At 41.8% G+C, this 253,343-nt stretch overlaps 1 protein-coding gene across 1 annotated transcript; it reads left to right on the forward strand.

The window, feature by feature from the left end:
* The first annotated feature begins 62,570 nt into the window (after positions 1-62,570).
* On the forward strand, positions 62,571-237,681 carry SLC2A13 (solute carrier family 2 member 13). The gene is made up of 10 exons (XM_086610397.1): positions 62,571-63,114; positions 93,166-93,325; positions 102,170-102,378; positions 137,108-137,216; positions 186,340-186,503; positions 191,493-191,613; positions 211,150-211,275; positions 235,907-236,028; positions 236,155-236,307; positions 237,455-237,681. The coding sequence occupies exons 1-10, from the start codon at positions 62,571-62,573 to the stop codon at positions 237,679-237,681; spliced, it is 1,935 nt and encodes a 644-aa protein (XP_086466523.1).
* The last annotated feature ends 15,662 nt before the right edge of the window (positions 237,682-253,343 follow it).

Below are 253,343 nucleotides of genomic sequence, written 5' to 3' on the forward strand. Positions count from 1 at the left end.
GCTATAGCTTAGACCGCCTCAGCTACCTGCAATGCATAGAGAAGTGGCTTTGCTCACCAGACAGAGGCCAGCACTGTGTCTGACCTGGGCAGCACTGCTCATCTTGGGATTATTTCACTTCTTACTTATTTCATTTCTAAGTATTTTCTTAATAACTGGAGCTAATACTATACAGCACCAGTGGGTTTACAGGGCCAGGTATTATGCATTTTGTCTGTGTCTAGAGCTTCGTCTGTCTTTTCCAATTTAATTTTTATGAGTCCCTTTAATTGGAGCATAATGTCTATCTGTCATCAACTTTTATAAAGAGTACAAATAAAGACAGATATACAAATGAGTGTAAATCCCTGAAGCAGAATTTAAGAATGTGGCACCAAGGTAAGTCATAATCCAGCAACATAAATTTTTCTCCTCTCTGTTTCTTTATTGGTGAACTGATCTACACTGGTTTTAGTACGAAAGAAGGTTCTCGGCTCTTATATAGGCAGTTATTCATCCGGGTTCAGAATTTATGCTGGATATATTTTGGTAGTTTATAAAAAAAAATCTTTCTGGGTTTGCCAACATTTATGAAATATAAATCTTATAATTTGTACAAATATTTTTAGGATTAGTAGATCTGGTTTTAGTACTTCTAGAGAAGGCATTGTTGTCCAATACATGTTTTTGCAGTAGTTATAAATCACAGGCATATTCTTTACTAGAGCCTGTTTCATTAGTTTAAATACAAAAATTGTTCTAAGAAGCACTAGCCAGATTTGCAAGTGGCTGAAATGATTGACAATTAGACAATCAGGGTTCCTACGTCTCTCTGAGCAGTGTGGTGCTGTATCAAGTGACTGAAAGGTAGTAGCTAAGCCATCATGTAGCTGGACCGAGTTTACCACTGAAGTAGTATAAGACTTCCCATTCCATTTACCAAGGGGACGTCTCTCTAAATTAGTTGTTTATCTATTTATTGCTCTTTTCAAACTGGAAAAAAAAATTCAATCTACTAGCATTCTCACAGTAAAATAAAGAAGTACTAGTTAGTAATGCTTTTAATTAGCCAAGTATTTTTGTTAAAATATTGATTAAAATTGGATTAACCATTGTCAGCCATGGCAGCGGTAAGCTTGTCATCTTTAGTTCCTTAGTTAAGGTAGTAAGACTGGTGTTAACTTCATGAATTTTCTTGGGAAACTGAGTATTTAAGTGCTTCAAACTAGTCTGTTGTCACTGCAAGGGGCTACTGATAAATATTTTTCTCTCTTGATCATTGGAACAGCTTTAATCCCAATAAAATTTACTGTATGAGTATTTCCAGAAATTGCCTACTATATAAAATGCATTAATTACTTATGTTTGCAAGATTTTGTGTAGCGTTATGCTGTTAGGATCAAGCAATATTTTAATCTCGTTATTCTATTTTAATAATAATTCTTAATTTTTATCACCAATAACAGATCAAGGGTGAAGCAAACGGGAGTGGAAGGGAATATTCTTCTAGTTTAGTCCCAGTCCATAATTTTCAAAGCATAAATTAACATCTATCTTTTTTTCAAAGATAGACTCTGCGTATTCTCTGTCCAATTTCTTACGTTATCTTGTCAGTTCTGCCAAATGGACTTATTTTCTCTTGTTTGGTTGTTGTTTGTTTTGTGTTTGTTTTTTTTTTTAATTACAGTCAAATTCTAATTTTTTTTTTATCTTGAATACAACTTCTGGATGTGCCAGAAGGCAGTAGGGGAGGAGCATGAGGTATATAGTTAATCTCAGAAATTATTTGAGTAACACAGCAATGTGCTAGTCCTTATCTACCAATAGCAAAAAGTTGTGGTTGTGGGTTATTTTTTGTTGTTATTGAGTTAAATATATTCAAGGCCTGTGCAACCCATATCTGTGCTGACTCCAAGGTGAGCTGATGCTCCATATGCTGCAAAAGTTACTGGAGATAAATGAGGGTTGTGCTGCAACAAGTCCAGAAGATCTTTGAGGTCCTTTCCAACCCTAACCATTCTATGAGAGAATGGTTAGGGTTGGAGAGACAATATGGCAGGGCACAGGCAGTCCAGGAAGTTCCTGGAATGCGTGGACGACAATTTCTTCCTGCAGGTGATAGAGGAGCCGACAAGGAGGGGTGCCATGCTCGACCTTGTGCTCACCAACAGGGAGGGACTGGTGGCCGATGTGAAACTTAAGGACAGCCTTGGCTGCAGTGACCACGACACGGTGGAGTTCAAGATCCACGGGGCAGCAAGGAAACTATACAGCAAGCTCTGTGCCCTAGACTTCAGGAAGGCAGACTTCAGCCTCTTCAACGACCTGATGGGCAAAGTGCCATGGGAGGCGGCCCTGGAGGGACGAGGGGCCCAGGAAAGTTGGTCCACATTCAAGGAGCACCTCCTCCAAGCTCAGCAGAGGTGCATCCCGATGAAGAACAAGTCGGGCAAAAAGACCAGGAAGCCCGCGTGGATGAGCAAGGAGCTCCTGGACCAACTGAAAATTAAGAGGATAGCCTATAGAGGGTGGAAGCGGAGACAGATAGCCTGGGAGGAATACAGAGAAGCTGTACGAGTGACCAGGGATCAGGTGAGGAAGGCTAAAGCCCTGAAGGAATTGAATTTGGCAAGAGATATAAAAAGCAATAAGAAAAGCTTCTATAGGTATGTAGGGGACAAAAGGAAGTCCAAGGAGAATGTAGGCCCCCTCCGGAAGGATACTGGTGCTCTGGTTACCCGCGACATAGAGAAGGCTGAGTTACTCAATGACTTTTTTGCCTCAGTCTTCACTGATAAAGCCTCTTGTCTTACCACCCAAGCTGTGGAAAGAACTAGCAGGGACTGTGAGGATGAACCACCGCCCACTGTACTTGAAGAGCAGGTTCGGGAACATCTGAGGAACTTGAAAGTGCACAAGTCCATGGGACCTGATGAGATCCATCCGCGGGTCCTGAAGGAACTGGCGGATGAAGTTGCCAAGCCACTGGCCATTGTATTTGAGAAGTCGTGGCGGTCTGGCGAGGTCCCCGATGACTGGAAGAGAGGGAACATAACCCCCATCTTTAAAAAAAGGAACAAGGAGGACCCGGGCAACTACAGGCCGTTCAGCCTCACCTCTGTGCCTGGCAAGGTCATGGAGCAGATTCTCCTGGGAACCATGCTAAGGCATATGGAGAGCAAGGAGGTGGTGGGTGACAGCCAGCATGGCTTCACCAAAGGCAGATCGTGCCTGACCAACTTGGTGGCCTTTTATGATGGGGTGACAGCATCGGTGGACAAGGGTCGACCAATGGATATCATCTACCTGGACTTGTGCAAAGCTTTTGACACTGTCCCGCACGACATTCTTCTCTCTAAACTAGAGAGGCATGGGTTTGATGGATGGACCACTCGGTGGATAAGGAATTGGCTCAATGGCCACACTCAGAGAGTAGTGGTCAACGGCTCGATGTCCAAGTGGAGACCGGTCACGAGTGGCATCCCTCAGGGGTCCATGTTGGGCCCGGCCCTCTTCAACATCTTTGTTGGTGATGTGGACAGTGGCATGGAGTGCGCCCTCAGCAAGTTCGCCGATGACACCAAGCTGTGTGGTACCGTCGACACGCTGGAAGGGAGGGATGCCATCCAGAGGGACCTCAACATGCTGGAGAGGTGGGCCCGTGCCAACCTCATGAAGTTCAACCAGGCCAAGTGCAAGGTCCTACATCTGTCATGGCAATCACAGGCACAAATACAGACTGTGCGGAGAATGGATCGAGAGCAGCCCTGAGGAGAAGGACTTGGGAGTGCTGGTGGACGAGAGGCTCGATATGAGCCGGCAATGTGCTCTTGCGGCCCGGGGGGCCGACCGCATCCTGGGCTGCATCGGGAGGAGCGTGGCCAGCAGGTCGAGGGAGGTGATTCTCCCCCTCTGCTCTGCCCTCGTGAGGCCTCACCTGGAGTACTGCGTCCGGTTCTGTAGCCCCCAACACGAGAGGGACATGGACCAGCTGGAGAGGGTCCAGAGGAGGGCCGCGAAGATGATAGGAGGGCTGGAGCACCTTTCCTGTGGGGACGGGCTGGGGGAGTTGGGGCTGTTCAGCCTGGAGAGGAGGAGGCTCCGGGGTGACCTTATAGCGGTCTTCCAGTACCTCAAGGGGGCCTACAAGAAAGATGGGGAGAGGCTGTTCAGGAGGGCCTGTTGTGATAGGACAAGGGGTAATGGTTTTAAAATAGAGGGAGGTAGATTCAGATTGAATATTAGGAAAAAATTTTTTACCATGAGAGTGGTAGAACACTGGAACAGGTTGCCCAGAGAGGTGGTGGATGCTCCATCCCTGGAGACATTCAAGGCCAGGTTGGACGAGGCCCTGAGCAACCTGATCTAGTTGGAGATATCCCTGTTTGTTGCAGGGGGGTTGGACTAGATGACCTTTGAAGGTCCCTTCCAGGCCTAACCATTCTATGATTCTATGATGCCAGCTCTGCATGCTCACTGAGTAATGTGGATTAGACCAGAAATCTGGCAGTCTGATGGGAGATTCTCCAGTCTTTGTTCCCTGCTTTTGTTCTTGTCCCTCAGAAGTCCTCTTACTGCCCAAGACATCTCTGGTTTGAATTTGGCATGTTTGTTTCCTGTGGTCCTTCACTGGACTGCTGGGGGCATGAGTGGTGCCTGTCCCAAGACAGGACTTGTGCTGGGGGCCCATGTGGCAAGAAGGTCAAGAAGCTGATCCAAAATAATTTTAATGGCACAGTCAAATACTGTAATAGAGCATTATCAAACTGGTTTGAAAAGCATTACGGAATATAAGCTTCTTAATGTTACGCTTCCAGCTACTGTGCATAACTGATTATGGGTTGCAATTTTATTGACGTTACCAGAAAACTACTTAAATCACTTCAGTAAATGCATTGCTGTGTGAGCAGGATGGTGTGACGCTCAGCGTGCTGTCAGTGATACTGAGGACATAAACGTAGCAGACTGAGGTAGTTCCTATGCTGCTTGTGGTGGGGAAGTGGAAGACTTTGTCGTCTATTTACACCGGCTCATCTTATCTTAGCAGTAAGATAAAAACCACAAGAAAGTCAGTCAAATGCCTCAGTTAATGTTCTCTGCAAGTGTGCCAACTCCTCCGTGCTTTTGCCTCTTTCCAGCGAGAGTATGTGTAGCAAAGTCCTCATGAGAAAGAGAACAGAGCCTTTGGCACCAAGGGTGCCACACTGAGTGCTTCCAGTAGCACAGCTACTTGCTGTGGGGTGCGTTTGTCTTGGTGTTGTCAATACTGGCAGTGGCTGGCTTTCTGGCAGGCTTCCCACCACACCAGCGAGTGATGTTCCAACTCTGGAAATGAAAGGCTAGAATTTTGCTTCTTTTCCTTCCACTCTGTTAACAAGAATACTATGTACAAGGTTCTTATTGTTTTACTTGGTATTACCAGTGTGAATAAGCTTCTCAGAATTGATTTGCCATTCACTTCAGTCACTGAATAACATTCTGTCATATCAGGGCCTGGTTACCTATAGCAGTAGTGGACCTGTCCACTGACTCCAGGAGGACCTGCTAGAAGGGGAATTGTGCAATATGTTCTGCAAGATCACAGGAAAGAACACTTATTTGGAATACATGTGTGGCCCTTTTGTAGCCATGTCTTTAAAGGAGAGAAAAACATTAGCTAGATGTTTACTATGGAAAAACATTATTTTAAATAAGCTTTGTCTCAGGTGAGTTCTTAAACAGAAAGGAAAATGAGGCCTTCATGTAGGTTGGTCATTGCCCTTTCTGCCTGAGCACTGCGATGCCTCAGGAATGAGTGTCTCCAAGCCACTGTTCAAGTCCTGGCCCACACGATATGCAGGGATGGCCAACAAAGAGGTGTGAGGACCAAAGAAGTTTGGCACTGTGGAAGCTGAGAGGCTTTGCTTAAAGGAGAGGAAGGCAAGCCTGGCTGGGAGGGTGGGATTGCATTCGGAGGGCTGGAGCACGGTAAAGTGAGGGCCTGACACAGAGGCCATGTCACCCTTCCCTGTCCTGAGCTTTGGTAGTAGTACAGACATGGTCTTACACCTGTGGTCATGCACAATCAAGTGCTGCTGCATGTACTTGCAGCCGAAGCAGCTCATCCTAGCAGGCAAAGCGACTGACCATCCTCCCTGGCATGTTAGTCGCTCACTCTTCATTTTCTTCTGTGTGATGCTGGTACAGGCTGCAGCACTGGGCTCTGGGATTCCCCTGCTATGCTTGCAGAGGCAGGCTCTGCCTCGAAATAACGGGTAAGGACACTTTGCAGTTTGCTGGGTTAGCTTTTATACAGCAAGATGGGAAGGAAGAATATAGGATTGTCATGGTTTAGCCCAGCTGGCAACTAAAAGCCACACAGCTGCTCGCTCACCCTCCCCCACCCCCAGGGATGAGAATTGAAAAGGAAAGGGAAGGAGGCTTGTGAGTTAAGTATAATTTAAAAATAACAATAATTTAAAATTAATAATGATATAACAATATATGAATATATATTATTATATTGGAATATATGTCCAATATTATTATATTGGAAGCTAGGACAGGTAGCCTGGGAAGAATACAGAGAAATTGTCCGAGCAACCAGGGATCAGGTTAGGAAAGCTAAGCCCTGATAGAATTAAATCTGGCCAGAGACATCAAGGGCAACAAGAAAAGCTTCTATAGGTAGGTCAGTGATAAAAGGGTGACTAGGGAAAATGTGGGCCCTCTCTGGAAGGAAATGGGAGACCTGGTAACCTGGGCTGTGGGGAAGACCATGGGACCTGATGAGATGCATCTGTGGGTCCTGAGGGAACTGGCAGATGAAGTTGCTAAACCTCTGTCATGTTTGAGAAGTCATGGCAGTCTGGTGAAGTTCCCACCGACTGGAAAAGGGGAAACATAGCCCCCATTTTTAAAAAAGGGAAAAAAGGAAGACCTGGGGAACTACAGGCCAGTCAGTCTCACCTCTGTGCCAGGCAAGATCATGGAGGAGATCCTCCTGGAAACCATGCTAAGGCACATGGGAAAAAAGGAGGTGATTGGTGACAGTTAACATGGCTTCACTAAGCAAATTGTGAAGGCACCTGACAAATTTGGTGCCTTTTATGATGCGGTTACAGAATTGGTGGATTAGGGAAAAGCAACTGATGCTAGCTACCTGGACTTGTGCAAAGCATTTCACACTGTTCTCCACAACACTCTCGTCTGTACATTGGAGAGAAATGGATTTGACAGTTGGACCACTCAGTGGATAAGGAATTGCCTGGATGTTTGCACTGAGAGTTGCAGTCAAGGGCTCAATGTCTGAGAGGAGACCCGTGATGAGTGATGTTCCTCAGGTGTCAGTGTTGGGGCCTGTGCTGTTTAACATCTTTGCCGGCAACATGGACAGTGGGATCGAGTGCACCCTTAACAAATTTGCTGACAACACCAAGCCGTGTGGTGCGGTTGACATGCTGGAGGGAAGGGATGCCATCCAGAGGGACCTTGACAGGCTGGAGAGGTGGGCCTGTATGAACCTTATGAAGTTCAACAAGGTCAAGTGCTGCAAGGTCCTGTACATGGGTCGGGGCACTCCCAATCACAAATACAGGCTGGGTGGAGAATGGATTAAGAGCAGCCCTGAGGAGAAGGACTTGGAGCTGTTGGTTGAGGAGAAGCTCAACATGAGCCAGCAATGTGCGCTGGCAGCCCAAAAAGCCAACCGTATCCCAGGGTGCATCCAAAGAAGCGTGGCCAGCAGGTCCAGGGAGGTGATCCTCTCCCTCTACTCTGCTCTTATGAGATCCCACCTGGAGTCCTGCATTCAGATCTCGGGCCTTCAACTTCACCTGTTGAAGTGAGTCCGGGGGAGGGCCATGGAGATGATCAGAGGGCTGGAGCACCTCTCCTATGAAGAAAAGGAGAAAGTTGGAGCTGTTCAGCCTGGAGAAGAGAAGGCTCCAGGGAAACCTTCTAGCAGCCTTCCAGTACCGAAAGGGGGCCTACAGGAAAGCTGTAGAGGGACTTTTTACAAGGCTGTGTAGTGATAGGACAAGAGGTAATGTCTTTAAACTGAAAGAGAGCAGATTTCAATCAGAGATAAGGAAGAAATTCTTGACTCTGAGGGTGGTAAGGCACTGGAACAGGTTGCTCAGAGAAGTTGTGGCTGCACCATCCCTGGAAGTGTTCAAGGCCAGGCTGGATGAGGACTTGGGCAACCTGGTGTAGTGGAAGGTGTCCCTGCCTGTGGTAGGGGGGTTGGACCTAGATGATCTTTAAGATCCCATCAACCCAAAACATTCTATAATTCTATGATATATGTAACAATATATACAAACAAGAGATGCACACAGTGTAATTGCTCACCATCTGGTGACTAACGCCTGTCCTGTCCCGATAAATGATTCTGAAACAGACACTGCAAGTCCTGGCACTGCAATCCCAGAGGAGTGAGGGGCCTGAAAAGAGCATGAGAGAGAGAGATAGCACTCCAAGAGTCTGGAAAGGAGAGCCCTTGGAAGAGCAAGAGCTGCTTCTTCCTGATCAACCCTCATCCATATATCAGGCATGACATTGCATTATGTGGAATACTCCATTGGCCAACTTGGCCCTCAATCCCAAGTCTATGTTCAAATCATAAGGGGAATTGCGGACCCTTTGTTCGGCCTTGCTCTCCCTTATCCTGTTGGGCTTCTGCACACTGGCAAAAACACAGGAAGCTGAAAAGTCTTTGAGGTCTCAGTGCCAACTATAAACATCAGTGCACTGTCAACATTCTTCTCATAATGGATCCCAGACTAAATCCAAATCACAGAGCTTTTCTAGCTGCTAAAAGGGAAAACTAACTCTGTCTCAGTCAAAACCAGGATAAAGATGCCTTGGAGGATGGTGTTGAGATGTGTCTGTGCTTGGGAAGCCTCAGGTCTATTGACACAGGCAAGTGTTGGACTGTGGCCAGTAAGGTGATGTGATATTAGCAAGGTCCTGTCCAGACAATGTCTGAAGAGCAATCCCTGCTATCATCTTAGCCCAATCACTCTGAGGCTTGGTTCTAGATTGAGCCACTTGAATCTCTGGGGTACTTATTATGCAGATGAGGAGGCTGGCTCCTCACAGACTTGCTTCTTAGGGTGATTTCGTAATATGGACCCAGCCTGTGAGGACTTCTTGCTGTTTCCTCTGTGAGAATTATTTAATCAGTTGGTAGTACTCACCAAGTCTTGCAATTGTATGCAAAGCCACACTCACTGCTGCTGGTTCAGAAAATTTTCAGCTGTTCATGTGAGAATTTCATGTGTCTGACTCATCGTGAACGAGGCTATGAGTGAAAAAGTACCTTACAGTTATTTTTCTTTTCTCCCTCTAACGAGTAGGAGGAAAGCAGAGATATTCCTCCCCCCGCCCCCTCACATAGAAATAGCAACCTTGGATTTGATCTATTTTCCTTTTTTTTTTCTTTTTTTTTTTTTTTTCCCCTAATGCACAAAACTAGGTTGTGAAATCCATCTGTAGGCTGCCTGGCAAGTTTCTCTGAACTTTCTTGAATAATCAGCCATCACTTTCAGTGCAGCCAGTGTCTTTAAACATCACTGGCTATAGAAGGCATGTGTTGGTATAGAGGAATGCTGCATTGCTTTCTCTTGGATAGTCAGCCAATAATCCCACGCAACGCAGACCGTATCACTTCATTTCTCAGTCACAAGTACTGTTTAACAGTATTATCTGAGCTGGTTTTGTCTGCTGCGCACGTGTAAGAGTCTAATATGAAAGACTCATAGACTTCTGTTACTATCCAAGGCGAGGTTATTTCCCAGAAGAGTTTGTAGTTGGGTATTTAATATCTTGCATTTAACACTCTCAGGAGGTTTGACATTCTCTTTCCTCCATGGTAAAAAGTGACATTTGGTTCCTGCAAATATACTCTACAATAGGACTTTTAATTTCTTTTTCAGCTTTTTGTAATTAGTGAAGTAGAACTTATTCTTGTTAATGTATGGCCTCAGCATTTTGATGAATATTGTCCCTACATGTCTGTTATCAAGCTAAAATTAGCCTGTATTTAGATGCATAAGTTGGAGCATACCGACAGGAGTGAATGGTTGGGAACTGCAAGAGCATTCCAGAAGTTCCCGTGTTGTCAATGTGTTGGCCAGCAGTTCTACTTTCTGCAAGGTAAACCTTCAGAGATACTCTCAGATAATACCTCACTTTTTCCCTCTCAGAGTAATTTAGTCCCAACAAAATTTGTCCAGTGCTGGAGAGGATCCCACGAACAGCAGCCGCATCATTTTGCTTTCCTCATTTATGTCTCATTTGCAAAGCCCAAATCTCAAATATATCCATTCTATTAAAGGAAGTCAGTCTCAACCTTACAGTTGGACAGTCTCATCCCTTAGTTGTAGATTAAAAATTCTTCAACTTTCATTAATTATTTGCATTTCATTTCTGATCTCTCAGCATGCAGGCACAGAAGGGCTCATGTCCAGCCCATGTGCTTTTGAATTCTTTTGTTTCGTGACAAAAACTAGGACAAAATGAACATAAGCAAAGATTTTGAATCTAGATGATTAGTAGAAATTATTATTGTCAGAACTCTTTATAAAGTATTAGTGAAGCAAAAAATAGTTGAGGTTTTATAAGCTATTAAAATATTTATGAAAATCACTGAACAGAAAAAATGCCCTTTTTACACTGACTTAGTGTGTGTTAGTGGCTGACAAATTTCGGTAAGTCTTAATCTCCCCTTATGTTAGACTCAAAGTTTTTGTATTGCTTCTCAATTCTGTGTAGTTTTGTGCTAGTCATCTGAATTTCGGGGTCAGCAGCCAGGCAACAATTCCTTGGTCCAGTCTTGCTGAATGACATTGCTTTTCAATCTGTCAGAGGTTTCCAAATATATTGCATCGTCTTATAAGTTAGTCATTTTCATGGGAAGACTGTTTTGCTCTTTTATTTGTCATGCATCAAATTAAAGTCTTGTTTTGTGCAGCTTCTTGCAGTTGTATTTCGCTAATCTTTTCCCACAAAATAGTGGATAAAACATAGTATGTCAATGGATTGGCCATGACTAAGTCTTTGAAACTGAGAGTTAATTTTGATACTAGCTGAAGTTATTTCCCTCCTATTTTATTAGAAAAATATTTCTTCATGTGACTGTATTGCTTGCCCCACTGAAATAAAGTTAAAATTCCCTGTATTTCTATTACAGCTTTCCTTTTCTGCCTTTGATCACATTGGTTGGAAACGACTGTAGATAAGTCTTGTTCTTATTTGATCAATTATGCTTTGATTTAGTCTTTTTATTGGTAAAAAATTGTGCTTTGAGCTATTTTGAAATGTGTTCACTGGAAGATTTTGGACTCAACCAATTTTGGCATATCCTATTTTCTGTTTGTCTGGAGATTGTTCAAGGCTTTTGCTGTGCAATTAATCAGATTTTGGCTTTGGATGGAGTCATAACGGTAGACTGAAGCATTTTGTAACATAGCCAACTCCTCCAAAATATCTGTTAGAGAGCTAGTTTAATTTAAGAAACTGTAATTAGCTATCTTTTTCATCGTTCCGGCACAAATGGAGTTTTTTGAAAATTAAGTATATAGGACAGAATATTTGTAGTGGAACACAGACTGCAGACATATCCAGATCTGAATCATGGCACATGCAAATCTTAACCATTTTCATGTCAAAGTCTTCAGTAACTTCTTAGAATTCAGCTTCATTTCATAGGACTTATTGCAAATAAACTACTTCCTAACTCTGCTGGATGAAATGTACTTAATTTCAAGTACATCATAACCCAAAACTAACTCCAGGCAGTGATTTACTCTGACACTGGCCAAAGAATGACAAAAACACTGAAATAATTGAATTGGAATAGCAGGTCATAACTTTTACTTGTAGTTGTATAGATTTTCATAGCAACGCTGTATGCACATATGTCTGCACATCCTGAGATTTTGAGTCCTGTCGTGGATATGTGAGTTCTGACCTGTGCCCTTTTGGACAGGGATTCCAAAATTATTTGGTCAGTTAGGGAGCACTTAGGTAAAAGGAAGGAGATTTTCTCTTGCAGGATTGAGGAGTTCACCCCTCTTTGTCCCAAAACTCAGGTTTTCAAAGGCCAGCCCAGATTAGCTTGAAAATAGCTCATGGTTCAGTTGTTATCAAATCCGCTCTGAAGACAAGCGTTTGACACTGCCAATAGGTATGATAGGCAGAGCACAGCCTCCCTCCCAGATACCTCTGTGCTGGGCCAGCCCATGGCTGAACGCAGATTTTTATACTTTCTAGTCAAGAAGTGACCTTCTGATAGATGCACAGACCCATAGAGAGATCTAACCCTTCCGATTGCTCTGTGCCCAGAGGATACAGATTCTGCAGCAGTGACGTGTTCATTGCCTCATAAAGACTATCCTTGTTCCTGTCCTTCAGTATTTGCTCCTGTCTTAGAATCATAGAATGGTTCATGTTGGAAGGAACCTTTAAAGACCATCTAGTCCAACCCCCTGTTGTGGGCAGGGACATCATCTAATAGATCATGTTGCTCAAAGCCCCATCCATCCTGACCTTGACACTTCCAGGGATGGGGCAGCCACAACTGCTCTGGGCAACCTGTTCCAGTATCTCATCACCCACATAGTAAAAGTATATAAAGATATATTCCTTATATCTAATCTAAATCTACTCTCTTTTAGTTTAGAAATGTGGGCCCTTGTTCTGTCACTAGAGGCCCTGGTAAAAAGTGTCTCTCCATCTTATAAGCCCTTTTTATATATTGAAAGGCTGCAATAAGATCTCCGTGAAGACTTCTCTTCTTCAGGCTATAAAGCACTCTCACCATTTCTTCATAGAAGAGGTGCTCCAGCCCTCTAGTCATTTTCATGGCCCTCCTCTGGACCTGCTCTAACAGGTCTGTGTGTTTATTGTGCTGGGACTCCAGAGCTGGACGCAATACTCCATGTGGTGTCTCAGCAGAGTAGAGGGGCAGAATCACCTCCCTCGACCTGCTGGCCATGCTTTTTTTTTTATGCAGCCCAGGATACGGTTGGCTTTCTGCCCTGCAAGTGCACATTGCTGGCTCATATCTAATTTTTCATCCACTAGTACCCCCAACTCCTCTGTAGGGCTGCTCTCAACCCATTTATTCCCCAGCCTGTATTGATACTGATGATTGCCCTGACCCATGTGCAGGACCTTGCACATGGCCTTGTTGAACTTCATGAGGTTCACAGGGGCCTGCTCCTCAAGCCTGTCAAAGTCCCTCTGGATGCCATCCTTTCACTCAAGCATATCAACTGCACCACTCATCTTGGTGTCATCTGCAGGCTTGCTGGGAATGCATCCAATCCCACTGTCTATGTCATTAATGAAAATATTGAACAGTACCGGTCGTGACACAAACCCCTGAGGAACACTGCTGGTTACTGATCTCCATTTGGACTTTGAGCTGTAGACTGCAACAATTTGAATGTCGCCATTCCACCAATTCCTTGTCCATAGAAGAGTCCGTATCTCTAAATTGGAGACAAGGATGTTGTGTGGGACTGTGTCAAAGGCCTTGCCGAAGTCAAGGCAGATGCATAACTTGCTCTTCCCTTGTCCACTGACTCAGTTACTCCATTGTAGAAGGCCTCCAGGTCAGTCAGGCACAACGTGCCTTTTGTGAAGTCAGAAATCTCAGAAAACAAATATGCCCCAACTTGTTCAGGTTAGATCAATGTGACAGATCTTTTTGTTGCTGCAAATGAAACTTAGCAGAGCACTAGTTGTGTGTGCAACTGGTGGGCTGTGGGTTAACAGTCGAGATTGTCTAAATCTGTACATAAACCACATACTTACTGAAGTCAGTCATAGACAAAAAAATAATCTCAGAATTTAAGTATAAGGTTTTACAAAGCTGCAAGAAGAGTTTAACAGAATCTCTATGATGACAGTAATTTGCCATTTTCATTGTTTCTGTCCAACTGCTTCTCTTTAGGATTTTAAAAAAAAAATCTGAAGTCTGCTTTTGATGGCAGAATTATTATTGTTCCTTCTTTTTTTATTTGCTAATTGAAAAGTTCACAGATGAGACGTAAATGCGCCATGTTAGCATATCTGCATTATGCTAGTGCAGAGAGGGCTAACAAAATGGTTGATGGTTAGCCTTGTATTTATGGTTCAATATCGCATTGTTTTTTCACTTCTGTAAATATCAGACGTGAACCTGAGGTTTTGCTTTAAGCATTGTTCTGTTTTGGGAACTTCATTTTCTATTCTACTTCTTGTATTAGACCTGGAAGTGTTCATTAGGGCAAAAATGTTCAATGTGCACATCGCTTACAGATGTTGCTGAAAATAACCAGTGTGAGTATTGCTTCCTGATATTGCCGTAATATGTTGAGCTATCTTGAGCAAATTAAAGTCATTGCTTATTTGGGAGAGCTTCACGCACCATATATTTGCTGTCAGGTCTGCATTTCCTGCTGATGAATACACCTTTGAATAACATGAACTTGTTTGGAAGTAGTTACCATGAAAATCTAGTGACTGCTGCTATTCCATGCTAACATGCTGTTTTTCGGGCTTCAATAGCTTTGGCAAATGGTGAAAGCATAGAACTGATGAAGGTAGCAGTCTGAAATGTGGAAATTGTATGAGAAGAGCCTTTCTTGTGGAGTCAGGATAAGAAAATTTTAAGTGGCTGTCAAATTTTAAGCAAATCTAATACTGCTACTGACCAGACTAGCCAACATTTTTGTAAATGGCACATGCCTGTATGCTGTGGTATAGTCAAAGAGGTTTTAGGAATGTATTCCTAGTAATCTAGAGGCCTTTTGCCTTCTTGTTTATGAAAATAAGTATCTGAGAAACAAAGTTTCTTGGTCTCATTTGATATATCTGCTGATGAAAAAGGAATATAATACAGCTTTTTCTGCATGAAGGACCAAAAATTCACTTGTTCTTTGTATGTTCACATTTTATTGTACACACAGTAGAAAAGTCATTGAATATGGTCTTGCATATCAACACTGTGGCTGTGACTTATCTCATGAATGGTTAAAACAAATTCTGTGGATGCTACTTGTTCCTCTCTTTGCAGCTGCTGTTTGTGCCACGAGAGTCCTTTTCACTGCCATGTGTAGAAATGTTGCATTTCCCAGGCTTGTTCACAGCTCTAAAGCTATCATGGCCCATTGTGAAGCTTGGATGCAATTAACATCATCCTCTCTCAGCAACATCCTTTGCTTGTGCTCTTTTTGTTCTTGAAGAGTACATACTGTATAAATCCATGGTATACTCATATTTTGAAGATTTTATAATTGGTCCTCTTATCTCAAGAAGAATATAGTAACACTGGAAATGTTTTGTCTAATAGATGGCTGATTTTTCTGATCAAGGAATGGAATGGTTCCTGTATGAGGAACAGTTTGCTGAATCCTCATCCAGGCTCTTTGGTCTCAAAGCGAGCTGATCTGGGTTATGCAGGTATAAAGCTGTGAATGGCACAAACTGCATAGGGAACTTCTTCCATCCTCTTTCTGTGTAAGAATTAGTGGGTTCCAAAGCCCCCTAGCCCATGGCAGGTTCAAAACAAATGCAAAATATAATTCATTGTAACATGCTATTTAGCTGTGGAACTGCTCATCACAGGACATTGTGGATGCTAAAGATTTACATGTGTTCTAAAAATGATTGGATTAATTCATAGAAGAAAAATATGTTAATGACTATTAAATACAAATATTCACTTCTGGCTCAAGAAGTCCCTGACATGTTAATTTCTGGAAGCAGTGCTGAAGCTTGGACTGCTCAGATCAAACCTTGACATCTGGCAGGTCTGTTCTTACTCGTTTGTGTGGTACTGTAGTCTGGCACTCAGGGCTTTGCTGTGTAAATACTGGAGAGAAATTTGTCCCGAAATATCTGTGTAGCTGAGGAAATGGAAGGTATCACCACAATGAGAAATAGTCCCAGTGGCTCAATGAAGCTGAGGGGGGAGCAATGTGGGAACCAATAAATACGGTATCACAAAATGGTTAAGACTGGAAGGGAGCTCTGGAGGTCATCTGGTCCACCCACCCTGCTCAGGTAGGGCCACCTAGAACTGGTTGCCCAGGACCATGACCAAACTTTTGCATATCTCCAAGGATGGAGATTCTGCCACCTCTGTGGGCAACTTGTGCTAGTGCTCAGTCACTCTCATAGTGAAAAAGTGTTTCCTGATGTTCAAACAACATCACCGGTGTTTCAGTTTATGCCCATTGCATCTAGTTCTGTCACTGGGCACAGCTGAAAAAAGTCTGGCTCCATCCTGTTTACACACTCCCTTCAGGCCATTTTCTGAAAGCTGCTTTCCAGCTGGGTGGCCCCTGGCACATGCTGGTGCATGGAGTTGTTCCTCCTCAGCTGCAGGGCTTTGTACTTCTTGAACTTAGTGAAGTTCCTGTTTGTCCATTTCTCCAGCCTGTCAAAGTCCCTCTGGATGGCAGCACAACCCTCTGGTGTATTGGCCACTGCTCCCGGTTTTGTGTCATCTGCGAACTTGTTGAGAGTACACTCTGCACCACCACCTAGATCATTAATAAAGATGGTAAACAGGATTAGACCCAGTATTGACCCCTGTGATACATTGCTAGTTACTGGCTTCATGCCACTGATCACCACCCTCTGAGCCTGGTCATTCAGCCTGTTTTCAATCCACCTCACTGTCTGCTCATCCAGCCCATACTTCAACAGCTTCTCTATGAGAATCCTGTGGCAGACAGTGTTGAAAGCCTCTCTAAAGTCTAGGTAGACTATATCCACTGCTCTCCCCTCGTCTACCAGGCTAGTCGTTTCATCATAGGAAGTTATAAAGTTCGTCAAGCATAACGTGCCTTTGGTGAATCCATGTTGACTCTTTATGATGATTATCTTCTCTCATGTGCTTGGAAATGGTTTCCAGGATTAGCTGCTCCATCACCTTCCAAAGTATCAAGTTGAGTCTGATTGGCCTGTAGTTCCCTAGATCCTCAAAGATAGGAGTGACATTTGCTTTCCTCTAGTCTTCAGGCACTTCTCCCAGTCACCATGGTCAATCAAATATTATAAAGAGTAGCCTTGCAATGACATCCATGAGCTCCCTCAGGTTCATAATTCATCCCCAGGCAGAACTCCATGCATCTGACTGCTCTCTTAAGTAAAGGGCAACTCCTCTCCCTTGTCTTCCCAGCCTGTCCTTCCTAGAGACTGTATCCCTCCATTGCAACAGTCTGGTTATGGGAACCATCCCACCACATCTCTCTGATCCCAATGAGATCGTAGCCCTGCAACTGCACACAGATCTATAACTCATCACATTTTTTCCCCACACTATGTGCATTAGCATAGAGGTACTTCAGTGAGGCGCCCCAGCATGTTGACTTACTAAGAAGAATTTTGAGAATTTCTCCATAAATGGTGCCTTGTAGGCACTTCCTTGCTTTACCTGTAAATGCTGGAGGTGACCCTCCCTAAGCCCTGTGTTGTTGATTTTGTGATCCCTTCCTTTCATGTCACCCCATGCCCTTTGCTTATTGACTCTGTGACTTCCTGCTCTTGTACTCATCTGAAGGGGTGAGGAGATATTCAGAGCCTAGCTCGCTAAGCCTGAAACACCTTTTTGATTGAAACGCCAGTAATATCAATGACACCGATGCACTGGGGTAGAAGCGGGTGTAAAAGTGTATTAGTGCAAAAGGTTGGTGTTTGTACTAGCAGTACAGAGGCTTCCATCTCTAATAAGGTGAAATGTATTTGTGGTTGAATTCAGAATGGGCATTTCAGCACTCACAGCCGTCTTCTGATCCTTGCTTCCTGGAGAATCAGTGTTATTTATAGCAAACTTTCAAAGTTGCTCCTAGTGAGGCTAGTTTCTTGCCTATGCAAGAGCAGTATAAAGGCTATGTTCTAGCTTTCTTATTTGCTAATGGCTTCATGTGGACATGTTCTGCTTATTGCACTTCGTCCAGAGCTCGTAGCTGGTTAAGGATGACCATCAGCTGAATGGATATGATTCCTAATGCTTGCATAAAGCAAGAACTTTACATCTGTCTCCGTTCAGTGATTATGTGGCTTTTGATATCTTGACCAATAGCAATATAATGGTGGTGACTATTTGAGAGTCTTGTTCCTGTGGAGGTATGGGAGTAAGGACTGCTTGACATCTAGCCTGTGAAGGACTGCCTCAGCTCATAAGAGCACGAGGTTAGGTACAAAGCTGAGGCAGCTGTATTATGTGATTCAGATAGATCTTGGACATAACTTTTAGTAGAGGCAGCAATGGTATATTCAGCCTCCCTAGAGAATAAATTAATTTTATGCATATCTCAGAGACAGATCATAGAAGGGCTAAAGTCTTGGGCAGTGATGGGTGGGCACTGCCTCTTACTGAAGACAATTTAAAAAGGATTCCTTTTTTCTGTCCTGCTTTCTTTGCACATACTTCATTCAACTGCATATCCCAGTCTCTACCTATATTTTGTTAACTCACTGAATTCTTCCTTTCCAAGCTAGAAAACATTTGTGTTAGTGTCAGCATGGAACAAATATTATTATGGAGACTCCAAGGCAAAATAGAATTAGCTAATAGCTTGGTGATGTGACAGGGGGCACCACAGCCTGGAAAAAAGGACATGGGGATTGTGGCTGCTGTTTATAGGGCAGACTGAGGGATGCGATCCAGTCAATGCCAAAATTCAGCAGCTACTTAATGGATAATATGAAATACTCCAAAAATCATCATCTTTTTTTTTTCCTGCAGATGTAACAGCAATCAATAAAAAATTATGGCGTTACCTAAATTTAACTTAGTGATTCATGAAATTGTTGATGAGAAGCCAAGGTGGAACACCTACCAAGGCAGTGTTGACTATCGCGAAGACTTTGTCTTTTATGCTGTTGTTAAACATGTTTTATGTCGTTCATACTGTCGCGGTGCTCCTCTAAACCTGTGTGGCGTTATATGATTATAGGCAGGTTTATGCTGCCATCTTTGTGTCATGTTGCACACCAGATGTCGGGATAAAACTTGCAGTGATGATGATGTGGAATCTAATTGGTTTTTAGGAGCTGAAGCTATGATGTTTGGGCCAGCCGATATCTAAAATTAAAGTCTAGAAGCAGCTCTGTCTTGTGAGTTGAAGCAGGAAGCAGGAAACAAGCAACACTGAAGCACAGTATAAGTAGTGCGAGATTATTGCAAGTGGTTGAAAGTAATTGACACATGACGAGTGGTACTGGTGCTGAGCAGTTCCAGTTGGGTGGGTAACTGTGATGATAACGCTACAACTGCTACTGAAGTCAAGAAACAGTATCAAAACCATCAGTAGTTCAGCAGGTAGAGTCCCTGATTGTTACTGAGTACGTGGGTAGTCAACGCAGAAAACTCATACAATTGGGCTTTATAGGCATGGATTGTCTGGATTTGTAGGCATGAATTGTGGTATTGCCAGCTGCAGCAAGCTTTGCTTTCAAAGGACAGTGCGATGACGCTCTGGAAGTGCAGCTCTGGACTTAGAAAAAATGTTTTAATACTAGAGTCCCTGTCTAAGATCTTTAATCTTTATTCCCTGCCAAAACCAAATTCAACACAGAAATCTGTTTGGACAGATGGAGGCAAAGGCTGTCACTTTATACAGTTTCGTACTGTTGATATTCTGAGTGTTATCCTTTGACCTGCCTACAAAAGACTCACTTTATCTTTCCTGTTCTTAAATTCCCCTGCCTAAAATTCAATTTTGTGTGACAGCTCTGAAACCACAAAGTGATTCAAATTCCCTTCCTCTGGTTCTCGCTCAGCATCACAATCATCCAATACATCTGGAATCTTTCTTAGAGAAGTACCATTTCTCCACTTCTTCAGCTCTACTGTGTGCTATCACAGATGGCAAAACAAAAATTTGCATCACCCATTGGCATGTGTTAACTTCTGACTTTGAGGATGGCCATGTTCTTCCAGACGCTGCAAAACCAGATCTACAATCATAGAATCATAGAATAGTTGGAAGAGACCTTAAAGATCATCTAGTTCCAATCCGCCTGCTATGGGCAGAGACACCTTCCACTGGATCAGGTTGCTCAAAGCCTCATCCAACTTGGCCTTAAGCACTTCCAGGAACGGGGCAGCCACAGCTTCTCTGGGCAACTAGTTCCAGTGTTTCACCACCCTCATTGTAAAAAATTTCTTTCTTATATCTAATTGAAATCTACCCTTTTTCAGTTTAAAGACGTTACCTCTTATCCTATTTTTACATGCCATTTTAAAAAGCCCCCCTCTAGCTTTCTTGTAGGCCTCCTTTGAGAGGAGAGAAGGCCACTAGAAGGTCTCCCTGGAGCCTTCTCCAGGCTGAACAACCCCAAGTCTCTCAGCCTCTCTTCATAGGAGAGGTGCTCTAACCCTTGGATCATCTCCGTGGCCCTCCTCTGGACTTGTTCCAACAGCTCCATGTCCTTCTTATGTTGGGTGCCCCAGAGCTGGACACGGTACTCCAGGTGGGGTCTCATGAGAGCAGAGTAGAGGGGCCGAATCACTTCCCTCGACCTTCTGGCCATGCTGGTTTTGCTGCAGCCCAGGATATGGCTGGCTTTCTGGGCTGCCAGCGCACATCGCCGGCTCAGGTTGAGCTTCTTCTCATCAGCAAACACCTTCCAAGTCCTTCTCCTCAGGGCTGCTCTCAATCTATTCTCCTCCCAGCCTATATTTGTTCTTGGGATTGCCTCAACCCATGTGCAGGAACTTACACTTGTCCTTGTAGAACTTCATGAGGTTTGCACAGGCCCACCTCTCAAGCCTGTCAAGGTCCCTCTGGATGGCATCCCTTCCCTCCCGGTCTCTCGTTTCTTTCTGGAAAGGGCCCATGTTTTCCCTAGTCTTCGATTTATCACTGATGTACCTACAGAAGTTTTTCTTGTTGCCCTTGATGTTCCTGGCCAGATTTAATTCTATCAGGGCTTTAGCTCTCCTAACCTGATCCCTGTCTGCTCAGACTCTTTCTCTGTATTCTTCCCAGGCTACCCGTCCCTGCTTCCACCCTCTGTAGGCTTCCCTTTTGTGTTTGAGTTGGTCCAGGATCTCCTTGTTCAGCCATGCAGGACTCCTGGCATTTTTGCCCGACTTCCCCTTAGTTGGCGTGTGTCACTCTTGAGATTGGAGGAGGGGGTCCTTGAATATTAACCAGCTTTCTTGTGCCCTTCTTCCCTCCAGGCCTTTATCCCATGGGACTCTACCAAGCAGATCCCTGAAGAGATTCATAGATTCATAGATTTCTAGGTTGGAAAAGACCTTAGAGATCATCGAGTCCAACCATCCCTAATCCCCATTAAACCATATCCCCGAGTAGATCATCCACCCTATTCTTAAACACATCCAGGGATGGGGACTCAACCACCTCCCTGGGCAGCCTATTCCAGTGGCTAACAACCCTTTCAGAGAAGAAATACTTCCTAACATCCAACCTGAATCTCCCCTGACTAAGCTTATACCCATTTCCTCTTGTTCTATCATCCATCACTAATGTAAAGAGCCCTTCCTCCACCTCCCCACCATCTTTTCTCAAGTATTTATAGGCCGTAATCAGGTCTCCCCTCAGCCTCCTCTTCTCCAGGCTAAACAGCCCCAACTCCCTCAGCCGCTCCTCATAAGTTTTATTTTCCAGCCCCTTGACCAGTTTAGTCGCCCTTCTTTGGACTCGCTCCAGGAGCTCAATATCTCTCTTAAAGCGAGGGGCCCAAAACTGGACACAATATTCCAGGTGCGGCCTCACCAGTGCCGAGTACAGGGGCAGGATCACTTCCCTGCTTCTGCTGGTCACACTATTCTTGATACACGCCAGTATCTCATTGGCCTTTTTGGCCACCTGGGCACACTGCTGGCTCATATCAAGCCGGTAGTCAACCAAGACCCCCAGGTCCTTCTCCGTCAGGCAGCTCTCCAGCCACTTTTCCCCGAGCCTGTAGCGATGCTTGGGGTTTTTATACCCCAAGTGAAGGACTCTGCACTTGGCCTTATTAAAGCTCATGCCATTGGCCTCAGCCCAACGATCCAGCCTGTTCAAATCCCTCTGAAGGGCCTCCCTACCCTCGAGCAGATCGACACAGCCTCCCAGCTTGGTGTCGTCCGCAAATTTACTGAGGGTACATTCAATCCCCTCATCCAGGTCATTGATAAAGATGTTAAACAGAACTGGACCCAGCACTGAGCCCTGGGGAAGCCCACTGGTGACCGGCCTCCAGCCGGATTTAGCCCCATTTACCACCACTCTTTGGGCCCGGCCATCCAGCCAGTTTTTAACCCAAAGGAGGGTGTGCCTATCCAGGCCAGCAGTTATCAGTTTCTCAACCAGAACGCTATGAGAAACTGTATCAAAGGCTTTACTGAGGTCTAGGAAAACTACATCCACAGTCCTTCCCTCGTCAACCAGGTGGGTCACCCTGTCATAGAAGGTGATCAGGTTTGATTGGCAAGACCTGCCTTTCATAAACCCATGTTGACTGGGCCTGATCACCCGGTTAACCTGTATGTGCTCATTAATAGCACTCAAGATAACCTGTTCCATGACTTTGCCCGTCACCGAGGTCAAACTGACAGGCCTGTAGTTCCCCGGATCCTCCTTCCGCCCTTTTTTGTAAATGGGGTAACATCCGCCAGCCTCCAGTCCAGCAGAACTTCCCCAGTGAGCCAAGACTGTCCAAAGATAATGGACAGGGGTTTGGCAATGACATCTGCCAGCTCTCTCAGGACTCTCAGGTGGATACCATCACGCCCCATAGACTTGTGCGCATCCAGCCGAAGGAGCAGATCCTTGACCCGTTCCTCTTGGATCCCAGGAGCTTCGATTTGCTCTCCCTCCCCGCACTCAGACACCGAAGGCCAGCTCACCTGGGAACTGCTGACCTTATTATTAAAGACTGAGGCAAAGAAGGCATTAAGGACCTCAGCCTTGTCCTTGTCCCTAGTGACTAACGTACCCCCTGAGTCCAGTAGGGGCTGGAGGTGATCTTTAGCCCTCCTTTTGTTATTAATATATTTATAGAAAGACTTTTTGTTGTCCCTTATGGAGCAGGCTAGTTTAAGTTCCAATTGGGCTTTTGCCCCCCTGATTATCTCCCTACATGTCCTAACTTCCTCCCTGTATTGATTCCTGGATGCCTGCCCATTTTTCCAAGACTTATAGACATCCCTTTTTCTTTTGAGATGTTCCCAAATCTCCTTTGTCATCCAAGCTGGTTTTGTACCGCGGCGGCTTGACTTCCGGCACACAGGGACAGCTCGCTCCTGTGCCTCCAGAATTTCCTTTTTGAATAGTAACCATCCCTCCTGCGCCCCCTTACCCTTGAGAGCTGTCTCCCATTGGACTTTGTTAACCAGACTTCTAAACAGCCCAAAGTCAGCTCTCCCAAAGTCCGGCTTGGCCGTTTTAGTGTTCCCCCGCCTAACTTCCCCTAGAATGGAGAATTCTATTATCTCGTGGTCACTATGCCCCAGGCGTCCTCCAACCTTCACATCTCCCACAAGACCTTCTCTGTTCACAAAGAGCAGGTCTAGGGGAGCACCTTCTCTAGTCGGTTCACTGACCAGTTGTGATAGGAAGTTGTCCTCCACACTCTGCAGGAACCGCCTAGACTGTTTCCTGACTGCCATGTTATACTTCCAACAGACATCAGGTAGGTTAAAGTCACCCATAAGGACAAGGGCTAGTGAGCGCGAGACTTCCCCCAGTTGTTTAAAGAATAGCTCATCAGTCTCACTGTCCTGATAGGGTGGCCTGTAGCAGATTCCCACTACAATATCCGCCTTCATAGGCCCCCCTTTGATTTTCACCCACAGACATTCTACCAAGTCATCCCCAACATTTAACTCTAAACAGTTTAGACCTTCCCTTACATACAGGGCAACCCCACTACCCCTTCTACCTCTCCTATCCCTCCTGAAGAGCTTGTAGCCATCCATGGTAGCACTCCAGTTATATGAGTCATCCCACCATGTTTCAGTGATGGCAACTATGTCATAGTTTCCCCGGATAACAAGAGCTTCCAGTTCCTCTTGTTTATTGCCCATACTGCGTGCGTTCGTATAGAAGCAGAAGCCTAAGTCTGTTCTCCTGAAGGCCAGAGTAGTGAGCTGTGTGAAATCAGTAGGCTGTAAGAATTATGAACTGTATCCACTGACTGTAAGGTATGTAAAGAAAGGCTTACTTGCCTTAGTGGGCTAACTCCTCCTGTACAGATATTTTCAGGATTATTGGAACAGCGTAGCTTGGGATAGTGTCTACTGAATATAGTTAAGCCTGACTTTGTAGATGTTTGTCAGATTAACTACTTCAAGGACTCCTAGCAGAGAAGGAGGAGGATGTTGCCTTGGTGCATGACAAGATGGCTGATTAACAGTTTTATTTTTCCCCTTTTGAGGAAATGGTGAACTTAAGATGCTCAAGCTAAGCGGTAGCAGGAGCCACGGTCTCTCTGCAGCCTTATTTAGCCAAAGAAGAGGCAGATTAGAAAAACAGACATAACAGAGAATTGAGTGAGACATCCAAGTCACTCATGCATGAGAAGATTCCTTCTGGATACTGAAGGGAGACGCAGAGGCGAGATACCTGATGCCAAGATGAAGGTGGAATGTAGGAAAACTACATTGTTGTGGGAGTAGCATTTGGCGATCATCAGCTCGACCAAGGAAAGAAAATGTCTTTGGCTTTGAATGGGTATATGGAGAATGATGCTGCCACGATGGGCAATGATGTTGGCATATTGTTGCACTGATAAGCTTCTCTTACACTCAGTACAGGATGGGATGTCTTAAAGCCCATCTTTTGAGGTAGAGATGACTAGATCTGTGCTGCAAATTCTGAAAATGGGTACTACAAGAGCTGGAGATCAGATTCTTTTTCAGAATTAGAGTTATTGACTGATCTGCCCTCTTCGAGCTGCATGGGCCGATGTCAGCCTTACTGATCTCTGCCAATTGTTCTTATAGACAGTGCTATTGACAGGGCTCTCCAAAGGTTATGAGACTAGAGCTATGTATAGATGGAGCAGTGCCCAGATGTGTCATAGATTCATAGAATCATAGATTTCTAGGTTGGAAAAGACCTTAGAGATCATCGAGTCCAACCATCCCTAATCCCCATTAAACCATATCCCCGAGTAGATCATCCACCCTATTCTTAAACACATCCAGGGATGGGGACTCAACCACCTCCCTGGGCAGCCTATTCCAGTGGCTAACAACCCTTTCAGAGAAGAAATACTTCCTAACATCCAACCTGAATCTCCCCTGACTAAGCTTATACCCATTTCCTCTTGTTCTATCACCCAACACTAATGTAAAGAGCCCTTCCCCTACCTTCCCACCATCTTTTCTCAAGTATTTGTAGGCTGTAATCAGGTCTCCCCTCAGCCTCCTCTTCTCCAGGCTAAACAGCCCCAACTCCCTCAGCCGCTCCTCATAAGTTTTATTTTCCAGCCCCTTGACCAGTTTAGTCACCCTTCTTTGGACTCGCTCCAGGAGCTCAATATCTCTCTTAAAGCGAGGGGCCCAAAACTGGACACAATATTCCAGGTGCGGCCTCACCAGTGCCGAGTACAGGGGCAGGATCACTTCCCTGTTCCTGCTGGTCACACTATTCTTGATACACACCAGTATCCCATTGGCCTTTTTGGCCACCTGGGCACACTGCTGGCTCATATCAAGCCGGTAGTCAACCAAGACCCCCAGGTCCTTCTCCGTCAGGCAGCTCTCCAGCCACTTTTCCCCGAGCCTGTAGCGATGCTTGGGGTTTTTATACCCCAAGTGAAGGACTCTGCACCTGGCCTTATTAAAGCTCATGCCATTGGCCTCAGCCCAACGATCCAGTCTGTTCAAATCCCTCTGAAGGGCCTCCCTACCCTCGAGCAGATCGACACAGCCTCCCAGCTTGGTGTCGTCCGCAAATTTACTGAGGGTACATTCAATCCCTTCATCCAGGTCATTGATAAAGATGTTAAACAGAACTGGACCCAGCACTGAGCCCTGGGGAAGCCCACTGGTGACCGGCCTCCAGCCAGATTTAGCCCCATTTACCACCACTCTTTGGGCCCGGCCATCCAGCCAGTTTTTAACCCAAAGGAGGGTGTGCCTATCCAGGCCAGCAGTTATCAGTTTCTCAACCAGAACGCTATGAGAAACTGTATCAAAGGCTTTACTGAGGTCACGGAAAACTACATCCACAGTCCTTCCCTCGTCGACCAGGCGGGTCACCCTGTCATAGAAGGTGATCAGGTTTGATTGGCAAGACCTGCCTTTCATAAACCCATGTTGACTGGGCCTGATCACCCGGTTAACCTGTATGTGCTCATTAATAGCACTCAAGATAACCTGTTCCATGACTCTGCCCGTCACCGAGGTCAAACTGACAGGCCTGTAGTTCCCCGGATCCTCCTTCCACCCTTTTCTGTAAATGGGGGTAACATCTGCCAGCCTCCAGTCCAGCAGAACTTCCCCAGTGAGCCAAGACTGTCCAAAGATAATGGACAGGGGTTTGGCAATGACATCTGCCAGCTCTCTCAGGACTCTCGGGTGGATACCATCAGGCCCCATAGACTTGTGCGCATCCAGCCGAAGGAGCAGATCCTTGACCCGTTCCTCTTGGATCCCAGGAGCTTCGATTTGCTCTCCCTCCCCGCACTCAGACACCGAAGGCCAGCTCACCTGGGAACTACTGACCTTATTATTAAAGACTGAGGCAAAGAAGGCATTAAGGACCTCAGCCTTGTCCTCATCCCTAGTGACTAACGTACCCCCTGAGTCCAGTAGGGGCTGGAGGTGATCTTTAGCCCTCCTTTTGTTATTAATATATTTATAGAAAGACTTTTTGTTGTCCCTTACGGAGCAGGCTAGTCTAAGTTCCAATTGGGCTTTTGCCCCCCTGATTATCTCCCTACATGTCCTAACTTCCTCCCTGTATTGATTCCTGGATGCCTGCCCATTCTTCCAAGACTTATAGACATCCTTTTTTCTTTTGAGATGTTCCCAAATCTCCTTTGTCATCCAAGCTGTTTTTCTACCCCGGCGGCTCGACTTCCGGCACACAGGGACAGCTCGCTCCTGTGCCTCCAGAATTTCCTTTTTGAATAGTAACCATCCCTCCTGCGCCCCCTTACCCTTGAGAGCTGTCTCCCATTGGACTTTGTTAACCAGACTTCTAAACAGCCCAAAGTCAGCTCTCCCAAAGTCCGGCTTGGCCGTTTTAGTGTTCCCCCGCCTAACTTCCCCTAGAATGGAGAATTCTATTATCTCGTGGTCACTATGCCCCAGGCGTCCTCCAACCTTCACATCTCCCACAAGACCTTCTCTGTTCACAAAGAGCAGGTCTAGGGGAGCACCTTCTCTAGTCGGTTCACTGACCAGTTGTGATAGGAAGTTGTCCTCCACACTCTGCAGGAACCGCCTAGACTGTTTCCTGACTGCCATGTTATACTTCCAACAGACATCAGGTAGGTTAAAGTCACCCATAAGGACAAGGGCTAGTGAGCGCGAGACTTCCCCCAGTTGTTTAAAGAATAGCTCATCAGTCTCACTGTCCTGATAGGGTGGCCTGTAGCAGATTCCCACTACAATATCCACCTTCATAGGCCCCCCTTTGATTTTCACCCACAGACATTCTACCAAGTCATCCCCAACATTTAACTCTAAACAGTTTAGACCATCCCTTACATACAGGGCAACCCCACCACCCCTTCTACCTCTCCTATCCCTCCTGAAGAGCTTGTAGCCATCCATGGTAGCGCTCCAGTTATATGAGTCATCCCACCATGTTTCAGTGATGGCAACTATGTCATAGTTTCCCCGGATAACAAGAGCTTCCAGTTCCTCTTGTTTATTGCCCATACTGTGTGTCGTTCTCTTCCAAGCAGCAATGGTGGCAAACATGCCTATTTAAAGAAAAGCAATCTCTCTGCATTACATACAGTTTGAAGCATTAGGTGTCTTTATTGGAAGGTTGCCACAGACTAGGGAGGAGACTGCGACAGACTTGCCACAGACTGAGGAGCCATCCAGGTTCCAAGTTTACATAAGAGTTTGAGTTTCAAAGATAATCCCAAGGTAAGAAAATGAACAATGCTGTTCAAAAGCTGAACGAAGAATGGAGGACTTCTTATGACTGAAGCAACTGAGGCTTTGGCACACACCACTGTCCCAGCACTTGCATTTCCTTCATTTTGCCTCTCAACCAAATATCAGAAGGTGGTCCTGACTTCAGACACATCGTTTCTGGCTGGCATTCTGAGAGGCATTTAGATGACATGATAGTCTACACACGTGCTAGCAAAACTCTGATCCTGAAGCATACCATTAGCTTCTCTGAATTAGATTGGACAGGTGGTATTTAATCTATTTTAGAAACTAATTTGCTAATAAGAGACTGAAGCAGACTGATGCTGACCAATGGACCCCACAATGGACTATATTTCTTTAATGGAATTAGAAAAAAAATCAGTGCTATTCAGGAAATAAGAAGCAACTTATATTACGACTATGAATCATGCCTTTGGTAACTGAACAAACTTTAAAACATATTGGACAAATAGAACAATAGGTTCTATTTATAAAAATTTTCACTAGTAGCAATTCTTTCAAGATCTGTGTGTTGATTTGCTTCCAGAAAGGCAGATACAAGTAACTCTGGAAGCATCCTAGTAACTGAAGATCATGACACTCAATATTCATCATTCTCAACTTGAAACCAGAGAGTTGAAAGAGATGCTTGAGTGATGCAAGTCACACTTTGTGTAGACTCCATACTTAGAGGCATTCCACTAGTGGCAGAAGTCACCTCCTCAGAGACCAGCTTGAAGTGACAAAGGATTGAGAAGTCAAGGATCATCTCAGTGTTCACACAGTGATCCATGATCTCAGCAAGATTCTTTTAATTATGTTGAGGAATTAATGCCCAGGGTCATAAGCAAACTGGAACCCACATATTGCAGTTTTGGTGCTTGAGTAGAATGCCATCATGTGGTCAGCTGACAGATGCACATGCTGGTCAAGCCTAGTGGGATTGCATCAGTGAGTGCTTGTGTCATTACGTTAGAAGGAGACGCACAATATCTGCCAAGCCTTAGAATGGTACTTGAACCTTGGGTAGGCTGGTATCTGTGCCTGGGAAGAGAATCTTGGCTTTACCTTTCTGGTAAAGAGAGGGATTCTTAAAGACCTTGGTGTCATAAATGCAGCTGCTGTATTCATCTTTCTCAGTGGTCTTCCAGGGGTGATGGGGAGGTAGCCTTTGCTACTCATTTCTTACGAGGAACCTTATGGGAGATAACAAGTGGAATATAGTTCTTGTTGATGGTCCCAAAGCAGCTGAGGAGCCTCTGGCTGGTTGGGTCTGCCCAACCTTATGTTTTATGTATTTGGGAAGCCAACACTCAAATTACTCAATCTTCCTCCACAAACATGCTCATTGCAGACATGCATGGGTTTCCCTACTCTCCTTTATGAGTCAGTGGTGTCATAGTTCCAGAGGGCAATGGCAACCCACATATCCAGCAGTATAGCATCCTGGGAGATGATGCGTTAGTGCTGAATAGCAGATGTTAGGCTCCTTGCTATCCAGAAAGTTGTGGTCCCATTGCTGTTCATCCTGTGTATGTACATTAGTCATTCCCATCAGAAATAGAATGGTGATGGCTCAGGTGAGCTGGCTTGCATAGCGGTACCATGTACCTGAAAGGGCAGCTCAGGCCCTTAACCTGGAATAAAACCTAGAATCTGTGGAGTAATTCTTGTGATCCCATCTGCAGGAAAAGCCAGGCCCACAAACTGGGGGGAGAAGATGTCGGAGGCTGTCTGGCAGGAGTTCAAGGAGCAAATGCAGTAGATGCAGAGGTATGAAGACCAGTGTGTGCAGATGTCATTGCAAGGAGTGCTACACCAAGGTAGGAGCCATCCTTAAGACATCTGTTTCTGTGATACGAGCAGGCAAATGGTGCACACAGTGTGTGTGTTGTACCAAGGAAGTGTGCAGGTGAGAAGAAGACACCTAAGATAGTAGAATGGATACTGAGCACGGTAAGTGCAGTGTGGATGTGATAGAGCAGATGTGGTCTGTATTGTACTGTTTGGGTTGTAAGAACGAAATTGTTCCCCAGGGGAGATGTTTGTGGCCATGTCGATGTAACCTACGGTAACTAATGCAGTTTTTGGTACTTAACCACATACAGCTTAAATATGTACATCTAACGAGTTAAAGACATTATTAAAAGCCATGTGTAAAGAAAGTCTATTTTAAACCAGGTTTCTGCAAAGTGTAGCCTTCTACTGCTGGTCAGCATAGTGTTCTTCCAAACCAAAAAAGTTTGTATGTAATATATGTACATCATTATATAGCCACTCAGACATGTGTTACTAGCCTGGGAGGCCAACTCACCTGTGGCCATTACCATTTTACTTCTGATGGGAACGCATGATGTATGTGCACAGGATAAACAGCGTGAGCAGACATATAGATAGATAAACATAAAAAATACGTACACAGAGAGAGACCACAGCAACAAGAAACTGATAAAATTAGCTCTATAGGTCTTTTTTATCTCTAGTAATAAACTTATGTTTCTGTGATACGGATGTATTTCATACTTTTTATGTAAAATCTACGTTAAACTCAGTAAACTGAGCCTACTTTAACAGCTATTAGATGGTAATTAGTCTCTTTTGGGGAACAATTAGAGCTCCTCCTAGTGCCTTTGGAGTAGTACAGTAGAGGAGCTGTACCAATTATGCTCAAAATATCTTCCAATTTTCACAGAAATAAAAAGTAATTAACAGCTTGCCTTAGTGTTCTCATTATCTAAGTTCAGAACTGTTTCAGGTCTAGGATTTTAATTGGGAAATGACTGGAAAGCTTTCCCTTAAGAAATATTCCTTTTTTTCTTTTTCTCTCTCTCTCTTACATAAACAGCTTTTAGAGTACTTGTTTGTGATCCCACTGCTGGGATCCCACAGTTACATCTTTGCTTTGTTAAAGTCAGACAAAGACAACTAGGAAAGCTGCAAAAACTTGTACATTTTCATCATGAGACTGTTTAAAATTACCCATCAGCATGTGTAATTATTTTCTGTTTATCTTATATTTTAAAACAGGTGTATACTGTAAAGGATCCTAGCCAATTAATTGTAGTTAGAGCCTAAGTTTTGTATACCATTAAATCAAAATGAGAGGGAATTCTTCTAATCTACTTTACTTTACATCAGTTATTCTTCCTATACTATGAACTGCTTTGTAAAGCAAAATTTTACTACAGTGAAGACTTACAAATGCTGAGTAGTACTTCTGTAACAGCATGACATTAATATTTACCATAATCTTTATAAATACAAGTATATTAAAATTTTACGTGAGACAGTTGAAGCATAATGGCAAGTTCAGTTTGGGAAGTTCCACTTATTCTTGTCAAACTAGGGGGCAAGTCGTTACTGACTTTGCTCATGTTAAAATCACACTGCTGCCAAAAGGCAGCAGCAATTGCTTTTGGTTTGATGCAAAATCATGTTTTGGTGAAGTAATGTTGTGGGCTTAAAGCTGCTGAAAATCTTGACTTTTGCCAGCTGAAAGATTCTTGAGCTTGATCGGAAAAACTGGCATTGCATTGGGTACTTTGGCCGACAGTGTGCTAGAACTATCCAGCTTTGGGAACCTGGGATGTTTTGGGAATTGAAATCAGCTGGAAGAAGAAAAAAACTTGGAAAAGATTTAGTTTCTTGGAAGTGTTAACTATGGTTTTATCTCCTTGTAAGTACAAATTGAGAATGTCTCGGTAATTAAATGTATCGCTCAAACATTTTCACTGTTTGTGAATTCATCATCTTGAGCCACGCTTTTCTGCTTTCCTATATTCTTGTGAAAGCAGTTTTAAAATGCATCCAGGGTTCTTGACAAGCCAATGGACTCATTAGAACAACAGCAGATTACGTTAATGAGAGGGGTACCAGCTGTCAAGTGATGCAGCACCTGGTGCTGGAGGTACACATGGGATGAAGATTGACTTTCATCATATTTCAGCTCGTGATAAAATTGGTCTCATAGACCACTTAGATGGTCTGTGCATTGCAAGGACTGTGCTGACGGCACTAAAGCAGGCAACCTGTTTTCGGAGCTCGTTATCTTTCCTGCTGCTGAAGAAGCACTGCACCTACCTAGAAGCATTTTAGGTTTGCTATGATAAAACATTACTTACCTAGGGAGATAAAGAATGGGAATTTAAGCCTTAACCTTTGAAGGCTATCTCTTTTTCTCCCCTTGAGAGTCACTGAGTCCCTCCTAGCCTTTGAAAGGAGCCCAAAGTTGACCAGAATTACACAATCCTGGAACCAAACTCAGTAAGAAGAGGAAGCATTTACTTTGCAAGTTATTGCAGGGATGTCCTGGTTTTAGCTGGGACAGAGTTAGCTCTTTTTAGCAGCTAGAAGAGCTCCGTGTTTTGGTTTTACTCAGAGGCTCACTCTGAGAAGAATGCTGATAGCAAGTTGATGTTTGTGGTTGGACGTGAGACTCCAAGGACTTTTCAGTGTGCCGGAGTGCAGAAGCACGGCGGGATAAGGGGGGAGCATAGCTGGGACAAGGGGGCCACAATTCCCCTTGTGATTTGTGGTGGAACTTAAGATTGAGGGCCAAACTGGCCAATTAGTATTCCATACCATGCAGCGTCATGCCCAGTATAAAAGTGAGGGTCAGCCGGACAGAAGGGCTTTTGCGCTTTGGCTCTTTCGCCGCTTTTGCCCTTTTGTGCTTGCTGCGCTTTTGCTCTATTGCCCTTTTTTCCTTTCTCTCTCTCCCAGTGCTCCCACTCTCGGAGTACTATCTCTCTCTCTCTGCCCCTCTCTATTTCGGGGCCTCGCGTTCGTCCGGGATTGCAGCTTCGGGACGAGACGGGCTGTGGATAAGAGGGGGTGGTGAGCATCTGCACTGTGTATTACTTATCTGTATTAAATTGTTCTTATCTCAACCCACGGGTTTCCCGTTTCTCCTTTAATTCTCTCCCTCATTCCTGGGGGTGGGGGAGGGTGAGTGACCGGCTGTGTGGGTTTGGTTGCTGGAGTGGCCTAACCCACGACAAGGGATGGCACGTTAAAAGCGTCTGTGATGTAAGTGTCTGTCTGATTGTAGCGTTCAGGGCCATGTATGTCAGAGTGAGATTTCTTTACTTGTCAAACTAATCTGTAATGAAAAAACAGATTTATCATGGATAGAAGAATCGACTGTCTGACAGGCAAGTGGTTTTGTTTCTTAAGCTGGCCTCACCAGGCCTGTGAAGAAGACCTAAGAATAAGAAAAGATTTTTCTTAATGTTTTTATTTACAGTATTTTCAGATCAACTCGAATTTCTTTTTCTGAGGAAGAGTAAGAGGTTTTCTGTTTTGGAAAGTAATTCTGTATTTTCTGTAATTTGTTTAAAAAAGAAAAAAGAAAACAGAAAACAAAAGACCTTCTGAGCTGTTGCAAAGTCACTTGTTGCAAGAATTGACATATGAATGATACTGGGTTGAACCCCACTGAACATGGATAGCTGGAGACTCCCACCCAGACACGCTTTCAAGTTGCATGTGTTTTGGTGTTGGGAGGGTTAAAATAACACTAATTCTGCAGTCTGTCTGTACGGGGCATTGCAGGATACATTGTCAGCTTCCTCCCTGCTGTCCCACTCATGGAAGGAAGCTCTTGGTTCCTAACAGAAGCTCTTTACTCTCATTCAGTCAGAAGCAGACAGGTCAAGTCCTGGTACACAATTTGTGCCAACACAAAACTAAGAGAATTCAAAGTGAAAATTTTTAATCTGTGGTTCCTTACATGAATTTGTCCTTTGCTAGTTATGAAATTACCTACCAGCCAAGCCTTATTCGTCCTATTAGAGTTAAAAGGCAGATTCTAATGTCGCGCAGGGCACAGAAAGAATACTGCCTTAGCAATAAGCTTATGAAAGCATCTTCAACATTACCAACTGCACTATTTGCATGGAAGATATCATTCAGTTTGAGTGAGTGAACTGAGATATTTCTGAACTGACTTGGACATAATTTCTGTAAGATGTCTTTTGGCTTGCATTAGTCTTATCTGCATCAACAATCACAGTTGAAATTGGAACATTGAGTTTCTGTATCTGTTGAATCCGAAGCTGTCACCATCCTAAACGTTTTTATAGCCTTTCTGTTTGAATTGTGGTTGAATGCTGACCATTGTAATAGCAACCACTTCCAAGTAGATATATTACAAGATTCCTAAATTTGGGTATCTGCTTCCCTCACCCTTATTTGTATTTGTTCAGGACTCTTTCTGTTCCCTTGGAAGTTCAAGCTTTCTGACTATTGCCACTTGAAATGTTTCTGGTGAGTCTGTTTTCAGATGTGACTTTTGATTAAGTGAATAGAAATAAATTGGAAGATCAGCCTTCTGTTGTGAAAGGCTCCAGTACTTGTGGACACGTCACATTTGTCATCTTTAGAATGGTGGGTTAAATATTAAAAGGAAAGTAACACTTTTCCCTTTGAGGTGTTTTGCTATCAATTTAAGGTGTGGTTCAGGGATATTCAAAGCATGAACATGGATGGATTTTTAGTTCCTTACCATACAAGATCTCAAATAGTTAAGGCCGTACTTTTGCATATAATAGAATCATAGAATGGTTAGGGTTGGAAGGGACCTCAAAGATCATCTAGTTCCAACCCCTTTGACATGGGCAGGGACATCCTCCACTACACCAGGTTGCTCAAATTCTCCAACCCAGCCTTGAACACCTCCAGGGATGGGGCATCTGCAACTTCTCTGAGCAACCTGTTCCACTGCCTCACTACCCTCAGAGTGAAGAATTTCTTCCTTATATCCAATCTAAATCTACCCTCTTTCAGTTTCAATCCATTCCTCCTTGTCCTATCACTACATGCCCTTGTAAAAAATCCCTCTCCAGCTTTCCTGTAGGCCCCCTTTAAGTACTGGAAGGCTGCAATAAGATCACCCCAGAGCCTTCTCTTCTCCAGGCTGAACAGCCCCAACTCTCTCAGCCTGTCTTCATAGCAGAGGTGCTCCAGCCCTCGGATCATCTTCGTGGCCCTCCTCTGGACTTGCTCCAGCAGCTCCATGTCCTTTTTGTGTTGGGGACTCCAGAGCTGAACGCAGTATTCCAGGTGGGATCTTGTGAGAGCAGAGTAGAGGGGCAGAATCACCTCCCTTGACCGGCTGGCCACACTTCTTTGGATGCAGCCCAGGATACGGTTGGCTTTCTGGGCTGCCAGTGCACATTGCCGGCTCATGTTGAGCTTCTCATCAACCAGCGACATATGACTTGTTGGACAGGGAACAGTGAGGTATTTGCATTAACACAACATATTCTGAAATACAGTTTTTCTTTGAGGTAATCTTTTGATTGCATGATGTAACTAATAGTCTCTTGGATGCTGTGAAAATACTATTCTTGTCAGGTCAAATTTAAATCATTAATAGTCACACTGATTTTTGTTTGTTGCTGTTAGGTTCAGGTGTTATCAACAGATTGTAAATCACAGAATCATAGAATGGTTAGGGCTGGAAGGAACCTTCAAAGGTCATCTAGTCCAACCCCCCTGCAACAAACAGGGATATCTCCAACTAGATCAGGTTGCTCAGGGCCTCGTCCAACCTGGCCTTGAATGTCTCCAGGGATGGAGCATCCACCACCTCTCTGGGCAACCTGTTCCAGTGTTCTACCACTCTCATGGTAAAAAATTTTTTCCTAATATCCAATCTGAATCTACCTCCCTCTATTTTAAAACCATTACCCCTTGTCCTATCACAACAGGCCCCCCTGAACAGCCTCTCCCCATCTTTCTTGTAGGCCCCCTTGAGGTACTGGAAGACCGCTATAAGGTCACCCCAGAGCCTCCTCTTCTCCAGGCTGAACAGCCCCAACTCTTTCAGCCTGTCCTCATAGGAAAGGTGCTCCAGCCCTCTTATCATCTTCGTGGCCCTCCTTTGGACCCTCTCCAGCTGGTCCATGTCCTTCTTGTGTTGGGGGCTCCAGAACTGGACGCAGTACTCCAGGTGAGGTCTCACGAGGGCAGAGTAGAGGGGGAGAATCACCTCTCTTGACCTGCTGGCCACGCTCCTCTTGATGCAGCCCAAGATGCGGTTGGCCTTCTGGGCCGCAAGAGCACATTGCCGGCTCATATTGAGCTTCTCGTCCACCAGTACTCCCAAGTCCTTCTCCTCAGGGCTGCTCTCGATCCATTCTCCGCACAGTCTGTATTTGTGCCTGTGATTGCCATGACCCAGATGTGGACCTTGCACTTGGCCTGGTTGAACTTCATGAGGCTGGCACGGGCCCACCTCTCCAGCCTGTCGAGGTCCCTCTGGATGGCATCCCTCCCTTCCAGCGTGTCGACGGTACCACACAGCTTGGTGTCATCAGCGAACTTGCTGAGGGTGCACTCCATGCCACTGTCCACGTCACCGACAAAGATGTTGAAGAGGGCCGGGCCCAACACGGACCCCTGAGGGATGCCACTCGTGACCGGTCTCCACTTGGACATCGAGCCGTTGACCACTACTCTCTGAGTGCGGCCATTGAGCCAATTCCTTATCCACCGAGTGGTCCATCCATCAAACCCATGCCTCTCTAGTTTAGAGAGAAGAATGTCGTGCGGGACAGTGTCAAAAGCTTTGCACAAGTCCGGGTAGATGATATCCATTGGTCGACCCTTGTCCACCGATGCTGTCACCCCATCACAAAAGGCCACCAAGTTGGTCAGGCACGATCTGCCTTTGGTGAAGCCATGCTGGCTGTCACCCACCACCTCCTTGCTCTCCATGTGCCTCAGCATGGTTCCCAGGAGAATCTGCTGCATGACCTTGCCAGGCACAGAGGTGAGGCTGACCGGCCTGTAGTTGCCCGGGTCCTCCTTGTTCCCTTTTTTAAAGATGGGGGTTATGTTCCCTCTCTTCCAGTCATCGGGGACCTCGCCAGACCTCCACGACTTCTCAAATACAATGGCCAGTGGCTTGGCAACTTCATCCGCCAGTTCCTTCAGGACCCGCGGATGGATCTCATCAGGTCCCATGGACTTGTGCACTTTCAAGTTCCTCAGATGTTCCCGAACCTGCTCTTCAAGTACAGTGGGCGGTGGTTCATCCTCACAGTCCCTGCTAGTTCTTTCCACAGCTTGGGTGGTTAAGACAAGAGGCTTTATCAGTGAAGACTGAGGCAAAAAAGTCATTGAGTAACTCAGCCTTCTCTATGTCGCAGGTAACCAGAGCACCAGTATCCTTCCGGAGGGGGCCTACATTCTCCTTGGACTTCCTTTTGTCCCCTACATACCTATAGAAGCTTTTCTTATTGCTTTTTATATCCCTTGCCAAATTCAATTCCTTCAGGGCTTTAGCCTTCCTCACCTGATCCCTGGTCACTCGTACAGCTTCTCTGTATTCCTCCCAGGCTATCTGTCTCCGCTTCCACCCTCTATAGGCTATCCTCTTAATTTTCAGTTGGTCCAGGAGCTCCTTGCTCATCCACGCGGGCTTCCTGGTCTTTTTGCCCGACTTGTTCTTCATCGGGATGCACCTCTGCTGAGCTTGGAGGAGGTGCTTCTTGAATGTGGACCAACTTTCCTGGGCCCCTCGTCCCTCCAGGGCCGCCTCCCATGGCACTTTGCCCATCAGGTCCTTGAAGAGGCCGAAGTCTGCCTTCTTGAAGTCTAGGGCACAGAGCTTGCTGTATAGTTTCCTTGCTGCCCCGTGGATCTTGAACTCCACCGTGTCGTGGTCACTGCAGCCAAGGCTGTCCTTAAGTTTCACATCGCAAATCTGCTAAATGAATCCTACTGTTAGAGCCTGGAGTGTGGCAACTGTTATTCCTCAGGCTTAGATTATTCACATACAATTACTTTTGCTGATGTACAGGTTATCTTGAACAATTCAATTAGATATTCAATATTCATATTGACACACAGTTATTGTAGACAGAAAACTACCCATTTTTAGCATCTCATTCTAGTATGACAAAATATTTTTTACTGAACACACAAGAGGAAATAGTAAACCAAAAATGTAATTAAGAGCACTGAAATTTAGATTCTAGTTCTTTCCTTTCTTCCTCCTGTTTCCTTTTCCTATGCAGATGGTTTCTAGCATATCTTTTGATAGGACTTGTACAGCTCATTTCAAAGCCCTGTGATTTACAGCCATGCAAGCATTGCATCTCTCTTGTGGTCTTTTCTTCTGTCTTAACAGGTAGCATACAGTGCTTGTTCTCTTGGTGAATTACATCTGTTCTGTAGTAGCTGGAGAACAGGTAGAAAAATAGCTGGAGTAGCTGGAGTACTTATGAAGGTAAGAAAAAAACCAGATGAGTTATCCTACCATGACCTGCATTTCATATTTCCTATTCTTTTCTTGCAGTTGTTGGGTTGCTTTACTACTTTCAGTGTTTAAACCATTGCATTAAGAGGCTTGAATGCACAAAAATAAGGTGTGACCTTAGACCTACCTCCATTAATGTGTGGCATAGACCTTAGACCTTAATACATAGCATAGACCTAGCTTTAGACCTATCTCCATTAATGTGTAGCATAATTTTGTCATATCTTTTCTTTGCTACTCCTGCTGTCAAACTTATTTCTTAAGAGTGTTCTTTGGAGGCTTAAAATTAAAGTAATCTAAAACACCTGTCAGTGGCAGAAGAAAATCTATTAAACAACAGCAGGTGAAAATCTAAGAGCTATCTTATGCTAAATGTTACCCACATTAGTTGGTATAGCAGAAGTGTGAAACCTGGTTTTGAATCATCTTGCAGTCTTGATTAGAAAATTATTTTTTTCCATGTACTAATCTGTTCTAAAGTGAGATGGAAAAGACTTGCGCTGCATGCATAATTCCTGTGCATTTAAACTAGCTCGGGCTATGACTGTGCATTAAAAAGTAGGCAATAAAAGATTGTTTTTCAGCTTTCTGTAGTTCGCCATTTTAACTTCTGAAAAGCTGATCGCTCTCTCACTAGCAAGCTAGCTTTTGAAAAATTATTTGCTTTCCTGCATGGCCATTTCTGCAGCTTTAAATTCTTAGTTCATGTCTGCCACGTGATTAAAATAAAGCCTTGAGGCTTTCTCAAAGCTAGTTCTTAACATCTGGCAAATACCATAGTACTTTGTAAATATAAAATGATTGGATTAACAGAATGTTAGTACCAAGAAACCCTGTGGAAGATGGAGCACTTACTGGGTTGGTCTCATACTAGCAAACAAAACCTATTTGTAAAGCACATGCGACTCCATGTTATTGAGAACCAGACTGTTTGTCACACCAAGCATCGCTCTGTCAGGACTTGGGTCCACCTCTTGGCTCATGTACTATGAAATGTTCCTAATGTCCTGTTCAGAGGAGTCAACTGTAGAATTAACCTTTCCTTCTGACACTGAGTTTAAAGGAAAAAACCCACCATACTTCTTTGGTAGATACCACGATTAATCTCCATAGTTCCAAGCAGCTCTGATAGTGACTAAGCATGTTTTCTTTCAGGACTCGTTATTAACAGCCACTCCAAAGCTGGGTTTGCACATGTGGCCACCACAGCAACAGTAGAAAACAACTTCTTCAGTAATAACTAATATTACAGGTAATTTGAGTGGACTTCCTGGGCAGTTCGACATAAATAATAAGATTGGATTAAGGATCTGGGCTCTGTTTCTTTACATTTTCTTTGAGAGATTAACTTTCCTTTGTCTCCGTTTTTATTACCTTTTATGTCATGTGTGTTGTGTAATATTTATAAAAGTTAGTTTGATAAACATTACCAAAGAGTGAAATACAAATTCAGTTCAATAGTTCAATATAAAATATATTTATAATATATTACAATGTTTATAAACATATTTCTGTGACTCTAAATTCAGTTAAAATCCAGGCAAGTTTCTAGGCACAAAGGAGATGCACCAGAGCATGAGCTCTCCTTATAAACTTGAAAATACAGTTTCATTAGGCTCAGCTGATCACTGCTGAGGCAAATGAGCACCAGACTTGAAATACGAAAAGTAGCTTCTGGTCACAGCCTGTGGTTCAGCCAGGGAGAAAGGTAGCTGGAGGAGGGCTATGAAAGGAAAAGGTGAAGTAGTTTCTGTGGCGGTGGAGCCAGCCTAGTTATTTAGGACTGTCAGGTCTAGGACCTGTGGCTAACAAGCCTGAAAAGGAGAAACAACTACTAAAAATAGGAGTAAGACAAAGAATTTTAAAGTAACAAAAAATAAAACCAAAACAAATCCTGCTGAATGATGAAAGGACTTGTGGAAGAACAATTGCATGGCATAGGACTAAGAATGTAAGGTTCATCTTGTGTTTAAATTAAGCCCTTGCTGGAAGCCCAAAAGCAGTAGACTTGGTGGAAAGATCATGTCAGCCACTTGCTTAGACTTAAACAAAAGAGGTCAAAGAGAAACAGATGCAGCAAGCTGAGGTGAGGAGTAGGTAATACCAGATAGTATATTTGGGGTCATGTTGCATATCTTTCATCACTGATTGGTTTTGAGCAGAGTAGGCAATCCTGGATGTCAGCTTAGTCTGTTTTTCTTGTTTTACAGATTAACTTTCTTGATATAATAATTTCAAAAACAGTCGAGTTTAAGAAAGCGACAAGCAACTACTTGAGGACTTGCTATCTGCCCCAACACAGTGTTTTCTCAGGTACTAAAAAACCAAAAAGTAGTGTTTTGTAAAACAATCCTGAGTACAAGTGCTGTTGTCATACTGTCTACATCACTGGCCTCTGGTTGGTAAGCAAGGCTAGTGGTGTAAGCATTGTAGCAGTGTTGGCATTTTATCTGGGAAGACCCGAGACTACAGGAAGAGCCAAAGTGCACAGGGAAAAGCTATATCTCTATTTTACTAATTCATATATTAATTTTTGTCCTGGTTTCGTCTGGGACAGAGTTAGGTTGCCTTTTGGCAGCTAGAAGAGCTCTGTGTTTGGGATTTAGTATGGGATTTGTTATGAGAAGAATGTTGATATCACACTGATATTTATAGTTGGTGCTGAGACATCAAGGACTTTTTAGTTTCCTGGTTTTTTGCCAGTGTGCAGGAGCACAATAGGCTGCAGGGAGCATGGCCGGGACAAAGGGCCCACAACTCCTAGTTTATTATTTGAGTTTAGATTTAGGATTGAGACCCAAACTGTCCCACGGAATATTCCCTGTCATGCAACGTCATGCCCAGCATATAGATGAGGATTGGCCAGGGCATTTGGGGTCTCGCTCTGGCTCATTCTCTTGCTCTCTGAATCTCAATTCAGGGCTTTTGCTTTTCTGGGATTGCTGTTTTGGGACTTCTCTGTTTCAGGATCACTAGCCAGGCTGGGCTGGGCGTTGGTCAGTGGGTGGTAAGCAATTACACTGTGCATCACTTGTTTGTAAATATTATTATCATTTTAATATATTATCATATATTTATTATTATTATCATCATTATTACTTTTAATTTAATTTTCTTTAAATTATTAAATTGTTCTTATCTCAAGCCATGAGTCTCCTTTCCTTTTCCTCTTTGATTCTCTTCGCCATCCCACTGAGGGTGGGGGAGGTTGAGTGAGCAGCTGCATGGTGTTTAGTTGCTCGCTGGGTTAAATCATGACAATGTTGTTACCTTTATTTGAGCCAATTAAAAGAAAATTTAGATTTGGCCTAATTTTCTGACTATACTACTGATCAGCATGGGTCATCCTGTTTCAAAGTATGACCACTTTGAGACTTGTGTTTTAGTGTCCTCCCCAGCCTCCAGCACCCTGCACAAGTCAAATACATAATTAGCCCCTTAATCCTGCTCTTTGCTGACCTTGTACCCCAGTCGTTTTGGTAATTTTCTTCATAGAGTCTCTGAAGTTGGCTGTTAGGAGCTTATTCCTCTTCCACCAGTTATGAAGGTGGAAGGTGCAAGGTATGCCCCAGCAAAGGCTTTGCCTGTTTATTAGATGTTGTGAAAGAATCAGTTGAAGCCTGATGGATATCTCATGCACAACTCATTGGGTTTCCAAGAATGCAAGAAATGCCCTATGGGGTCAGACCAGTCTCTGATGGTGGCAATTGGAAATGCTATTTAGGGTGAACACACAAATCTAGCTGCTTTCTACCATTCATTCCAGTTGTACTCCTCTAATATCCACGTTCATTGTGCAACGGATGTTAGAGAGGAAAGTCCTGGTCTATTCCTTCAGTATCTGTTTGTGGACCTGTTGTTCATGAACTGGTACAGTACCTGCTCGCACCTTTTGCCTCTACAGCTTCCTATGGCAACAGATTCCACAAGTTCACTACAACCCATGAAAAAAAGCAGTTTATACGTTTTAAATTGATGCCCTGCTATTTTCAGTGAGTGATCTATAGTTCTGGTATTTGAAGGATTTGGTGGATAAGTCGTGCATCTAACTTCTCTGCCTTCATGTTTTTGTAAGCTTTGCTTGTATGCCTCCTCAGCATTTTTAGTTCTCCTTGCGAGGCAGCTGATCTCTCCCTTTCATCATTCTAGTTGCCCTTCTGTGCTCCTTCCCTATCTCTGCTGTTTCCTTCCTGAGATGTGGAGAGTGGGGCTGCAAATGGTGCTTGAGATGAAAGCACACAGGCAGAACGGTGCCCTGTGTCTTCTGGGTACAGAAGACAAACTGCATCACTGTCTGTTCAGTGCTGCAATGTGCAAACCCCTGTCCCAGCCATTTTCCTTTTCTGTTTTCCTGATCTTAAGGCCATGTCTTGATGGCACTCCCCAGAAGTGCGATAAGCACAGGCCCCTGAAATGCCCTGGGGATGATTCTGACCCCGGTATTTGAATTCTTACTCCCTTTGGAAAGCTGTGAATAGGCTTTACTTCTGCCAACTGGAGGCTGACCGCCCTTCCCCACGGCATGGTTAGTGACGAGGATGATCCCCACCGTGGGTTATGGTAGCACAGTCTCAGGGGTGCAGGGAAAGACTCCCCAGAATCCTGTTTGTGATGGCTCTTGCCTGGTGGCTGCTCACACTGCTGGGTAGGGAGGGAAATTTCTCATTTCTGGCAATGAAGATTTGACTGTACATCAACTCCCACCATTTATTTTGATTTCCACATTTTCTTTCATGAAATGTTTAATTCCTTTGCATCACAGGCTGTTTTCCACATTAGCAATTCACTTTAATACCAATCTCTTTTGAAACTGTCAGATTTTGAGAAGCAACTAGTAAGGCTGAAATAGTTTACGTGACCAGAAACTGAAACCTAAAGATATTCAGTCATTTCTGCAAGATTTTCAGTAACATTTTTCCACAAATAGCTATGTATATTTTATTTAGAAAAGCATCTTATTCACAGAATCACAGAATGTTAGGGATTGGAAGGGACCTCAAAGGATCATCCAGTCCAATCCCCCTGCCTGAGCAGGACCACCTAGATTATTCCTAGAGCCATATTACTGCAAAGCTAGAATATACTTCTTAGTGGGGCTGATAAAGAGTCCCTGAGACTCCTCGTCCCAAATGGTCCTCTATGTTCTTTCTCCCCTACTCCCTGCCATGGTCCAATTCTGTTCATGTCAGAGGCATAGAGGCAGATGCTGGGAATGGTCTTTCTCAGCTTGGGAAAGTTGGGAAACAGGCTGAGGTATCAGCTGTGGGGAGGCCAGTGCTACTTTTTAGCACGTGGTTATTTGAAAAATTATTCATTTAATTGTGGGCATCGCTGATGTGAAATTTCAGCCTGTGTAAATGAGAGAAGAAAAGAAGGTATGAATGCATCTTAAAATGCATTGGTTTGGTTCCAATTTCTTTTGAGGATGGACACTCAGAAACCATGCCTGTACAGGGCCTCATGTGTTACCTCTGTGACTCAAAAACATTATCACTGTTTCTCATATCATTTCGGTTCTGAGTTTCTCAAATGATGCTATGGCTCTTCTCAGTTTGACGTGCCTCTATGTCTGCAAAGTTAAAAGCGTGCTCTTTCCAAGTGCTAGCTATTAGCCAGGTTGTAGCTCATCATCCCAGGCTGCATTTAAAATGTTACAGCAAATTGCTTCAGAGAGAGACCCATCCTGGATATCTGTCTCTTCTCAGAAAAAAAAAAGAAATAAATATCACACTCTCAAGAATGTTTCCTGGACCCCTCTTTACCATCCTTAAAAGGAAGGTACTAAAATAGGAGCTGCTACCAGGTGCTGGCTTTTGCCCCATTTTGTTCCTTCCCAAGAGGCATTCATCAAGCTGATGCCAAAGAAGCTACTGGCTCTTTGGGATTTTGGAAAATCAGCTCCGAATTGAGTGTAACTTGTGCCTCCTTTGGTCTTTAGTTCCTTGGGGATATAAAAAGCTGACGCCCCTTTCTCTGAGCTTCTGCAGCACAGACAAGCCAAAGGTCAGGCTGAGGAACTCATGTGGAACTGTAGTAGAGCTCCTGCAGGTGCTGGTTGGCTGATAGAGGGCTATCAGCCCCTAGGCTCTGCACAAAGGAACATGGGCTAAATCTGTAACAACTGACAGTACAACAATAAAACTGGAAAAGCTGAAGACGAGTAAGTAGCATGGTCCTGACCTCCAGCACCTGCATCCTTGCAGAACAGGTATTTCCACTTCATCCCTATGCCTAACGATCAGCCTGGACTACGCCTCTTCTTTGAAACTGCAGAGTAGTTTCTCCCAGTGGCTTCATGGACTTCAGGCACATTTGCACACCTTGCAGAGGAGCATGAGTTTGTCTGTGGCTGGTCAGAGCATGGCCTCCTGTTACCAACAGCTTTAATGATCCTGCTGGCTGGTCACCTAAATGAACTATCAGGCTCAGAGGCCCGTGGCCCTCTCCCCTTTACCTCCCATGCTCCAGAAAATCTGGAAGTGGTTCCAGTTTTGGTCTCCAGCTTGGCCGTTCCTCCAGCAGTGGAGCTGCTCACAGACACAGGAAAGCCTGACTACTGCATATGTTGCAGAGATGGAGCCTTTCTCTGTGGCCCTCCACATGTTTATAGAGAAAGACGTCCCTTGAGGAAGAAGAGTCTGTTATTCTTTCCCAGATGTCTGTACACACCTGAATGGGGTGATAGTAGTTCCTTTATGGAGCACGTACGCTAGGCTGTACTGGGAGGACAGTACTCACGTTAGCATTCATCAGAATATTTACCCTTCTTTGCACAGACATTTCCAACTTGATATCAAACCCAGCCTTTGCTTTCAGAGAGTCCTTTCCACAGAAATGCTCATATTAATACAGCAAACGGCAAAAGACCAGTACCTGGGTCTTGGAACAGGTACTGCAAAGGAGAAGCATGCAGGAGCATGCGGTGGGACACCCAGGCCCTCAGGCCCTGGGATGAAGATGCCTGGCAGGTGTACTGCATGTGTCACCACAAATGCCTCCATGGGAGATTTGCCTGTACTGGATCAACCACTGGCTCCTGTAGGACCTTCATGGGATCCTCTCCTCTCACCAACAGTCTTCCTGGGTTTCCAGGAGGCACTTGCACCTTATTGCCTCTGTGTCTCTGGGCTCCCAATGTTTGGAAGATGAGGCAATTAGAAAGCAGTGTACTGTTTTGTGGTGAAATAAGCAATCCATATCTTGTGTGGCATACTAAACAGCAAGCAATCTTTGCAAAGTTTTCTTACTGGTATTTTCTCCCTTGAAGAAAAATACTACATTGAAAATAGAAGAAGAAACATGGCTTTTCTTTTGTACCTGATATTTCTTTTCGTGTAGGTCACTGTTCACAAACTGCGGACACGCTACTTGACAGCGTGTTTTTCTTCCTGAGGCATTTTTGTAGCTATGTGATGTGAGCAGTGTTTGTGGCTTTCAGCTCCATATGGAAGGTGGAAATGTCCACAAAGGCACAAGGAAGCATCTGGATGCATGGCAGGTGTTGGGTCTATGCCTGAGGCTGACAAGGACTAATTGTCACTAGTAGCTGCCTAGAACAAGCTAAGCAAGGTTAAGAAGCATGTGAAATATAAGTTCAGCAAAGTGCTAGCTCTGAATAGCTGGAGAGAATGCAAACCAGACACAGAGTGTTTCTCTGTGAAATCACCTTGAGATGTTTGATAAACCACCCTTGAAAGTAGTGAGTTAGAAATTAGCTGCTATAAAAGAGACTGAGCAACAGCAGGTCATCCTACAAGAGTCCTATGATTTGAAATAGATTCCTCGGCTTGTCGGCAAGAGCCACATCTCTCTGCCTTCTGAACACAGTGTAAAGCCTCCTTTAGGAGGTTAGGAGGAGAGTTTATGTACCATGAAGGTGCTTTGGTTTGTATTCTGTGGGTGGAGTTCTCTGGTGTCTGAATGCTTGTTACCGGGGAGTCTCTGCTGAAGTGCTGGGCAGAAGGATAATCCTAGTGACTTCAGTGTAAATGTAATGCTTTGTGTGTTCAAACACTAAATGTTAAGGAAGGTGGAGGAAAAAGAGGGAAGATGGGAAGACTGCTATCAGCAACAGATTCAAGTTCTAAGGGCCGATGTTGCCTTTTCTCTAAGAGGCCCTCGTAACTCTTCAGTTTGTAACAGGGTTTTGATGTCTAGCAGGGGGGAGGCACTGGGCTTCAGGAATGTCTTCTCTGCGTCACACAGAATTCCGATCAGCATTTGGGGAACTATAAGCTGTTAATTGCCATTTCCGTTGTCTCTCTTTCAGTTCTCATGATAATTTTAGCAACTGCACAGGAACACTCCATTTCACACAAGCGCTCAGGGTCCCTTGTTCCCAGCCTACCAGCCTCAGCAGCTGTACTGAATGAGGTGAAGGAAATGATACTGTGTGGAAAAAGTCTTCTTTAAGGCAAAGGGTATATATTGTAGGTATAGCGTATCCTGTTTACCCCCAAAGCCAAGCCAAACTTAGAAGTAGATCTTAAGTCTGCTGCCTGCCCTTGGGCACTGTTTTGAGCTGTCTCACTCCTAGCAGCAGTCAGAACTCTGTACTGAGCTGCTGTGCTAACAACCAGCCAGCAAGCTAGTTTTGAAGGCTGTCAGATGTGGTGGTAGAGGTTCAAGGCTTCACATTCCTGATAAAAAAACGTTGCCTCTGACCTCACTTGATTCTTCTTTACTCTTTTAATTACAAATAACTGTTTTAAATGAAGTGAAGCACACAAGAGAAGGATTTACAGTCAAGTGCCTCTCATTGGGCATGATGGTGTGAAATTCAATGTCATAAGCATGCTCTATTTTTCCAATAGGACATTCAAACTGCTGGACAGATGCTCAAGAAGACCTGTTTTGGGCTGTGATCCTATTTTTTTTTTTTTTATTACTTCATAGTTAAATAATATTATTTTAAAAGTTTGTAATAGATACCTATCCACAACTTCTTTTCTATACTGACTCCCAACATGTTTTCAGTGCCTTAATTTCTACACGTCATCTTAAGCCAAAAATGTAAACAGTGGAGAAACATCTATACATGAAGAAATAGATCCATGTGTGTTGTCTGAAAGCTGTGTCATTGCCCACGATTACAGCCAGAAAAATAAATAAGGAGCTGTAAAATAAATCTTCCAATACGAAATTTAAGAAGTACGATCTCGTTAGCTTTGAAGGTGATTGATAATGTTGTATAAATGCTTACGTGTGTGAACGAGAAGTGACAGACCTCTCAGTGTTTTAGACAAAAGCGTAATAGCTTGCAGGTGAAGTTTCCAGCTGGAAGCTGCAATCTGGTAGATGGAGATTTCCCCATGTGAGGTAAATTTGCTGGCCCGCTTGCACTGTCTAGAGACTTTAAAATGAGATCAGGCAGCTTTCTAAAAAAATTATTTTATTCCATCCTTTGTAAAATGCCTTCAATTGCTCTGTGCAAGGAAGCCTGGAATCATAGAATCATAGAATGGTTAGGCCTGGAAGGGACCTTCAAAGGTCATCTAGTCCAACCCCCCTGCAACAAACAGGGATATCTCCAACTAGATCAGGTTGCTCAGGGCCTCGTCCAACCTGGCCTTGAATGTCTCCAGGGATGGAGCATCCACCACCTCTCTGGGCAACCTGTTCCAGTGTTCTACCACTCTCATGGTAAAAAATTTTTTCCTAATATCCAATCTGAATCTACCTCCCTCTATTTTAAAACCATTACCCCTTGTCCTATCACAACAGGCCCTCCTGAACAGCCTCTCCCCATCTTTCTTGTAGGCCCCCTTGAGGTACTGGAAGACCGCTATAAGGTCACCCCGGAGCCTCCTCTTCTCCAGGCTGAACAGCCCCAACTCTTTCAGCCTGTCCTCATAGGAAAGGTGCTCCAGCCCTCTTATCATCTTCGTGGCCCTCCTCTGGACCCTCTCCAGCTGGTCCATGTCCTTCTTGTGTTGGGGGCTCCAGAACTGGACGTAGTACTCCAGGTGAGGTCTCACGAGGGCAGAGTAGAGGGGGAGAATCACCTCCCTTGACCTGCTGGCCACGCTCCTCTTGATGCAGCATAACCATCCATGACTTGGAAGTCTTGGGGCTTTGTAGTCCAAATACATTATGTGTAAATAACATGTCAGAATTCTGTGGCATTTCTTTTAGTTAATTACTTCACCTGACACTTCTCATTCTTCATATATTGTAATTTTAGATCAGCTTTTAATGCTTTTTCCTTCACTAATATTCTATAAATTCCAGCAGCTGGCATATGCTAGGTTAGTTTTCTTTTTAAAGTCAAAATCTCCATAAGGCATGGACAGATGTTGGTATCAAAATAGCAGCTGTAGCACAACATTCTTCTATTGAACCGAGAAGCAAACTGTTGTTTTTGAAGATTAGCAATACTTTAGTATCAATATTATTAGACAGAAGGAATGTTACCTCTTACAGTCAAAACTTCGTAACTGCTTTTCTTCACATCGGTGTTGCTGTCTTCCAAGCACTGGATGCAATGGATTGCAGCACACAGGTTCTACAGCAGTTTCCACTTTCAAAACCTCTTATGCAACAGTTTGTAGAACTTAGCTAATAAAATTGCTGACACCACTTTTGTTTTTGTTTTAGTAGCCTGGAGTGCTGGAGGATAATTAGTTTTATATTTGACCTGTAGCATTTTGTTCAGGTAAAGCTGATCTCAAAAGAGATTGACTTTCGTTGAGACATAGAGTCTTATTTAATATCAAAAGTAGTGGTAAATTTAAAAGCACTGGTCAGATGAACTTTGGTGATAGATTTTAGACCAATAGATAGGTTCAGACACCAGACCATAACAGTAAGAACACATCCAGGTCACCCTAGAGAACCTAATTGGTACCTTCATCAGCTGACTTCAGTCAGGGAAAGCCAAAAAGGTCCTACCACACGCTGCAACTAAAGGAACGTGTACTTGAGTTAAAAAAAACAGTCTTCGTGTTACTGCCACTTCCTTCTCTCTCAATCCTAGCACTGTATCCCATTTAAGGATGTCTGAGGCAGGTCATAGGTTTTTCCAGCTATGTTTCGGAATACATGAGAAGTAGGGCATAGAACATGCCAGTTACACTTTTCTTCATCTTATTCTTTGTTCTTTTTGTTGTCAGGCTCCTGAACATACTGCCACTCCCGGGGGTTATCTGCCTGTGCTCAAGGTTGGTGCTGACATGGTGCTGCTGTATAACCTTGATTCTGAATTCTGTTCAGATGAGTTATGCAAGGAAGCGCTGTGAGAAGCAGCTCCTTCACTCTGGAGCTGCATTTCAGCACAGGCCTCTGCCCTTGTTTGTGCTTGAGCTGCGTTACAGCCATGTCCACATAGCCTGTCAATCTCCACCTGACTTCTTGGCATGACCTTGGATTAGCATCATTACTACAAACTTGTCTGGCCGTCGCTGACTCTTGGCTGCCCTGGCTATTCTCACTGGACCTTATCGTGACCTTGATTTGTTGACTTGATTTTCCTGCTTATCCTTGGACCTCCCTTATTGCTATGGACTTGCCTGGTGGATCTGTGGACACTGAGGACCCTTGGCTGACCCTGGCTACTGTCACTGGACCTTCTCTGCTTGTCTTGCTCAGGTACTATGGAACAGCACCCTTGGTGATGATGTTACTGCCTGTGCCTGCCTTGTTGTCCCACTCTGGTCCAATCTCCCCTTCCCCAAGCATCTGTTGCTATAATTTTTCTCCCAGCATGAGTAATACCTTCATTTCTAATTTTATTTAGTGAATGTGTATCTTATGAAATAACTTAATACTTTCCTTTTATACAGTATCTTCTTTGGCCCTTTATTGTATCCAGGTGTACTCCTGAACATTTACAGGCTTAACTGAAAAGCCCAGAGCTTTTTTCTTGCTGGACAGGAGGTATGAGCAAATCTGAACCTTTAAATATTTATACATATAAGTAGAATCCCTTGAAGCCATTGTGACTTCTTGGTTGATTTTTTTTAAGGATCAGTCCCCAAGATGAATTCATATTGCAGAACACATCTGGTGTGGCAGTTTGCTGTTGTAAGATCACTGCTTACAACAGATGTAGTCCATTCTACAGTGCAACTGTTTTACTCTGTTTCATCAAATATGGACAGTTTGGAGGCACAACATTCTTCACAACTGAATAAAAAGGAATTACTAAATTATTCTCCTGGCACAGGAAAATTTGAGGACCAAATGTTACCATCTTCAGGCATGGTGTACTAATGGAAGATAGCTTATATTGCCTGTATGAAGCTGCAGCGTGTTGAGTGGCTTACACTAAGTGCAATAAAATGGAAAGCCATAAGCAAAACAACAGTGCACACATGCTCCTAAATATTCAGGGATTCCGTGGTACCTGGGCTACCTGTTTGACATGGCCTCATTAGTGTGATGTTCAGTACTACATTAATAAAACCTTTGTCTGAATGACAAATTAGCTCAAATAGAGCTCTGTGCCCAGGTATCTAGGTGTACTCTGCTCTAGTCCAGATATACATGCTTGAAGCTGCAGCACATGGTGCAGACATACTCTCACTTCTCCAGATGCCAGTCACAGTTAAAGCTGTTCAATGCTTCCCATTGGAAACAAGACACATTTGTTAGTTTGTGATTTGTCTCAGACTGGATTTTTTCCTGAAAACGTCAGTAAAATTTTCCAAAGAGTAAATGATGGAAAAAACATGTTGATTTGATCATGTCAGTAACCAAATACCCAAGTACCCAATTCTTACAATCTTGGGACTCAGAAAACCAGCTCTCTCTTTGCTTTGGACTCAGATGATGATCATTGCTGGGTAGAAAAGAGGACTTTAAATCAGCTGTCCATTTTGTGATTGCTAAAAAGAGACATTAAAACCTTCCAGGGGAAAAAAAAATGGTTGAGAAAAAGATTTCAACAGTCTTGTGAGAGATTCTCAACTGCTCAGAAGATGAATCTGTGTGAGTATGACCCAGTCCAGAAAGTCTGCCCTCAAGCAGGCATTTGTATTGCTCCTGAGCAACAGGTCTGCTTTGGTGCTTTTCATAAGCTCATTTGTTTTCTCAGAGGGTTGGCCAAAGCCTCTCTAGAAGTGAAAGTTCATCTCTTTCATCATTGAAGAGGCCTTAAATCAATGGTCCAACTCACCAATGTGACAAATTGGAAAATAAAACTAGAACAAGGTGTTGGTTCTTAATGTTGCATCAGAAAGAGTGAACAGAGGTTCCCAGAGAACAGCAGTGTAACCACACAGGTGTCTCAGCACCTAGAAGTATCATCCAGAAGAGTTCCAGCTTGACACCCAATGTACTAGGGAATAGAAGCAGGTCCCATCCTGTCCGAAACATCTTTGCCGTGGGTCTAATGATTAGCAATCCTAGGCAGCATCAGGAAGAGGCTGAAAAGTAGCAGCTTTCATGGCCACAGACAAGGTAATACCTGTGAGGAATGAATATTGCTTATTTGTGGTCCCTGCCCATGCAACGAATCAATGGTTTATTTTAAAACATTCATTTTCTTTCATTAGTAATTGTTTTCCTTGGGATTCTCACACACCCAGAAGGATCCTCTCATCTCCTCTCTTACCCTAAGTCTCAGATACTTTTTTTGATCTCTGTTGATGAAACCTATTTCCCAACCAGTTAGGCTAATTTGATAACTGAAAATTATTTTTTTTTTGTCCTTTCACTTAACTCTCAAATAACTGGTGCAGAAACTTCAAATGACAGGCACCGATGCGTTAGTACTACAGAAAGTTCCAGTGTAATGTGCAGTGCTACAGTGCCCTGCCTCTTCCCTGTTCACTTTTTATGAATGACTGAGGAACCAGCATGCCTGCAAGAAACAATCCATCTCACAGCCTATCTACTTTCCCTTCTTTTTCCCTGATGGGGAATAAGGAGGACAGTGCAGCTAACATAACTGCAAACTCTGTTCACTTTATATGCCAGCTCCATCTTCTCTGTCTCTGGTTTTGTCTAAACTACAAACTCTCAGGGCAGGATATGGTTTTTAATATTGCTGTTTGCTGAAAACCCTAACATTGTTTTGAGGCTCTGCTGGCCCTAAAGCACAACGTAATATACACAGCAAGATTATTGGGGAAAATTGAAAGATCACTGTGAGGCTGAAGTAATTTTTCCTGTTCAAACAGAACTTGTCAGCACACCAGTTTGTGTAAAATGTGCTAGTTGGAGGAACGGGAGAAATGGCATTGCTGGAGAGGTCATTTCTGTGTGGAGAGCAGCAGACAGCCTGGTTTGCAGGGACCAAAGCGCATCTGGCTCAGAAGAAGTGAGGTGCAGTTGAGGGAAGGTGTTTGTCATGAGGAGGCTGATCCCTGTAGAGAAGTCAGAACCCAGTTCACAGCCATCTTCATGAAAGACAAGCCCATCCTGGCTTCATCTGTGTGTCCAAGGTGAATGACAATGGTTGCAGAAACCCAAGCCTTTCCTGATTTGGTGGTCCCTTGCCTTCTTCCAGCAGCAAGGGAGGGCTGGAAATGGCAGGTAGGATGCCCAGGATGGAGGGGTTTGCTGCATGTTCACAGACTGAGTGGGCTGACCATCTGCAATGGGCTCTGAACCTTGCACCCACATTAAGGGGTGGTGTAAGGCATGCAAATCTTTCCTCACTGCTGGGATAGTCAATCTGCTCCTTTGTGCTCCGCGTTGGCTCCAAGCAAGAAGGCACATGGGCGCTGGATCAGCCTGTATCCTCCAGCGATTGCAGCCTTCAGGCACAGGTCGAAACCTCAAGCTGGCAGGGTGCTAATAAATGCTTTTCCTGAGGCAGGCTATTAGCGGAGTTGGTGAAGCCTGCTGATGTTTAGAGAAAGAAGGTTCCAAGTAGAAGGGAACCTCATCCATTCCTCTCATCCCTGCCTCACAGAAAGGCAGCATCAGGATACAACTCTAGAGAGCGAGCAGCTGTGTGGTGCCTCGCAAAGGGCCCAACTCCCAAGAAGGCTTGGGACAGATCCTGCCAGAGAATCGCATGCACGTCTGGGTGTGGGGCTGACACTTGGAGGCACATCTCAAAACACCCATCTGGACCATGTCTTCCTGCAAAGAAACCTAGTAAAGGTATGTCCTGGGATTCAGCAGAAGTTCCTCTTCACAAATGCCAGCCTGGAAGCTCTTCAATACACAGCTTCACCATCAGATTGCCATCAAATGCAGTTGGGCTTTTAAAGCAATGTCAATCCCAATAGCAAGAGGGAGCATAGCGAGGGATTTCTTCAAATACCATTGATGTTCTGACTTTTTTTGCCTTAAAAGCTGCTGCCTGCTGATTGATTCTCCTGACCTAACTCAACCCAGCTGGAATCCATGTCTAAAACTTAGATTTTCATCTGTTTACTCACCATGTCTTTTTTTTTTCCCCTGTTTTCTCCATCTTCAATATCTGAAAGTTTCCAAAAGCTCACAAGCCTATTTGTTTGATTCTGACTTTTCCCTTTTCTTTTTTTTCTCTCTGCCATTTTTATCCTCTTCTGTTTCTTATTTTTCTTTTTCTTTTTCTTCTTTCTCTTTCTTATTTTGATATCTACCATGGTGCTACAATGCGAACTTCTCTACTTGCCAGTTTTGGAGAGCTGAGTGTAAGAATAAAATTACAACAATACTTCCTCAGTTGCCATTGCTCATTGGACTGTATTTTTGATAACGGTGGTAAATACATTTGCCAAATTCTGTTCCTTGAATAGTTCTTGTTTACGTAGAGATGTTCTACCTGTCTACTGTTAGAAAAAAATAGGCCAGTTAAATTCCCACTTCTTTATTAGGTGTTTCCCTCTGAAATTAAAGTTATCATAAGGATTAGCATACAGCTGCAGAATTGCAACCAAAAAAATGTAAGTTTAGTGCTCTTCAGTGTTGAGAGCAAGCACACGCATTTCAGTGTAGCCAAACCTTTCACACTTTCTTAATGTATTTGCAGTCTTATGGTCTTGTTGTGAAGTGTCAGTCTCATAGCACAACTCAAGATGCAGCCCTTAAATGTGCTCCCTCCCCAAGCCCTTACCTTTACATCCCTCCCTGTGAGCCGTTTGGCCGCATTCCCCTGGGATGCATTCAGGACACTCGTACTATTGACTAACGGCAGGTATCTGCCGTTTCTGCGTTACCTGCACACTCAGTGTCACCTGCCTGTGGCACCGTCAGAGCTAGAAGCCGCACGTATCCTAAACTGCCTTGCTAATATCTTAGAGAGAGTTGAATATTAACCCAGCCTTATTACCTCGTATATTTCATATTAACGCATTAATACATAGAACGCATGCGGCTTTTTTCTCTACTGACAATACCACATGTTGCTTTCTGCAAGCCAACACCTCACATTTCTGTCTGTGTTACACACGGGGCTATGCCTCTCAGGGACCTGACTGTTTTCTGTAGGAAATGCTTTAGTACAGGCAGGGTGCTCTCAAAGCTGCCTGCACCAAGGCTTCCAGCATGAATTGGAGATGTAGGGGAGCTCAGCACAGCTGCCACCTGGCACAGGCGAGCTTGGACTTCGCCATAGCACTAGGTGACCTGTGCCAGCATCTCTGGGTACAGGCAGGAGGAAGAGGGCACAGTCAGGTACTGTCTTCCCCTGGAACCTACAGTATCCTTCTTGTTTCCTTCTTGTTGCCTTTATTTTAAAAATCTGTGTATTTTTAACTTTCTTGCAGTCCTCAGGGTCCTCTACTGCTTGCCATGATTTTCTGTAGAAGACAGACAGTGATCTTCCAATGACACTGGCCAGCAATACTGGCACTTTTGAGTGACCACCACCTGACTCCATCAGTATAAACGCATGCAAGTTATCCCAGTGGTCCCTAACTGCTCCTCCTCCAGTGCCCTTCTGGTCTCAGCCTATGCTGATACCTGCACAGGCCAGGGAGCGCTATCCTCATGTGACAACTGGTGCAAAACAAGGTGCTGATTCCTTCAGCCTGCTCTGTGTTGTCTGTCACCATGTTGTCTCTCCCATCCACCTGCAGACCCATGCTATACCTGTAGGTATCTCTTTACCTTTCTACCCTTTATGTCTCTCACTAATTTTAGTTCCAGCTGAGTTTAGCCTCCTTTATTTTACCCCTAAGGGCCTCAACAGTGCTTTTTGCTCCTGCTTCTGCTTCCTGCATATTCTCTGTCCATATTTTAGTTCTTTAGGATGGTTCTTGCCTATCCAAATGGGCCATCAGCTGAAGTTTCCTATGCTCCTGCACAAGGGGATAGTTCATGCATGAGCTCTCTGTTAAGTTCTCTTTAAAAACCAATTAGTTCTCCTGGGGACTTTTCCCCTTCATGGCTGCTTCCCACAGGCTATTTCCTGAATAAGTCAGGCGGCTCGCCCAGTGTCCTAACTCTGCTGCTCATCTTCTCAGCTCTCCTCTGCATTTGTCACATCGTGGCTGCCGCAGCCTGAGCAGGGCCGTGTGACCGCTCTCACCCCAACTTCTTCCCTGCTCCTTGGCAGAAGGTCAAGCCAGTGACAAGCAGAATGCCCCCCTCTTGCATTTGTGTTAGGAAAATGTCACCACTGCTCCCTAAGACCCTCCTGGATTGCCTGCCTAATGCAATGCTGCTCTTCCAGCAGACAACCAGGTGGCTGAAATCCCCAGTGCGGACAAGGGCTCCAAGTGGGAGACTTCTAGTTTGCAGAAAGACTCAGTCCTTGCCTTCTCATAGCCTGCAGTCTTAGTACACACCTATCACAATGTCCCCCAGGTTCCTCCCCACTCTGATCTTGACCCAGAAACTCTCAGCAGGCATGTCTCCAGTTTGATGCTGGGGCACTGTGTAGTCAAGGAGCTTCTTAATGTAAAGCATGATGCCCCCTGCTCTTCTCTGCTGTCCTTTCTAAATATCCTATATCCATCCATGGCAGTGTTCCAGCCATGTGCACCACCCCACAAAGCCTCTGTGACTCTGATGGCGGAGGCTGTAACCATGCCTGGCAGTGCAGCTGCTCCTCCTTATTGCCCGGAGCTGTGCAGGCACCTGAGGGAAGGCTCTGAAGACCTGCCTTTTGGATGCAAGCAAAAATGGGATGGCATCAAATCTACCTTATTTAGGTGCATAATTTGTAGCTGTGGAGGGAAGCAGGTGCACAAATTTTCCATCATTAGTGGAAACAGACCAGTGCTCTGACAAGCCTCTAGAAAGAAACGCAGGGCATTTAGCTCCCACCCTTTTTTTTTTCCACCTCCGGCACGGTCAGAAGTGCCTCCCAGATATATCCAGGGCCATGTGGTAGTGTCAGGCTGTAAGCAGGAGTCCTCACTGAGCTCAGAGGCTTTTTAAAAATCAGTGGCGTTACTTTGCGACGAATATCAGCGACTGCTCAACACTTCCTACTGACGGCATTAACCTTCCCGTGAGATGCGCACATAACCCTCCTCAATTGCTTTGAAGGGGTCAAGCATCACTATTAATGCAATTTTCATGAGTGTTTAATGTTATATTTGAAATTATCACTGTGGCAGGTGTGATGCTTGTCAGGAAATTTGTTAAAATTTCTAGAGGGAGTTCCACAAAACATTTCACAAAGGACCTATTTAAAAAATGTAGCAGATTTTAATACTTGCAGCCTAACAAAATAAATTTTAAAAAGATGTCTGTCTGCATTGGTGGAAATAGGACTTTTGAAGTACAGATACAGAAAGAAATAAGCAAGAAGGCAAATGAAAGTCGCAGCTTGATGCTGCTCCATCTTGTTTCCCAGCCATGGAAAATGCTGGTTTTCATCTTCCGCATGCCAGGATGATGGCCTGGCACATTTCAGTTGACCTTAGGCACTCTCTGTGCATATTTTGCCTTTGCAAAGGGAATTCATGTGGTCCAATTTCCTTTAACTTGCTTATCCCTCACTGTACAGTTTTCTCAAAAAAAACACCAAACAAGTTTCGACGATTCGCCATCTGTCAGATCCAGAGGGTATGACCAACTTAATGAATCAGTGACTGAATTCCTCCCAGTCTGTTACCAGTTTTGTTCGCAACCTCAGATAAAGCAACTTTGTACAGTGTTCTGCTCAGAAGCAACGCGATGTCAGGGCTGACAGCGAAGCCAGCTTTTAACCTGCCGCATAAAACATATGGTTTCCACTTCTTGGGACTTTAATTTGATGGTTAGATTTTGCTTTGATGAGGTGAGAGATTATGAAGTACTGAACTCCTGCTGGGTCAGCCGTTACTTTTCTAGGGATGCGGAATAGCGTGTAGTCATACATAAGCCTAAAAGCCTTTCCAATTTATTTTTCGGTTTTATTTCATTAAATGATGGACAATTGACGTGCTGGTCTGATATAATCTGTAGAAGGATTTGGTTTAGGAGTACTGTCCATCTTTTAGAGAAACAGACATTCATAAATCAAATTTGTTTAGTGAACAATAGAATTAAGGGAGTTTGGACTAGAAGTGATGGTTTTGCACGTGGTTCTCTTTTTCCTGCATGTGTCTTCCATGTACACCAGACGCTAGGTGTTGGAAGACGGGGTTACTCATCCCGGGAATCTGAGCTGACACAGGTGACTTGTTCTTCTTCTGGGCCTCTCTGCAGCGCTTAAGGAGGTTTCTGTTTGGCAGACAGACAAACAGCTCCGTGTTGACAGATGTTTGTTTGAATGTACCAAAAAAAAAAAAAAAAATTAAGAGCAGCATTTCCCTGGTATCTCGGGGGTAGTGTTGTGCCAAGTCCTTGATTTTTATGCTGCTAGGTGTCATAACTAAGTAGTTATAACTTTTATAGGATAATCATGACTTAATTAGGATTGTAACCTGTCAAACCATCTTTTCAAGTACACGAATGTAAAAACTCCAAACGACACCATAACAAAAGTCTTTCCCCTCCCTCCATTTTGCACCACCACTGGATTCCAGCATGTGCTGGGCCCTGATTTTTAAAGCTGTGCATCTAAATGGGCTGTCTGAGTCTCACCGCTGAACGCCTGCACAGAGGTTCGTGTGCAGCTGCCAGCTCAGCGGCTACAAACGCGCTCGGGGCACGCTCGGGTGCAGCAGCAGCAGCAGCACGCTCTCACATGTGTGGCTGCTGACTCTATCAGAGACTCTGTTTCAGTCAAATCTCGTTAGATTTTTCGTTTGACAGCCAAAGGCAGAAAGGAACTGTTCTGCCAAAAATCGAGTCCCTGCTCTACAGCATGAAAAAACTGGAGATCTTAAAAATAGAGAGAAATATTTAACTTCAAAAAACATGTTTCTTACAATTGTATTTTCAGCAGGTCTGAAGTGGGTTTGCTAGAATTTATATATTTAGCATAAGAGAGAGAGAAATTATGCAAAATGTGAGCTCAAATGATTAGTTTGGTAAAGTTACATGGGATTAAAACACGCTGTGGTGTGAAGTCTTGGGCAACCTTCGCTGTACCGCTGCCAGCTCTGCCTGTCAGGCAAGGAATGCGTCATCCCACAGCTCTGTCAGCTTCTTTCTGCAGTCACCACCCTTTCCCACTGATAATACTGTAACTCTTCCTACTTGTCAAGCAATTTATCTCTTAACACTTGACTAGTAGGATTAAATGTGTGGCGTCAGTAGGTTCCTTACTAATAAATTCTGACGTTGCTTTCATTTTGAAAGGATTTTACAGAGGAGCTCAATAGTGGTGCCTCAGTTTGCAGATTCAGATAACCAAGGTAGAAGGTAAATAATTGGCTAAAAGTCACCCTGCAGGGCAGGACAGCCAGGAATTAAAGTGCCACGTAACAGTGCAGTCGAGGAGAGCTTGTGTATATGGAGGGTGACTTTTGTTGTGATACTGGAGTAGGGTCTAATCAGGGTCTGTGTGTAAAAAGAAGAGCCCAAAGCAAATATTGGAAGGATGACAGACAACTACAGCTGCACTGACAGCAAAGAGAGAGATACAGTCAGATAAATGAGCAAAATCACGCTGTCAAGATGGTGAAAATGGCTGGAGAAGGAATCATAGAATCATAGAATGGTTTGGGTTGGAAGGGACCTCAAAGATCATCTAGTTCCAACCCCCCTGCCATGGGCAGGGAAACCCTCCACTACACCAGGTTGCCCAAAGCCTCATCCAACCTGGCCTTGAACACTTCCAGGGATGGGGCATCTACAACTTCTCTGGGCAACCTGTTCTATGAGGATGAGAAAACTATGGAATGTGTCTCAAAGTGTCTTCTTTCTAAAGAGATCAAACACTGTTGTGAGAATAGAATTCTTCTGCCACAGCATCAGACCTTTTTCTGCCTTACTGTCCATCTAGCCCCATGACTCCTACATTTTTGTCTGCACAGCAACACAGTTTCCTTTAAGAACCCATCTTTTCTCCAATTTTGTGTACAATCTTCTTGGGAGGTGAGAGAGAGATTTAAACCCTCCTGGGCTGAAGCAAATCTGTGGTTGGAGTCTCCCAGTTCCTGGGTGAGGCTATCAACCATTAAGTTATCACATAAGACCTACAGCATCTCACCGTGCACCTTGGCTGGACTGAAGTCCCCAGGAGATTTAGGTATTCATCCACCTGCTTCTGAGTGCACAACAGAGATACAGCTGTTCAGGCCTGGGGGAGTTCTGGGCACACGCACAGAGCACTCAGTAGTTTTCTGGAAGACATCTTCTGATGTATGCCATGTATCAACAATATAAAAGCAGTAAAATCTTGTAATTATTCCTGCTCTCTGATGAAACACAAAAAATTGAGTTTCTTAAAGCTGGACCAGTTCTTCAAACTAGTCTAGTTCACAACATCACCTTGCAAACAATTGTGCAAACACACCTTAAAGGAGTGAAGGAGGCAGTGCTGTGAATCTGAACAGTGTTTCAATTAAACATGTAATCTCTTGAAAGCGTAACGTCATGCCTAAAATCCACTCAAATCCTTCTTTGGATCTGACCACCCTGTCTCAGATTACTAATCATACCTACTACACTTTGCATTACTGTGAACTCATTTATAAGTCAGCTCTTATCACGAAATCCAGTACTACAGATAGATGATCACAATAATGAAAATCTACACAAAACCCCGAACAAATCCTCTCTCTTTCTCATGAAGTCAGTCTTTAGTGTAGCACGTCCTGCACCTGAACTTCTTTGTTGTGTTTCTTCAGGAATTCTTCTAAGAGATAAGCTTGACAGCATGATCTGATGAGAAATTATGGCTGTTTGTGATTGTGTTGCGCCAGCAATGGGAAAAAAAACCACAACTTTTTGTTAGCTCTCTTGAGTCTGTATTAACAGTAGCATAGAGAATGCCTCCAGCTTCTGAAATGGCTGTTAAAAAGACAGGTTGTTTTTGTGACAGACAGCTGTTGTGACAATATTCTGTGAAACCATTCCTTCTAGCTGCCTAGGGATTTGGTATCAATATTTTCTGTTTAATGCACTGAATCCCATATTTTTTATTCAGGGCTTACATATAAAAAGTATTGAGTGCTGTGCTTGTCGGGCAAGTCTGGAGACTTCTGGAACATTACAGATCTCTCTCCTGATGGTGCTGTAGAAATGTAAGCCGGTCTGCTCATGGAGAGCTGTCAGACCTGAGGGCAGTTTCTTGTAGCACAACATAACTTCATTCCTGATGCTACAACCTGGAACTATTTGCCTGGGTCTTGCTCTAGTGCCGAGTCAGGCCGTGATGGTCTGTACAGGATAAGGAATGCTCTGTGCCAAGTCACACCATATTATCAAAATCTTGAATAAAAACAACCGAATGTTAACGTGTTTAATTTTTACCTAGTTCAGGCTTCTCACATGCTCAAACATGGAAGCTGACCTATTGCATTTATAAATCCACTGCCACATCTGTCACTAACTGGAATAACTGCATGCACAACTGTTTTTATCATTCATTTTAGTAGCTACATCTCACTATTTTATTTAGTTGGTATTATGTGGACCACAGAGTATCAGCATTTCACAGCTTGCTTTAAGGCAGAGGCAAACCACCAAAGAGGCTGTGTGCAGCTGGCCACGTTGGAGTTTGCTCCCTCTTCTAATTTTTAAATTCACGTGGCTATGACTTGTACTGCACCGAAGGTGTGGGCTGAGAATAACTGATCCAGTTAATTACCGAGATTCTCCATCTACTGGCTGGCCTCTTTATGCAGATCTTTACAGAAGACGGTCAAGTCAGTAGGATAATTTTAATATAAGCCATTCTATCGAGCCTTAGGAGCGAGCCACAGACCATAACATTGTGATGTGACTTCTTGTGTCCACAGTACGTGCACGGCAGCCGGAGGGCTGTCCCGCGTACGCGGGCCGGCGCGGGCTCCCCCGATTTCCCGGAGGAAACGCGCGTTTGTTTCACGCGCCCGCCGCCAGGAGGCCCCGCTCTCCCGCCAACCGCTGATAGGATTCCCCGGATCTTCGTCTTCAACGTGGCGAAAATCCTAAATAAAAATGCATAAAGGTGGAATTGTCAAAACTCTGTGCTCTACTTTAAGCATACGCACGAGAACAACGTCCAAACCAGTTCCTCTCTGAACGACTGGTCGAAATTTCCCCTTTTTTGGTCACCCAGCACTTCAGAAGATCACAGACGCGAACTTTAAATGCTGTCTCTTTTCAAACGATTCAGTTATCAAATACACGGTGATTTTTACGAACGTCAGCCACTTGGCCAGCGCACCCCCGGCCGACCTACGAGCGGCGCAGGGAGGCGGGCGGAGGGCACGGCGGCGGGAGAGGCCGGCAGCCCCTTCCGCCCCGGACAGGCAGCACAAACGGCAGCACAACCACTCCCCGCCCCAGCGCCACCGCCGCGGCGGGCCGCAGGAGCTGCCTCCCAGGCTTGCGGGGCTGCTCTGGCGTTGCCCGCGCGGCGCCCACCGGCCCACTGCTTCCTTCCTTCCCCCGGCGCCTCCAAACGCGGCCAGCCAGCCCCGCCGCCTGGCAGCACCGCCCGGGAGCGAGAGCGGGCGGCGCCGGCGGCATCGTGATGCTCAGTGCGCCGGCCCCGCTGGGTGCGCCTGCGCAGTAGTGCGCGCCACGGCGGAGCGGGGCGGGCGGGCGGCCGGGCCCGCCCCCTGGCGCCCGCCGGGCAGCGCTGGCTAATGTCCCCGCCTGCCTCCGCCTCCAGCTCCGCCCGGGCGCTGGGAGCGGCGGCGGGTAACTTCCCCTCAAGTCTGTCCGGTGGCGCGGGGGACTATGCGACCCGGCTGAGCGCGGCCCGAGAGGGGCGGGCGGGGCGAGGACAGGCGGCACTAGCAGCAGCAGCCGCAGCCGCCGCCCCGCCGCCGTCGTAGCCAGAGCCGCCCGGCCGCCACCCACCTCAGCCCCCTGCCCCTCCCCAGCCGGGGCAGGAGGCGCCGCGGCCGTCCCATGTCCCGCAAGGCCAGCGACAATGTGGAGTACACGCTGCGGAGCCTGAGCAACCTGATGGGCGAGAAGCGGCGGCGGCAGGCGGACGGGTCCGCCGGCGCGGCGGCGGCGGGCGAGCGGAGCCTTATCGCCGCCGAGTCGTGCTCCAGCCTCAACAGCGCGGCGTCGGGCGGCGAGCTGGAGCGGGCGGCGCGGCGGCAGTTCCAGCAGGACGAGACCCCCGGCTTCGTCTACGTGGTGTCGGTCTTCTCCGCCCTGGGGGGCTTCCTCTTCGGCTACGACACCGGCGTGGTGTCGGGGGCCCTGCTCCTCCTCAAGAGGGAGCTCAACCTGGACGCCCTCTGGCAGGAGCTGCTCGTCTCCAGCACGGTGGGCGCTGCCGCCCTCTCCGCCCTGGCCGGCGGCGTCCTCAACGGGCTGTGCGGCCGGCGGCCCTGCATCCTGCTGGCCAGCGGCCTCTTCACGGCGGGGGCCGGCGTGCTGGCCGCCGCCCGCGACAAGGAGACCCTGCTGGGGGGACGCGTGGTGGTGGGGCTGGGCATCGGTGAGTGCCGGCTGCTGCAGCACACCTCTTTCCCCCTCTTCCCGCCCCGAGACCGCCCCGCTCCCCGGCGGACCGCAGCTCTTGTCCCGGCGGGATAAAGCTCTCCCGGGAGGCAGGTTGAACCGACCCTAAAACGCGCCCGTCTCCGCGCGGCCACCGCTCGTTTCTGTAAGGCACCCAAAAGGCGAACGGTGGCCCAAGTGCTGCTCGCAGCGTGGGGTCTGAAGCGGTGGGCAAGCACAGAGCTGAGCTGAGGTCAGGGGAGGGGGCTGCGGGCGACCGCGGCGGGGTGAATGAAGAAAGGGAGGCGGCGTGTGCTTGCCCTCTCCGATATTACTTGCCGGTGGTGTAGTCCTTGCCCGTTTTGGGGGGAGTTGTCTGGTTTCGGTGCGAGGAGAACGGTCTCACGTCCTTTCTGCGAATTCATCTTTAGGGTGGTCTGTCCGTGTCGACAGCTCACACCGTAAGCTTTGCGTTTGGAGGGGGGTTCTGGGAGGTCGGGAGCGAGGAGGAGATCGTGCCTGTCTTTCTGAACTCTAAATAACACTCTTCTGATTCCCCACACAGCTTTGCTTTTCATTGGGCACTAAAGGAGTGCTTTTGGGACAAAATGAGGTAGTAATCTCTTTGGCCAAATGATATGACACTTGCTTTGGAAGCCTTTGGGTTTCATTAACAGCATCCTGCAGGACCGAACATGAATTGCTGCTCTTAGGCTGCCTTCCTACATGCCTTGCATAATTTGCAAGCAGCAGGTTCTGGTAAAACTTTATAGTTGTCCCAGAGAACTTGAAGTGATGAGGAGTGTTTCCTCTAACCTTTGAGGCTGGTTTTCTGTGCTATCTGTATCCTAAATATCCCCAGAATTTTGGCTGCTCTTCAGCTTCGGTTGCTATCCTGTCAGGCAGTAATTTGAATTATACTCATCATCCAAGATGGGCTATATGAGGTTATTCAGAGTCCTTGGACTATAGTATGTGTATAAAAAAAGAAAGAGCAGTAAATCTTTCTTGCTGTGATCTTGCAACCCTTCCTATCTAAAAGCAGGAGGACAAATTGAGAATCAGACTTATTTTCCCCTACATAGCAAATCTTGCTTCTTAGCCATTGAATCTTTTTTTTTAATTCTTTGTCTTGCTATAGATACACTTGCTGTGATGAAATACGTGGTCTTATTAAGGAAAAAAGTTAGTCATAATAAGGACTGTCAGAAATAAAATTGACCCCATCCTTGAAAGGGCTCATCCTGGTTTTCCTGTACAGTAAGGGACCATCCTCAGATTGCAGTTTTCCTACTCCAAGTTGGGTGGTTGTTTTTTATTTTTTAAATGCTACCACTCTGCGTTTTTTTTCAATCATGACTTCAGATTGCCAAACATTGATAACATTTCTTACAATGTTCAGGAGACAAGAAAACTGAATTTGACTGTGAGGCAACAGAACAGGTGTTTTGATGGCAATATGTAGTATATATGTTGCTCTAGGTAGATACTAAAAATACCAAATCTGGCGTCTTTTTGTGTTTGTAAAGCTCCTCATGTTCTTTGTTTGCCGTAACTGGTTACACTGACAACTTCAGGGGGAAAAGAGAGGAAAGGGATGGATGGTTTGCTTGACTCGTGTATGTGTGTCTTGTAGAGAGACACATAGGCGTGTTGAAATTGTCTTACAGTGGTGCACATAAATGACATTGGTATTGTCGGAGGGGTAGGAGACTTGGGGCTTAATATAATTAATATATAAAACACAGAAATAGAAACTGGGAGCTAGGGATTGTTCTTTTGTACAGCCGTACATCTCTTGCGTGGTCTGGGGAGAGAAATCTCTCTTTGGCCTTTTTCCACATTGAGGACAGAGATGGTGGTTCTGCTGGGGCTCGGAGAGCTGAAGTAAGGACTGATAAATGTTCTGAGGATTTTGGAACACAAAGACACTGATTTATATTTTAAAAATATGGTATTTTCTCCTTTTAATCAAAGGTTACTCTTTATGTAATGGAGCTGATGGCCAGAAACAAAACATTACCTTAAATTACTCTGGCTGAAGCGCAAGAGATTCCAAGAATCACAGAGTCCAATCCTAACAAGGTTTATTTTACAAAAGGAAAAAATGTTGTGGTTCAAAACTGTTCCAATACAGCAAACTACAACAATCTCTACATTAAATCCCCCACCAGAGGGAGCCTGGATAATTTCACGAAGGCATTACAAATTGATGGAACTTTTAACCAGTTTCTTTCCTTTCTTTCTTCTCTTGAAGCCCTCTGACTATCGTTTTACTGCCCACAGTGTGCAAGAACTTCCTAGCGTTGGCGTAAGGAGGTCGCTCAGTAACGTGACACTTCAGTGACAGCGCGAACTGCTGAAATGTGAGGGTGTGGTGTTATGCTACCTGCAAACCAGTAAAAACTTCTTAACCGTGTATAATTTTATATGTTTTTGAGATCTCTCTTCTGTAGCTCTTTGCCAATTGCAGGTCATGAGAGCTGCTCCAGATATATGTGTTTGCTTGCATTTAATAAATGAATTATTGTGTCATGGGCAGTCCTGTGGTGCTGTAAAAGCAAGATGCAGTGATGGTTACTTACAGGACTTCATTTCGCCCTCGCTGGTGCAGGGTGGATCTGTGTTAATTGTGTCTGTGTGAGAAAACGGCCATCTTTCTCATGACTGTGATTTGTGAAAGGGCTACAATTAAACTTTCAAGGATGAAAACAGCAGGATATATGTTGAAATGAGGAACATCTCTCACTCATCTGTCTTGTCTGTTTCTTACCGTTTTCTGTAGAGCTGTTTTGAGATAGAAAAATTCTCCTTTTCTCCCCAGCAATTACGGAATGAGTTGTTTCTGGAAAATAAAGACCTTCTCTCAAGGAAAAGCCAAAGTCCTCCCTTATTGCAAATGTTGAATAGATTTCTATGGTTGGAAACAGTTATGTTCCCCTTCTTTCACTCAGTGTAAATACAAAATATAGGGAATGAAGAAAAAGGGAAACCATGTTCAGCATGAGCTTAGAATATGCTTAGATCTTTTCAGGTCTGAATTTCATAATACATAGTTCATGACGACTTTGGGCAAAATGGCTTAAGAGCAAGGTTATGGCCGTCATTCTCTCCCCCGTGCCCGCCCCTTCCCAAGCAGCTTCTGGTGTCCTTGACTCTTTAGGAATTTGGCTGAGCCTGCTGTCAGGAATGCAACATTTGGGTGGATATTCATTACAGCAAATGTGGGCAAAATTCAGACATTTAGGAAATGGAGTCACATGTGCTCGGTAGTGCTTTGTATGAGCTTAGCTAGGAAGAACGTCGTTGGTACAAAGCATATTTGGACCTTTTACATCTGATAATGCCAAAGGCCTCAGCCTGTACCTGAAGGGTGACCAGCCACACTTGGTGTGGGATTGGGGGTCAATATAAGTTTGCCTTGTGTCGGCTGCTGTAGGTCACAGGCTTGTCAGGAAAGCCAGGTTCTTCACTCGGCTCGTCTTTGGTCTGTCCTGCCAAAGTCTGAGGACAGGCCAGAACTGAAACACCGAAGGTTAGAGTTAGACATGGCTGTAGACGAGAAATAATTCTACTGAAAACCTGCTGCTGTGAGAAGGGAGGTGGAGAGTCAGTAGAGTAAGCACTGGGACTAAACGTAATAGAGACTAGAACGGGTAATAATAAATAGCTATGTTTGTAAAGTCCCTTCTTTCTTAGGCTGTAATCAGTCCAATATCCTAATTTTACAATCACGTTGTTGTCTGAACCTATTGGCCACGTGTGTTTCCGCAGCTCACCAGTCTGCAATGGGAGCAGTTTATCCTTCCGTTACCTGAGGATGCTGAAGGTTTTAAGGCTGCAGCTGACGCTCGTGGGTGTTGGCATGATGTTTCAGGTAGTGTGCTCCTCAGATAACTTTTTCAAGAACGTTTATGTACCAGCTGTGGAAGGAAAGCTGTTTGAGCTATGGAGAGTTCAGGAAGTGACAGGATTACGCTTGCTCATGCAGAGTTGATCTCTATCTTATGTACAATCATTAGCTGGATGATTAGACTCTCCTATCTTGTTCAGCATGCGGAATAGATGGTGCTCAATTAATGATTAGCTCTTCAGTGTTTTGTTTTCTTACTCAATGAGTAGCTTAGGCTTTATTTAACGCACACGCTACCCAAGCCCTGGTGAAAGCAGAGTTACTTAGGTCTGCTGTGTGTGCATGCACTCTGTTACTTGGTCTGCAGTGCAATGGAGACCTGAGTGATTAGGTGCCTCGTCTTCTCTCTGACCCCTGTCTCTGCTGGTACGTGATCTATCTTCACAATGTGACCCTACTGCTCAGTGCTTGCTTTGTACTCAAAATGTCTGTAGTAGTTTTTTTTTTAAAGGCTGTATTTGAATGTGACATATGTAGTGTTCCTGATAGCATCTTTTTACTGCATATGTAGGTCATTTTCTGAGCAGAGGAAACAAGACCGTACATGGAATTAGGCAGGAGTGAAAAGTGCTGGCATATGGTTCAGGGCTCCCCTGGCGGGACTGGCTTCTGCTGACGGTAAGGTCCAGGAGCAAGTAACAAAAAACCACAAATTTAACCAAAGAACTTGCATCATGTAGTACCGGCTCTGTATTATCTTTACAGTGGTTAAGTAAAGATCCACTGTATCAGCTGGACTACCTACCATGTATGCTGTGAAAATATTCAAAAATAACCAGTATGACCTGTTGCCTCTTAAAGATGAGAATATGTGTGCTGATTTATTCTTTTTTTTTTTTTTTTTAGTGTACTGCTGAGCTTTTTTCAGGTGCTGTGTAGTTTTATCTTAGAAAAAATTACAGATTAATCTCTTCCTCCCCATGCTCCCCAACCCCCCCCGCCCCACTCCAGGAAGCTCTAAAGCTTCAGTCTGTTTTTATAAATGAATATCTACCAGATGTTTTTAAAGGAGTTTATACCTTAGTACGTTTTGGAGGGGAGAGTCACCCTTAGCCCCCAAGTATGCTCTGCTGCTTCTGGCAGATGCTTGCAATTTTCAATCCAGAGATTGATAGGCTGTTTTCTCCTCCAGAGGCAGTGGTTTGTTAGTGTAAGCTTGCTCTAAGGGTGGAGGGAAATGGAGAGACAAATAGCCACGTTGTTGGAATCGACTCTTGTGCTGCCACTGACCGGAGATGCTCACTCAAGTTTCTAGGGTCTGTAGCTACTGACATTACTGTGTGTGCTCAGGGTTGGATCTCTGCGTCTTAGGAGCTTAATATGGTCTTGTGCGAAAGCGTCTGGGAGTACATTAGCTTCTGGCTGCAGCTGTGATCTTGCAGGTTACCAGGAGTACATTAAAATGAAAAACTGTATGTTTTGCAGTCCTCTGGTTTTGTTTGCCTTGGACAGGATACACAGTGCTATGCTCAGTTCACTGTCATGTCAACCAGCCCTGACTCCATTATTGTTTTGTCTGATGGTGTAATACAAAAAGATCAGCAACGAATACATAAATATTGCTACCTTTGGCAAATATTTAGTGACCATTTCAGAATAAAGTATTAAGCATGCGGAGTTATATCTAAGAGAATTTTTGGACTTTTGATTCTTCTGGAAACTATTTAAAGTCACAAGTGTGGTGTTTCCTTTTTTTTTTCTTTTTTTTTATGTTTTATTTTGGTTTCTTTTACCTTTGTTTTGTGCTTTTTGCAGTTGTTTTGGCTTAACATAAAAAAAACCCCGGGTAAACTCCCATAGTTCATAAACTTTGAAATTGATTTTCTGTCTCTAAAACATGGGAATCTTGTAAAATAGTTTTCCCTGTGCTTGGTCAGACTATTCTATCAAAACATAATTCCTGTTGTATTTTAAGTATTTTTGTTCATTTTGGAAAAAATACAATGCATCCAGTTCATCTGTGATATAAAATTGAAACTTTTATGATTCTCCTACTCCTTATAAAAAGGCAACTTGAAGGAGGCTTGCAGTGTTAAATACATAGGTTTCCTTACCTATCTTGAAAAATTCATGTTGGTGCCATAGGTGGGCTTACTTCAAAATGCTTTGCAACAGGAACAAGAGACCATTGGCATCGCCTTACTTCTTTTTCTTATCTCATTATCATTGGACTTCAAGATAATTATTAATAGTGGCTGTATGCTCTTACGTGAGTTTTTATAGAATATATCGTATTTCTAAATACATTAATTCCTTAAAAAATGTAGTATTTTGGGAATCTTAGGGATTAGTCCATGAAAGTATGGTAAGCTTTTGAGTTGCAAATCCTATGTAAGTCCTGAAAATTGATGATTACTTAAGATGGCTGGACTCAAACTGTATGGCTGTGACTGTGCTGCATGCTGGTACCATGGAGGTATAATGAGCCTGATGGATAGCTTTGTTTGCAAAATTGTTACGGGTCTTCATTGGTGGAGAACTGAGTTTTCATATCTGATCTATAATCAGTGCTGCTGGTGTGAAGCTTGTGAAGCAGCTGGGTCAAGTGGGACAGTGATGGGAGCTGCTGAAATCCTAAAACCAGTGACCACTGAAAATCAGGAGAGGGTTCTCTTTGATTTCTTTTTGCAATGATTATGCCTGTGAACAAATAGCAAGAGAAGCAGTTATTAAATATGTCGTAGAGGTCTTGTGCAACACAGCTCTGGATGAGTGTGTAGCTAAACTACCTTTCTGTAGATCTTATGATGCAACTGGAATGCAAACTCTTCTAGAACATGTTTTGCTTATGATAATTAAAGAAATGAAGCTTTAGAAAACATACTTTCCTGTTCTTTCCATTTCTGATCTTCTGATTCGTTGGACACTTTAGACATATGGTTTTATTAAGGGTTTATTCAAAGCAAATGGCTGTTCTGAAGGTGAATTTTTTGTGGGTGGCTTCTCATTTTGACTGTTTATATACCTAGTCACTGAAGTTGGTTTTCTTAGCTCAGGGAGTCTCTCCCTTCTTCCTTCACAAGTCCCTTACACACGTATTGCTGGCATGGATGAAATGTCATGCCATGTCCCTGGAGCCCCCCATGCGCCTGACTGGCTGTGGATAGGCCATGGCATGCTTTCAGCCATGCTGTTAGCAGGTGTGTTCCCGCCTCCCCCTTGGTTCTGTCTCTTATTTGGCTAAATGGAAGGGGTACCTGCCTCTTCTGCAGTTCAGGACAGACTTCGTTCTCATGTTCCTCCCCTTTAAGCAGCGAATCCTAGTTTGGAGTCCCACGCGTGCCCTAGGAATTTCTCCTGGGTTGACTGTCCTGGGAGTTCAGGCATTTCTTTGTGTGGCTGTTGTGCTGGTGGGCTCAGACACTGACATAGTTGTTTGGATGTAGGAAAAAAAAAGTATACATTTATTGATTACATGCAACTTTTTACCTTGGACTTGTCTGCTAGTTGTTCCTCAGGGATCTTCTCCCCCCTGCCCTAGAGATGGGTCTTCCAGTTGTGTATTTTCAGGAGCTATCACCTCAGTTTCTCTACTTGTACTTTTCTTCCCTCCTCTCTGATTTTTCTGGTGTAATTCTGTAGGGGAGCAGCTCTCTGGAGAAGGTTTGCCCTCTGTGGCTGATCTGAAAAGCTTCTTGGCTCTCATTAGAGCTGATGTTTTCCAGCAGCACTGAGCCTTGGGACTCGTCCTTTGCTAGTGAGCATTTTACATCAAGAGCACGTTCTACTTCTGCTCCTGAGTGAAGAGGCAATTTCAAGGCAAAAAAAAAAAAATTCCAGGCAGTGTGGAAAACCCCAGTGATACCCGATGCTTTTAGCCCAGGAGCTGACAAGCACTCTGCAAGTCTGAACGGTCTTTAGGGAGAAGTGAGCTTTTCCTGGGAGGCAATTGCTTCAGGCCTCAAATCTGGAACTTTCTGGTCTCTTTTTGACACTGTGTATTTGGGCAGGTCTGATTTTTCCCAGGTCTCATGCCAACCAGTAGCATCGAGGAATTCTCTAATCTAAGCAGCAGCCAGCCAAGTGCATACAGTGTGTGCTCAGTTGTCTCTGAGGCAGTAATGAAGTGATTGTCGATCTCCAGATGATAGACACAAAACTAGAAGATGCCAGAAATGGTGGAGGACCTGCTGTGTAAACAAAAATGTGTGTGCAAAATTAGATTCACCTGGCAATTGCCCATATTTTCGTAGCCTAGACAAAATTAAATAGCTTTAGAAACCTATACCGTAAGTGGGAGCCCTAATTAGGCAAGAGTTTTTTAACCTTTTCCCGGAAGTGGAAGTTGCTGCAAGCTAACCTTTTCTGTCTTGCACAGGAACAAGGAGTAACAGCCCTTTTCTTTTGGCCAGGAGCCTCATGTGCATGGTTTTCTCTACTGTTGCTTCTCTTTCAAGCTTTCAGGGAAGCAAAACCAATAATTGTGGTTTTAATGTGCTATGGAGGTAATGACTTTGGGAAAGGAAGATTGTTCTCCAGCAGCTGGAAGGAAGTATTAGGGATGTGTTTGTGTTTAGCCACAGCTCTTCTACTTTCCTGTTGTACTCTGGAAACCCAGGGGAATGTGTTGCAGTTGGAAAGAGCAGCAGAGCCTGCCTGGTGTTACACACACTGTATTGCTGTGCGGTGGGGCGTAGGGTCTTGTAAGTTGGGAATGTGTTCCAGTGAGCACTGCTCTGAGAGAAACATCTACCGAAGTGGTCACTGGCACGTGCCAATGGAAAGAGGTCTTAATTTCTGATTGCTCATAAGAAATTCTCTCCTGCTCTTTCTCTCAATTCTTGTTCTGTACCAGAACGGCATAGAAACCCTATAAAGTCTTGAACAATCTGCCTTGCTTAGTAACTTCCGATAGTTTTCCAGGTATACTTTTGTAGTTTTAGCACTCCTACTCTTGGTTCACCAGATAAAACCTTTGAACTTAGGCCTGCTTGAAGACACCAATAATTTGAAATTTAAATACATCTTGAACTGATTGCACCCCTAATAAACAGGTGGATGTAAGATTTTGGGGTTGGTTTGTTGTTTTTTTTCCCCAACCTATTGGTTGTTCCTATCCGACTGTCGTCTTTTCTTCATGCTGACAGAGTCATAAAAACATGAAGGTGACCTTAAGTAAGTGTAATTAAATGCCTTCAGGTTGTTACAGCTGATACGTTACTGTCAGCAGTACCATCATTTGTAAGCTGTCAATCACATTTATTGTAATCAAATAGGGGGAAAAAAAGAAGGTATTGGTAGTATTTGAAAATGATAGTAGTAATCTTGATTTGTGCCCTGCTCTGCACTGCTTCCTGCAGTTCAGCCAGGTCCCGCTGTAGAATCTGTCCCACTTCCAAGGGCGAGAGAGGAGCAGAGCTACAGATATTCCTCCGTTTCCCAAGTGCAGTACCAGAGCAGAGCTGCTATGCACAGAGGAGCAGGAAGGGAGAAGGAGCGCTACTGCCATCCTGTTCCCATGCCCTGCAATGCACTTCAGCCTCCAAAGCAAGACCAGCCTAGCTGGTGGAAAAAGGAAGCTCCAGTTCCCATCTCTCTGTTTTTCCACCTCTAAATTACCATTGATTCTTGCCCAACACATGCAATAGTACTACAATATGTGGTCGTTATCTGTGATTCTGTGGGTTTTTTAACCAATATTTCGAAAGATTCAAACAATATGGCCCATTTTTTTACAGCTCTAATCCTGGAAGAACTGACAGTACTTAACCTGGAGAAAATACAGTTGTTGATTTACTCTCTCTTCAGCTGTACATCCAGAAATGGATAGGCAGTCGGGATTCAGTAATTTCTTTAAGGAAGAGTTAGATGATCCTGATGCTGAAGACAACTACCTTCTGAGCATGTTGCATTTCTTTCTTGTGCTGCTGAGCTGGCAGCTGTAGCACAGGCTTCGCATTCCACCTTTCAGCAGCAGAAATTATCAGGCAATTACGGAATAAAAAGAAGCTATTATTTTGAAATTGCCCAGAGAAAGTTGGAAGCAAAAGGTGTGTATTGAAGCTAATAAATATACTTAATAAATTACTTATTCCTGAGCTTTTCATAGTGGTAGATAACTAAATATATTGTTGAAAGCTGTGACAATGAGATGGAGCAACTTCAGAAATCTAGAAAGATAACCGAAGCACAATGCCTACATGAGGTGTTGGAGGCAGGGACTGTTTTTGCTGCCTGTTTGAACATCTAACTGGAGTGCAGTTGGGAACAGGGAGAGTTGGGAGGCCAAGTTCTGGTGTAGTTGATGGAGGATGCTATATCACGATCCCAAAGCCAGATGCCTTGAGTCTGAGCTAGTACTCCTTTGGAAGCTACTTGTCCAACGTGTGATAGTGGGAGAGAAACACTGCTTCTTGTGGTATTTTTTTGTGTGATTAGAGTTCAGATCAATTGCTATATTTGTATTAGGACTTACTCTGCCGAACTGTTATTTTGAACTTAATTTTCTGTTTCTAGCTGCCCACCTAGGAAGTTTTGTTTGATCTGTGAGGTTAAGGAGATAAAATTGAAGGGACTCGCCACTAAGTACTTGCTCTCTTGATTTGGTTGGTTTATTTTTTTAGAGTTGTTGGTTGGAGCTATGATGGATCCTGGGGAGAGTCTAACATCTGAGAAAGGCAGTGTGGTAACAGATTCTAGAGCACAGTGAGCATGGAGGAAGTACTGGTTAAGACCAAAGCTGTGTGTACTTTAAGCATGCACTTCAGCAAATGTTTGCATATAAGTGACCTTTTTTGTTTGTTCACTGGTCCTTGATTATTGGACTGTTGAGGTCAGTAGTAGCTATGTTAGCACAGGAATGGGGAATCTGCCTGAGGGAAAAAGGTAAGTCTGGTTTTATTCGCTATGGCATTCAGCACCTAAGTCTTTTGCCTGGTAGACTCCGTGCTCCTGCATTCATAGGCGCTGCTGACCTCACCAGTCCAATGCACGTTGGAACAGCTTGGTATGAATGGAAAGCCAGAGCCACCCAGACAGCTTCAGGATCTTGAAGAAAGGAGTGGAAAAGACTAAATGTTTTGCATAGGCATTCATGATGTTTTGGCCCAGGAATTCAATCACGGTGGTAATGTTTTGAGCTGAGTACTGGGATCTGGTTTTGTGCTGTAGTACTTGGGTAGGAGGAGAAATGAGGCACAGAATGTAGATCTTTTCTCTTGTAATGATTGACTGGCATGTTCCTGGAAAAAAACATTGGTGCATATAGCAGAAATATGGGCACACCTTGAGTAGAGCATTGTACAAATAATGTCAACTTCTCTTTTAATGAGTGGGAATGTACTGAAAGCTTGGACGAGAAGGTACTATTTATCTTAAAGTTCAATTTTGGAGCAAGGCATAATAGTTGTCTACACCTGTATGCTCTATGTGATTACTCCTGAGCATCTTACTGTCCTGCAGGTTTAGGGCTTCCCTCCTCTCGTGACTCCAGTCTGCAGTTTTACTAGCTCGGGTAAACAAAATATTGCCATGTTCATCAGTGTGTGTGCTTCTGAAAAAGCTGTAATCTCAAGGCACTGTTTTTAGTTCAAGCTCTGTTGTTGTTGTTTTGCTTCTTTTTTTTGTCTGCTGATAGCGATTTTAAAATATTGAAAAGGTGCAGTTTGTGTTGTGGCTTTGATTCTGCCTATCCCCGCCTGCTTCTGAATCTTCCTTCCCTGGAGTCAAAAGCTGTCTGTTGAATCGGGGAGAAGCCCTGCAGACTGATACACAGTTAATTGCTTTGCCTGACACCCAAGTACTATCGGGGCAATTAATCATTATCCTCTTAGATGTGGAGTGCTCCCGTGCACAGAAGAAAACAGCGCTCAGAGCTTATAAATGCAGCAGCCCAGAGGTTTTTCCTCATAGCTCAAGACCAGCAGGCCTGTCTCCTCTGTAATACCCGTTGTATCTTTAGCCAGATCTGAACCACCTGTTTAAAACATTTATTTTGTCTATTCAGAAGTTAATTCTCAGTAATTCACCCTGTAATGGTGAAAATTTTAAGGGACTCTGTGTGTGTGTTCTGGTTTTCCTTAGGTAGAACCTTAACCTGTTTCTGGCTGGCTTAATAGAGCCTCTGTTGATGGTCATGCTCTCGCTTTTATCTTTCATCTGTGAGTATGGATTTGTATGTGTGAGCGTTTTAGGTGGGTTGCTGGGGCATAAATCCCTATGGCTGTGTATGGTTGGATGAGCGCAAGCCTGGCCTGCCTGTTAGCCTGCTATCCCCAGCTTTTGTATTAATTCTGCGTTTCCTCCTCTAGAGACTCTTTCCAGGATATGTGAGGTGAAACTATGCATCCTAGGTGTGATGGGTGCTTCTGATGGACCACTTCGGTACAGTCAAACTATTCAATTTTTCAGTTTGTCTAGCTGTGATGGCTTCTTATCCCAAGTTTCCCCTATGAGGGAGCTTCATTTGGATTGGGATATAGGGAAACCATGCTTCTGGCACTGGTGTCAAAAAGGAGGAACTGGAAGTGTGAGTGCTAAAGTAGCATTAATTGAACCTCAGTAACTCATCTGCCATACTGGACTTTCCTGACCCACGTTGGTGAGAAGGAGTATTTGATCCAGGCCTCCTAGACAGTTGTGTTGGAAAGTAGGAATCCAGACACCTGGAGAGCTCTGTGTGTGCGCATGTGTAGGAATAATCGAGTAATGAAATGAAATTATATTAGTGGGTATTTTAATTAGGAGTTGTTTGTATTTTTGTGTTGAGAAAAAAATGTAATTGAAGGTGGCTATGCAAGAAGATGCTGTAAACCAGTCGTGCAGATTTTCAGTATTAGTGTGTTGGGAACAGATTCCACAGCTGTGCTCTGGAGGACAGCAGAAGATGTGAAGAACTGCTTTGGGATATGGAACTGTTCTTTGTGTTTCTTTAAATTTTTTTATTAAGTGGGAGTATGTAGTTCTTGGCTCAGTTCTTTCTTATTCGGTAAATTTTTATCAATAAGGATGTGTGTTTCTTGGCTTGGATAATGTGGACTTGTATGGTCTAACACCTGTACAGGGTAACTAGTTTTCATCTGTGCTGTGGCAATGAGCAAGAGAGAGACCTTCAAGAGGCCTGACTTTCTCGCCAGTTTTAAGCCAGTGTGGTTCCACTGATGTGGCAGCAACATTAATTTCTTTGCCTCATGATCTTGATAAACTACTAATTAGTTATTGTACTTTACAAGAGGTATGAATCTGTTCATCAGGTAATTGTATCTTCACGTAAAATTAAGTCTTTAAGGTAGACATGGATGTCATACTGAGCTATAGCTGAAAAATATGACTTTAGGCAGGTTTGTTAAAGAAGTTTATAAGACTTTTAAGCTGATATTTGAAGACAGTGCACATCATATTTCTTTGTAAATGCTTATATTCATCTTCTATGATATTTTGCTTACAGCAATGCTCTATTTCTTGCTTAAAGCAAATGATTCAGTTAGTTGTAGTAAAACATAAAAATGCCTGTGTGCATACTTCTCAGTCTTGTATAAGTATGTTCCCAATGTAGCTGAATCATCCAGAAGCCATGTATGGCTCTCCTTGTTTGGATTTCTATTTGTCGTACGTTATCAGCAGTAAAATACATGTATCCCTAAAGCAATAATAGGTTGAGAAGTGTTTGGTCTACTGTGTCTCCTTTTCACAGTTGCTCTGCATGTTCTTTTGTTTGGATTTCTATTTGTCATGCCTTATCAGTCACTAAAATACATATGTCCCTGGAGCTATAATAGACCAAGAAGTGTCTGGTCTGCTGCATTTCACTTTCACAATAGCTCTGTGTGTTCTGTACTCTGCAGATTTGACCTGTTACAGAATCTATAGCTATTGGTTTTCTAAGTCGTGGTGAATTTTGCCAATGCAAATACCAGCTTGGTTTACCTGCCCTAGGAGCTGGAACCCATAAGGCTGCCTGCATGCTGTAGAAGCAGCAGTAGCAAGGACAGTATTGCAAGAAAAAAAATCAGTATTTCATGCTGATACAGAGAGCTAGAGACACATAGTCTTGAACTTATCTTGCCATAGCATGAAGTTTTTTATGTCATCCAGTTCTATAGTCTTAGGGCTGAATTACAACAAGCCTTATGTTAAAATAAGTTGAATACATGCGTGTCGTTGTTTTTCTTTGCCGCTCAGAAGGCTTCCTAACTTCAAATACTGCAATAGGAAAATGTCTGTTGTGCTATGGAAAGGCTGACTTGCACATTGTGAGGCCTCAAATGTCTGATGCACTGTCTTTTGCTAAGTAAACATAAGATCAATCTGTAATTCTTGGATTTGTCACTTCCTAGCCACTTGATCTTAAAGCTCCTGTGGTGCTTTATGCCTCTGGTTTTCCTTCTGTAAGGTGGGGCTGATGTTTGCTTGCATTATTGACAGTCTTTCTTGCACTTATTAAAAACAAATAACAATCTTTAGTTCCATCTGTCATAACCTGTTCAACAGTGCAATTTCTGTGAATGGATTTCGTAGTCTGATTTTCAGTTTCTCAGATAATTTCCTCTACAGTCAGATCTTTTCTCTCCTCTTTCTCTCCTTGCTGTGCATTTGGCCTTTAGACAGGCAGCATTGATGGTACTAGTCAGGGAAGCCTGATGTTCAAATCTTACTGAAGTGCTGGTAAATAATTTGTTACAGTTAATGGCTGTTATGTAATTCCCAGTTGGCTTTGTAACTGTAGGTAGTTCTACTTAACTGGAAGCGCAAACTGTGCGTTAATAGACACATATATACAAATTGTCACATAGTTGTCATTGCACAGAAAAATATGATTGCCTATAATCAACTAAACTCTGTGAAGTGTTTTTAAGATGCGTGTCAGTGGAGTAATGTCGACTTAACTTCCATAATGTAATCTGGCATACCGTGTCACTCACTGTGCTTGTTCTTCAATTACTCCCATGAGCCTTTTCTGTTCCTTACCAGCAGTTGGCATGAGAGTCATTAAAGGACTTTTCTACTAAATGCTTTTGGTAATTTCTACCTGAGCTTGAGTTTTCTGATATGGTATATTGAAACACTACTCAAAGGGTATGTATATTTTAGCAATTAAAAAGTCCTTTAAACTAAAAAAGGAGAGCAATGTAAACTCAGAGTGAGCAGATGAACGTGGATGTGAACGTGACAGTATTTGAAAGGTAGATCATGCTGCACCTGAAGGTAACAAGCAATAGATGTTTGAATTGCTGAAAGCGCACACTGCATTGGAAGCGCAGTCTGGGAAGGTTTTCCGTTATATTACTGCGGTAGGTCACGAGTATTAAGGAAGGGAGTTCTGCTATTAAGGAGGTCAGTTGTCTTTGGTGGCAGGAAGAATAGCATTCTGTTAGAATAGAGGCTGTTTCCCAATCTCATCTACGTATAAACCTGTCATCAACATGTGTGCTTTGCAGTGGATTGTAAAATTTTATAGTGAAAATACTGTGGTTTTACTATTTTCTTACTGTATACAAGTATAAACGGTGCTAACTGGGCAGGTAGGAGTAGGTACTGAGTAATTCAGTGATCTAGTTTAGTTTAGTAGCGATCTTTATTAGAAGCTATCACAACTGGTTCCTTTCCTACTCACAGTTACTCTATTAGTGCTCAGTTTAATGATTCTTCTCCAGTAGGTAATTAATTCTGCCTCCTGATGCTGCTCTCCTGCAGTATTGTCAGCAGTCCCTACCTTTTGTTTTGGGAAATAAGGAAGAGGATGTAGACCAGAGATGTTTTCAAAATGTAAATAAAAGTAATTATTTTTATTTTTAAGTGAAAATTCAATTATATGTAGCTAGGTTTTACTGTAATTGATGTTTCAATTAGATCTTGCTTTATGAAAACTTAATTAAAAGATGAGGCGAAATGTGACCAGATTATAGGGAAAAGCAAGATGGGAGACAGTAATTATGTCGTAGAGTTTCTTTGGAATGAGTGCTGGGAGGATTCGGAGCTCCCTCCCTGATCTGGTGTTTGTATTTCCAGATATCCTCAACTAAGAAAATTCCTTTACAAATTTTCTCTGTGAAAGTAATGTAATGCTCTAAGTGCAGAACTTGCAAAGTCTATACCTCAGAGAGATCCTGGATTTAGGTTTTCTTTCTTGGTGATAGCTTCTGCATGAATCTTTTCACTTAAAACGTGAACCCAACATGAGAATGTCTTGTCACTTTGAAAGAGAACGTGGATTAATTTTTAACTGTAAACCTTTCAGTTTTAAGGACGAATCTGCTTCTTAGTGGGAGCAGATACGAAGGAGTTAAATGAAATTAACAGGAGGGTTTCCGTAGTAGCTGTGCCTCAGAGTACAAAAAATCTGGGGCATCAGAGGCTGGGGGACAACAAACTGAAACAGCAGAATATTTCATTGCCTGGTTAGTCATCTTGCGACTTAGTCATTTATTGCAACTTGCTCAGTGCAAGTCACAGGAAAAGCAGATTTTATCTTAAAGGGTATTTGCTGCATCTATATTAATTAGAATGGGCCTGTCAGGTACACCGTTTTAATATACCTAATTCTTCTTAAAATTTCTTGTTTTCACTATTCTGTTACTGGATAGGGCAACCCAGTAGACTGGCGGGTGAGAGAATCAGTGCAGTGCTCCGAGTTACAGAAGGGCATTTTAGATCCCCATCTTTATTTCCTTTTAATCTTTAGGTTGTCTGGAGTTACCAGGGTCTTGTATCAGTTAATGAGATTTACTGAGAACATCACAATGTTTGCCCAGCTTTTGCTGCAGGCTGACCTGCAGCTCTTCCTGAACCCTCTCGTTAACATGCCCGGAGAACAAAAACAGAGCAGGAAAGAGCCGCTCTGCTGGGGGATCTTGGGAGCTGGACTCTTGTGACCTGTGGTTCTCACATCTGTTTGCTCTGAGCACTATTATTAATAAGGAGGTCTGCAAAGTAAAAGTTGGATTAAAGCAACCCTGTTAGCAGAATTACGTCTGTTCTTTGGAAGACAGCTGTCCACTACAATGCATCTAGAGAACTGCAAGTTGTCAAAAGCTGAAAGCCATGAGAGCAGCATCTCCCAGGTTTTCCTGGGATCTTCTGTCCTCTACCAGCCTCTTCCTGGAGGCCTTGAGACTTGAAGCCTTATTTTTAGGAAGCTTGTTGGCAGTCTGTTTCCTTCATAAAATTTAGCAGTAGTTTCTTCCCACCTGCAGCATCCACCCACTCCTGGTTAGCTGAGACATTCCACAGCTTTTTGTCCCTTAGATGTTGGTAATTGAGTAGTTGATCTGTTCTTTCTTTTCCCCTTTAGGGCTTGACAGCTACTGTCTTGTTTTTTTTCCACAAATGCAGCAGTCTCATTCTTCACTGGTAACATCTCCTTTTTGTCAGTGTGAGCAACTGATGGAAGTAAATACACATCAAAATAGGTTAAAGTACCCTTGTATCCCTTGACAGCTTGAGTTTTACACCATGAATCCTGCAGCTGAGACTGCTGATCTAGACTACTTCAAGTAAGAGTAAACCTGTGTGGCCTGAAGAAGTTCAGCACTGGTTTGTCCCTCTGCTAAGGACAGTCTAGTGCAAGATCCTTGTCCTAATAGTCAAAACTGTTTCTGAGACTTAAACACTTTACTTGAGAGATCCTGACCTGGGATTTCTCCATAGGATTTGCTCCTGTTACAGTTGCATTTCACTGGTACCAAGCAGCTGCTGTTGAAATGGTAGCGGGGAAACTCCAGTCCATGGGGAGAAGTTGCATGGAAGCTAGACATATAAGCTGAGCCGCTCCTCATAAAGCAATGTGCGGCACTTGGACTATAGACTCAAAGATGTTGACTTAACCCATGTGTACTTGGAACACCCTTACTCTTCCCAGCATGCAAAACATGCAGGCTATGGAAGGTATCTTGAGGAAGAAATACGATACTGATTTTCACCACCACCCCCAACCTCCAATACTGCAAATATGGACACCGTTTATTTTCCTGTATGGTCAAAAAAAAGAAATGTTTTATTATCTCTACATGGATCACTTGTGTTTGTAGACTCAATCTTATTTGTGTATGAAACCTCTAGCATAGAAGGAAACTGAGCAGTCACTGTGACTCGTATATTTTCATTATAATGATAGTTATACTTACATTACTGTCATGAGCACTACTTGCATTATAATGATATAGTTGAAACTTGTTTTTTAAAATCAAGCCTTAGGCTGTAAAAGGCTTACAAGGCTTTTGTTTATTTTTTAGAGCAATAGTTATAAACCCATATAACTGGTACCTGTCTTGTACAAATCATGCTGTTTTTTGCTCAAGTGGGTAACTAAATGTAGTAATTCATATCAAAATATAGTTTTCTGCATTGATGGTTGCAATGTATTTACCCATTGCAAGCACAAAATTACTGGGAATGTAAACTAGACAGACAGTATTTTTATGAATGGCTTTCCAGAGTAGCGAATGAACACATCAATGTTACTCCATAGTTTTTGTCTAAAATACTAAATTTGCAATGGGATTAGTCTTTCTAGATTAGTTTTTTTAATTAATGGCAAGTGGTGGGTAAGAAAATGCATTCTTCTGCTCATCTTCATCTTAAGTTACGTGTTTGGTGTCAATCGCTGGACTTTCGGTTAACATCAGAAAACCTAAAGTAATTTACAGAAAAGCTAACTGGTTTAACCGTTTTAATAATTGCACTTGTAGAAAGAGGCACTGTTAAAACCAAGTTACTTCTTAGTTGAAGGGGGCTTTCAGGTATAAGTTTAAGGCCTGCTTTTAGCTGAGCTGTAGATCGGCTCCTGAAGCTTGTTTGTGTTTTTTAGATACCGCTTCTCTAAGAATTTTTGTGAAGTTGGGTAAAGCGTCACTGTAGTAGAACCAGGAAAGACAGAAGTGATTTATGAACAAAAGTGCAAAGTTGGAAAGGAGTATTCATTTTATGTGTAGCTTTCAAATCATTACCCTTGTCCTCTGAAAATAAAATTTCTCTACACATAACATCCTTGAAGAACTGTTGTTCTGGGATATTTTGTGTGAGATTGTGCGGTTTTGTTAAACCATGTAGAGACTGCATGGTGTTCATAATGCTGGCTTTCTAGCATATGTGAATGATTATGCAGATGAGTCTTGCCGAATCTTTCTGGGTCATTATAAAACCATACTTCCCTGTTGGAAATTGTTGTTTGCTTGGTTGAGTCAACAGAAAGAGCTGGATGGCTGCTCCTCAGCTGCTCAGTTAGTGCTGTTGTCATGTCGTGCCTTAGCACAAGTCCATGTCAGCCACCGGATCAAAAGTCTCGAATGGGAAACGGAGTAGCTGAGATACAGATAGGCATCCTGATCTTCTCCCTTGCTGGAAGAAGGGAAGGAGCCACTGGCTGGAGAAGCAACTCTTTATCTTTGGCTGTGACTGCCTCAGGACTTGGCCAAGTTCATATGCCTGTTTTTCCTAGGTGGAAGCAAGCAGCATGTGTAGTGCCTAGTCTGCGTGTGCTAAACAATGTACAGCAAAGCACCTGCTTATATCAATTACTATTTATTTGAACTAGAAACTTCACTTTTACAGTAGAGAAAGTAATGCTTGTCTTAGGTGTTTATCCAAGCTGTCATAAAGAAAACTGCCAAGTTGTATTTATAATATTCAACTGAAAGAAAAATAAAATGCTCTTATTTTCTGAAGTGAGACGCTTTTGCAATATGTTAAAAATAAAGCTTGCATTGAGTAGTGTAAAAATCTATATTAGTTCAGTCTTTCAAAATGAAAGAGCTTCCACAGCTTGTATGTTCACAGAATCTTTGCAAATAGTGCTTGATCAAAATTAATTCAGAAACAAAACAAATTGGGACTTTTTACTAGTTGCTTTTTGTAGCTTTTAGTCACTTTTAGGGCTGATTGTTAATCTTGTATTGTTGTAATGGTTCAGAAATGTACTTCAGAATTCCTGGTACCTTCGAAGTAGAGGGAGCTGTAGCAAATTCAATGTTGAAAATTAGTGATACTCCCTCCCCTGCATCTGTGTGCACACACACATGCTTTTTGAGAAAGAGTTTTTCCAATTTAGGCTTCCCTAAAAATGCTGTACAGAAATAATTAATCTACCGCTGTCTGGATCACTTTAAAAAGAAGGAGAAAATCCATTTTAATATTGAAAGTTGCTAAATACAAATTGATAATGGTGTAGGTGACCCAACAGAAGACTTTTTAACTCTTTTGCTTATTGAAAATATAGGTGTAGGTTAGCAACCAAATGCTTTGCTTATTTGTCTTGAAGAAACTGTCACTGATGAGCTAGCTCGACTAATTACCTGTGCTGTTGTTACATTTTTATGATGCTGTCTTTTAGCTGGATTTCTTTTAGGAATCATTCTGATTAATGTTTTGAAGTAATATGAAACGGGGAAAATCTTAAAGCTAGATCTGTGGATCGATTGGGCAGCATGAAGGGAGTAACTTGTTTTAAACATGCCAGCTTTCTGGAAGGGGATCTACAGCCATGAACTGCAGGCACAGGCTCCCAGTATGGCATGCTGTGAGTAGGAGGTCCCATATTAGGATAGCCAAGAACTGGGGCAGCTTAGTGGGGAGGTGTCTGACCAGGTGTTTCCCAAGCTGGATTAAAAGGAATGTATGCTGTCCGTAAAGAAAAACTGAATATAGGTAACTAATTCTGGGATGCTGGGAAGTGTCAACTGTGATCTGATGTCTGTGGTGCTAGGCATGCTCTTATGCTTTGGACAGTTGTGACGATCTGATGACACTAAACCAGGAGGAGTGGCTGACACACCTGAAGGCTGTGCTGCCAGTCAGAGAGACCTGGACAGACTGGAGAGTTGGGTGGGGAGAAATTTAATGAAATATAACAAGGGCAAGTGTAGAGTCTTGCATCTGGGTAAGAACAACCCCATGTACCGGTACAAGTTGGGGACTGAACTGTTGGGGAACAGTACAGAGGAAAGGGCCCTGGGGGTCCTGGTGGACAGCAGGATGACCATGAGCCAGAAATGTGCCCTTGTGGCTAAGAAGGCCTATGGCATCCTGGGGTGTATTAGAAGGGGTGTGGTTAGTAGGTTGGGAGAGGTTCTCCTCCCCCTCTACTCTGCCCTGGTGAGGCCACATCTGGAATATTGTGTCCAGTTCTGGGCCCCTCAGTTCAAGAAGGACAAGGAACTGCTTGAGAGAGTCCAGTGCAGGGCCACAAAGATGATTAAGAGTGTGGAGCATCTCCCTTATGAGGAAAGGCTGAGGGAGCTGGGTGTCTTTAGCTTGGAGAAGAGGAGACTGAGGGGGGACCTCATTAATGTTTATGAATATGTAAAGGGTGACTGCCATGAGGATGGAGCCAGGCTCTTCTCACTGGCATCCAATGACAGGACAAGGGGAAATGGATATAAGCTGGAACATAGGAGGTTCCGCTTAAACATGAGGAAGAACTTCTTCCCAGTAAGGGTACCAGAACACTGGAACAGGCTGCCCAGAGAGGTTGTGGAGTCTCCTTCTCTGGAGATGTTCAAAACCTGCCTGGACGTGTTCTTGTGTGATCTAATCTAGGTGGTCTTGCTCCAGCAGGGGGATTGGACTAGATGATCCTTTGAGGTCCCTTCCAATCCCTAACATTCTGTGATTCTGTGATCTTTGCTTCAAATTTTTGGGATCTTTAGCTTGATTGTTTTGTCTCTGGTTTATTAAATCCCACTCTCCCTTTCTGACTTTGTCACTCAAAAGAAGTGTTTTCTTTACAAGTTTTTGGATTACTGTAACCTTGAATAATCTTTGGATAGAAAAAGTGGTCCTAACACTTAAAAGTAGTTACTTTCATTTGACCTTAAAAACTTTCTCGGTTCTGTTTGCTTTCATGTACAATTGTCTTTCTGTTCCTACTGCTTGACAGTTTTCCCAGAGAAGTACTTTTTTCGCCCTCTAGCTCTCCTACATACTCTTTTAGTGTCCACAGGTTGTGGCATGTTTTGTATCCCTCTCTACACTGGGATGTCGTTTGGTAGAACTGAATGCTTGCAGTTTTCTGGCTGAGTAGTATTTTTTTGTTTACTGCATATGTGTTTATCAGATTCCTGCAATTTTTTGATATGTTTTCAAGTTTTTGCTGAACCAATTTTTGTTTTGAGTAAACTAAGTTTTATTTTAATCAACTTTCACACTCTAACCTGTACAGGGTAGTTGCTTGTCTGTCTTGCCTCCAGTATCATGCATGGCTCACTTACTTTTCCCCATTTCATAACCTCCCAGTTTCCAGATTAAAAAGTTGCTTTGGCTTCTAGAATTTCAATGGAGGAAAATAAGTACTGTGATAAATAGTCCCATTTGATTACTCAGTTTGTTGAATATTCATGTCTCTCTACTATGATACGTGGTTTCCTTATGCTCTTCTTGCAAGATGCTGCCCTGGAGATGTCAGAGAAAGGTCTTAGCACTTTCATTGTACAGGAATTGTACTCTGTGTTGGCATCCCAATTGTTTTAGGAGCTGAGTTTGCATCTCTACCTTTTGATCAAGGGGGAGTTTGAAACTTGAAATTAATCTTGTGTGTAATGCAATTCACAAAGGCTAATGTTGTCTTTTTGGGGGTTTGCATTTACAGTGTGACAGTTGTGGTTGTTTCTAGTAGATGCAATTTGAGGGTTTTTTAGGCGAAGGAGGATTTTGGGTTTTGATCCTTACTGATACACACAACAGTGAAAAACCTTCTTGTGGTCAACAGAAAGAATTATTAATCCAGGCTCATTAGGATATGATTGTTCTATAAATTTGACACAACTAGTGAGGAGCTTCGTTTATTTTTCTTCAGATTTCTGGGCCTTGGACTCCTTCACAGTTGGATAGTGACATAGGTTTCTGGCACCAATTGTAGTATTAGTCACTGGTTTGGGCTAGTGGCTAGATAGGGATGTAAAGATCTGCAGTTACTTAGTGTATTAGAAGTTCAACAGTGCAAGATCTTTAACTATGATGAACCAGTTGTCTCTGGTTTAATAAAGTATTATTTAAATAAAATACAAGACTTCAATGAAGTCTCCTGATGTTGGACCCCTGTTCTAGGGGAGATGCACCTAAATCTGCCTGTTAGTGTGTGTTATGTTCTCACAAAGCAATGTGGTTTTAGTGCTAGTGGTTTGTCCCACTGCCCTTACATATTTCAGAGCTCTGCTGTAGCCAAGGGCCGTTGTGCCACTGCTAATAAACGGACTTCTGCTAATCTGATACAGGGGAGGGATTGAAATGGGAAAGTGTTCTGCCAATCATCCTTGAAATAACTTTCGGTAAGCAGTTATAAACTGCTGATAATGCCTTTACTAGATACATGCAGTGGGTGGAAAGCCTAGATATAAGAGAGGACTTGAGCTTTCCCCTGATGTTCACACTGATGTTCACACTGATGTTCACACTGATGTTCACACTGAAATACAAGCTGTTTCAATGAAGATTTTAGCTTCATCTGCTAGAGAAGTGGTTAGTGTAGTAGAACAGTGCTCAAATGCACTGCTCTCTCGAGTGTTTCCTATTAGCATGTTTAATGAGGCACTCTGATATCCTCTTAGGCTGACTGTCATTACTGAAAACTGAAGTGTTAACTGTAACAACAGAAAAGGACTCTACAATATGAAAAGGCCATATAATTGAAATATGTCATGGAGTTCTCTGTAGAATAGAGGTGGCTGATTGTTGATGCGGCTCCTGTATGTACGTTTGTGAAAGTGAATGGTCTTTTAAAATAAATATCCTTTGCAGTTAAAATGTATCCATTTTGTCAATGATACGTCTTCTCTCCACAAACTGCTTAAAGGGATTCTTCTTTAAATTGACATTAAAGAATATATAATTATTGTGGAACTTGTCACTTCTTTCAGGAAGTTAACCAGTGTGTTGCCCTTATCCTCTGGAATATTGCTTCTCAGACGTGAGCAATGTTCTAAAATTATTGGTTGGCAAGAATGCCGTTTTTGTCAGAAATAAAATAACAACCTCAGAGTATAATTTGTGTGAACACAACTGAAAGAAAATACTTGATGAAAGTCTCTTTGTCTGTATAATCTGATGTACTTCTGAGATCAGTAGTGTTTCAAGGCACTAAATTTAGATTGCATGTCCAATATCCAAGACGTAAGAAGTTTAGCAGATTTCTCCTGTAAAGTTACTGGAAGAAAACATTAGCCTGGTGTTCAGCTGTAGCTTGGCAAGTTTCCCCCTGCCTCCTTTGGAATTTACTGTCTAATTAATAAAAAAACCCAAACAAAAACCAAACCTTAAATTCCTATTCAAACTTTCTCGTAGCATAACAACCTCTATTAAGCTGTTTATTAATATTTAATTCCTGAATCTTTTTGCCATAAACTTGCTTCTTCATCAAGTTGCCTCCACAGATCTTCCGGCTGTGGAATCGCTTGCCAAAGCTGCTTGGAATCCTTACAAGTAGTACAAACCACTATGGGTAGCTGCTTAATGAAGCGAACTTTAAAGTTGGTTGCATTAAAGTTTAACATTTTAATGAAAATTTGCTCTTACAAGTTCATTCTAAGATACATGAAAAACCAAAACCATTACCTTGGTTAAGTATCTCAGTACAGCTTTATGTGTTAATGAAGAATGCCTCATTCCTGTGAGTATTCTCCTGAAAGGAAATGTTTTAGTAACTTCTGTTTCTGCCTGTCCATTTGGAACTCCTACCAGTACAAATTTCTGTAATGAACTGTGAGTGTTCTTTGTTGTTAATAGAGATTAATGGCTCAGTTGCTGTGCTGTGAAATAAGACAAGGGATAACTTTGCTTTTCTTTTTCTGTGATTATTTTGCATCCTGATTTTAGTTTCCAACTGGACAGTCTGGAGTCCCATGGCAGTTCAGGCCTGTCTCCGTTACTGTATGTAGTCCTGCCTGTGGGCCAGAACAGGCTTTTGATCTCATCGTGAACTGGTTGAGGGAGCTACGTGGTACAAACCCCTTAACGGACAGTGGGATTTCCTTTTAGCTGCTATCTTCTCTGGTTTACCTGGTGTTGATGGAAAGGGTCAGCACGAGCTGGAGGGAAGGAGGGACAGAACCATGACAAAAAGAGACACCAGCTCCTGGATATGTCTCCTTAGCACTTCCAGTTAACCATCAGTCCTCTTTATTCCTAAGCATGAAAGGCTCATTGGGTTGTGTGAGTTTTTTTTGAAGTTACCCAATTCTAGTCACCTATCTCTTGTGTTTATGGACCTTTTGGGTAGTAACATAAACAGCAACAACAACAAATTGTCAAGAATCCTTCCCAATGTTTTTGCTGCTTCTGATGCTGATTGTTGGTTGATACCAGTGAAATGGCTTGACACGTCCCTACTACCTTAAGGCTTTTGTGTCATGCTAGGGTGAAAGTGCATCTCATTTGGCATCCTGTCTCTGGCTTTTGTTGCTCATGTGTTGTATTTATGGCGCACTTTTCCTCTCATCTGCTAGACACACAACTGGAGCTGTAGTGGAAGTCCTGGTCTTTACAGGATGCGTTTATATGCATCTGATCTTGCAAAAAAAGTCTTCAAAATTATTCCGTCTCTCTGATATTTATTCCCAAATGCTTTTTATAAACAAGATCTCGGATTCCTTCTTTAGTCCTCTTATTTTGCTACCTTAATCTCATTTCTTAAAATACATTTTTAATTCTCCTCATTATCATAGGAGTTCTCCTTCATGACCTTTTTCTTTCTTCTGTCAGTAGGTTTGTTGACTTTATTCCTGAGCTACTTAATGAATTCTTTATAATGCTTATGTGTTCATATAGAAGATACCTTTCTGGATGGTAATGTGATTCTAAGATGCTTTTTCACACCTGCTTTTTATCGATTGTCTTAAAATTGAGCTGTGCACTGTCTTGTCACTGCTTTCCAATGGTAAGTCTGCAGTTTATAATAGCAACTCTAGTAATTAGTCTCCTAAGTGATCTTAGAAGTGAAAAAAACATTTAATATGATGATTTTAGTCCATCGTGTGTCCTCTGTTGCTTCCTGTATAATGATTAGATTCATCTTGTGGTCTAAATTTAAGAAACCTTCTATTATATTTTTTTCTGAACTATATTCTTTGATGAGGGCGGAAGGTTAATGCTTGGGTTACTCAAGTGGGTAACGATTGGGCTTGCCTGCTCTCTCTTCTCAGATTTCATAGCTGTGGTGCACAATGTAGAGCTTAGACTTTCTCTGACAGATTTCCAGTTAATTGTTTTCGTTTTCTTTTCCTCACATCTTGTCACTTACCAGCTTTATTAGTTAGTTAGTAATATACTTGCCTGCAGCAAGAATCTTTTATTTGTTGTGAGCACTTTAACAGTGAGAGTATATTAGAAAATGTCATCTAAGTGTAAATGAAAGCATTCTCATATGAAAGATTAAGAAAAGATTACATTGCAGCCATATTTATTTTGCTACAGAAGCTGTTCTTTGTTTTCAAATCTCTTTAATATCTATTAAAATAACTACATAATGAATACTAGTTATGCGTTTTAGAAATTTTTATCATTGATTAACATGGAGTGTCTTGCTTCTGACTATGCCTTTTCACAAGAGCTTACTCTCCTATGTTCTACTGTGTCCTAAATTGAAATTAGAGGAAGAAAATCTGCAGAACAATTGAAAGCAAATCTGTAATGTGAAAAACATTATAGAATCTAAAACATTATTTCTTGTGGTTTTTATTTTTTTCCTTCCTTAATTTGATCTGTTTCAGAATAGCCTTTTTAACTCCTGGTGATTTTTTTAAGAAAGAACTTTGCTTTTTTCTGTGAATGGTTGCTGGATGGGAGCCAGTCAAACAGGGGAGTCTTTCCTAATTGCCTCCTGCTGTTTCGTGAAACCTCCTGCCACACTCTGTTTCAGGCTCAGAGCAGCAATGCATACATTTTGATATCTAAATGATAACTGGAAACATATAACATAAATTTATCTTCTGAACTGAGGTTTTTGTTTGGATGGTTTGAACATATGGGTTTGGGGAAATTCAGTAGAGGAAGTAGGGTCTGAGTACAAAGCCAAAAAGGCTGTTTTTGACAGCAACATTGTGGAAAGTCTCAGAGTGAGAAAGCTGACATGGAAGTCACAGAATCATTTTGGTTGGAGACCCACCTGTGGAGATGGTCAGGACCTAATTGAGCATGGTCCTGGGCAACCTGCTCTAGCTGACCCTGCTTGAACAGAGATTGGTCTAGATGATCTCCAAGTGTCCCTGTCAAACAATTCCGTATGAGTTTGAACGAATACTCTAACTCCTTAAGTTTTCCTAAGAAATCCCGTGCTGTTCACTGCAGGTTTCATAATGATTTCAACTGTTGTACTGATGCCAGCTGAATAGCTGGTATCATTGGCTAGCTTGTGACAGGACTGTTAAGGTGTGCAAGCTTCCCCTTCTTCTGCTAATTCCTGTAGTCATTAACTTTGTGGCACAAATGCAGCAGAAACAGTAAACCTCCTGCTGTCATGGTGTCTCTTCAAGACACTTTACAAACTTGTTTTAACCTTCACACTATCCTTGTGTTACAGCAGGCTTTAGTTTCGCCTGTAAATGGCAAGTGTTACATTAGGCAGGGCTTGTGATGGTTCTAGCAGTGTCCCAGGACCGAAGGTTAGCAAGAGCTGTTGGTCTGATGAATGGAGGGTGGTGAGGCACTGGAACAGGTTGCCCAGAGAAGTGGTGGATGCCCCATCCCTGGAGGTGTTCAGCGCCAGGTTGGGTGAGGCTTTGAGCAACCTGGTGTGGTGGAGGATGTCCCTGCCCATGGCAGGGGGGTTGGAACTAGATGATCTTTGAGGTCCCTTCGAACCCTAACCATTCTGTGATTCTATTTTTTGGATGCCTGAGAAGCAGATTTGACTGGCATGTTTTGAACAAGGTTTCTCTGCAGATTCTGTGTAAAATCAGCCTGCATTAAGAGTTGAAGGAGAGGGAAAAATGCAGCTTTTTTTTACAGAGCGTATACTGATTTTGGTTATGCCCATCTTTCTAACTGTTTTCGAGTAAAATCCACATACAGATGTTGCCATTTTTACCTCTCAAATTAGCTTCACTAGATGATTATCTGTTTCAAAGATATCCTTCTTGGGATTATATTTTATTTTTTCTAAAGCTTTTAATGGTATCCATGTTTGCAGGACATGGAGGAGGATGAATGCCAGGGACTGACTTTCAGTAGTTTCCAAGAGAAAGATGTAAGGTCAGTTTTCTCTGTGTGTCCCCTGAAAGACAGAAACACAACCATATTTTTCTTCCGTGTATTTACTGCAAGGCCCCGTTCTGTTTCTATACCTGTGAGCTCCACGTTGGAGGGCTTGGTCTCTCATTTCGTTCCTGCTGCTCTGTATTCAGTCTTCTTCTCTCATTTCCAGGTTACTCTTGCAAACAGCAGAGAAGGTGTTTGTGGGCCAAATGATAAAATACCCACTGGCAAGCAGACTTTTTTTTCTTTTTAACCCCCATCTTTGCATTACCATGGCTTTATAGTGATGATTGTTCTGCATAAGAGTAGTGGAGAGCAAAGAATGAGCGGCCTCAAAAAAACCCTCCAGAGATAATTAGTTCAAATGCTGATGTGAAAGATGTGAGAGAAATATCCCTAATGGTGGACGGTGTTTGAAAAATTGCTTCTCTGTCAAACATGCAAAGGGCTGTTTCAATGTGTTTTTCCGTGGTGCGTTCTGGTTGGCTTTGAAAAATGGTTGAATAAATTTTTAATGTTTTTTTTTTTTTTCTGACACTTTTATGTGTTGTGTGTTTTTTTTTTTTTTATTCTGTGTGGGTTGCTCAGTCAATAGGAGGAGGCAGCGGCATTGGCACGTCCTGGGAGGCACTGCTGGGAACGGGGTGATCACGCTGAGCGGCTGCTGCGAGCGTTTACCTATTGGAACAAAAGATCTTCTGATGCCATTTTATTATTAAACAATCTGTATTTCTCGCTCGAGCTTTTGGAGGCTCCCAGTAGTTCTGTCAGGCTAACCTTGTTGCTAAAGACGATTTTGTGCTCTTAGTTGGATGAGTCAGCCAGGCAGCGGGGCGCCGGCCGAAGCCTCCGCCGCTTTATGGTGACGCCTTTCTGCCATGACCTGAGCCGGGAGCTGTGGCTGTGCTTCAGGAGCCGTGTACCTGCCTTCGGGTGACCCCCTTTCTTGCTGGGGGTATTGCACTGGCTTGTGCTGGCGTGGGCCTGTCGCTGTGGAGGCGGCTGCCCCAGGCTGGAAGATGTGATGTCTCTGCTGCTGCTGAGCTGTGCTCGAGTTGTATCTCAGCTGGCTTCAGTCGAAGTACGTTTTTGTGTGTGTGCCACCAACGTACTTCTAGTTTGAACTACAAAAGAAATTGCTGTTGGTTGTCACTGTTGGTTCTCTTAAGGAAACAGGGATATAAATTTCCTTTAAATGAGGGCATGACTTTGGTGGATTTGGAGCACCAAAGGATGTACCGCACCCAGCTCTGCTCTTTGTACGCAGTTGAACTCCAGTTTTTACTGTTTGTGTGTGCGTGTGCACGCTCCTGTGTGTGTTCCACGCGGGCATTTCTGTCTTTTGCACAAATGGCTCGTTCAGAACCATCACATAATTCATGGGAAATACTACTAGTGTTAAGACAGAATAAAAGGCAGCTGTGCTTTAGCTTCAGTCCTTGCTTCCTTATGGCAGTAGGGTTTTTAGCACTGCATACAGAATACTTGTAAACTAAGTCAAGAAACAATCAAGAAAGTCAAGAAACAATCTGTTCTATATAACAATAATGAAATTACTCAATAATAATAATGAGAATGATAATGCTTGGCCTTGCTTTTTCTTGGAGGTGGAAACTGTGCTAAAGTTCTGTTTAAACTCAGAGCTGTGAACACTTGGTGTCTTCAGTTAGTCACTTTGATATATGTGTGTTTGGATCATAGCATCTCTTTGTTTCAAAACTATAAATATATTTATGCTTTCTTTTAATCTTAGTGTACATGCAGTGTGAATTGGAGTTATTCCTTGTATCGTTTCGTCAAACCTTGAACTTGCAATACAGCCACTAGCAACCTGCGTGTGTGCCCATTTGCTCTCGATATGCTTCTAGAGTTCATTACGTGTATTTTCTTTCTTTACGTCTTTCGGAACCTAGAAATCAAATTATTCCATCTTGTTCCATTTAAATGGCATAATATTTTATGATGAAAAAGGGATGTAATATCTTTCGATTTTTATAACTGTAATTTAATTTATTCTTGTAGGTGTAGCATCTATGACTGTGCCAGTGTACATTGCAGAAGTTGCTCCACCGCACTTAAGAGGCAGATTAGTCACCATTAACACTTTGTTCATCACTGGAGGGCAGTTTTTTGCAAGCGTTGTCGATGGAATCTTCAGCTACCTCGCGAAGGATGGATGGAGGTTTGTGAGTCTTCCTTGCTAAAAGCAAAACTGGTGTGGTCTTGATTTGGTTGACAGCTATTATAATTCTTGTTGGTAAAAAAGTTTACCTATAAAGTAGTAAAACTGTATACTGAAATAGAACTTTAATAATTAACTCTTGCTAAATGATATCCATACTGCTTTCACTTAGCCTTAATAGTCACAGTATGCTTAGATTTTTTGACTTTACTAAACTTTAAAATGGATGAGCAATAAATATGCATCAACAAGCTTGAATGATCATTGTGATGTTTATGAAAGTAGCTTGCCTCTTGCATTTAGAATAATTACATGCTGATTTTTCAAAAGGCAAATTTCCAGTAAGTATGATGCTCTATGTGCAAAATAGAGGTGTATTTCAAATATTCTTAATCTAAGCAGCAGTAATCCAGTCAGAATTGAAGTGAAGAATATTGTGGCATAACTTTATAGTTAAAAGTTTAGGTTATAGAATAATATGAATCTCCTCTCTCTGGATATTGTGTTCTTCCTATAGACATTGCTAAGCGTTTCTGGACTGCAGCCTTATACCTGCCATCTCTATAGTGGTGTGTCATTTGAGAGAGATGAGAAATTTCAGTGGCTCAGTATTTTACTTGCAGCGCTGACTTGAAAAAATAATTAACAGAAATGTGTAGGAGGAATAACTTACACTATACATGCCAACTTCGGGAAACTTGTGCTTAGTTATCTTAGAATACCAGGTTGGAAGGGACCATGAAGATCATCTGATCCAGTCTTTCTTGACAAAAGCATGGTCTAGCCAAGATGGCCCAGCACCCTGTCCAGCTGGATCTTAAAGGTGTCCAATGTTGGGGAATCCACCACTTTTCCTGGGGAGATTATTCCAATGGCTGATTGTTCTCATTGTGAAAAATTTTCCTCTTGTCTTCAACCAGAATCTGCCCAGGAGTAACTTGTACCCATTACCCCTTGTCTTTTCCATGTGACTTGTGAAAAAGGAGTCTCCATCTTCGTTGCCACCCTTTACATACTGCAACATGGTGATAAGGTTTCCCCTAAGCCTTTTTTTCTCAAGGCTGAGCAAACCCAGTTGTCTCAGTGTTTCCTCATGTGGTAGGTCTTCCAGTCCTTTGATCACGGAATCACAGAATGTTAGGGATTGGAAGGGACCTCAAAGGATCATCTAGTCCAATCCCCCTGCCGGAGCGAGCAGGACCACCTAGATCAGATCACACAAGAACACATCCGGGCCGGTTTTGATCATCTTTTTGACCCTTCTCAGGACCCTCTCCACAACTCTTTTGCATACCAGGGACCAAAACTAAACACAGTATTCTAGGTGTGGTGTGGCAAGCACTGATTAAAGTGGGGTAATGACTTTATCCCTGCTGGTGATGCCCTTGTTGATGCAACCCAGCATCCTGTAGGCTTGCTTTGCTGCAGCAGCACACTGTTTGCTCATATTGAGCTTGTTGTCCACCAGGACCCTCAGGTCCCTTTCCACAGAACTGCTTCCTAGCTGGGTAGATCCTAGCCTATGCTGCACTCCTTGATTTGTGTTTTCCCAGGTGCAAAACTTTACATTTGTTCTTCAACTTCATAAGGTTTTTGTTAGCCCACTCTTCCAGCCTGTCCAGGTCTTCCTGCAGGCTGGCTCTCCCTTCCAAAGTGTCCACTTGCTCGCTCAGTTTGGTATCATCAGCAAACTTCATCAGTGTACACTTGATCCCATCACCCAGGTCACTTATGAAGATACTAAACCTTGTTGGGCCCAATATTGGTCCCTGGGGGACCCCACTTGTGAAGGTTGCCAGTTTGAAAGGGAGCTATTGACCACCACCCTCTGGGTGCAGCCTGTCAGCCAGTTCTGCACCCACCACACAGACCACTTGTCCAGACCATAATGCATCAGTTTCTCTAGGAGGAGGCCGTGGAAAACCATATCGAAAGGCTTATTACGTGTGCTTTTCTCTTCAAAACCTCTTGGGAAACGGATGCATGTTGCTGTAGGGCCTTTGATTTGTATTGCTACAGCCTGGAATTGTTTTGCTATTTGAAAACCCTAATTCGAAGGATCCTCCCTTCATTCCCAAAATCTTGCAACATAAATGTTATTACATTCTTTGGCTTCTAATGTTGCTGAATGGGGATTTCTAGGTGCACTGATGTTTGAGTTTTAATTAGGAATGATTAATTTGGGACTTGGTACATAGAAGTACTTGGAAGCTGATCTTTTCATAGTGTGTAAAGAAATATACATTAAACCAAAAAATTGATGTTTTCTTCTTAATGAATCTATGGTTTAATTTGTGTATGTCTGCAAATTCAAGAAGTTGGAGGTTTTTACTTTTTGTCCATATGATTGTTTCCTTTGCCTCTGTACAAAAGATGTCACATTTTGACCTTAAGAAAAAATAGCTTCATGCTGATTTTATTTTTAATTTATTTTTAATTTAATTTTAATTTAATTTTAGTTTTAGCTCTGCTTTATGCTTTCTGAAAATGCAGTGGTTACTTTTACGTGAAGCTTTTGGTGACCTTTTCATTATAATGCAGCTGCATTCTCTGGCAGACTATATGTCCCCTTATGGAGAATGGAGAAACAGCCTTCACTGATAGAAAAAATTAGTTTTATAGGATTGCTAATCCCTTTCTGGAATTAAAGAAATATGCTCGATTTTGAGAAAAGTTAATGCCATGCAGTCATCCATTTCAAGGTAAAATACAAACGGAAGTATTCGTTCCCTGATGGCAATTATTCATTAGCTGTTTTATTATTTTGAAATAACTTTTAGCCTAGATGATTTGCTATTGTACTGACTTCCTGTGCATGGGGCTGGGTGGGAGGAACGGACAAGTAAAGATATTTAGAAATGGAGCTCTGAGTCACCGTTACTGTTAGAGGTGTTGTGTGCTTTCTGTTTAGGCAGATTTTTTGAGTTCACTTTACCTCAGTGGTTAGGGATTCAGCTGGGGGAAGCTTTTGTGGATGTAAGTCTGTTTTTTTTTTTTTTCCCATTAGTGAGGTGACACATAGTAGGTAAGGATGTGTTTGTAATCTGTGTTTCAGTAAATACTAGCGTAATGAAAGAAAGCTACAAGCTAACAAAGTATCTGACAAGTATTGGTCTTTATTGGAGCTGTGTTTTTGTCTAATTGTTCAGATAAACTAAGATATCCTCTAGCTTGAATTTTTGCTGCTCAAAAGCAAAAAGCAAACTTCTAGACTTCTTTGGAAGAGATCAGTCAAAGAGCTAGCAGTGTGGTATAGGATCTATCAGTTTTCAAATCAAGCAGTGACATGGGATTAACAAGTACAGTCGTATGTAAATGATTATTTAAGTGAAAAATAGCCTTCCAGTTTGTTACACACTGGAATGTGTACTATATTTTGACATGTTACTTTGTAAATATATTTAGCTGAAGTGGAAGATTAGGTGGAAGGCAATAATCATTGTCACATGCAAATTTTATCTTCTTGTAAAACACTGATGTTTCAATATACCACTATACTTTGAAAAGGAATGAAGCCCCCACCCACTGAAATGATACACAACTGTTCAGAGAACTTCTACATGAGTGTAACTTAATCTTCTGGTTGGAACAAAAAATATACTCTACTAAATTCAGGCCTTTTAACCCACTTGAACTGAAAGACTTGAAATTAAAATCTAGAACCTGTGGACTGAGGAGGCTAGGCGTTTGATCAGAGCTGTGTGAGATGCTGGCCTTTGAAAATCCCCAACAATGAGCGTTTCAACTTCTCAAGACACTTGTTCAGATGTTCAGTCACTCTTACTGAGAAGAAGTAATCTTTCCCTCATCTTTGATCTGAATTTTCCGTGTTGCAGCTTGTGACTGTTGACTCTTGTCCATCTGAAAGGAGTCTGTCTCCATCTTCTCTATGAGCTCCTTTTCAGTTGTGAAAGATGCAGTTAGATCTTGTCTTGATCATGGCCTTTCTGGGCAGCATGAACCCAGTTCTCTCAACCTCTTCTTTTATGTCATACGCTCCTGTTGTGTGGCCATCTTAGTGATCCGTTGCTGTTCCTGGTTGGTAGCGCTCTCTCATGCTGGTGATCCCAGTCTTCCAGATTCAGCATGGTGTCTTGAGTAGTGAGGAGTAATTGTTTGTTGTAGCCTTCTGGCTCATGCTGGGTAACTTTTGCTAATGCAGTAATGTTGCGTTTTATGTACGTGCCAAGTACTGTTTAGCTGGATTGAGCGGAGCAAAGTGAAACTGTTGACGATGCATTGGGCAGAAACAGGCTATGCTAGTGATGAAGTATCCAAGGGTTCTCAGCTGCGGTGCTAGGGCTCTTAATTGGTGATTGTGTACTTATCTGTCCTCAGGTTTACTGCAACCTGAGACGGAGCAGATGGCCAGTCACCTGGAAAGAGTGGCCAGCAAACACATGGAGAGAAATCACAGATGTTCGCTCTTGAGTCATCACATATAAGAAGGAAAATTACAGCAACTATTGTAGCTCTTAGTGACCGAATGGCTAAGTATCAGAGTGCTACAAAAAACAATAAGGAACTTTACTTTTTCTAGCCTCTGCTTGTTCTTGGAAATGCTGGATATTAAATGAAAAAAAAAAAAACAAAGAAAACAAATATTTAACCTGACTCTTATGTCAGGTTAGCTTTATAAACCCTGCTAATGCCATCTTAATAGTATTGCAGCAGTGTGTATGAGAAGGAGAAATGTTACAGCAGACTTATTAAATTTCATGCTGGATTTTTTCGGGTCTGCTAGACATCTGGCTTCAAATGCGAAGTCTTGTATTCTGTATAGGAAAGAACTATATTAGATTTCTGAAAGCTGGCTCCCTGCATGAAATGTCTAAAATTGCCTGCTTTTACTCTAAATTCGTTATATCAAAGTTGCTTGATCTGCAAATTGCAACAACTCTTGAACTTGCAATGGATGTATGCTCTTAACTGAACATTTTCCTTCTGGCCTGCTCCTTGTAGTCAACTTGGACCAGAAACGTGGAAAGAAAACTGACTTTAGTGAGCAAGCACTTTCTATACATTTCTTTATCTCGCCTGTGATAAACAATCCAATAGAGTCCGACTGGTACACTTAACAGGCTGGATTGAGCTTTCAGGAGCATCAATTGATTTTTGCCTCCTAAGATGATTGCAGGTACCCAGCTGCTTAATACTGGAGGCTCTGCTGCATTTAAAGGACTGAAGGGCTTTGGAGGAGCAGAAATTAGGTAATATGAGTGTAAAGGACTAAATCTGTTTATTTAAATGCATTAAAAGATCCTTTTGCTTGCAGTTTGACAGAATATAGCTATTGTGTTTTTAATTTCTATGTTTTTTTCTACTCTTCATTTGAAATAGAAAAAGCTTTCTAAATATCACTGTAATGCAGATATTCAGTATGCAGTTTGATGAGTTTCAATGGTGTATGTGTAAAGGTGGTTCTGTATACAGCTACCAAAATGTTTGTGAAGAGGGAAGAGCATGGCAGGAAAGGAGGACATTAAGGAACATTAGTGAATGAAGAATGAGAACATTAGTGAATTAGTGACATTGTTAGATATGTTAGCTGGAGACTACTCGACCAATAATCCTTCCACAGGCTTTGTGTTTTGAATTTATTTTCTTCCATCTGCTTTTCTTTTTTTTTTTTTTTTTTTAAACTAATGATGAGCTATGGCATTCTCGGTGTTACAAAATAAGAGACTTGTTAACAGATTTCTTTCTAGATCAAGATTTCCTTATATGACCTTTGGATATTTTTGCTGGTTTTAGGGCACAGCTTGGGGATGGGAAGACTGGCCTGCATACACATTGTCATTACCTTTTGGGTGTTCTTTTCGCCATTCTCCAGCTTTCTGCCCTTTTGTGTTGCTCGTGTTTTTCTTTATTAAATGTACAAATGCCTCTTAGAAAGTCCGTTCCCATTTAATTCCAAAATGCATTTGGACTTGACAAACATATTTGATTCATTGCCCTGAAAGAAGGTTTCCGTTATTGGTTGTCCTCTCTTTCCTACTCTATTAGCCATCTCATTTCATATCGTGCTCTATAAAAACATCCAGTTGAGAGACTCTGGAATCATCTGTGTGAAAGCATACAACCTGGGGTATGAAGAAAGCAGCTAGAGGGAAGATTGGCAAATCTTCCTAATCTCCTGATTGATGTGAAGGTGCTAACCTGTTTATGAGTGCAGACTACCTTAGTATTCAGTCTGAGGGCTAGATTCTGGAAGTGTTTTAATGATTATAACCACTAATGTGAAACCTGTGATAGCTGCATTAGTGTACAGATGACGTCAGCACCGTTTAAAGCCTTTATCAGAAGTGAAAAAAATCTCAGTGAAGCGCGAAAGGGAAAAGGTCAGACTTAAAAAGCAGAAGAAAATTGTACATTGTTCTGCAATTCGTGTTACTCTTCTAAGTTTTTTATTAAAGGAATATAAAAACGTGAAGTGTATAGACCAGAACCACTCATGAAAGTTGGTGATATCATAGAATCATAGAATGGTTTGGGTTGAACCTTAAAGATCATCTAGTTCCAACCCCCCTGCCATGGTTAGAGAAACCTTCCACTAGATCATGTTGACCAAAGCCTCATCCAACCTGGCCTTGAACACCCTCAGGGATGAAGCATCCACAACTTCTCTGGCCAACCTGTTCCAATGCCTCACCACCCTCAGAGTCAAGAATTTCTTCCTTATATCTCATCTAAATCTACCTTCTTTCAGTTTAAAGCCATTACCCCTTGTCCTGTTGCTACATGCGCTTGTAAAAGTCCTTCTCCAGTTTTCTTGTAGGTCCCCTTTAAGAACTGGAAGACTGCCGTAGTAAGATCTACCTCGAGCCTACTCTTCTTCATGCTGAACAACCCCAACTCTCTTAGCCTGTCTTCATAGGAGAGGTACTCCAGCCCTCAGATCATCTTTGTGGCCCTCCTCTGGACTCGCTCCAGCAGCTCCATGTCCTTCTTGTGTTGGGGTATTAGAGCTGAACGCGGTATTCCAGGTGGGGTCTCACGAGAGCAGAGTAGAGGGGCAGAATCACCTCCCTTGACCTGCTGGCCACGCTCCTCCCGATGCAGCCCAGGATACAGTTGGCTTTCTGGGCTGCTAGCGCACATTGCCGGCTCATGTTGAGCTTCTCATCCACCAGCACTCCCAAGTCCTTTTCCTCCGGGCTGCTCTCAATCCATTCTCTGCACAGCCTGTACTTGTGCTTGGGATTGCCCTGACCCACGTGCAGGACCTTGCACTTGGCCTTGTTGAACTTCATGAGGTTTACACAGACCCACCTCTCCAGCCTGTCAAGGTCCCTCTGGATGACATCCCTTCCCTCCAGCGTGTCCACAAGATGACACAGCTTGGTGTCATCTGCAAACTCGCTGAGGGTGCACTCGATCTCACTGTCCATGTTGCTGACAAAGATGTTAAACAGCACTGGCCCCAGTACTGACCTCTGAGGAACAGCACTCGTCACTGGTCTCCACGTGGACATTGAATCGTTGACTGCAACTTTTTGAGTGTGACCATCCAGCCAGTTCCTTATCGACTGAGTGGTTCTTCTGTCAAATCCATGTATTTCCAATTTAGAGACAAGAATGTCATGTGGGACAGTGTCAAGTCCAGGTAGACAATGTCGGTTGCTTTTCCCTTACCCACCAACACTGTAACCTCCTCATAGAAGGCCACCAAATTAGTCAGGCAGGATTTGCCCTTAGTGAAGCCACATTGGCTGTCACCAGTCGCCTCCTTTTTTACCATGTGCCTTAGCGTAGTTTCCAGGAGGATCCGCTCCTATGATTTTGCTGGGCACAGAGGTGAGACTGACTGGCCTGTAGTTCCCTGGATCTCCCTTTTTTCTCTTTTTAAGGATGGGGGCTATGTTCCCCTTTTCCAGTCAGTGAGGAACTTCACCAGACTGCCGCAACTTATCAAAGATGATGGATAGTGACTTAGCAACTTCCATTTTCTGGTTCCTTCAGGCATGCTTGTCTTCCACAGTCCTTCCCCTCACTTTAGCTGGAGCAAATCATTGTATCTGTGGTGTTGTCAGAGGTGTCAGTGCTGATCCCTGGAAACATAACTCTCTGGCCAGCGGTAATTCTCTATTGAGTAGAAAACTAGCCTTAATGCTGTATGTAGTAACTGTGCTGGGCATCTAAAATGCGGTTTTGATTTAAAACCTAACATTGCAGCTGGCTGAAGATTTGAGAGCAGACCTCTAAAAGATCTGGTGTGAATTGCCGTGCTGGTGAAATGAACTTTTTCAGTGTTCCTGTCTAATAATCAGAAATGTTCAGAAGTAAAACAGGCATCTCGTTACACAAGAGGTGTATTCCTTGGTCACATGTGTCTTTGTATATGTATTACTGACCAAATTAAGCATTTCAAGTTGGCTGGTTTGGGGTTTATCTTTTATAATATGTCTGTGAAGCAATTAGCAGGATTTCGATCTCATTTTTGCCAACGGCAGTACCTGTTTGGTCTCTGTGCCTTTGCTTCCTCTTCGTGTTCATTCTTTTCTTGTATCTTCACCGAAGATGATATTAGTTTCCAAATCACTGGAATGCTTCAGGGTTTTTGTTTAATCTGCCTTAGTGTCCTTGGGACCAGTGGCTGTAGGGACAGTGGTTGCAGAATAGTCAACATGTCCTAGTCAACAGATTTCCTGGAATTGAAAGCTGAAGGTCCTGTTTTCTAAAGTACTTGCAGAATGTGATTCTTTAACTTTTGGTGATAAAGGAAGTGAGGGGAGGAGAGTTTGATTTGTAATTTACGGCTTGAGTAGCTGTAGCCGAGTCTTCTTGTAGCATGTATTTCTAGGCAAATATTAGATATTTATTTATTTACTTACTTATTTCCAGGTACATGCTGGGCCTGTCAGCTATTCCAGCAGTGATACAGTTTCTTGGGTTCCTGTTTCTTCCCGAAAGTCCCCGCTGGCTCATTCAGAAAGGCCAGACTCAGAGAGCACGGAGAATTCTGTCTCAAATGCGTGGCAACCAGGCAATTGATGAGGAGTACGACAGTATCAAAAACAACATTGAAGAAGAAGAAAAAGAAGTTGGAGCAGGTATGTTGAGTGCTTGCTGGCCTCCCTGCATATCTATGAGGAGATAAAAATTAGAAGAAACGAAGTTGTAGCCTGTGGGACCTTGATGTTTTGCCTTTTCCTGTCTGTTTTGCTATTTGAAATATTTCATACACTGGTAGCTTCAAAAATGAACAGATGTTTCTATGATCCTACAGTTTTAAATTAGGTTGTGATTTCTTAAGTGAGGAAAAAGTAAAGTTGCGTAACATTCTAAGTTTATACCACCTACATTTATGTGAGAATTGCACTCACTCAAAAAATTACTCAGTTTAAGAATGCACGTCTTGAAGAGTGGAAATAAGTAAAATCAAATTTAGTTTCTTTTATTGGTGGAAAAGACCAGACACACTAGGGAGGTCAGAAGGCATTTTACATGACTGAATTATCCAGAGGCCATATCCTGGTTGACCGTATTCTAGAGAAGCAGCCTTTGGAAACATTTACAAAACTAAGCATTTAATATAGAGTCTTTTTCAGTAAAGGCAGCTTCTGAAAGTCCTTTTGGTCTGCCCTTAAGAGAATAAGACATCTAAATCAAATTGGTTTTTAGTATTTTGTATCCTTATGCCATAATTGCTCAAAATTTATGTATGTACTTATGTGTGTACTTATAAAGCAAGATTACAATTCCATTGACTTTCTGTACATTACATATTTTTCCTTCACTCTGTGCTGAAAATGTTAATGTGGGAATCTCAAGTAAGGCTCTTAAGTAAGGTTCATCTTAATTTTTCCTTCCTTAAACATTGCTAGGGAAATATTGTTAACTTAGAGCTGATGGAAAGAAAAATGCAAGTTATTTTATGTCTCCGTAAATTGAGATTCAACAGCCTATAATACCTAATCTCATTGCCTCATTGAGTTTGGCTTTGAGCCATCCAATAAATAATTAAGTATCTGGAAAAAGTTATTTGCTACATACTAGTGAAGGGATCTTCAAAATATTCATTGCCAGTGTGAAATAGGGCTGGATTTTTTTTCTCCTGTTATATTTTTGAGGCTTTAGATACCTTTTTTCAGCCCTTCAATTTAGGGAGGGGAAATGAAATTCATTGAAGCTGATTTGATAAAAATCCGAAGTGGATATTGATAGAATAGCTTGGGTTTAAGAGTCCTGTGCTGAGGTTCTTGATCCTAATTAGGGATTGTGCGGTTTGATTCCATGGAGAGCCATTTAATGTCTAGTATTAAAATTTTTATACTTTGTAGAAATAAAAGGATCCAGGTGTTTGACCCATCCACTGGGCTACAGGGTATGGCCTTGTTTCTCTCTCTTAAATCTTTCCTCATGCTGCTGTTATGCTATTTGTAAACTAGACGTGTTATTGTAAGACTGCAGTAGGACTGACTCCAGGTCAGTTGTTAAATTGGTCCTTTATACATTTTAAACTTGGACTGGCACACTAATTATGAGATTGTTAGCTTTCTGGGATGTGTAGATTTCTTGATTTCGCTTCATCCTCCTCCCCTCGCCTCCTTCCCCAACAACTTGCTGTGTTCCTGGAGTTTAGTTAAGTCAAGTACATTCCTAGGAGAAATCTCGGTTACAGACAATCAGTGTTTTCCTCTCAGGTAATTCACAGATTCAGGGTTGTCACCAAAGTGTGTTAAAAAAATGAGGGTAGTTAGAAGTGTATGCTGTCCCACTTGTTATAAATGTGTAGTAAATAGGCATTCGATAGTTACAGTCACTCTTGTTTTTGATTACAACTTGGTAATAATTGCACTTAATCCCATTTAACCCAAAGTCTTCGTTGTTATAAAAATGTATGTTGTGTGTCAGCATCAAGACATACGTTATTTTTGTTACCTTTCTGTGACTTACAGGCAGTATTTACAAGTGGTTTTAAATTGTAATTATTATAATTTCTTGAGGAGCTGTCTGGATCTTAAGTGTTGAGTTTGGCATATGTAGTGCAAGAGAAACTTAATGTTCATGATTTCATTGCCAGGTGTTCAGGTACTGACAACTCAAATATGTGCTTCTGCAAAGACTTTGCATTTCATTTTGCTGTATGGATTTTGTTTTGGCTTTTTGTTTGTTTGTTTGATGTATTCCTGTAGTACTTCCTGTATTCATTTTTCCTATTTGTGGCAGACAATGTCTTAAAACTCTAGTTAGTAGAAATGACAAACGATGGTAGTAATTGAGGCTTTGAGCAACCTGGTCTAGTGGAAGGTGTCCCTGCCTGTGGCATGGGCGTTGGAACTACATGATCTTTAACGTCCCTTCCAACTCAAACCATTCTATGATTCATTCTAATTTCTATAAGACATTGTGGTTATCATTCCATTTTTGTAAAAAGCTTTAATGACCCTAGACTGACATTATGTGTGTGACATTCAAGGAAAGATAACTTCATAGATTGAAAATCATCCGGCTTACTAGGTGATAGTGTCTTTTCCTTTCCTGTCTTTTCCTTTCTTGCAAAAGAACAGATGTTCTTTTTCATTAATTGGTACACAGCATCTTTGCTAGTTTCTTAGGGCATCATTTTCTAAGTGAAAATAAGCCTGTGTTTGACTCCTCCTCTGCAAGGGACTAACAGAATGTAACCGTAACATATTCTCCAGTCCCACACTCAAAACTGTAGTGCCTTTTGTAACTGTTTCATCAACTATTCTTGTCACGGAAATAATGACTCACAGGGGAACTTCGTCTATGTTGTTTAAGCTACTTTCTTGAAGGTTTGGTTTTAATGTCTGTCGAGACCAGAGAAGTTCCTTGCATTTTCCACATGGTCATCAAGCAGCTTCTGTCTTGAAAATACTAAAAACGCCTTCAGCAACAAACTTCTGTCTCAGAAGTCTTTTATACCACTGTGGGATACCTGTTAAGCAAATGATTCACGTTTCTTTATCCTTTCCAGTACATTCAGCCAAATCACTGCTGCTGATACTGCTTGGTAGCTTACATTTTAGCATTTTCAGATTGGTATCAGGATAAGGATGTATCTTTTTGACAAATATTTTCCCCATGACTGGTTATGCAAATGACATTTTTCCAACAATCATGAATACTGCTTTTGCATACTCTATTCTGTACTTCCAGGGTGACTTGGCATTGTGACCTTGCATTTTGAGAAGGGACGGGGAGGGCATTGCATTCTGCAGTATTGTTACAAGACGAGTTGAATCTTGGTCAAGTCCAGCTAATCATCGTCTTTTAACGTCATCCCCTTCTCAGATGGTGGGGCTGTAGTGCAAAAGAGAGCTGGAAATACGAAAATCAAGGGTAGAAGGACTGATGAAGATGATGTGAAAGGGAAGAGAGCTCTTGCTGGAAGTTGTGGAAACAGTAGTTTATAGGTGTGAAGTGGCCTTCTCCTTCAAATATGCTGTGGATCTTGCAGATTCCCCAGTGCTTGACTCAGGCTCTGAAGCCTTAGAGGAGGGAAAAGGAGAGAAAATGGTCAGAAGGGGTTTGCAACTGAGGGAAGGATCAAAGACACTGCTGAGAGAGAGTTCTGGGGTGTCTTTGTAGCAAAACATGTCTGAACTTGCACTGCTGCTGAATTGTAAGATTTTAGCTCAGTTAAGGAACAGGTCCTATACTGCACACTAGTTAAAACCAGGCAATCAAATCATAGCAATGCAGGTAAGTGCTGGCACAGTGTCTTATTTAAATGCACAGGTATAGATGAAATAACTTGTGCTCCTAAGCGAATTAGAGAGTGGAATTTGTAATGTTAATTCTAGAGCAAGCATTTTGGAGTGAATTTAAAGGTGACGGGTTTGTGCATAACAATAAAGCTATCTAGCACATCTTTTGTAAAAGTTTTACAAGCTGCCAGTGTAGTGGTCATTTCAGACTTGAACGGAATAATTATAGCATCCAACACAGACATTTTAAATACATTATTAATTTCCTGTATGTTTGACAACACTCCAGTGTTCAAATCACAGGAAAGTATCAGTTTGTACTGTCTTTCTGAGTGAAAGCATCTGCAAACTGCGTGGCTTTTCCTCACACCCCTCTTGTAGCAATATTGAGCTGTGATGTGCCAGGATGCATGATATTTCACGTGAAATCAGTAGTGATGAGTATAGTTCCAGCTTAGCATCTTGACGAAATGAACATCATTTGCATTAAGACTAGACATTTATTTTTGTGCAGGTGAAGGATGTGTAACCATGGCTCGTAATTACACTCAGAGAGCAGTGTAATCTCCCCCAGCCCTATTTATCCTACATTTCTCTAACCTGTGAATTAGGGTTGGGACTCTTGACGTTATCTGCTATGCCTGTGGACCTTTACATTGTATTGTCTGTTCTTATACATGTATATGTGTCAACTTCTGATGATGATGATGTCTGTTTTGCACATGTTATGCTTATTTATTCTAGCCATGTAAAACTACTGGGGGTCCGTGGTGCATGGAACCACTCTGCTTTTGTGAAATTCTCTGAGTGATTTAGAAAATTGATCATTACACTGTAATATTGTTTAACCTACCATTCTGTACCTGTACCAGAATGTTCTGTAATGGGCATTGCTTCTACATGAGACATTTTCTTGTGATTTCATTATTTTTAATATATTTTTTGTAATAGCCTAGATATTTTTTTTTGTGAGACTAAGCAAAAGGTATCTGTGCCACTCTTTCACTCCTGTAGGCTTGACTCACTTTACTTCCTTGGTGAATTTCCTACTGGATCAGTGAGTCGGTGTCCTTTTTTAGGTTTTGTATTTCTGTGTTGGAGATAAACGTGTTACGATATAAAAGTAAAAGCACCTCATTACCATTAGGTTTTCAGCTCATAACTTTACCCAATTAACTGTCAGTTAAAATAGGGTATTACCAGGGAGAAGATCTGGACCCTCAGTCCTTCCTGGTTCCAGTATACTTCTATTTCTTGCACCTTTTCTTCTTAAGTAATATTTTAACTTGTCAGTATTCCTGACTATGGCTTTGGCTGGAAACATTTGACGTGCATCTTTCTAGGGAGATACTGGAAGCTTGCAGGGTTTTCATTTTTAATTATAATTCTCCCCTTACTTCTGGGAGTCCTTTTTATCGTAGGCCATTGCCCGACATTCCTGGTGTTCAAAAGGTTATAGACGTGTCATGGTTTAACCCCAGCCAGCAACTGAGTCCCACCCAGCCGCTCACGCGCTTTCCCCCAGTGGGATGGGGAAGAGAATCGGAAGAGTAAAAGTGAAAAAACACGTGGGTTGACATAGAGACGGTCCAATAGGGAAAGCAAAAGCTGTGCGCACAAGCGAAGCAAAACAAGGAATTCATTCACTATTTCCCGTTGGCCGGCAGGTGTTCAGCCATCTCCAGGAAAGCAGGGCTCCATCATGTGTAATGGTGACTTGGGAATACAAACACCATCACTGTGAACATTCTTCCTCTTCCTTCTTCCCCCAGGTTTATATGCAGAGTATGGCATCATCATATGGTATGGAATATGCCTGCCCCTGTACTTGGCACTGGTGAGGCCGCACCTGGAATATTGTGTCCAGTTTTGGGCCCCTCGCTTTAAGAGAGATATTGAGCTCCTGGAGCGAGTCCAAAGAAGGGCGACTAAACTGGTCAAGGGGCTGGAAAATAAAACTTATGAAGAGAGGCTGAGGGAGTTGGGGCTGTTTAGCCTGGAGAAGAGGAGGCTGAGGGGAGACCTGATTACAGCCTACAAATACTTGAGAAGGGATGGTGGGGAGGTGGGGGAAGGGCTCTTTACATTAGTGATGGGTGATAGGACAAGAGGAAATGGGTATAAGCTTAGTCAGGGGAGGTTCAGGTTGGATGTTAGAAAGAATTTCTTCTCTGAAAGGGTTGTCAGCCACTGGAATAGGCTGCCCAGGGAGGTGGTTGAGTCCCCATCCCTGGATGTGTTTAAGAAAAGGGTGGATGAACTACTTAGGGATATGGTTTAATGGGGGATTAGGGACGGTTGGACTCGATGCTCTCTAAGGTCTTTTCCAACCTAGAAATATATGGAATATCCCATTGGTCAGTTGGGGTCAGCTGTCCCAGCTGTGTCCCCTCTCAACTCCTTGTGCACCCCCAACCTACTTGCTGGTGGGGTGGGGTGAGAGGCAGAAAAGGTCTTGACTGTGTAAGCACTGCTCAGCAGTAACGCAAACATCCCTGTGTTACCAGCACTGTTTCCAGCACAAATCCAAAACACAGCCCCATACCAGCTACTATGGAGAAAACAAACTATCCCAGCCCAAACCAGCACAACATGTTTATTACGGGACATCAGCTGGAATCTTTTTTAATTGAACTTGAGTATACTGTGATGCTCTGGTAGGGCTATGCAGAACTCTGAATCGTTCCAGGCACTCAAATCCTTATTTGAAGTTAGTACCTCTTTTATGATAAGTGGCTGTTGTTACCTGTAACCATGAAATTAAATGGAAGTCTTTGGGGCAAAAGAATCAAAGGAGTTGGGCTAAGGATTTATTGAAGAGAACCCCAAATTCAGTATGGTTGGTCGTCATGTCAGCCTGAAATTCTTGCTTGTGGCAGCACCAAATGCCATGGTCAGTTCCAGGTGTGTTTTGCCTTTGATTTTGTGGGAAGCATGGCCAATGCAAAAAGTGCTTGAAAGGAATATTTTTGATTCATTCTTGTGTTTTAACCATTTGACATGTAGAATTAATTGCTTTGTCGGTTCCCTTAAGAAAAAAAATTCTTCCTGTGTGTTTCTCTACTGGAATTTATTTGGAGTTGAGCCCACAAAAAAAGCGTTCCTCTGGATGATTTAAAATGCATACAATGCAGGCAAATAAAACATGGAGACATCTGATCTTGAGAAAGTGTGCTAACTCAATTCAGTGTACGATCAGATAACAAGAAAAAGCCTTCTGCAAAACTTGGTAAGGAATATTGAAAGTATGAATTATTGTGTTAAACAATTGAAGAGAGATAAAAAAATTTTTGGTTCTCCTTTTATCCTTAAAGTCTTTTAAAAAGACTGACTTACTCTTGCAAATATGAGCTTTGAGAAATATAGTGTATAAAGAACAATTATTCTTTTTCTGCCTTGCATAGAAATATGATTGCTATATTTTCAAAATAATCATTTGTTTCTGTTATCTATCTATTCTATTATCTGCTAATACCTTCAGTTTGTGTGCCTAACCGTGAGTTTGGGAATCCCTGTACACTTTTGGAATCCTGGTGTTAACATGTTTACCTGGCAGGGCATTTTGAGCTGGTCTTGCTTTGGTGGCTTATGACCAAAACCAATCCCTTAATCTTTCTCCTTGGTTTTCGGAGTGCTGACATAAACTGAATGTTTATCTGGAAGTGGTGGTTAATTGCCTGTCTGGAGATGAGATTATTTCAGGTAGGCTACTTCAGGTGTGTATCTTGGAACAAATTCTTCTTTGCCTGAAGTCTAAGCAGGTTTCATGTATGGTCGTCCCAAAAGGCAGGAAAAAGCGAAACTCTGTGAAACTTCATGAAAGTGTAAGGAAGCACTGTAAGGCAAGAGAGTTTGTTTTGTTGTTGTTGTTTATTTCTTTTCCCACTTCGGATTCACTGTGAAGTTTCTGGAAGTAAAATTAGTTTTCAATTGACAACATTATTAGCTTTATATTAGTTCATAGCTTCTGAAGCCTGCAGAAAATTCAAGCAGCAAGACTAGAAAATAAAAGAAAATTAAAAATACTTCATCTCTTATCAGTTCAAAAATAAATTTGGACATAATGGTTTTGTTTTAAGCTGAATGACATTATTCACAGATTGAAGCTGAATTTGCTGACGTTCAGATAGAATTAACTTCTGCTCTTCATCTGAGGTCACTTGTGGGAGTACAAGTCTGGAAACAGTATTGGATTCCACTCCAATACTGAACATTCAGCTGCTCCCTATGCTTTGTTTAGGAACAGATATCTGTTTTGTGAAAATACATGTTTCAGAGTGGAAACAAATGTTGGAAGAATAAGACTAGTGATTGACATCCTTTCATGCGAGAATGTGGTTCTTCTAAAGCAAAAACTGCTGTGAATAAGGATCGTGTGTTTTGTTTCAGTTGTGTCCAGGGGAATAGGAATTTGTAAATTGTGCTTAAAAACCAAACAAATCCCTAAACCCTCCGCCCCTGTAAATTTAATTAGAATATTTTATTTTTCTTTCTTAGTATGAACAGCCAAAATTATACATTTTTGGCTGGTTGGTCAAGTATTTTCATTGTTACTGTTTCATGTTTCTTACCTGTTAGGGCTAGCTACAGTACTTCAAATTTATAGATAAGTATCTTTTTTCTTTAACACAGAAACTACTTGGGTTTTGTGTTTAACAAGTTATCGGCTTCTGGCCCCAATTTTCATGCCTTCCGGAGGCTCAGTTCAGTTCTAGAAAGCGGTAAGCTAGAAACGTTTCTTGGATTTTCAAGAAGTAGTGCTTAGCTGCATAACTTGGCTTGTTATTTAAAGTCTGCTATACCATCACATAAGCTTTAAACAGTGTTTGTTAACTGTATACATTTACAATAGCTCCTTCCCAGTTAATCCACGGGAAAACCACTAAAATAGGATGGCATGTGGTGAGATTTTAGGAAAGCTGGACTGAAAGATTCCTGGCTGAAGTAAACTTGAAGGACTTGGGGGGAATATTCTTAGTTAACCAAAACAAAAACAAAAGAATGTGCATAACAGGAGTAATAGTAAAGGAATGAAGTGAGCAGAGAAGACTAGAAATAAGTGAAGGGGTGGGAAGAAAAAAAAAAAAAAAGACCTGAAGGAGGTAGTTCTTGCATTGTTGGGAGTTGTTGGGAGGCAAAACTATTCTGAATAAGACTTGTTCCTTACTCAGTACAGAAATGGGAGAGAAAGTAAGTGGTGGGAGACACCTGTATGCTGTCCGTAACACACACGGTTTGTTAAACTGGGAAGGGAGCCCGAGGAAGTGAGGAGGGCCTGAGAGAGAGAAGCCTGTGTTGGTAAAAGGGACTCATAGGATTTTAATGCCGGGATAGGAAGGAAAAGGCAGAACACATCTGCTTAAAGGAAAGCTGCAACATTTAGTTGGTGGCTTGAGGCGTCTGGCAGTGGGACAGCCTGGCCAGCCATGGCAGTGCCATAACCTCTTCCGAATTGCAGCGCCAGGGTTTGTTGCTGCCGCCGTGCTCGCCAGGCACCTGCCTCTTTTGTCTGAACGGACCAAGCCAAGACTCCGAGCCTTGGAGTCAGCGTGCTGGAGAGCAGGTTTGGTTTGAGGTGGGGTGCCTGGAGCCACAGTGTCTTTGTTGTGTTAGAAATGGGAAACATAATTTTGATTTTCCTGCGTGCTCTTGTGCAAGAGATGGGCACAAGCTGTCTTCACAGCAGAATTTGCTCTTTGGACCTTTTTTTTTTTTTTTTTAACATGGTTACACTGATGTACTTGTTTCTTATCTGAAATTACGATCTACTTTTTATATTTATATATATCATTCTTAAGAAGTAATAAAATTATGGTATCTTGAGAATTGCTAGTGCTATTCAAGAGCTCAGTTAATTAAAAAAAAAAAAAAGCCTGGTTCTTCATTTCCCTGCTGGATCCAGCATCTACACTGAATACAGAATTCTAATCCGAATGCTCCCACTTGAGCTGCCTGTTTACATGCAGTAGGGATTCAGACAAAATATACAGTGTTGTGTGAAAATGTTAATGGGCATAGGGGGAAAATTTTTTTTAGACTGCTGAGGAATAATTATAACACTTCACTAAGCTTAGTAATATGATTCATTATTTAGCTCTTAGAGCATGTTCTGTGGCAAAAGTTGGAGATAATCTTGCAGCTTCTTTGCTCTCTGACCTTGTGAAGATATGTGGAAACTCTAAAAAGGATTTAAGATTTTTAATAGCAATATTTATATGTAAATACCACAGACAAGTAGCTGAGCAAACGTTGTCTATTGGTCCCATTTTAGCCTTTTCAGCATATACATTAAAATTAAAAAAGGTGCTTTTATTTTTCTCTCTTTTTAAAAAAATATTACTTTGCAGTATTGTAAGAACTGCATCAGTGCTGAGCTGGCTTTTTCTCTGCTGCCTCCAAGGTGACAGGCTTTGAACAAGGACACAACTTGGTCCACCCATCAGATGTTACTAATTCTTCAACAGCAGTAGTTTTTCTTTGGCTCTGTGGTCAGGTTAATACAGTGTTTATACAGCCGATGTTCGTACTTAATTATTTTATTTAAAGCCATATTCTACTCCTGGAATCTAGTCAGGCTTTATTTTTTCTGGAGACCTTCACCAAGGTATTGTCTGCCTGATTTTCGTCCAGTGCTTTTATTTTTCTCTTGTCATTTAAAATAACAGCATTGAGATTTTTTTGCTCTCTCCTGTTTTCAGGACACTTTATTCTTCTAGTGAACCTGAAGGGTTTGGTTCAGAATAAACAGCTATCCTTGCACGCCTCCTCATAGTTAATTCAAAGTATTCATGCACTGAGCATTTCAGTAAATCTTGTCAACCAATGTGAAGTCTGTCACAATTGGCATGCTGCCATGTGTGAATTGTGTTTTCTTTGACTGAAGATGGATTTGGAAAATAAAAAAAAGAGGAAAGAATACTTTAATGTAGTTTGTTGCTGGGCATGTTGCTGCTGTGACTCCCAAACTGTCCATTTCAAATGCTCCCTTACACAAATATTCTCGAGCTTTCCCTATGCTAAGAAAGCAAGTTGCTGGGATTTTTTCCTTTTGAAAGTAAATGAAAAATGATGCAGTACTTCCATGTTGACTATTTGACCAGAGTATGTATTTAGATCTAGTGCTTTTGTCTAGGAGATAAGAAACAGTTTCTTTCTTTACATTAATTCTGTTTGACTGTAATTTTTACAAGTGGTGAACTAGTTCAGGATTGTGTTTCATTCATAATTTTTTGGTCAACAAAAAGTTAGAATTCTGCATTTCTTTTTGGTTGTTTTTTTTTTTTTTTAGTGGTATTCCCTAAGCCATAGTGACACTCAAGACCTGTGTAGTAGTGTGCTAGACTTAGTATAGAGCTGAATCCCTAGGAAAGAGCATCCTCTTCATGCTGTTTCACTCCAGAATAGTAAGAGTGAGCACCACCTTTTCCTTTAATCATCTGAATGAATATGTCTGTGAGCTTATGCTTTTCGTGTGGTGTTTCTGTGAGTGAAGTACTTTCTAGGAAGTTTATTATGCTATTTTATATTCTAAAATATTGCTGGTCTCCTGGAAAATGTCCGTGTAGATATTAGAGGGAGTTTATATGGTTGAAGCGTGTGTGTGTGTGCGCAAGATAACTAATGCTGCATGAATAATTCACAATGAATAATTCATCTAATTAGTTTAGACCTTCATTCTGCTTGTCATTTGTCTGTGGGGAAACTGCAGTTTCCTTGGACATATTTGTTTTGGAAGTGTTAAAGTGCTTTGGAATTTTTCTATGTGAAACTGTTAACAAATTCATTGCAAACTTGAAATTTTTAGTATAAACTTTTTGGAAATTGTGACTTTCACAAATATTAAAACAGTATTTCAATCATAATCATGTTCTAGTATTACCTGCACAAATAAAGCTCTGAATAGCTCAATTAACAAAATAAGAAAATTTTAAAAGAATCAGTAAGACTGATCCCTCTCTGTCTCTGTTTTCAGGTTTCCCTTTTGCTAAAAAAACTCAAACCAACCCCTCCCAACAAACAAAGGAAAAAATCCCACCACCAACAGTTGCTTCACCAAAAGCTGTTTGTCATTTTTTAGCACTCTTTTTTTTCCCCACAGGAAACCACTATTCTGTTAAATGTCTTTTTTTCCAATGGGAAAGGATCACTCCACTGTTCTAGTAGTGGTCTATTTGTGTATGTGTTTTTTTTTCTCTGTAAACATTCAGAAGTAAATACTGCATTTATGGATAATGATGGTTTTAAACTTTTTTTCTTCTGATTCTGCACATATTTGAATATTCCTGTTGAATAAGAAGTAACGTTTTCAAAACTAGTGTAGTTCAGTGTCTATGGATATTCAAATATTTACCAAAAGTCATATGGCAGATGTTGTTACCTAGGCAAAATAAGTTATCTCACAATGCAGCTGTCGTAATTTCTGAATGAAGAAATAATTTTTTCTTCAATATTCTGAGTTACAATTAGAATTATTCTGTTACTTACTGTTGTGAAGGCTTGAAAAATTTCTCCTTTTCCTTGCCATACTTAGTAAGCATCCAATCTTCCCCTTATAGAGTTGACTTCAGGCCAGCGTTCAGTGTTGGCAAACCTAGAACGTTGTTATTTTTTTCTCTCTTCTGTTGCAAGGAGCTTGTACAACTGCTAAGAAACTGCTGGGAGTTCGAGTTGCTGTGTCGCTTGTAGCTGCTTAAATGTGTTTAGTTGGACATGCTGCGTGTTTAGTCTGTCCTTTTATAGAGAAATGACAGTTTTTATCGTACGTTATGAAACAAGTATCTTTGCTGTAACACACGATAGCTTTTTCTGCTGGCCGGTCGGCAGCGGTGGGCAGGGGCTGGTGGGAACCTACTGGTGTTCATGGGGTGTCCATGTGCCCGAACCCACGTGAATTGGGGCTGTGAGGACTCCTAGACACTTCTTTGCCATGTAGAACAGTTATTTAGGGCAGGCAGAGTGTAGATCTTTCTTTTGGTACTGAAGCTGCATGAATATATTTGGTTTTGTATCAGCACTGAACATCTTTAATTTGTGTGTGTGTCCTCCTTGGCGTCAGTGGCTATGAAGAACAAACCCACCATTTTCTTTAGTGTATTTTGACTTGTTTGCCATCACTTAGTGAACGTGGAAAGGTTTAATTACAAATATTTAACAGAATGGATTGATTTAAGAGCATAAATAATTTAAAACTAATTCTGTTCTTTTGTGATGATATAGAGTAGGTTGTACTAATTTATTTTCATTTAAATATAAATGTTGTGTAAATATCTTATGTAACACAAAACATTTTCATTGTAGCTGAGGTGGATGTAGCTCCATTAGGAGAGTGCAAGTATAGATATATAAATGAATAAATTGTAATATCTTCTGTAATGTATGATATAGACAGGAGACTATTGGCTGTGAGCCAGGAGACTTCCATTTTAGTTAAAGCAAACATACGTTTCTATGGCAATAAAAGCAAATTTAAAGGGTAGGTGGTTCTGACTGTTGCTAGTCAAAAATAAAGGTGGCAGTTGCAGAATAGTTCATTTCATAGCTAAAGGACAGCAAGATTTTTATTAAAAAAAATGCATCTGTGTTGCCCCATACTTAATTGTAAATTTTTTTTAATTGTAAGCTCTTTCTGATATTTATTTTCCCCTCCTTTAATTTCTCCTTGCTTTTCTCTGTGTGTAGCAAAAATAGGAGTCTGCATATAAACGCTATACAGATCTCTTGTTATTATCAAGTAGATTTAAACTTTAATGGTGATTTATATTACTTTTGCAACTTTCTTATTTTGTTGGGACTTTAAATTTTTAATGTTTTATAAAGTGATGATTATTTTTAGTAGTACTCAGAGACAAGAGGCATGAGAGTCTTATAATAGAAGATAAATTAAAGTGGTACGTACCAAAGACAAACAGATTGGTGGGGTGGGTAGGGGATAACAGGTTGCAAATCAATAGGGTGGAATAGAGTGAGAAGTGTTTATCCTACTCTAATTACAATGCTGTATAACAATGGAAGAGGTCTGAGACACCATTTCATCTCTAGATTGGATTGTTTAGAGCTTCACATCCCTTTGGAGCACATTCCCAGAAGAATGATCCGTTATAGAATACCCAAATACCACCTATTTGTGAGTGAGTAGCCTCAAATTAATCATCCTGCCCCCATCTGTCATACTTGGTATCCTTCAAGCTGTTTACTTCTTTGGTCTCCAAATCTTCCCAAAATCAGTAAGACAGATTAGAGAGGCCCAAGGGTTCAATAACTGTGGGGTTTTGTTTTCCCTTTCTTTAAGAAGGGATTATGGGCAGCCTGTTTCGTATATGAGGTAATGTTTTGCAGCCAAAATTTACTGATATTTAAGCGCAGTGTGTGCACACATAAAACCCAAGTTGTATCTTTTTGGCCACTTGTACACTTTGATTTGTTGTGCCATACCCTGACAGACACAGAGCTTGACAGGTACCCGAAATGTTTATGTTCATTTGGCAGGATGGGAACATGTGGTACCAATTCAAGGTTGAACCTGGATCTTTCAGTTGATCTTAATGTCGGATTTAATGAAATCTTCTTTTGCAATAACAGTCAAGCTTTTCTTAAAGTTGTAACCTGAGAATATTTAATGTGAAAATACTAACCTAAATTTGCAGAGAATCTGGTGTTGTCTAGGAGATGCACACTCGTTTCCCTCATCGCAGTGAATGCTCACTTGGTTGTCCTTGGTAATTCAGATAATTGGTAGTGTTAACTACTCAGTGTCAAAGACAGTGGATGAAATATGAAAAGATGTACAGTCTGTGCCAGCTGACTGCTGCTTCTGGTGCCAGGATGGTGAATTTGAGTGCTCCAGTTCCCATCCAGTGGGGAGAGTTGAGACCTAAGGAAGGGGCTTTGGATATCTGAGCTACCAGGAGCCCATGAAGCTCTTGGTGTTGAATGCTTTATTAGGGAAAAACTGCCCAGTTTTATAAGATACAAATTAATGTATAAATGTATCAAATTATGGTTAATGAATAATGTTGTAAGCGTAGAAGTTATATATCTACTTCAGAGCTCCATAATGATAATGTTTTGATTTTAAATATTTCTTGACATGCTGTGTTAGATGTAAATCCTTGAAATAAACAGAAAGACACATTTTAAAATGTAGCTTAATTTATTCTATATTTAAATCAACTGTAGCGTAACCGAGCACCATTATAAAGGAGGTAGAATTAATTTTTTTGTCATTTAGTTATTTTGAGACAAATGATTTGTATTTTACAAATTTGAGAAGTCATCTCTCAGTTTAGCGTTCTGCTCTCATCTGAGAAACATTCCCTACCATCTGCAGCCAGTCGTCTGTTGTGCTGTGTGAGTCTGACTCCAAATACCAAATATCAGCTGATCTGTACAGCACAGTCCTTGACAACCCCCCGAAATGTGACTGATGGAGGTCAAGATGTTCTCTGTTCAGGTGCAGGCAGATCCATGAAAAATGTGAATTCTGGAAAACATTTATGGGTCTTTCACAGATGCAGCTGCATTTTTCTAGACTGTGCAATTTATAATGGATATGTTAGGAGATAATACATCACAAAAATACTTTAAAATAAGGGTTTCTAATATGCTTTGAGTTTATAATTTTTTTTTCTTCTTATCAGCTGAAACTGGTTTTCAAAATCAACTGAGTGTTATTTGAAATGTAGTTTTCATAAACTTGCACTCTTCTGCTCTGCTGATAAACTTCTGTTCCTTTCTTCTCTAACTCCAGTAGAGAGAAATTAACCTGCAAAACCTGTTATATATGCTTCTTCCCACCTTGTATTTTGGAACGTCATGAGTCTGAAGAGCTGTCTTCAATTTTAGCTCAGCAGTTTCAAAGCAGTTTTCTTTTATTATGACTTGGATGATTTCAAACAATCCTCTTTTCCTCCTGTAGTTCGTCTTAAATGTATTAATTTTATTTGGTGATAAAATTTCCCATCTACACTCTTAATGTGTTTGCAAATTTGAATATTGTTTTATGCCAGTATTGGTATTAGACCTAGTTTTTGCTTACATTTTGTAATGATGATATGGAGACATTAGCATTATATTAGACAAAATTTATGAGTTCTAATTGTAAGACAGAACTGTTAAAAACTACTAATCAATTTTATGTAAATCCTATACGATACCATACTCAAAAGTGTAGTATTCTGTTGCTATGATGATGAGCACAGTAGATTTTTCCAGAATTTTTTTCAGCAGCTTGTAATAGTTGAAATGGCCACAAAGAGAAAAATTATCACCTACAATTTGAGTTCCATTGACAATATAAACCTTGAATGACATACAAACTGTTTTTACAATAGAAGTTGCCTTTAGGGCCTGAGTTGTAATGATGCATTATATCCAAACTACCTGCAGAATAAACTTGAATTTAACACTTGAATTAGTTCAAGAAGGTTTTAAATTTACTTGTTCAATTGGAAAATTTTTAGCAAGTGATTTACTTGAAGGATTTGATTATATGAAGTGCAAACTGTGATTTGTCTTTAGAGAGAGTCTCTGTGAGTTTTTTTCAGTGATTCATTTTTCTATGTAGGTAGAGCCAAGAACATTGGGTGCAGCCTGTAAGGTCTGTACATATTTTTCCTGTTTGTTATAAGTAAAACCATGCAAGAACATCTATTACTACAGTGACTGAACCACTCCTGTGATAATACATCAGCAAACTTATTATGTGCTTGTTAAACTAACTTGAAATTGTGGGCTAGTGGTGATCTTGAAAACAAGAAAATTTTGCCTTTTCTTCTTTTTTTAAAAAGAGCATTTATTGTTGAACTGTAAAAAGTGCGCTGTGTTCATGAACTGTTGGGAAGCACAGCGTGGAGCCAAACTCCTTAAAAGCTTAAGCAATTGACTTTCTCTAATTCTCCTTCATTTGGAGCGTGCTGGACAAGAGAGTCCATAAAATGGGCTGGAAGTAAAGGCTTCAGTTTCTCTTACAACTCTTCCACTACTAAGATGCTAGGTACTGGATTGCCTAAAGGTAGTGGTCCTTATACAGCTTCATTGATCAGAGATCAAGGTCAAGCTGCTATTTTGCAGAAAGAATAGCTGAGGCAGTGTGATTTAATTTCTGGCAGAACTGAGAATAGACCCAAAGTATTAAGTACTTTGACTGCAGCACCTTTCTGAGACACAGTGAACTGTATGTTCACATACTGTACATGTCACCTATGATATGTGCTTACACCATTTACTATTCACCATTACATGGCATCTTCTAGTGGTAGTAAATCTGCTGCTAGGTAGCTATTCTTGTCTCATTTGCTAAAGATAATGCATGGATTCAAGTGACTGCAGACAGATAGTTGCGCAATTATTTTAATTAAAAAAAGTATGTGTTGCTAACACCAAAAGGGTATTCAGCAGTGATAGTAGAAGGACATGAAGAACTGGGGAGAAGCATTCGCACATTTGTAGAAATGAAGGAATTAAATTGCCTGTATTTGTGCTTATGCATTTGTTTATGTAATCCTATTAGCCCAATCTTGATTCAGCAGTAGCCAACAGCAAATGTCTAGGGAGGAGTAGAAGAGCCTGAGCGTGTATGATATTTTACCCAAGTACTCTTCCCGTTGGTGATGATTTTGGATTTATCATCCATGAAATTGTCTGGTCTCCCCATGCACACTTTTAGTATGTTGCACGTACTTAAGCTTTAACCATAGATTAACTACAGTGTGGAACATAAGTGATGGTTTTAATTCTGTAGCTTTAAAAAAAAAAAAAAATCTGAGTTTTTTTTCAGCTTTTCAGGAGACGTTCTTATGTGTTTAGATGTAGGATATTTTTTAAGGTAACAATGATATGTTCCAAAAGTTTAAAGCAACTAATTCAGTTTTTTGGAACTGATTTTTTTTTCGTAGGATTTGCCTCCTGTGAACAAAGTTCTTTAGCCTTTTTCAGGAAAGGCATTTGTTGTTTTGCAGTCTGATTAGGAAGTGTCCCTATATAAAAAGTATGCACCTCTTGATTTCAAAATCCTTAATGCAATGAAGTCCTACTAATCTCACTTTCCAGAGAGAGAACAAGCAAGGGCTTTGCGCCAAAGGAGGTTTCCGCAGGTTACTTGAGGCTTGTGATGGGATTCAGCTCCCACAAATACCCCTGGCAATACTAGACCCTCCTCAAAATTTTATGCTAAAGTACATGAGCATGTGTATGCACCTAGAGGGGAGGGCAGAGGGTGTGTGCCAGCCATGGGTGGAAGCTATTCAGAAGCTCCAAATGTGAATGTTGACAAAGCTGGCTTGCTACTGACACTTCTGTCAAACGTACCTGAGTGGGTGCTGCTAACTCAAGCAGGTGTTCAGGCGGTTACGCCATGGCTTAAGCACCTTGGTTCTTTGCATACAGTCCCACTTCATTCAGGGTGATATTCTCTTTTATATCCGTGTTTGGAGGTTGGTCTGAGTGAATTTCTGTGCAGGTAAAACAACAAATTATCACTGACTTGTGGTGGGATTCTAGATGCCTGTGAGGACGATTTCTCTGCAGTCCGTAGGTCTCACACAAATCTGAAACCTCCAATAGCGTGGGAGGGACTGTCATAGACATCTGCCTCAGCTGGTGGTACCATTGTATTTGGAGCCTGGTGCTCGAGTCATGCTTTCTCACAAGCTTAGAGTGCCATAATGCTTTTCTTAAGTGTTTTAGGAACCCAACACCATCATTGGAGCCTGCTCCAGTGCTCTCCTTACGTGAACTGAGCTGCCATGCACTGACACAGTAACACTCTTACAGTCTCTGTGAAAATAAATGCTAAGCAACATAAAGAAAAAACTTAAGATATTATAGCAGCTTTCCAGTACCTAAAGGGGGCCTACAGGAAAGCTGGAGAGGGACTTTTTACAAGGGTGTGTAGTGACAGGACAAGGGGCAATGGATTTAAACTGAAAGAGGGCAGATTTAGGTTAGATATAAGGAAGAAATTCTTTACATTGAGGGTGGTGAGACACTGGAACACGTTGCCCAGAGAGGTTGTGGATGCCCCATCCCTGGAAGTGTTCAAGGCCAGGTTGGATGAGGCTTTGGGCAACCTGGTGTATTGGAGGATTTCCCTGCCCATGGCAGCGGGGTTGGAACTAGATGATCTTTGAGGTCCCTTCCAACCCAAACCATTCTATGATTCTAAGAAATGATGGCCAAAAATTGCATTAGATAGCTAACTAGGTCAACACACCCCCAAAGACAAATGCAGACAGACAATCCACATGTGTTACATCGTGACTGATTCCAAGGTGAAACACACATTTGTATGAAAAGCTTTCTAGTCAAAACAGGGGTCACAAATTAATCCCCAACAGGCGTTTGAAGCACAGACCTCCTGTGATGAGCTCTGGGGAATTCTTGTTGTCCTATAGCCTTTGGTTGGTTCATATTTTCTTCATTTCTTTAACGTGTTTTTATTACTTCTTGAGATCTACCATTCTCTTTTGATTTCTTGAACTCTTGTGATACTTTATAGAGATAAGTACTTCTTGTTTCTTCTACTGTTTCAATAACAATGGCTAATGAATTGGTATCTACAAGGAATGCTTAGGAAAAATTGAGCTGAGACTTGCTGTTCACAACTGCAGGTTTTGCTGTACTTCAGGGAAATCAGAACTTGAAATTCTACCCATGCTGACTTTCTGGTCTGTATCTTTCACATCAGCCTACCTTAAACGAATTTTCTTTTCTTTTATAGCTTATTTACTAAGGATGTCACATCCAGAGGATATAGTCTTGTGCATTAGTCCTTGGAAACAATGTCCTAAACTTTGCCTGTATGTTAACTGGAAGTAGTGATCGCCTCTGGGGTTAGGTTGGATGTTTGATACTTTCTGTGGTAGCATTATGCCATCAGTTAACATTTTCAATAAAACAATTTCGATTTAGTGTAGTGCACCATTTGCGAATGAGTGACGCAGTGGGGCATCTCAGCTATATCCTACCCCACGTTCATGTACTTTCCAAAAGATCAGTCTGGGCTCTTTGCACACACTATGACAGTGTTTCCATACTGGAGTGAAGAACAAACCTGGGCTTGTAAAAGCCACAGCTGAAGTTTTTCCAGTAATTCTGAGAATCAGAGTGAACAACCAGACTGAAACAGAGCAGGGAGAAGGAAAGTGCATTCTCACTTGCCAAAAGCGTAGTGTTTCAATGACACTGTTTTTCTTCTCCTGCCCCTGCAAGGTTAAGTTATTAATTAATCTTTCTGTTCAAATATTTTTGGGCTATCCATGTCCAGAAAGATTTGTTACTGTGGGGGCAAGCAAGACCATCAGACGCACTTCTTTGGTATACCTGGAAGAGACAGCTGAAATGTTCATTCTGAGTATATATTTGTATACGTTTCCAGGTTAAATTTGCATTTCTTAGTTCTTGAAACTGAGTATGTCCACTGAATGTAAGAAAAATTATTTTAAAATAGAGTCTATGTTTTTTTTTTTTTTCTCTATTTTGTATATAAAACATGAAATGCACTGTAAGGAGCAACTGAATTATTTGTGTAGTTCATTCGGAAGTCTTGCATTATTCACTTTCCTTTTTTCTTTGATGCTAGACTGCTGGTATCATGGTGGTGCTCTTTGAGAAAGCCAGAAGCAAGCAGAAAATAAATAAACATTTATTCTCCTCATATTAACTGAAAAGCCGTTGTCATGCTGTAATTCATTTTGGTTTTCTGTCCTTTAGTATCTACATGTCTTTGAGACTTGTCTTCCAGCATATACTAAATGTGAACAGCCAAAAGTCACTCTTTCAGTGACAGCTTAATGTGTTTATTACTTTCTTAAATATTTCTTTCCATCCTTGTAAAATAAGGGCAGGTGTTGGAGATGCACATGTTAGATCTGTATCACAGTGCTTGAGGTTGGAGTAACTTAAATTGTTTTTAGTGTAAGGACTTTTCTTTCCTTGTCTGAAAGTTTTACAGTGTATTTGTGAAAAATTTACAGTCTATACAATCTTTCCAGTTGGTCCTTGTGGTGTAATATCACAGGGAGTTAGAGTCGTTGATGAACTTTGAGATTATAAAGCAAATACCTGGCCTTCAGGAGGAACAAAGCGTAAGTAGTGTGGTGTTAGGAAAGGTGTCGAGAGACTTGATTTACATGATGAAATTGGGTAGCAAATGCTGAGTCGAAGGATTGTTCTCCCTATGGCAGTATGTATTGGTAGAGCTTCATGGGCTGAAAAGTCAGGATGGTTCAGTGTCATCTTGCACAGAAGAAAGGGCACACAGGCACGCTGGCACTCATTTAGTATGCTGGTAGTGTGAAATGGTTACTTGATGTCTCTTTTCTAGACAGAACTGTATGTTTTTTGCTATTGTTATGTCACATCGGCTGCTTTTGAGAGCTTCTCTCTACCTGAGGCCCAGGAAGAAGTGTGTCACGTAGGTGACATTTGTGATCATTGTCTATGTCCACTGAGAACAGAAAGCCTCTGGTTTTAAATCAATGTCGTTGCAACACCATCCATCAGACATGAATGGTGAAGTGAAATACTGCTCTTCTCAATCACAGAATTGAGTTGCTGTCCTTTATTGAGGAAGGTCACCTGTTTAAATCTGAATTCTTGTGTTGTAGCACAGTGGGATGACATTACTTTAATTTCTTCTAGACTTATACTCACAGATTACTTTACAGAGTGAATTACTGGAAGAATCAATGTGAAAAAAAAATGTTCAGCCTCTCTTCTCATATAAATAGCATCATGTATTGCATCTTTGAAGGCTTGCACTTCCTCCATAAAATCCTGTTTCTCTGTAGCTATGATGGGAACTGGTGGAAGATTCGAGCACACGTTGAGTGAGCTGCCGGGCAGGGGGTCACTGGATGTTTTTGAGGTAAACACGCGGCTTTGCAGTGTCATAGGACGGCACCCTCGCTGCAGACCATCTGTAGGGAGCCCAGAAGAAAGAGCAGTTGCCTGACTCAGCTGCAAATCTCCTGATTGCCGGAGTCAGATTTACCCTTCTGTGACCTTTTCAAGTAAGGGCAACATGCAGATCTCCTTTGCTGGTATGTCTGTGGCTTCACTCCTCTGGGTCTGTTCCTCTCCCACAAGCTCCTGCCTCCCCAACTCCTTTTGTAGAGGCTGTTGCTGTTTTTTTGAGTTCTAGGTGTTTCTTGCTGATAGAAATGTTACTGTGTGCCACATCTTCGCTGCTTCTCCCGTAGTCTATTGTGGATGGTGAGTTACAGCCTAGCCTTGGTATTTCTCATGGTGAAACTTGCGTGCTTTCCTTTAATGATAAGTGATATTGGACCGATTCCATTTTCATATGTTATGTTAAAGATGCAGAATGTAGTGTGTAGTGTTCCTGCAAAATACTCTGTTCAGTCACCTAGATGACCTTGTCAACTAGCTGTTGCCCATGATACACAGAGCAACCCAAGCAGAAACAGCTGCTGGTTGAAAACTCCCATGTCTGGACTAGAAGTGAAAGAGCCAACATTCCTCTTCAGAGGTCTGCAACGCACCTGGAAGTGCTGGCTGTAAATGCCCTGATGCACTTTTGAGTCAATGTGGGAGACGTCAATTGTATTTTTGTGGCACAAGTAAACATTTTCTCCTAAGCCCTCTCATTTGACAGCAGCAAATATTCTTCTTCAAAACTACTTCTTTGAGAAGTTTGGTGGTTTTTTGTTGTGGTTTTTTTTTTTTTCTTTCAGTAAATTACAGCTAGACTCACAGCCACACATTTCTTCTTTCCTTTATCCCAATTCAGTCCTGGCTCTTGCTCAGCTTCTTTAAATGCATCATGGGTTTTTCTTAATACTGCAAAGGATGATTTGAAATATGGACAAACTTAAAAGTACATCATCTTCCATCAGCTGCTATCAATTGAGCTCACCATTGTCTAAAGCCAATACGAAATCCCCTTTCCTGTGGTGTTTCCAAGCAACCAGCACCAACTGGGGAGGGAAGCGAGAGACGCACAGGAGCTGAGACCTCAGCAGCTGCTGTGAAATGGCCAGCGGCGTCTGCGGGGTGGGGCTGGGAAAGAGGAGGTGAGCTGGGATGCAGCAGGTGACTGCCAGCATGGGACGCCTGCCTTGAGACTTGGTTTAAATGGCCAGAAGGTGTGTGCAGGTTGGTCCAAAGAAAAGCTAGCGTCCTCATTGAACAGCAGAAGGTAAAAGTAATTTGTATTTGATGTGAAGGCTTGTATCTGATGCTATTAAATTTAAAAGGCACTTAAATAGTGGCCTTCCCTGAAGTTGGAAGTAGGGAGACACATTGCAATAACATTGATAAGTTAATCTCTTTGATATTTACACTGCCGTTGGCTTAGTAACAATGATGTGTACCTAAATTTGTTCCTAATGGAAAAGATTTGGTTTTCATTTGAATTGAAAGCATACTTTTAGTTTCCAACGACATTCAGTAGCAACATGGTAAACACTTCTTTAAACTGATTTTGAAAAGTAAAAGCCAATTTATTCAGCCTTTCTATACCTCTTCTAATGGATCTATTCTAAAATTATAAATTCTTTTTCCATTGTTATTGTATGTCAGTTGTCCCTGAAAATTCAGGATGCAAGAAGAGGGCTGTGGTGGGTTGACCCTGGCTGGACGCTAGGTGCTCACCAAAGAAGCTTGGTTGCTCCCCCTCCTCAGCTGGACAGGGGAGAGAAAATGTAACGAAAGACTCGTGGGTCAAGATAAGGGCAGGGAGAGATCACGTAGCAATTACTGTCATGGGCAAAACGGACTCGACTTGGGGAAAATTATTACAATTTATTGCCAGTAGGATAATGAGAAAATGCAAATAAATCTTAAAACAGCTTCCCCCCACCCCTCCCTTCTTGCCAGGCTTAATTTTGCTCCCAATATCTCTACCTCCTCCACCTGAGCTGCGCAGGGGGACAGGGAACGGGGGTTGTGGTCAGTTCATCACACACTGTTTCTGATGCTCCTTCCTCCTCATGGGGAGGACTCCTCACACTCTTCAGTGTGAGGTCCTTCCTATAGGATACAGTCTTCCATGAACTTTTCCAACATGAGTCCTTGCCATGGGCGGCAGTTCTTGTCAGCTGCTCCAGCGTGGGTCCTTTCCATGGTGTGCAGTCCTTGAGGAACAGAGTGCTCCACAGGGTCACAAGTCCTGCCAGCATTTGTTCTTACTAGCTTGCAGGCCAAAGCTTGCCATGCCTCTTGTCACTGCCACATTGAAACTTGTTTGCTTTTACTCTTAACACTGAAGAAATCCCGATTATTGCTTTTTATTCTAACAGAATAATCCTCTTGAAACATATTTAAAAGTGGTAATTTAACATTATTATCTATCACTAAAGAAAGAAACTTATGTCCCTTGACCCTGAAATGGCTCAGATCACTGCAGATGTTAGAGAAATGGCCATTCATTTAAATGCTTTGATTTTAATATGGTCAAATGTGGTGATGGAGTGGAAACTTGCCCCTTCAAAATGGCAGCTCTCGTGGGGCTTGGCTCCACTCTTAATGGTTCCATTTCCCTTGTGTCATTGGGGCCACCTCCTCTAACTAGGACCAGCTGTAAGCTGGTGCATAAGAACAGGTTAAAAACATGATGTCTGTTCAAAACCTAAAAATTTCTGATTCAAATTTTACAACAGATGGAGTTCAGTAAGGGAGTGCAAGAGGAGACTGAGATGCATCATAAACATCTGTTTTTATATATTTGTACCTAGAACAGTGTTTTCTGAATGATGTCTATCATTTGGGTTATCCTTTCTTTTAGATGATGGGTCAACTTGTTGAGGGTATAAAATAAACATAAAAATCTACTTACTGAAATTCATAAGGAAATTTCTCAGAATTCCTGTATCTTTTTTGAAAAAAGGGTCTCAGGCCTCTAAATAATTTTAAAAAATCCTTATAATCTTCCTTTCTATCTGCTAGATCTGTGAGGTTGCACAGAACCAGTGAACCTTGTCCTGCAGGCTTTGATCTTGTAGTGCAACCAAGTATTAATAGGAGCAGTGTAAGTATGATTCCAATTTATTTTTTTTTTAAGGAAAAGAGCATACTTAACTCAGGGAGGAGAGATCAAGCATTATCTTACATTCTACTGGATTTTCAAAAGCTTTTAAAAGAATTGCCTTTTCAAGTATTTTATGTTTATAGAGAAACTGCTAATAAACATGGCATTTAGGTAACCTCATTCTGCCTTCATTATGCTGAAAATGATCAGAAGGCTTTCCGTTTGGTGTAAGGCAAGCAGCTTGCAGATTAGATGTATTCCATGTACTCTCATAGTACATGAGAGACCTTGAACTGTCCATTATGGAATATTAATTCTGTTTTCCCTAAAACCAGCATCATGATGAGGGAAGATGCCTTTTGCCTGCTGTTTTGTGCAGCATGATAGTATATCTTTTTTTAATTCAGTTTTATCTAGGAGCCTTTGTTCACTGAGTTAGTCACAACTGATGATACAGGACATCTGTGTGTCAGGTTTTGAAATTTCTTTTCAAAAAAGATTTAATGAAAGCAGGACACACAGTACATTCTCTTATTAATCAACAGGCAAAAAATATTTCAGTTATACAAATAGTTGTACATAGATCCTGCTACTTACTGTCAGTCTTGTTGACGCCAGCAAGAATTATTCTTGAGAAACTCCCTGAAGTTTATGCAGAAGGCAGTCTCTCTCTAATTCCTGGAAAACAACAAGGCTTTACTGTGCAGTGGAGGTGCATTAAAAACAGTCTGTACATCTTGCTGGAGGAATTTTGTTGCTATCACTGACAGCATTATAAAATACATCAAAAGAGTTTCTAATTCTCCATAGGCTTTCTTCTTTGTGCAAATAGAAGTAAACTGCTTGCGTGCTGGTTTTGCATTAATGCTAATGATTGTATCTGATGCAAAATTGTGAAAAAGCATACTTTATTGTGAAGCGCATTGTTATGTCTGAAACTCCAGCGTGACTGGAACTTAAATGTGAATCCTCCAGAAATTTGAAGATTTGAAAACTGTTATGAACATCAGCTTTTCGTAATCTTCAGTTCTCATGATAAAAAACTTCTTAGGATCATAGCCAAGAGATTATCATCTGTTCTCTGAATTTTTAAATTGTAAATTATTGCTAGTTCAGCCAGTGATAATGCTTAAGCAGGTGGTTCATTTGGAATCATTGCTCCAGAGAGACATAATCTGCAGTAGCAAAAACTTGGCCCTTTCCCTGACTTCTGGACCACAGACAAGAACCATATGTCCACTGCACTGTGGATTTTTCACACTTTGGTAAAAATGGCCATGCTGCGTCAGACAAAGTCTATCTCACCGCCATTCTGTCTTGAGAGTGGCCAACGCATGGTGGATCATAACTATGCTTTTAGTTTTGCATCTGCCTTTTATACAGTGCTTTTTTTGTCTTATCTTGAAACAACCATATTCTCTACTCACCTTCATTGTGCCACTTCTGATTTTATGACACTTTTGTTGTATTCCAACTCCTAATCCAGCTTCTTTTCCCCATCTTGAGGGATGGTATACTGGATTTGTCGCTTTCATCTGTGACTAAAGCAGAGGCCTATTATACTATTATACTAACGAAGGCAGAATCACTCTAAACAGACTGTTAATATTAGCTTGTTGTGAATCCAGACATAAGTACATTAATCTGGTATAATTGCATATACATTTTAATACCCAGGGGCCTAGTAAAATTAGTATTACTGCTGCTGTATGTTGAAACCATTCCATTAATTTTATTTTCTTTTTGCCTTTTTCTCAATCTTTCCCCATTTCTACTGTGTTTCTTTTTTGCGATGAGGGGGAGAATACAAAGGGGACCAGAATTGCATACAGCTCTTACCAATCATAGAATCACAGGTTGGTTTGCCTTGGAAGGGGCTTTTAAAGATCATGTAGTCCATTCCCTCTACTATGGGCAAGGACACCTTCCACTAGATCAGGTTGCTCAAAGCCTCACCCAGCCTGTCCTTGTACTCTTCCAGGGATGGGGTGTCCAGAACTTCTCTGGGCGACCTATTCCAGTGTCTCACCACCCTCAGAGTGAAGAATTTCTTCCTTATATCCAATCTAATCTACCCTCTTTTAGTTTAAAACTATTACCTCTTGCCCCATCACACCAGCCTCTGGTAAAAAGTCTCTCCTGTCTATCTTATAAGCCCCCTTTATGTATTGAAAGGCTGCAATAAGGTCTCTATTATTGCTATATCGTATTTTGTACTAGTTATGGGAGCTGTCAGTTGGGTATTTTACACTTGCTGATTTCAATATTGATTTGTGTTCTCTGCAGAGGTTATAAATTCAGGGTAAAAACTGTCAGTCCAGTGTGGCTGACAGGTTCTCAATTAATGAAGCCTGGGACTGAAATTGCAAAAAGGGGTGCATCTGCTGTTGGTGGTATGGAGATGACTGAGTTTTACAAGATCTGTATGTAAAGATTTTTTTTTTTTTGGCTACTGTGAAGCACCAAACTTACTTTTTCATAGCGTTGTAACAACCAGTACAAGCACAAATCTTAGAATAATGTAGGTTTCATGTAAAAATTACATAAATTACCTCTGAAGGTTGGCTAATCCAATCCCCAATCAAAGCAGGACAAGTCAGAGCAGGTTGCTCAGAAACTTTTTCAGTGAAGTTTTGACCATGACCTGTCTGCGTCTCTCTTTGTGTGTTTGACTGCTTCTGTGGTACAAAACAGACTTCACATCTGGTCCAGATCTTCTGCATTCCTACTTGTCTGTTGCCTTTTGTCCTGCCTGTGCACACCTTTGAGGAGCCTGGCTCTGTATTCTCTTCAGCCCTCCTCTAGGTAGCTGTGGACAGCAGAGGCTTTTCCCTTTCCCTTCTGTTTTAAAGCTGAACAATCTCAGTTGTTTCAGCATCTTTTTGTATGTCATGTGCTCCAGCCCTGTCCGCCTTGGTGGTTCTCTCCAGCCTCATGCAGGAACGTTGTGTGCTGCTTGAGCTGTGGGTCTCGCAGGTGCTGGTTAGAGGGGAGAAGAACTTCTTCCCTGGCCTGCTGGCAATGCTCCTGCTCCTCCTCCCAGGATGAGGTCTGCCTTCTCTGCTGAAAAACATGCTGCCATTGAGTGGTAATGGTTGTCTTAGAGCCCTTTGTGTTTCTGATGGAAGATGGTTAATACCAGCATGCAGTAAACGAGCTAGTACTTTTAGATAAGGTGTGATTTAAGGCTGCATTTCAGTGAAATGTTTAAGCGTGTATCTGTCCTTCTGTCTTCAGTGGAACTCAATTTTGTGCTCAAGTTTAAATGCTTCAGCTTAAAAAGAAATAAAATGTTGAAGCAGTTTCTTAGAACTCACTATTTTTAGCGTCAGACTGGTTGTCTGTGCTATGTCATCTATACATCCAGTGATGATGCTGTCTTGTTGTTAGGAAGCCAAAGACTTTAACCTACAGTGACTTTTTGATTTTTCTCCTCTCTGGTAGTTTTGGAACCCAACTGAGTTGTGCTAAAATGATATTGATTTCAAAACAGGTTTTTAAAATCTGTTTAAATGTGGACTTCATCTCTAGTTCAACTTTTTTCTTTACTTTTATGTTAATGAAGCTCATATGTTAATGGCATCTGAATTTTAAAAAGTGACAGGAGTTTTTCAAACCCCCTAGATAAGTTGTGGGTTTTTTTAAAAAAAACACCCTTTTTTTAAGGAGGTGATCTAAACTAAATGTACTATTAATTAAGTAAAAGAAAATAAGAGTGAACATGCAAAAGATTGTATCCGAAAGTTCCCATGGAGACTTTCGTTGACCTCTAGGCTCCTTTCTCAGTTCTGTTAAATTTCCCTTTTTTCCCTTTCCCTCCTGGGAATGTGTCTGCGTGTCTCATTCTTTTAGAGGGCAAGGAGTAGAAATCTGTTTTCACTGTTAAACCACTGGCTTAGGGCAGGAACAAGGATATTTCATTTGGAAACAAGGGATAGAGGGGAAAAAAAGAAAATCACTGGAGTAAGAGATTTGTCAGAAAAAAAGATGCTAAATATTTAAGGCTTGAAGTGTGTTGCCCAGGAAATAAAATACAGTATCTGTATGGATGTTAGTACTGTAACAGCTGGGAAGATCAGCTTGAGAGTAGGTTACTGACTGGGTTGGAGGGAACTCTGAGTCACCAGCTTTTCTGGTGCTCTTTTAATTGAAAAACAACAGCAACAATACCACCAACATAAAAGGAAAAAAGCATTCCTTAAAATCCCTTGATTGCATTTTTTTTTGAAGTGTCTTTCTTCAACTTAAAATGAGAGAAAGAAAGCTTTCTGATTTCAGATTGCTAAATGCCCCGTGCTGCGCTGCGTTACTTGAGACAGCGGAGTAGGAAGCTCTGCAGGTTGTTACTGCACTTGGCTTGTTTTGGTTGTGCCTGCGTAACGCTCGCTCCGTCATCTTACCTTTCCTCATCTGCTTTCTCCAGTTTTAAGTGAGGGTCACATTACTGGTTCTGATGTAAAGCGGTTCTAGAGCAGACCGTGAAAAGAAATGTTTGTTCGCTGAAACCACATCACAGGCTGCAGGTATGCACGAGTCCGCCTTAGCGCCTGCTGCTTTATTTCGAAGGTGTTTGCCACAGCTAGGAGGAGAGCACAATGTGAGCCTTGCTCTTCTCTGTCCCTACCCTGGTTTTCCTATCAAAGAAACAGGTAAACATTCCCTCTGTCATTCCCCCACTCCACAGATCCGACAGTACCACACTGGGGTCCCTCCTCCGCCCTTGCGGACTCTCGTTGATCGTTGTGGCCACTTCTCTCAGCTCTCGCTGGCATCATGTAAATGGCCACTCTTCTCTGTTTGTTACCTGTTTTGTCATGGCTTCACCAGTTTTAAAGGTTTTTTTCATTACAGTTGTTTCTGTTTTCTATAAAGAACACGTCATACAGACCCAAAATACACTCCTTTTTTTGCTTCCCTCCTTGCCACTGCTTCTTGTCCTATTCAAAGGTATCGTTAACTGCTGCCACCTTTGTGCAAGTACTCGGTCATATAGATTTTCCATCACCAAAGCTTTGTATCAAAGAATGTGGTATCAAGGGAAAGATTTTTTTTTTTTTCTTCCCTTTTACAGATAAAAGAAAATTGCTTTGTTTTCAGGATTCCCAAAAGACCAACCCAACTTGCTGTCAAAACAAAACAAAACAAATCTTCATTCTTAGTGTTTCTGTTCTCAATGTGTGGTTTGAAAAGATCATTTGGAGGGACCATTTATTTGAAATCTAGGTTTCTTGAGCAAACAAAAAACCTTTCAGTTCAAATAGGCATGGAAAAACTCCTTACGCTGCTTAACCCTCTAGAACTAAAATGGCTATGTCTAATTAGTTTTTATTTGCCTTTATAGCAGGCTACTTTGTTATACTATTGGTTGTATTTGCTGTGGAAAACTTAAAAATAGTAAGACTTGGTTATCATAAAAGCTGACAGCATTTTCTTGTTCTTGGCTGATGGGAGTTATGCTGTAAAACAAGAAAGAAAAGAAAAGAAAAAAGACTCAAGCAAGCTTTCTCAAAGGATTAGAGAACTATATGAGGTAGAAAGTTTCCTTTAGTGCTGGGAGTGGTTCCTCCAATGTTACTGGAAACATTGTGAGACAGTGGGGAAGAGCTTGGTACTTAGGTAAAACTGTTTTGTATCTTCTCAGGATAAATAATGCAGTTTTGATCTTAAAGCTACTTCTATTTTCTTGTGATTTGGTAAATTTTGCAGAAAGGAAAAATGAAAGAAGTTAATACTTCTAGAAAATAATCATGTAATAGGCTAGGAGTGGGAAGGGGTGTTTGTGCTTTAATATATCATTTACATGCAGAAAATAATAGCTAGTTCTAAGTGGTTTAGAGGAGGAGTCTTCCGTGGAGGAATGTTCTGCAGATGATGCAGAGAAAGCTGGGCTGGAAGCTGTCATTTTTTAAGGACAGGCAAAACAGAGAAACAGTCTCCATGTCTGTCTTCTGTTATCCAGATCACCAGCCTGAAGTTTCTTGTTTCTTTTTTTTCTGTTCCATTTCTAACTGTAGACAGGCTCTTTAAAGATTTATCTCGATGGAAGAGAGGATATTGACTGGCCTTAGGATAAGAATGGGTCTGAGAAACTAATCTGAAGGTTGACCTTAATTGATGCTAAACTGATAAGTGACTGTCTTGTTGCTTGGCTAAGCCTGCCTTTTTGGACACACTCCTCTACAGCAAGAGCACAAAATGCTGGCAGGAGCCTGACATGGTTTTAAGCTGTTGCTGCAAGCTGTCACCTATATTAGCTGGCAAAAGAATGTTTGAACCTGCAGATGACTTTGGCAGAGCCCAGTCTAACCATAGTTTCCTGGCTGTGAAATTTTGCCAAGTATTGTACTAATAATTTGAGGGATGGGGGTTCACAAGGTTTCCAGGCAGCAGATGTCTGCCTGCATTTGCTGGGGGATTTTTAGCCTGGCTTTATGTCTATCTACAATATTTTTGTTTACCTGGAAGTGTATACAGTACAATGTCAGAAGGAAATGCTGAGACATCATTAATTCCCATTCTGCTTTCTGGCTTTTGTTATTTAAACTCCTTTTAAAACTAGGCTTGATTTGTTTTGTTGTTTTTGAAAAGTCTTTATATCTTTTAGTTGGCAGTGGATCACACCCAAGCTCCTATGATCACCATACAATCCATTTTACCTACAGAGGAAAATCAAAATGCCTTAGCAGGTGATTCACAATTTCTAAACCTAACTTACTTGTGTGTTGTGCTTAATAACAAGAACAGCAGCTAAAATATGGGAAGCTGGTGTTAAACATTTCAGATAACCACTCATAAAATGTAACATTTGGAAAGCATCACTTGCTTTTCAGAAGTAATGATTTGACAACAGCAGCTCCTCCCCGCCCTGTTTAGCTCAGTGTAAACTAATAAGGTTTTTTGAATGTGAAGCCAAACTTCCAAATTGTATTTTTGCCTTTTGCTTATAAAGATGAATGTCTAGTTAGGTGGACAGTTTAGGCTAAGAAAAAGCGAGGTAGACCACAGGAATCCATGGATCACCACTTCATGTAATGTCACCTTCCACAACAGTACTATCCTTATTTTTCCATTGCTCCTTATCTATTGGTGCCATTTTGCACTCTCACTTGAGCAAGCTTCAGCTGCCCTTTACAGTAGCATATTTTGAACTCTTGTAAACATATGCATTAAGGAAATTTACTTCAGATAAAGTAATTATCTGAAACTACAGCACAAAAAGTCCAACCACATCTAGTCTCATTAAATTAATCATGACATTAGGAGGTCTCATCCTTTTGACTTCATTTTTATTCATAGATTAGAAGGAGGAAAACAAACATCTTGATGGTTTCTCAAGTTCAAGTGAAGTGCTTCAAATGCAGGAATGTTTCTAAATCTCTTAGATGAAGAGAAAACAATAGCAGTTAAGGCAGAAGTATCATGAACAAAAAATACTGACTTTTGGAGACAAATATCTATTTTTTTTCCATTGTAAAAATTGCCAAATGTTTAATTTTTTTTGTGATGTATCTTCTGCATCATCTATTTCCCTCTAGTTCTGTGATCGATTAAGTTGCTCCACTTTTTAAAGATTTAATGATTTTATTGTTTTGTGCTGTTTTAATCTATTGTAATACCTAACAGCAGATTTAATGGTTATCAGAAACTCCTGAAGTACAACTTGATTTTTCAGAATACTTATTTTGAGAAGAAAAGTGTATTTAATTCAGAAAACTTGTTTTGTTTTTAATTTTTTAATTTAGACCCATTCTCTGTTATTGGCAACCATGTTTTGCCTGGAGTTGTTTGGTTTAAGGCAGTAATATATGAATACAACAGAAGATGGATGGCAGAATTGAAGACAGGAAAATGCAAAAATAGTATAGTTAGTTTTAGGGCTAGATAATTTTAATTAAAAGTTTCACACTCATTTTCTGTTTTGAAAACAGACACCTCGCAGTCAAAGACCTTTGGGTTTTTTAGTGGAGTCTGTAAAGCTCCTTTAATAGAGAGATTAATGATTTCTTTTATTTTTTCATTCCATTTATTGGTTTGTAAACCTGAAGGCTGTGAATTTTATGAAGGAAAATCCTTTGATTTTGTGTGTGTGTATTGATATGTGCGGTTACCATGGTACAGATTTGGAGTGAAACTTTTAAGTCTCTGACTTGAAACAGTATGATCATTTTTTAGCATCATTTTTCTAATACATTTATCAGAAGTCTGAAAAATTACAACCACGTACTGAATTTAGCTGACTGGATGCTGTAGAAGTCTAAACTAAAGGCCTAGACTTTACTATGTGGTCTTAAACTTTCTGCAGGGCCCTACTTCAGCTGTACAAACTGATCCGTGTGATGAAGTTTTGTTGGGAGTTCATGACTCCCTGAGTTGCAAGCCATTGTCTGGGAGCAGCTGCTTTAATTTCTAGCTATTCATTTTAATGTCTTCATTTGAATTGTACAATGCCGTATTGTGAATAGGGTTTTATGTAACTTTCACCAAATAGCTGAGGAGATGGGGAATTGTTAAAAACTTCACATCAGTTCCTTAGGACATTTCTGCTTCCTTTCCTAACAGTCGCTGCTGTAGACTTCTAGCTTATTTGATAAGCATAGTCATTGATGGTGGACTTCAAGATTTAGATTGGCTATAAGGTCCTTTGAAGGTAAAGATGGATTTTAAACTCCGTGAAGGACTTTATAGGAAGTTTATGAAGAATGGAAGATATCTCATAGGCATTCAGCAGCCTGGCTTCACGACCAAGGCTGCAGAATCAGTTGCCAGATGAAGGTTTTTAAGGCTAATGCCTCCATGCTTAGGTGTGATGCTGAGTATTAAAACCTGAGGGCTGCTGTTTGTGAATTAAGGTTCATGGTTGTATTTGTTAGTAAATCTTTTTTCTTTGTGAAGTTTGGAGTTGAAAAATCCAAGAGTGTGTCTGAGCTCCAGACTGCTCCTGGCTAACGATGAGTGCTGGTTTTATTGTTCTTCTACTGAGGAAATGCCACTTTGACTACTGAACCCTTTGATGTACTTGCCTGCTCAGCCATATCCGTGTGCCTTACTTGAGAATATCTTACCAGATATATAGATTGGCTCTATTAGTTGATTTTACTCATATAGACGTATTTTGAAGGTAGTGATGTGGCTCTATGGTGGGACAGGTGGGACTGTGTGCTGTCTGAATGTTAACGTTATTTGGAAACCAGCTGGAAAATTTCTCAGACTGCATTCTGCTGTTAAAAATAAAGAAGCAATGTTAAATGATGATACAATTGAGATATGAATTAGAAATACCATAATTTTTAAATTAAAATAAGTTTTTCTTAGGCAAGTCTGATTATCTTTCAATGAAGAAAATGTTACCTAAGCCCCTTCTTGAGTGCCACTATGGAAAGAGTTCACAAATTGTCAGCTGTATCATATAGCTTTCTGTATTACTGGTGTTTTTATAGGATACTTTGAAAATTTAAAATTAACAGAGAAGAAAACTTTCTCTGTTTGCAAAAAAATTTTTGGTTTTCTCTTCAATGAGAAACTGTTTTCTGCCATTTGAATGTGGTCTCATACTGTTGCTACCAAAGATATGGAAAAAAAATAATTAATTTATGCTCCCTCTGCTGGCCTTAGAGCTGTGCAGAACAGATCTATCCCATATCTTCAAAGTACCCAGACTTGCAACTGGTTTGTGGAAATTGGGTCTTTGGGGTACTAGGGAGAACACTTTATCTGCAAGATCCAGATCTGAGCAGTGAATAATGGCACTTCTGAAATAACCTCTCAATAACAGAGGAAGCTTTTAGAAAGAAAACAACAATGATATTTTGTGGTAACTTTGGGTATGTTCAGTTGCAGCAGATGTGCAATCTGTTAATATGATATAGGGGAGCTGTACATTTGCCACCAGTAGCATAATGTACCACTGTGTACAAAAATTGTTTTGTTTTTTTGCCTGGCTTCCTGAAAATCTTTGTAGTACAATGCAGAAAAGCAGAACTGAAATGATCAAGTTGTTAAAAAATAATTGAAATAATCCAAGTTTGTTTGAAACTAAGGTGCAAAGCCTGTCTTGATAGTGATCACTTAAGAACTGTTACGTATTCTTTTGTTTTTGTGTTGTGTTTTTTTTTTTTAAAGCTGGACCTGTGATCTGCAGAATGCTAACATACCCTCCAACTCGAAGAGCCTTAATTGTGGGTTGTGGTCTGCAGATGTTTCAACAACTGTCAGGGATTAACACCGTCATGTATGTATTTACTGCTTGCTTCTTTTTATAAAATACAAGAAAAAGACAATTAGACCAGTAGCAGTTGTAGTGGGCTTCTGGACAAAATGTGAAATATGAAAAATTGAGGGAGAGAGCTGGAATGCTGAGCTTGCAGTCCAGATTGACATACTTGGCATCTCAGAAAATTGGTACAAGAGGATATTAGTGTAAGGGCGAACATTTATATAGAGATGAGAGAATGCAAACTGTATGCTGGGAGATGCGTTGTTCTCTGTTAGGGTTTACGGTCAAAGCTATGTATGTCTAGATAAGAAAGTACGTTTACAGCTTGGCTTTGTGTGCAAATAGATCAAAATACTGTGAGGGTTGGACTGTTGACCATGTAAACGAGATGGAAAATTACTGTGAAGTCCTAAAGGAGGCAAGATGCAGAGGGAAGAAGCATTTCCTGTTATAACATGGTTCTGTTACATGTATGAAGACTCAGTAACTGCCGAAGTGAAGAACAATATATTAGGTGTTCTGATTAGCTGTCGGGTCACAAGAGGAGTGGCTCTTGGCAAACATGCAGTGCACAAGACCTAGTTTAAGATTAAATTACTGTTGAGCTGCCCTACAAGAGTAACCATAATGAATACGATTTCCATATTGTTTAAGAGCAGTGTAAAATACATTGCCGTAACATCTTACAGAGAGAACTGCACCTAAGGGAGCAGCTTGTTAGGAAATAGTTAAAAGGAACAGCCAAAACAATAAAGCTTTTAGTGGTATCAATATACCATATTAAATGTTAGAGTAAATATCTGCCATCTATCACAAGGTGGGAAAAAAACCAAGCTCAGTCTTGTTAAACTGCAAAGGATCTGTAATAGGTAAAGAGAGACTTTATAAAGTAGAAATTGTAACCAAATATGGCAAATGGGAGAATGCATAACTGGTAAGTTACGTGTGAAAACGAGAAGACAGGCACAGAAGTAGCTTGGAGAAATTCTTCTGGCACATCAGAAGCAAGAGACCGAATAGTCTCCAGGCCCAGCAAGGATCAAGACGTTGTGAGAACACTAGCAGAAAATAAATCTTTAGCAGCAAATCTTACAAAGACTCTTTTGCATCTGTGCTAATTATGGATGGTATATGAAGGTTCCTGCACTGGAGCTTACTTGAGATGTCTCAGATGGTCTGTTTCAAATTCAAGTGTTAGGGGAAGAACTTTTAGAACAAGCTGATTAAAATGAATAATAACAAATTGCTTGGACTAATCAGGGTACACCCAACAGATCTGGAGTAATTTGAATACATAATCACTGAATTTGGAAATGTAGCATAATCTGCATGAAGCTACAGCCCAGAAAGTTTTATTTCTGTCCTTATCAAACTTAATTAAAACTGTCACAGAATCAAATGAGAAGATGTGTGTATATAAATATGAAAAATGAGCATGTGCAGGGAGAATATAAAAGAATAAAGAAGAGCCGACATGATTGTTGTAGAGGGATTATAGCTTGCAAATTAGTTGGATGTGAGTTCATGGTTCTGTTAGAGCTATATATCCCATGTGAACTAGCCACCCTAGTCCATGACAGCTGCTGACTAAGTTTCTTGAAGAAACCAGATGGTCACAAAAGTAAGAGAAAAGCCCTCTCAGGTTAATAATTTTTTAGGATAGGAAAAGAAAGGATAAGAATAAAAGATCAGTTATCACAAGCCAAGAGTAGACTCCTACAGGCATCTGTGTGGAGATCTTTGCTGCTTTAGTAGCTCTGTGAAAGAGGCTAAACAGCAAAATGATGGCTTGTACTCATACACCATTCATGACATTAAGACCTCCAAATCTGTGAGCATAAACAGTTGTGGAAAGATAGTACAAGATAACAGATTAATAAAATGGCACATGTATTAACTGTACAATATTATACAATAATGCTTGCAGGAAGGAACCAACTAACTAACACTCTAGGCTATCTAAATTGTTACTACTCAAAAAAGAGGTCTTGAAGTTGCATTATAGTTCTATACAGACAGCATAATGACACCCATGACTGATCTGGAATAGTACAAATAATTGCAGATGTTCTTTCTTTTAGTGAGGATAAACGAGGTTATGTATGGCAAAAGAGATACCTGTATTTAAACAGGATGGTTTCCAGCTTGGAAAATAAATTAGTTCAGAAAAAACGCACGAGGCATATAAAGCTACTAATGTTATGGAGAAGATGGGGAGAGCATGATTATTCATCATTTCTTGTAACACGGTTTTGATGACTCCTAGCTTTTACCCAGCAGTAGGTTTAAAATAAACAGTTTTTCATGCAGCATATAATTACATAGTGGAACTCATTGCCACAGGATGTTACAGATGCCAAATGTAGAAGTAAGTTTAGAAGTTAATTAGGGAAACTTACATAATAAACACTATTACATGTTATTAAGCACAATACGGATGCAACCTCTGGCCAAGGACAGTTATTCTCACGTTTTGGTTCTTATTGCTTTAGGATGCCTTATTAGGCTAGAACAAAGTATTGACAGTTCACAAGGTTTATGACACTGGTAGTTGTTTTTGCTTACTTTAAGCTTCATAAGTTTTAAAATCTCAAACTCTTTTCCATGTAGGAGGTTTTACAGATAGTTTGGAATTGACCTAATTTGCTGTGGATGTGTGGGAGGACAGAATTGCAACTGTAAAACCTAGTTGAATCTTAGCTTTAAAATAAGAAAATGCCTATAATAAACACATGAAGGCACTGTTGTGAAAGAACTGACTTGTGAACCAGTTGCAATATCCAGTATTTTTTTAATAATCCAGTATCGCTAAATTTTTAGTTATCAGGTATGCAAGACAAACATTCTTCTGTGAAAGGACATTTTTCAAATATAAGTAAGCAGCTGTCTATTGATGGTTTGCTTACATAGAAATCGGTGATTGCTTTTTAATGCAGTAATTAAATGGTACCTTAAGGAACTGTCAGATTGTATTAACTCTCTAAGCACTATTTTCCTCTCCATAATGTTTGATTGTGTCATTCTGGGATTGCTGTTCTCTTGCAGCAGGAAAACAGGCATCAGTTATGGTTGGAGGTTGTAGGATTGTGAGGACTTTCCTTCAGTGGTTTTGCAAACTCATTTATGAAAAACAGTCACAAAAAATATTTTGTTGGTTGGTGTTGACTGTAACTTTGGTGTTGCTGTGAATCCTCTTCTCTTGGTATACTCCTTTCTAGGCTGTAGAAGATGTTGTTGATGACCTCGACTTGCTGTTGCCTGGCTTTCCCTGGCAGAGAATTTAGCCTCTGTCTGCCCTCTTTCTCCTTATGTATTTCCATGGGACTCCACTACACTGCGGCCATTTAACTTAACATCACAGCATCCCTGATGGGCCCTCAATTGTTCTAATCTTGTGGCTTGAGGCTTTCCACTATTTCTGTAATTTTACTGTATTTTACTGTAAGAAAGTGAGGCCATAGGAGTGAGTTTTTGTGTGTCTGAAAAACTCATTTAAACAAAATACCCCATCATCAAATCACAAAGCAGGAAAGTGAAAAGAAAATATAAGGAAGAAAACAGTTGTTGAATTTGTGTATGCTTTACTGAGTAACTCTTCTATTTAAGAAAACGAAAGAAAAGTTTGAATAAAAAAGTATGGGTGTTAGAGGTAGGAAATTATACAGAGGAGTTTTGCAGGGGTCTAAAAATAATCACTGAGTGTACCCCGTAGTAGAAGAGATCCTAAAAAGCAGAAAAATACCTACAAGAAACCCATGGATACAACAACAAAAATTTAGAGCTTCTGTGCTTAAAAGTTCAGAAATCTGTTATATATTTTCTGGTTAAAAATTGGATATCAGTAGTGAAGCCAATGAGAGCAACTAAGTTTAAGTCCACATGTAGTTGGATTTTTCTTGAGGATGGGGAGAGGAAAACTAGAAGAACTTTTCTAAGAATTGTTGAGGACTGTGCTCTGTCCATCCCGTTGTGCAATAAACTGATCTAGTTTTTGGACAAAAATAGTTTCATATTGTATTTGAATCAGCCATGTATGTGCGTAACATCCAGCCGTGAGGAACCAGAAGCTCGTCACGAACAGGATGTTACTGAACTGGTGAGAACAGCATGTGGAGCAACCTCTGCATTGAGGAGGTGGATCTAAAAGAGAAACAAAATGTAAAAATAGGCTAAGGAGATTGTGACTCTCACAGGAACAAATTCTAGCATGATAAATTTAGTCAGTAAAAGAATAAAGCTCAGTGACCTATAGCTTTGATTCCTTTTTTTCCTAAGAACAAGGATACCACTGCTGTTGATAGAGTACCTGAAGTAGAAAAAATGTTTCCTTTTTGTCATGGCTTTTGCCAGCTTAACTGGCCTGTAAAACATAGTCACACAATTTTAGACAAGCATTTCTTACACTGGTGGGAGCGGGTCTGAAATGGTTTAACTTTTCAGTTTCTTGTCATTCTGGTATTTTCTCATCTTGAAAACAGAAGTTCACTCTTTCAAGCTCGGAGTCAGAAATCTGGCTGACAGGAGACTGAAAACAGCCCTGTGAAGGAAATTATATTCTAGGATAGCAGTTACTACAAATTAGCTTTTTAATAGTAACATATCCTAGGGTGATGTGCAGATATGTTCAAGCCCACAGTGGCCCCTAGTTAAAACTTGGAGGAGAAGGATCATTTTAACGTAAAACTTTAAGCTAATTTTTCCTGTAAGTTTCTTATTTGAAAAATAAAATAATATTAAAAAAAGGAAGAAGTTGCTTTTTGGGGGAATGGGAGGAAGAGGAGGCTTCAAGGATTTGACTGTTAAAGATTGTTTGGTGAAAAACATCAATAGAGTATATGGATGTTTTAGCTATATGCTTACGTTCCTGCAGGACTAGGACTTCTGAAAGCACTTCTGGTACTGTGCGTCTTCATTGCCATATGTGGTGGGTTAGGCTGCTCCGGCAACTATACCCGACACAGTCCCCTCTCACCCTCCCACACCTCGGGATGAGGGAGAGAATCAAAGAGGAAAAAGAAAAGAGACCCGAGGGTTGAGATAAGAACAATTTACTACTACCGCTACCAATATATGTATATACAGATATGTACAAGGATAAACATATGCAAACGAGTGATGTACGGTGTAATTGCTCACCACCCCTTGACCGAGGCCCGTCTCGTCCCGAAACTGCAATCCCGAAACAGATAGAACTCGATACCGCAATCCCGGACGAACGGGAGGCCCCGAGACAGAGAGCGAGAGAGAGAGGGAAAACACTCTGAGCACCCGAAAGTGAGAGTCCCGGAAGGGCAAAAGCCCTTCTTTCCGGCTGACCCTGACTCTTATACTGGGCATGACGCTGCATGATATGGAATACTAATTGGCCAGTTTGGCCCTCAATCTTAAGTTCAGGTACAAATCGTAAGGAGAGTCGTGGACCCCTTGTCCCAGCTATGCTCCCCCTTATCCTGTTGTGCTCCTGCACACTGGCAAGAACCCGGCAGACTGAAAAGTCCTTGAGACCTCAGTGCCATCTATAAACATCAGTGCACTATCAGCGTTCTTCTCAGAGTGAGTCTCTGAGTAAAACCAAAACACGGAGCTCTTCTAGCTGCTAGAAAAAAGAGCTAATCCTGGTCCCAGCTAAAACCAGGACAGTATCCACCCCTTATTCCATACCATGCACATCATGTTCAAACCTTACGTATATATATACTATTCCCTTAGTTCATGCGTCATCCCTCTAAAATGTGTGTTGAGTTCATTCAGTCCGTAGCTCCAAACTTCATCTGTTGTAGCAGTCTCTCAGGGCAGGAAAGATGATGTGGAATTCACTCGGTCGGTAGAAAAGATGATGTAGTCTCTGTTGGGTGTGACAGCTGGAGCTTGTAGTTGGTATATCCGGCAACAGTCCATGTCCACTGTCTGCAGGTTGAAGATGTCAATCTCGAGGAAGTTGCTTCTGGTTCTGGCGAAGTTCATTCTTCATTAACCTGGAAGATTCTTAATATAATGGCATTAGTAAAATACGACAACCATAGCAATAATAGTATGCAATGACAGGGTTATTCAGCAATTAATATCACAAAATTCATTTATCGTCTGTTTTCACCTAACATTAAATCTCCTTGAGGTACACATCGGACTTCCCCATCCTTCTGCATCACCCACCAAGTGCATCCAGGTCCTTGGGCAAAAGCAATCCCACGAATGGGTTTACCTTTACCCGAGGCAGGAATAACCCAGACTGTCTTCCCCATTATATTCTTCATGTGCACTACAGGGACTTTATCCCCCTCTACTGTACGTAAAAGCTCGGATTGGGCAGGACCAGCTCGATTGGCAGATCCTCTAGTATTGACTAACCAAGTGGCTTCTTCTAAATGTGTATCCCAGTGTCTAAAAGTTCCACCACTCATTGCTCTCAGTGTGTTTTTTAGCAGTCCGTTATATCGTTCAATCTTCCCAGAAGCTGGTGCATGATAGGGGATGTGATACACCCACTCGATGCCATGCTCTTTGGCCCAAGTGTCTATAAGATTGTTACGGAAATGAGTCCCGTTGTCTGACTCAATTCTTTCTGGGGTGCCATGCCGCCACAAGACTTGCTTTTCAAGGCCTAAAATAGTGTTTCGGGCAGTGGCATGGGGCACAGCATAGGTTTCCAACCATCCAGTGGTTGCTTCCACCATTGTGAGCACATAGCGCTTGCCACTGCGAGTTTGTGGAAGTGTGATATAGTCAATTTGCCAAGCCTCTCCATACTTGTATTTCAACCAACGCCCTCCATACCAAAGAGGTTTTAACCGCTTGGCTTGCTTAATTGCAGCACATGTTTCACATTCATGGATAACCTGTGCAATAGTGTCTATAGTTAAGTCCACCCCTCGATCACGAGCCCATCTGTATGTGGCATCCCTTCCTTGATGGCCTGAGGCATCATGGGCCCAACGAGCTAGAAATTTTTCACCTTTATGTTGCCAGTCCAGATCCACCTGAGCCACTTCAATCTTAGCAGCCCGATCCACCTGTTGATTGTTTTGATGTTCTTCAGTGGCCCGCCTCTTGGGTACATGAGCATCTACATGACGTACCTTTACAGCCAGCTTCTCTACTCGAGCAGCAATGTCTTTCCACAATGGGGCAGCCCAGATGGGTTTACCTCTGCGTTGCCAGTTGCTCTGCTTCCATTGCCGTAGCCATCCCCACAGGGCATTTGCTACCATCCATGAGTCGGTATAGAGATAGAGCATTGGCCACTTTTCTCGTTCAGCAATGTCTAAAGCCAGCTGAATGGCTTTTACCTCTGCAAACTGACTTGATTCACCTTCTCCTTCTGTAGCTTCTGCGACCTGTCGAGTAGGACTCCATACAGCAGCTTTCCATTTTCGATGTTTTCCTACAAGACGACAGGATCCATCAGTAAACAGAGCGTATTTCTTCTCATTGTCTGATAGTTCATTATATGGTGGAGCCTCCTCAGCACGTGTCACCTCCTCCTCCTCTGGTGACATTCCAAAGTCTTTACCTTCAGTCCAATTAGTAATCACTTCCAAAATTCCTGGGCGATTGGGATTTCCTATCCGAGCCCTTTGTGTGATCAGTGCGATCCACTTACTCCATGTGGCATCAGTTGCGTGATGTGTAGATGGGACGCTCCCTTTGAACATCCAGCCGAGCACTGGCAATCGGGGTGCCAGGAGCAACTGTGCTTCCGTACCAATCACTTCAGAGGCAGCTCGGACTCCTTCATACGCTGCCAGTATCTCTTTTTCAATTGGAGTATAGTTGGCTTCGGATCCTTTGTATCCTCGACTCCAAAACCCAAGAGGTCGACCTCGCGTCTCTCCTGGCGCTTTTTGCCAGAGACTCCAAGCAGGACCATTCTCCCCAGCTGCAGTGTAGAGCACATTTTTGACATTTTGTCCTGTCCGGACTGGTCCCAAGGCTACTGCATGAACTATTTCTTGTTTAATTTGTTCAAAGGCTTGTTTTTGCTCTGGGCCCCATTCAAAATTATTCTTCTTTCGGGTTACTTGATAGAGGGGTTTTACAATCTGGCTGTAATCTGGAATATGCATTCTCCAGAAACCCACAATGCCTAAGAAAGCTTGGGCTTCCTTTTTGTTGGTTGGTGGGGACATAGCTGTTATTTTATTAATCACATCCATTGGGATTTGACGACACCCATCTTGCCATTTTATTCCCAAAAACTGAATCTCCTGTGTAGGTCCCTTGACCTTACTTTGTTTTATGGCAAAACCTGCTTTCAGAAGGATATTGATTATTTTTTCACCTTTCTCAAAAACTTCTGCTGCTGTATTGCCCCATACAATGATATCATCAATATATTGCAAATGTTCTGGGGCTTCACCCTGTTCCAATGTAGTATGGATCAGTCCATGGCAAATAGTAGGGCTGTGTTTCCACCCCTGGGGCAGTCGATTCCAGGTATACTGGATGCCCCTCCAAGTGAAAGCAAACTGTGGCCTGCATTCTGCTGCCAAAGGAATTGAGAAAAATGCATTAGCGATATCAATTGTAGCGTACCACCTGGCTGCCTTTGACTCCAATTCATACTGAAGTTCCAGCATATCTGGCACGGCAGCACTCAATGGTGGTGTAACTTCATTTAAACCACGATAGTCTACTGTCAGTCTCCACTCGCCATTGGACTTACGCACAGGCCATATGGGGCTGTTAAAAGGTGAGCGGGTCTTTGTGATGACTCCTTGACTCTCCAGTTGACGAATCAACTTATGGATAGGAATTAGAGAGTCTCGGTTGGTACGATATTGCCGTCGGTGCACTGTTGTAGTAGCAATTGGCACCTGCTGTTCTTCGACCCTCAGTAATCCCACAGCAGAAGGATCCGTTGAGAGACCAGGCAAAGTAGACAGCTGTTTGCCTTCTGTCTCTATTGCAGCTATGCCAAAAGCCCACCGATACCCTTTTGGGTCCTTAAAATACCCTCTCTTAAGATAATCTATGCCCAGGATGCATGGTGCTTCTGGGCCAGTTACAATAGGGTGTTTTTGCCACTGCTTACCAGTTAGGCTCATTTCAGCCTCTAACACAGTCAGTTCTTGAGACCCCCCTGTCACTCCAGAAATATGAATGGATTCTGCCCCTTTAAAATTCGACGGCATCAAAGTGCATTGGGCACCAGTGTCCACTAAAGCCTTATATTTTTGGGGGCCTGATGTGCCAGGCCAACGAATCCACACAGTCCAGTAAACTCGATTGTCCCTTTCCTCCACCTGGCTGGAGGCAGGGCCCCTCTATTGCCTGTTATCAGAGGAATCAGCGGGATTAGAATCAGGATTGTGAGGAGTATCAGTCCTCCTATGTTGACTACGGGACCGCTCACGGTAGACTGGGGCGACGGCTTTCCTTGAGGAGTTGGAGAAGCTTCTACTTCTGTTGGTTTTTCCTTCCAACTCGCGTACTCTTGCCTCTAAGGCTGAGGTGGGCTTTTCACCCCATCTTCTCATGTCTTCTCCATGATCACGCAGATAGGACCACAGCTCGCCCCGTGATCTGTACTGTCTCTCTCGAAAAGGGGAACGCCCAGTTCTAACAGCTGCGATTCTAGAAGGTTCAGGTGGCAAGGAGTCTACTTTTCCTTTTAATTCTCGGACCTCCTCAGACAGCTTTTCCACAGCTGCAACACAGGATCGTATAGAAGTATCCTCCTCAGACAGCCTTTTTTCTATAGCTGCAACACAAGCTCGAATGGAAGTATTATCATCATATCGTCGGAGGTAGGTGACCAGATTACCTACGGTCAGTAGTATATCATCATCATCTCCAAAGTCCATTATTGCCAGTGAGGTGGAATATGCTGGTGGCGCACTCCGTAGAATCTTTTGCCACATTGGTCGTGTGCACCGGACGTCATCTGGATCCTCACATCTTGGTCCGCCTCTCTGGTCATAATAAATCAACTCTCGCACAGCTAATTCTCTCAGATGCTGAATAGCTTTCTCTACACTGGTCCACTTGCTTATATTACATGGTATCTCATCCTTGTAGGGATACCTTTCCTTTACAGCTGCCAGGAGCCGTCTCCAGAGGCTGCGAACTTGTGTCTGTTTTCCAATCGCTTTATCAATGCCTCCATCCATAGCAAGGGCTCCTAGCTGCCTGGCTTCTCCACCATCTAACTCCAGACTATTGGCTCCCATGTCCCAGCATCTGAGTAACCAAGTGACAATGGGCTCGCCTTTAAGACGGCCATAATCTTTTCTAATATCTCGCAGCTCACTCATTTTTAAAGATCGGGTGGTTATTGTCTCATCTACGCCCTCACTTCTCTGGCGTGAAACGGAACGTTCCCGCTTCATTTCTCGTGATGGGCCTGGTTGCTCGCCATCATCATCCTCTCCTCTACGTTCTGACTTTTGTACACATTTCCTTGGTTGCTCTTCCTCATCTGGTTGTTGTGATGGCCCTGGCTGCTCTTCCTCCTCTGGTTGTTGTGATGGCCCTGGCTCTCCTTCATCATCGTCTCCTGCATGTCTTAACTTTTGTACACATTTCTTCTTTCTTACGGGGGCAACTGATGCCGTACTAGTCTGAGTAGCTATAGTGCTTGTCATGGGGGTTGGACTGGCAAGCGCAATAACACGAGAGATAAATGGGTATACACCCCTAAATGATTGATTGACTCTGAGTACATATATAATTAAACATATATTCAGGAGACCTTGTAGCAAATTCAAAACCGTTGAAATATTCCAATAATGTTCAGCATTATCAAGATCAACACCAACTTTTGTAAATGAGAAGTTACTGGTATAATTGGCAATGACATCAGCCAGGTGATGCTCAGAGTTAATAAACGATCTCCACATCACCATCCGCCTCTGCAGCACGGAATACAGAGACTGAGCTGGTGCCAGCACCCAGGATCTTATCAGTGTTACACAGTACATTATAGCAAACCCCTTAATTAACGAGAACCTGCTTTTTATAACAGTCCAGCACTCAGAGCCAGTAAATCGAGTAAACATTCCACCTAATATCATATAAGGTAGATGAGGCACTAAATAACGGACTTCTGGGAACACGTATGAGAGCATTACAAGCAACACTCCGGCCAGCAGCATCCTGGAGGACAACAATGGCAATCACAGCAATTTACTTTTGTTATCTCAACTGCTCGTGCCCCACGTTGGGCGCCAATTAAGACTGTGGTGGGTTAGGCTGCTCCGGCAACTATACCCGACACAGTCCCCTCTCACCCTCCCACACCTCGGGATGAGGGAGAGAATCAAAGAGGAAAAAGAAAAGAGACCCGAGGGTTGAGATAAGAACAATTTACTACTACCGCTACCAATATATGTATATACAGATATGTACAAGGATAAACATATGCAAACGAGTGATGTACGGTGTAATTGCTCACCACCCCTTGACCGAGGCCCGTCTCGTCCCGAAACTGCAATCCCGAAACAGATAGAACTCGATACCGCAATCCCGGACGAACGGGAGGCCCCGAGACAGAGAGCGAGAGAGAGAGGGAAAACACTCTGAGCACCCGAAAGTGAGAGTCCCGGAAGGGCAAAAGCCCTTCTTTCCGGCTGACCCTGACTCTTATACTGGGCATGACGCTGCATGATATGGAATACTAATTGGCCAGTTTGGCCCTCAATCTTAAGTTCAGGTACAAATCGTAAGGAGAGTCGTGGACCCCTTGTCCCAGCTATGCTCCCCCTTATCCTGTTGTGCTCCTGCACACTGGCAAGAACCCGGCAGACTGAAAAGTCCTTGAGACCTCAGTGCCATCTATAAACATCAGTGCACTATCAGCGTTCTTCTCAGAGTGAGTCTCTGAGTAAAACCAAAACACGGAGCTCTTCTAGCTGCTAGAAAAAAGAGCTAATCCTGGTCCCAGCTAAAACCAGCGGGTCTGAAATGGTTTAACTTTTCAGTTTCTTGTCATTCTGGTATTTTCTCATCTTGAAAACAGAAGTTCACTCTTTCAAGCTCGGAGTCAGAAATCTGGCTGACAGGAGACTGAAAACAGCCCTGTGAAGGAAATTATATTCTAGGATAGCAGTTACTACAAATTAGCTTTTTAATAGTAACATATCCTAGGGTGATGTGCAGATATGTTCAAGCCCACAGTGGCCCCTAGTTAAAACTTGGAGGAGAAGGATCATTTTAACGTAAAACTTTAAGCTAATTTTTCCTGTAAGTTTCTTATTTGAAAAATAAAATAATATTAAAAAAAGGAAGAAGTTGCTTTTTGGGGGAATGGGAGGAAGAGGAGGCTTCAAGGATTTGACTGTTAAAGATTGTTTGGTGAAAAACATCAATAGAGTATATGGATGTTTTAGCTATATGCTTACGTTCCTGCAGGACTAGGACTTCTGAAAGCACTTCTGGTACTGTGCGTCTTCATTGCCATAAAAAAAAATATGGAGAATAAAGCTTTTGGAAAAAATCCTAAGTTATCTTGAATACTAAGCAGTAACTTAGCTGTAATTGGAGGGAGTTCAGTATTGTCTTGTAGGAACTGCATGTAGATATTGTGGTCTGTGCTGGAATTTCTGCTGCTCTTCTAGGGGCTCGCTAGTTTTGAGTGAGCTGATGGACGTTCACACAGACTGCTTGTGCCCTCAAGACTATAAATCTGAGATAAGATTGAAGAGACAGCTGTATCATCTTGATTATTCTTATTCTCATGAAACTTTAAGTGGACTTGATGAAAGCCAAACAAAATATTTTGTTTTGCAGTTGAAACACTAAGCTTGATGTGATGCTAATTTAGTAATGTGCCATTATCTTTTCACATTGTGTTAGAAAAGCTTTCTGCAGCGAAGTGATATAATGCGTCGACAGGGAGAGCTTATGGCCTTCAGCATTTTTGTTAAGCTTGTGTTTTTGCTGGTGTATGTGATCTGTTATTCCTAGTTAATAAAATGTTTTTTTATTGTTAAGATATACTTGCATCTCCTAAAAGCTAAGTGGATTCACATGTAAAATGTATCACTGTTTGGATTTGGTCCACAGATGCTTTTGAGCTCTAACAGTCTTGCTTTTTTAATCTGTGCAAGCAAACAAAAGAACAAAAAAATGAGATGATAAAGAAGCATGTTTTTCCAGCTGGCAAGAAATAGAGAGTGGGAAAAAACCACTATATGGAGAAGGAAAAAAGCTCAGAGTAATAAGAGAAGAAAAAAAGCTGGGTAAAAGAAAGAAGGAAAAGACAAAAGAGGACAAGAGGAGGTTACGTAACAAGTGGAAACTGAAGGTTTGAAGATAAGTTAGGAATATTAAAATAATTAACAGGAAAAGTGAACGAATATCATACTGAATGTAAATGAGCAAATGAAAGAGAACAGGAGTGGGACTGGAATGAAGCCAGGACACTTCTGAAGTTTAATAGAGGCTGGAGACGAGTTTAGTGGAAGCAAAGCACATTTCCCCACAGGTTTAATCGCCTGGTCTATTGTGCAGCAATTGCAGAGCTGGAAGCCACGAGGAGCTGTAAACTTCTGTTTGCTGAAGGGAGCGTGAGGCAGCATACACCTCTCTCTAGCCGTAGGGCTGAGCAGGGCTTGTAGCAGCACCCGGTACTGCTGCTCAACAAGGACATGTGACTTAACCCCCAGAGGGGATGGTGAAAGTCAAGACTGAGAAATTTGCCTTTAAATTCCAGTTATTAACCTTTTCTGAAATGAAATACCTAATAGGTAGTACAGGACAGTGACTGCAGGTAAACATCTCTCCACATAAATTTGGAAAATTATCGCACAGTCTAAATAGAGAAGTGGTGGCTTTGGAACTCTGACCAAGGACGGTCTGATTCAGAGAGGAAAGTGTTGCTCGAAGTACAGGGCCCCAGGTTGGGCAGAAATTATTTACAAGCCAACAGTGAAGATGCTAGTGGAGTAGGTAACAGAAATGTTAAACACCCTTTCATCAAATGCTGCCTACAGGAACCACGGGCAGTATTTACAACAGCTGGGAAATGGCCGTGTTGGCAGAGTCAATCCTTTCCATTCCTTCTTTTCATAGAATCATAGAATAGTTTGGGTTGGAAGGGACCTCAAAGATCATCTAGTTCCAACCCCCCTGCCATGGGCAGGGAAACTCTCTACTACACCACGTTGCCCAAAGCCTCATCCAACCTGGCCTTGAACACTTCCAGGGATGGGACATCTACAACTTTTGTTTGGCTTCACCTCCCCATCAGTGCAGGTCAAGGAGGAGTCTGACCATAGTTTCTCCAGACCTTGCTCTGATGTTGTTTCTTCTTCTTAGTCATTAGAAAATACTGACATGGGAAGGGAGTACTACCTGGTAAGGAGAGCGTGCCCCAGTAAATCTGCTAGGAAGTGGCTGAAGCATAAATGTGTTGATGACAGGATGCCAATAGCTGTAGCCAAGAACTAAACCCAAACAAGCAAACAAAACATTAGCTGGCTAAGGAAATCTGCAGCAGGTCTGATAAAAATTTAACTTTTTGTTCCACAGGGAGGAAACAGGCTGCTGCCTGCTTCAGTTGCGAATTAGCATGACCTGCACAAATCCTGGTCCTTTCAGACGAGAGGGGAGTGGGTGGCAGTGAGCATTGGTATTGAGAGTCACGGAGAGGAAATAGCAGGTCATACTGCTGGGCATCTTAAATAGCTCTAACCCTCTGCAAGAACTGTGAGGAGTAGTTAGACCTTAGCCTTTGTTTTGGCTTTTGTACTCATCCAGCAAACTGCAAGATGGAGTGATCTAGACGGATGCATCTTGTGCTTGAGGCATAAGAGGCAGTTCAGTAAACTTGAACGTTTTTAAGGCTGTCACAATGTTGCTAAAGTTTATATGTCATTTACTGTGTTTTAAAGACAACTCCTGTGCTTTAGAAGTTTTGTGTAAAGAGTGAAACATGTGTCTTGAGTATTCTTGTGCGTGCTTGTTGGAGATGGCCTACAAAACCCTGAGCAGCTTAAGAGTTTAATGGTTTAGTTCCAAAGGCTGTAATTTATGAGTTGAAATAATTGCGAGAGGCTGTTGAGCATACAAGTGAGGGAGTATATCTGTATTAAAAAAAGTCACCTGTGCATCAGTGTTGCTAGCACTAAAACCACACTATGCTAAGTTTCCACTTAAAAATAACATAAAAAAGAAAGTGAATCTTTCTTCTACTGTTGTGCTGACCTTGTGTGATGGCCAGAAATTAATCGGAGAGAGTTTAAAAGTGTAGATTTGCAATTCACTGTAAAACAAGCAAACAAAACCTGTGACTTGGCTTATTTGGGCAATGCTATACACCAGACTTCAAGGTTCCCTCTCAGGCTGAAGCTTCTCACTGCTACTGCCAGTTCTCTGTGCGTTTCATGTTCTCATTCCTTTTGAAATAGGAAAGGAAAATCACAGCTTTAAGCCACTTAAAGGAGAAAAAAAAAAAGATGCCAAACAAACCAGTTAATCATGATGGAGTTGTTGACTAGATTAAAGCTGTAAAATCTTCATGTTATTTAAGAAGCTGCGTGCTTTGTCAATCTAACTAGCCAGAGCTTTTGGAAGATGGCTTTTACAGATGCATCCTTGTCCTAAGTATTGGAGATCAAAGAATAGGTAATTCAGATATAAAAGTTATGAACGTTTGAAAACCAGGAAGAGCAGGGAAGTAGTACACAATGTTATATAATGGGAGTAATGGGATGAAGTTAAGTAAAATCTATAATGATTATCAGAACATAGTTTAATGCTTAGAGATGTTAGATTGAATATCTTGAGGGAAGTTGGAAACACTCATCATTTCTAATTGCTTAAACTGTTACAACAATAGAGAATGTATTAGAAATAATATATTTGCAGTTTTTTGGTGTTGAAATTAGTAGACATACAATAGGAGATGAATATAACTTTAAAAGAAAAGGCTAATTGCCTTTAAATTAAACTTTTACATCCTGCATCTTTTGATAATTCTCATAATGTATCCATTCATTATTAAAAAAATACAACAAAACCCAACACTCTCTCCTTAAAACCTAGACAAACTTAAAAAATCCTAGACTGCCAAACACGTTAAATGTTATTGAGATGCGGATGTTTATTTGCATTATAGTTTTTCTTAGCTTTAAAAATAAACAACAAACAACCTTCTCAAATTGCAGTGGAAGCAGGTTCAGGGTGCTGATATGAGGTACTGTAATGGACGTTTAACTATAGGCTCTCATTCTGTTTTGGAAAAATGGGTCTTTTTTTTCCATTTCATAACTCTTTAAACATTAGTCCATTAGTCTTTTGCTTATTTCTGTGATGCTGAACACCAGTTTGGTTGTGGGTTTGTTTTTTTTTTTTTTTTTTTTTTCTTCTTCCCTAAACCTGAGCTTTTAACTCAATGAGTTGAAGAACTACCACATAAAGTATTTTTCTTTTTTACCTGTCCTTTTTTAATTCTATCTCGGGTTATCAACGAGAAAAATATATACTGAAGAATGGCGTAGCATGAGTAAAAGTAAGCCTCATGGTATGACAGCAGCAAACTATTAGCCACAGTCTGGACCCATCTACTGGAAGGTCTACCTGGTGGTTTGGTTAATTATTTTGAAAATATTGCAGATGTATTAAAAAGGATTCTTCTGACTATTAACTGACACTTAAAAAAAAAAAAAAAACCAACCAAAAACAAACCAACCTCAACAAAACCCAAAGTCAAGTGTCGTTAATAAATCGGCATTTTTCAGTGTAATGCTTTCACAGAAGTAAATTCGTTTCAAGTTTTGTGTTGAATGTTGCTAATAAAAGGCTTGCAATATCTTAATTCGGAAATATTAATATTTATTTTTGTAACATGTTCAAAAGACACGTATTCAAAGAACTGCATAGGAGTTAACATACCAAATAATTTTAAAGGAAATCCTGCTATCTGTCTTCTCATTTGGAACATGTTTTATTTTTAAAGTCTGATCAGCGGGACTATGTGTGGAAGTGCACCATTTTTACCCCCAGATTTTCATACAAATTAATGTAATCTTCAGTGGTAAACCAGCCAGAATGTTGAGACATTTGTATTAAAACAGTGAAAAACAACTAACAGTCCTGCTGACTGCACTTTGTTCTGTTTTGTTTTGCCTTAATGTAATTTGTAATGTGATTAATGGTAAGTGATAAAATCCGTTCCTATAGTTCTTCAGGTTGTGAAAGCATATTTAAAGGAAGAATGTCACTTTGGAGAAAACTTAAAATCAAAGTATTTATTTAAAGAAGAAATGTATTCAAACCAATATTTTCTACCATTTCTTTTGATGTTATTGAAGAATTTGTGTCTTTAATAGAAATTTTCCCTTCTTTTTTTTTTTTTTTTGCTTTTGGCTTCTGCTCTTCCTTTTGCCTGTAGTGAAATCATAATGCTGTTTGATTTCTATCTGTTGCCTTGGTAATAATTCTCATGTCACAAATCCAGTATTAACTTCACTGCAGGGCCACACAGGAGGAAATGTGTAAACTGCGTGGGTGGGAGCAAAGTCTTTGCTGAAACATATGGCTTGGGTTATTAGCAATTATGGTAAAGCAATTATATGAAGTAAAATGCTTTCTATCTAGTATATGCACGGTGTAGCTGTTAAGTCAGTTAAATGCATCTCATTCATGTTGTTCATATGTAAAAGCAAGTAATGAAATGAAGTCAGAGCAGTGATGTTGTTTATAAATCATTCATGAATGATTGCTGGAGGAAGTTCCCTAAATAGCAATAGTGGTTGGTTTGTTTGTGTATTTTAATGTATTATTTGTCTAGACAGCTCCTGGAACACAGTTTGGTCTGAACAGTTTCTCTTGTTTTATTACCTTTCTAATAATCTTGTAAAAATTCTTTTCTTATGCAATTGTTAATGTTTAATGTGCATCATTTTGTTGAACTGTACGTTTTCATTATCTCTAGCAAAGGCTGGTTTTTTATTTCGAGATCTGTCAGGAAATCAGATACAAGTTGGTGACAAATTTACTTTTTTTTTCTTAAGGTACAGTAGAGTAATAAGGGGAGACGATTTTGTTTGTATTGTATGTTTGCTCACTTGTGAAAACCTAGAGGGCATATGTTATTCAGAGGTTGGGCTGTATTCTTAGCAATAAGAAAGTTCTTCCTCCTTAGGTGAAAAATAAGGAATATATAAATGTGAAACAATTCAAAGCTCACAATGTAACCAATCTCGAAAAGACACAAAATTAAAGTATAAAAGGTCAGCTGGTTAGATGCTGCCTGATACAGTGACATGAGCAACCTCAGTGAAATATATTACTGATCCCATTAAAACGTAGAGTAAGAGATATGATGCCCTTTAGATCTGTTTATTCACCTTTATTTTAAGGGCATAGGAACCAGTTCTGTAAATTGGATTCTTTGGAGTCTGTCAATAAGAGTTCAGCCGCTGCAGGCTTGTCAAAATGGCTTGTGTCACAGAGGCTGACACAAAAAAAAAAGGTTGAAAGGTTATGTGCGATGCAACGATTCAACAGAAATGAAAATAGCCCAGAAATGGATCATAAATAAAACATGGTGGCATCTAAAGGCTAATCAAGACTTTGCTATTGTGAGCAGTCTGCAAAACAGAGATCACTATGGTCAAAAGAGCCCGTACGGAAGGTGATTTGGAGTACAGTCACCAAATCAAAAGAAAATGAGAAATCACCGAAGAGACTCTTAATTCCTCAGTGCGGTGAAAAAGAACGTTGTCTGTAAGGCCAGTGAGGAGAATGAGTGGTAATGGGGACAGTCCAGGGAGGGAGTGGGATATCACGATGGGGAAACTAAACAACACTTGGAAGTTCATCTTTGGAGGTGCCGGCTCTTTCCTGGAGTGCCTTCCAAGATCAGGTGTTGTCAGAGCTGGAGGGGTGCAGGTTGAGTCCATGCCCCTGCAGGTGAGGAGGGACTCACCTGTGACTGCTTGAAATGATTGTGCTTTTTTTTCCCCAGAGTGCTAACAAGTCTGTGGGAGGTAATAATACTTCAGATAATGGTTTTGGAACTTTTTCATGAAAGAGGAAAATTCTTTTGTGATATTTTATTTCCTTTTAATAGTCACTTGCATATTGCATTCATCCAAGCTATGTTTTACAGACATCCTGGAAGTAGAAAAAAATTGTGAGACTACATTATCGTCAGCAGAATTTTGTGTGTTTTACAGAGGTGACTAATTATTTTGTACGTTTCACAAGGGAAAAGTAAAGCAGAGAAATATTGGCCTGCTGATTCAGACTTCTGCTTGCCGAAGGCCCCTTTCTCATCTCCTATGAATAGAAGAGGCTTTTTTTAGAAGATAGAGGGAGAACCCTGTTAGAAGACAGGGGAGGGAAACAAAAGCACAACAAAAATAATCAGCAAAGACAATCTGGGCTTTCTTACCCCACTCTACTCCCTGTTACTACTTAGTTATATTATTTCTGTGGTATATGTGTAGACTGGGAAGGAAACAAGAAAGCACAGTTAAACTTTATAAGGTGGCAACTTAATAGTTTCAACTTCAGGTCTTTAAATCATAGATTTAGTACCAAAATAATGAAAGTGGTTCTTGAAAGCAATTAAAAGTTGACAAACACTAAAGCCTCTGTGTGCTAAAGGAATACTTGTTGCCCTTGTATGTTGGTGAGAGAGGGAAGGAGGTAAAAGTACTGAAAAAAGTACTGAAACACATGTTGGCATTCAGGGCTGTAAGGAACCAGGTAAGATCTCAGTAAAACTTGGACCAATTTGTCTATTTTTTAACAAAATTTTGAATATAACCTTTTGAAATTCCTTGTGTCCTACATCTGAGCCTTAAGAGAGTGTGAGAACAAAGGACTGAAACACTATAAAACCACAATTTAATACCAACCACAGTGAGAGACAAACTACTAAAAGAAATCTTAGCACTATGCTGAGTCAGCATCTCCATCCCATTTGCACACAGGAGCAGAAGAAAAGAGATCTTACAAGAATGAGAAGTGTAAATTATGCTTGTTGGTGATGGCACTTTTTCTAACATTCCAGAAATTTTAGATTTTTTTTCAACAACTTAGTATTTGAGAATCAAATTTAAATTTTTGTTTCAGGTTGTGATACATGCCTGTAATGTCTTTTTTTTTTTCATAGTGGAAATAAAAGACATGATACAGGCTGACGTTTTTTCTGGTACACATAGGAATGGAGAGTGACTTATTAATGAAATAGGACAGCTCTTAAGGGAAATATATTCCCTTCCCTTTTCCCTTCCCTTTTCCCTTCCCTTTTCCCTTCCCTTTTCCCTTCCCTTTTCCCTTCCCTTTTCCCTTCCCTTTTCCCTTCCCTTTTCCCTTCCCTTTTCCCTTCCCTTTTCCCTTCCCTTTTCCCTTCCCTTTTCCCTTCCCTTTTCCCTTCCCTTTTCCCTTCCCTTTTCCCTTCCCTTTTCCCTTCCCTTTTCCCTTCCCTTTTCCCTTCCCTTTTCCCTTCCCTTTTCCCTTCCCTTTTCCCTTCCCCTTTGGAAATAATCATGTGTTAAAACATTTATAGTTTAATATTTATCAAATACATTACAGTAGTCTTTTCTATTTTATATGCTTTATTAGAGTTTTGAATAAGTAAAATCAGCGAGGCTTAGCTCATTGTATTTTCGAGGGTGTATATAGTCCTATCTTAAATGCTTATATCTTACAAAAAAACCCACAATTTTTTGATGATTCTTGTCACATTGTGACAAATGAGCTCAGGCATTTCCAGAATTCTGAACAGACATAAACAAGATTTCTTGTAGCTTTATATAAGAAAAATACGATTGACTATACTGAGATCTGGCAAACAGGCTCTGCAAGATCCAAGTGAGGTCTCCATAGGTATTTGGATCTCACTGTTTATTGATTTATGACATTTGTTAAATTAAACCAGCTAGAAAATAATGTAAACAAATGCTCATATTGTCAAATTCCCGCTCTCTCTGTAAATTCTGGTCAAATCGCCTTCTCTTTGAGCATCTCTGCAAATGATTCTGTTGCCCAACTGCGTCTTCAGTTGCGCTTGAGCAACTGCAGTGACTTTTCCTTGCATAGATGTAACTGATGCAACCATCTACGCAAACTCGTCAGTGCAGAAATGCATATCAACCAGGCAATAAATCTAGGTAAGCAGTTTGAGATGGTAGACTTCTGTCCAGTTTTGGAAATCTTAATTCCCTTAATAGTGTAATATACTACTGCAGACAACTGGTGTGGTCAGGACGCTAGACAACACTAGAGAGGGAAAAAAAAAAAAAGGCAGTACAGAAAGGGAGAAGAAAAACACATTAGCTGAGATGGACGGTGCTTTAAAATGTACTGGAAAGCTCGTGTTGGAAAGATAAATTGATTCGATGGTTAGAAGCTTAGCTCACTTGCCTGTCCTCTCAGCAGAACCTAAGAGCCATGTTTAGGTTTTTGCCTTTGGAGACCTGAACAAGTAGCTCTTGGTCATCTGTGACAGCACTTGAGCCCTCATTTCTGCCTTGTCTTGTTAGGATATGTCGAAGCAAAGGTATCGTGTGAAAGAAAAGATGTGATTATATGACTTTTTTTCTTTCTCAGGTTACTCTGAAAGCTGTGCTTGTTTTGTTGACCATATAGAAAGTCTTTTTTCTTTTCCTAAGGGAAAGTTATTCCTGAAAGTTATTCAACTGAGGGACAAATGAAATCAGTGTCCTGCAAAGAACACATTATTCTGCCTCCAGTCCTTCTTACAAGGACTTACAAACACCACACTGGTCTATATGTTTGCAAGCAGTTTTAAGTACACTTTCTAACTCAGGCTAGCAATTTACTGCCCTTAAGGGACATGTTTTAGCTTCCAGTGGTGTGTTTGTAATGTACATATTACAGTAGTATTCATTACAGTGATGAAAATTCATACTTTTGAGCTTCTCTAACTCAGTCAGGAGACTCATTTGGGCTATTAGTTTAGAAGACATTGTAGTTCAACTCCATTGTAGTTATTGGTCTCCCCGAGTCTTTTAGCATTCAGGGTTGTATGTGCAGGGTCGTGCAGGGTGACTAGAGCCGTATGACCGTCATCAGCCTGGGCAGCTCCAAGGTCTGCCTTTCATCTTCTCTTGCAGTATCTAAGCTGATCTGTGGTTCATCTTTTCAGTAAATGAGCTTTTGGCTTTTGCTAGCAGCATGATCTTGCAGTGATTCCATGCTTGCTGCATGCTAGACCATTGTGTACAGAAGCATTGAAGTAAATTTGACATACGCATTTTAAAATTTTTATTGAAGTAAGCATGTCTTAGGTTCTGTAGATTAGCTTATTACTTTGTATTCTACCTAAATATAGTTATGAAGAGGTTATGTGTTGTGGTTTAACCCAGCTGGCAACTAAACACCACACAGCCACTTGCTCACCCTTCCCCACCCCTGGGGAATGGGGAAGGGAACTAAAGGGAAGAAAGGAAGGAGACTCATGGGTTGCGACAAGAACAATTTAATAATAATAATTGAGATATATATATTGATATATATATAAATTATATATACAAACAAACGTGCACAGTATAATTGCTCACCAGTCGGTGACCAATACCCACCTTGTCCCAGCAAGTGATCCTGAAAATGGATAAGTTCCAACACTGCAATCCTGTTTGAGTGAGAGGCCTGAAAAGAGAGCACGAGAGAGAGAGAATTTCAAGAGTCTGAGTGAGCCCTTAGAAGAGAATTTCAACTTTCTGATCAACGCTCATCTATATACTGGGCATGACACTGCATGATATGGAATACTCCAGTGGCTAACTTGGTCCTCAATCCCAAGTCGAAGTTCAAATCACAGGGGAGTTGTGGCCCCTTTTTCCCGGCTGTGCTCCCGCCCTGTCCTGTTGTGCTCCTGCACACTGGCAAGAACACGGCAGCTGAAAAGTCCTTTATGTCTCAGCACCAACTATAAACATCAGTGCGCTATCAGTATTCTTCTCATAACACGTCCCAGACTAAAACCAAAACACAGAGCTCTTCTAGCTGCTAAAATGAAAAACTAACTCTGTCCCAGCTGAAACCAGGACATAAGCAACTGTTGTTTACGGTATCTTTCTAAACTAGACCTTCTCCATAGACTTGAAATAATTTACTTGTTGGGGGATTTATTCTGGTTTCATAAAGGACATGTTCCTTTTCTAACAGCAAAATACTCTGTCTGGAACAAATTAACTGCCATTCAAGGACTAATTTCTTCCTCTGTGGCAGGAATTTCTTCCTCTGTGGCACTGCTCTTCAGACTGACTGCTGCTCTCCCACTGGCAGGCCCTCCCCACAGGCTTCGGGTCAGAATCACATCTGCTGCTCTGAGTCACAACGGCATCCTATCTGCTGGGGTTTCAGTGTTCATTAGACTAATTAATGATCGAGTACAGCAACATGACATGGCTTGACTGTTCTGCCGTGTCAATAGCTTCCTTGAAAATTCCAGGTGTTGGCTGTTTTCTGTATCTAAATGAATGTTTGGTTATATGCAAGATTTTAAACAAGCAGCTTTTTCATGTGTCATTAGAGTCAGAAAAAGTATATTGCTGCCTGGTATAACCTTGCCTGAGCTGTACAGAGGTATTTAAACCCAGCAAAACCTGTATTTGTGGGAGGGAATGGCCAGGCAGAAACCCATCTGCCCCTTACAGATCTCTGCCTATGTGAAATTAGAGGTATTGTGAGGAGAGAGGAGCAGAAAGGGGACAATGGGAGTCAAACACAATGCTGAAATTAGTTGCTCTCCTTAATAAAGCAGAACACCATGTAGCACTGAATCTGCTGCTGCTTCGTTGTGGCCCTGTGGTTTTCACTTGCAACAACAGACTCCCCACCAGTTTGTCCTCACTTCTGCTTGGGTACCTATACTGCTTTTCCAGGTTTTTGGGGGAAGATGCTGAGATACAGTCACCTCGTAATTCTTTGCAGGATAACAATACCTAATTATATTGTGTGCATAAGTAATTATTGTTTATATGCGTTACAAATCTAACAATGCATAAGTGTTAAAATTGCGTTAGGTCTTCTCTATTCACAATTACGTACATCACGTATCTAAAGTCTGTAGACTTTCCTCATCCCTGGCCAATTCTAGAGATTCAAGGAAAGGATGGGAAATTTTAGTTTAAAGATAAATGAGAAGTACATGGAGTCTTTCTAGATAGACAAAGATTGAAGACATGGCAGTTTTAAAATAAGCTTTTGTTCAAGTATGTAGAAATAGATTTAATTCACTTTGTTTTATTTCTGCAATGTGTGGGTAGAAACATAAACATGTAAAACACTCCTATCTTACATATTATTGATACTGATAAAGGTGTTTTGTTTGTTTAACTGCCTGCAGTGTTTGCAAATAAAATTTATTTACAAAATATCTTAGATATGGTAAACACAGGAATCTTAGTGACCACTGAGTACGTCTGAGCCAAACTGAACCGATTGATAGTAGTATGGCACTGTCTTCATCGAAGAAGTCAGGGACATCACACCGATGACTGATATAGGGCATAGATTTACTAGCTTTTGAAGAAGATTGAAAAATTGTGTGACCAGGTGGTGAGAAGGTATTAGAGCAAGTATTTATCTATCCATCAGTGTTCAAGGGTTTTGACCCTGCAGTCTTCTAAACCTGTGTTTTCAGTTCACCACGGTTGAAGACTGACTTGACTGGGAGAGCATGACCTGAAGTTCAGGAGATGCCACCTTACCTGTGGTATCAGTGTTCCCCAGTAGCATTAAGGCAGGCTTGGTTTCTAATCCTCTGGCTAGGTATTAGCCAGCAGAGGGCAATGTGTCAAATAATAGTCATCTTTTGTTACTTGCCCAACAAAGCAAGCTAATTTTTTCTGAGAATTATGCAGTAATTCATTTGATGTTCTTGTGGCACAGCCTTTGAGGAAATTTCCTTCCATGACATATCTGCTCTGTGAAGAACACTGAAGAGAGGCATGCTCTAATGCTAAAGGGCACGATTATGTGCTGTATACTTAGTGCTATTTGATATATTTTCAATTCTGTGAATTTTTTGAACTTGCAACCTACATAGACAGATCTGCCACATAAGTATTGTTGAAGACTTTTTTTCAATCTGTTTTTCATGTATGTTGTATCTGATTTTTTTAATGCCCCTCCATGTGAGAGTATAATTAGCAAAAGCTAACATTCTTTCAGTATTCCTTGTTCAGAAACTTTACTTGTATCATATGCTTTTGCCTCTTCTCAAAAGTATACAAGTTCTGATCTTCTTCAGTCTCCTGTTATGTGGCAGTCTCTTTATGCCTATAATAAATGTTGACAGCTCCCAGCTCAACAGTTATTCCCATCAAACGCAGACTCTTACGTCACTGAGATTTCTGAGTGCCAGACTGAGATAAGGACTTGAATGAAAAGGCAGCTGGCTTAAGGATGTGTCTGGAGAAAACGTTACTGAGTCTGGTACGGAGCGGCACCAGTCTGAAGCAAGAGCAACGTGTCAGCCTTAACCTTCAGGGGTTGCCCAGATCTCCAGCATTCAAGGACAAAGCACGTGTCCTTTTGGCTCCTCTCGGAAGTATTCCTGACAAAAATTGTGTGAGCTGGTGAGAGGTGGTGCTTGTTTCTTTCCAACGATGAAGCTGAGATGATCCAGGCTTTCTCTGAACTAGGCTGCTCCAGTGTATTTTGACTAAGAACAGTATGTTAAGCGCTGGCTTATTCAACACACAGGTCTCTGCCTGCTAGTGTTGTCCCTGTGGGCAGAACAGCTTACTGTAGCCGCTGGGCTAGGTATAAAGAGCTTAACATAGATTTTTTTTTTTTTTTTTTTTTTTTTTTAGCTTTCTCCCTACTCCTTCAGGGATGAAGTTGTCAGGTAGATATGCTGTGCAGCTGTACAGTTGACCACTCAGAAAAATTGATGTTTCCTTTCTCTGCTGTGCCAACCTTATATTTTGCCAGTCCAGGCATTTTACCTGTGTTATCTGTTGAAAGCTATTCACCTTTAATTTCCTTTTTCTCTGCAATGCAAGTTTTCTTACTGAACCTGGTCCTTAAAAAAAATAAAGCAACCTTCTCAAAGCAAAATCTCCATGAGCAGTAGAGGTCCATGGTGTCAGTGTACTGATATGGTTGCAAGTCAGGGATTAGCAGTGCTTCCTTGTTACCTCATCTCTCCCCATTTGTCAGCATTCATTTGGTTTTTTGCCTCGTGTTTACATTGCAAGCTTTCTGAGAGAAGTCATTTGATTGTTCTGTATTGGTACAGCACTTAGCACACCGAGTCCTTGCCAGTGGTGGAGACCGCTATTTCAGTAATGCAGTCAACCTGTAGGAATGAGGCTATGTGAGGTTTTGCTTCCAACAGTGTAATTTTGCAGACAGTTCTCTTCTAAGTCATTGTTTTTACCCCAATGTGGAATCTAATGATCTGATTTCTCCCCTTCTTCCTCCTAATGCCCACTGATGGAAAGCTTGGTCTGTTCATCTTCAGGCTTCCCTTCCAGAAGGAATGTTGTAGTCTTGCACCACCAAATGCCACAGACAACAGCTTCTGCACTGGCCCTAAGTATCTCACTTCTTCAACAAAAGTGGTCTTTTCATTTAAAGGAAATAAAAAAAAAAAACACATAGATAATCCTTTCTATTTATTGCAATGAGAGGAATGAGCTTTACCGATGATATATGACAACTTTTTTAATAAATGAAGCTGAGATTTTAAATTCTTTGTGAGAAAATAACTAAATGTTGCCCTTTTTTTGCCATTGCAAGTACAGCCTGGCGGTTGCCGTCTCAGTGTTGGTGTTTGAGGGTACAATAGTTATCAGAACTTAACTCTGTAACCCCAGAATATTTATATTTTATATTGCAGCACACTTTATTTTACAGTGAAATATTCAAATTAAGAGCATACATGACCATCTAGTATTAGATTTGAGAATCTGGCAATTCAGTCATGTTAAAGATTTGCCAATCTCTCTGGTATGCTGTCTTATGTTAAATACTATGCATTTCTTACACCTTGGTAATCTGAGTTTTTTGCCAGACAGTGCTAATTATGCCAGCAATTGCAAAAGTGCCCTCAATGTTAAAATGCGCAGATCAACGAGTCAGAATTCTGCGAAGAGTGCCAGGGTCTTCCCTGGGCAGGAGCTGTGGGCTTGCTGAAGGCCCACTGGTCACAGGGAGATGACAATAACAAGACCAAGTTTTGCATGATGTAGAGAGGTGTGGAGAGTCCAAGGATGAGGCTGGAGGTCAGACCGAGAGGAAAAGGTAAAATTTTAAGCAAAAGAATGCATATTTAGTATGTGTATTGTAGAATTAGAAAATAAAACCGCAATTTAGCTTTAAGAGATCACCAGTGCAAAAGTTTTATTTCAAGAAGTGTGGTAACATCTCTGCACGTTAAAATATGGAAATACAGAAATAAGATATGTTGTTGCAGGTGTGTGATGTTATTAGAAGCATTGTTATGAGGAACAGTGAAACTGCATGTGTACAGGGGAGTCTGGCTACTGTATTTACATGTATTGTTCTTCTCTTGGCAAGGATCCCCAAACAAGCTTTGGTTTGAGAAAATCCATCTATGTCTCTCTTAGACACAGCTTAGTTGGGGTTCTTGATGCGTTAAATAGGTTCTGGGATGGAATTAAGACCAAATAAAAAAACAAGAGTGAAGACAAAGGCAGCAGTCAGCAAGCAGAAGCACAAGAGTTCAGATGAACAGAGTTTTAGCATGCTGGTTTATCTGTTGACTTCTGTTATATCGGCATAGGAAACATTCAGAACAAATGAGATTGTATCTTATTAAATGTTTCTTTATATCAGATAGTAATAGACCATCGAATTTTTGAGGGATTGTTTTACATCCTACATTTTGCTAACTTTTTAGCTTTTTTATTGTCAGCCGATCAGTGTTTGGCTGACCCTGGGTGTGACTAATCCGTTACCATCTATCTGGCTGAACTTTTTAAAATCTTGTGAAACACTCCAAATCACAAAAGGTGGGTTATGACAAAACAACAGCATTCAGATTGAATGACTGGGAACGCAGAGATAACAAGACGAGCCAGATTTCCTGCATGCAGAGATGCTTTGCTCTGAGCAAGACTGAGCAGAACAAAGGCAGCGTCATCCTACTAGTCATTCATTCACAGTCACCTGCTGACAAATTTAGCTCTGTCTGACCTTAAAAAAAAGAGAGAAAAAAGAGTAGATGAGAAGCTGAATTACTTGATCCAAGTCCATACAATAAGTCTGTTAACTCTTAAGTAAGTATCTATTATAGTAAATATATGTATATATAAAATAAATATAGTACACAGTTTCACAAGAAGTCATTTGCTCCGAGCATCTTTGGCTATATCTGAGGAAGTTAATATGGCCAGGAGAATCAGTGCAAAATGTGGCAACACTCTCCCAGTATATATGTGGTTTACCTCCAGTCGGGATTTTTCCCTCAGAAAGAGGAAAACCCTATTTATTAGTGAACGGCTTTACTTCAGGAGATTTTTACTCTTCCCTTGCCCTGTATGTCAGGTGTGTCTGCTCAGTGAACTGCTGCTGCTTTGTGTTTTTGTAGATGTCCATCTTCCATTTGCCTTTTGGTTCTCCTCTTGCAAATGAAAACTTGCTCTCAGGACTGCTGATTTCAATGTCCTCAGGCAAGACGACCTTTCTTTTGTGCCAGTGAAACTCATGGAAATTTCATTTATGTGATGGGTTTTCTCTTCTTGGTTTCACTGTTCCTGCCCCTCTGGGATTAATGTATCTTGGGCACTTGGAGAAGAAAAGGACTTTTATTCCAATGCTATTTCTAGAGTCCTTCTTAGCAGACCAACAAAGCTGATGCAATGGGGATACATAGTCACAGTCCTCAACTGTCTGATGCACAATATTTTGTGAAACAGTAAATCATCTGTCTTACATGTCATGAAGGCAGTCATCTTCCATCAGCTGGGCTGTCAGGTCGAGATGTGGTTTCTATTCAAGGCTGCTATTTCTAAAAGGACCTTTGGGGAGAATTGACAGTGTCTGAAAGCTGATGCCTGTTACTCTGTAATTGCTACTTCATTAAAATATTTCCATTCCAATTCTTGTATGCCCCTAAGTTCTCTAGATACCTACCATGACAATTCTCAGATGTAAAGTAAATTTTTGTTCAATGTGACATTTTGGAGCAAAATCCCAGTTGCGGGATTCAAATTAAAGTTGTCAAGAAGACTGGCTTTCTCTAGAGACCTTAACGAGGCATCTGATAACAGAATTTCATCCATATTCTCACTTGAATTTTTATACAGTTCTATTATTTTATCTTAATACAAGTTTCATTCTGATTTCCATGTAACCTGTTCTAATAAGAAATTATAAGTATTCACCAGATGATCAGGTCAGTAGAACCTACTGGATAAAGCGTGAATATAAACCAAAAAGAATTTGTTTAGACATTACAGCCTACAAGCAGTGCACAGATCATCATAATAATAATAATCAAAAAAAGATACAGAAAAGACCAGAAGAAAGAGTCAAAGCTATTCTGTGCATTTTTAGTGGTACCTTTTTGCTGTTCGTTTGCTTAGATTATACTAAAACGGGTAGAATAATTACTCTTCTAAAAGTACTAGAGGTGAATTACCTTTGCCTGCAGGTGATATTATGCTGTTTGATATTCACTACACTATTAACATAAATCCCCAAAGCTTGTTCTAAACAAACCTCGTGTAGGTTACCATTTGTTTTACCTGCCGAGTGTGCTGGAGAGAGACTTTTTGCAAGGGGCGTGTAGTGCTAGGACAAGGGGCACTGGCTTTAAACTGGAAGAAGGATTTCTATTTGATCTTAAGAGGAAGTTCTTCACTCTGAGGATGGTGAGGGACTGGAGCAGGTTGCCCAGAAAAGTTGTTGATGCCCTATCCCTGGAAGTGTTCAAGGTCAGGTTGGATGAGGCTTTGAGCAACCTGGTCTAGCAGAAGGTGTCCCTGCCCATGGCAGGGGAGTTGGAACTAGACGATCTTTAACGTCCCTTCCAACTGAAACCATTCTATTGTTGCTCACCAACATAGGCTGCAGCTCCACAGCAGGTTGTTGCATCTTCCACAGCCAGGAGCAAATGGCCTGCCTTTTGTAGGAAGGGCCTAAACCTTACTTAATTACATAATTACTAATTCATACCAGCTGGATACCAGCGTATCCATATTCTATGATTCTATAGTCTTCTTCATTCTTTACACTGGACTTTTCTTCCTCTTCTCTGATTCTTTGAATTGGAATGTTTGATTTTTCTGGCTTTTACATACATTGTGTTATATTTTACACAATTGTTGTATTGCTTAAAAAAAAAAAGAAAAAAAAATAGCAATAATTGGTGTGTCATTTACTAGAAGTCTTGAAAGGGCACTCCGCCGCCCCTTGCCCCAATCATAGCAAGTTTTGGTAAGAGAGAACATTATATCCGTTAGCAGCAAGCTTTGCTATTGGCATATGAATACAGGAAAACAGAACTGCTTCATTAAATGGTGGGAAAACCAGGCAATTTTGTGGTAGTCTAATAAAACATATTAGTATTACTGTTGCATTTAAAGGTTTATTTGTGGAGCAGGACAGTGCTGTGCTAAATGGCACAGAAATATAGAGCAGAAGGACAGCTCTTGTTTCAAGAGATTACAGTTAAAAATTACGATAGAATAGTAGCTGAATATAGAAAGAGTGCAAGCAAATAAAGACAAATTAATTAAAGGATGAAGAACAATTGGGTAAAGTAAAATGGGATAAATAGGATACAATGCATTGATTTAACAATCATATATACACCAACCGTATATGATTCTTTGAACAAATAAGTGGTTTTGCTAGAACAAGAAAATGTTGAAAATTTCATTTATGTAAAAAGTTTTGACTTTTTTCACATGAAAAATTTTTAGTTCAGCTTTAGTTCAAGAATAGCTGGCATTGAGCAAGAACTGTAAGATGAGTAAAGGTCTAAGCAAAGATGATGTGACAGAAGGTTGTGAGAAAAGGTACTGTACTGGAAAGACTAATTAATCTTGCCTTATTTAGTGTTCTTGCTATAGACCTTAGTGCAAAAGGTTTCCTTCTGCTAATAAGATTGAAACAAAGTTAGAATTCATTGCCACAGATGATAAATATAGACTTGAAATCAGAAGACAGTTCCTAACTGCTGGAAGAGGATGGTTATGGAGCATAATGTGAGGTGAAACTTAACTGATTTTATGAAGTGTATTGTGGTTTCCTGCAATAGTGTAGGATGGATTTAGGAGTTTCATTCTCATCCTTTCGTAGACTGGTTTGGGTTGGAAGGGACCTTAAAGATCATCTAGTTCCAATCCCACTGCCACAGGCAGGGACACCTTCCACTACATCAGTTTGCTTAAAGCCTCATCCAACCTGGCCTTGAACGCTTCCAGGAAATCTCAAGAAAGTTAGAAGTGGTCTTTCATGTCTTAAATATCTGATTCTGAAAATGACTGAGCAGCCTTTAGCTATTGAGTTAGCTTATAGTGAGTGATTTGTTAGGAAGAACATATTGAGATCATTTGGTCCACCTTCCTGTTCCAAACAGAGCTGCCTTCAAAGTTAGACTGGGTTGCTCAGGTTTTTACCCAGTTGAGATTTTAAAATCTCTGAGAATGGATTCAGCCTCCCTGGGCAACCTGTTTTGGTGCTTAACCACTGTCATGGTGAAGAACTTTTTTCCCTTATTTTCAGTTGAAATTTCACTTCTCGCAGCTCGTGACGATTGTGACTGAGACCGAATCTGTTAGCTCTGCTTAGGTTGTGCAAAATACCTGTAGTCTTTTTCAGAGTACACAAACCCACCTCTCTCAGCCTCTTCTCATATGCTTTATTCCTTTCGCCGTGGTCCTGTTCAGGACTCTCACCTGGTTTGGTACTATTAGAGATCAGATCTTTGGTGTTTTAAAATGATGTGAGAGCTCAAAGAGAATAACTTCCTACAATAATGTGCAGCGGGCAACCTGCATTTTAAAGATTTTATTTTCAGTGCTATTAAATCTTGTTGTTGTTGTAAATGTACACCTGATATGGAGGAGCAGAAGTAACATGGGAAATCCCAGGGCCCTGTGGTCATACTAAGGTATGTGTAATAAATCTTCCTTACAGCAGCATATTCTGCTTAACTCCTGCTGAGGCCCTTTGTGCTGTAACTGGCTGAGAATTGTATAACCTGAGATGTTCCTGTTTGGTACCTTAATTTGATTTCCAGTAAGGTAGTACATTGATGGATTTAAAACAGATTCTGTATCGAGGTTATGATTAGATTAATTTTTCATTAAATTGTGGAATTAATACACAATTAAAGAAATGGAATTATTCTTCCTCATATCTTCTCTCCATTTCTTTAATTAAAAAATAATACCTTAGTTTTTCTTCCCTTTGCTTTTGTGATTAGTTTTTGCCAAGTGCAGGGCTTTGTGCTGATGTTACTAGTTAGTGTAGCCTTTGGAGCATTTTTCAAGTACTCACCACTTGAGCACATCATTGCTAAAGTTTTGTTGAGGGTTGTTGCACGCTATCTTCAAAACAGAGCCAGTCCCTCCAGTCATTCTTTGTAGAAGAGGCTCCTTGTCTGGAGTGGAAGACGATCTTGACAGTAGTCTCTTACTGGAGTCTGAAAGGTAACAAAAGACAATTTTAGCTTAACAATTTAAGAGAAAGATCTAGATTTCAGTTTCATTGCCCTGAAATACAACCTTGCTCTTCACCTCCCCCTTTTTGAGATCACCGGTGCTGTTCAGCATATTCCTAAGCTGTAAGGCAGACCTCCATGGGGTACTTCTGATCAGCATTAGGAGAACTGATCAACGCCTACCTTTGTTCATTTTCTTTTTTCCAGTTGTTTTCAAGTATTATCCACGTATGAATCTTCTCATGAGAAGTGCGGAAAAGATATTTTAAAGTTTTTGCAAAGGCGGAAAAAATACCAAGGGATGAACCAACATCTCCAAGGTTACAAAGTCATAGAACAGGGATTAAAATTTAAATTTTTGATCTTGGCCTTGACTTCACATGGTGAACTCTGAAAGAGGGAGAGAATAAATTGTATGTAGTCAAGCTGTCCTTGCATGTAGAATAATTGGTTTGAATAGTATAAGCTACCAGGGATTTAAAACTTGGCGGCTTAATTAGTTGCAACAACGAAATGATAAACATGGAAGTGATCTTTTCCCGTAGGCAGCACAGCAAATCAGATGACGGATATGAAAGGTATTCAGTTGAAGCAGTTAAACAAAAAGACCATTTTGTAGCTATCCTCTACTAGGTGTTCACAAGTAACTGTGATTATTTCAGAGAGAAGTTAAAATGTAGTTTCAAAAAGGATTCTTAAAAATATCTAGCATAGAATCTTTTCAGCTATTTATTAACTCTGTGTTAGAAATTTTAATGCAATTTTATCTTAAACTTTGTTTTATACGTATTTTCTAGAAGCTTCACTGCGTTTTAAATTCAAAGTATATGTAAATACATGTAGCAGTAAATGGTGGTATGCAAACTTAACACTGAACTGTATACATGGTATTAACTGTTACGTTTTTTTCCTGTGTGGTTAAGTCATATATAAGAACATTTTATAAGTTGTACGAATTTAGAACAGGATTTCCCTCTCAAATAGAAGTATACAGTGTATAACACATTCTAGAGATTATCAAACAAATCTATTGCCTAGAATATGGTTCACAGATTAAAAGGCTATTATTCTGGACTGTAGAGAATCTAACTCTGTATTACATTAGCCTTTAGCTCTTTATTACATTAGTCTTCACAGGGCTTTATATAGCTCTAATAATTTTGGTGTGGTGCTTAATTGCTACATTTCGTATTGAAGAAGAGAGCAATGTGTTTGTCCTTTTAAATAGGTAGCACATTCGCAACACGTTTTTTTTCCTTTGTGCAGGCTATGTTGAAACATACGTTCCCAAAATAGCCATTCAGTGCTTCTCTAAGTACAGTTTGGTTTTTCACAGCACATTAGAAATGTATTGGAGTCCTCTGCTAGAGGTCTATTTTGTGGCTGCTTTAATAACTTTCTCATTGCATCCAAAGAGTAATGGTAATTCTGCTTAGCATTTATGAATGGCAACTGGTGCAGAAGTCGCACACTTCACAGCAGTGGCAAAGCGTAGTTGCACGCACATAACAATTAAGAAAGTGCAAGCTAAGAGCTAAATCCATGGATGAATGAGTAAATTCAGTTTCCGCAGGTAAAATTCCTGAGATCTTCACGTAGAACATGAGTGGACTGAGGTGTCTGTGAAGGGTCAGTAGCTTGACCACAGGAACTGCAAACCATGCTGTAGGAGGTGGCAAGGGGAGAAGGAGTTGCCTCTAGAGTGATGCAATACTTTCTGCCTCTTGCACTTACCACTATGAATCTCCTCCTAGAGTGAGGTGTTACTTTAAGGTGCAGTAGGACTTGGTCATTTGGGCACCCAGCTCACCAGGTGAGTCACGCTTGTTGAAAAGAGCTCTGCTTGTGCAAGTGATTCTCTGGATTTGGTACTAAAGGCTTGTTCTGGGTCTTTCCAGCTGATGGTGTTACATTTTTGTATTAAACTTTTTGAACTGGGAATTAGAATCCAGTTCTTCTCACCTCTGCTGTAAGCAGAGCATCCCCACAAAGCATATTCAGGGCATGGAGCGAAACAATGTGGGTAGGAAGAGGTCTAACTTGAGAATCTCAGAGCATCAGAACTTGAGACTGAAAATTTATTGGCAGAGAAACAGAAATGCATACTTGGGATGCTTCCAGATTACTTTGTAGTAAGTAAGAAGTAAAGAACTAGACTGTTCAGATGATTTTGACTGTTGAAAGTGAAGAGGAAATTTCACAAGCAGCAGCTAGATGCTGCATTCAGGTAGATTAATCATTCAAACATCAGAATTCAAACCCTTTGGTTTTCTGTTTGTTGTTTATATGCTATGTTAACATTACTTCTATGGCTTTACCCATCCTGAACATGAAAGGAAAAAATCTGTGTATAGTGCTCTAAGGAGTTTTTTGTGTCTGCCATGATTTTTTTCTTTCTCTACTGGAACAGATGGGACGAAAGACAACAGAAAAGACTCTTTGTAATAGGAGCAGACACTGCCAAATTAATATTCCTACTGCACGCATTTAAGTTTGCTGTGCAATTAATTTTGTTTTCTAAGGAAGGAGAAAAATACAAGTCTGTCTATGTGCAGTGTATGTCTGAAATATATTGCAAGGGTAATATTGGATTGTATGAATATTAATACCTGAGATTGGATTTAGAAATCTCAATTAAAGCACCACAAGTGAGTGGCATGAATTTGAAACACACTGAACAGTTGCCATTTCTTGGTGTTTGATGCCAGAAACATGTAGAAATATAAATTCCTGAATGCTGATTTAGAATGGTCAGTTGAGGTTGTCAACCTAGGATATTTTTGCCAAAATCATTACTCCAAAAAAGGATCTCATCTGCCACCACAAGTAATGAGCTCAGATGGTGTCACTCCAGAATTACTCTTTTGGGTTTGTGTTTTAAACAGTCCTGAAATGACTGTTGGTGATATGAGCGCATCTGTGCCTTTGAGCCCAGGGAATACTTTTGCGCCAGTTATTTCCAGAAGTGTGGGGTTTTTTTTCCTTACATAGGACATATGTTTAAAATTGTTACTAGTAAGGGCATTGTGCCCAGTAGTGACTGCAGCTATGGTGTACTCCTGTGCACATATGCATGCTGTTATTCTTCATTGCTCATCATGGAGTTCTCCCTGAATGACTGCGGGATTAGTGCCAATAGATTTATTTATTTATGTGTGTGATGCTGCAGTAGACTAGTTCAGAATGAGAAGAAAATATATATTTACTGTAACTTTCTTAAAGTAGGCTTCTACCATTTATTCCAGCATCATTGGGTGGATGTGCTAGGGTCATTGCAGTGGCTTTAAGGCCTCCTCCCTAATGATACAGCAATGCTAGAGCCTTCCATGGCACAGCACTGGTTGCATTGCGATGTGCCTGGGTGCTGCCTCTGATGCCATCCTGCACCACGTGTCAGGGCCTTTGCCAACCTCACCTTGCAGATGAGTTTTTCCTCACTGCGTCGTTAACTGTTGACTTTCTCACTTCTGCTGTCCTTTGTCCAACCCTCCAGCAGTATATTCTGCTACTGGTTTTATCTTTTTCTGGTTTCTTTTCATTGCTGGAATCCCTTGACAGTCAGTCATCTCAGTAGCCTAACTTCTGGTTAAATTAGTTTCTTCCTTTGCGCATCCTCTTGCCTTTCCAAAAGTGCAGCCTGTGTCTGGCCTGACACTTACTCTTCTGGAAGGACGGGGATGTTGTGTTCAAGTATTTGAAACTCAATCCAAAGAAACCCAAAGCCTTTAAGACAGTAGAAGAGTTTCTGTTGGTTTTGAGCTCTCTAGATGCTTCATTCTTAAGACCAGCGTGGTCTCTGACCACTTGACTTTGATAATTGTGACATTGGGATAAGTAGGAAGGAAACAGAAGGGCAGTTTTGGGCTTTCTTGGTTTTAAAATTGACACTAGCGTGTAGTTAAGTGACCTTAGAAAGGAGGCTTGATACAGTGATTAATGATTGGTTTCTACAAAATAGGCAAGACTTGGATTTAAAAGGTCTTAGGAAATCTATATTAGAAGGTCAATCAGTATCTTAAATAAATAAATAGCTTGATAGCCACAAAGGCTTTGTTATGTCTAAATTTTTCTTGGTGATCAGGAGATACTACAATGACCTATTCATTATTTTAGACCAATTTCATGGATTCTTAGCAAGAATTCATTACAATCATTCCCATGGGCTGAGCTGTAAAAATGCTAAGCTGTGCAAGATAAACGTTATTAATGCAATATCTTCTAATTAAAATTGAAAAGGACAGAATATTAAGATTTCACATATGAATTAATACTTGTAGTGTCACCGGAATATTAACTAGTTTTTATGTGCCATAGATTAATTATTTTGATCATTTGTATGATTTCAATACGGAAATAAAGTTCTGTATATGGGAGACTGAGTTTTTAGTAAGATCGTTGCAGATTTTGGAGATTTACAAAGATCTGGTTTTGTATGAACAGTTAAAACTCTATAACCTTTTAGATTCATAATATTATGTTGTCTGTAAGTGAATTTATTTTAAAAAGGAATAAAGTGTGGTTTCATGAAAGGAAGTATTTTTCTTTTGAAATCTAGTCTCCTGTGCTTAGCTGCTGAGCTTTTGTAAGATATCCCTTACTTGAAAACACAAGAATTGGAGGAGTGGAGGACAAAATTGTGGGGTTTTTTTTCTGTTGGAGTGGGGGGAATGAGTGGTGTTTTCTTAAAAATGACTTTAAAAAATGTTGTTAAGCGACTAGCAGGAGTGCAAGATGAAGTATTCAGAAATGATGAGATACCAGAAATAATTCACTCTGTCCAAGGAGTGAAGTGGTAGGATGGTAAGAGAGCAGGAGCCTGACAGAGCTTCTGGGGCAAAGGAAAAAGGGGCAGGAGCTGGTCTAAGCATGGAGGCTCAGACCACCACCGGGCTAAGTGAGCAGAAGGCAGGAATCAGTAGCAGAGTAAATGGGCAGTAATGTGGTCTCATCTGTAAAGATCTGTAAAGATTATGTCATCATTCCTTACATCATCAAAGGCCAAATTAGAGCTTTGCAGCTTTGTGGCTGTAAGATACATTTATTTAATGTACATTCTACATCTAGTAAGTACATACTACCTGTCTCCACTGTGTGGATGCAGTCCCATCTCTGGTGTACACAGCACCATGGTCTTTGAAGAATTGGCAGAATATGTTAGAGATATCATTTGTGGGCTATTAGTCCTATCTACTCACTCTGAACTAGCTGCATTCTCCCAAGTAGTCGTGCAACACTTATGTCCTTGTAGAAGAAGATACATTTATGTATATTAATGAATTCGTTGCTAAGGGGACCAGTGAGGCTAGTGTTCTCAGGATTGAGTCATATATTTCGGCCATGGAAAAGGCTATTTTTAAATGGGCGGTTTTATGTAGTTCCCATTTGTATATATTGAAATAATTATTCTAAATATGTATGTATTTATCATATGTTTATAGTCAGGAAAAATGTAAACAAAGCTCAGATACTCCAGTGGTAGGTTACAATATGGTACCTTTAGGCAGTGCTGTCTAATAAAATGTGAAATGATTTCCTCAGGAAGCTCCACCAACAGGTTTACTAAGAGCTTTATAAAGCTGCACAGCACATAACGTGGGGAATCTAACACTGCTGGGGAAATAGCAGAACCAGAGGCGCAATATTTTGAAGATGTACTATCTGAAAAGAAGCACCGTGCAAACTGAGCAACGCTTTGTCTTGCCATGCATGAAAAAATCCTCATTTTTTCTTAACTGAAAAATGACTGTAAGATCAGATCCTTTAAAGAACAGTGAAATTAATTAAACATTTTATAGTGCATTTATTAACATATGATTTTCCTTTTGCCTGCCTGGAAGGGAAGTTTGGGACATTTAGCCTGATTCCATTCAGATACTTATAGCAGATGGAGTGATACACTTCGGTCGTAAGAAAAAAGCAACAATACACTTTATTGATATAAAACAGTTAACAAAGTTCAATGGTAAATGTGACAGTGCATAAATATGAACAAGATTTGGTGTCAAGGTACACTAGATTATTTACTGCATAAAGGACAGGGTTAGAGAAAACTGTCAAGAGAGATCTCCCTGTTGAGTCACAAGGTTCAGAAAAGGCCCCCTTGCTTTCTAAACTTGGAGAGAAGTCTAGGTGTGGCTGGATCCAATCTCAGTCCCAGACTTGGTCAACAGCTTATGTCTAAAGGATTATATATACGCCATCAATCCTTTATTTCACTTTAGCTAAGATTTCAAAGTTTAGCGTCCTGTTAGTCGCTTACCAGGGATCTGTTGCGGCAAAGAATCTCTCAACCTTGAGGAGTCACCAAGAGAGGTGCCCCTACACAAGGGGAGATATTAGCATGCAGCCCACTGCCATGCAGAAGAGCTCAACTGGCCCTGGCTGTCCACTGTTTATTAGAGTAAGGCAATTGACTTATATTTGCAAATCAGCAAGACATCTGGATCACTGTTCCAGACAGCCCTTGGCTACCATATTGCCATCCATCCCCAAAGTCCAGCCGAAGCGGGTCACAGCCATCGCAACTCCTGCTGATAGCCGTGACCCCAGTTGGGGCAGGGAGGGGGAGGGGGAGCACACCAGCACACTACTAACCCATGGATGAAAAGTTAGGGTTACATTCTTGTTATCTTTTTATTATTCATAAGCAAAAACTAGAAGTAGTACATTTTTTCCCAAAAGCTAAATAAATATTTAGCACAGAAGCTTGCTCTTTCTTAAGAAAGAATCCATGAACTAGGTTCAAAAGAAAGATGATTTCATTTTTTTTCATTACCTTTTGAGATCCCATTACTCCTAGCTTGCTAATTCCTGGCCCTTATAGTGAGTCTATGGTGTCTATAGTCCCAGTTTGTCACTGGGCTTGGTTTAAACAAAAGGGCTAGCTTGAGTTTTTTGGGTTTGTTTTTTTTTTTTTTTAATGCTACATACATTTAGCAAGTGTATTGATTTTCGTGAGGACTGATTAGTTTTTGGGGGATCCCAGGCAGATTATGGCAGGCATTAGTGCTTTCCAGCATTCAAATACTCTAGAATATTAAACATGCTTTAAATTAAACTGAAGTTGTCAGAATAAATGAATAATTGAATGAGATAGATTTCGTGGAGCGTCTGGCGGATTTTCTTTCCTTGCTTTTATACTTCCTGATTTGCAGAGAGCACTTATCTGCAGTGAAACTCTAGAGTGTTATTATTCTGCTGCAGGTAGTACTGGTGGATAACTGCAAATAGTTATCTGTCTTCCTCCGCTTCCCAAAAGCCTCAGTGGTCTTCATTTATAAAATAGGGATGATGGTGGTGGTTCTCTTTCATAAAGGTTCTGTTGAAGAGCTAGACGCTCACTAGAACTTAAGCTGGCTACTGCCGTAGAAGACAATATAAAGTGTTTCTACAAATACATTAGGAACAAAGGAGGGCTAAGGAGAATCTCCATCCTTTGTTGGATGTGAGGGGAAACGTAGTGACAAAGGATAAGGAAAAGGCTGAGGTACTGAATGCCTTCTTTGCCTCAGTCTTTAGTAGTAAGCCCAGTTATTCTCTGGGTACCCAGCCCCCTGAGCTGGAAGACAGGGATGGGGAGCAGAATGAAGCCCCCATAATCCAAGGGAAAATGGTTAGCAACCTGCTACACCACTTAGACACACACAAGTCTGTGGAGCCGGATGGGATCTACCGAAGAGTACTGACAGAGCTGGCGGAAGGGCTCACCAAGACACTTTCCATCATTTATCAGCAGTCCTGGCAAACCATGGAGGTCTCAGTTGATTGGAAGTTGGCAAATGTTATGCCCATCCTGGACAGGCTGGATCCATGAGCTGAGGCCAATGATATGAGGTTCAACCAGGTGAAGTGTCGGGTCCTGCACTGGGGTCACAACAACCCTATGCAACACTTGGGGAAGCTGGAAAGCTGCCTGGTAGAAAAGGACCTGGAGGTGTTGGTCAGCAGCTGATGGAATGTAAGCCAGCAGTATACCCAGGTGGCCAATGCAGCCAATGTCATCCTGGCTTGTGTTAGAAATAGTGTGGCCAGCAGGACTAGGGAAGTGATTGTCCCACTGTACTCATCACTGGTGAGGCTGCACCTCCAATACTGTGTTCAGTTTTGGGCCCCTCACTAGAAGAAATACGTTGAGGTGCTGGAATGTATCCAGAGAAGGGTAACGAAGCTGGTGAAGGGTCTAGAGCACAAGTCTTATGAGGAGTGGCTGAGGGAATTGGGGTTGTTTAGCCTGGAGAAGCAGAGGCCAAGAGGAGACCTTATCGCTCTCTACAACCACCTGAAAGAAGGTTGTAGTGAGGTGGGTGTCGATCTCTTATCCCAAGTAACCAGTGATAGGACAAGAGGAAAAGACCTCAAATTGTGCCAGAGGAGGTTTAGATTGGATATGAGGAAAAATTTCTTCACCAAAAGGATTATCAAGCATAGGAACAGGCTGCCCAGGGAAGTGGTTGAGTCACCGTCCCTGAAGGTATTAAAAAAAATGTGCAGATGTGGCACTTAGGGACATGGTTTAGTGGTGGACTTGGAAGTGTTAGGTTTACAGTTGGACTTGATGATCTTCAAGGTCTTTTCCAACCTAAATGGTTCTATATATTCAGTGCAGACAGTGAAGCCAAGATGAAAAAATTGATGTTATTTTGCTTTATTTTGCTTTTTGTTGCAATGCTAAGCTTATAGGTGTTACAGAGTCCAGCCTATTTGTCCTGTGCTGGAAACTGCATCTCTGTTTTTGGGAAGAGGAGGAGGGTCAAGACTTTTTTCCTCCCAGTGCTTTCATTTATAATTTCCAGCTCTGCCTATTACTCTTCAGTTTAACTCTCCAGTTAAATTCAACCTACTTCTTCAGTGGATTTATCTGTAGGGTTCTGTCCTTAATCTTACAGAGTGCTTTGCCTGTTACCGACTTATATAGGGGTTTGATATTTTTTATTATTTTTCTGCCTTTTTTTTTCATTTTAAATAATAGTTCTAAATCCTCCTTGTATTTTACCATTTTTCTGTTAAAAAGAAGAAAGCAATTTCCCTGACTCATGGTTTCAGGTAAGACCTATGAAGGACCCGCATAGATGGGTGAAAGAACTGCACACAAAAAGCACTCTGGCTGCGTGCAGGGAAATATCTGGTGCAGAGCAAATAAGCCAAAAAAAAAAAAAAAAAAAAGAAAATTGACATTTTCTCCAATCTCACCACAGATACTGCAACAATATTTTCAAATCACTCAATAGCTGTGTGTCAGTATCCCATTAAATTAGGGAAGTGAATTCCTTTGTATATCTTGATGATCTTAAGCCTTTAGAGGTATTTTTAATACTTGTTGAACACTGGTACACTTACTTTGCTTAATAGCTATAGAATTTAGTCTCTTTGGACACTAAAAAAAACTCCAATGTTTTCTTGCCATAATTACATGGTAATCCTTAAAACCTTTTCATGTGTCTTGCTTGCGGATAACGTGTAATATATCAGACAACATACCAAGTATAAAGAGTTATCTGTCAACTACCAAATGCTGAGGGGTTTTATTATCAAAAATCAAAACTGATTGTAATAAATGACATTCACTGTGTCATTTAACTTTATGCTGAAAGTATTTACAACACAATACATCATTCCTGCTAAATGGGGAATGTGGAGGTATAATTACAGTAGGTAAGCGTACAGTGGCACTCCCTTGGTTGCCTCCCAGGCACTCTTTTTGAAAAATTTAGTATAGACTTTGAGCTGATACAGCAATCTTTTCCTCAGAGAGCTCTTCAGGACTTCAAAAGTGGAAATATGGCAAAGAATATTCCACTGTTGTTCTTAAATTGGAGTCCTGTAAAGCACCAGGGTCTCCTTCAGTAAGATTGCAGAATCTGGTCCTTAGATACTTTGCCTTCTTAACCTGAAAATAAAGGTACATGTATCCAGTAGTCCTGTTTGATAGCTGAAGTCTGATTTCCTTTGGAGCTAATGAGCTCGAAGGGTCTTACTGATGTCCAGTGGATAGATGATAAAAGACTTTTTATTTGTACATTGTCATACGGGCACAGCTCATCTGTGCCATGAGAGATGCCGCTGACATGCAGACACAGCAACGTCTTATAATTGATTAAATTTATTGTTAAGTATCTTTTGGAAAACAGCCGCAGATAATGACAAAATGTCCCCTCCTTCCCTGCTGAAGTGATTCATGACATGAAGGAAAACAAGATGCATTGCATTTGATAGAATAGTATTAGCCACAAAGTTTGTGTGTGTGTATAATTTCACATGGAGTAATATATTTAAATATACAATATTTTCTCCTGTAAGAGTTATTGTTCACATTCTTGGTGATTTTTTAAATGCATAAGGTGAAAACAGATTTACTAATATTTTTGAAACATAACAGCTATTACTATTTTAGAGAGCAGCGAGTGTCCTATGGGAGGGGTTGTCACTGTAACAGTACTGAGCAGAGCAGAACCTTGAGCCAAGCTAATGGTGTTGTTCTGGGTGCTGCCACTCTGCTGTAGGGTGCAGGTGTAGGTCATGATGTACGTTTTCAAAATACAAATTGAAGGAAGGTGATAGGCATGCTAAAGGGAAAAGCAGTCAAGTCATACAATTTCGAGCAAGAGGCTGTCTACATAATTTTCAAAAGTTAAGTAAGCGAAAGGATGAATAAAAAGTTTGCAATCATGTTGGATCATAGAAGAGCAGAGATCATGAGGGGATCATACAAGACCTGACACAACTAGTTTGACTGGACAAGTTTGCTCCATTTGTCACTATATGGGCTTTCAGAGAGTGATTGAGGTTGATCGATACTCACTTTTTCAACTTAACCATTGATGTTTGAAGGTGTTTAGATTCCATCTAAAGGCTGTGAACTGACTAATGTGATAGCCCTGGGACTGATGCTGAATCATAGTGATGAAATGGATTTTTACAGCATTTGTGATCAACTTTATTACATATCTAATCTCAAAGATAAGGTTAGTTCTTATCTGTGCTGTGACTTTCCATTTTCATTTTCCACAGCTAATGGAGATTCAGCATCAAAAAAATTTTGTCTGGCAAAGGCAATTCCCATTGAAAGGTAGATGTGTGCTCAGATATTTCATAATATCAGTGCTGTTGTTGATATTATTATTAATAATTTATATTATAGGAGTTCAGAAAGGAGGCGATCAAATTTGTGTTTCATAGAATCACAGACTGATTGAGGTTGGAAGGGACCTCTAGAGGTCACCTGGTCCAATCCACCTGCTCAAGCAGGAGGTTTAAAAGCGAGGTAAGAGATTAGCAGACATGATTAGAGATGTAGACACGGAAGCATCAGAGTTTCAATAACTGCCTGAGTCTCCACACTGGTGTCCATGATTGCTCTGAATGCAACCTCTGCGAGTGGAAACTGCCACATCTCCCTTACCACTGTGGTGTGCAGAACATGAAGCTGGGAAGTTGAACCACATTATCCAACACTTTGATTATATCATCAAATGCTGCTATATTGCTCTGCAATACTTATTTCGAACAAGTCTAGACAAGGGATTTTTTTACTTCGCTGCTTCTACAGCACCTTGCCAATGTGCCTGTTTCTCTTCCCTAGGCTTCATCTGGTGCTTAGCAGGGCCATAGCATCCCTCCTGTCAGAGAGTCTCCGCATCTGGCTCCTTCCAGATGCATCAGCTTCTTTGTCTCTTGTTTTCATTTCCAGTACTTCAGCATCTGGTTTCTCATATGCTGCTCTTGCTTTCTCCTGCTGTTTCTGTGAGTTCATATACACAGAGGAGTTGCCACATTTAACATACTGGTGAAGCCACAGTAATTCTGCAGATCCTTAGTGATGAAAGTGTCAACTTAATCTTTTTTGATTAAATCCCTTTAATAACATAGGTGTAAATGGATGGGACAGGCAGATGCAAGCTTGCTCTGTCTACAAGCCTGCTTTGCTCTAGAAGGTGTCCTCAAGCTTATATAGTCCATCTTTCAGTAAACTGCAGTTACTCAAGGTGCCTGACCTCTTTCCAGCGGTGGTAGTACCAATAAGAGTTTCCTGGCTTGTGTGCCTTGTCCTCTGAATCTTCAGAAATGCCAGACAGGATAAGATTGTTGTGTTCAAGCTGCGAACAAAAAGACTAAAGAGGAAGGTGTGTATGTCTGTAGGATTAAAACCAGTTAACAACAGTAGTACTATTGTATAAATCCATTTTCAGTTCTCAGCAAAAGTATATCATGTGCAAATTCACATCATGCCTTCTAGTAGGTGAAGTGATCCAGGACCTGTACGTAGGAGCATTGGGTCCTTCCCCAGCCCCTCTTGCTGCAGCGAGTGGGACGCAGCAAGCTAAGCAGAGAGGTTCTCTGTTCCACACCATGGCAATGCCGTTTGTTGGGCTATTGCTGTTCAGGTTAGCAAGATGTCAAACCACCATGATCTTTTGTCACCCAAAGGTGAAATGTGAAAGATGGCTTAACCTGTTTTCCTCGTTGTTGTCATTATGTATATATTCAAAGCGTGTGTCAGAACAACAAGCTCTTTTGGAGAACCTTGTAACTGTATTTACAGGGATGTGAGATAGTTGCAAAAGGAGGGAAACATGAAACAAATTCGAATACTTATAAGTGAAGTGGGGCAGTTTTGTTCAAATCAATGTGAAATTTGAATTAGCGTTAGTCCTTCAGGTTTTTTTACAAGATGATGTCTGTCTATATGGTCCAGCTTCCCAGTTGGCATTGGCATACTCTCATACTAATGCAGCTGCCTGGCTTGATAGATGACACTATGGCCAGCATGCAAGTGTCCGTACCTGAAAATGTGGACTCACGGCTTCTCACTTGAACCTTTCACCACTTCAAAAGTCAGCTGGGGGGCAAGACTCTATACTCCATGTGTATATAGGCTGTAATATATTGCTGTTTTTAAAATAACTGTGCTTTGTCTTATGCTTGGCAGCACGAGTCACTGTAGTCGGGGCTATAGGCAGGAGAAGTTTGTGACAGGGCTTCCCTTGGTGTGACAATGCCTGGCCCAGCCTGGACACATCTAATGCAGTTCCCATGCTGGAAATCATCAGACTTGATGGGAATAAGCTTTAGTAATTCCTAAAGGAGCAGAGAAACAGGTTGAAGGTGTAATGAAACACCATTTTGTGAATGTGGAGCGTGTTTTGTTATGAATGCTTTTGTCTTGGTCCAATAATTGCAACATATAATAAACTAATAGAGCAGAAGGAAAGGATCTTTTTTCCTGCACAGTTGTAGAAAAAGAGTATGTAAATCTGTCAGAATTGCCACCATTTTGGATTTTTTTCAATATTTAATCATTTGCTTGTCTGCAATTGCATTATTTGCTGTTTCACTTTGTGTTATTTCAGTTGAGTTGGGAAAAAAGATAGAGGTTTTTGTTATCTCTAGAGACCGATTTTCTTGGATTGAGTCATTTGAGTAATTGGACAGTGATTTCCAAAGTATTGTGCTAGAAAATGTTAACAAACCCTTGCAAAGCAGTGCCAGAGTACTCTATTTTTGTTTTCTTAAAAGCAAAAATGTAAATGTTTTCAAGATGTTGAAAGATACTTCTGAGTTATGATTTATTCATTAATTTTACAAGAATTACAAATTCTGTCCAAAAAGACTGACATCCTTTAGACAGAAACTCTGTTGGAGTAGCCTTGATATAGCAGATGGGCTGGAGCAGCCCCTCGCGAAAGACGGGGACAGTCAAAGCTGTGATGGCACCATATTGACAGGCATTTTTTTTTTGGATCGAGAGCTACAAAGCCTGGTATGGTGGGCGGCTTCCCTGCTGCTGAATGAGCTGACCTAGAAACCCTTATGCATCTGGAATTGTCTGAGACTTGCTTGAAGCAGGGAAATTCTCATTTTCTTTAAACATTGAATGTCATTACTTCAAAAAAATACTGACTGTTTAAAGGTAAAGAGGGAGGAAAGTGTTTGGGGGTGCTTAATTTCTTCCGATACTGTGCATTTTCAGTATGTAGTCAAAGAATTAGTCTGAGGGTTCATAAAATGTGGAAATATTTCCATTTTCTTTTTTTAATGTACAGCAACTCTTGATAGAACAACTTCATGATTTTGACATCCTCAGAAATGATCAATATTTAAATCTTTCTGTATATATCCAACTCAGTGTGGCTTTTTAATGGTCTGTATTTATTTGCTTTCTAAGATTCAGTACTTGCTTAAAAATTCCAAGGATACACATGGGCTTCTGTAATTTTCTTTATGTTTTAGAAAACGGGGTAGGACTGCACAACTTTGTCACTGAGATTGCATTTCCTGCAGGAGCTGCAGTATGCACCGTGGTAATATCACAACTTGACCTTTGTCCGCCACATAGGTTTTTTCCTTGTCAGGAAGAAATTATAAAGACCTGTCATCTTGTTGCATTAATAGGCAGTTAGGACTGCACAGGTTCGTATAAAAAATGGACGTACTAAAATAGGTAGACATGAGCAAATATATTTAGCAGTTATCATGATCTATGCAAGTGTTCTTTTAAATTTTTGAAATTAGATCCTTATGCCATCATAAACATGAACGTCATTACCCTGCACCCAGGCTTTGGTAGCTTGGCATTCGGATTTGCAGACCCTAAATTTCCCTGGTTTATTTTCCATAAAAATTAAATATGTTGTTTATTTATGGATAGACAGAAAGCTTCTAGTTGAGAATATATAATCAGTGAGTGCAATAAGCAACTAGAAAGAACTTTGGAGGCAGAAAATGCCTGTTTGTATATATCAGGCAGTAGACATTTATACGCTTTTATGTGTTTCTTTATTCTCTGCTTTCTTAACCATATAGAATCAGTATGTGTACATTGCTGCTGACAACTGGCAATTTCCGACTTCCCAGTAGAACTGGATTTTGAGAAGATTTCAATGTATGGAGTTAAACGGGACTTCCTAAGGCTTTGTCTATTGGAAGTAAATAGGAGTTTCATAGTAGGTGTCAATGGGACAAGACTTGATATTTATTGTTATTTTCCTACCCTTAAGAAGAAAAAGAAGGGTGGTACTGGGAGGTCAGAGACTGACTGGATGATTTTGGTGACTAAAACAGTGCAGTACGAGGTAAGTTTTGACAGGCAGTTAGCAATTTAATTTAGAGAGCCTTAAGAAGCAAAGATGCATTAACATTAGCATTTTACTTCAGATGAATGTCTATTCTTCATGAATCTTCATCTCGTGAAGATTTGCACCTTTGCTGGGATCTCAGTGTGTGCAGCTCTTCTCACTCTGGGGTCCTCTCCTGCTGCACGACAAGTTGGTTGTGTAAACATGGCCTCAAATGGCTGTACTGGTGGGGAAGAGAAGCTGAGGAAGGGAGCTGGGAGGATCCAAATACCTTGTCTTACGCAACAGGTGAGGCCATGACATCCAGCTATAGGCACAATATCTTAAATTGTTCAAGTGCTTTTGCAAGTAGTCAATTGAGCGTATTGTCCATTATTGATTATTGATTTGAAATAAAAAGTGTTTTATGCTTAGAATAGAAAAATGTAGACCACTAAAATTTCTGAGGATAATACATCTGGGCATTAAGACAACAAGGGGACATGTAAAGCAAGCTGCATTTTGGCCAGGAAAAAAAAAGGTGAGCTTTGACATTTTTGGTGGTTATTACTATGTGAAAGCCTGTAGGCTGCTAGGTATTTGAGAGCTTGAATATTCTGTATTTCAATCAGTACAAATTAATAGAACAAGACAAAAAGTGCTTCTGCAGCATGAACAATGCTACTCGTGTTTTCTTGAAGGTTTATTTAGCCCTCCCTGAGAACACAGGCACAATAACCATGTTCATTTGATCTCTGTGAAAAAATGGTAGAAGGCTTCCTTTTTTTTTTTCCTTTTCATTTTACTCAATTGATTTATTCATAAACTACTGTTTGTGTGGAACAATTGATTCCTTTCAGAGAGAAGTAGAAACTTAAATGATCCTCTTGGTTGCAGATCCACATTCCTGCAATGAGGTGCTGAGGCATTTCATAGCGATGGTATCCTGGTTAAGACAGAAGTAATACGATAGTGAAGGTTTCGGGCACTTCAGGGGTAGTGAAATAAAACTGCAAAACCTAAAACCAGGAGGTTGCAAGTGTCGCTTGCATTGTGTGTTGAATGCCATAGATTAGTTCTGTGTGACCTTTAAAGGGAGTGAAAACGTATTTGATTTTTGAGCTGTCTTTCCCTAGACAGTACACAGAGTGCTAAAATCCTGCATGTTTTGGCAGAAAAAAGATAGAGCACAAAGCAATGGCGGGATTTGAAAGGCAGATTCATTTAATTAAAAATGCAAACCCCATTTCTAGCAGAATATGATTGACCATTGAAAATATAAACAGCCAAGAGAATGGCAATTGGTTTCTTGATGTCTTCCAGTCAAAAGTTCAGTCAGGCACAAGTTATGCCTTGGTTATGCCTGATTTGCCAGGGTAATTGAGTGTCAGTCTGCGGCTGTATTATGCAGGAGGTCACACTCGATATTTGTTACGGTCTTTTTTGATTTAAAATCAGAAACTATAACATGAGCCAAATTGAAATCAGCAGTGTTCGTGTTTGTCTCTCCCTCTGCTCGCAGGTACTACAGTGCTACCATTTTGCAGATGTCAGGAGTTGAAGACGACAGGCTCGCAATCTGGCTGGCTGCACTGACAGCATTTATAAACTTCATTTTCACTCTCGTGGGAGTCTGGCTCGTTGAAAGAATGGGTCGCCGGAAACTTACAATTGGTAGCTTAACAGGTGAGTGCTTAATTAATGTATTATATATTCCTCATAATTATTAATAAAATGAAAATAAAATTTCAAAAGCTAATTTAATCACAGTAGCCCTCTTTAAAATAACAATGTTGACCTCATCTTCTCCTTGAAATCATACAACTTTTCAAGACTAGTAGTATGATGCCACAGCTAAAGGCTAATTTAAAAAATAGAGGTTTAACATCTTTTTTCAGGTGCAGTTTCTCCTTCAAGCCATGTTTGACAATGTTTTCATTTAGCTTTTTACACTTTTTTTTTCAGTATAAGGAATGAAATGCTTGGAACTTCATGACTGGTTAGTTTTTAAATCTCGTGTGTATATGCGATATGTAATTTCTGAATTAATTTCATTAATGTGAATTCAGAACATCTTATCAAGAACTGCCAGAGAAAGTGTATCTCATAACCATTTCAGCACTTTTTAAAAACTAATGCAGTTCTTTGTGTAGTTATCTCAAATACAATGCAGTAAATACCTTACCTACGCTAATGTGATTTCAATTCATCTCCTATATGAGATACTAAAAGATGGAATTGTGGATTTGTACATTTTTCCAAATATTGAAACACAGTAACTCATCCTGTAGCCATCTCTTGGAAGCAGGAAAAGGCAGAGCGAGCAGTCTTGCCTACGCTCAGCTGCGTCCTGCCATTTACCCGGTAAGTCCCTGCTTGCCTCCATGTTACCTGCTCGTTCTGGCTGAAGCGATCTATGACCCATACCTGCCTCTGGCTGGATGTCTGAAAGGTTCTGGAATTCCCCAGAACAGGGTTTGGAAGAGAGAAACAGTTCCTGCTCCTCTTCAAACAATGTTCACAAGCCTTTAGCTGGGAAGGTTTCATGTTTCCATATTTTGTTCTGTTGTCGCTGTCAGGGATCCAAACTTCTAGTTAATGCAACACAGCAGAGTGAGAGACCACCTGCCAAGTCGCTGGCCATCTGCAGTTCCCAAGGGATGGGAGTTAATCTACACTCGCAGTATTTCAATGCATTTATATAGGCAGAACAGTGACGGCACAGTGCCGCATCTGCTTACCCAAATCTGTGTATTAAAACATGCAGTTTGGAGGTAAATTGGTGTTCCAAGTTATAACAAATGTGTATTTGGTGTGATACCGTGTTGTTTTGCAGTCAAGAAACCTGAAGCATTTTTCATTATTTGAGTTCAGAAATGTGGTCATGACAGAGCAGTTTGGAAAAGCTTGTTCCTCAGATCTTGAAAAAAAAAAACAGCAAACAAACAAACAAAACCCCACAACAAAAATCTCAAATTGCTACTTTTATGACAGTCTACCTCCAGATCCGTTCAAATACATCTCCTCTATAAGTTCTTCTATGCCTCCAGCCAGCGCCAAGTCGTTCAGAGGGAAAAGACCCAGTTCTGTACCATTCCCTATGCTCAATATCTTATTTCCCCTGTGGTGCTTGTCTGTTTTCTTGTCTTTCTGTGGAGGGAATCTCTCTTGGCACTGCACTGCTTCTGACTCTTGGGTACTGCCTCACTGCCTCTCCTTTATACTCTATTGGAATGGAGTATCTTTATCTATTTGCATATCTATTTGGCCCAAATAACCTCATATGTCTGGCCAGCCCCTCAGGAGTTCATTGCTTATCTGGACCCAGCTCTATAGGTGTGATTCCCACGAGGACTTTTCATCCAATCACAGAACTCTTTGCTTTTTGGCTCTGGTTAACATATTCAAAGGTCGTACGTTTGAAATGTAGACCGAAATGTCTCTTACAAAGCATGTTAGTTGTAGAACAGAGGAGGATATAGAAATCGGACACGGAATTAACAAAGGAGCATAATACAGTTAAGGGTTATTTGTTTATGATGTTTGGACACAAAGTAATTGGTAAAAGTGGTCTGTCTTCTGCGGTCGGTTGCTGGCTCAGTCTGCAGCTTCACGTGAGCCATGCTGCATCGCTTGCTGTGTCCTTTATCAGTCCCTCCTTAAGGAAGGTACAAATAATTACGGCAATAAAGTCGTATGTCATCTCTCTGTACTATTTAGAATTTTTTTGTGCAATGTTTGACACTGATTTAGGTAGTGGTGGATATGATGTGTTTTCCTTAGCAAGAAGGCTGTTTAATAAAATGATGATTACTAAATCTGCGGATGGATTTGTTTTTCATGATGGGTTTTCTCGTGGGATAAACTTATATTTTAGTGCTCTACTTCGGTTTGTGTTTCTAAGGACATTGACTTTCACATTGAGTTATTACTGGCTGCCTCTCTGGTCTTTGGAGAAGCCAGGTATGCCCCAGTTTCCCATTACACAAAATGAGGTCAAAACTACTTTTGCCTGCTGCTGCAAGGGTATGGGATTTTTCTTCTGTAAAAGTTAATCGGTTTGATGTTTTTTAGAGGATAACCTACAAGAATAATCAGTAGAGAGATAGTAACATTAATATGTTGATTAAAAGCCAACATACTGTAATTTAGTTTGTAAACTTGTGCAGCTTTTCCTCCTTTCTGAAAACATTTGGGAAAGAGCTATTTTCCATTTAATTTAATGTATCTTTATAATTTTCAAAATATTAGCAACTTTTGAAAAATTGAGCCTTTCTGATAGATCCAGAAGCATTAGGAAAATTATGTTAAACTGCTTCCAAAAAAGAAAAAAAAAAAAGAAGAAAAGAATGCATCACACCTTTTTAGTTTGCTTTACTACAGTTACTGATTGCTCTAGTTTCACGTTCATTTTATATCTTGGTATCATTTCTTTATCTTTCTTTTGCTCTTTTTCTTCAGTTAATTTCTTTCTTCAAAGCTGTTAATTGGGAAACATGCAGAATTTTTTGGCAAGTGCAGTATCCGTTGAATTTGTGTTTTCCTTTTTCCTCTTTAGAAATTGTTGATTTGAAAGCACAGTGGTATTTGAGCATTGGACAATTTGTATCTCTTTTTGTAACAGATTGGTTCTAAAAGATCTTCGGAATGTTTCCCTGTTTTTGTTTTTCCGTCTTAACTAACAATGTACTGTAATTGTATGGTTTTGTTCATCATAGATAAACTTCCCACAGAATGAAAATATATAATAAACTTCATTTGCCAAGTTTACACGTTCAGTACTTTTCCAAAGAAATAAGATATTTGCAGAGCTGCTGGAAGTGAGTGTTAGTGTATTTGGTTAACTTAAAAGGCAGACAAAGCGTATTTAGAATGAATATAAATAAGATTATAGGCCCGGTCTAAAGATATTTGCTGTCTGGTTTATGGCATTTTGAAAGTACAGTAAATCTAGTGCAATATCCAGTCTGCCCAGAAAACTGGGATTATTAGCGTACCTACTAGCCATAGAAGTACAAAGCCAAGTATGAAATAAACTGAAATCATATTTTATGGTGGGTAGGTGCTTTCTCCATATATAGTTTGTGATTGAGTTTAATGTCTTAGTTGCCTCAGTTCAGGTACATGTGTGGTCAAATCATCTCCAGTTTGTGCATATTCAGGCCTATTAGCCATGGCTGCTGCACAGACACATTCATGAATAATTTTGTTACACAGATCTTGGTACTTAAGCTATTATTTATGTCTCGGAATTAAGTTTTTCACATATTTGGTGGGTTTGCCTGCTAGGAAACTCTTGCTTTTCTCTTTAAAAACACCATCAAACCCACCCTCAAAACTGCCAAAACGTCCCCTCTACCCTCCACCCACCAAAAAAGCCTGAAACGCAAAATAAAAACCAGATAATGTGTAATTTCTTAAAGATTACCAGAGTGACATGTTAAGTTTTTTTATGTAGTAGCATTTCCAAAGGTTTGCACAGACACTTCTGCGAAAATTATTTACATGCTTCTAACATACAGAGCAAAGGGATGATAAGGAGTATTTGGAAGTGAATACAGTACCCTTCATTTGCCCTCAACCATTAAGCTGTATCACTGCACACTTCTAAATGTACGCTGCCTTCCAACTGGGGTGTGCTTCAGTGGTTTCTAGGCCTGTTTTTGTGTGGTAGAGATAGCGTTCTGAGATCATTAGTAACTAACTCACAAATAATGTTATTACTAGTTGCATATTTTTAGATCAGGCTATACGTGTTATATGTGACCTCTCAAATAAAACATGCTACATAAATAGTGAGTATACAAATAGGGGTACAGGGTATTTTATACAACATAGAATTAGATGCCTCGTCAAGTAGCAAGATGTAAAGGTTTTATAAGTCTGAGTTTGGGACAGTTGCAGAAGTATCATGAGTAGTGAAGTACATAAATTTTCACTAAAGTGATACAGTATATTGTGTGAGTGTGACAAATAAGGTAGGAAAACTATGGGTTGGTGTTCTAGAAATGGCCTGTTGCACAAAGTATGAACCTTTCTTGCCATCTTCCCCCTCGTCCTTTTGCCCAGCTTGTGTTCAAGGAATTTATTGGGGAGGACAGAAGCAAATAGATGGAAGGGGACTTTTTCCTAGCAGATGTTATGTGTGTGTGCTCTTTGAAACAAGATTAGAAATTGCAGTTCGACTTTTTGGTGGCTTTTTTTTTTAAGAAAAGTCAAATTTCTCTTGTTTCACAAAGGAAGTAGAGTCAATTAAAGAGCTAATGCTATTATCTGTTTTACAGGAAAGCCTGCAAGTCTGGATCTGGGAGTGGGAAGAAGCATGGTGATTTCAACATCGCTGTTAAATTTTACCTTTACAGCATTTTCAGCACCAAAAAGAATATATCCATTCATTCATGCAGTCTTCAGTTCCACACATAAAAAACCTGTCTTGACCTATTAATTTAATATCTGGATATTAAACTAGGTGCACTTGACTTTAACATCTAACCTAATTCAAGATGTGGATGTAGCAAAGGATATTTTTTCTTAGGTTCTCTTAGTTTTCCCCAGTGAACGCTGTATGCAAAGTAATGGGGTGCCTTGCATTCCCAAACATAGTTCAGTTCAATAGAAAATTATTTTATGTGCTCTGGAGAAAAGTGTCATATTGTTCTTTATCTGTATTTTTAGGTACTGCTGTAGCACTCATTATCCTAGCTTCGGGATTTTTGCTATCAGCTCAGGTCTCGCCAAGAATCACACTTAATCCACCAGATCCTTCACATCAGAACTCTACCTGCACAAAATACAGGTGAGATTTCATGATCATTCATCCAGTCTTCTTGAAGATTTTTTCCAATTAATTGAGTTTCACAATATAGTGTGAGTAATGGGCAAGTATTCACAAAGTCTAGTGTAAGGAACTAAGCTAGATACCTAAAGTTCAAGTCCTTCCCTCAGTAGAGAAAATTAGACCTTTGCTTAAATGCTCTGAATAATCCTTTGGAGTTTCTTAGACTAAATAAAGTGATTAGGTGGCAGACTACACACTTGAGATCTCCTCTGTTATATCAAACCACTGCAATTTACACTGAACACAACATGAGGAATATTTTAAAAGTAATTTGTAAATACACTTGCTGTTATTTGTTTGGTCATAGATTTGTCATGTATAACAGCTGTAAACTCTTCAAGAAGATTTGTTGCTTGCTGTTTGCTTTACTCAGTGAAAAAATATCTTCAGAACAATGATAATTACAGACCAAATAACAATTAAAACAAAAGTGATTTTTAGACCTTTTTTCTTTTCTGTAGTGGGTAGGAGATGCATTTTTGTATGCGACTGTAGTTTCTAATAGTATTACTTCTAGGGTGTTAGGAATGTGTCATTTTCAGTATTTTGTAGTTTTTCATTCATATGTGAGTGCTCTTACATGCATTTAGCTAGCACTAGAAAATTCCCTGTTGATAGAAAACTAGGTAAAATGGCTGAAAAAATTCTTACTTGCAATCTGTTTTACATGTTTGCAATAGAGATAAATATCAAGAAATAAGAGATATGGTTCTAGTTTCCTAGTGATATTGGCTAGAAATATGGTTCATGGCTTTTCGTATGCCAGCACAATGGTCTTAGGTGAAAGATTCTGAGGATCTGAAGCTTTATAGACCGCTGGGAAGGGGACAGAAAATCTTCAAACGAGTGTGAATAGATGCTAGTACTGCAGCTTTAGATGCTACCGGATAGGAGGATCCCTACATGCAAGAAACTGTATTTTTACTTGCTTTCAACTGCAGAGTCAACTGTATTTTGCAGTTTTTAAGATGTACCTATACAGCTTTGGTGTAATTACTTTGGCAAGTAATCTGGTTAAATGATGCAAAGGGAGGAAGAGCTTCCAAATGCTCTCCTTTCAGAATAAGGTAACATTAATAGAAGGATGTCAAAAGGATTTGCCTAGGACTTAAGTTAACTATTTGGAAAGGATGTCTGGAGAGAGCAGATGCACCATTTGCAGAATCGTTATTTGTTGCCTAATAAAGCTAGATGATTATATAACCTGAAACAGTATAAAATCTGCATAGAAGAAATATGGCTAGTCCACCTTAAGAAGTAATGACAAATTATTCAACACAGTTTTCATTTTCCAGTTAACCACAGCTGGTCAGGAAGGAAATTTAAGACTCGCTGCAGCTTGCACAGCATGCACTTCTGGGCAAAGGCATGAAAAACGAAGGCTGGTAGTTCTAGTAAGGGCATGCTGTTTCATGAATAATTGGAATACTTTAATCTGTCATGATTTCTGTTTCTGACATGAAATTAGCAAAAGCAGATATGACAGAAATTCAAAAGGTCTAGAAAAGAGCAATAACATCATTGAAATATTTTCATTTGGGAGTACTTTGGAAGAGAAGGAGCTATGAGGTTAAAGAGAAAAGTGAACATGTAGAGAGTGATGTGAAATCATGAGCAACTTATGAGAAAGCTTTAGATGCTTCTATTTTAATCTTATAGTATAGCAACACAAAAGCCAGGAGAGTTGAAACTAGTAAATGGATGTAGTTGCTCACAAATCATGGAATTAGACTGCAGCACCCATTATTCAAAAGGATTTTGATTCTATGATTCTATGATTTTAAAAAGTTAGGCATTTATATGGTTAATAACAACTTTCACACTTGCATGCCGAAAACCATTTGAGATATCAGTTTTCATGCTTCAAAACATCACCAAACCTTGACCTTGCTACAGTTGCAGCATGTATCATGAATATTAGTGTCCATTATGGGAGGTGATATCAGCCACTGAGTCCGTAACAGGAAGCCTCAAAATTCCAAGTGTCTTCAGCCAAGATAGCAGTAAGTGGACGAGAAGCTCAATATGAGCCGGCAATGTGCTCTTGCAGCCCAAAAGGCCAACCGCGTCCTGGGCTGCATCAAGAGGAGCGTGGCCAGCAGGTCGAGGGAGGTGATTCTCCCCCTCTACTCTGCCCTCGTGAGACCTCACCTGGAGTATTGCGTCCAGTTCTGGAGTCCCCAACATAAGAAGGACATGGACCAGTTGGAGAGGGTCCAGAGGAGGGCCACGAAGATGATAAGAGGGCTGGAGCACCTTTCCTATGAGGACAGGCTGAAAGAGTTGGGGCTGTTCAGCCTGGAGAAGAGGAGGCTCTGGGGTGACCTTATAGCGGTCTTCCAGTACCTCAAGGGGGCCTACAGGAAAGATGGGGAGAGGCTGTTCAGGAGGGCCTGTTGTGATAGGACAAGGGGTAATGGTTTTAAAATAGAGGGAGGTAGATTCAGGTTGGATATTAGGAAAAAATTTTTTACCATGAGAGTTGTAGAACACTGGAAGAGGTTGCCCAGAGAGGTGGTGGATGCTCCATCCCTGGAGACATTCAAGGCCAGGTTGGATGAGGCCCTGAGCAACCTGATCTAGTTGGAGATATCCCTGTTCCTTGCAGGGGGGTTGGACTAGATGACCTTTGAAGGTCCCTTCCAGCCCTAACCATTCTATGATTCTATGATTCTATGTTTCTAAGTGCAAGAAATATTGCTTGGTTTCAGCATGGATCAAGGGAAGAAAAACAATTTTAAATATTTTGTCTCCAGCAGCGTTCCCCAGAGGACCTAGTTTCAGCATGTCTTTCTGCCAAGCTTTTGTAACTACACATAGAGAATATACGTTAATTTATTCCTTTATCTAAATTATTTCTGAAGGGGATGACATACAGCCATACATTATTGAGGCTGGTGCTGTTTAACATCTTCATTGGCAACATGGACAGTGGGATCGAGTGCACCCTCAGCAAGTTTGCAGATGGCACCAAGCTGTGTGGTGTGGTGGACACACTGGAGGGAAGGGATGCCATCCAGAGGGACCTTGACAGGCTGGAGAGGTGGGCCTGTATGAACCTAATGAAGTTCAACAAGGCCAAGTGCAAGGTCCTGCACATGGGTCGGGGCAATCCCAAGCACAAGTACAGACTGGGTGGAGAATGGATTGAGAGCAGCCCTGAGGAAAAGGACTTGGGAGTGCTGGTGGATGAGAAGCTCAACATGAGCCGGCAATGTGCACTGGCAGCCCAGAAAGCCAACCATATCCTGGGCTGCATCAAGAGGAGCGTGGCCAGCAGATTGAAGGAGGTGATTCTGCCCCTCTACTCTGCTCTCATGAGACTCCACTTGGAATACTGCATTCAGCTCTGGGGTCCCCAACACAAGAAGGACATGGAGCTGTTGGAGCGAGTCCAGAGGAGGGCCACAAAGACAATCCAAGGGCTGGAGCACCTGTCCTATGAAGACAGGCTGAAAGAGTTGGGGCTGTTCAGCCTGGAGAAGAGAAGGCTCCAGGGAGACCTTCTAGCAGTCTTCCAGTACCAAAAGGGGGCCTACAGGAAAGCTGGAGAGGGACTTTTTACAAGGGTGTGTAGTGATAGGACAAGGGGTAATGGTTTTAAACTGAAAGAGGATGGATATAGATTGGATATAAGGAAGAATTTTTTCCCTCTGAGGGTGGTGAAACACTAGAACAGATTGCCCAGAGAAGTTGTGGTTATCTCATCCCTGGAAGTGTTCAAGGCTAGGTTGGATGAGGCTTTGGGCAACCTGGTGTAGTGGAGTGTGTTCCTGCCCATGGCAGGGGGGTTGGAACTAGATGATCGTTGAGGTCTCTTCCAACTCAAACTATTCTATGATTCTATGATTATATTTGGCTTGGAAAAGTGGCTCTTCAAGAAGCAGTTATCCCTGCTTTCTGTGCACAGGGTCAGTAAGCTGAATGAAATTTAAAAAAATATTTTCATCATGAGAAAGTTGATGGTGTCTTTGCTATTCCACCTGGGTTAGAAGAACTTCAGGATAACATTTATGGTCCTGGAAGGAAGAGGAGGTGAGGGATGCAAACCAAAGGAAAGCTAAAGACTGAGCTGTATTTTGGGAGTCTTCCCTCTCTCTCCTTTTTAACGCTGAAGGTATTCCCCGTGGCAGTTACGGAATTGAGTCAAAGAGATTCTCAAATTTGAAGATCTGGAAGTAAAAGTCTACTCTACATAATGCAGTCTTGCATACTTTCTATTCTGTTCTAAGAATAATGGCATTAAAAGAGTTGTACAGATAGCCACCCTGTAGAGTAGCAAATATTTACGTAGGAATAATTACAAGTAAGATATCCAATGAAAGTAAAATGAAGTAACATAATGGCAGTGGTCTCTTGACATTTAATCTATGTTTTAGCTTGCTTCAGTGTAACTGCTGTTATCTCATATTGCTTAGCATTGTATCCTACAAGCCTTGAAGAGGTCTCAGAAAGTTTTGGAAAAGCGAAAGACAGCAGGACTTCAGAAGACCATCACATAATGCCATCTCTCTGTAGCCACTGTAACCACTTTTAAATATGTGTGCCTATCCGAATGCAGCTTATAGTCTCCTTCATCTAATGGTGATGCAGAGCTTCTCTGAGGTGAGGGACATGTAGTCAGTCTAAACCTGTTTGCAGCTTGGCCATCTCAGAGTATGGGAGTGTTTCCTAAATATGACTTGTATTTGTATTTGCCAAAAGATATTTATAAGTTTTAAAAATATCAGTAAAATGATTTTGCCTACAGAAGTCTCACTGATACTGTGCAAGGTAAAAATGCTTTTTATGTTTGCAAATCCCTTGGGTTATAGTAAGTGTGGGTGTCCATTATGGAAGCCTTAGAGCTACTACAAACAGTCTGTTTGTTTGTTGCTCCCTCAGATCTGTGTTCCTCTGCACAGAATAGTTCCTGCTAGAATAACAATGAAGATAGAAGAGACTGGCAAATAAAGAACGCAGTCACTGTTCTAATTCAAAAAAGCACCTAGGGCTTGAATACTATATTCTGAAAGAGCTGTGCTGTGCAGAGGTACAAGTTACCTGTTGTGCTTGCAGAAGACAAAGATATGCTGCAAATACCAAGTGAAATATTTTTATTTGGTGTAGAGGTGTACAGTATCCTAGTTGATCAACAGCCAAAAAATAATCCATAAAATCAGTGAAAAAAATTGAATGTGTCACAAGTACATCATGGAAATAACACAAATCCAGCAGGACACCGTTAACAGTGAAATTCACTTTGCCTCCTCACAGGTGGAAGTGGGTAGGTGTCTCACTGAGGAAGGGCAAGGTGAACACTCACTCGTCTGTGTGCCATCCTTATATCAAACTCCATTTTCACACTCAGCCCTTGTGAGATTGTATGGATATTTCCAGTGTGACCACCTCTTCTTTGATCTTCATCTCTTCAGCATCTGTGAACTGTTACTTATCATCAAGGCCACAGAGAAGCTCAGACATAAATTTTAGGAATACATAACAACACCATCCCAAAATTTGTTACCTTATAAATGAAAAGATGAGCTAGCCATTCCTGTTATTATTCTGACTACTCAAAACTCTATGAAGATGTTCCTGTTTTTACTGGGGACTTGCCTGGTTCTGGAAGGAGGTTAGGGCATGTGCACTAGCTACACTACCACCTTTTCCTAATCTTTAAGGAATCAAAGGTGTGGCTGTCCCACTCTGCCTTTCTCTGGGATATTCACCCATTTCTGGAAAACGATTGTTGTCCTGTTGCCTTGTGTTCTTGGTCTTTTTGTCTCCTTTCTTTCATGTGTCTGTCTGTCTTACTGCACTTCTTGAGACTTGGTCAGCTGTAGAAGACATAATGTGAACTTGTTCTGCCTAAGCAACATTTTTCATCTCAACTGCTGTATGAAAGTGGTAACTTTTGTGTTAAGCTTAGGTTAACCCTGAGGCTCATATCCTAGGGAAATGGTACCTGTGCACCAGAACTTTCTCAGGTTCCTTCCTGAACTGATTGTCTTCAGAGTTTGACTAAAATAATACACGCGGTGCCAGCTGTGCTGGGCACACAAGGGCTCTGTTGTTCGTCTTTGAACTGATCTTTGTTCATCTTTGACTAATAGTCACCCTCATGTGGTTAACATTGCTAAGCTCATTGTACAAATACACACCAGTGAGATGAAGGCACCAATATTTAATACTCTTACATAGCAATTTTACAAGATAGCTAATAGGCAGAAATATGTTTTCTTTATGAATTTAGCAAAAATATGTAATTGTGATCAGTCCTGAAAAACTCAGCTAACCTAGTAACTGAATCTGGTTTTATTGTATTTCGTAGCCTTAGGATACATATCGTAAGTATGTTAGCTATTATACTTTATTTTGTTGAGTTAATTCATTGACAATCTGATTTATCTGCAGGGTAGACATCAGTATTCTTCATACTGTTACTGTTTCTTTTTAGCAGCACGACAAAGTGACTGAGCTACTGGTCATTCTGATGACTTAGAATTGCAATAATACATACAGTAATGTGTTTCTGCTATTAAGTTTGGAAAATTATGAATATGTAAAGAGATAAACATGTTTGAGAATACTTTTGCCAGCTCTTATGAAATGTAATTAAAATTCTGATAGGCAGTTTATGTTGTAGAGCTGTAAAATGACCCCGACATAGTCTTGAAATATGTTAAGTAGATAATACAAAGATTTATTGCTTGGTAATAATTTTCCATTTGCTGGCATGTTGCTCTTATCAATCAAAACTTGTAATTTAATTTAAAATCATAAGAGTTAGGAAGGAATCATAAGAGTTAAGAGAATCATAAGAGAATTTAAAATCATAAGAGTTAGAGAGGTGGGCCCGTACCAACCTCATGAAGTTTAACCAGGCCAAGTGCAAGGTCCTACATCTGGGTCATGGCAATCCCAGGCACAAATACAGACTGGGCGGAGAATGGATCGTGAGCAGCCCTGAGGAGAAGGACTTGGGAGTACTGGTGGACGAGAAGCTCAATATGAGCCGGCAATGTGCTCTTGCGGCCCAGAAGGCCAACCGCATCCTGGGCTGCATCAAGAGGAGCGTGGCCAGCAGGTCAAGGGAGGTGATTCTCCCCCTCTACTCTGCCCTCGTGAGACCTCACTTGGAGTATTGCGTCCAGTTCTGGAGTCCCCAACATAAGAAGGACATGGACCAGTTGGAGAGGGTCCAGAGGAGGGTCACGAAGATGATAAGAGGGCTGGAGCACCTTTCCTATGAGGACAGGCTGAAGGAGTTGGGGCTGTTCAGCCTGGAGAAGAGGAGGCTCCGGGGTGACCTTATAGCGGTCTTCCAGTACCTCAAGGAGGCCTACAAGAAAGATGGGGAGAGGCTGTTCAGGAGGGCCAGTTGTGATAGGACAAGGGGTAATGGTTTTAAAATAGAGGGAGGTAGATTCAGGTTGGATATTAGGAAAAAATTTTTTACTATGAGAGTTGTAGAACACTGGAACAGGTTACCCAGAGAGGTGGTGGATGCTCCATCCCTGGAGACGTTCAAGGCCCGGTTGGATGAGGCCCTGAGCAACCTGATCTAGTTGGAGATATCCCTGTTCCTTGCAGGGGGGTTGGACTAGATGACCTTTGAAGGTCCCTTCCAGCCCTAACGATTCTATGATTCTATGATTCTATGAATATGTCAGTTCCGTGTAGTAATCATCTTAAATGGGAATGAGGAAAAACTCCTCTTATCAATTTAAACACAAAGATCTAAAAAGTGACTTACCTGAACCGTAATGTCTGTGAGTGTAATGCAGACCCTGTAACCATGGTTAACATTTCCACTTAGTCTTCGAATCAAACTCTGCATTACTGAGGGAGCAAAACATTATTCATATAGTAGCCTATTAACACTTTATATCTCCACTAAGACTTGTAAGACTTTACTGCTTAACAAAAAGTGAAACAATGCTTAGGGAATTATTTTGTAAAATCTTCCAAAGTGATGGTGTTATACTTTATATGGTCTGCAGGTTTTAGTCACACAAGGATGATTTTAATCAAGTTTGAACAAGGCTTGTATCTGATCTGCCCAGAAGCTAGGAGAATAATATCTATGTGTAGGGTCTCTTTGGAAGAGTAGATTTAAAAGCAAAGTGTTCTATGGAGACTGCCATTACACTCAAAATAAAGGTACATGTAAGTCAATTGTTTCTGTTATTTATTGTCTGTGTTGCTCAGTTCCAGGCATAAATCAGGAAACTGTTGTGCTGGGTGCTGTATAAATTCAGAAAAAAAGATTGTCAGAGACAAGAGACAGTTGATACCTATGCATGAGTAGATCAGGACACCTTTCCTGTGGTGTCAACATTCCAGCACAATCTGCTGTCAACATACTTATAGCAGTAGTGGTCTAGCCATGATAATCTAAGGACTTAAGCAAAAAAAGGTTTGTAGAGAGTAGTCTCCTTTATAGAACTATGCTAGGTAGGAAAAATGGATGGGCCACTGGGGTCCTCTTTGGGTCTAAAGAAGAAGCAGCAAACACCAAGAAGCCGAGAACAGTTGCTCTGACTTTATTGTTGCTTAGTTGAGGCATGTGAGTCTTTGGAAAAGAGAGTTTAAGGAAAGTTTGAAGAAAGCTAATGTATTTGTACGTGGCTGGCATATCACCATTATTGTGATTATCAATGGTAGCTTTTCCTTATGAGCATCACTTGAGTGGATACATGTGTTACCTAACAGATTGCCAGTAGACTTCAGCAAGTACACTTATGTCATTCAGACTTCGGCCTCTTCAGGGATCTCCTTGGTAGAGTACAATGGTGTCGTGGGTTAGGCTGATCTGGCAACTAAACTCCACGCAGCTCTCCCACTCCAGTAAATGGAGAGGAGAAAAATATAATAAAAGGACTGAGGGTCGAGACAAGAACAGAGGAGCACCCACCAACCACAGTCCCGGGCAAAAGAGACTCAGTTTCCTTAAAGCAAAACAGTTTATTAACAGCTACCTAAAAAGATAAAAGCAAACAAAAACAATTACTTGAAAGGATAACAAGAAAACAAGGCCAAATCTTAAAAACAACACCACTCCCCCCCACCTTGCCTTTTCTTCCCGGCTCTACCTCCTCCCCCCAGTGGCACAGGGGCAGGGAATGGGGGAGTGCAGGTCAGTTCATTCCAGGCAGTTGTTACTGCCGTTTCTCTTAAAGGAGAAGGAGTCCTTACACCCTTGTCCCTTGCTCCAGTGGATCCCCTACTCACAAGGAAAATCCAGAGACTTCTCCAGCGTGACCGCAGGATGCAATCCTTACCCCATCAGACTGCTTCAAGTGCGGGCTTTACCACAGTCTCGGATTCTTAGGGAGTTGTTGCCACTCACTCTGGTGTGGATCGTCATATAGACTTTAAATGCGTCTCCATAGAGACTTAAAATGCGTAAATGCACCTCAACCTGTGCCCATGATTCACAATAGTCTCAGGCTCAGGCATCTCCTTTAACAAAGCACCTTCCCATCAGCGGGGGTCATCCCACGGACTCTAGATGCGTACCATACTCGGGCTCTGGCATCTCTTCTCGATGTGGATCCTCCACGGGTTGCGAGTGGGTCTCTGCTTGCTCCCCTGAGGACTGCCTTTTGTCTGCAAGGGGGCCGTCTGCAAGGGGACTCAGCTGCGGCACACGTTGTCCCGCTCCATCTTCACTGACCTGGTGTCTGCATGGCTGTTTCTCTCAGATCTCAGTCTTTTCTGGGTGAAGTCGGCCCGGTGGGCACCCCGGGAGCAGAGCTCTCCCCGAGTTACCCAAGCGGCTCTGCCGTGGCCATCCTCAGCGAGTGGCACCGGCCCGGCGCAGGCCACCGACCCGGGCCTGGGGACTGGGGGCTGTGCCTCCCTCCCTTCTCCTCGCTCCTGGGCAAAGCACCCCTTTCCGGTTCCTTTGTCCCAACGTAAATAGGGCAATTCGCAGAGGCATCGATTGGCTCAAGCCCTGAGGGGGATGGGAGTCCAGTCTGATGGGCAGCTTCTGCCACCTGGACCTCCCCCCCCCCCCCCCCCCCCCCCCCCCCCCCCCCCCGCATCAAACCATGACATTCCACCCCTTGCCTCTGTGGATTCCCTGTTTAGGCACAGCTTCAGTTACATCAACATTACAACAGTATCATAACAGCATTGAACAAGATAAACAATCCACCCCTGGTACCTTCACCAGTCACAGCAAAGTTTCCAAGGTCCTTTTGTTTTTCACCACTGTGCAGTCCATATTTTGCCCATTACCTTTCCCAGTCTCTGTCCTTATCTCAAATTCCTCTGCCCCACGTTGGGCGCCAAAAAGGACCATGACAACCATGAGAAATGGGATGAAGCTCTGGAGGGAAGAAGGGCCCAAGAAAACTGGATAATATTCAAGGATCACCTCCTCCAAGCTCAGGAGAGGTGCATCCCAACAAAGAGGAAGTCAGGTAGGAACACCAGGAGGCCTGCATGGATGAACAAGTAGCTCCTGGACCAACTCGGACACAAAAAGAAGGCCTACAGATGGTGGAAGCAAGGACAGGTAACCTGGGAAGAATACAGAGAAACTGTCTGAGCAACCAGAGATCAGGTTAGGAAAGCTAAAGCTTTGATAGAATTAAGTCTGGCCAGGGACATCAAGGGCAACAAGAAAAGCTTCTATAGGTACATCGGTGATAAAAGGAGGACTATGGAAAATTTGGACCCTCTCTGGAAGAAAACGGGGCACCTGGCTACCCGGGATATGGAGAAGGCTGAGGTTCTCAATGATTTCTTTGCCACAGTCTTCACTGGCAAGAGCTCCAGCTGCACAGCCAAGTCACAGAAGAAAAAGGCAGGGACTGGGAGAATGAAGAACCACCCACTGTAGGAGAAGATCATGTCTGAGACCATCTAAGGAACATGAAGGTGCACAAGTCCATGGGACCTGATGAGGTGTATCTGCGGGTCCTGAGGGAACTGGCAGATGAGGTTGCTAAGCGCTATCCATCATATTTCAGAAGTCATGGCAGTCTGGTGAAGTTCCCACTGACTGGAAAAGGGGAAACATAGCCCCCATCTTTAAAAAGGGGAAAAAAGAAGACCCAGGGAACTACAGGCCAGTCAGTCTCACCTCTGTGCCCGGCAAGATCATGGAGCAGATCCTCCTGGCGACTATGCTAAGGCACATAGAAAATAAGGAGGTGATTGGTGACAGCCAACACTAAGGACAAAGCCTGTCTGACTAATTTGGTGGCCTTCTATGATGAGGTTACAGCATTAGTGGATAAGGGAAGAGCAACTGACATCGTCTACCTGGACTTATCCAAAGCGTTTGATACTGTCCCACATGACATCCTTGTCTCTAAACTGGAGAGACATGGATTTGCCCGATGGACCACGTAGTGGATAAGGAATTGGCTGGATGGTCGCACTCAAAGAATTGTGGTCAACATTTCAATGTCCAGGTGAAGGCTGGTGACGAGTAGTATTCCTCAGGGATCAGTACTGGGGCCAGTGCTGTTTAAAATCTTTGTTGGTGACATGGACAGTGGGATCGAATGCACCCTCAGCAAGTTTGCTGAAAACACCAAGCTGTGTGGTGCAGTCGACATGCTGGAGGGAAGGGATGCCATCCAGAGGGACCTTGACAGGCTGGAGAGGTGGGCCTGTATGAACCTCATGAAGTTCAACAAGGCCAAGTGCTAGGTCTTGCACGTGGGTCAGGACAATCCCAAGCACAAGTACAGGCTGGGTGGAGAATGGATTGAGAGCAGCCCTGAGGAAAAGGACTTGGGAGTGCTGGTGGATGAGAAGCTCAACATGAGCCGGCAATGTGCACTGGCAGCCCAGAAAGCCAACCATATCCTGAGCTGCATCCAAAGCAGCATGGCCAGCAGGTCGAGGGAGGTGGTTCTGCCCCTCCACTCTGCTCTCTTGAGACTCCACCTGGAATACTGCATTCAGCTCTGGAGTCAACACAAGAAGGACATGGAGCTGCTGGAGCGAGTCCAGAGGAGGGCCACAAAGATAATCCAAGGGCTGGAGCACCTCTCCTGTGAAGACAGGCTGAGAAAGTTGGGGCTGTTCAGCCTGGGGAAGAGAAAGCTCCGGGGAGACCTTCTAGCAGTCTTCCAGTACCAAAAGGGGGCCTACAGGAAAGCTGGAGAGGGACTTTTTACAAGGGTGTGTAGTGATAGGACAAGGGGTAATGGTTTTAAACTGAAAGAGGGTAGATATAGATTGGATATAAGGAAGAAATTTTTCCCCTCTGAGGGTAGCGAGACACTGGAAGAGGTTGCTCAAGAGAATTTGTAGATTCCCCATCCCTGGAAGTGTTCAAGGCCAGATTGGATGAGGCATTGAGCAACCTGGTGTAGTGGAGTGTGTTCCTGCCCATGGCAGGGGGGTTGGAACTAAATGATCTTTGAGGTCCCTTCCAAGCCAAACCATTCTATGATTCTATGATTTGTTCTCCTATCATAACAGGAAAATGCTCTTGAAGTTCAAGTGGGTTTTTTTCATTCTTTGTTAAATATTGTATTTTCTGTGTCCCAGATAGAATCATAGAATGGTTTGGGTTGGAAGGGACCTCAACGATCATCTAGTTCCAACCTGCCTGCCATAGGCAGGGACACCTTCCACTAGATGAGGTTGCTCATCGAACCTGGCCTTGAACACTTCCAGGGATGGGGCATCCACAATTTCTCTGGGCAATCTGTTCTAGTGTTTCACCACCCTCAGAGGGAAGAATTTCTTCCTTGGATCTAATTGAAATCTACCTTCTTTCAGTTTAAAGCCATTGCCCCTTGTCCTATCACTCCATGCCCTGGTGAAAAGTCCCTCTCCAGCTTTCTTGTAAGCTGCCTTTAGGTACTGGAAGGCTGCTTGAAGGTCTCCCTGGAGCCTTCTCCAGGCTTCTTTGGATGCAGCCCAAGATACGGTTGACTTTCTGGGCTGCAAGCGCACATTGCCAGTTCATTTCCAGATACGTCACTTGGAGTGGTATCTTGCAGTTACCACGCATTTTAACTACTTAGAGCATCCTCTGTTTTCTTGGCTAGTGATATTTAATCAGAATTTAATGGTGGGCTTTTGGAAGCAACACAGAAATCATGAGAAGGTTAACAAAGTGCTTGATTTCATGCCTGAGGTGCAGTGAAGCGTGTGCAAACACAAGCATCAGGCAGTTTTAAACAAGGTCCTAGTACCTAACTGAAACGAGTTTGTGTAGAAAAATAAAGTAAGCCATTTACCAAATAAACCCTAAGCTTGTTAATTGTGTAGCTGTCTGAAAGCTAAATGCAGTGATGTCCTCATGTGTCAACATCTGATAAATCTACTGCAATATTTGTCCTAACGTCCTTTTATTTTTTGTTAAAAAGATATCTTGGCTGTTTTTCTTGTTTGGATTCATTGGTTGCTTCTGGCCCTTGTTGAGTCCTGTTGGGTAGGCATGCTCTGACCGGTGCTACTCAGCTAACTGTCTTGGCCATTTTCTTTCAGTTGAGACTGAAGGCATTCTCTGGTTGTAGATAGGAGAAAGCATGCACAGAAGCAAGGAAAGCTTGATTTCAGTCTGTTGTTTTTCTGTAAGGAGCTGGAAAGCAACTACACCACATGCTAAGGGAGGTAGAGGATTGTGTGCATAACCAATCTTGAGAGTAAAGAGTAAACCTGAGGGCATACCAGGTAGGATGAAAGATCCACCCACCTGGGATTATGTCTTCAGTATGGCAAACAGCAAGCTGGAAAGAGCAAAAAGCAGCATAATCAAAGTGACATTCCTTTCCAGCTTGTGTTCTCTTTGGGTGGCATGTGCTAATCTTCAGTAGATATTGCAAGACCCTCCTTTCCCTACATCAAGGCTTCCCTGCCTGAGATGTTTTTTTATTGTTCCTGCAGTTCTTTAAGGAAAACCTTGTTCAGCAGTATGAATACCTGCATCATGCAGAGCAGGAGCAGTGGGTTCAACAAGCTCACAAGGGTGGAATTTATTCTGTGGAGAAGACAGGGCGTGAGCAAAATATCCTGCATGTTGTGAGTGTATCAGATTTTCACATATAGCTGCTTTTTCACATACGCAGGCTGATTGCACAGCATATGCTTAGTGAAGACTGATGAATCCAAAAGAAGTAGAGAGTCCATCCCCAAGAAACGTCTGTATTTGTGGACATTTTGATACTCTGAGAGGCTGTTCATGCTACCCATGTGGTAGAATATTATGAAATCAAGTGTTGCATTCTGGAAAAGAACTGCACAGTCCATAATGTATTATCAAGCTGAGTTTGTATTTCTGTAACTGGATGATAGTGATATATTAATATAGTTTTGTAATTGGGTAACAGAATACGGAAGGCAGAGTTGAAAGTTTCTTAAAATGTGGCAAAAGTGAGAATTGATGAAATGTTTTGAAATGAGCAATTCAGAAATTGAGGTTCAGCTTGAAAAAGACAAAATATCTGACAAAAAGAGAAGCAGCACTTGCAGAGCAAGGGCACTGGTCAAAGGTCTTTTACTGCTAAATCACTTAACAAAAAGTGGCAAGGTACAATTTGCAGCTTAAATTAAGAGACTCCTGAGAATTGTAGGAAAGTCGTTACTTACAAGGTCATTTTACAAATTTAAAGCACAAAATAATAATGACAAACCAAATGTAAGTATGGAGTATTCTGAGCAGTGGAGAAAAAGCAGGGGAAGAAGCAATTGTGAGCATTTCATTGGCATCCGGAGGGTCACTTTAGCAGGTCAGAGTTTTTATTCAAGTTTTTTAAAGATTGCACTAGAAGCTAGTAAATACACTGTTAAGAAGAAGAAAGCCAGTAATTTTAATATCAAGAAAAATGTGCACAGCTAGCCAATAAATAATTCATCTACATACTTTAAATTCTCTGCGAAAGAGGAAGGAATTGTGACCTTTGGGATCAACCTGTAACCCCAGGAACGGTTAATCAGGCAGGCTGCTCCAAAGCAGAACATCCTGAAAGCTGGCGGTGCTCAGGCTGGCAAGAAATTGCTAGGAAGAGACCTTGAAGTCAGTGCTGTCAGGCTTTCTGGATGTCAGATATTCTCATTGGTCAGATGAAGAGGACATAAGAGCATGGAAACCTTGATTGAGTTGGCAGAATCAGAGGTGGGATTTGCAGGTTTGGGGATATCTAGTCTAATGGTCTATCAACTTGTCAGTAAACATGGTCTGACAATGAAGCAGGAACCTCCAAATCCCATCCATGTCTTTTCCAAATAAACTGAGGGGCCAAGCTACTGATACTTTTGTTTTGTAGACTTCTTGCCACTGAGTGGCAAGGAATCTGGGCATCTTTGGGCTTCTGGAGCCTCACATTCCTTGTTGTTGTTATTCTGCTACACAGCCTGAAGCATCTGGAGTCTAGATGCTTGCCTTCTTGTTGGGTTGCCTACGAGTCCAGCTGGTAAGCAAGGAGGGAACTAGGCACGTTGTAAAACCTTTCTGCTGTAATGCTGCCTGGTTTCATCAAAATCAAATCATCTCTCTCAGGAATTTCAGTCTTGATGAGTTGTCAGTCTCTGGTTGAGAACCATCCTGCCTGGGAATTTTCAACTGACTTCACACAGGAACCTGTTGCCAAGACACTAGCTCATCACCTTAGCGTGGATATAAATATTTCATGATAAAATACAGGAAACATATCTCCCATTTATAATTGGATGCAAATTTCCTTCTTAACGTAGACATCCTGGAATATTCTGGTATAGAGTTTTCAAGGCCACAAGTGATCTGTGATGTAGATTTGAAGAAGTGTCAGTATTTTTATAGATTTATACTCTGACATGTATTTGGGTATATCTGGATAGAGCTGATATGTTTGGGGACACGAAGGAGATCTGTAGTATACGGTTACTTGTCAATAAGTACTATATTGTGCATTGATTTTCCTGGTATATTGTATGTCCTAATTTATTTATATCACTATCAGCATATATGTAAGATATGTGTTCAATTTCAAATTGTCTATTTTTGTTTAGCAAATAGTAATGGGGCTAGATTGAAGAAGAGCATAAGCCTGAAGCTACTATATCTTTTATTTTGATTTTTTTTGAGAGAGAGAAATTTAGAATAAACAGCCTCAGCACATGATTTTTGGTTTTTAAATTGCTTCTTAAAAAAAACCAAACACCTTACTGTCTCATTTTGTGCTGCATCTTCAGTGATCATTAGTCTTTATTAAGCTATACACATTTCTTTATTGTGTTATGAAACAGTTGTAATGTGTATATTTTGGAGGAAAAACCCATCGATCTTCATCTTGGAAAAACCAATGACTATTTACCTCATCAAAAACATAAACATTTTATATCAGTGATAAAATGGGACACAGAAGAATACTAGATGGTCTGAACAACAACCACCTACTCTAAATCTGCTGGGAGTTAGATTTGAAAGGGCTTTAAGTCTTGTATATTGAATTTCTGGGTTTCCTCTGACATAAATTGGTCTTGTCTCTAAAACCTAAAGTCAAAGCCTAATTGTATGAACTCACTGTGTAGCTAATAGCAGAAAATCCTGACCCAAAGGTAAAGAGTTTTTAAATATTTGTTTTACTTTTCAACCTGAAAGACAAGCTTCAGAAAAGCTCTGGAAAATAATAATTTTAAATTACTTAGACTGTTATGAGTAACTATAACCTCTGACATTTAGCACGACATGAAATCCAGCAACCTTTATTATCTTGAATACCAACTGGAAGACAGTTGTGCCTACCCAACAAAGCCTGAGAAACAGCTGGATTAACAGCCATGTAGGCAGACACTGGAATTGAGAATCAAACTTCTGGAGTGTTTTTTTGACTGCTGGATAGGGAAGGAGGAATAAATAAGATACCTTCTGCTTCCCAGTTAACTGGTTACTGATACTCAACACCGTATGAGGTTACGTGGAAATTATCTGTAGAGTGAGGCCAGTAGGACAGAACAGACAATACACAGTTCAGTTCTGTCATTCATCTCATGCATTGATTTTTGTGAGGACATTGAGGGAAATGATGAGGTGTCCAGTCCCTATCCTGTCCTCTGCTGGCAACACTATAAAGATGACACTCACCACTGTGTCTAATTGTCATTCCTCTGCTTTCTTATGTCCTGCTGATGTTCTGGCTGGTGTTGGGTATTTGATGATATTTCTGCTTGAAGTAAAACCTAAAAAGAATGAAATCTGAAATTTTCTGAAGAGAATTGTTGATGAGAAAGACCACTTTAATGTGTTGGATATTGCACATGATGTTCACATTGAATACAATTTGCTTATAGTTGACTTAAAAATCCACGACTGCACTTGATAGCATTGTAATGTTTGGAAATATCTACTTTCTATGCCAGTGTGCCATGCTGGTTGTGCCAGCACCCTGGGTCTTTTTAGAAATTGATGTTCTTAAAAGGTACTTTACTATACAACATAATTTGAGTGGAATATGTTCTACAATTTGAAAATCACGTATCACCATACTTTTTGACATCATAGGATTCTTTTCACTGGAAGATGCTAAAATTTTTTAGTTATTTTTAATATTTTTATTCCAGATTTAAACACTCTTGTGATTTATAAAAATGTTTTTATTCATCTGCAGTCATCTGTTCCTGTCAACTGCTTTGGTTGCTGCCCATTGCTGTCCTAATATTGATTAGCAAAATGTAACTAAGTCTTGCTAATGTAATATTGAAATTTTCCTTTCATAATTGATAACTGCAGAGTTATCATTTTCTTTTTTATCTCTGCAAGAGAAGGTGTGTTTTCTGCAGTTAGATGATTGACGACTTCCTGAAAATACTGCTTCATCTCCATTGTGAAAGTGTTTTCTGCAGTTTATATCTCTGTTTAAAGAGCTGACTTAATGCAGCTTTCCTAATATAAAAAAAAAACCAAAACCAAAAGCTGTTCAAACCTGAATTTGACCCATCAGTTAAGCAAGAGGAAGGTGTACATAAAATAGATTTATTTTCTAAAAAGTAGACAACATGGAAATTCTACATTAATTTGATAATTTAGAAAGCACACAATAACAAAGAACACACGTTTCTGAAACTTGAGAGAAGTAGGAAAATGCAAAACAAATGCAGTTTTTAACACTTTCCCAGTCTTCTTTTTTGCCAACTACCATATGAATTGACCTTATTATAACTCTTTCAGAAACGCCATAGTAAGAAAAGTTTGAACAACTAGATTTTAAGCATGTACTTTCAGACCTTTTTAAATCCATATAATCTGCTTGACTGATCTAGTTTCTTAGGTCTTTGTTATCCAGTCACTTTTACTTTTTCTCATAATGGTATAGTAGTTTAAGCAGATTATTTCTTCATTCGCTAAGTCATTGTTATGATAAAGATACACACTCAGAAAGGATTATTTCCTTGGTTTTGCTGTTACAGGGATATATGTTGAAGCTATTTTGGTCACCTTAATTACACATTTCCAGATGTTATATTTCAAAGTTTAATTTTAATTTCAAATTTCCAGACTGACTCTATGTTTTATAGTTTTTCATTCTCATATTTTTAACTCTTAAAGTTATCCCTTAGAATATATCAGGGGCTTTACTTATGAGAATGTGTCTCTGAATCTGAGACAGCTTCCAAGGAGGATAAACACCTGGGTTGTTAGACCACAGTAGCAATGGTCTTGAGCATTTGCAAGATCTGGGGAAGCTTGTGCCAGAAACTTTCAGATAACTTTCAGATAACTTTATGAAGGGTTTTGGAATACCTTCATAGCTCACATGCCCAAATCCCACTCAGTTTGTTCTCAGGGGCAGGTTTTAGACTGACACCTAAGTGAAGTATCTGTAGGGCACTTGCCATCTAGGCTCCCAGCAGTCAGTGGGGATGTGGTCAGTGCAACCAGTGGAGTCTAAAGAACAGTTTTACTGTTGAGTCACTTGAATAGCTTGCAAGATTGCATTGAGGAAACTGACTAAACATAAACATCTCTTGCTCTTTGAGACTACCAAGGAAATGAGAGATATCTGTATGGAGCTGGCAAGCCTGATGGACAGGAATGATCTGCGAGAGCACTGCACACTCTGCAGTGGCAGGTGAAAGGCTGGCGGGATATTTTTGGGCACTGGATACCTATATGTGAATTGGCTCCATTGACATATTGACTCCATCCATCAAATATAGTGGGAACTCAGGTGCCCGGTTCCCACTTGGGTATCGTGATCTCAGTCTGACTCCCACATCCAGAGGTGCCCAAATCCTAATTTGGTTATTAGGTATGATGTATGATTCTTTCTTTCCAACTCTAATCTGTCTTTTTTTAATTAAAATTCATTCTATGAGTGAATTCTCCTACAACCTGATCACATGTCACTGGGAGATTGGCAACTGGGCCACCAAAATGTGGTACAGAAGGTGCTGAAAGTAATCTGTATTAGTTTTAGGGCAGTTTCTATTATCTTGTTTCTAACACTTACAACTTGACTATGTGCATCCCAAAATTGATTAGGAGATGTTGTTGGTTTTGACATATACAAATGAATAAAGTGTAGCTGAAGTATTTGTTTCTTTCTCTTTCAGTTATTGTAATGGATGTATGTTAGATCCAGACTGTGGTCTCTGCTACAAATTGAATAAATCAAGTGTTGTTGAGTCCTCATGCATTCCTGTTGATAAAGATTCTACAATGAAAGCAGCGTGGGGCAGGTATGTCACTTTTCAAGATTTTCTGGTCTTATGCTCTAGTGACGATGAGTTTTATGCTATTGGGAACACTTTTGCTTTTACATAAAACGTCACTCTTAGGATGGTCTGGAAGAGAAAAATAACTTGGCATTGTCAAAAATGGGCAATTAGGTTCTAACAAGCGTTCTAAATAAAAGCTTTGACCCTGATGTGTGCAGCCAGTCTAGTATAGTCTGCCACTTAGTACGTATGGCAAAAGTGCACTAGCAATTAGGAAAATTACTCTTCCCTGATGTCTTAATTTATTTGAAGGGCATATTCCCTAGGTATATACTTAAAGTCCTCTGAATTAATTTTCTTTTTAAATGCTTTAATTAAACCACCCTTTTAATATTGGCCTACTAAAGAAACTGAGTTGCTCAGCTGAATAATCTAAAATTATAAACATCTGAAAAGTTCAGATTGTCAAAAGCATGGTTTGTGGCCATAGATTTCTGTGTTCCTGTGCTTAAAAGCAACGTCATGCCGTACATTGCACTTAGGGTGTAAAAACGTGTGTTCGTAGAAAAGTCCCAATGCAACTGCAAAATGCATCACATCTCTTTTCTTTAAGCAGCACAAAGATTCCCTGTGAAGTCACAGCAATCTTCAAGTTTTCTGAAGTATTGACTGTTCTTAAGGAATGGCTTTATGAGTTGGAACAACATCCTGTAAAGGCTTTATCTATGCTTGAATAATGATTAGGTCTTGGATTACAGTTTGGAATGGTTCAGTCCCACAAGGGAATTATATAATTACTGCTGATAAAAACCTCCTCACCGTAATTCATCTATGTCACCCACATGCCATAAACATACTTGGGAAATATACAAAGGTTCATGTGGTGTCTGGACTTTCATTTCTATTTTATTTTTTTAACTTTCGTGTGTATTTCTCAGAAGTTAAAACCGAGTGCCTCAGTGGCAGTGAGTCATATTGGACAGAGGTTGGAAGGTGTGAAAATATCTACTAATGGTAAAATCATTAATTTAAAATTACTCTAAAATTACCCTTCTTTTGATTTCGGTACTATTAGAATGTTATGCCTAGTAGTTCATTCCAGATGCAGAATCACAGAATGTTAGGGATTGGAAGGGACCTCAAAGGATCATCTAGTCCAATCCCCCTGCCAGAGCAGGACCACCTAGATCAGATCACACAAGAACGCGTCCAGGCGGGTTTTGAACATCTCCAGAGAAGGAGACTCCACAACCTCTCTGGGCAGCCTGTTCCAGTGTTCTGTTCCCCTTACTGGGAAGAAGTTCTTCCTCATGTTTAAGCAGAACCTCCTATGTTCCGGCTTATATCCATTTCCCCTTGTCCTATCATAGAAGAGGGTAGCTTATAGTCTTTGTAGTCATAATTCAAGAGCACTGTGATCATTTTGGGGCTGTTACTGTTTCTTAATAAATAACTGTGAAAACGACGAAATCTCACCCCTCTTGACTGTTCTGTGACTATCTTCAATGGTGCATTCTACAACATACCCTGTGTATTATCTAATACCCTGATGTGCTCACCAGCAAATCAGGGACTCATACTCATGTCTGTAAGGCAGCAGGTTTCTCTTTGTATTCCAAGTTAACATTCACTTCATGTATGCTGTAGTTTTAAGTATCAGGTCTGTAGTTGGCAAAATCATACTAGCATGCGGGAAGACATAAATGGAAACATAAACTTGTTATGAGTAGTTGATAGATAATCTATTTATTAGACCATGTTATTATATAACATGTGGTAAATGTGGGCATCAGTAATCCTTTTATATTCATGATTCACTCTCACATAGCACTCCTTGCTGTAGAGCCTACTGGAGCAAGTTAAATAGGAAAGAAGAAATACTTCCTTTCCATGTTGCAAAATACAATACTTCCATATTGTACAATAATTCCATAGCACAAGGAACCTGTTCAAAATCTTTCAAGAGAAAACAGAACAATTTAAAATTTGTTATATTGGTAGTCACAGGAGTGAAAGTTCTGGCTTAAGAAGGAAACCCAATGAAATAGCCACATTTCTTTTTCCAAAGATTATATGTTCATCCTCATTTCTAATGTTTATTTCATTGATTTCTAATCTTGCTTCCACCTGGTCTGTGTGATCAGGCAGTTTTTTAAAAGCTGGTCCTTCAAGCTGTGAAATGTCATGTGTCACTTCCTTCCAAGCCCTGTGGAACAGACAAGTATTTCACGTCCTCCTTCTCCTCCCAAATACGTGTATTTCTGCATACTGGGCCAGTGGGAATCTCCATAGATGTTGGCTTCCAAGGTTCACGTTCACGTACCCCGTGCTCTCTTTCCTCAAATCCTGAGTCTGCTTTACAGCAAAATTGATCCCACAAAGCTGTGGGATTTCCTCTTCAAGTGAGAAGATGGCTGCAGTGAAGACTGCGTGGTTACAGCCCCAGTTGTGTCTCAGAGCAGCAGGAATCGTCTGTATCTTTCTGGCAGCATAGGGAGAACAAGTGCCTCAGACAAACTAACAGCACTCGTGAAGAAATTAGTCTGTGCTGATGCTTGAAATGGCATCTCTTTGTTTCACAAAGTTACTTTGTCACACGCTGGATGTGCAGTGGAAGTTATTTTAAAAATACGTGGCACTTTTATGGTCAGAAACTGGTTTAACAATTTGAAAGATGAATTTGTGATCTATGGACAGCTGATAATCAGAATTATCACATGCTACCTCTTTGTAGTCTGATGGCTTCGTGTTATCCAGTATTGGCTGAATGGGTTTAAATGGCTTATAACCTCCAGAGTTACCCTGGCCTCATATGGCCGATTTATTTTGCTGTTAATTTTGCTCAGGAAAGAAGGAAGACCTGAGCTGTTTGGGATTTGTTGGACCTCAGTTAGCAAAAAGCAGCAGCTCTGACTATCCTGCCTGATGCGAGAGGTTCAGAGAAACGGCTTCTGCTGGACTCGGACTGACGGTGCCGTACAGAGCATTTCACTGGTGCTGCGATCACGTTTTGTTTAGGATTTGCCTGCTGGGAGGCTGGGATCTGCAGCCATGGAGAGGTACCTACGGTCACATTGCACAGGGTGAGCACAGCCACATAGCTCTGCAGCTGTCTTAACCCCAACCGTCCTGACGTCCCCTCAGGGGTTTATCTATCCCTGATGTGTAACCCACCAGCAAGGTGAGAGGTGCTTAGAGGCACCAGCAGAGAAGGCCTTGTCATATTTTTTTAAAGCTCTCTGCAGCCTTGCGAGCTGACATGGAAACCCCTCCTGTTTATATATTTATAGCTTTGCACCGTTCTTCACAGTTGATCCCAAGGTACTTCGATAACACTGACATAACGGGCAATGTTTTGACTGTTATCATAAAATACTGTAATAGATTTTTATTTGCAAGAAGTTTCCCCAGTGCCAGCCTGGTGTACTAGACACCACCTCTATGTTTATTGTTAATCATATTTATTTGGCTACAGAATGTTCGAAATTGAGAAGTTCTGGGGAGGGGAGAGGAGGGGAGAGAGCAGAGATTTCAGTCTCCTGTGGCTGCCAGCAAGGCTGTTTATGTTGCTGTGGTTGTCATAGAAACCTAGGGAGACAATTAGAGCGTCCAAATGTTTTTCAAGAAGAATATAGCGTTTTGGTTCTTTTGAATATAGCGAACTCAGTGGCCAGCAGTGGCCCTGGGGGAGGCAGATGGCGTTAGAATAATTCTGACGAAGTCCAAGTCAGACCTTGAAGCAGCACGGCTAATGCACGACGGATGCACTTGTAAGATCATGCATGCAAAGCAAAGAATAGGAATTTTTTTTTAATTTATTAAATCAGTTACATAAGCCTGACTGGTATTGGAATAACACGGAGAGGAGCGTGCGTCTTGCCCAGGGCACCAGCATAGTAGGGGGCTTTGCAGCCCTTGGTATTACTGAACCAGTTAACAAAGGAACGGTTGACATGCAAACCTTGCTGCCTCCAGCTCTGCCCAGGGACGTCTACAGGGTGGTTTCAAAACAGTGATCAAAAATATTCTTAAATTATTCACTTTGTAGTAAAAGAAGAGCTGTGTCTTCTCTCTCAGTGTGGTCTGAGGGTTAGTGTTGGGACTCTCTTCTCCAAGATTTAGGAAAGTTTTGCATTTAGCAGCAGTGCAGAAAGGCTGGCAGTTCTGTTCTCTTCATGAACATAGAATTATAAAATTCCCACAAAGTTGATAAAAAGCATTATCTTGCTTTTACAGATGGGAGCGCAATGGGAAACTTCCAATATGCAGCTCAGGTGGCACGATAGCGGTCACAGGTAGAATCCATCTCCCAGGCAGCACTGAATGTGGAGGTGATTGCTTTCAATTCTGTGCTTTCAGAGCACAGAGATCTAGTTTTTCCCCACAATTGCAATTACTCCCACAGTACTCTTGGAAACCTTGAAACTTCTGTCTGTGTAATTGCAACGACCCTAAAGGCCAGTCAAGAATGCTCTAGAAGTAATTTTAAATTGCATTAGTACTCTTGCAGTTGGAAGAATAACCACACAAGGAAAGGAGCTACTAATAGTGCCTTGACGTGACATTAACCTTGACATGAGTATGTCGAGACCGCAGCAGGCCCACAACTGTGAGCTAAAAGGCTGTTATGAGTGACTCTGAGCAATGTCCCTCTGGAGAGAAAGATGTTGACTTTATACAGTAAACAATTATGAAGAAATAATAACATCATCTGCAGATCAGAGGCAAGCCTAGAAGCCATCCTGTCCACAAAATTAGCTGGCAGGTCTCCACAGTCCCTGAAGGAGGACAATTGGGAGCAAAAATCTATAAAGGGAGACGAGCTGAGTGGTTTGCTTTCTTCAGCCATTTTTATTAACTTCATTAAAGGAACATCTTCCTGCCACGGGAGTTTAATGCTTCATGGAGAATCCTGCTTTTGTCAATATAAAGAAGCATTCCCTTCTCTAACGGAATTCATTGCAAAGACGAGTGCAAGAAGAGATCTGCATTTGGGAAGCTCTTAATTTTTCTCTGGCCAGTGCTCTCCTGAGCTTCTTCCTTCCGTGTAAAATTAATGGCATGTTTACAGATCCTCAATAATGCTGTTATGTGTCACTTGTATCCATCAGTTTGCTGAGGAGTTTCGCTGTATCTCAGAAAGCTGTTCCGAGGAAAATTTGGTTTAAATTACCCAAGCAATGTGCGGAAGCAGGTCAAGCAGGCAGTCAAACCCTGGTTCCCAGCTTCAGGAGAGTTTCTACCACAGGAATGTGCCTAATGACCTTGGCATTCAAGCCTGGATGCTAGCTAGATTCCAGTGGTTAAAAAAAACCGTGGGAGTTAATTAGCTGGATTCTCAGACAGCAGCCTGGTTTATATCCAACACAGGACATGCCAGTGCCTGTCACTGTCTCGGGAGTATTCTGGGGAGCTTTACATTCATGCAGTGCTGTCTGTTGTCAAATGCCTAGTAGATGAGACTGTTAAAATGATTAGAATGCTTATTCTTTGTAATGACATTAGATTTTTCTAGAAATGTCAGGTTCCTTTTGCCGCTTGTAAATACAGACAGACATAAATAAGTTCATTACACTCGTTTTGCTAGTCACTGTCTTATAAAGATGCTTTTGCAGCATGACAAGTACATTTGTAAAAGTTGCTGTGACCACTTGACACATGCCAAAAAATGTATGTGTGTATTCACACATTTAAAGACTGAGAATCTATTTTCAGTGCATCATGGAGAACGGGTGTACAGACCTTTCCTGTTACTACGGAAAGGCTAGCACCAGAGCAGCCTTCCAGGAATGAAGTGGTCTTCTGTCTGCGGGTAGACATTGCTTGTTTTGTCGTGCAGGAAGTATTAGTCAAAGATTTTATTGCTGAAATTATATTGGAATCTTTCTACAAGGGCCTGCATTGAAAAGTGCTACTAAATTCAGCAGTAATTAGAGAAGAAACTAGTGTTTCTCTTACTAGGTCTTCAGATCGATAGATGAGCGTTTTACGTAGTGTGATGGTTCTCACCTTTGTAAAGTAGAAATGTAGTAGAGAGGGTAAATGATTCAGGAGGGTAACAGGATCTACAGCACATTTACATCTGCGTGTATATCGGTAGCACTCAGACGAGCTGCGATTATAACCAGTGGTCTTAGCGTAATTTCTTTCTGGACGATATGCTAAACGTTTACTAAATTGAAATATTTCATCAATTAAGTAGGAACCAGAACACAGAATCTTCCCTCTCCCCTCCAGGATCATTTAGGAAAGAAAACCAAAATATTTGCGGTTTCAAATACAATTAAGTTCTGATTGTGTTCCCCATTGCCAGTAAGTATGCAAACCTGGAGCAGCCAGGTGGCAGGACACAATGCTGTTTGTCCTGTTTGATCAGGAGTATGTACTTCAGCATAATGATATCCAACATACATTAGTGAGGTATGCAAAAGGAAATGAAAAAAAGATCTGATAGTGATACAGGCTTTGTCAGCCTAAAATCTAAGGCACAAGGTCTTTTCTGGAGGAGGATATTACAGAGTGTATCACAGTCTAATTGTTGCAAATACCAGTGTGATTCTGGAGAGTTGAGGAGGTAGATTTTTTTCATATAAAATCTTTATATGTACTTAAATAATTTAAATTGAGGAGGAAATTTTGTTGTAATGTTAACAGATGATACAGTCTCTTCATATCCATTTTCAAGGGGAAGAAAACCCGTTTTGTATTACTTTATTGTTGACTGAATCTAATGCCTGAACAATTAAGGACCTTTGCATATTGTATCTGCATTTTAGGTCTAAAATAGTGAGCAGACTAACATGATAATCTAAACTGAAACTATTTACATTCCTTTAGGGTAATTACTGAAGAATTGCTATTAATAGCTCTAAATCATTGTATCTACTCAACCAATGACAAATTCTGGATGCTTGAAAGGAAGGACAAAGTCCTGTTATGAAGTGAATATACTCCAGTGAATTCTGGAAATGTTTAGTTCATATCTTGAAGACAAAATTTATTTGTTGGAGACACCCAGCACAAAATAGGATTTTAGAGCAGGTCTCTCTAATTTGAAACATTGTTCGTGTTGTTCTCTACCTGTTCATTTGTATTGCACTTTGCTGCTGAACACTGCTTCGAGATCTTACCCTAAGTTACTATTTAAAAGGCATTCTGGTAGAGAATGATGAAGAGACAGATGCTGACAGCTATTTGGGTTAGTTGTTGTAACAACTACTTCAGATGCCATAGCACTGAGGTAACTGGAATAGAAAAGCAAAAGTGACCCTTGAGCTAAAACGTGCTGAAATGCTGGTTTGTGTCAGGAAAAATTATGTTATTTAAATGGAAAACTGTTTGAGTCAGTGCTCTTCACCACTTAAAAGTGGACCAAGGAAGAAGATGCTGTGGTATTTAAAATTTGAATTTACATCCTTGTGCTGGGTTTGTGTGCTGGGGTTTTGGAAGCAGGGGAGGGGCTGCAGAGATGGCCCCTGTAAGGAGATGCGAGAAGCTTCCCCAGCTCCAAAACTGGTCGAAGCAGTCTCTGGCCAGGTCAGACCCCGGTCCCCTCTGGCCAGGGCTGAGCTGGTCAGCACCTCTGCAAATGCCCTATTTAAGACAGGGACAAAGGAACTCGGGCCAGGCGGGACCTGCAGCAAAGAGAGGAGGGAAGTGGGGGAGCTCCTGCTCCTAGGGCACCCGCTGGATGGAGTTCATCCTGCCGGGGCTGCCGAGGTTCATCAGGCCAGTCGGGCCCGGCATGGCTGCAGCAGAGAGAGGACTGAGACCTGAGAGAAACGGCCACACAGACACCAGGTCAGTGCAGATGGAGCGGGAGGAGGTGCCGGAGCTGAGATTCCCTTGCAGCCCGTGGCGAGACAGCAGCGGCCCCCCTGCTGCCCGTGGGGATTAGCAGTGGAGCAGAGACCCACCCACAGCCCGTGGAGAACCCCATGCGGGAGCAGAGATGCCTGAGCCTGAGGGAGGTTGTAGAGGCCTGTCTCTGTGGGAAGGACTCCCCCCACTGCTGGAGACTGATAGTGAAGCAGAGATGCATCTGCAGTCCATGGGAAGGGACTCCACGCCACAGCAGGTGGATGTGCCCTGAGAAGCTGTGTCTCCATGGGAAAAGCCCGTGCCAGAGCAATCTGATGGGTAAAGATTACGTCCTGCGGGAAGGACTTATGTTGGAGAAGCTCGTGGAGGACTGTCTCCTGTGGGAAGGGACCTCTCGTTGGAGCAGTGGAAGAGTGTGAGGAGTCCTCCTCCTCCAGGAAGGAACGGTAGAAACAACATGTGATGAACTGACCACAACCCCCATTCTCTGTCCCCGTGCGCCACTGGGGGAGGAGGTGGAGTTGAGAGGAAGGGATGAGTGGGGAGAAGGTGTTTTTGAGATCTGGCTTTGTTTCTTGTTGACCTCCAAGTAGCTGTTAACGAATTAAATTGATTTGAACCCCAAGCCTGTTTTTCCCGGGGCCATGGTCAGTGGGTGATCCCTCCCTGTTATTATCCCGACCCTCAGGCCTTTGGTTACATTTTTCTCCCCTCCACCTCACCGAGGGGAGGAGTGAGCGAGCGGCTGAGTGGTGGCTGAGCTGCCGCCGGGCTGAACCACGACAGTCCTGGTGAAGGAGTGAGCGTTCTGCTCATTTCAGTCATTCTCTGGTCAACTGAGATGGGAGTAGAACACACTGATGTTGTTTCCCGTTTAAAAAGTGTGTTTGCTTTTAGGTGATGAAGGAGATAGGCAGGGAAGTGAAGGGGAAAAGAAATGCCAACATATATGAGAGAGTTAGTAGTCTCTTGTCAGTGTGCTCAGACTACGTGGGTAATTTCTGCAGCTTTTCTCTCCCTCTCTTACAAAATGGACATTGGAGAAAAGAGTCTTTTATTGCCCATAGGAGTCTGCTGCTAACTAGCTCAGCTGCTCTTCTTTTTAGGGACAGATTGAAAGGTGGCATCCATGCCTCACCCAGAGGGGTTCTCCCCAGAGCAGTGTCGCAGCAGGGGCAGAGTGTGGCCCTGGTGCTCTCCTGCACCAAGGGAATTAGACCGAGAAGCAGAGGAGGGTGCTTCATCAGAGAGCATGAGCGTGCAGGGAGCTACTGGTGGGAGAGAGCTGGGATTTCTCCTTCTGCCTTGGAGCCAAAGCAAAAGAACAAACTCATACTTGGGAGCGTGTGGATTTTATTATTTTTTTTCTGAGAGAAGAATGTTTCCAGTAGTTGTTTTTCATGTGGATTCAGTTATTGACTCTGAGGATCAGATTTAAATAAAAATCCTCAGTGAAAATTGTCTCAGCAGAGACACTCTGAAATGTATTTACTAAATTGAAATTTTCACTGGTTTGGGGGCAGAAAATATTTTTGAAAGATGCATGTGGTTGGGGATTTTTATTGATAAAGAACATTCAGCAGGGTTGAACCCAGCCCTCCATACAGCATCCCTAATGCAAATCTTACACACTTTTATTCCTCAATAAGTAATTCTTCAATAATCACATCATCTGATATGGTAAAATTGTAATCTCTTCCCTTCTTAAAAGGGTGAAGTTTTCAGAGTATTTTTTGTCTTTTTGAGGGAAAATAAATTAACACATTTCTACGTTAGGACTGTTGGCTAATTCAGTATGTTTGATGAGTTTAATTCATATAAATTGTCATATGTGCTGTCTGCAAGTGCGTTTCCTTTCCTTGAGAGCGGAGGTAGTAAGATCAATCCCTCACTGGCACAAGATGCGTTGGAATTATTGATTCGTTTGATTTAAAGTTGTGACCTTATTTTAACTCAGCTTGCTGGTTAGTACAGGCCAGGAAACGGGCAGTCTGTTAGATGGCAGGTCGTACCCCTGAACAGCAGCACGCTGGGCATCTCTTCTTGCTTGTAGGATGTATAGACTTTCTTCTTTCCTGTATCTTGCCACAGCTGTCACATTAGCTTTGCATAGATGATAATGAGATGAGTTTAAGACTCTGCATGATTATGTAGTTCTTCAGACCTGTGATTCAGATTATGTATGTTCCCATTTAGCATATTTTCTTGGCAAAATAACTATTGTTAAAAAGCACTTATTTATGTAAAGTTCTTTTTAGTTGTCAGAGGCCATGGAAAACAGAAGATTACTTTGATTTCTGCTGAGTAGTTCTACTGCCAGATCCCAAAATTTGAGTTTCATGTAGCAATGAAGACTTTGGTACTCGATGTTTATAGTCATAAACTAGAGATAGCGTAACCGCTCATCGTTTCTGTATTTTAGAAAATTCCTTAGATTTAGCATAGGTATTGCACTTCATGCACAAATCAAAGCAGAGCAACACGCTATGTTAAGTGCTCACTCTCATAAATCAGGTGTGAAATAATTATCTTGCTTTCAGTGGTTTTAGAGTATTTTTTAAATCTCCTTGGGGCTTCCTTTTCTGGTACAACATTAATGATTTCCAGTGAATTTTAGAGCTGACAGTGGAAGAATCATTCTTTGGATAGCTCTGTTGGTTGATTTAATTCAGAGCCTCCTCAGTACAGCATGTGTGGGCAGGGTGCGGTGCTTCATTCCCCTTCTGAAGCACTAGATTCTCTGAGCTTTTTAGGGCAGAGCTATTGCCACCTACTGGAATCAGGGAAAAGCTCCTTATTAAAAATGCTCCTCCATCATCTATTTCAAACGATGAACGCAAGATCTCAAATTTTTAGTCTGGATAGATTTCAGTTGTAATGGCAGAAAGGCTGTTGCTGGCAATAGCTAAAATGTAGTATTCTTGTCTAAATTGCTATTATGGAAATAGAATGTAACAGTTCAGTACAGTTACGTTGGCTGGAAGACTATTGTTAGACCTATTGAAATATAAACTTTATATATATGTCAATGCTAGAAATTAAGCAGAGCAGGGAAGCTCTAAAAAAGATGTGCTAATACATGTAATATTGATCTATATTTTTAACTCTGTGTGCTTACAGTTTTTTTCTTTCAAGTTCAACAAAAAAGCAAATTCAGAAAATTATTTTTATCCCTCTACACTTTCATTTTGATTTCCGTGGAAATTTCAGAAGGGTGCATATTCTGTTCCCTCTTCGCTTCCCATTGAAATACATGGCTGGCTGTGATTCTAAGGTTTTAACAGCTCTATGGAAAATCATTTCTGCACAGTGCCGGTTTGGCAGGCTCTGTAAGACACAGGGACGGCTGCGTGGTATAGACAGTAAGTGAACTAGCTTTGAAATCTCAGCAGTGTGCTTGCAGCAGCAGAGCCTGGCCCAGGCTGCCCGCCGGGCGCTCCGCTTGCAGGGCAGGCAGGCTTTTGGGGGCTTCAGGACTGGAACTTGGCAACTGAGTTCTCTAGATGATGAATTGAGTCGGTGATGCTCACCAGTCAGTGCCACATCTGGTACCTTGTTATAATTGTGTCAGCATGTCCCATCTGTGTTTTGAGTTTGGGGTTTGGGTGGGATTTCCTTTGTTTTTCTAAAATGAACTATAAAATCTTGCCATTCTCTACTAACTTGATAGACCAGATTTCCACCCAAGAGCATGGTTTTTACTATACATTTGCATGTCAAACTTCAGGGTAATTAAAAGCAATATTTTTTCTTCTTTTTTTTTTTCTTTTCTGGAGTGTTTGGAAGCATTTGTAAAAACAAGATTGTAACACTGAAATAGAACCTATTTCATTTGGAGGTTGAACTTCCAGTCAATATTTCGTTAAGTTACCTTCATCCTGAGTTACAACCACCACCTTGATTTCTCTGTCTTTGGTCTTTTTTTGACCATGGGGTTAGAATTACTTTTGGCAATTGTAACTCAAGTGAAGCTTTTGAGATGCTGATGACATTCCTTTGATAATACTACTGACACATGGTGAACAGCACAAATGTCTATAAAGGTTACTGTAAATGCAAGTGAGAATAGGAAGTCTGGGTAGAGTTTGTTTTATTCAACTTCAGATGTCTAAAATTTTGACCTTGAGCTGTCTTGTAGTTCCTTGACAGATGGGGTAAAAGATGCTGTTCCTTATTGTTCCCTATGTGCAGCTGGCCTTTGCCTGCATTTTATAGAATAGACTTTATTACATCGTGCCAGCAATTCTTGCATGGTGTTCTGTTTACAATACTTGAATTAATATTAAAATATTGATACTTGTTATTAGAGCTCTACACGCAGCCCCTTCCACCAGTATTCATTGAGGCAATCTCTCTTCACATACCATAGGAAAGAGGTGTCTCCTGGGAGATTTGATACTTCTATGAATAGGCAAGTGGTTGATATTTCTGCTGTAACCAAAAGAACTTTAGAAATGCTAATTATAAAGTAAATTAAATGTAAAATCAGGTGAAGAAACTAATGAGATTAAACATTAGATAGAGATTTGGTTTATAGTAAACTTGCATGAAATTCTAAAATGCTGCATTTGACACCACATTCTTCAGACCAATTTGTTTCAGTAATTTAATTTTTAAGTGTTCATGCTGCAAGGAGATAAAATCAGAAAGACTGAATGCTTTTAGATCTGGAAACAGAAGCTAGAAATTCTCCAATTCGATTACCCTAGTTCTGTGAGAAATTTGGTTAGAGCCTGGTGCTCCGTCCATAAACTCTCAAACATGGCAGAGCAGGGATGACCCAGAACTTCCATACAAAAATTCTTGGAGCAGCAGGACTGCTCCAGTTCAGGGAAAGACCAGGAGCACAGAGAGGGGTTTGCACACAACCGAAATACTTAATGTGCTAGTCTGTCACGGATGTTAAATGCCAGTCTGTCTTTAACAAAAAATACTTGAGTCCTACATTTATGAACGTTTTTGTCCTGAAAAAGCTCAAACAGAATGAAGCCTGCCTGCCTGCAGGCACCTGTGAGTAATAGCAAGTGACCAAATCTGTCTGATTTTCAGTGGAAAGCATTGTGTGACACAGGTTAGCTCCGGGAGCCCCCCAGGGTGGCTGGTAACCTCTTTTCAGTTAACGCTCATCACCGAGATCCCTCAAACATTCATCTCTCAGAACAGATGACCAAGTCATTAATGAGCACTCCCTCCTTGCAGAGAAATGAGGGAAGCCGGCAACGACTGGATGCAGGCACGGGTGTGTACGTATGCTCATTGCTGAAACTGTTCCGAAAGTGAACTGTTTCTGTATAACTGCAGAAAAACCACTAAACAAACTTTAAAGCGCATTCTGGCGTCACAGGGAGTCCATGAGTCTGTGTCAGCCCTGACGGCTGCTGGCAGGGAAATAATAGCTCGTCCTGTTTCCAGAATGCCTCTGTGTTACCTTTTTGCTGGTTGTCACGCCGAGATAGCTTGGTGCTTGTGTTGTTTAAGATTTGTGAAATGGCATCTATTTCACGAGCAATTGGATATTCCCATATGCCATTTCTTGCAAGGGCTTGCCGTGTGCCCGCGCCCGCGCGGCAGCACAAGGTGTTCCTTTTCGGTTCGTGCTTGACTGCTGTGAACAGGGCTGAAGGGAGGGCTTGCGGCGGTTGCCAAGGAGGCGGTAGCCATAATTCTCTTGTCCCACCCACCGCTGTGTGTGCAAGTCACATCACTGAGCCACAGCCCCATCACACACATCATATCTTCATCCAGACCTGCACAGGAATCCGTGATGCTTTAGGTGTTATAGCAGTGGGCCCTCCTCCACATCATGGCGATTTTTCCACTCCGGCTGGCAGATTGCGGGGTTTTTCTTATATTTCGTAATACTACCGTAGTACTAAAATATCTATTGGTCACAACAAGGCTTCAAAATGCTGGACAGTGTCACCTCCGTCGTATTTACCCAAATTTCTAAACATTCTTTGCTGATCTGCACCTCGGTGAAGTTCTTCAAGAGTCGATGATACTTGAAAGAAAGAAATAGTGAAAACTACAGCATTTAACAGATTGAAATTTTTCAGTATGAGAATTAGGAACGAACTAACTATGTCTCTTACTGGATCTTGCTTTTTATGAGGATCGGCTTAGACTTTTTTAAATACAGCACTGGAATCTGGGAGACTTCATGACTAACTGATAGCACTCTACTGGAGCTCACCTCTGTGTTTATACAGTGGCTGGAGTTCTCATCAGTAGTTTGGCAGCTGCAAGAAACATTAATGTCTGTCTTAAAGAGGAACGAAAGACATAAAAGGTTTAGGGTTTAGTAAAGTTTTTCAAGGACATGAACAAAAGTTTTGTGGTGAGAGATAAAATTTCTTTAAATATATAAATAAATGTTTTTAATAATCCTTTTCCAGAAAACAATGCAGAAAGATCTTTTTTACCAAAACAAATTTATGATCTTTCTGTTCTTTCCTTTTTCATCTCTTGTTTCATTTCTTTGCTGAAAATTGAGGTGATTTTGAAGTTTTTCACAAAAAAATGAAAGAAATATACCATATTCTTTCTTTTTCCTCAGCTGAACAGCTAATTTTGTACCTGAAAGCATCCAATGTTAAAAAGAAACACAAAATACCATATTTTGAAACTGTGACCGGTTGTCTAGCAATTAAAGTAGTTACAATGATCATAGTTGGGAATGCATGAAGGACAGTGCTATTCAGCTAAGATGCTTATGCTTGAAAGTAATTAAGATTTTGCATTTTGATCAGGTTTTAATTTGAATTCTGCCCATTAAAATTCTGTGGGGATGACTGCTAGTTGTTTGTTAAGTGAACAGGTGATCGTTTTTCATAGTTGTATGACCTCTCACAAGTTTATGCATAATTAATATAATATTTGAATTATTTATGATTAGGTCATGATTATGAAATCATACAATTTAATTATTACTAGATAATTTTAATTTGTACTGGGGTAAGCCAAGTGTGTCCAGTCAGAATCAAATTTGGAACTAGGATAGGACATTCTGTAGAGCACAGAGACATCAGATGTTTCCTGATGCTTTCATTACCATCTGATACTTTGGAAGAGTAGGAAAAAGCTTGGGAAGAAAAATAAATCAATCTTTGTGTAGTGTGACTAAGGTAATTGTATGTCCTGTAATGAAAAACAGATATTTGCTTACTTCTGCTCCCAGTTTTTAAGCTGGAACTGGTGTACATGTGTACCTAATGGGTTGCTGTCAGCTGCTGTGACATCTCAGATAGTTGGGCTTTAGCACTAGGTATAAGCAGTTTCTGCCTTTTCCTGGTTTGAGTCCATTTCTGAAGGTCAGGGGAGCGCGAAAGATGATGAGAGAAGCTTGTTGGACAGCGTTCTAGTAGTAGCAGAGATTTGTCTCTCTCCCCTCCTGGTAGAGATAATGAAAAATGAAGCTTGAAACACTTTGGTGTGACAGCAGAGTGGGAGATTGTAGCCAATGGCCTCGAGGTGGCCAGTAGGACTTGGAAGGCACCAGTATGGGATAAAAGAAGTCTCATGGAGAAGCAGGTTGAACTTTGAGAGGACAGGAATAGGATACAGCAATATGAAGGAGAACCTTCAGTCCAGAAACAAATCCAAAACTGAACATCTTTCTTCAGGAGATTAGAGTTATCTAATCGCGCAAAAGCTGTTTGCTCAGACCCACAGCTGATGAATGTCCCAACACACGCTGTCAGGCAGCTGAGCTTCTTCCTATGGCAAGAGGTGCAGAAACTGTAGAATCCACTAATATATGGTTACAAAACTACTGAAACATCCAGAGCAGCAAACAGTTAAGAACCCCTTTGATGTGATTAATATTGGAGAACTATTTTTCATAGGGAAAAATTACTCCTGTTTTTCAATCACTTGGTAGTCTATTGCTCAGTCTATTCAGATTGAATAACAGCTCCAGCGCTCTATTTATTGGGCAAATTCAGATGCAGTTGCAAAGCTGAAATTTCTTGGTTTGGGAAAGTACAAGTGTTTTAATTCAAATTCTCTACAGATTTTTAGCTAAATAAATAATAATAATGTAAAAAAAAATATGTTCATCTGTGACCAGGTGGCCAGAACAAAAGTAAATCAGAACAGTGTACTAAGTCTCATGCAGATGTGCGTTCTCACGTGACTGAGAATCGGAATCATTTAGATTGCAAAAGACCCTGAAGATCATGAAGTCCAACTGTTAAGGTCACACTGCCAAGTCCACCACTAAACCATGTCCCTAAGCACCACACATCTTTTAAATTCCTTCAGGGATGGTGACTCAACCACTTCCCTGGGCAGCCTGTTCCAATGCTTGCTAATTCTTTCAGTGAAGAAATTTTTCCTCATACCCAATCTAAACCTCCCCTGGCACAACTTGAGGCCATTTCCTCTTATCCTATCACTTGTTACATGGGAGACGAGACCAACACTGACCTTGCTACAACCTCCTTTCAGGTAGTTACAGACAGCGATAAGGTCTCCCCTCAGCGTCCTTTTCTCCAGACTGAACCACCCCAGTTCCCTCAGCTGCCCCTCGTAAGACTTGTGCTCTAGACCCTGCACCAGCTTCGTTGCTTTTCTTTGGACACGCTCCAGCACCTCAATGTCTTTCTTGTAGTGAGGGGCCCAAAACTGAACACAGTATTTGAGGTGCGGCCTCACCAGTGCCGAGTACAGGGGGACAATCGCTCCCCTAGTCCTGCTGGCCACACCATTTCTCATGTAAGTCAGGATGCTGTTGGCCATCTGGGCACACTGCTGGCTCATGTTGAGCCGGCTGTCAACCAACACCCCCGGGTCTTTTTCCGATGGAGAGCTTTCCAGCCACTCTTCCCCAAGCCTGTAGCATTGCACGAGGTGTTGTGACCCAAGTGCAGGACCTGACACTTGGCCTTGTTGAACCTCATACAGTTGCCCTTTGCCCATTGATCCCACCTGTCCAAATCCCTCTGTAGAGCCTTTCAACCCTCAAGCAGATCAACACTCCTACCCATCTTGGTGTTGTCTGCAGACTTGCTGAAGGTGCACTCAATCTCCTTGTCCAGTTCATCGATAAAGATATTAAATAAAACTGGCCCCAATACTGAGCCCTGGGGAACACCACTTGTGACTGGCTGCCAACTGGATTTAACTCCATTCACAACTCTCTTGCCCTGGCCATCCAGCCAGTTTATTACCCAGCAAAGATTACACCTGTCTAAGCATGAGAGAAGGTAGTTACATCTTAGAGACAGATAATTTTATGAAGTAATTACTTCAGTAAGGTCTTCTGCCTGGGTAAATGAAATATTAATTAATTTTTTAATTTAATAGTATGTATGAGCTATAGTGAAATATTCCTCATGATTGATTTGAGGAGATTTTAGCACTCTGTAGATCCTTTGTTTCTTTTATAACAAAGAAGATAAAAGAGGGATCAGAAGATAACAGCCAATGAGGGAAAAGGTGCTTAGTGTGAATAATTGACAGTTACTTCTGTATATGTTACATGCTGCCTCCAAGCAGATCTGTAAGAAATGCTGATTTAAATGTAGAACCTTGTTAGAAATTCAGTTCTTACCCTACAGCACACAATAAAGAAGGCATCTCTAAACTCTTTGGCTCTATAATGGGCAAAGCAACCAAGCTTCTGGGTTTTATTTTTTTTCTAATTTATCTTTGAATATGTGCTTTCAGTTTCCTAGATGCAGAGTACGAAGTGCCAGTCATTCAGCTTGAGGAGAGTAATTTTGCTTTTGGAAAAGCTATGCTATCCCTAGCAGCTGCTACTAAACTTACTTGGCATGGAAAGCGTTGCCTAGAGAAAGGAACTGGCTTTGTCTCTTTAAGATTTTTTGAAGTATTTCGGACAGCAGCAATTACTATAGCTGTTATCCATTAAAGTGCCCTGGTTTCTGTTCTTTGTGCAGGAGATCTTCTAGCAGCCTTCCAATAACTAATGGAGGCCTACAGGAAAGCTGGAGAGGGACTTTTTACAAGGGTGTGTAGTGATAGGACAAGGGGCAATGGCTTTAAACTGAAAGAGGGCAGATTTAGATTAGATATAAGGAAGAAATTTTTTACATTGAGGGTGGTGAGGCACTGGAACAGGTTGCCCAAAGAAGTTGTGGATGTCCCATCCCTGGAAGTGTTCAAGGCCAGGTTGGATGAGGCTTTGGGCAACCTGGTGTAGTGGAGGATTTCTCTGCCCATGGCAGGGGGGTTGGAACTAGATGATCTTTGAGGTCCCTTCCAACCCTAACCATTCTATGATTCTATTATCACCCACAGCTCTATAGGTGTAACGGATAGATCCTATAGCAGGGGACCTCAGTGTGATAAAGACTGTTTTTTAGTCATGTGCAAATACATCAGATATCTGCTGAGATGCAGTTTGCTTTCTTGCTGTGAACTGAACTATTTTTCCAAGTTTTTGAAGTTCTTACTAGCACTTTAAAAACTGTTTGCTGGTTATAACAAAAGGCTTCAATGAGTGTCCCAAAACACTGCTGGTATTTTTGTGTAACGAAGGTTAAGCAACGTCTAGCTGAATACCATGAAATTTTATGGGTATGTTTTTTCAAGGCTGCATCTGTTTGTTCTTTTCTGCTTTTTTCAATTGCCATCATCTGGCATAAGAAGCTTCATCTGCATCTTTTTAGCAACATCTGGTTTAATGGATGAATTATTTCTCCGTGTAAACTACAAAGTCAAAGCGGTGGATGCAAACTTCTCCAGAGAGGTGTGGAGCTACAGTGCATCGTCTCCGAGGCACAGAAGCCTGTAGCTAGGGAACTGTGAGAAAGCTTAGGAAGTATTGATTCAGATATTAATCAGTTTTAAATTAATCTGTTTGTCTTCAGGAAAGAGTTATGCTTTACTCGATACTTCAGATAGCATCCTACCATATGTATATATAAAAATCAAGCACTGAAAGGAGCAGAGATTTTTCTTTAAATCAGAAAACACTGATTTATAGTGAAACTATGGTTTCACTGTTTTCTATCAGTTGTGCTAATGCAATTGCTCTTAATGTGTACAGGAGACCACTTAAATGGACAAGATAGAGGCAGTTAACAAAGTTCTTCGTAGTTATATATCTGAATACCACTAAATTATTACACAGTTAATCTGGTACCTTGCTAAATTCTATCCTTTAAGTAATTTGAAGGTAGTTAGAGGTCTGTTCAGACAACTAAGTATCTTTAGCAGAAGAAAAGGGGCTTGAAGTTGTGAGAACTAACCCAATGTCAAGGTCCAGATTCTTTCACAGGATGAACAATTGCTTGTGAATAAATTATCTTAGTTGTTCCCAAGCATCTTCTACAAAAACTTTTCTCAGTTAAGCAGGACCTATTCTAAATTATGTCTATTTGGTCCTCTGTCCTTTCCATGACCTGGCTTCAAGTGAAAAGATCAATCAATAAGGTTGGCATAAATTTATATTGTTCAGCTGGATTGGCATGATATAAAAGTCAGCACTCTACACAAGGAGACTTTAAGTCTCCTTAAAGGAGATTGTTTATAAATCCAATATATTTGTGTTACACCAGAGACTAAGCTGGTGAATTGTAGATTATCATCATCTTGATAACCCAGACACAAAAGTCTGGCATAAGAGCAGTCCTTAAGTAGTTTTACTCTTGTTACAACAAAGAAATGGGAGATTAGTGAAACTGTGAATTAGATCTGAAATGTTTCTGTACCATCAGCACCTGATGTTAAAAGTTTATCTCAGAGCAGAATGTGTAATTTTGAAATATGCCTGTTCTAACAGGCATTTTAAGGAGATGAATGATCACATTAGTGATTTTCTTTAGAAGTAATTTATTTCCTTAGCCTGATTTGATTTGAATTTTGACCTTTTAAGACTTTTGATCTAAATCCATTTAAGATGTTTCCGAAGGGCTTAAAAGACAATGAGAAGTCAGCAGCTTTCATATTAAAAATATATGAACTGTTCAGAATGAAACATTTAATTCCCACAACAGCCATATCTTTATGACTACACAGTCCTTACTCTGCAGCAAAGCAAAAATGAATGGAGATTTGAGGAGAAAATCAGCTGAGTCTTTGTCTTGTGCTGTGCTCACATGCTGATGCTGTGTACTGTCTTGCCATGTCTCGATCTGCAGTTTTCAGCGTTGCACTTGAAAATTATTCTACAGCCAGATTGAAAAATTAGGAAAATTTAGGAAAATTTAGATTGATTATCAAGGAAATAGTCTTATCCTGTTTCATCCCCTTGTTAGCAATAGCATTTTAGGCCACCCGCACCAGCCCTTCTTCTCATACCTTTTTTATGGGCTGTATAAAGGTAATTTAAGGAGATGGGAAGCAAAGCTTTAGCTCTTCTGAACTACAGCTGTATCTGATAAAGGATGGATTCAGTGATTATAAAACCAAGCATATAATGCTGGTAATGTAGAAGTCTACTGCTGTTCTGATTTATTTCCAGTCAGTCGAATTGCTCCCATCAATTGTTGGAAGGTTAGGTTTGCACTAATTAGAACAGATGCGCGTCTTAAATTGTCTGTGGAAAATACATAACGAAAGAAGTCCGCAGTAAAGATTTTCGATGTAGCACTGTCATATTTTCGCTTGGGCAGTAATTTCAGAGGAAATGATACAGTGTGTCTTCACTGTTTGTACCGATATGATGATTACCCAGCGTATTGGTATTTAAAAACTCTTTGCGCTGGTTTCACTGGTAAGCTGTTCACATGGCGTTTTGCTCTGTGCGTTTCAGCTTGTGAAGCAATGGATAGCTGTTTGTCCACTGTCCATTATAGATACTCTCTTCATGCAGGACAAAATTCAGAATTTTATCTGATGGTACATTATACAGTAATTATTAATATATTCTTCAGAAAAATAACAGTTCTTGTAGAAATAGGAAAATAGCAGTAGAATTAGCACAATAACATAGCTTGAACAAATCACCAGCCTTGAAGGAATGTTGATTTTGTATGTACCCAGCACTGCAAGACGCCAGCAGATGCAGGTATCTTTGCTTTTACTCTGTGTACCATGCTGGTTTACTACCGAAGGACAAGCAGAGCACAGTTTATTACTGCAAGGTTTCAGTTAAATCTAGTCTCAAGTGCTATTTTTCCTGTGTCAATGCACTGAATCTGCTTTCTTGCAACAGAATTTCTTCTCAATTACGGGCAGACAGTGGAGAATAGATGAGTGGCTTCAGCCATAGGAGGCTTTGGAGACGTGTGGTTTTTCCTCTTATGGTTTGTGTTCCACTCTGTCAAAAGTAGGACACATCTGGGGAAAGACAGTAGGGGAAGGGAACATCTAGACCTCCCGGTGGTTATGTCTGTATGAATCAGCAGGTTGGTTTGTGCTGATGGAGATGGATGCAAGATAATAAACCAAGTACATCTTTGTTTACAGCAGCTTTCCAGAGAAATCATGAGGCTCCTCTCTGAGGAGCTGCCGATCTGGCTGGGCAGAATGGAGAAACCGATCTCAGCATCAAGATGTTTTAAAATGCTAATCAGCTTGTATTCATTACCAAACACCTGCAAATGAAATTAGAGCAACAGCAAAAGGAGCAAACGTGATGTTGTTAAAATGGTGTGAAATCGAGCAATCCTGTGGTCTCACAGGGGTGCAGATGCAAAGCGGGCAGCTCCGCGGGGCTGAGCGGAAAGTGGCAGTGGGATCACCGAATGTTCAGTAATCAATCGTTCAAGCACCATTTCCTTAATGTTTAAGGAACTGCTCGTTTAAACGTATGGATAGTTCTCCAGCACAGTTCAGTCTTCTGTACGTCTTGTACCTGGGACATAGCTCAGACCTGATTTAACCTGCACGCCGTGAGGAGTACATAGCACAGTAGGGAAGCGTCAGGGTGGACACCAACAGGGAATGATCTGTGTCTCGCAGTCGTAACATAGAAATGCTGAGCTGAGCCATGAAAGAGCAAAGACTTAAGAAAGAATGTGTGGAGTGATGCTTAGAAGCAAGAACAGGCGGCAGGGATGGCAGCAGAACTTTTGGCTGAGAAAAGATGAAAAATCTCTGTCCTAGGAGCTGCAGGTGTCTTAGGCTGATGGGTGCTCCAGTGGCCGGGCAGAGGCTGAGGCCATGAGCCTGTTGTATAGAATCATAGAATCATAGAATTGTTAGGGCTGGAAGGGACCTTCAAAGGTCATCTAGTCCAACCCCCCTGCAACAAACAGGGATATCTCCAACTAGATCAGGTTGCTCAGGGCCTCATCCAACCGGGCCTTGAACGTCTCCAGGGATGGAGCATCCACCACCTCTCTGGGCAACCTGTTCCAGTGTTCTACAACTCTCATGGTAAAAAATTTTTTCCTAATATCCAACCTGAATCTACCTCCCTCTATTTTAAAACCATTACCCCTTGTCCTATCACAACTGGCCCTCCTGAACAGCCTCTCCCCATCTTTCTTGTAGGCCCCCTTGAGGTACTGGAAGACCGCTATAAGGTCACACCGGAGCCTCCTCTTCTCCAGGCTGAACAGCCCCAACTCTTTCAGCCTGTCCTCATAGGAAAGGTGCTCCAGCCCTCTTATCATCTTCGTGGCCCTCCTCTGGACCCTCTCCAACTGGTCCATGTCCTTCTTATGTTGGGGACTCCAGAACTGGACGCAATACTCCAAGTGAGGTCTCACGAGGGCAGAGTAGAGGGGGAGAATCACCTCTCTTGACCTGCTGGCCACGCTCCTCTTGATGCAGCCCAGGATGCGGTTGGCCTTCTGGGCCGCAAGAGCACATTGCCGGCTCATATTGAGCTTCTCGTCCACCAGTACTCCCAAGTCCTTCTCCTCAGGGCTGCTCACGATCCATTCTCCGCCCAGTCTGTATTTGTGCCTGGGATTGCCATGACCCAGATGTAGGACCTTGCACTTGGCCTGGTTAAACTTCATGAGGTTGGTACGGGCCCACCTCTCCAGCCTGTCGAGGTCCCTCTGGATGGCATCTCTCCCTTCCAGCGTGTCGACGGCACCACACAGCTTGGTGTCATCGGCGAACTTGCTGAGGGTGCACTCCATGCCACTGTCCACGTCACCGACAAAGATGTTGAAGAGGGCCGGGCCCAACACGGACCCCTGAGGGACGCCACTCGTGACCGGTCTCCACATGGACATCGAGCCGTATCTGGTCATGAGGGACATATCTTTGAGAGGAACGTTCAATTGACCTGTTTTCTATGTGTTTTTCATCAAGTGAATCTGTGTGCTCTGGATGAGATGGGCTTTCTGGGGGAACTCGGCAAAGCAGGGCTGCAGCAGGGTGGAAGGGTACATGCCGGCACTGGGTTCTTTGCTGGCAGCACATCAAGGCCTTGACGTTTCTCTGGGGACAGCTGGCTCCACTTGGTCAGGTTCTGCTCAAGTGCAAGGTGGAACTGCAAATCTTATGGCTTACTGCCATTGAAGCAGCATTAGGGTTTGGCTGGGGTTTCAGATGTGTGTTTTTCCAGGATTCATTGGGTTAACCTCTCTCTTTTAAGTGTATTTGAACTTTGGATTTCCAGCTGTCCTGAGTTTGGGTTTAGGAGTTTGTGGTGATATCGTGCTTTAAATGTTGTCCCGTTGATACATCCATGCTGACATAAGGAAGATTTCTGTCCCAGGAGTGGTGGTGGGTTGGCCACCAGCACATTCCTGTTCCACCTAGGGCTGGCTGGTCGTTTCTTAACAGAAAAGTTAGAGGACAAATGTTTTATTGGAAAGTGGATTTGAAAGTTGACTGCAGTGGTGGTATATCCTCTGAAATATTTCAGGATCTTTGTTGCTCTGCCATCCTGCTACCCATTGCAGACATCTTGATTCTGATTTTCCTACTGTCAGGAAGCTCATAGTCTTCACATAAGCACTCAGGTGATCTGGAAATCGTAACCCAGATAGATGTTCAGCAGATAGATGTTTAGTGTGCCGTGATTTCTTCTCTTTGAGTACTTAACGTTGTTTGCATATGAAAGGGTGGTGTCAGCCTAAGTCTTCTCTCCCAAAGTGCATAATTTTTCAACTGTAGCACTTGATGTGGTTGCAGCTGAAAAGTTTCTCTATTTCCAGTTATGACTTGTTTTCCCTTTAAAAAAAAAAGATTTTTTGTTATTTTTTTTCATTAGCGAGTTGCCAGTATTTCTTTAATATATTTCATCTTGTTGGCAGTCAGATGGATAAGACCTGGTTTTATACCTATTTCTAGAAATATGTAATTTCTGCATAGTCCTTGGAATAGAGACGCTTTTTCTCCAGTAGCTCTGGTTTACCTCAGGTCTGATTCTTACTTTTACTATCTAATTAGAAACGCCACCGCCTTCTAAATTATTTCACTGTGGAGAAAAGAAAGTATACAGCTCTTTTCCTTACAACTTCACTTGACCTTGACACACTCCATAGACATTACTGATAGCACCCAAAGTGAGCGGCATATAATTAGTTCATCAGTGACTTAAGGACTAACTTCTATTTGACCTTAAATTCTTGCATGCAGCATCTTTAGCTTGAAGTCCTGCTGCTGCACCTCTGTTTGCGCTGTGATATTCATGTGAATGGTCTCGTTGGCTTTGGTATGACCACTTTTGTAGTAAAGACTATTCATTTGAACAAGATCTGTAGATACAAGGCAAGTATTTAAATTCAAGAATGTTCTGCTGGTTACTCTTCCTAAGGCCAGACTTGGGAAAAAGCACATTTCTGAATGTAAGAGTAGGCTCAAAGATCTTGATGAATTAACAGGGATGGAGCTTTTTCATCTTAATTTTACATTTCTCAGCTTTTCATAAGACATTAATGTGCCATGTTTATATTGAGATGTCACCCATTTCCCTGAAAATTCTTTAATACTAAGTTTTATTGTTATTTTTCAGGTGTTCAAATGAAACAGTATTCAAAAAGGAAGATTTGTTCTGGGCATACAATTTCTGCCCCACTCCATACTCTTGGACAGCACTTCTGGGCCTTATTTTATACTTGGTTTTCTTTGCACCTGGTAAGCAAACGTGTGTTTTTGCATTTCAGTTCAAAAATTGTAAAGGTCAAATAGTGAGGCTACATGTTAAATTTACTTTTGAGCCCTGCCATTAAACTGAGATTGATCTTTTTTCCTAATTCTTAGGGATGGGTCCTATGCCCTGGACTGTCAATTCTGAAATTTACCCACTTTGGGCTAGAAGTACAGGAAACGCGTGTTCTTCTGGAGTCAACTGGGTTTTCAATGTGCTCGTGTCACTGACATTTCTGCATACAGCTGAATATCTGACATACTATGGTAAGAAGCAGTATGTGTCCGGGTGCGCGGTGCTACCGCTGGCACACAGCTGATTCTGGGTCGCTCAGTCGCTCGTGTCGACTGGGAATGCATGTTCTCAACCCATCCTGGTTCAGTACAGCTAGAGACCTGATACGACCTGCCTGGATCATAGAGTTTGGTCCAGCTTCCATAAGAAACATTTCTTTCTGTCCTTAGCTGAGAACCTAGACAATTGATTAAAACAAGGAAACTGGAAAAAAAAACAGTTTTGACTTAGTGAAATATGCTGATTTCCGCTTAAGGAGACAGCATCTGTGTTTTCCAGTTTATGATGGCATCCAAGGCCAATATCCGATGGTACTTGCAGAAATATCTGCGTAAGATGCTACTGCCCCGCTCCCAGCTGTTGATTAAGTCCTGTCTGCTGGAGCCTGCGGAGAGTTTGTCAGATTACTGCTCAGCCACTCCAGTACAAGTCTTTTAAATTACATTAAACTGCTAGGGAGTTGGTGTGACCTTCACATCATTACTACAGCGCCTTTCAGCTCTTCTTGACATTCCTTTGAGTCATTAGTCTAGAAACACATGGCACATAAATGTTTGTTGGTCCTTCAGTACCTTCTCTGCCCCCCTAAGTATGGGGGGTTGTGGGGGAGAACGAGCTCCTTCTCACTGCTAATTGTCTCTGCAGAGGACTTTTAAATAATAATTAGGTGTCACGAGTCACAAACGTTATTTTAATCCTGGCTATTTGTTTTTTGCTGAAGTTTCTCATTTTGGGGGGTTGTCTTAGTGTGTCCTTCGCTGTTAAGATAAACTAAGAAAGCTCTTGCCTTTCATAGCTGTTTTTTTTAACTGGGTGTGCAGTTGTTTAATTGCTGTTTATTTTAACAGCAGAACGACTTGCCCAAAAAGGATGAGTATTATCTTCCACATGAAATGAAATTGCCTTTGTTAATTTACTCTGGTGCGAAGCGATGCAATAAAGCAGCCTTCTCCTACACCCACGGCTCCGCAGCTCGTTTTAACGATGCCGCTCCAACCTTTGCTTTCATGCATTCCTTTGATACGGGCAGCCTCCTGCTTCGGCCGCTGTCTCTGCTCCGGAACAGAGGAGGGGACAGACGCTTCTGTAACCGACTGTGCATATTGTTTTACATTTCAGGAGCCTTCTTCCTCTACGCAGGGTTTGCTGCCTTGGGACTGGTTTTCATCTACGGCTGCCTTCCTGAGACTAAAGGGAAAAAACTAGAGGAAATTGAATCTTTGTTTGAAAACAGGCTATGTACATGTGGTATGTCAGATTCTGATGAAGGGAGGTATATCGAGTATATTCGGGTGAAGGGAAGTAATTACCATCTTTCTGACAACGATGCTTCTGATGTGGAATAATTTTCAGCTGCTGATGTATTTAATCATTTAAAAGCCTTCTGGGGGAAAAGCAGCTCTCTGATGACCTCACTGCCCTGCTTCTGGTCTGGTTCTCCTTTCTACTGTCTAGCTAAAAATGCCTTCATGTTCAAAAATGCTCCATTTGGGAGGAAATTCAATATACTACTGTTTTCTTGATAACTAAAAGCAATGGCTTCCAAAAGAGATTGAATTCCACAATTATGTGAATTCACCAAGTGCGCGCGACACAGCACTGTCCCGAGGTATTTAGTAGGGTACCAGGATATTTAGGCACTGTACCAGATGAAAACAGAAGGCTATCCTAGATTGTCAGGGGTTGTCCTTATCTTCAATACTGACAAAAGACAAATAATAGAGTAGCTAATCTGAAAGCAGCCGACATCTGTCGGATCCCCATCCCATAGCAGCCGAGGAAATAGCTCTGCTGTGCAATACAATGAATGGTGACTGCATAAGCTGCTGTAACGGTAACCATTTAAAAGGTTTAGTTGATTAGGAAAATACAAATATCTGCAATATCTATCAGAGGGAACATTTCCCAAATTTATGCTAAGAGAATTTCCATTTTTATTTCTTCGAGATAGCAAATAGAGAGCCATAGTCACCTGGGTGGAGTTTCACTAGGGTGGCGTACGTCTGTGTTACACTGGGTTGTCTAGCCACTGCTGCCCGTGAGTTCGCACTACGGTCAGAAGTTGGTGTTTGTGAGAGAAACTGCCAACAGTAACTCCCCGACAGCAGGAAAACAGAGCTAAGCATGTGGCCACACGTAGAAATGAACTGGTATATATTAGTAGGTACAACGTAGAGGCTTCAGTTAGCTGAAGAAAAATGATTTTTGTTTTCCTATTTTGTATTTGAACGTTTGGGTTCATGCCTAGTTTTGAACACAAGATATCACTAGCTAAAAGAAAGAGAAGGAGGGAGAGGTTTTGTGCTGCTAAATGCACATCGGTCATCCCTCCTGCGCCTTTTGCTTGTGAATAATCATATTGCCTTCAGTTTATCTTCATATGTGCAGAGTAAATGAATCCCAGCGCATTTTTCCTTCAAATGCCCTTAGTCAGCCAGTGTCTTGCTGGATCTAAGGAGAAATATTAGCAATGGGCAGAAGCCTACATCTCATATTAATTGCCTTACTGAAGCATTGCAAAATTGTCAAGAAAATGTCAGGCACAAAAATCAACTTGGCTGCCTTTAGCCTGGTAATGAAAATATGAATGGTATTTTATTCACCTGCCATGATTGCTTGCCTTGGCAAATGGAATTTTATGCAGCTGCATTAAAATATTATGTTATTTTTTTTCCTTGCCCTGTTCTCACTGCTTTAAGTCTTCAGAGATACCAATTTGAAAGCATCAGCAATTCAAATTCTTATCTTTGAAACATTTGCTTCATTAAAGAATGTGGGAAAACCTCCTCTGCCTGTGGGCTTCCCCCCATTTATTTGGTAAAACTACATTTATTTTTCATTGTGTAAAGATTAAAGAGGTTGTTGGGTTTGTTAGCTTTTATAGATTTGCTTTGTGGGCTTTTATTGTGTTGAAAAATATTCTGAATGTAGGATTACTATCAAAACAGACTGGACATTTGTTACTAAATTATTTTTTATTGGATAACGTGGGGTTTTGTTGTTGTAAAGAAGTTTGACATTATATTATCTGATCTTCTATGGGGAGAGTTTTTACTCTCCAATTATTGACCTTCAGCAATTGAGTGTATTTTGTTTTATTTTTTTTTACTTCATTAATCAAAGAAATATTTTTGGAAAGAAAACATTTTAAAGCATCCTTCTGTGACTTGACTGGGACTAAAAGGGGAAAGCATAGCAGAGAGAGGAAATTTCAAACGAATCATTGTGAAGAGTGGCCTGACCTTGAACATCTCTTTGCGCAGTTAGAGGGCTGGATTCTTCCATCTTGCCTCCCCTTTAAGCGCACAATATTTTTATGCTTGAAAGCACCAGCTGTTGAGTTTGCTCAGGTCTCCAGACCTATCTACAAATGCACTCACCATGGCATGTCTCCGTTAGGCTCATTGTCACCTCATTGAAGCCTTCACTGAAGGTGCAGTACCTGAAATGAGAAAAAGGGACACTAGTCGCAGACAAGAACAAAATGGGTTTAAGGGAAAATTGGTTTCTTCCTGAAATGAAAAAATGAGTGTTTGAAGACCCTTATTTGGAACAGTTTTGTCATCCAGAACAGCATGTGAATAGGTACATAACACCCAGCCTGTGCTTGTGTGGTATCTACGTAGAGATAGGTTTAAGCAGGTATTTACTGGCTTTTCAGAATCGGAATTTACGACTCTGATCCCCCCAAAAGCATGAGCCCACACTCACCATTACACCTATCAATTTCTCCTTGCTTGACATGTTTTGCTGGAGCAGGATGTAAGCCAGGAAGGGTGTCCCTGTGCAGGCACCGCGTCGGTGCCGACCTTGCGCTTCGTTGTCCTCATGTCCACAGGTAGAGGAAACCATGGCATTTATTGGGCATAACCAAAGCAAAGCCACAACAAAGACCACTGTCACAAGATCAGCCTCTTTTGTTTTGCAGGCAGTGCTGGGGCTTTTTAGCAGCTGAAGACCATCTCTCTCTGCCAGCCTTGTTTCACGGACGTTCTCCAAAGCAGTGCTCAGCTGTGTACTGCACTGGGCTCGTTTTCTCACACAACGAGTTCAGTCTTACTGAAAGCAGTTTTCTGAAGGTTTGCATCCCATGCCCTTTTTCTTGAGGCAAAACAATTGAAACACACACGTTTTGTTCATCACTGGTACTGGCTATGAGGATATAAAATATATTGGCTTCTTTAATGCCGCTCCCCCTTTCCCACACGCAAAGAGTTGGGTTTCAGTCTTCCTCTTAGGGTTGCTTTACACCAAGACAACATTCCGTATCTTAGAAACACTGAACCTAGTATCAAGCGACATGTGTAATAAAAATGAGACTGAATACTTGAAATTAATCTTACACAATTAGGGTTTATTTTTAGAATCTACGAACGTTTATAGTATATTATAAAATTTAATAAATGTTTCTATTTTGCAAAGGTTTTTTATATTTGTGCATATTTTAAGTTTTAAGAGATTTTTGTGGCAGGTAGTCTTAGTAACATTCCAGATAAAAGAATAAAAATACAATGTAGCTGAATAATTTCTTATGAGAAGATTTTAATTTATGAAGTAGCATAAATAGTATGTCTAAGCACAATGTCATTTTATTGAAAGCTTTTTGCAGAAGATGTGAAATCATTTCTTCACAAGGACTGCACACTTAATTCAGGTATTCTGTGCATCAGGAACACTAGAGTAATACTGCTGGTAGAGTTGGGCATATTGATTATACACAACAATTTGAGATATTTTAATTCTGATTAATCTACTGACTCTACATGTTGGGATCTAACCACAAGTGTTAAAGAAACAACTCCTGATGCATTTTTAATCTTTTTAAATTTAGTTCACGTTAATTCACGTATAGTAGTTTGTTCACTATGTTGAAACTCACAAGTGTTGGGGGAGTGAGATAATTTGCCACTTGTTTCTTCCCCTTGCCACTTTGTTGATCAAGATCATATTTTAACAAGAGAAGCAAACCTGTTTTGAAAATGGACATAGAAACAAAGCAAGGCCCCAGGACTCATTTGGAGGGCTGAAGTCGCATTGCTACGCGTGCACCTTAACTAGATCACTCTCATAGATGTTGCTACCTTGTGAGTTGCAGTGACAACCCTTTAAGAAATTTTGGGACAAAAGAGGGTACATCCCAAGGTTTGTTGTTCCAACGCAGACTTATTTTTGCATAACTTGGTAAATGCAGCATTTTACCAGGGTAAGAGTTAGAGTTGAGAGAGAAGCAGAAAGAAATGATGCATCTAAAGCCCCACGAAGTCATGTTTTTGTAGAGATGGTGTTGTAGCCAAAAGGAGCAGTCTCTGACTTATCTGTCATACAGGAGAAAGATGGTGGGACCAAGAGACTGTGCTTGTTACTGTGGATGGGAACAGGAGGGCTGGCATACTAAGCGGAAGGAGCACACAAGTGCTCCTTTCCCATGCCCACGCGGAGGTGAGAACATGGCAACGGAGTTTGCAAAGCTAGTAGTTTTTTCCTTGGTGAAATCTCTTTTGCCCTTCTTAGTCATTCAGGTTGGGCACTGGGGAGAAGTTTTGACTTTGAGAGGCTGCCAGAGACCCTGGGCAAGGGTCTTTCCTTTGGCCACGAGGGTGTTGGGTGCAGTTCCACAGGCATGCAGTGGGCTAATACAAGATAGACCCTGTACTTCTCAGCTTTATACCCAACTTTCTACTTCTCAATGTCAACGCTCTTCTAACATGGTCTTCTTGAAATTTTACTTGTTCTTGTGTAAGAGGCTTTGTTAGCTGAACATCACTACGCGAGAAAGAGGCAGAGTCTTCACAGCATAGAGAGATCTCAGGTAGAAATCAAGGCAGAAGAGACAGTTCTGCAAAGCACTTTAAAGGAGTAAAGTATTTGTGCACTTTTTTCTGAGAGAGTCAAGCTAACCAAACCCATTCCTCTGCATTGGGAAGAAAATTGAGCTTTGTGTACCAGGCCAGAAGCAGATAATGCCACAATATGTGCTTTATGGCAAAATGTGTTTTTATTGCGGGTAACATTTACAGCTTACATGTAGCTGCTGCCTATACAGTGACTCAATCGTTCTCTGGATTTTAACAAGTCACATTTTTGTGCAAAAATCTTAGTGGTTTTCTATCGATCTTCATCGCCTTGTGTACAGTACAGTTCAGCATAATCCACAAAGTGGTCTAGGTTGTGGCAGTGTTACAAATGTCAGCACAGTAAAATCTAGGTGAACATTGTTAAAGAAATATTGTTGTTTGTGATACTGGGAGTTAAAACTCCTCAAAGGCAACTATATATAGATTTTAAAAGTCTGAAAAAAATGGCAGTTCTTATCTATTTTGTGTATGTTTTCATATAGAGAAGTTTTTTAGGTGCCAATAACCATCACTGTAGTGTTTTGTAAATGGGTGTTAATGGTGTTCCAGAGTTCTGTATATGAGAATATACTTTAGCCACGATGACCTGTTAGTGTGAACCAGCGGCATGTTTTTAAATCTTACACCTCTCATCAGAGGTGCTCACTCATTGGCTTCAGTAGAGCTCACTCACGCCAGGGGAAGTTTGACCAGCATCAGCCCTCAAGAATGCGGAGTTTGTCTAAATCCCCGCTTTTTCACATTGTCCCCAGACAGACCTGGCACGTGTAATTACAAAGCTTCAGCTCTGGTTCAGTTACACTCCTCGGTTCTGTTGAGATAAAGTTTGTCAAAATTTGGTTTGACCTTTCATCGCATTTATGTAAATAAGGAGCGCACGGATTAATTATGACTAAAGTCCACCTATTGCTAAAGGAAACATCAGTTTCTGAAGTGTTAAAGTAGAGGCAAATTTCTCTTGCTGCCTTAAACATTGCAGACTTTGGAGAGGACTGAATGTATGACCATCATCGTGACTTCTGCAGGAGAAATTTCATGGATGCTCAGCAGGTGCGAAACGAGGTGGCTTTGTGGTGCTGGGATGCTGTGTTACACCGCAGGCCCCGCCGCGTGCGCGCCTGCCATCTGTTCGATTCTAAGTGTTCGAGTAGTCCCCGTGAGATCGATAAGATTATCCATATGCTTGATATTCTCCATGTGCTCAGCGTCCTGCTGGTCCAGGGCATGGCTGGGAAGTGGCATGAGTCACATCTCTGCCTTCCGTCGTGAATCTCACACCCCTACAAAAGCACTAACCGGATCTTTCTGTGACAAATTCTACGTAGAATATTTGAGACATTATTGGAGACCAAATTGATAGTAACACTTCCATGTTGAATAACAACACGCACATGGCGCCGTCAGGCATACTGTAATCCCTGGGCACGTGTTACGGTATTCAGTACAGAACAGGTTTTGGCAAAACTAACTGTCGGGTTGTCCCAGTTATTTCTTAACCGTGTCAAACATGTGCCATTTCCTTTTGCAACCGGTCAAGCCTATAATGTATGAAAGTGTTGTACATTTTCTGAAACTTAAGTGATGTAAAATTATTTAATTGACTTCTGTTCTGATCGCTTTAATGAAGTTTAGTCTTTACATAAAAATAAATATCTTCAAGGAACTGTCAGTGCCAGAAGTGTAAATGAACAAAATAAAAGATGAGATACTTAATTACAGACTCTTTCTCAAGGTTTCCTCTGTTCGGGTACTCGAGTCTCCTTTCAGAGTTGCAAAATTGTATTGCTCAGCAAAACGAGCTAAAATAGCCCATGGGCTTGTCTGAAATAAGCGAAGGATAAGAATAGCTTTCAATATGATCTTACTATGGTATGTTTTAAACCAGAGAGTGTTTCTGTGATGATGACACACCAGACAAGTTTCCTGTCCTTCCTGGAGGATTTGTTTGAAGAGCTGAATGCAGCTACTCAGAGCTGAAAAGCTGCCCCTTTCTTGGCGTGCAGCAGTTGGCTTCGGTGCCCCATCCCCTACATCACCTTTGCTTTGGGCAGGAGGTGTGTGGCAGCCACCAAGGGCCATGGTTACAGCTTGCGTTGAGAGATGGACGGTTCAAGTACCAGAGGTGAGGTGTGACCAGGGAAACAGAGTTTACGCACATTTTCTTTGAAAAGCCTCCCGTGGTCTTTCAGTCCCAGGTGACCGCAGTGGTTCTGTTACACGTTACTGGAAATGGCCAACTCCAGCACGGTGCCAGGGCTGGAGCAGGGGGCTCTGCTTCCTAAGCTGCCAGTTGTCCCCATGTCTCCTCATGAGTTTTTAGGGCCAGCTGCCCAAACACAGACCAGTTTTCTGACAGCAATTTATACCGTCAGACTTGATTATCGACTGGGGAAAGGACAGAAATTTTCTAGTGGAGAAATGTCCTAACTCAGTGTGTTTTATTAAGAAAATTGATTAAGCTGGTTTGTTGATTAACGAAGAGCAGCAAGACCATGGCCGTGCTGTGCTGGGGGGGCTGCCCTGTCTGTGCTCTCCTGTGCACAGAGGAATTGCACCCTCTAGACGGAGTGGAAATGGGTCCCGGTACCTCAACCTACCGCAGCACCATGATCGAACCCTTGCAACATCCAGAATCACGTCCGACAGAGCTGTAGCCTTTTGGTCCGGGATGCAGAGAGAGCAGAGCCAGCGGCCGTACAGCTGGTGGCAGATGCTGGCAGCAGGAGACTGCTCGGCAAACCCGTACCTGTGGTGGAGCTTATCTCTGAGAGGGGAGAGAGGAAGCTCATCGCTGCGTGCTGACAGGTTATGTTTTTAGGTTTCTGGCTGATAGTGCTTATGAAGGTGATGAGTGGCTGCGGTTCAGATTACTTGTCACCAAAACCACACGGTGACTTTGTGGGATAATGAAAAGCTGGTGGGTCTGCTGTCAAACACTCCGTTTTTTGCCTTCTCCTATTCCCCTATGCTCCAGCTACTGTCACAGAACAGCTACTGACGGATTAATTTCTGCCAAACGGATTGTGCCGTCTTGCAGAACTGAACTGCAGGCAGTAGCAGTACTTGCTCCCAAATCTTTGTGAGCATTTTCAGGATCAGCCCCCCCAGACATCCAGGCTAACTGGTGCTGCATCCGAACCAAAGTCATCCTTACCATCGTGCGCAGCCTTTGCTTTGTGCATGGCACGAAGTGCTTGCTGTCAAGGCTGCTACAGTTTGTAAGAAGTAGCTCGGGAAGTTAAAAGTAACCTTAAAAAAAAGTCCTTTTCCTCTGATCTCGGTGGCCCCCCGCTGAGTCACTCTGGGCTGGCTGAAGAGCCCTGCGGGTGATCATCCCTGAGCTGGCGTCCCTCCAGCCGCCCCCTGCCCACGCAGAGTTCCCTGCAAGAAGGTGCTCGGGCTCTTCAGCTGCTGCAGTTTCACTTCCAGCACATTCACTTGACACAAAATGAATGGCATCTCAATCCTTATCCTGATGGAGGGATTAACCTATTCAACCCATCAAGCAACTAGCTGAAGCCATGGGAAAATAGTCAGTGCCATAAGCAGTTAGCCTGTCTCCTCGTGGGGCTGTTCATTAAGTGGTCTCCAGGGCAGGTTTTCACTTGCCTGTTTAACACGCGTGACCTACCTGGTACACGTGTGGGTCTGTAATTAAGAGAAGTTCTGCATAGAGCTGAAATTTTGAAAGATTTTCATTTTGAGACTTCACTGCAGAACTACCAGATATGTTTTCTACATCTTGATTTTGATAGGAAAAAATGGAAACAAATGCCCTCTGAGACCTCCAGAGGTGAGGCTTTAGTTTGGTTAGAAGGTTTTATGGAAGATCCTTGGGTCTGGGTTTCAAGGTGGATACAAGGATCCTTCTGTTTCTCACAGAAGTGAGATCTCTGCCTTAGCTAGTGGATTATGAGGTTTGGTACTGTGATACCCAATGAAAGAGCTAATAGAATCCATAATGCTGAAATGAGATGCAGAGTGTCTTATATGGGGCAGTAAAATGTGTATTGTATGAAAGAAGGAAGAGGAGCATGCATCCAAAATGACCTACAAGATGTCAAGACCATCCTCACGCAGGGGTGGGCTTAAATGCATTTTATTGCATCAAGAAAAGGGGCCAGGGAGATGAAAAACTTCCAAGGAAGCCCTATTCTGCGGATTATTCTTCAGAAAAAGCTCGTGTTGAGTGAGCAGATCCACACAAGGATGCAGGAGTTGAGCATTGTGTAAAGAGAGAAGCTGCAGCACACTGGTGCTGGGGAGCACATCCCTTGAGGGGGCTCAGATGTGAGAAGGAAAAATTAAGCTCTTCCCCTTCAGCAAAGCAGTGAACCATGTGCCCGGCCCTGTTGCAAAGGGAGTTTATGCTCCTGCTTAAATTTCATCAAAGGTGATGAAAGTGGGATGGAGGGGTGGGGAAGGTCCATGCCTGAAGGAGCAGTGAGGGTTTTGGAGAGGTGGTTGGAGAGGCACGAGCATTTTGAGGGCAGAGGGGGATGGACTAGCCAAACTTCGTAATGAAGATGATACGTGAAACTGAGATTGGATCAGGTTGCCAAGGAAACACGGGCAGAAAGAGCAAGGAGCAAATCCCTGGCAGGGACTGGAGGAAGGAAACCAGGCATAAGGTACGGGGGACGGTTAGTGAGGCGAGAGCGTGGGGTCATGGTGCCTCTGCTACACCACCGTGTGATGGCAGGAGACACCATCAAACCGTACCAGGTGGAGGGAAGCAAAGGCAGAAGGTGGGTACTGGGCTGGGTATGCAGCAGCTTCTGCACGAGCACCTCAGCATGGATCTCAGCGCCCGAGCAAGCTGGGACTCAGTGTGGCTTTCCAGAGACAGTCCCTCTGTGCCAACGGGACATTAAATGAGAAGAGAGCCGGGATGTCTCACCCTGCAAATCAGTGAGGCTTGTTTGTTGTCCTCCTCCTTCCTCTCCTAGGGCAGGAGGACAGGTACTGGGCACTGTCACCCTCTGGTAGAACAACAGCATCAGAAGCCTTTAGTGCCCCTATTTGCTCCCTGTGGTGCCACCTCTGCGCAGTAACTGGGTTTCCTTTTTATCTTTTGATAAACAGATTGAATGGTCTAAATCTCTCTCTGAAAGGTGCTTTTTTTCCAGGATGTCAGATATTCATGGGCTTATTCTTATTTCTTCTTTTTTTCCCCACATTTCTTGGGCGCTGCACTGCAGTTTGTTCACTGCTTAATCTGTCAAGACCGCATATAGAGAATTATCCTCGATTCCATTCCTGGCTCCCTGTCCCCAGCCGCATTTGCCCGTTCGTGCATGGTGGCAAGGTGCAGGAGCAGGGCGATCCCTTGGCACCAGGCTTCAGGCCGAGCCCTGCCCTGCTGGCACGTCCTTCTCAACAGGACACCCTCACACTTGAGGACGTTGCGGAGCATTTTGTTTGAATGGACCCAATTGTTGATCATTTATTTGCAGCCTCTGCCAGTGTTGCCCCTCACCATCTCCCTGATTCTGTGTTACTGGTGTAGTTCATTGTTGCCCGTAAATCCTTGATGAAAAGAGTCCTCCAGTCTCCTAACGAAGAGGTGCCCACGAGGAGCCTCGTGCAAAGCCCTTCCCCAGCTGCTGCAGTGGCCGTGGATGCCCCGAGGGAGGAGCACGGTGAAGCTACTGGAGTGTGAGAGGAGACAGCAGCACCCCAGCAGTGTGACACAGGCTCCCAGCATGCCCAGAAACCCCAGTGAGGGGCATGGACTGGGCTGGCTCAGACTCCACCAGCAAAGCATGAAGTGTGGGTGCTGAACAGGCAGCTGTAGCACAGCTGACCTGGGTTTGGTTTAGTCCTGTTCTCCAAAACTGTACAGGAGTGTGTGTTACAGTGCTCGGGGCTGATGCTGCCCACCTGACCTGACTTACACGCATCTCTGGTCCCCTTGGACAGTGCTGCGGCATTTGCAGCCTTCCCACCCCCACAGCTTTTCCTTGTTCTCAAGGCTGTTTCCCCAGCTCAGGCTGGTGAGACCCCGTGTCCCCAGCCAGCTCTCGCCAAATCCCTCGTTCAGGTCGTCCATCTGAAGCCATCACACAGCGTCACTTAGTGTCGCAGGGGGGAGGTTGACAGCATTCACCTAATGTGCTGACCTGCAAACACCAGGTGACGTCTCCATCCCCAGCAGGTGGCCCAGTCCCAGCTGGGAAGTGGTACTTTCAGATAAGCCTTGCTGTGAAATTGGTGCTTGTTTTAATCTTTTCATAGTGTGATGGCATCAAACCCTGTCTGACTGCTACTGATGAGCTCCTTTGTTTTGTCCAGGATGTCTGATATGACAGTGTGTCCTGCTCCTGGACCCTTCCAGGATGTGGCTGCAGTCAGAGTCAGTCTCTGATGCTACGTGGCTTCTCCTGCACCCTCTCCTGGTGTTCAGGGTACCCATAGCCCCCAGGATGGCTGAGGGGCAGGAGAGGAGGCAGCTGCACCATGTGGTATCGGAGCTAAGTTGGAGATGGTGCTGGTGTCCCTGCTGCTCTCCTCTCACGGCCTCTAAAAATGATGGACAAAATGAAGAGCAAGCAACGTTTTTGTAAGCTGGGTGGCAGATGACTGACACCCCCAGCCTGGTACCAGCCAAGGCAGCTTTTATGTTATCTCTGTATGTCAAGTTTCATTATGGTGGGTGGGATTCACAGGGGAACAGGGACACTGAGGGCATCGGGACCCCTCACCAGACACTGGTGGGAGAGCAGTCAGTGCCCATTGTTAGCCCAGCCCCGAGACGCTGTGGCTGTGGCACTTGGGGACGAGCTGGTGTTGGGGTGAAACCTGCTGCTCTTCATTGCTGCAGGGAAACGTGGGTGAGTGGAGACAGATACCAATGCAAGGAGACGGGAGCAGAGCAGGGCAGCAGCACCCAGCCTTGTTCCTCACACACTCCCAGCTCCCCTTCCCCCAGTCCCAGGCTCCTGCCTTGCTCACAGCACATGGCAAAAACTGTGAGCAGGCACAGCTTCCCTGGGGTCACCCACCTGCACGGTTTATCCCCCCATGCCCAGTCTGGGTGTGTGGTGAGAGTGGCGGGCTGTGGCCCAGAGCATCCAGCTCTGGCTGGCCCTGCTCCAAGCTGGACTTGGACTGGGTAAGCTCCAGAGATCCCCACCAGCCTCAGCTGGTCTGGGGTTCTCTGAAAATCCATCCACTTGCAGAGAGTGCAGGTTCTCTGGAGAACAAATCTCCTTACGGACCTGCTGTTTCCTGAAAATTTCTCCAGCCCAGGGGACAGAGTAAATCTTCTGCAATACGATGTATTGACTTGTCCTGTGAACGGCCACAGCTCTGGGTCATCCGGCCTGGCCAGCCCCTGTGTGCTGAGCATGACACAGTGGCAATAAATCACAGCCCTCTCTCTGCAAACGTGCACAGACGGTTGATTTGGAAATGTTTTATCCCAGCTCCATTAAATAATACAACGGCCCTCTTGTGGTCTCCTGCTTTATCTTCACTGACTCACCACCTGTCTGTCTTTTGGCCCAAGACTCCCCATGGCCTCACATGGAGCCGGTGTATCAGCATCCTCTGCAGCTGTCTGGGCATTGCACATTGGTCCTGGGTTTCACGTCCGGAGAGCTGCAGCACCCAGAGCGAGCACCGTCGAGGTGCAGGGTGTGAATTTACAGCAGGGTGGCTGGGTGGGACGGATTGTTTGGCTCACAGGTGTATGAGACCTTGTTGGAGTTTGATGTCACCAGCCCTGGAGAAGAAGCTCTGATTCACTAACTGGGACTGTCACCTCCAACTCATCGGAGGATGTCAGTGAGAAGAGGCTGAAGAAGCATTGCAGAAAGGTCATTTGCTTTTGTGGGGACAGATGAGGCATTGGATGCAGAGAGCTGAATATTTTTTTGAGGAAACCTCATTCTTCCTGAATCTGCTCTCTGCTGAAACCCTTAAAAAGCCAATTCATGAACAGTTTCCACCTAATAAATAATAATTTATATGAAGACTTAAGCTCTTCATTTCCCACAATGATAATCCTTCCTGAAAATGAAATAAGGATTTCTGCAAAGTTTGTGGAGGCTCTTGGCATAATAATATCCAGCAATAAACTGCCCCATTAATGAAACGAAACTTCTGTCGGTGCTTGCCCAGAAAACCATGCCTTGCAGGTTACTGTAATGAGAGCTCATTTTACAGGAAAAAAGGTTACCAGCTGCGTATTAAAACTGTTCTGACTGAAGCTGAGGGTGACATTTTCAGTGAGAGACTCTTTCTTTCCAACTGTATTTAGAAGCATTCGAGTACCGCGTTAAACCAATGCTCCTGGTTTTTCCGTGATTACAGGTACCCTTCTGTCCTTTTCCCCAACAAAACCCAATTTAAAATCGATGCTTATCAAACACAGTTAAAAACATACACATTTCTGTGGCCTCCCCAGAGCCTGAGCATGCTGCCAGGAAGATTAACAAGGACGAGACAGGAGTATCTCTGGCTCTGCTGTTGCCTCAGAGAAAGCTGGTGGTGCCTGGGTAGGTATGGGGGGACGGTGGTCACCACTGTGGGTTACAAATATCAGTGGATTAATCGCATCAGCTGCTGAAGTGTCAGCTGAAGAAAGCATGATCTGAGGCTACCACTGAGAGGCACGAGATTCCTATTAAACCAAACTAACTCAGCTCTTCCCAAAAGTCACAAAGAATCAGGTGAGAGAAGGTGCCTGAGCAGAGGGGGAGCCTGGTGCTGAGCTAAGAGAGAGCACAATTCTCTTCTAATGCAATAATAGTAACATAAATACTTTGGAATACTTCTCCAGTGGCTAAAGGGAGCACGCTGCCTCATTTCTCATCATTGCCAGCACACATACCGCTACAAGGAGAGGTTCCTTTCTTCTGATTGCTTTGCAATTACAGGTTAAATTTGTAAGGTAGTTGGATTTTATACGCTCCCATCCAAAGGCTTTGGAACATGCATGTCTACGGTACATACAACCACTCAGAAAACGCGTTTGGCACTGAGACGCGTCATTTCAGTCCTTACTGGGAAATGGTGCCATCTAGGCTGAAACCCGGCTGGAACCAGACAGATTTTGAAAGCTTCTGTGTTGGTGACTGTAGTGAAGATAAGCTATGCCCACTGCAAGGCCCTAAATAATGAGAGATGTGAGAGGTAACTTACTAAAGATGTATTGTTTCCTTTGAAACCCCGATGCACATACCCCCATACGGTGCAACCAGCACTCTTTTCCCAGTCCTGACCTGCACGCTTTGTCCCCTAGATTCACAGGAGCAGGCAGGGAATATGTCCTGCTTGGCTCCGCAGATCAGGAGCCTCGGCCTGAACTTGGGTAGCTCGCTTCACTGTAAAACAAAACAGAGTTTAAAAGTCCCAGCAATGACGCCACTCTCGCAGAAATCAGGAGTGTCATTTCCATCGCCAGTTAACAGCAGTTTACCTCCGGTTGGGTCACTTCAGCACCTCTCTAAGCAGAGCCTCCACAGAGCTCTCTGGCCATGTGGGAATTTCACACCTGCCACCCTGATTGGAAACTCAAACTATGAGGTACACAGCGCCGGAGCTTTTAGCTGTAACGTGCCATTCACTGGCCCCTGCCACAGCATTTTGCAGGAGGCAGCGGACCAAGTGAGTTCGAGGAGGGCCGTGAAGCTGGACACGTGCCTCTGGAAAGGCTGACAGGAACGTACCAGGCACAGGGGATCGCTGGAGAAGCACACGCCTCAGATGTCCTAGTTCAGGGCCGCACAGGCTGCTGCTGTGTGGCGCAATCTGAACAGGCTGAGTGAACACCTGCAACTCACAAACCGCCGGTAACGGCTGAGATTTCGGCAAATCACAGTTGTTATTCAGATAAATTACAGCTCCTGTGGACATGGCCGTTTCCGATAAAAAAAATTACTAGGGAGCTTGCTCTGACAGTAAATTGAGGCAACCTAAAAAAGAAAATCTGCTCATGTCAAGCCTCAGGAAGTGGACAGTGAATTGGCTAAATGATAGTTACACATGTCAGAAGTCCGGCCGTGCAAACCGCTTCCCCTGTCTGTAATTTATACGTAGAAAAGACAAAGCTATTTTCTTCCGAGTACAGAAACGTCCGCTGAAATTTCTGAGACGCTATTTTTAAAACTGCGTAGCCATAAAACTGCAAACTGTTGAGCAACGTAGACCTTCTTTTAAAAACGGCTCTTAGCTGCAAAAATAGAAGCCAGTAGAAAACACAGCCACTAGGTGGATGACAAGAATGGAAACAAAGAATGACAATGGGTCTTGTCAGGGCTGTGGGACACACATCCCTTCATCCGCAAAACCTTTTGTTGCGAAATGTAGAAATAAAAGAAACCGATCTGGTGGCAACAAGGGCAGTGAATCTTTCAAGAGCTGTCACCAAGAGAGAAAGCACAACATAGTAACCTCGTGAAAGCACACCTCCTGCCCCGTTTAAGGAATAGTCTCCAGCACAGCTTTTCCCCAAGCCCAGTTTGTACTGAGCGGGAATCCTGTACGCAGCCAGCTTATACACACACACACACATATATATAACACATATATTTGTGTTTGTGTCACATACACCAATATGTGTTATATAGGTATGTGTATATAAGGAAAGGTGTATGGATATATAAGATATCAGTGAGTCTCCCTGCCACCTTTACTAGGAACTCTTTAAGAAGGAAAGGATATAACCTAGAAACAATATCATCAGAAACTTTTATTTGTTGTGATTTGTAGCTTCACACAAATACCGAAACGAAGAGGAAAGCATTTCAGATTTTCAATCTGCAGGCAAAATACAGAAACACATAGAAGATTTGTCAATATTAACAGTCAGAGAATGAATCAATAGAACTGCTATGGAAGGAAGGTCAGGCTTTGGGGTGGTTTGTGTTTTTTTTTTTTTTTAAAATCTTAATAAATTAACTCTTTTTAAATTACATTTATTCTCTGTGTGCAGATGTGCATTTTCTGTTGTTTCCCATTTTTATATTTAGTACAAACATATGGTAAAGACTAGTTTGCCTGTTAAAATAGGTAAGAATCAGACAATAGCTCTAAGAGCCACACCAAATATGTTTTCAAGTGAAATAGAATCTTTCCACGACATTCAAAAGAAGCAAAGTGAATCCCAAACTACAGAATCCTATGGATATATGGTAGAAAACCAATCT

This window comes from Tauraco erythrolophus, chromosome 4, assembly GCF_009769465.1.
Source record: "Tauraco erythrolophus isolate bTauEry1 chromosome 4, bTauEry1.pri, whole genome shotgun sequence".
Taxonomy (NCBI): Eukaryota; Metazoa; Chordata; class Aves; order Musophagiformes; family Musophagidae; genus Tauraco; species Tauraco erythrolophus.

Excerpts from the sequence above, each read along its gene's own strand:
- SLC2A13 (XM_086610397.1), top strand. The coding sequence starts at position 62,571 with ATGTCCCGCAAGGCCAGCGACAATGTGGAGTACACGCTGCGGAGCCTG. Across the intron at positions 63,115-93,165 it reads GGTGGTGGGGCTGGGCATCG|GTGTAGCATCTATGACTGTG; the intron begins GTGAGTGCCGGC and ends TTATTCTTGTAG. Across the intron at positions 102,379-137,107 it reads AGAAAAAGAAGTTGGAGCAG|CTGGACCTGTGATCTGCAGA; the intron begins GTATGTTGAGTG and ends TTTTTTTTAAAG.